The 248,295-nt window shown below is 39.6% G+C and overlaps 5 protein-coding genes and 2 pseudogenes across 20 annotated transcripts; 4 read left to right on the top strand and 3 right to left on the bottom strand.

Annotated features, from left to right (window-relative positions):
- The first annotated feature begins 6,918 nt into the window (after positions 1-6,918).
- Positions 6,919-10,479, top strand: Calhm4 (calcium homeostasis modulator family member 4). Its single transcript, XM_021662859.2, has 2 exons — positions 6,919-7,736; positions 9,514-10,479. Exons 1-2 carry the CDS (start codon positions 7,176-7,178, stop codon positions 9,898-9,900), a joined length of 948 nt encoding a protein of 315 aa, XP_021518534.1. The 5' UTR covers positions 6,919-7,175; the 3' UTR covers positions 9,901-10,479.
- Positions 10,480-35,961: 25,482 nt separating this feature from the next.
- On the top strand, positions 35,962-53,160 carry Rwdd1 (RWD domain containing 1). Its single transcript, XM_021662865.2, has 7 exons — positions 35,962-36,175; positions 42,887-42,952; positions 45,320-45,450; positions 47,982-48,125; positions 48,781-48,913; positions 49,353-49,415; positions 52,040-53,160. The coding sequence occupies exons 1-7, from the start codon at positions 36,103-36,105 to the stop codon at positions 52,156-52,158; spliced, it is 729 nt and encodes a 242-aa protein (XP_021518540.1). The 5' UTR covers positions 35,962-36,102; the 3' UTR covers positions 52,159-53,160.
- A 12,197-nt stretch (positions 53,161-65,357) lies between these two features.
- Positions 65,358-65,490, bottom strand: LOC132649655 (small nucleolar RNA SNORA48; annotated as a pseudogene).
- A 54,248-nt stretch (positions 65,491-119,738) lies between these two features.
- On the top strand, positions 119,739-155,174 carry LOC132649572 (amine sulfotransferase-like; annotated as a pseudogene).
- LOC132649543 (large ribosomal subunit protein P2-like) lies at positions 143,850-144,189 on the bottom strand. The gene has a single exon (XM_060373495.1). It carries the CDS (start codon positions 144,159-144,161, stop codon positions 143,850-143,852), a length of 312 nt encoding a protein of 103 aa, XP_060229478.1. The 5' UTR covers positions 144,162-144,189.
- A 2,167-nt stretch (positions 155,175-157,341) lies between the features above and the next one.
- Positions 157,342-245,471, top strand: LOC132649570 (amine sulfotransferase-like). 16 transcript variants are annotated; one of them, XM_060373639.1, is made up of 9 exons: positions 168,413-168,429; positions 192,457-192,653; positions 193,577-193,626; positions 210,388-210,539; positions 224,292-224,500; positions 225,863-225,989; positions 227,030-227,124; positions 238,231-238,417; positions 245,235-245,471. In XM_060373639.1, exons 4-9 carry the CDS (start codon positions 210,398-210,400, stop codon positions 245,351-245,353), a joined length of 879 nt encoding a protein of 292 aa, XP_060229622.1. In that variant the 5' UTR covers positions 168,413-168,429; positions 192,457-192,653; positions 193,577-193,626; positions 210,388-210,397; the 3' UTR covers positions 245,354-245,471. The 16 variants fall into 16 exon arrangements, 9 of the variants coding, with proteins under 9 accessions (XP_060229618.1, XP_060229615.1, XP_060229617.1 ...); XM_060373638.1 differs by lacking the exons at positions 168,413-168,429; positions 192,457-192,653; positions 193,577-193,626 and adding exons at positions 198,029-198,052; positions 199,061-199,153; XM_060373640.1 differs by lacking the exons at positions 192,457-192,653; positions 193,577-193,626 and having other exon boundaries at positions 168,227-168,429.
- On the bottom strand, positions 234,038-234,465 carry LOC110544697 (large ribosomal subunit protein P2-like). Its single transcript, XM_060373651.1, has one exon. It carries the CDS (start codon positions 234,463-234,465, stop codon positions 234,169-234,171), a length of 297 nt encoding a protein of 98 aa, XP_060229634.1. The 3' UTR covers positions 234,038-234,168.
- Positions 245,472-248,295: the final 2,824 nt, after the last annotated feature.

Raw genomic sequence — 248,295 nt, 5'->3', positions numbered from 1 at the left:
TCAAACCTGACCAACAAATGAGCTTCACATTGTCCCCAGAACAGTGCCTGCCCTCAACTTGTGTCTTTACAACATCCAAATATATCTAGTATCTTGTTTTCAAATGATAATTTTTCATAACAGCACTCAGCAATTTTAAGAAGTCAGAAAGAGGGTATTTTCTTACAGAGCTGTTGCTCAGAATGGGTGTGCTGCAGTTTAATAATGTATAATGATTCTGGCAGAGAGAGGAAGCCCTGAGAGTTCTTTTGATAGTTCATGAGCTATTGGAGGCTCTCTTTATTTATGCAAAAGTACAGATATTTAAAGTTCAAGTAAGAAATCTCATCGTGACAACTGCAGGGTGCGGGATTTCAAAGCTGTTCCAGAAATAGACACAGAAAATGGAGTTGAGAAGGCAGTAGTCAGCTGCTTACATCTTGAGAAAATTAGTCCTATTGGTTCTGGCACACTCTTCTCACAAAGTCGGAGCACTTTGAAGAAGAATGTGGTTCATTTGAAGGAGCATAGGATGGTTGACCAGGCTCCAATTCAGTTGCAGTTCTCCTGATTACTGGCTGTGTGGCCGTGGGCCAGCTACTTTATTGCTCTATGGCTCAGTTTCCACATCTGTGAAATAGTCATAGTAATACCTACCTCACAGAATAATTTGAGTATCAAAGAGATGATATGCACCATAAAACACATTATAATGCACTATATAAAAACTAATTACTATAGGTTGTTCTTACAGGTGGTTATGGGATGGAATTCGACACGAAGTGAAGTATTTCCATACTTGTTTATGTTCTGTGAATCCACGGTTTCAGGGAAATCAGTTCTGATGGGGTTGGAAATTTGACAGCTTTTTTAGGGGTAGACTATAACTTATATTTACAACTTCATAGCTTTCAGTATGGCTTTTGCTATCTGTATCATTTTAATTCAACTACAGTCATTGAAGTAGTCAGTATGATAATCATTAACATTTTATAGAATAGGAATATAGAAATAAAAAGACTAATAAGGCTTTTTAAAAATTTTATCTGGATAGTAGGGATCAGAACTAAGTTTGTAGATTCCAAGCAACCCCCCTTTTAAAAATCTATTGTATACATTCTAATTTAGTTGGTAAAAAAAAAAAAAATTAGAAGTTGGGGCTGGAGGGATGGCTCAGAGTTTAAGAGTACTGGTTGCTCTTCCAGAAGTCCTGAATTCAGTTCCCAGAAACCACACAGTGTCTCCCAACCATCTATAATGAGATCTGGTGCCCTTTTCAGGTATGCAGGTGTACATGCAGACAACACATTGTAAACATAACAAATAATAAAAAATCTTTAAAAATTACAAGTAGATTCTAAACAACTATGAATGTGCAGTTGACAGAATGTTGTCAACTTGGGGCCATGTGGCTTCAAGGTAAGAGATCCAGAGGAAAATGGAAAAGGTCTATGTGCTTGTGGAAAAGGGAAGGTGGTGCTGTGAGCAACAATACAAGAGCAAGGCTGTGTATGATGTACTTATCATGGCCAGTACAAAGCTTTAAGGTGTGATGGGTACCAGCAGAAGAAGACAGCTCTCTGTGAGTTAGAGGCCAGCCTGGTCTACAGAGTGAGTTCCAGGAGAGCCAAGGTTACACAAAGAAACCCTATCTCAACAAACAAACAAACAAACAAAGGAGAGAAAAAAGGGAAATATCTCAGACTGACAAGGCTGTTTGCTAATGTTAACAGCCCTCCGGAAGGGACCGAGAACCTGAGGAAGGTGCTGAGTGTGTGATGGACACACAGCACACATCATAGCCAAATATAGCTGTAGTCAATGTCTCTTGGACCCTAGTTTGCTATTTTTCAGACTGTGAAACTCAGCCTTCTTCAACACTTTTTAACATCTGCATGCACCTTGCATTTTCCAAGCCCCTTCTTTGTATGTAAAAACACCCCTTTCTCAAACAGAGAAAAACGTAGTTTGGTGCTTCAGAAGGTACTAGAACAGGGAGGAGAACTGTGTCAAAATAATGCTAAAGCATTTTGTTTCTACTTTAAGTAAAAATCTTTAAGGGGTATAGAAAAGAAATTGGAACTGGGATTGAGAGAAAGAAGTATCCTTTGATCTCAGATTTACCCAGCTGTCAGCCACCACAAGTAAATACTCTCTTTCAGGACTCCTCTGCCCAGGTCCTTTGGGAGGCAGCCCTGCAATTGAGTAAAGACCTGAGGAGATCCTAACAGAAGACGACAGCGATTCCAAGCTACCAGAGTACCTGTACAGCGGCTTGATTTTAGTCTTTACTGGGTTCTAGAGAGATGGCTCAGATCCTCCTAAAAAGGCAGGCGTAGCCAGCCACCTGTGCTGGTTATAACTGCAGCATTGGAGGCTGAGACAGGCAGATTCTGAGAGCTCACTGGTCAGCCTGCCTAACGGAACCAGTGAACTTCTGGTTCAGTGAAAGACCTTCTCATAAACTAAAGTGAGCCGTGAGAGGGGTGACACCAATGCCTTTCCCCAGCCTCCAAATGTAGATGCAGACAATCATGCACAGGTACATGTGTATGCACACTCACACACACAAAACAGACACTCCTATCCATTTTAAGCTGATCTCTGCGTTTATTTTAACCTGGTTTCCTTATATAAAATTAACTCATTCTTCCGCTTTCCACCCCCTGAGATAGCTATAATGCTCAGATCTGATTTTCAAAGTCATAGACATGGTTGTGTTCAATAAGAGAGAGAAAGATTGTGAAACCGGTCCCTCTGAGTAGTTAACGTCCACGTGAGGACTACATGATGGACAGACAACGGTAAACTAACTTGGGATTCATTTTTATCAAAGTAAACAATTAAAAACCCAGAAATTAAGAAACTTACAGGAGAATCTATGGGACTGGAATATATTACAATAAGTGAAGACACAGGTTCAGAAGGATAAGCATGTTTCTTCTATGTAGGTTTTAGCTTCGAATTTTAATTCATGTGTATTTATGAGAGAAGGGTATGTGTGTGGTCACCAGAAGCATCTAGGAGAGGCATATATAGGGTAATAGAATACATGTGACGTTAAAGTGAAAGGGATAACATGGGGAGGTGAGATTAAGTATGGGTCGGGGGAGGCGCAAAGGAAGAGTTAAGCCAAATCCAGCGCCCTTGGAAATGGCAAAAAGGAACCTGCAAAGCACATCCTTATGGATTTGCATCAGTGAAGCCCTTATTCCAGTGGAGTTCAACCAGTGCTCTACTGAGTTCTATGCCGCTCTCAGGAGGAATGCTCTGCAATTTTCCACCCCATTTCCTCATATACCAGATACTGTAATGAGAGATTTTAAGATACGAGATAGTAAACACAAAGAAGGATGTGGAATGCGCTACCAAGCTTTGCTATATATGCTTCAGGCTTTGTTTTAAGCGTTAAAACAGGTCTGAGCCAGCCAAAATATCCAGAACTCTCTTAAACCCTATCTTCCTGTTCTACCTAGTGGTTATCACACTCTCGGCCTTGGTATTTATCATTCCTATCATGTTTTAAGGCTTCACATATGTTCCTATCCATACAGAATATGTAATAGTACTTGTAACTTTGATTTATAGTGGTGTCATACAGAATGGACCTCATGGTCTCAAACTTTTCCCTCAAGGTTGTTTGTTGAGAGTTATCCGGAGATGCCTGTCTCTGAAGATAATTTATTTATACAGATCGACATCAGGTCCGCAAAACTTTCTGTAAAGAACCAGATAGTAAGTAAATTTAAGTTTTTGCAGCCATACAGATTCTGTTATAATAATTTCATCCTTCTGTCAGCATCAGACAAAACAAACAGTGGCCAGTTTGGCTCCCATACCATATGTTCCTAACTCGCCTCTGTAGTACACTCTATTCATGGTTTCTGAATCAGTTTCCTTGTGATTGGATATTGATACTGAGATTTCCTTGGTGAGCCTCTGCATCTTCAATACACTTCAGAGGGAAATTATTTGTGGGACTTACAAAATATATATCCTCTACTTTTAGACCACAGAATGCCATGCATCTTTAATAATCTGACTTAGGCAAAACTTGCTAAATTTATCTTTTATCTTTTTTTGTTCATTTGATCACAAGTTAGTGTTACATTAAAAATCTCCCTGTGAAAGAATTCTTCCTTGTTATTTGGCTAGATATTTCTTTTACATATTTTAAAGTTATGCAACCATGGACAGAGAAATTGGCACTACTATTATCTTCATAATGCATCGTTTTTATTACGATGGAATGTGCACCTAGCCCTTCAGATGAGCCTTGCCTTCTCCTAACATTATTCTTCACCATGATCCATGCTTCCACATCATTGTTTTCAAGCTTTGTGTGTGGTATAGTTTTGGGAGTGTTGCTTGTAAGCAGTATAGCTGTTTTTAGAACACTGCATGGGCAGGTTTAAACCAGATCTGGTATGATGGGTAAAGATGTGTGTCAGCTGGGGTATCAGTCTCTGCAGGGTCCCCAGGCCCAGGTTTTTTTGTTTTGTTGTTTTTGTTTGTTTGTTTGTTTGTTTGGCTCTGTTGGTCTCCTTTTGGAGTTCCTGTACCCTCCAGGTCTATTTCTCTCTTCTTTCATAAGATTCCATGCACCTGCCTAAAGTCATAGGAGGAGAAGAGGGAGGCAGGGAGGAATTGGGAGGAGACTAGGCAGAGGGCCACAGCGGGGTACAAAGTGAATACATTGTAATAAATAATAAATAACAAATTTTAAAAAGATGTGTGTCAGGCAACTGGGTCCTAATCTTGACTCCTCTATTTATCTCTGTGTGGTGCTAGGCAAGTTCCCTAAATTCACCATACCTCAACACTGGTTTATTCAGGAAATCCATTGTTCTTACATTGTTCCTAACAGACAGTAAGCACTCAGTCATCGTTAGTTCTTTAAAATATTTTATTGTTAATTATTGACACATTGGCTCTCGTTTATACTGTGGTTTTGTCTTTTCTCTTTATCATCCTCCTGCCTTTATTTACTCTCTCCTTTCCTACAAAGATTCTCTTTTTATTCCCTCTGTGTTTTAAATGACTTATACATGGCATATCTAGTCTTTCAGCGATCATACTTAAAATGTTTATGGTTTATCAAGATATATTAGATACATAGTTTGATAAGTATACAAATCAAAATTTTAATCAATGTAATTAACATTGTGATCACCCTGTTCTATGTTTATCCGTCTGGTATCCATTAATTACAGGACCAAATAATAAGCTACTTGTATTTCCCCTGTGATGCAGAGGTCAAATGCCAGAGCCATCACCTTATCTAATGCTTATATACTGAGTTAATATCTTCCTACCCTAAATCAACCATTGCTAGGCTATAAACATATAGGGATAATATGCCCCAAAGCCCACTAGATTTATTTAAAAGACAATGCTAAGTGTCTGCCTTGTCTTCTCCACAGATACTCCAGTAAAGGTTCTGGTCTAGGCTCTCTCTTCCTTCTCCCACCTTCTGACCCTGGTTGATGCTTCCTGGTGTGACCTTGGTTGGCATTACCTGACCTGGTGTCCTGAGGAAAGAGAAAAGAATAAATATTATTGATAGCGTTGTCATCTCTTCCACAACTCCAAACACTGTGAGCAGAAATATATACCTCCCAAAAGTTTTCTCATGTTTCTATAATCCCTCTATTCCTACTGCTCCTTTCCTGCTCTCTCAGCGAACACTGATCTATTTTCTGTTGGTATACATTTATATTTTCTAGAGTTTGTTGTTCTAGTTGTTTTGAGACAGGGTGTCTCTGTGTAGGCCTGGATGCCCTGGAACTCACCACATAGACCAGGCTGGCTTTGACTCACAGAAATCCACCTGCCTCTGCCTCCTAAGTACTGAGATTAAAGGCTTATGCCCCATGCATGGCTATATTTTCCAGAGTTTTATATAATGACCATCATACATATTTATTTCTCATTTTTTTCATCTAGAAAATTATTCTTAATTTAGTTTTTATTTTGAATCTGCTGAGAACAGTAATATTGGAGATATGCCAGCTTGTTAATTCAGTCATAAAGTGATGAACATTTGGATTATTTTTAGTTTACAGTTTTTCTGAAGAAAGTTTCTATGGATATCAAAGTATAAGTATTCATGTAAACATATGCTTTCCTTTATCTGTTATACATAACTAGGAAATTTGACCATTATATAGTGGAGATAGATAAACCTTTAAGAAAACCAGTTTTCCAAATGAAATGACTTTCCTGCCACCAATGTGTGAGAACTGCAGCTGTTGTACCTCCTCAGCAATGTCTGGTTGGTTAATACTTTCAGTACTTTGGTATATATAGGGGTAGTGTGTTATAATAATGTATTGATATATATTAATGTGATATTACATTTTATAATAATATACAGTTCTATTTTTGAAATTTAAGTAATAGCTTCAACCAGTAACAAAGAAATGGTAAGTATTTTGGGCTAATCATTACCTGCGCTCGAGTCTGTCCTCAGGGTTCATCTACCTCTTGCTGAAATACAGCCTTTTGTAATCCTCTTAATGAACACATTCTCTTCATCTTTATCTGTTTTTATTTTGCTCTGTCTTGAATGATGCCTGGCTGCTACCAAAGCCCCTGAAGACATATTGTGTTCTAATCTCTACTGTCACTGCTTTGAACCGTGCTCTCGGTCTGTCAACAAACATCTCTGTTTTGATGTGGCTCTGTTGTGCTTAGCTTCTCCCCTTCAAGAAAACCTTTTGGGAACGCTGCAAAAATTTAGGATTCCTCTAATATTTAATATTTTTCACGTCTCTGTGTTTTGTAATGCTTTTGGCCGTAGAATCTGTTTGTCGCCGAGATAAGAGTGTGTCAATTTTGCATCCTCAGCTGTGTTGGCTGACACTTAACATTCTGTGTTGTCCAAAGTGGTGCATAGAAAGATGGAGGGAGTCTGCCTGGAAAGTGTGCTGTGGTCCTCCCGGAATGAGACATTGAGAAGTTCTCTTTTCAGAGAAAACTGAGATCCCTTCCCTTTCTCGCAGCTGCCATCTGGTGTGAATGTATTAGCTCACGATTCATAAAGTACATGAGAAGAGACTAGAATCCTTTAAACACAAGGATGTTGGGTTGCTTGACACAACCAGTTAAACCAGTGCCGTCCTATAAAATGGTCACAGCTGGTGGAGTCTAGCGATCAGAAAGGGTCACCAGCTGGCTGTGTCGGAGCTTCCACGATGAACTCAGCTCTCAACTGTTTTGTGTCTTCTCTGCAGAGAAGTGAAACGTGCATCAGTTCTTTGATAGCGATTTTGACTGCCTGTGGGCAGCAACTGTTCTCCTCCTACACTTTCAGTTGTCCGTGTCAGGTCGGAAAGAATTTCTATTATGGCTCAGCTTTTCTCGTGGTTCCTGCCTTGATCCTTCTGATTGCCGGCTATGCTCTAAGAGGCCAAATGTGGACAGTTGCCAGCGAATACTGCTGCTGCAGCTGTACCCCTCCTTACCGGAGAAGCAGCCCCCTGGAGAGGAGACTGGCCTGCCTCATGTTCTTCAGCGTCACCGGGAGGGCGCTGGTTGCTCCACTGACGTGGCTGACGGTGACCCTGCTGACAGGTACCTACTATGAATGCGCAGCAAGTGAGTTTGCCTCTGTGGACCAGTACCCAATGTTTGCTAATGTCACTGCTAGCAAACGGGAAGAGATCCTAGCTGGATTTCCCTGCTACACATCAGCTCCCTCCGACGTGATTCCAGTAAGGGATGAAGTGGCTCTTTTACACAGATACCAGTCACAAGTAAGTTCATAACCATTTTTTTCTCCCCCAAACTTATTATGTTTTCTATGAACATATTGCTGTTTCTCATAGTATCTGAATTCAGAACACAAGTCAAATCCCATGTATCAAAATGCATGCTACTAGACAGCTTCATGGACATAGGTATGAAGCTGAGAAAACAGGTGGACCTGTTTCACTCTGGTTGCTTTACCACTTAGTAACCAGCACGTTTTTGTTTTTGTTTTGTTTTATTAAGTTGTACTTCTCCATGCTTCACTTTGCAGCTGTGAAAAGAAGATATAATAGCATCTGTCACCTAAATGGTTGTGGATGAGAAAATGAGCTAATACATTTAAAGAGCTCATGACTGTACCTAGAATCTGTTAATGAATTTTAGTAGCATTACAAAAATAGTTGAAGAGTGCTATGTTTACTAAATCTCATTTGTCTGTTTGTTTTCACGATTGCGTTTATCTATTCTTTTTTTTTTTCTTTCAGAAATTACAGAAAGCTCAAGTATGTTTTTAAAATTTCCAGTGGTAGTTCTACATAAAATGTGTATGGACAAATTAGTGTCAGAGAGTAGAACAGGATAGGAGGAAGACAAGAGCCTGCAATACTTTTAGGTTAAATTTCAGAAGTGCAATTTTACATTTTGGCAAGAAAAACTCATGAGTTTTCCCAAGGGATGAATTAAAACATATTTTCAAAGTACTGAATGGAAAGGCTTCCATAGATTTTGGCCTCTTATCATTCAGTTATTTAGAGACTGTTCATTTAGAAAAGTTAAAAGCAAGACACAGAATCCTGAAATACTGCAATAAAACCCGGTTGAAGAAAAGCCAGCAAATTTCCATTAAGATATGCTTCATCACGAGTGGTTTTTGTTTTTTTGGAAGGGGAGGGTTTTGTTTTGTTTTGTTTTGTTTTTGTATGTTTGTTTGTTTTTGACTAATCACAAAATCAGCTCATCGAGAGGAGCTTGTGAAAGCTTGTAGGAAAAAGGCTAGAGGCAGAGGACTTCTGCACTGCCCACCTGTGTACTGTTAGAATTTCTAAAGGTTAGACCTTGCCTTTGTCAATGACCTACCAGTTTTTAAATGCTTAAGAACAATACGGGGTGGGGATGGGGGGGGAGATCTAAGACAAAAACATCACTGTTTAAAAAGCAGGTATGAAGCAGTCACAAATAAAGGTAGTTTATCTAAAAAGGAAAACATTAAGGAACCATGAGGTATAGTTGTTTCCTGACTTCTTTTCTTGCTATAAGAAGAAAGAAGAATGCAGGAAAATATACCTGTGAGTACTTGGTAGCAGGTCACTGAAGACATCTTGGGAGGCTGCCATTAGTGTCCATCACACAGTCATTTTCACCACCATCATTATCAAGCATTAATTAAGCCCCCAACAAATGCATGGGTCCATACCTAATGATCAAGAAGGAAGACTGGGTTATAAGCAAAGGACAAGGTTTAAGCATTTTATATAAGGTTAATTGGTGGTTTATAGCATCTATCACTTCAAGGGCAGTCAGTACTTAGAGTCCATCCCACATTAACAGGTCAAATTCCTTTGTAATATGAAGGCTATGCTGAAATGGCTTGACCTGTCTTCCATCACAGCTATTTCCATAAAGTGATCATCACTATATATTATATGATAAAAACCAGAAGCAAAGATCTTTACCCATATTTAGTTCTGAGGTATGTCAGGCTCCCTCTTACTATGGCTGTTTCTTGAATATTTGTTGTATGGGTGCTTGAGCCCACTAACCATTCCTACCAATTATGCGTAGATGCTGGGCTGGATTTTGATCATTCTGGCAACCATTGCTCTCCTGGTCTCCAAATGTCTGGAAAGATGCTGCTCTCCCCTCACCTCTCTACAGCATCACTACTGGGCCAACCACCTCCAGAATGAGAGAGCGCTCTTTGAGCAAGCTGCAGAGGAGCACTCCCGACTTCTCATCAGGAATCGCATCAAGAAAGTGTTTGGCTTCGTTCCTGGGAGTGAAGATGTCAAGCATATTCGTATCCCTTCTTGTCAGGACTGGAGAGATATTTCTATACCCAATCTTCTATGTGTGGGTGACACCTCACAGGGTCCTTATAGCTTCCTTGGAGACCGGGTGGTTGAGGAAAATGAGGAAGTTAAACAAGAAGGTATTGAACTGAAACCTTAATAGCTGCACCTTTCAAAGCCCAGGATGCTTGATTTTCCAATGTGCGAGTTTCAGTACCAACTCTTTCTTTTCTTTCTCTCTGACACTTATGTATAGAAGTCCTTCCCAAATCCTATTTCCAAAGTCAATTTATAGAGCAACAACCTCCGTAACTTTATGAAGTTTCATCAGGTTCTTGGAATGATGATTGTGTCATGTTGATCCATTTTAAATGGTTATGGAATTTTAAGTCATGTCAAATTGGCATTTAGTTTTGTTGCTCAGTACCTGTTTGAAAATCAGTATTTCTGAGTGTTATTTTGTCATACACCCATAACAGCTACCTCAGAGAGCTGCTGAGAAGATTAAATGCGATGGCAAGATTTACCACTATGCTTTTCATAGCAATGAATTCAAAGCAGCATCATTTTCCATCATCCTCTCTGAATTCCATCTTCTATCACTGCATTTCTCCACTCTAATTTTTAGTTTTCTCCATGTTTTCATTTAAATTATAAATTCTATTATCTTCTCCTCTTTCCTTGGATCTGAATATGTAGCCTACTAGCAGGGAAAGTAGAATAAAATGGACTTTCTGAAGTGGTGTCAATGAGGAAAGTTTTGAGTGCTATACTGCGCTCAGGGAGGATGACGTATCCTTTATTTATCATTTATTCTCAGCATCCCCTTTTCTTACAAAGCTTCCCCTCGGTATGCCACACAGGGCTTTCAGCTGCACCCTTTCATTGTCAAACTGTTCCTTTATGTTCACAAACCTCTTTAAGAGACTGAGGCATGAAGTTGTACAACTTCTAGTTGTTTCTAGAACGCAAAGCGAGTGATGGCTCACTGGATAAGAGCAAATGCTGCTCTGCCGGAGAACCTGAGTTTGGTTCTCAGCACCCATGTCAGGAGGCCCACACCGCCTAAAATTCTAGACCCAGGGTACCTAACATAGGTACCTGCCTCCAAGAACCATAATCCCACAAAGATGCATACATACCCATAATTAAAAAAAATAAATAAATAGATAAATAGATAAATAAATAGAACCCAAGTAAGAGCTGGCTTTCCCCTGCCAGGCTTTGCCAAATTCAGCCTCTAATATCTGACATCTTCTAATATATCTTGATTAGATTTGCTTCAAACCTGATTTCGGTCTTGTTCCCTTAAGCACCTGGCTGATCAGTCCCAAGACGGATCTGAGAGGTTTTGTTTATTCGCTTCTTTATCCAAAAATGATTTTTGATTGCCAGAGAACCAACTGCTGATGGTCAGCTTGACTTTCAAGGAGATCAAATAACTGGATTATTTGAAATGCCACTGATTTCTTAGTAATCCATTTATATACCGTTATGAAGGATTCTATTTTGTGTCAAGCTCTGGGTACTTTGTCCTGACAGAAAAAAAGTAAGAATGAAATTTTTGAGGAAACAAAATTCTTCTCAGGATTTTTTCTGAGAGTAGATTGCTTAGTATGTTTTGATGGTTAGGAGATTGCCCTGAACTGACTGTCAACCCTTATAGATAGCCTGACCAGAGTCAGGCCATCTCTCCAGGCCTAACTCCTTGTTTTATAAAGCATGGATACTGATCTATTACCTTCTGGAAGGCAAGGAACTGAACCAGATGAACTATTGAAGTCCCTTCCTAAGCTGATAAAATGCTCATGTTTGCTGTCATTTAGGTGAATTAATATGTACAGAGCAGTGGTTCTCAACCTTCCTAATGCTGCTATCCTTTAATACCATTCTTCATGTTGCAGTGACCCCCAACTGAAAAACTGTTTTTGTTGCTGCTTCATAGGTGTAATTTTGCTTTTGTTAGGAGTCATAATTTGAATACCTATGTTTTCCAATGGTCTTGGGTGACCCCTGTAAAAGGGTCGTTCAACCCCAAAGGGGTTAAGACTCACAGGTTGAGAACCATTCATATAGATTTTTTCTGGAATATAGACCCATGTTGCTTCTTCATGGAGCTCTATCTTTAGCTTTCTTAAAAAAAAAAAAAAAACAAGAACAACAAATAAACAAACAAAAACCCATCAACTGGCATTCTGCTTTTGAAAGAGTTTAACAGTGGCCTGGGAAAGCTAACTCTTACCAGTTAACTGTGTACTCAGTGCTGATACAATGTTACAAAAGCAATTTGAAAACAAAGTAGATTTAAATTGTGGAAGGCCCCTCAGGTTCTAGTTCCCTCCATATGGAATGCCTCATTCATTTTATTCTCAAAATTCTTCTAAAGCTCTAGAATTCTCTGTCTTCTCTGTGCTGGGATTTACTAGTAAATGAATCATTTTCATCATATTCAGAATTGGTTTATTAGTTTTCACACAAAAAGAGACTCTTCAATAAGGTTTTCAATTAACAGCACAATCAAAGAATGTATGAAGTTATTATAGTGTTACATCACCAGGAAGATTAATAGTTGCTTATGACTTAACACTAGGAAAGGCCCAGGCTTGCTTCTGAAGCCCTTTCTACATCAAACTCAGAGCATGATACAGAAAGTTTACCTTCTGAGCCAGTTAATCATGATCATGGCGTTTTTGGTAAGGAAGATGGAAAATCTTCATCTACATAGTTTCAAAGAATTCTTAGTGTCTATATGAGTATTTGAAGAATCATATATATGCTTGGGATTTCATTGTATTGTATATCATCCAGTTCAAGTAAAATAAATTAAAACTCCTTCCCCCCAACTTTGCTGTATTATTTTGTTCCACAGCTAGCTAGGTAAAAATTTTTTTCATTAGGATCATGGCACTTTCTCCCCTTTATGCATAATGGATTTATGTAATTATAAAACATATAATTAAAATCAATTATATGCGTCAACACTACCTTATATTTTGCTGCCAAGTGCTTTTGGCTTGCGCATCAAATTTTGTGGCTTGGCAGAGAGAGACTTGCCAACTTCTCCTTTGTCAGATCCACTCCTCCACCAGGTTTTGGACCACTTCCTTCGCAGGAGAAAAATAAACCCATAGCTTAGCTATGGCTGATTCTGATTCTTTTATGTTATCAAAGCTGAATTGCACAGAACTTACTTACACTTTGTCATCCTCCTTGTTTCTGGGCTCTGTGTTCATTTCCAGCTGTGTTTTTGTTTAAGAATTCAAGTTAATGCTGGTAATTAGAAACAGCAGTGTGGAGGAAGCTCCTCACTTTAAGAGTACTTGCTGCTCATAAGCGCTCTTGCAGATCTGCACTCTGTAGCCAGCACTCACACTGGTAGTTTATAACCATGTGTAGCTCTAGTCCCAGGGGACCTGCCCCCCTCTTTTGCCCTCCTCTGGTGCCTATATATATATGTGTCCCATGCATGATCTCTCTCTCTCTCTCTCCCTCTCTCTCTCTGTCTGCCTCTCCCGCTCTCTCTCTCTCTCACACACACACAAATAAAAATTTAAAAAACACCAGTAAGCTTTTCGTCCCCTTGCATCTAAAAAGCAAGCACATATTAACCTTCACATTTTGAAACCACATGACTATAATTAAAGACCTTTTGAATACAGAGCACATATATAATTGCTATCTCAAAAACTACCGAGTGTAGAGACACAATTTTAGTTTAAAAGTGCAGGAACATTCCAAAATTTAGATGTGATCAAGAAAGAGCAGGGTGACAGTCTTGGGGGAACAGACAGGTTTGAAACTGGTTGTGTGAGCTGGAAGGTGACAAGTCCACACATGTGACTTCTGTACAGAATAATGCACGGTGTTTCTAGACAGGCAAACGGCATTGTTCGTGCTCTAAATCATTTGTCTGTGCTAAGCTCCAAGACGCTCCCAGACTGCTTAAAACTTCTCTAATCTCAGTATATAGGACTACAGCTTTTGTGTATGAGTGCCTCTGTTGCCACCTAGTGGTTGACATGGGCAGATGCACCTATCGGCAGTAGGTGATTGCAGTACAAACTGAGCATTAAAATAAATAGGAAATCTGAAGTACTCTAACATTAAAACAGCAATATGATGGATAAAGAATCCTCAGTCAGTAAATCTGAGCACAAACATTCTCAACCTGAAATGAAAACACTCTCAGAGTAACCACCAGTCTTTTCTGGAGTATCAGTTCTCACTTTCTTTCTCTCCCCCTTCCTTCCTCCCTCTCAGGACCAGTCAGGACAGCACTATAATGTAGTTTCTTTCAGGAGGCCATAGTTCTGAAGGGTTAAAGTGGAAGTCAGGGAAACACAGTCTCTCATTACTCATATGGCCTTATGAATGCATGTCAGTCTTTCTGGAGCTTTAATTTTCCTTCATATGAGATAGGTGATGATGATTAAGTTGTAGGAGTGGTCAAGTAAACTATTTTGAACACAGATGTATTTGAAGAGCAGTTCCTGGGAAACCTATATTGACCATAGAACGTTGCACATATATATACAGACACACTCACATGCCACAGAATGTTATCATAAGTCATTCCTCTACAGGAGGAATCAGTCTGAGAAAGTGTGGGATTATTGGGGGGAATCACAAACATTGCCTACTCACCACAGATAAGGAAGTAACAGTATACAGAGCAAAGAAACAACTCTACCAAGTTCAACTTGGCAAGACAAAATAATTACTGGACTCACTCATAGGAGTAGAGGTGAGGGGTTGCTTACAGGAGAAGGGGTGTCTCAGACAAGCATATCATCTAAAAAGCCCACACTATGTGGGTTGTCGACAGCTCATACAAGGTACACTCCCGGATCTCTCTGCACTGTCTTTACTGTTTATGTAACTTTCGAAGAGGAGAAGTCTTGTGGATCAGGTAATTTTCGAGGCTTCCTGGCACTCTTGAATTGTTTACTTCCTGAGTCTTGAGGAACCTCCACTCTGGAAGAAATATTTTAATTTGGAGTATATTGCCACACAGGAGAAGGGAGAGTCATCAACAAAGAGTGCCGTGAGCTAAAGGAGGAGGGCATCCTCTACAAAGAGGCAAAGATGTAGACATTTTCGAAGCGCCAGTAGAAGGAACACTGCCTTGCTGGCATCTTGACTTTGACCTAGAGAGAACTGTGTCAGACTACTAAAATTCTATATTGTTCTTAAAAACTGCAAGATGATAAATCTGCATTTCTTAAAACTGCATTTCTTAATTCCTTAAATCACCGAGTCTATAGAAATTAATTATAGTGGGAACAGTGTGGTACCGTGGTGGCACATACCAACACGTCTCGAGAGTTTAGGAATCTAAGACCTTTTCAAGGCTGTTTCTAACACAAGATTGTATCTGCCCTGGTACTCCACTTAGGCAAAACTGTTGCTCCTAGCCTCTATCATCTATCTACCTATCAATTATCTATGCATCATCTTTCTCTATAATTGTTTGTATAAAAATAAAGCAATGTAGTCCAACTTTAGGGTGTTGAAAACTGCAAAAAGGAAAGCTCGTATTAGCTTTATTGGATTCATAAATGCTTCCCCTCTCTCTGTCTCTTTTCAGCCTAGGACTAACTGTGTAGCTCAGGCTGGTAGTGAATTAATGATCCTCCTATCTCAGCTGACTGAATACTGGAATTACAGAAATATACCACTCCAGGCCTACAGGCTTCATTTTAAAGCCTGTAATTAAAATATATTCTTTTAGTTGGCAGTTAGCATTAACAGAACTGTATACTGTTAGTTAATTTCATCATATATTTCCGATTTTGAATGAGGAAAGCAAATGGCAAAGCAAAAAAAAAATATTAGTTTGTTCTTGTTTTATTTTGTTTTTCGAGACAGGGTTTTACCGTGTAACCTTTGGCTGTCATTTTTAAAGGAAACTAAATGTCCCTGGGACTTTATGGATTGTATACGTTTTACACATCAAGCTGGCTTGCTATTGGAAATACTATGCTGCTGTTCTTTCACTTTAAGAAAGTCACCTGCTAAATAACCGTCTTAAATAAACGTCTTTAGTAGAATAACTGAAATAACTTCGAGAAAAGTTCTCTTCCTTCCTCCCTTCCTCCCTCCCTTCTTCCTCTCTCTCTCTCTCTCTCTCTCTCTCTCTCTCTCTCTCTCTCTTTCTTTCGATAAAGCCAAAACATCATTTCTCTGTGCCCCAAACAAAATAACAGCTCATTACAGGTAGAACAAGAGGTAATGATTATTACAGAATTCTGTCGCCCTTGCCATCAGGGCCCCCAGCCTTCGAGCTTTTTTTTTTTTTTTTTTTTTCATTTTTTTTATTTAACTTTTATTAATTACACTTTATTCCTTTTGTATCCCCCCATAAGCCCCTCCCTCCTCCCCTCCCGGTCCCACCCTCCCCCCCTTTCTGCATGCGTGCCTCTCCCCAAGTCCACTGATAGGGGAGGTCCTCCTCCCCTTCTTTCTGATCTTTTCTTTTTCTTTCTTTTTTTTTTTTTTTTTTTTTGGTTCTTCTCAATGCAGTTTATTCAGGAACCTTGAACAATCTTCTGACCCTGGGGAAAGCCAGCCCACAGCTTAAATAGCCTCTGGGTAGCCAACCCCAGCGTGCCACGTGGGCAATGCAGATAGGTCCACATACATGGAAGCAAGCCAGATCCTCAGCCTTAGCCAAATATGGGGTTGTTTGTGACAGAGAGCACTCACCATCGGGAAGGTGGAAGGCGGAAACCAGCTCCATCTATAAGGCGCGGCATTACGCAGCTCTCTACAGTTCCCCCTTTTTGTTTTAGACGCATCAGGCAAGAGTAGAGGTCTGATCTCTGATATTAGAAATAAATTGGGACTTTGTACGGATGTTCATTTAGGTGTCATCCACCCAAAGAGCATCAGACCCGTCCGATACCTTTTTCTCAGAGGCGGGACCTGGGGCATCAACCCGCATGCAATCAGACATGCGGGTCTGGGTCGAAAGTGGCTGACCCTGAGTGCAGTGCTTAGCCTCTCTGAAGTATCCTGGGTACCAGTGTGGGACACGCCAGTGAAGCAGCTTTGCACAGCAGCTTTGCGCCCCCGTGTGGCCAGAGATTTCCGGGTGCTCGGCCCCCAGGTGACAACTCCTGCATGTATCTCCGCCCTGAGAGGGGTGCCTGCTCTGCCTTCCCATTGCACCCTGGCACCCCGGGTGCACCATCAGCCCGAGATTGAGCCCTTCGGGTTGGATCGCTGTCTTCTGGCTGCTGTTCAACTTTGGAAGCTCTAGGGTGGACCAAGGACTTCCTCAGACTGGACTAAAAAACTAAAGAAGAGTTGCTGGCAGGTCTGTCACAGGTCTTTCCTCCCACCTGGCCAGGTGTATTAGGCACCTGCAACCAGTATCAAAAGAGATCTTGCTCCAGGAAGGAAATGAGATTGGCTTGAGAAGTGTTTGGAAGATGCGCTACAAATCTGGACGATTTCGAAAATAGAGAGTCCATCACATTTTCCTGCGTACTTTGGATAAGATTTTTATTTTTATTTGCAGCCATCAACAAAACACATTTTAGCCGGGCGTGGTTGCACACGCCTTTAATCCTACCTCTTGGGAGGCAGAGGCAGGCAGACCTCTGAGTTTGAGGGCAGCCTGGTCTACGTAATGAGTTCCAGGAGAGCCAGGGCTACACAGAAAAACTTTCTGGGGAGGAGGGGGTTGGGAATAAAACAAAATACAACAACAATAAATAAATTTTTAAAACTTAACAAATCAAGAAAGAAAGGAGATAGAGATAGAGATAGATAGATAGAGAGATCTGGGGTGGCTTTTAAGTGTAGCACCTATTGATGATGTATGCTGCTGCTAGGTCCCTGAGGGCAGTCAGGAAGTATCCTGATTATTAACACTGTCGGTGCCACTTCTATCGAAAAGACTGTTTGGATTTGGTTAAAGTTTACAGCCTGAAAACAAACAAAATGCCCCAAAAGCTACTTCAGCCAGGTGTAGTAGTAAATGCCTTTAATCCCAACACTCTGGACACAGAGGCATGGGGGCCTCTGTGAGTTTGAGGCCAGTTTGGTTAGCATAAGCAAGTTCGGATCAACTAGGGCTATGTAGTAAGATTCTGTCTCAAACAAAACACACACAAAAAAAGATAGCATGCTGGTTGACAAAATTAAAAGTGAACATTTGACATTAAAGAACAGGAAGAGGGCTGGTCAGTCTAAACTATGAGAAACAGAACATAGACTGTGTGTGTGTGTGTGTGTGTGTGTGTGTGTGTGTGTGTGTGTATGGTATGCATGCATGCATGTGTTTCCGAATGCTCAAATGTGTGTGCACATATGGGTGTGGATGCATTTGTTTGCTTGCATAAGGAGGCCCATATTGACATCGGGTAAATTCCTTGGTCGTCCTACAATTTATTTATTGAGTCAGGGTTTCTCAATGAATCCAAAGCTTACAAATTCCAATTAGCCATCTTAACTGGTGGTTCCCTGTCTCTGCTTCCCAAGTGCTGAGGCTACAGGTAGTTGTCACACTCACCTGGTTTTTATGTGGGCTTTGGGAATCTAAACCATAGTCCCTATGCTTGCAATTGATGCATGTGTAACTCCTTGTTAATTCTAAATCTTCATGAATAAATCTACTATACCTTAGATGGTCCCATAAAGTTTTTTTTTTAAGATTTATTAGTGTGTGTGTGTGTGTGTGTGTGTGTGTTCTCTACATGAATAACAAGTGCCTGTGGGTGCCCATGGAGGCCATATGAGGCATCAGAGCCCATGGAGTGCAAATTATAAGAAGTTGTGCATAGGTAAATGAAGACGGTGAGAACTGAACTCAGGTCCTCTGAAAGAGCAGCAAGTACTATTAACTGAGCCAACTATCTCTCTAGCCTCAAGGGCTCATAAAATTTAAAAACACATTTTTAAAGCAATGAATTGCTTAAAAAGACACTGTTATTTCACGGTATGCTAATTGTGTGAAGGAGTTTCTTTTAAGAGGACAAGAATGGAGACAGAAGACTCAAATTTCAAGTCTTTCTCCCCAAGAACTGAATGTGAATACATTTAAAGGATAAAGTTGCATGCTTCAGGAAAAAGAGGCTATTTTGCACAAAAATCATCAGTTTCGTGGCTCTTGAAAAAGGCTTGTGCAGAAAATGATGGTGTTGGTAAGATTTGGTGGTAGAGTTGGCCTTGTGCCATAAAAAAACTCAACATTTGACCCTTGTTTATCTCCAACTGAAGAGTCAATACATTCAATCAAATGGTCTCAATGCTCTCAAAAAGTGACTCAGGCTACTGTTCCTACAAACCACACGTCAGAAAGCACCACCAACAGTTAATCTGGGGTTAGCTGTAACATATTCAGCTTTGAGGCCTTCCAAATGAATGTTTTTAAGGTCAACTTTGTCTTAAAGAAGAACATCTCAATTGTTCAATTTCACCAATGAAGACTAAGGAGCCAGATGGTAGTGTGAAAACCTGCTAGCTCAGAAACGCAGGGAAAGCACCCAGGTGACCTTCCTACTTAGTAGATGTCCCAAAAGGAAAAAGCAAAAGACAAAAAGCCAAAAGCCCCAAAAGCTAAAAGTCCCTTCTTCTCCAAACTGTCTAAAATACCCTTCTCTCAATGTCCCTCCTTTAATCCCTGTCATCTGGTTGCTTAGTCTGCTTCTTGACATAGGGTTAACTTTATTTAATCCTGTGAACAGAAAGCTCTTGGATTAAAGGTGTGTGCTAGGGCTGAGGTACTCTACAACCAGAAACAGGTTTCTAAAGTTCACAATCTCAGGGTTCACAATGGGATCAAACATCCTACAACACCAACTGAAACCAAAGTAACTACAAGCAAATGAAGCTGGAGGGTTTGTTTCTCTACCCCAATGATGCATCCAGTGCCTTAGCCACAAGCCTGACTAAATCCTTCACTTTCCTCACAGGAAGGGTGACTTAAGTTTTCATTTTAATTCTTGTTCACATTTGTTCTGTGTGTTTGAAGCTATTTGCATTTTTTCACTAACCAACCTTGTCCTCTTCTTTTTTTGTTTTTTTTTTTTTTGTTTGTTTGTTTGTTTTTAAGAAGAGAATGAATGTTAATGTCCCTGAACAAGAATGAGACCACTATGACAAATTTTGACCTAACTTGAAACAAGCTTTATTAAATACTGGCGACGATGATGTACACTAGCCATGTTCATACTGGGGATTCCCTGAGAATGATAACAAATTACATTTGTCGGAGGCTTATATAGGAAAAATCCAAATGGCTATGTACTTTCCACATTAGTATAATTGTGGGTAAGCATACATCATGATGTACTTCCTGAGTACATGATGTACATCATGATGTATCGTGCCTCATACCAACATGTGGTTAAGCACGCCTGTGCTGTTGAAGCAACCAACCTTGTTTAAAGAAGTGAAAACACATGGCTTGTGATCTTACATAAACAGCCCCCAACATCCCAGGAAATTATCTGTCCTTAGGCAATGGGGCTTACTGATTAGAGGCACTTTTGTTTTATAGATCTGCTAAGAACAGTAATTTAAATTTAAAGTACAACTCTAGCCATGGAGAGAGAGAGAGACAGACAGACACAGACATACAGAGAGACAGAGAGACAAAGAGAGAGGGAGAGAGAAAGAATTGGTTGGGGGGAGATGGTCAGAGAGGATATGAAAGTTGTGTCTTGTAGGCAGAAGAGAAGGAAAACATGCACATTTTATTCCTCATCTGTTTGCCTCACTTCCTGTTATTACACAGCCATGCCAGAAGTACAAGTTTTCTCAGAACTAGTGCTGCCTTTGCTTTGATGCTTGGAACTGAGAGATCTTCATCATCTATATGGTTTAAAAATAAAACAGTGAGGCCAAACTGCACAAGTGGCAGCTGGGGAGTCACAACCAACACAAGGCATGACTGCTTGCTGTCAGAGGACACCTAGAGGAGGCTGGGGTGGGCTGTAGACGCCCAGGGGCCCACTTGCCATATAGCCCACCCACAGTGGGAGCCACTACCATGTACAAGTTTGGGAGAGAAAGACAAGTGGAAAAGTTTGAGTATTGTGAAGAAAGGTGGAACTGAAGATGCAAGGGTGGAGATGAATAGTCTGATGTGAGTATCCTGTGCAGCCACCTGAGACCATGGTGAAGCCCCAGTCCATGCTGCCACTGAGGCCCATGCCTGGGTCCACAGCCATTTAGCCACATGTCTGTGTCAATGTCCCTGGTTGATATTACCTCTAAAGAACATGAGGATGTCCCTGGTCTGGGCTGCAGCCTGGGATGATGCGGATGTCCAAGGGTTGTGCAGAGTTGGGTCTGCCCCTCACGGAATGCAGCACTCCAGAGAGCTGATCCCACCTCTCCTGGCTGCAGCAATCGGGAGAGCAGGCCCTATACCTTCCCTGGGCAGTAGAGTAGAGCAGGATCTGGTGGCAGAGGCATAGGTGAGTTGACCTGAGGGTGTGAATGAGAGAGAGCGGGCCCTGCCGCTTGCCTGCCATGAGGTGGTGGGACATTGGGTGATGCTCCCCCTTTCTTTTTCCTCAACACCTGCGACAGTCAGGAGAGATGGCTGTGGGGTATGAGAGTGGGAGAGGTAGTCACACCCCTCACCAGCTACAGCTCTCAGAAGAGATGGTACTGCCCCTTGCCAATTGCAGCCCTGGGTGTGCTAGACGGGACAGTGCTGGAGAGCTCACCCTGGTAGTGTGAGTGAGGGAGAGCTGGTGGGCTGACACACTCAGCTACCACCCAGGCCCAGATTCAAGGCTTTGAGTTGGCCCACCCCAACATCTACCTCATCTATGAACTGCTGGAACATGTGAAGGGGCTGATCCTACAGATCCAAAGCTGTAGGATCTCCATGACACAGGGTAGCAATAGGATATCTGAGAGGAGTGTTGGTAGGGTCTAGTATTAATGGTGTAGCAGAAGCCAGAGGCTTCCAACCAAACCAGTGACTCATTGCTATGAACATTTGCAAGAAAAGATGTGTGAACAAAAGGGAATACTGTGGGACACACTGTTACACACTACAGCTTCCATAATGATATGTTTTATTTATTTGTTTTATTTTTTTTTCTATTTTCTGTTGCAGGTTGGGGGAGTTTGCAAAGACAGAACATGAATACAAAGGGATGGGGAGATGAGTGGGCTTGGGGTGCATGATGTAAAACTTACAAATAATCAATAGAATGTTAAAAATAAAATAAAGTAGCAATTTGACTTTGGCCCAGAAAGGAGGTAGGCTAACTGCAGATCTTCACCTCTCCCTCTTCTCCAATTCCAATCTCCCAGTCTTATCCCAAGCTCTTTAGCAGACTATCTACTTTGGCCTCTTCTCATCTCTGCCTACATTCTTAGGCAAGCTAAGTGATGTCGTAAACCAAATGAATTTAACACATTTACTGAACACTTTACTGAAACACAAACAATATACTTTCTTTTCAGCATTTCATGGAAGTTCATGAAAAATTGACCACTGTTGTGAAATGGTGCTATGCACTGTGTATAAGGATGCTGATTTCAGTGCCCTGAGGTTGCAGTCAGGATATGCACATTGTCATGATAATTGAAGAATCTCCTGTATCAATGTTGTGTAAAGGATGCTCCTCAATTATCTTTGATTGGTTAATAAAGAAGCTGAAGAGTGTATGACTGGGCAGAGAGGAAAGGAAGCAGAACTTTCACTCCCAGTCAGGGGGTATCTCAGGTAAGAGCCAGAGGAGGAAGAAGAGAAAGAAAGAGTTGTTGCCATGAGGAGTTCACCATGAGGACAAAGATGGAGCAGAAGCTGCCAGGATAAGGTAAGAGGGCATGTGGATGGAAAGTAGCCAGACTAGTGTAATTGGGTTATAGTAGACGAATATCTGCCTAGTTACAGTGCTTAAGGCTTGTTAAATAAATCTAATAAGTTTCTGTGTCATTATTTGGGAACTAGAATAAGAAATAAAAAAAACTTTAAATTAATACAACAGATAACATTCCTGTTCACAAAGCAAGTCTCAATAGATACAAGAAAATTGAAATAACACTGTGAATCCTATCCATGTGAATTGAAACACAGTTGAAAACGTGGATAGAAAGAATAATAAAAACCACAGAATACTTATAATATCAAAGTAGGGTCTAATAATGTTTATTATTATCTCTATAACTATTACAGTGGTATTGCCTAACTAGCTGTCACAATCAATAAAAAACACAGACACCTGATAGATTTTGGAATAGACTTATTTCGCCTGTGGCATGGCAGATATTACCTCCTAAGCTATCTTTACCTCCCAAGCCCCCATCCCATGCCATCTCCTCTAATAATTTCTATCTGGGTTACCTCCCACCCATAATTCCATAAATACTTGCTTATTATCTCATCTGGACCATTTTCCTCCATCTACACTGATCTGAACATGTGTTCCTCTCCACACTAACCATCTTGGCTCTTTCCTTTCTTCCTCCTCCAGTACCTATCTCTTTCTCCCCTGATCTGTCTGTCCCTGAAGAGTTTAAATTAGCCTGGGTATAACACCATTTTGAAATAAAGAGCCATCTTGATTGAGAGCTGAATTCAAGTACCAGGAAATATCACAAAATATGCACTTGGCAGAAAACAAAGTTAACTCTCCTAGCAACAGCCTCCAGGAAATATCATAGAATAAATACCTTATAGAAAATAGAGACAATCTCCCTGGCAATAATCAATGAGAATCAGCTGGGAATCAGCTGAGAAAATTCTCCCCAATGTTTCAGGTATAGTTCAGAAGAATAGCAACTGTGTCTTAGAGAAGGTCATCTCACCCCTCTAACTTTTACCTAATCCTTTAATGTTAAGGCATGTGCCACCCCTGGCTTGCTGTCATGGAAACCCTCTGATCACAGACTTTCCCTTTAAAAATCTGGCTCACTCAGGGCTCGGGGTTCCACTTCTCTACTGCTTCGTCAGTGAGAAACTTGGGTCCCGAGTTTGATTGCTCTCATAAGAAAACTCTCTTGCTATTGCATCGAGTTGTCTCCTGATGGTCTCTGAGGGTCCTGTGAACCTGGCATTACATCCCTAAAGCCCTGGAACCTTCATTATACCTACCTTCCTTTGGCTCTCCCAAGGTATAAGCTTTTTATTAGTCAAACAGGAATAATTTATTAGGCATGGTTTATACAACAGGTATGTGTGAGAATGTGTTCGTCTGGGCAGCAAATCTTGGGGCCCAGTAATTAGCATCAGAATACATAGCACCAGACCAATCCCCAACAGAAACTGAACTCACTCCTAAATGAAGTGTGTCAAGGCAGAGATTAAACACTTGCTAGAATTGAATGAAAATAAATACATGATACACACTGAAGAGTATAAGTTAGGCTAGATGACTCCATTTTGAAGTGAGGAGCCATCTTGACTATGAGCTGAACTCAGGTACCAGGAAATAACACAAAATATGCACTGGGCAGAAAACAAAGTTAACTCTCCTAGCAACAGCCTCCAGGAAATATCACAGAATAAATACTTGATAGAAAATAGACACAATCTCCCTGGCAATAATCAATGAGAATCGGTTGGGAAAATTCTTCCCAATGTTCCAGATGTAATTTAGAAGAATGGCAATTGTGGTTATGTAGAAGGTCACCTCGCCCCTATGGCTTTTACCCAATCCTGTAACGTCAAGGCATGAACTTCCCTGCTTGCTGTCATGGAAAGATCCTGCTTGCTTGCAGTTTTTCCCTTTAAAAGCCCTGCTCACTCAGGGCTCGGGGTCCTACTTCTTTACTGATGTGTCAGTGAGACTTGGGTCTTGAGTTCGATCACTCATAATAAAGCTCTCTTGCTCTTGCATTGCGTCATCTCCTGGTAGTCTGTAAGGGTCCTGTGATCCTGCGTTGGCACAACAACACAAACTTATGGGACACTATAAAAGCAGTTCTAAGACGCAAGTGCATAGTACTAAGTGCCTACATAAAAATACTGAAGAAATTGCATACTAGCAACTTAACAGTACATGATTTTAAAACATTCATCATATTTATTGCTGGAGCCTAGTGGCAGAATTGAACAGTTCCTGAGTGGGGAGTGAGGACTGAAATAATTAAAGTAAGTCACACTACATATGGGATCAGCTCAAGAGGGCTTCAGTAAGACTGCACTCACAAATTTATTCCACAGTTCCTTTTTATAGGACAAGCAAAAACAAGTCACATCAATACAAGAAGCTCATGGAACTGCCAAACTTGTTTTCTTAAACTACTTCCCTGTAGTGTAAGACCTGGGGTCTCACAGCTCAGGAGTTCAATCGCACCCTTCCCAGAAACTCCCCCAGACCAAGACTCGTTGCAAAAGCAAGAGGTTTATTAACCATTGTACAATGGGGTCACCCCTGCTGGTCAGCAAAGAGTGGCACCAGGAGACAAAGGCCTTTAGGTTTTTAAAAGAAAAATTGCGGGAGATTTGAAGTTCTAGTTTTGGCAATTTAGGATTGGATGAGGAAGCTATAAAGTAAGATAATTGGTTAGTCTTAGGTGCTCAAGCTTGGCCAGTCCTGCCAAGTGTGGATGCAGCTGCAATTTAAGGTGGGGGTGGTTAGCTCATCCTTGAAGATTAGGGGCTACAGACATTTGGCTGGAGGTCAAAAGCTACTCAGAAGAAGTCTAGGTTCGTTGCTAAGAAATGCTATCTCAAGGACAAGGGTCTGGTCGTTCTTTTGCTGAGTGAAGGTCATTGCTTGCTTGCCCTTTTTTTTTATATCTGTCCTCACAGATAGGGTCACATTCCTTCACTCTCAGGAAAGGTACTAAGAGGCTTTAGCTTAACCTGGACCTAAAACTCAAAACTATAGGCTTTAGAGGACATATAGGTTACAAAGTTAGCCTAACCCTTTCAGTAGCAGATATAGTCCAAGGTCACACAAACAAATTTTCAGGAACTTGGTGAAACTTCCTCTTTTCTCTGTCTCAAGGTGAAGGCCAGGGTGAAAACAAGTTTTTCGAGGAATACTCAATAACAAAATAGCTTGACAAACAAACAGCTCTCCACATTTTGTGTCCATTTCTATTTGATTTTTTTACCCTGCATACCATTTGCCTATACATTATGGCTTACACTTTAGTTTTTTGGGGTTTTATTTTGTTTTGTTTTTTAATGGGACTCCTGAGTATGCAAACAAGTGGTATTCTCTGCATCTGTATTTGTTTTTTGTATTTTTCCTTGGGTTCCTTTTTTTTTTTTTGTCCTATTTTGATATGTTAGTTTTTGGTTTATCTTTATATTATATTACATCACATTATATTATACTATATTCCCTTAGAAACCTGTTTGTTTTCTAATGGGAGACAGAAATATGGATTGGGGAAAGGATAAGCTAGGAGTAGGCAGAAGGACTGCAACCCAAATATATTGTGTGAGGGGAAAAAACCTGTTTTCAATTAAAGGAAAAAACATTTTTTAAATTACCCTTTGTCTTGAGAGGACTTAATTCCAAGGAGCCAGCCAGTCCCAAATGGAGTCATATAGATTCCATTGGCACCAGCCAATCCCCATTGGAGTCATGTAGACTCTATGGGCACCAGCTAATCTCAATAGAGGTCAGGTAACCACAGTAGGAATTTCCCTTTCTGGCTTTAAAAGGGGCTTTTGAGCTCCTCTTGGGGTCACCTCCATTTTGTGAAGGTTATGACTCCAGTATGCTGGAATTCTCTGAAGAATAAATGCTTTGTTTTTTCATACCATGTGAGTCTGGGGTCTTTCTCTGGCAATTTATAGATCCTAACAGTCTGTTACTGTGCTTTTAAATTTTTTTTAAAAAGATTAATTGTTCATACAGTATTCTGCCTGCATGTATGTGTACATACCAAGAGGGCACTAGATCTCATTGTGAGCCACAATGTGGTTGCTAGGAATTGAACTCAGGACCTTTAGAAGAGCAGACAGTGCTCTTTACCACTGAGCCATCTCTCCAGCCCCCTAACAGTCTGTTAGGTCTTTATCAAGGCCACCAAAAGAAACACTATACCATCGCCCATTATAACTCAAGTCAGAGAAGTTAAGTAACTTGGAAGTCTGATTGCACATCAACTCCAACATAAGCAAGGTCTTGATGAATCACAGGCATTTATATCTAGAAACTTGGAAATAACTCAAAGCCCACATGTTCTAGACAGGGAAGCTGAGAGCCAGAGAGGCTGTGTCTTACCCAAATTCATATGGTAAGTAACTGCACAGAAGACTAATAACTTAATTAAGTACCCACCCTGTCATGACCAATCCGTTCATTATATTCTTTCATTTAAGCTCATATAAAGTTATTATGTTTGTATGGGTGCACACACGTACTATTGTCCATATATGGTGGCCACAGGACAAATTATGGCAGTTGATTCTCTCCTACCACCAAATCCTGGGGATCAAACTCAGGTGGTCAGGCTTGGCGGAAAACAGCTTCATGTGCTGAGCCATATGGCATTTGTTTAGCACCTACTCTGTTCTATGTACTTCTGTATGCCCTGACACACAGAAGTAGGCAAAAGCCCCCACCTTGGATGTAAGGAAATGCTCAGTTCCGGGTTGGTGAGCAGTAAGGTTGGCTTGGAAACTCCCAGGCACAAAGGAAAAAGAAACACCAACTTGGTTGGATTATGAAACACCTGGAGCATTATTAGAAGGGGCGCTTTGGAATATGTTTGTGAGGGTATTGAGAGAGAAGACTGAGTGGGGAAAAACTACCTGATTATAAGCAGTACCATCCTGTGTGTTGGGGCTCCCAGGATGGATAAAAAGAGAAAGGAGCAAGCCAGAAAAGGACAATTTGCTTCTTGATCTGTGAAAACAGCTGTGACAAGCTTCTCCCCTCATTATGCACCCTGCAGCCCAGCCTTCCTTGCCACAGTGCCAGTATAGCTCTATGAAATGTGAGCCAAAGTAAGTCCTTCAGTGAGCTGTGTCTTGTTAGGTACTTGGTGGCAGCAAAGATAACAGTAGAACAGTAATTCAACTAAGAAAGAGCCACTGTAACTTTGTATTGCTCATAGAAGAAACTGAAGTACTAAAAGTAAGATGAATCTCTTTGTGTATTTATTCTTTAGTACTAAGGAGCAACTATGTGAGGATTTTGTATGGGAAGAACAAACTTGGACTTTCTTAGAGGCCCAGCTGAAAGGACAAATGGAACTTTAGTTCTGCATCCTTGATTGGGAAAGGACTTGGCAAGGTCCATTTAATTCTGGAGCTAGTGACTTGAAGGAGTCAAGGTTAGGGTTTCTGGAGATTTGACTTTTTTCCCTTGGGGTGTGGTTACCAGTGTTAGGAGTAAAAAAATGATGATGCACTCAGATTTTATATGAAGGAGGTTTATTAGATAGAGATGAAGAGAGAGAGAGAGAAGGAGAGAGCGAGATATGATAGGGAAAAGGGAGGAGGGTGCCCTGACAGAGAAAGGGGAGAGAGCAGGAGAATGAGAGAGTAAGAGGACAAGAGGGCCAGAGAGCAAAATAGTGGTGGGTTGATCCTTTTAAGGAGCAACTTAACCATGCCTGTCAGATGTGGCTTCCTGGCAGGCAACACATGATGACATCATATGTTGCTAGGCAACCCAGAAGCAGACTGCATAAATACTAACGTTCCCCCCCCACCCCTTTCTATAATTAAAAAATTAGTCAAATGAGATTTGGCTGCTTCTCATATAAGGCAAGTTAAAGTATATACATTTAGGTTCATTGGAAGCAGCTCTTGGTTATCATGCAAGGGGTTAACATAGAGAAAAAAATAATAGCAACAAAATGTCTAGATTACATGGTCAAGAGGAGGAGGGGAAGCCCTTGCCCTGGAAAGTTCAGGGTAGAGGGTTGCTGGTAGAGAGTTGCCAGCCACACAAGGCAGCAGATAGCGACTGAGGAATGCTGGGAGAACCTGGAGCTACTTGTCCTGGGCCTGAAGCACACCATTCCAGCCTTTTATTAGTAATAAGTGAATAATGGGCATCAATTCTCTTCTGGCTACTTCCTGCTGACACTGGGGTGCTGTAGGGAGGTCAAAAGACTGAAATGCTGGCCAAGTCCAGGAAGATCAGGCTGTTTTGATGCTGTCCAGGGTCTGTGAGAACATCCATGGCTGGCAGGGAACGTACAGGTCCAGACTGAGGGAAGTCTGTGAGGTCAGACTGGAACTCCTGTGGTAGCTGCTTTGGCACTGTCGTGGATGTAGGGAACACTTTGGCACTGTCGTGGATGTAGGCACGATACTGAAACATATATATATATATATATATATATATATATATATATATATATATATAGGCAGAAGACAAATTTAAGTAGGTTATGGAGAAATTTTCTTTAGGTATACATTTAAAACTTTTGGGAGAGTGAACAGAGGTAGAAGATTTGGATCAAAGAGCCTGAACATGGGAACCTCCATTTACCCAATCAGTGGCAGTAATCAAAACGGCTTTGCTTTGGATCTGTTATCTAAGAAACAAGTTTGGTTACAGAGGTGTGTAAGATTAGAGGCCCTTAAATCAGGCACTAGGTGTACAAATCTGAAATTCTCCAGAAGACATCCCAAAGGAGGATCTGGAGGAATGGACAATTGGACTATTCCCATTGGGCAGGTAGGAGTCAGTGACCTGTCAAGGTGTCCCAAGAGCAAGGCTTGACTCAGTAGATTGGTACAACCTGTTCCAACAGCTTGTCAGCATTGGCCAGAGACCAAGGGTACAGGTGCCCCTAGAAGCAGACACAGTTTATCTAGCACTAGGATTTTCATAGAAGAGCAAGAGGGGAAGGGAGAGAAACTGTGCCAGGAGAGGGAAAATCTTACCCAAGGGAGAAGAGGGTCGTAGATGAAGGGTTTGGATGTAGGTTGAAAAGATCGATAGGAAGTGTTTGTGCCAACCAGAAGTGAAGACTCACCAAATGGCTGGTGTTGGGTGTATGAATGTAGCAATTGGTAGCCAGGAATTGATACCAATCAGAATGGAAGACTCACTAATTAGCTGGCATTGGATGTAGGAATGTAGCAATCAAGTAGCCAGGAAAGGGAAATCCCAAAACTGGGGAAAGGGGAGGAATCCCGCCCTCTGAGATAGGCAATAGGTATAGTACTTAGCCAGAGCCCAAATGACCTGAGAGGTGGATTCAGGTAGATTTCCTGCAGCTTACAAGACTTACTTTTAAGTTTTACAAAGGAGATAAAACTTTAGACATGTTAGCATCACAATTGTAATCTGTACTGAAATATACTTTTTAGAAAGGCAGTAGACATACACATTTGTGTTAACAGCATAAACATTCTTTAAGGTGAGCTCTGAAAAGGCAGAAGCCCTTTGTGAAGTAGAAGGGACAAAAGCTCACTTGATCTTAACTGTTAGTATGATTATACATTATGGAGATTTAAAGGATATTTAAAAGCTTGAGCTTGGAACCATGATAGTGGGTGGTAGAGTGTAATGTTTTGGTATTAGGGTTATATTAATAATTCAGAGCTCTATTGATCAAAGTCAAATATCTGGACAGTCAATATAACAATAGCATAGCAACAGGAGGAAATATTAAGCATTTTTACGTATTTAGGATACCTTAACTCACCTTAGACCTTGCAACCTTTATAACTTGCATTTACCAACTTTAAAACACTTTCTTAGACCCTCAAACATCTATAACTTGTGTTTAGCAACCTTAAAACACTTTCTTAGATCCTCAAACAACATTTTCCTTAGACCTTAGTATGTAGGCATTTTCCATGAGACATAGGTGAGACTGTTATGAACATTTATTGTTCTTTACCTAAAGGGATGGTAAAACGTTAAATCTGAGACTTATTTCTTGAGTCTGGCAACAAGGTATATTGTGTTGAGCCCTGACAATAGCAACTCTAGGACTCAGGCTTGAGGCCTGGTCTCCTGCACATGACAAGAACTGAGACGGCATCTGATGTCTCCCAAGACAGAAGTTAGCAATATGTCTGTGGCCCGAGTGTGAGGCCAAAACAGACCTGCAATGTTATCCTGGGCTGGGTGAGGGTGTTGGAGGTTGCTGAATCTAGAAGCCATTTGTCCTCTGCCAGGCCAAGGATCTCGAAGGCTGGAAGTATCTGTGGCTCTTGTGTGGTTGACCCTCCATGGCTGGGCACAGAGGACAAGCCTGCATGGGAGCATTTTGACTTCCAAAAGCCAGTCTGCCAGCAGGCAGTGTGTGGCTTGTTGAGGCAGCAGTGGGACCAGGGTAACCTTTGGCTGCATTTGAAATAGCTACCTGGTGGAGCTGACCTTAGGGTATCCCACTGCAGGATGAGGCATTGTAGACCTCTTGTTTTCTGTGCGGAAATGCCAACAGCCTCAGAGCAGCAGCCAAGGTCAGGAGTGTAATTTTTGCTGTAGATGAGCCCACCAGAAAGATTCCTCTTATTATTTTTATCAACTCCTGTATGGTGATTCAGGGGCCATCCTCAGCTACTTAATTAAGTAAGCAGTGAGACCATGTCTGCATCTGTAGGACTATAAATATATTTTTGAACATGTTAAAGGACTTGATCATCTATGAGATGACTGACTATTAACTTGCATTTGTTAACCAATAAATATTAGGACTTTAGTCTTTGTTAAGTTGTAGCCTTAAAAGTCACAAATATAGTCCATTAAAGTGAGGGCATAACAGTTTTCTGTCTGATTTATTATGTAAAAACTTCATAGCTTTTAAAAGTCTTAAGGCTACACTATATATTAATAATATTACCATTTTTAGAAAACAAGACCAAGCATATTTTAACCTTTTGATAGTGAATATATAGCATAAATAAATCCCTCTAAATTAATAGAGCTTAAATTTGGAGTATTGGTAAAACTTGTATGTAGTAACCCCTGAGTTATGAGTTTTAAAACCAACAATATAGTAGAACAGAATAAAGCAATTTTAAAATTACACTTGAGTTTATTATAGCAAACCTATTAGCCAAAAAGCCTATTGATGAATCTGGATCATAGGCAGCTCATGGCAGGAGAAACAGCATTTATTAATTAAGAAATTGATAAAGACATAGGCAGTTAGATATACATTTTAAATTAGCTTAATTTGAATAGACTTTTATAACTTTGAAATTTTAGCATTATATAAAAGTTATTTTGAACCAGGGTTGACTCATATATATTGTAAAATGTAACTATGAATTTTTATAAAAATCCATGCCAATTTAAAATGAGACTTATTGCTGCCCTAATCTAAAAAGAAATAAACAGAATTAGTTATGAGTATAGAAAGAAACCAGAGAGTATATTTAGTGAGATGGCAGGAAGAGAGAAACAGACAAGAAAAGAAAAATAGGGAGTTCTTTACTTCATGGATCGCTCTTAGTGTTACTGGATATTACTGGATATTAAACATTTGAGTAGGGCAAATATAGGTGTAGAAGCCAGAGATCTCCCTTAAGAGGAGAGATTATGAGGAAGCCGTTACTGTGAAATGGAAATGGACCATGTGGCTAGTGGTTCATCAACCAAATAGCACAGAAAGTCATGTGCTTAGTCCGGCTAAACCCAAGAACCTCGGTGCCTGGTATCAGGGCTTTATCAGCAGTAAAGCCGAGTTCTAGTAGAGGGAATCTCATCCATGAGAAAGGATAGGGGTAGATAGAATGGAGGTAGGAAGGGGTGCAGTGGCCTTTAAGGGTCTATAAGAGACTGCAGTTTTGCAGCTCTGTGTTATACCCAGTTTGCGAGCCCCCAAAAGATCTCCAGGAATTGACTCCATTGCAAAACACATGAGGGTCTTTTTATTGAAAATTACAAGCTGCAGCTTGGGCCTACACAGCCCCACCGCCGAAGTGGTGGGAGCTGAGCGCGCTGCGCCCAGGTTAGTTGGGTGATATATAGATTCTGGTTCCTCCCAGCATGCCCAAGGCAGAGGCGATTCCTGCCTGGCAAGCATCTATTGGTCAAAATGCTACATTTTGAATTGATTGGCTATAGGAAGGTCCCCAGACCATAATGACCTGGTGTCCCTCCCTAGAGGAATGGGCCAGTTTCCTAGCAACTGTTATCTCTAGTAGGTGGGGAAAGAATGCAGTAAGGCGGTCCTTCCCCTCAGGGCATCAACAGACTTCTCCACCCACATAGTTTAGCCCTTAATAATAGCTGCTAATTTTTAATCTTTTTGGTCTCTCACTCTGAAAACAGTGGGACAGAAACAAAGTAGTAAAAGCAGCTGGCAGTAGCGGAAACCACAGCATTGTTTTTGTTTTTATAGCCAAGATGGCTGCCAATCATGTGACTGCCCTTGATTGCCCTAAGTTAAAATGGCAGTGAAAATACGTGTTTGCCCTTACTGGAGATGGCAGTGAAACCGTGGTTCCACCCTCCTTATCCCAAAACCAAAAATGGTGGCTAGCCATGTGTGGTGTATGGCCATAGTGGCATTGTGAGACCAGGTGCTTGCTGGTGGGATGGCTTTCTTGGCCCGGTTCGAAACTCTCTGTGTGCGAATGGCATGGGTGAACGGAAGTCTGTGCAACTGAAAACCATCCTCTGCAAGCCAGCCTCTCTAGGCAGGCATTCTATGGGAGATTTAAAACTTTGCCTATGGGGCCTGAGGCAGCAGTGCAATCTAAAGCCATCTCTGTGTGAGCAGGGTCCCCAGCAATAGTTTACCTAACAGCAATAGTTTAGAAGTAGGCTGTGTCTGTGTACAAAATGGCAGTTTCAGCATCTGGCGTGAGCGTTTGTTTCCCCAGGCTGATTCTGACACAGCATGAGTGTCTGCCTTGTCCTGGGTGCTCAGAACATATGGCAGGATGACAAGTCTGAGTGGCCTTCAGCAGAGGGACAGGTGTGCGCAGGGCAGTTGAGAGAAAGTGTAGGTTTTAAGCATATATGGTTGAGTGGTGGTTGGGGATAGGTAGAGCAGAAGAAAAATCCGTTTCAGGCATCGTGGTCCAATTAAGGATTTGTGGTGTGACCAGACCAGGTGCTACCAGGAGAGCCCTTACTGGCTCAATGCACCAGTGTTAGGAACAATGAAATAATGATGGGCACAACAGATTTTATATGAAAGAGGTTATTAGATGGAGATGAACAGAGAGAGAGAGAGAAGAAGAGACCAAGACATGACAGGGGGAAGGATGGGGGGACGCCCCAACAGAGAAAGGGGAGATGGAAGGAAAGAGAGAGAGAGAAAAAGGGCAAGAGGGCAAGAGAGTGACAAAGTGGCAGGTTGATCTTTTTAATGAGCAACTTAACCATGCCTGCCAGGTGTGGTATGTGGCAGGAGACACATGATTACATCATAGGAAATACTACCAGTCCATGGGCAGCTGTGTCTGGGGTGTCCCGTGTTCTCTTTGCCAACATTGTCTGACTTAGCTCTCTGTTGACCTTGGCCATTTCCTCTCTGTAAATAGTGTATTTGACACTTCTTAATAACCTTGATTGGTATAGGTCATGAGCTTACGCAGTACTTCCTGGTGCCAGCTTTTGCCTTTGTCTTATTTCCTGTGTTCTTTATTTCTCATCCCCAGCCCTCTCACTCAGCCCCTCACCATTCAAGGCCCTATTCTTTCTGTTTTTGATCAATATTGTATTTAAAAAAAATTAATAAATAAAACTGATATTGCATTTTTGAGTTTGTTGTATACTCTAGTACACACTACTTCATAGGCTTTTTGCAATCTTACAAGTTTATGTGGCTTGTAAACAACGAAGCACAGGTTTCTTAATTCTGGCTCCTGTATCATGATGACCATTCTCATTATACTGTTTGCTGTCTGGCAGAGCCTGAAAACAGGCCTGTTCCTAACACCATTCACTGAAGCTTAAAACAAAACACTAAAAGAATACTTTTCCCTTTGAGAATTTTTTGTATTTCCAAGTAAGGGCTTTCTGTCCTACAAGAGCCCTGTTATTATAGAATGAAATAAAGAGATTAACTGAAAATGGTAACGATCTCCTTTCATGTATGACAAAGCAAGAGGTGGGGACATGTTGTCTTCAGTACAGCAGCCCTGGAACTCTCTTAAGGCGATTCCCAGTATTAAAAATCAAACTCAAGGACGAGGATAGAATTCAGTGGTAGAGTACTTCCCTGGGTTTGTTCTCCAGCAACACACACCCTCAAACACTCACTAAGATTTAAGTTTGCTATAACATATAATAGGCATGAAAAAGATAGTTTACAAAAAATCCTTTTATTTTAATTTTTGGTAAATGTAGTTCTTAAAATTTTTTATTTAATTAAAATACAATTACATTTCCCCTCTTTTTAGCATCTCATGTGCCCCTTTTCAAATCAACGCCCTCTTATTCTACACACACACACACACACATGCAATTGCTGAGTGCACTTAGTGTTGATTGTATGTATATTTGTTAGGACTAACTATTGTTCAGATCTTGTTTAAACTGTCTTATTTTTGAGATTCCATCGTCATAGAAACTTGTCATATCTAGACGACAATCTTGCAGTTGACTTCCTGTTCCTCTTGCTCTTATAATCTTTTCCCCTGCCCTTCAGCTATGTTCCCTGAGCTCAGATGTATGGGTTGTGGGAGATCCCAAAGCCAATTGTTCTCTGCATTTTCTTTAATTGTGGTTTCTGTTTCTTAGTCTGCTCTGAAAAGCAACGTCTTTGACGAAAGGTGAGGACTAGACTTATCTGTGCCCCTGAGCTGGGTAGACAAACTAGGGATGTTCTAATACTTCACTTAATAACGGGGTGATCACTTTAAGGGGGATTCCATTTACTAATGAGAACATGCAAACAGTGGCTATTCTGTAACTTTTATGATGGTGGTGTGTACCTCACCTATTTAGGCAGATTGTTTTCTGTTATTCTGTCAGGAAACAAACTTTGTTTTCGCTTTGTCCTTTGACCCACGGGTCACTGAAACACAAATCAACATCTTTGTCCTTCGTATGCCGTCTTCCTCACCTGACAATTCTGATTATCAGAACTTGCTCAGATACTGACAACATTCAGATTCCAGCTTGAAGCTGTGGAAAAGCGGAAGCCGGCGGACCACCGGGTCCCGCCCTCGGCGACGTCACCACGCCCTACGCGGGATCAAGACTTTCAGCGCAGACACATCGAACGCAGATCGAGGATGCTGCTCGGCGAGGCCCGCAAAGCCCAGCCCAGACCCTAGCTGTTCTTCCGGAACTCCGGACAGGCTGCGGTCACCCTCCAGCCAATCCCGAGCGGCCGTGGATAGGCAGCGCTCCGAGGGGCAACCCTTCCAGGCACGACTAGTCGAACTTCGACGCAGGAATCAGGCTGTTTCTTAGCAGGCGGAGCCAAGTCCAGGCCGTCTCACCCAGACTGCGCGTGCGCCCGCCCGGCAGCCGGCGGCCGCGGTCTCCGCTGCAGCCTGCCGCCAGGGTGTCGCGCTGATGCACGGGCAGCAGCGCGGGCCACGATGACAGATTACGGCGAGGAGCAACGCAACGAGTTGGAGGCTCTGGAGTCCATCTACCCCGACTCCTTCACAGGTGATTTTGACGGCCGCCCTCCGCTGGGGCGGAGGCCGGGTCCGCGGGCCCCTCCATCGCGTTCTCCAGTCAGTTTCCAGCACCCTGCTGCTCCCTTTCCCACTGTCCTAAGAACTGAAGGGCCGGGTGGCCGGGCGCAGGCCCTGGGATCGATCCCGAGCACTTTGGTTTCGCGTAACCGCAGCCACCGGAGATTCACTGAAGCACGCGGAGAGAAACTGGCAGTGCGATGAGTTTCTCCAGAGCCTTGGAGTGCCTCCCCCAACCCCCATTTCAACCTCTTCTGAAGTACCAGCTGTTTTACACTGCGGTGATGGTTGGAATGCTGGGTTTGGAGAGCTGCACACTTGGGAGTGTCTTTATTTTCTTTAACTGTAAGAGTGATGGCGCGTTCGTGCAGAATGCACGATGAACGATGCGGCCGCTGAGGATCTTAGATGTCGTCTAGGTCGTCAAGGAAGGCCAGTGATCTATGTTCTGGGTCTTCAGGCCAGAGGTCCCCATTTCTTATCTGTTCCTTCGCCCTGCAGACTTGGGTTTGGGATTCATCCTCAGCAGAGAATGAAGGAAGAGCAGATTGGGGGTAAGGGAAAACATCCACGACAAATTTATTAGGAGAATTTTTCCGTGTGAGTCTGTTTTCGTGGATAATCTGTGGCTTTCCTCAGACTTGAGAAGCACTCAAGGTAAAGCCAGTATGAACGCGTAGGTTCCCAAATGGCTTTATATTCCACAGCCTCTACATGGAATCTGAATGTTGTCAGCATCTGATTGTCTGGATTAAGAGCCTAAGAGATACTGCTTTAACCTCTAAATTCCAAACCCTCCCTCTCATTTTTTAGCTTACGTTTTTTTTTTTTTCATCCCGTTGGCTTCACTTTTTGACCAACTGCTTGCAATGGTAGCAAATTTTGTTTTGCTTTGCCAACAGGCAGCTCTCTCTCATCTGCCCCTATGTAGCTCCAGCCCTGTTCATGTTCTGCCTCATCAGCCAGACAGCTGTGCTGATGATGTTAAGGGGATGAGGGAAGAGGGGTTTGAGAATGTCATTACCTGGCTCCCTTCTCTATTCTTGCTTATATGTCAATGTCAAACTAAAATAGATTACTGGTGTCAATTGTCTGATAGTCTTAACCATGATGTTAGACCATTCTAGTACTTTAGAAACATAATAGGTATGTACCCTTTGTAGGCAGAAGCAAAAATACATGAGACAATATTCTTAACGTGTCTTTGATGTTAGGTTATCCTTTGCTAAAACTGCGTGTGTGTCTAACAATGGTGATATATTTTAAGCCTTAAAGCAGAATTTTGTCAAATTTTACTAGGTCTCAGTAGCCGTAATGTATGAAATTCTTGTTAGATGCACAAGTGCTTGGGGAGCCTCAGTCAGGGTATCAAATGGTAATTTAGGACTATTTTGATGTATCCAACTATTCCAAGTTAACAGTTGAGCCTGCTTGCTATACCTGTGAGCATCCATCCACATTTTGCAATAAGTAAAGCATCCTGATTTATAAAGTTGTTAGGGATTTTGCATTTTGCTTTTGATTGTTTTCTTATGAAAGCTTTTAGGGAAAAGGTAGGACTCTGAAGTAAAATATTTCTGTTTGATCTCTGAAGTTGTAAGGCTTTCTAAGGTTTGCAGTTTTGTTGCCTGTTGTATTTATGTTTCCATGCTTACATTCAGGTTTAGGAAAGTTCCCTTGTGTTGGTTTACCAAGAGTTGGTTTGCCAATTACACTACTTTGCAGTTTTTTCACTTCATTTTGAATCCCATTTAATAATGGGTGTGGCAATCCATGTGATTGCTCCATCTGATGAAGGAATTGAATCTCCTACCCCACCCCACCCTACCATCTCTTTAATAGATACCTATGAACTAGGAAAGAAGCATTTATTAAGTGCACCTGATCCTGTATGAGATCGAAAAGGTGCACTTCTGGCCCACAGACCTAGCTGAACCTTAGAATTGCTGCTATTCTATTTGTGATGATGTTTTGGGCCATTGTTGCGTGTGTTGTGGTTTATCATCGTACTACAGTGTCTTCTTCTTGCCTATTCTGTAGTTTGGTTGCACTGTGACTCACCCTCCTAATAACTTGCCTTTCAGAGTACAAGTGGACTCACCTGATGCTGCTCTCCGTCAGTAATGCTTCACTTGACAAGGATCTGCTAAGGCAGTAGGGTTTAGTTATTTCCATTTCTGCGTTAGAGTATCCGACTGAGGGGAGGTTTTTTGGGAATCAGTGTTTGACCTTCAGTTAACAAAACCAAGTTTCCTTAATTCTGTCTGCTTTACCAAGAAGACATATCCTGTATTTGCTCTGTCAGTCCTCTAAGTAGCAGTCATTGGCACTCAGTAGTTATGATGATAGCATAGAGGAAGAGTAGAGATCATATTGTGAAAGCAGATTTTTTTTTTTGAGAACTACCTTCTGAAAGGTTAGATAATTCCTAACAAAGGACCTATTTAAACGAGCTACGTCTGTATAGTCTGTTGCCAAAGGACTTCACTGCTTTATCTGTTTTTAACAAAATTCTTAATGACACACACAGAGACAAAACTTTAAGGGTATTGTGAGCTAAATTTGGCACCTGTGGATTATCCTAGTCCACCACAATGCAATTGAACAAGCAGTGCATTAGAATGGTATTCCTCTGTTGTCAGAACTCAGTAATCCACCAAGTGTGGTGCTGCATGCCTATAATCCAAGCACTTGTAAGCTTGAGCCAGTAGGATTGAAAATTCCAGGTCCGTCTGGGTTATGTGGTGAAAGCCCATCTTGAAGAATACAAGGAAGTAATTTTCCCATCCTTACATTGGCATTGACATTATCCTCTCCTAAGTTTGTTTTTGTTTTATTTTTTTATTTTTTTATTTTTATTTTTTGAGACATGGTTTCTCTGTCTTGGAACTCACTCTGTAGATCAGGCTGGCCTCGACCTTTTAGAGATTTGAGTGCTCCTGCTTCAAAGTGCTGGGATTAATGGCGTACACCTCCACTGCCAGCTTAGATCACACCAGGTTTTAAAAGTAAAGTAAAAGTTTACCTTTATTGTGCATGAACATTTCATGGCAGCGCCCATTCAGGGAAGTTCCTTCAGGAAGGGGCTTCTGACATTAGTTCTTTGTCATCCTAAGGTGTGGTCTCACTCTCCTGGTTAAGTAGCAGTAGGATAGATAAAGGATTGAAGGTGGGGATGGGGTGCTAGTAGGTTTTTAAAGGAGATTTCTTGGTACCTGTCAGAAGGCATATCTGTCTTCATTTGTTCGTAAGAACTTGTCCCACCATATAGGGTTTTCTTGCATTTCTTTTTCTTAACTGTACCCATTCTCCTTTACCTCCCCCTCTTTACAGTGGCAGCATGGTGTGGTGTCCTCTCCAGCCTGAATTTCAAGTGTTTGATGGGAAGTAGTGTAAATGTACATACTCTGTAACATAAACATAAGATAACTCCGATTTAGAAATATGCCGCTTTAGTTGCTGATCCTTCTGTTAATGGGCTGTACTTGTTCTTTGTCTTCATCAACTACTAACTGATTGTTTCCTACATGTGGACATCAGCACACCTTGAGAATGCCAGGGAGATTACTGTTCCACCTTTGTGGTCCAATGGTCTTTTCCTACCCATGCCCTTATAGGCTTCTTGTGGTTTCTCATGGATTCGTATTTCTACTTCTCTTGCTCCACCTTTCCTCCCTGTTCTGACTTGTCATATTAGGCTGTAAGCATTGTTCTTGTTAACCACTCTGTGTCCTGGAGGCATCTTCATTTTCCAAGTATTTATTAGCTACATAGTAAAGAACTCAGTCTATTAGGGAAGTAGGCAATAGACATTCAAGGAGAGGGCATAGGCCAAGTTGTTCGGGAAAACTGAGAGATGATGAATTAAGGGGAACAGCCTTTCAGAGGGACATGGCACTGTGGAAGCAGGACTCTGCAAAGAGTACAGCATTGTACAACATAAAGTAAGATGTGGGGAGTCAAGGGAATGAGAGGCACTAACAAGTGGTCAGGAACCAGATGACCCGGGGGCTTCTAAGGGGTAGATATGAGCTAATGTGTCAGCAGGTCCTCCATGCACAAACTGTACAGGGCATATTACAGACACCGCTGTATCAAACCTAGTGCTTTCACTAGGTTTCCTAGTGTTTGGGCTGTATAGCCCCATCTCTTTCTGTATCTTAACTTATCTTATCAGTGATCTTAACTCACTGAAGACAAATAGAGAACTGCTTTTAGCTTTTGTTGTTTGTCCCCCCCACCCTCCTTGACAGGGCTTCACATAGCTCAGGCTAGCTTCCAGTACTTTATATAGCTGAGGATATCCTTGAATTCCTGACTGTCCTACCTCCACCTCCTAAATATAGGCATGTGCCAGCAGACCTGTCCTTAACTGCTTATAAAAGCAGGCAATGATGTGATAAAACCTCTGTACTGGAAAGTGGAGCAGAGATGATGCTGGGGCTAGAGTGGGATAGTGAATCTGTATCCTGAGATTCTTCCTTTGTATTTGTATGGATTTGTGTGATGCTTATATTTTGTTGCTATCTTCTGTGGCTGTTGCTTTCAATCTCTGGCATTTTTTCCCCCTCACTTTTTTTCTCCAAATTAAGGATTCCTTAAAAAGCTGCTGTTGTCATTTATCTGTCATCGTTTTTCCTAATGATATCATTAACTAATTCTCATAATCTCCTTCCTCTGATAGCTTCAGCCATTGCCAGAAGATCCAAACTGAATTTAGGCCTTGTTTGGTCTCCTCTGTGCTCATTTCTGATTGCCTCTTCCTCACCTCCATCAGTTTCCCTCTGTTTAAAATATATCATATTCTCATGGCTCCCATCCCAGTTGAGAACCTCATTATCCTTGCCTGATTGATTGTAGAGGTTGCCTAGTTTCTTCTGCCTCCCATTCTGTGCACTGTTGCTAGATTCCCGTGTGTAGAGATGCAGTTTCAGCTGCTGAAAATGGCATTGTCGAGGATTACTCTTTCAGTCATACTTCCATTAGTCCACTCAAATGTGCCCATCGAACAGAAAACTTAATTCTTCTCAGTGTTTCTCAGCTTCTCCACCATTGTGCTCTGCCACAGTACCCTCACATATGTCCGGTTTCTTCTCTCTACTTACTAATGTGCAATTCATGGCTTTCAGCCTCATTCAAATAACATCCCTGAAGTTTATCAGCAGGAAATACTTTTCTTTTTCTTTTAAAGTGAAGCCCTGGGTGGTTTGTACAGTGCTGCCACTTACAGTTGACCTCTATAGGAGAACTTATGTTATCATAGTTTAATTGGCATTTTTTTTTTAGTGGCATATAAGATAAATTAACATCTTAAATTTGGTGGACTGTAGATAAGACTATAAAACCATGGTCTTGGTATTGGATTTAAGGGATTTTTATTTAACTGTATAGCACAGCATAAGTACGATGTGGTGCTCAGTCAATAGGGCTGTGTTTGTTAGAGTAATAGCCTCCTGGCTTACTTGTTGCTTGGTAGTCTCTGGGTTAAAGCTTTTATTTCTGTGGTCATAGTATTTTCATTTCATGATATGAAAAAGAACTCCATCTAATGTATTGTAATAAACACTATCGGTAAGAACAACCTATCTGGGAGCTTATAACAAGCTTTCAGTGCCTTTTCAGCATGGGATGTGTTGTCTGAGACTGTGATGTACAATTTGAGTTCAGGGAGAGTGCTTCATCTCTTGGGCAAACTGCTTTTGAGTCATAATAGATGTCCATCCCTTTGTTTGAAACCTGAGTCAAAGGCCTCTGTCTTAAAAACATTACTGATACCATGTATCTGAGGTGGCTTCAGGAAGTGGCTGGGCACATTATAGCCATGCAGTTTCCTTGGTGGCTTGAGTGCTATGTGCTCTTCCAGAGCTGCTGCCAACCATGAGTGGCCAGTGCTTCCTAGGCCTGGAATAAAGCTTAGGCTCTGTTAGCCACTCCTTCAGCTACAAGCTTTCTGGTTTACTCCTCACTTGATTTTTAATATAACTTTCCTTTGTTATTTTTTCATTTTCATTAAGCCAGTATTTGCTGACTTTCCAGAACCAGCAGTGCCCTGTTTTGGGGTTTCTCGCAGGGCTTTCCAGTACTCTGGTGTGGGAGTAGATGATCAACAGATGTTATTAGACATGCTCTAAAATGGTCTCGGAAGCTTCTTTATTTATGTAAATGTTACAGGTGTGATTAGTGAGTAAGTTTATGTTCAGATTCAGAGCTGATTGCTTTATAATTGTGTGAAAGATGGCCCAGTCTTTTGGAAAGAGTGGATTCAACTCCATGTAAACATGTAGAAAACAACAAGGTAATATAACTTGCCATAACATGAATATCAGTGGGTAGTGGTAGGTGAAAAAATAACGTGTTTTTTTGTTTTTGTTTTGTTTTTTAATCATTCTATTTGGGAGATTTTTTTTTTTTTTGGAATACAGTTGTTCATATACTGACAGATTTTGGAATAAAGTATATATGGCTTAATATTTAATTGATTAGAGAGTTATTTACTAAAGGGACTTTGCAGATTAAGATTATTCTTGATTGAAATAGCGGGTTTATCGTTTCAGTGTTCTGTTTGTGTTGGTTGACATGGAAATAGAAATGAGATAAGAGTTTCTAGTGCTGAGCAGCAATACTCACTGGAATGGCTACCTTAGGAAGCATCTCAATAACTGCTGTATGTATTTTTTTGCAGTGTTATCAGAAAACCCACCCAGCTTTACTATTACTGTGACATCGGAGGCTGAAGAAAATGATGAAAGTAAGTAGTGATTTTTCTAGGCTCCTTAGGAATTTTGCTCCTTCTGCAATTTTTTTTTTTGGTAGGGTATTGCAGGTATGGAGTTGCTGTTACTATGCATGACTTGTGTTTGTAGCCCTTGTTTACTATGGGCATAATTCCTACGAACAAAGGCAGTCCAGGCTCTGTAGTCTGGCACAGTATTCATGGTGTTTAAAAGTGAAGCTATCACAAGATAGCAGATGAAGGGAAGGTAGAGACTTTATTTAGTTCAAAGAATTTGTCACGTGATTACTGTTTTTCGATTTCTGCTATCTTTCTGGAAGAATAACTTATTTATTGACAATTTGTTGTTACAAACAGGCTGAATGTACAGCTATCTGCTTATCATTGCCCCATCCCCCCCAAACAGAGCAGCTTTAAAACTAATAAATTAAATAAATTAAATTTAGCGGCAATATAAAGGTTATCTATTTTTGGTCTAAGTCAGTTAATATAGTAATTAAATATTATGGATAAGTAGATGGTCTCAAGCATGTTTTTTTCACAGGTGGCAATGTAAGTTCTTTGAGGAGGAATCAGTCAGTTTTAATGGTGTCACCTGAAAACTGCTAGTTTCTTAATGAAAACTGTTTCACACTGAGATATTTTGAAATCTCAATGAAAAGGATTTAAAATACAGTTACTGTTCCTGTACTTTTATATTAAGTAGCTACAAATTTTCCAATACCTTAAAGTTCCAAATAAATACTGCTCTAAGCCCCCTGACCTCTTCAGCATAGTTGGCTATGTGGAACCAGTATGTTTTCAGAATGGCATGGTGCTGCTCGTTGAGACAGAATTTAATTTTCTTATTAAACTTTCTGGAGATTGTTCCTATATTCTGAATAGTACCTTTATTGGGGATAATAGCACTCCTATAATAACAGCTGTGTGCAGTTCATTCTTTATTTGAGAAATAAACTGTGTTTGAAACAATGCCTAGATTGTGCTGGTTTTGTCCCCGTACTTCATTTTAACAAAGCGATTAGTAAAAAAGTAGACAAAGGGAATTGATATATAGTTTCTAGTTTATAAATGATTATTTGTCACCTAGTCTCACTAGTACTTAAAGCAAGTTAAAATGAAGATATCTCATCTCATCTCATCTCATCTCTTCTTATCTCACCCAGTTGTGAATTTAGATTAGTACTGGAGAGATGTTAGATCATGGAGCAGGAATGTAAGAAAATAATCTTCGTGTATTTCTACTTATAGGATATTATTATAAGGAAAGTATGTCAGCACAAGGAAATGGTACATGGGCTATTATAAGAATCATAGTTCTGTCTTAACCAGTAAGTGGTGACATACTTAGGGAAGTTTGCTTATTTTTGATATTGAAGGGATATTGTTTTTATTTTTTAAAGATTTTTATTTTATGTGCATGAGTGTTACTCTGCTTGTATGTAAGTGTACATGCCTGCTTCCTGCAGAGGTTAGAAGAAGGGGTCGGATCTTCCTTTGGAAGAGTAGCTGGAGGTCTTAACTGCTGAGCTACAGCTACAGGGTCTCTGCAGCCCTTGGTGTGTGTGCATGTGTGCATGTAATTGTATGGTTGCCATGTGTGGAGGTCAAAGTACAATCGTAGGCGTTGTGCTTTGCTTTTGCCTGGTTTGCGGTTTTGTCCTGTCTGCCTCCTGTCTTATCACTGGAATTCCATGTGTGCTGTATTTCACCCAGACTTTTTGTGGCAAGTGCTTAACTCATGGACTATTTCTAGCCTTTCAGTCGTATTTTGAATTGGTAAATAACTGTATACATAGTATAGTGTTCTGATTTTGTAAGTTTATGGATATAGTGAAATGATTCAGTTATATGCATAGCCTCATAGCTATCATTACTTTTCTATATTGAATACCTGGTATTGCTTATAGAAGAAGTAGTAAGTTTTTCTTTTCTAAAGCTTATGCTTTTTAGCAGGTGTGGTAATACATATTTATAATCCGAGCATTTAGCCCCTCAAAACTGCCCAGTGCAAAAACATGTCATCTAGCTACCCAGTTAGCAACATCCTGCTGCCATTGTGACTATTTGAGTATGAATTCCAGGATATAGCTAAGTCCTCTGCAGTCAGGAACTTCCTCCAATAAAGGCTCAATGTGAAACTATGGCAATAATTTTTCTAGTATTTTTAATTAGGTTTTTGTTTATTTAGCTAGTATTTTTTAAAAATGTTTTTGTCTGTCTTTCTGTATAGTAAAATGCTACTTCAAATCATCTCTTTGAGCTTGTTTTTTATATTATTAATTCTGTCATATTTTTCACTGATATTATAATTGATTTAATAAAAATGTTGATTTTTATACTTTTAATATGTTCATATTAAACTTTTATTTTGTGTCTTAGCTGTCCAGACTACCCTCAAGTTTACATATAGTGAAAAATACCCCGATGAGGCTCCCCTTTATGAAATATTCTCCCAGGAAAATCTGGAAGATAATGATGTCTCAGACATTTTAAAATTACTGGAATTGCAGGTAAGGAAATGCTTTTGCTTTATAGTAGCATATTTTGTTGGCCTTTATCAAATGTTGGCTAGAAAATGTTTTTAAATATATGTAAACAGTACATCAACCAATCAGAATTCATGATACATAACTATAAAGCATCATTTAAAAAAGGACAGGATTTTTATTCTTTGAGAATTTCATACATGAATATAATGTTCCTCTGAGACCGTCCTTCAACACAACTTTCCTCACCACCATATCCTATTCTTTCTTTTTTGTTGTCTTAAAGATTTTGTTTTATTTTTAATTGTGTGTGTGTGTCTAGGTGGGTATGTGCAAGTGAGTGCAGGTGCTCTCAGGGGTTTTGAGTCCTCCTGAAGTTAGAGTTATAGGCAGTTGTGACAGTCTGATGTAGGGTCTGGGAACAGTACTTTGGTCTTCTGAAAGAGCACTTTGTGCTTTCTTAACCCCACTGAGCTATGTCTCCAGCTCTTCCTTTAAATAGCTCACTAAGACAAATTAGTGCTACCAGTATGCAGTTGGGTAGGGACCATTCACAGGAGCATGGGCAACCCACCGTTGGCCCTACCCCAAAGAAAAATGACTTCTTCCCATAGAAACTATCAGCTCCTCCTAGGTCCTCAGCTAAGTGTGGAGCCATGTGCCCTCTCCCTTCAATGCTGGAATTTTGGCAGGTTTGAGCGCTAGTGCAGGTTTTGTGTAGTTCTCTACAACTATCATAAGATCATGAGTGCAATGGCTGTGTCACGTTCAGAAGGCAAAGAACACCTCTCTATCCTCTGGATCTTACAGTCTTTCCACACACTCTTCCACGATGTTCCCTGAACTTGGGGGATAGAATAGGCTGATATACATGTCTCATTTAGGGATGAGTAGTCAGCAGTCATTTATTTTCTACTCTTTGGGCAGTTATGATCTCTCCAAAGTTGAGAACAGCATTAATCTATTAATATAAACATAAATACTCAGAAGGCTATTTGACCACACAGCCTTTAGCAAAAGAGTAATAATAGGTTCCCTGTTAGGATCTATGACTTCCCCTAGTCACGGGTTTTTGACCATGTTTACAGCGCAACACTGTGAGTATGTATTTGTACTATGTGTATACCTGGGGCACATGAAAACCAGAAGAGGGCATTGGAACCCCTGGAGAAATAGCTACATTAAATGATATCACAGATCAAATGGACTTAAAGGATATCTACATAATACTCCATCCAAACACTGAAGAATGCACACTTTTTTCAGCAGCCTGTGGAGATTTCTCTAAAGCAGATTATCAGTACACAGACTTAAGTCTCAAAAAATACGGGGAAAATGAAATAATTCAGTATGAGAAACTCTAGAGCACACAAATGCATAGAGATTCAACAGTGCACTATTGAATAATTAATAGGTCCTTGAAGAAGTCAAGAGGGAAATAAAAACATTCCTAAAATAAAATCAAATTGAAAACGCATACCAGAACCTGTGGAATTTAAGGAAAACAGTCCTAAGAAGGAAGATTACAGTTTTATCTATGATAAGAAATAAGCTAAAAAACTGGGCGTGGTAGTACATGGCTGTAATCCCAGCACTCAGAGAGACAGAGGGAGGCAGATCTCTGAGCTTGAGGCCAGCCTGGTCTACAAAGTGAGTCTAGGACAGCCAAGGCTTCAAAGAGAAGTCCTGTCTTGAAAAACTGAAAAGACGAAAACAAAAACCAAACGAAACCAAAACCAAACCAAACCAAACCAAAACAACAACAACAACAAAAAAACCAAACCAAAACCAGAGAGAGAGAGAGAGCACAACTTAACTTAAAAGATAACTCAAAGCTATAGAAAATGAAGAACCCAAACCCCAAAGCAGTAGACTGAAAAATATCATTACATGTAGGGCTAAAATGAATGAAGTGGAAATAAAAAAATACAAAGAATCAAAAACCAATAGTTGGATCTTTGCAAAGATAAACAAGATAGACACTTAGTCAGACTTAGTAACAGAAAGAGGAAAGGGGCTGGCTGGAGGGATGGCTCAGCAGTTAAGAGCACTTGCTGCCCTTGCAGAGGACCTGGGTTTAGTTGCCAGCACCCAAATGGCAGTTACAACTCTCTTTGGGGTGTTGAAGTCATCCACTCTGCTATGGTGGAGATGTTACATCTATGTCCTCCTGATGTTCTTAAAATCATTAAGAAGTGACTCTTCTTTATTTTCCATACTAGTTTATGGTTTGAAGTCTATATTGCCAGATTTTAGAACAACTACCTGCTTGTTTCCTAGGTGTGTGTTCTAGTCATTAAAGACAAGGGCACATGTAGCTCAGGGTAGCCTCGAACTCCCTATGTTGCCAAGAATTTCTTATCCTTTGCCTCCATCTCACAAGGCTATTACTTCTGGCTCTATGCTCAAATTTTAAATGTCCACTTATCCAGCTATCTGAATGAGGAATTATGTTATAAACATGGGATTTAATTATTATAATAAGGTTGTGTCTTTGGTCAGTTTTTACTTTTCTGAGAAATTTGTTTGTCTCCGCCACTGTTTGCTTTACACAGGCTGAGGAGAATCTTGGCATGGTGATGATCTTCACCCTTGTGACAGCTGTTCAGGAAAAGTTAAATGAAATAGTAGATCAGATAAAAACCAGAAGAGAGGAAGAAAAGAAACAGAAAGAAAAGGAAGCAGAAGAAGCAGAAAAGGTGTACTTGAAAACCTTGTTTTTCATTTTCTTCACATCGCTTTATTGGCTTATTTGATGTTTAGCTTTGATTTTTTTTTTCTGATAATTTTAGTAACTTTTGAAAATCATAATAGTGAAACTGAAATGTAAATTTTACTACGAGTGAAATTTTGGTTGATGACATACTGTGAGTAACAGGTGACAGACTGATAAAACTCACTCATGTGAGACCAGGAAATGTAAATCATTTCAGCCAGAGTGCAGAATTAGAGCTGTCAACCCTTATCACAGTGGTCTAACAGTTTCTAAGTGTAAAGAGACCAACTCCAAACTCTGATGAGAAGTAAAAAAAGTGATGGCAGTGTTAGAAATTTATATGTATTCAAAACATTAAAACCAAGAACTTTCTTAATAATAAGTAGTTGTGGTGAATACAGTAAGTATATTGCGTGTTGTCTTTTTAAACTTTTTTTTTGAAGAAGGATATTTTAAAAATTTGACTTTTCCAGAGTAGGCTGCTGAAACTAAATAGAGAGCTAGCTCAAGCAGAAATCATTTATGTTTTTCCATGTTTCACATTTGTGGTTGTGTGTATCTAGAGGACAAAGTGATTTGGCTTTATTTGCTAAATTACTGCTTTATTGACACAGCACTTGTGTCTCTTATTTTTTAAGAAACTGTTCCATGGAACTCCTGTTACAATTGAAAATTTCTTGAGTTGGAAGGCCAAGTTTGATGCAGAACTCCTGGAAATTAAAAAGAAAAGGATGAAAGAAGAAGAACAAGCAGGGAAAAATAAGCTAAGTGGTATGGTGCCTCCCCGGCATAGTCATTCCTGCCACTCCACACCACGGGCCATTTCCTGACAGCAAAGATGATTGGGACGGATTTCCGTAACAAACGTGCCTCTTCACACGGTTGATAGTTACTGTTTGCAGTATAGCTTTGTTTGGTATTTAATCTGGATCCTGAGATACGAATCTTGAGGACCAAAAGCCCTCCGAGTGACACAATTGAACCCATAGTTTTCCAGGCCTGCAGAACCTAGGCTTTTGGTTGTTTTTTGTTTTAGTGTGAATGCCTGTCTTGCACTCTACGCTGCTGCACAGTTCATAAATGTATTAGAATTCCCAGAAACACAGATGTTGTTCAGATTTGTTTTCCTGAAGTCTTTATCCTTTTAAATGATTTTTAGGAGATGAAGGAATGCTATGCCATTTGAATTAAGCATATTTATTTCTTTTAGGGAAACAGTTATTTGAAACAGATCATAATCTTGACACATCTGATATCCAGTTCCTGGAGGACGGTAAGATACACTTCCTCATGGATGTAATGTGTCATCTTCTAGTCTCTGAAAAGCAGGGTAATATTTTTATTTAGTGTGAAAATTTCCTACCAAACTTGTTAAAAAACACATTTTGAAGATAAGGTTTAGTAGTGAATCAATTGATATGTTCAATCTATTAAATTGTATAGCAATGTGTGCTTTTTAAGTTTTCTGATGACTTAGGTATCTCAAGGGCTGCAGTTACAGTACATGAGCCTCTGTTAGCTAGAAAACTGGGACAGCATGGTTCAGGTGGCCATTTTCCTCAAAAGTCTGTATCTCAAATGTAGGAGAAGCAAATTCACCATCTGCTCTGGGTGTAGAGAAGCCCATATGGAGCTCCCAGCATCCCCTGCTGGGTAGCTGGCCATTCCTCCTGCTATATAGCTGTGGGGTATCTTGTCTGTGCGCTTTTCCCTTTTGCTCCTACACTTACCCCCTTGGTTCTTTATGCTTTTACCAGCTACCCATCCTCAGATGTGTATTGTTCTGTCCTTCTACACACTCTGCCCACAGCAAAGAGCAGTGTGGACCATTCCCTGCCTTATCAGCTAATGGCCTGCTTGTGTTTTCAGACTGGCTTCCATGCTCATCGCGTCTTGTCACAGTAGCATCTTTTTAGGGTTGTACACCTCATTAACCTCGTGTCCACCTTGTCCTTTGGAGTTCTCTAGGTTTGGCTCTCAAACATGCCCTGGATATCTGCTGGAGAGAGGTAGATGCTGTTGATATGGCTTATTGCTAAATCATTCTTCTTAACCTTGCAGGGATCCTTATTGGCATTCACCTCCTTCCTATTTTTGGTATTAAGAGTGGAACCCAGCCCTTGTGCATGCATGTAAATACTCTATCATCGAGCTATACAGTCCTCAATATTTTTTCCTCAAATTTATATTATTACCTTCTCTAGCAGATAAGTGAAGAATTTTATTTTTATGATCTAAAACACAAAACCCGAAGCTGGGCATGGTGGCTCTCTACCTGTGATCTGTGTACATGGAGACTAAACAAATTTGTCTCAGTGTGAGACTATTCTGTTCTACACTGTTATAGGCCAGTGTCGGCTACAGAGTGAGACTCTCACACAAACCAAAAAAGTCAGAAACTAGGATATTCTCTGTTTTGCTGGGGAATTCCAGCTCCCTAAAGCCTCACCTCATTCTCTTGTGCTTTAGAAACTTTATTAGCTTTTCTTTTCTGCTCTTTCCTTCCTTCCCTCCCTCCCCCCTCCCTCCCTCCCTCCCTCGTTCCTTTCCTCCCTCCCTCCCTTCTTCCCTTCCTTTGTTCCTTCCTTCCTTCCACAGTGTCTCACTGTATAGCAATAGCTGGCCTGGAACTTGCTGCATAGATCAAGCTGGCTTTGAACTCACAGACATTCCCCTGTTTCTGCCTCTGAGTGCCGAAATTAGAAGCATGCTCCAACATGCTTGGCTTCACTTATTTCTGACTCCTTCTTCTCATAGATCAGGTTATCTCTTCATATCTAGTAGATTTCCCCAAAGACCTGTTGAGTCTATCTTGGATGTGTCTCCCAGTAATTCCCTTTTCTCACTTGGAGATTTTATTATTTTTTGCCTGTACTTTTATTGTAGCCACCCAAATCATTTCTTTAATCTTTTTGTTCTTTTTAAAGGTTTATTTATTTTATGTGTGTGTTTGACTACATGTATATGTGTGCAGTGCATGTGTGCTTAGTGGGCATGGAGTCCAGAAGAGGGTAGTGCAACCCCTGAAGATGGTGTTACAGCTAACCATCTGTAACTCATGTGTGAGCCACCATGTGGGTGTTGGGAATTGAATTTGGGTCCTCTGGAAGAGCAGCCAGTGCTCTTATTGTCTCTTCAGCCCCTCAATCTCTTTTCTCCTTCTCAGAGCCTTTACTGTTTTGTAGTTACTGCTTCTGAGAAGGAGAGACTCATAAAACTTAATTGTAAAACTTTAGAATTTTCTGATGGGAACTACCCAGTGCCTCTCAGTGTGGCCTTACCTGTGTTACTTCCAGGTATTTTTCCTCAAGAGTCTTGTCTTCTAATTAGAAGTATCAAGAGATTATTTTTTTTTTCCTCTGTGTTTTATATACTTCTAGAATTATTTCTTTCTGACCTGTGTGTTCTGATGGGTTCAAATATTCCCTGAAGATATTCAAGAAATTTTTACTAGGCCCAAGTCAATTATTCTTCGGCCTGAATTTAGTACACTATACTTTTCTTTCTGATTTGAGCCTATCCTTTAACAGCTAAGCCATCTTCCAGCCCTGTAGTTTTATTTCTGAACTGCTCAATGTTCTTTTTTTTTTTTTTTTTTTTTTTTTTTATCTCGTTGGATTGAATTTCAGTAAGCTAGACTCTAAGAGAGAAGGAAGATAACATTTGTATACATCCAGGAGTGCTGTGGTATCCTGCTCTACTCCAGGTCATCTGCAGGGTGGTTTTGCTAAGGCATAGCCTGGCCGGTGAAGATTAGAGTTCTGTTGTTGGAATCTCTGATCGACTTAGGAAGGATTTGCACTGGTAGTCTGGAGTCCTCATGCAGCCCCTCCTCACACTCTCACATCAGTTGTGTTTTTTCTGGAGTGTAAGGCGACTCTGTGTTCCTCTTTACAGCTGGGAACAGTGTGGAGGTGGATGAGTCCTTGTTCCAGGACATGGAGGACTTGGAGCTGGAGGATGGTGAGGATGACCCCGACTACAATCCTGCTGCCCCAGGGAGCGACTCAGACTGATGCACTGTCCCTGTCTCCAGAGAGGCATGGCCGCCACAGCATCTGTGGCGATGCTTAGAGGGTTTACATCTTCCTTTTTTTTTTTTTTTTCTAAGAAAAGACATATTCAGGAGAATTTTCTTCTGATAGCTTTCATCATTGAACTTAATAAACTGCCCATAAAATTTCAAATATAAAATGTTTACTTCCTCTTACTGATGAAGTTTAGATATTTTAAATCATTTAGTGTTGAAGAGAGGTCCTCCCTGTATCACTTATGTAGGCTTCTGCTGTAAATTCGTGAGTTTACAAATGAGGAATTGGCATAATTCAGGATTTCCATGTGGGAGTTGGTGGTTATTTTGGATTCCAAGTGTCTTATAAGATGTTTCGAGTGAATAGAACAGTAACCTGGTCTCTAGGCGCATGGCACAATAATTGAGTCTTAACAAAGTTAGAAGCTCAAATATTATGTGTGGAGGAATAAAATGGACTTTATTACAGTGGTGGCAGCATTTGAGTCACACTTTGAAGGTTTTGAGGAATAAGCTCCTGAGCCCTTCCCTAGTTAGAGCCACAAACAACAGGTCCCAACCTGATTTAAAACAGTTCAGACTGATTACAGCAGGTCTGGAGGTTTTCTAACATACATTCCTGATTGAGCCTCTGACCTGTTGGTTTGTCTTACCTGGTTAGGGTTTCCTGCCAGTTAACTAGTCCCAAGGGTCTGTTGGGACTGTTCATTATTGGAAGAGAGATATGTCCTTATATATGCATATGGGATGCTGTCTTCATATTAAATTGAAATGGTTGGTTGGAGCATCAGGTAGGAGAGCCAAGCTTTCTGCAGACTGTCTACTCATGGTTTTAGACAGTTAAGACCTACTGAAAATCACTTGTGCTATTTCAAGTACCCATCTTCCATCAAAAATATGTCTTTGTTACATATCCACAAATGCAGTGTCAACCTCGCAGTTATTTTTGGAGTGAGACTTATGATTAAAATCAAAGTATTTAAAACTATCATGCTGAGTGGTGATGCTCTCCTTTAATCCCAGAACTTGGGAGTCAGAGGCAGGAGGATCTCTTATCTTAGAAACCAGCTTGGTCTATAGAGCGAGTGAGTTCCAGGATAGCCAGGGCTACACAGAGATACCCTGTCTCAAAAAACAAAAAACAAAACCACCAAAAAGAAATAAACAAACTGTCATTATGGAATTTAGTACTTTTTGAAGATAATTTTTTGCTTGGTTTTGATGCCAGGTGGCCCCACCAACTTCCATCATTTCTGTGTAGAGAGAGCCAAAAGTTTGTGTTATATTTTTTCTTTTTTTAAAAAGAGACTTAGAAGCTGATTAGTAGATATGTAAGAACCTGGAGAAGCTGTTCAATTTGGGTTAACAAAGCAGTGAGGAACAATGTGCAAAGGTCAGATGCCTGACCTAGACGTGCGAAGGAGTCTCTTCAGATGTTTTGAAGTGGTTTTCACCTTAGTCATACCAGACTGTAGGGAAAGCAAATGATAAGACAACGTGGCTCGTTCTAGTGACACTTCAAGGTTTCATAAGAATATAAATCACAGTTGGATTCATATTCTGGGAATGAACCCACAATTCCACTTGTGCAACAAACAGACTGACCAGTGGCGTTGGAAGTAATTTGTGATCATTTCATGTGGGAAAACTTCTGTTCCCCCCCCCCCCATCTACTTGTGCCAAGTGATATAAAAATATTAGTAGAATAAAAAAGCAAGTACATTCTGGGTTCTTGTGGCACAGAGGACCCCTGGGTAGGGAATGTGTGAATTACAGGAAGATTGAGAATTCTCATAAGAGGTCAAGTCAGTTTTCTCTTTATACCAAAATCATTGAATAAAATCCTCATCCTGAGTCCTCATTCCTTTGTGCTGTTTTGACATCAGGAATCCTTATTGACAAGCTGAGGAAGTGCTGATCGAAGGAAGCACATAAAGCACATTAATTGATTTTGTTAGTTGAGCTCAAAGTAAAAGGAAGGGTCCCTGTCATCTCATTGAAAAGAAGAGTTCATTATCCTTCACAAACGGTGTACAAATATATGTGTCAAGCAGCCAAAGATGAGCTCTTAGATTCTAGAAGAAAGATCACGAAGACTGTTAGTATGTGTTACCCGTTGCTGGTGCTATAAGCTGCAGGTGGAAGGGGGGTGAGCTACCTGACATCACATCACGTGTTTGTCGTTACATAGGTATTCTGTGTCAGGTAGGAAAGCAGGGCAGCAGTCCTGCCATGACGATCACACACTTACACTGAGTAACTGGGAAGGAGCTGTCGGCTGTAGGTGAAGCTTCTCCAGAGAGTGACACATGCAGTGTGTGTTCAGGTGGGTGGTACTAGCTTCTGCGGGGTGTGTACAGGAGGGTGGTATTAGTCACTGTCAGAGCAGCAGACACAGGTGCTGCCAAGAAGATAGTGAGTTGTCATGCTACTGTTTAGGTGAAAGTTCAAGTGACCTATTTGTCAACTTAGTTGTATCAAAAAAATGGCTAATGGCATTGTTTTGTTAAGACACATTCATCAAGGGACTTTTTTTTTTTATCATCAAAGAAAAATGGCCTATGCTGATTTTCCTTTTATATCTAGAACTTATTTTGCATTCTCCCATGAGAATGACTGATCTGTCACCCAATTCTCATCCTTGATCCAACCTGTGGTAATTGCATTGACACTATAGATGTGCACTTTAAAACACACTGATTTGCTTTCCAGTTGTTTACTGGGAACAATCACTTAAAAGTTCCATTCAGTACACTGATAACGCTGGGCAGCTGCTGTGTGCCATTTGTCTTTTGTGTTAATTTTTTTTTCCTGTTCTCCATGAAGAGACATAATGCAGCTCAGTCTGAAGTTTTACCTTGTGATTAGAACCTTATGCACTTTCAGCCAGCACAACAAATGTGTTTAATATTGTACGAAATTTTCAGTTGGTGCCCAGTACAGGCCAACATAGTGGCACAGTCCATAGTCCTGAATCATAATTTTATTTATTTATTTTTTTAATTTTATTTTTTTACTTTTTAAATACTAATTACAGTTTATTAACTTTGTATCCCAGCTGTAGCCTGCTCCCTCATTCCCTCCCAACCCCACCCTTCCTCCCTCATTTCCTCCCTGCCCCATTCCAAGTCCACAGATAGGGGAGGTCTCCTCCCCTTCCATCTGACCCCAGCTTATCAGGTCTGAATCATAATTTTAAATTGTGTCGTTTTTCCTTAAGTGTGTAATCTGGGTAAATATTTCAGGAAAACTGAACCAAAGGTGAAGAAAGAACACAGAAAAGGAGGTAGAGAGAATAAGAGAGGCAGACTGACAAATAGTGTTGGAAAAGCATGGCCTTGCGAAGATAGCAAGTTAGGAGAAGGAGGTAATGGTTTCTAGAGAAGGCAGACAGAACTGGGTAGGGGGTATTCCTGGACATTTCTTGTGTTACTGTTCTTGGTGTTGTCTCATTGCACAAAGATGGAGAGCATTTGCCTTGGAAAGGCTCTGTGTTGAGCATCAGGCTTTTGACTCTCAGACAACCAATAGCATACAGTGGGATCCACTGCAGTCAGAAATTTTTTGTTTTTTGTTTTTTGTTTTTTAATTTGAAAAAGGTGAAGGGTTAAGCCGGGCAGTGTTGGCACTCAGGAGGAAGAAGCAGGTGGATCTCTGTGAGTTCGAGGCCAGTGTGATCTACAGAGCAAGTTCCAGGACAGCCAGAGTTACATAGAGAAACCCTGTCCCGGGAGGAGGATTGGAGAAGGTTAAGGTTAAATACTGAACAAAAAGAAGAGCTTCAAAACTACTTCATGATATACCAGTACACTGAAACTCTAGACTTAAGGGCAACAGCAGAATCAGTGACTGGAAAATGGGAAGTAGCTGGATGGTTTTTGTATTTCAGTCAAAGTCACGTGTTATCAACTAATTTTATGGATTGCAAGGCTCCGAACATTTGTTTTTGGGAAGGTTGGGGCTTTAATCTTTCTGTCATTGGTTCTTGATTGATAATGAGCCTGCGCCTTGAACATAGTCTTGAAACTAAGCACAAAGGGAAAACAAGATAGTGAAGATTTGATTCTTAATGTCTTAACTCACCAGTGCTGTCTGACTCATTTCTTCACATACATGATTCAGTTGTGAAGACTGGGAGATTTTATAGTGAGTAAAGACTTTGCCTCACAAGTATGAAGACTGAGTTGGATCCCCAGAACCCTGGTAAAGCCAGACATGGTAGTACATGTATCCCCAGCGTTTCTGTAGAGAGATGGGAGGTAGAGAAAGGAGAATATGACGCCTGTAGGCCAGTTAGCCTGATGTGTGTAGTCTGAACAAGACTGTCATTGTAGAAGGTGATAGCTAACATCTGTCTGACTCCCTGACCTCTGACTCCCATACATGTGCTGTGGCATGCATTTGCCCTGTCAGCATACACATATGTATTCATACACACTATACACATGCAAAGGTTTTTTTTTGTTTGTTTGTTTGTTTGTTTTTTGTTTGGTTTGGTTTTTTGAAACAGGGTTCTGTGTGTAGTCCTGGCTGTCCTGGAATTTGCACTGTAGACCAGGCTGGCCTTGAACTCAGAGATCTGCCCACTTCTACCTCCTGACTGCTGGGATTAAAGTTGTGTCCACTACCACCTAGCTCTGCAAGTGTTTTTAAAAAGAAGATATATGGTTGTCTTAAATGATGAAAAGTGGTGAGAACTGGACTAACAACTGTGGAGCGTGATAAAGTCATTGAATGTGTGATCTTTAGCTTCCTCCTCTGTAAAGGAGAGATAATGAATAATTCATTTTTCAAAAAATAAAACTGAAGGCTGTAAAAGAAGTCTCTGTGGTCAAGACTCTTGTTTGTGCTTCTAGGGGGCCTGAGTTCAGTCTCCAGCCCCTGAATGTAGCAATTCACCTGTAACTCCAGCTCCCTCTTCTGACTACTGTAGGTCCTGCACTCACCCCATCACACCTATTAACAGAATTCAAAAGAAATAAAAACTGGCCATCTGCTCTGAGACGGGTGTTTAGCAGTGAAAGGTTTCACAGGTCTTTACCTATGAATCCTTCCCATTCCACCATGTTAAATTACCATGAGGAAGTAAGTATACTTCCTTTCTGCCATTACTACATAAAAAAAAAAGCAAAACCTAGGCAAACACTGAGAGATTGCTGATCAGAGCGGCTCCTCTCTTCCTTCAGCTACAGTGCACAGCTCTTGCCTTCTGCCTGTCTCTAGAACAGCAAAGCCTTTATTTTAAATACTTCTGAGGAGCAGAATAGAGATGTCTTGAGTGCTTTCTTGATCAGCTGTGGCCCGAGTCTCATTGGCTTTTCCTTTGCTCAGTGGTACTTCCTTTACTCTCACAGATGCTGCCTCCCTAAAATATTCCTGTCTGCTTCCTGGGGAATCCTAACCTAAAACACCTAACACAGCAGCTTAAAGATGGCTGCTTGAGTCGTGCACTCTCCAGCTAGGACTTCACTTCTTCCCAGACAAGGTATGTCAGGGTATCGGTGTGCTCCTTTCAGTGCTGTGCAGTCTCAGAGACCTGCACACTTACCTAGTAGTCCTCGTAGCCAAACTTTGGGCAGAGTGCAGGGAATCTTATGAAAGAAGGTGGAGATAGAACGACCTGGAGGGGACAGGAGCTCCACAAGGAGAGCAACAGAGCCAAAAAATCTGGGCACAGGGGTCTTTTCTGAGACTGATACTCCAACCAAGGACCATGCATAGACATAACTTAGAACCCCTGCACAGATGTAGCCCATGGCAACTCAGTGTCCAAGTGGGTTTCCTAGTAATGGGAACAGGGACTGTCTCTGACATGAACTCAGTGGCTGGCTCTTTGATCACTACCTACTGATGGGGGAGCAGCCTTGCCAGGCCACAGAGGAAAACAGTGCAGCTAGTCCTGATGAGACCTGATAGGCTAGGGTCAGAGGGAAGGGGAGGAGGACCTCTCCTATCAGTGGACTTGGGGAAGAGCATAGGAGGAGATGAGGGAGGGAGGGTGTGATTGGGAGGGCATGAGGGAAAGGGCTACAGTGGGGATACAAAGTGAATAAACTAATTTATAAAAAAATAAATTGAAAAAATGTGTACAAAAAAAGTTCTATCTTCATCTAAGATTGGTTCTAGCACATACTGTTTGTTGTTCTCGTCATGTTAGTTCAAGGACCCTGATATTTACTGCAATGGCAAATGTTTCTGCCTTAATGGCTGTCATGGAACTCAGCATCTACACCTGCCACTGCCATGCTTACCCCTAGTACCATTACCATGATTACTGGCAGCTTTAACTAGTGCTTATAACACTGGTTTAGTTACTGTTTCTTCTTTACTATTACCTAACTCTTAATTCAGTAGTAACCCCTGTGAGGATATGTAGTCCAGTATAGAGTCTGATGAACAGAGGGAACTCTAGCCACAAGATCTAGAGAAGTACTTTCTTCACCAGACCAATAAGCTCAATTCTTGGATTGGAAAAGGCAGGAATAAGAATTGGGAGTGTCACGTCACAGCAGCAAGAACTAAAGCATCTGTTGAACTTGTCAGAGTTGGAAGGAACAGAGCCAGCCTTAATCTACTATATAGAGAGGAGTGTAAGAGAATTTTCAAATAATCAGAAAATACAGATGCTGAGCTGAAACAGTTGTCTGACGATCTTGAGGATATGGTTCACCTGAATTCACTGGAAAGACGTGGCACAGCTGAACCCTCTCAACAGATCTGCAAAATTCTCAATCATAAGGAATCCGCTGTAGCTCAGTCAGAACACATGCATGATGCAGAAGACAGAAGAGGTAACAGGTTCCTGAGTTACCATCACAAGGTGCAAGAATTCAGTATGAACACTGCCTTTGAGTAATCAACTAAAGCTATTAACCAGGAACCCTGGTGGTATTACAGTAGTGTTTACAGTTACTTCTTCATCTTTGATTGCAATAAAATGTGTGCATGTTTGAGTCTGTAAGTGCTGTGAGGAGAAAGACAATACAGCTGAGTACAGTCTGCCATCATCTTTGTGTAGGCAGTTACCTACTAGGCATTGATTTTATGTGCATAATAAATGTATATCCCCTCCCCCTAGGTTTGTTCTGTATGCTCTTAGTGGTGCACACCTACTCATTGCGGCTGAACTGTGGGGCTCTGTCTCCTAGAAAAGTACACACCAACCAGTCCTTACTGCATGCTCGTTATAGTTTCTGCAAAGTGCTGCTAGATACTAGGAAGTCTCAAATGGAGTTCATCGTCTGTTTTCAGATATAATTCCTTGGCATATAATTCTTTTCTGTGGAAAACGAGTATGGGCAAATAGTATGTTAGGAGTTACAGAAAGTGGGTTGCAAGAATTTTGAGAACGTTTTTAGCAGATATGGAACTTGAGTTAGGGCATTGAAAAGAATGGTTGTACCAATCAAACCCTGAGCTAACTACATGTAGGGTCAGTGCTGCACTTTGGACTATCCACCCATCACAGAATTGAGCTATTTTTAAGGGCAAAGCTCAGGCAATTCTGTTCTGTTTTTTTTTTAATTGTGTACATTAGTATCTAGTTTGCCTTAGAACTTGCAATCCCTCAGCCTCAGTTCTCTGAGTGAAGAGAGTAGGTGTGTGCTGCTACATGTGGCTAGCCTGATTTTTGGATTATGATTTATAGCCATTGAATTTTACATAACTGTATTTTTCAAGAAAAACCCTGTTCTTTGGCACATTTTGATTTGTGTTCCATATAATGTGTGTTATTAAAATTTTAGATATGTAAAACTTAAAAAAAAACAAACAAAACACCATACTGACTCAATCTCAATAGCAAAAGACGGTAGGTAGAACTGACAGGGAAGTTTGTTGGGGATGGTTCTCAGCTTGCATGCTTGGTAACTTCTCAGAGACCATGCTGTGCTAGGCTGAGTGGATCTGGACAGCTCTGGTAATGTGTGGGCACACTTCTGGATGTCCTCTTGGTGTAACCATGCTGGCTAGTAGTCCCAAATCCTGTGCAGGCTTTTAATGTGCTGGGTATTCTTTGCTGGGAACAGGCCATATGTAGCTGAGTGGTAGACTATAGCACCCAAGCTTGTGTTGCGGTTTTGGTAATCACTGTTAGAATTACTGAACAAACTAAGGAAAGATTTTACTGACATACTAACACGTAGTGAAATGTGTTAGGATGTTTTCAGCATTTAATAGTTATCATCTTTTATAGCTTTTCTAGACAGAAGCTTCTTTATGAATTCAGAGTAATTGAACATATATTACCAAACAGTTACACTATCTAAAATTAAGAATCCTGACAGCCCTGGTGTTGGCAAGAGTGTGAAGCGGCTGGAACTTCCCCAGCAATGCTGGAGTGAAATACAGTATGATGGAAAATGAGGCACCATTCATCTGCTCCATGAGACAGAAGATTTAAGTGTTTTTGTGGGAGACTTAGAAATCTCAAATTAAATTCTATTCAAGACTATTTGTAGCAACTTTATTCAGAAAAGTCCAAACTGGAAACAACCTAAATGTTATTAGCAGGTGAGTAAATGAAGAAGTTGTGTTACTTATATGTGGTAGGATACTGCTCAGCAATGAAAAAGAACACCCTGGGTTAATTAGAAATAGATGAATCTTAACAATATTATGTGTAGCAAAATGGTGCCATTTTTATAAAGTTTCAGAATAGGAGGTCCTATGTTAAAATAAAAGATCATATTGCTTATGAGGTAGAAGAAATTGACTGAAACCTGGGTTGGTAGAAAAATCTATTTTACAAAATCTATCAGTGCGTTAATAAATTAGACCTCAACTTAAACAATATTGTGAAAGAGAAAAGTCCAAATGAAAGACTGAGTATACACCATGGCTGAGAACTGTCTTTTCATAGTACAGAGCTCTACTGTTTGTGTTAGATGATTAAAAGGGCCAAGGACGTCTACTGGAGAATATGGCAGAATCAAAAGTCCACTGAGTATGTTGAATGACAGTACCAGGCAAATTCCATTGCTACCGGATGTAGTTGTCAGTGTCATGTAAGAGACACCCATGTGACTGTCCAGGTAGAATGAGGCACATTTTAGTAAAGATCAAGAAGACAGGACACAGATCAGAATGGATGCTCCTGCCTCTGCTGACATGTGGATGCTAAGCTTTCTTTGAGGCCTATGATCTCATGGGATATAAGAATTTATTACGACGGGAGAAATAGTCCTAATGGGACTGAAATTGTGTTGATACTGATCTGAGATCACTGGGTAACAGTGGACAACCTCTGAGGTTAGCATACTGTTTTTGTGATGGGTTGAGAATCTCAGAAAGATGGTTGGACAGAAAGTAACTCCTTGCTCCATGGCAGGAATGTTGACTGCTTATGGGAAAATTAAATGCAATAAAATAATTGAAGCCTAAGATTTAAATTGGATTCAGCTCTAGCAGTGGCTTCTAGGGCACAAATTAGTGTGAGCTAAGGTTTCCAAAACCAAAACCATACCTATGTTAAAAGTACTACAAAACCAATTGACTGATGAGAACTTCATGATTATGGAGAGTTGGAAAGATGCAGATCTACAGCCAAACTTATCTTTGACTGATGTTAGTCATTTTAGTAGACATTTGTCAACTCTGTTTGGATCTGAGTTATCATCTTGTCAAACATCAGGTACAACTTTGGGAATGTACTATGTCAACAGATCATTAAACTTGCCATCCAATAAGATCTAAAACCTTCATGGATCTCCCTGCTTTGCTGCCGCATACTGCCTGTTTCCACTAATATGTTGGATACATACCTTAACCTGTGGCTTTCTGTTCTGTGACTATGGAAAGTTCATGGAACTGCTTCTGTGTTGGAATGTCATTTGGGGCAACCTGTATCTGTGTCTTTGAGTTACAACAACTCATATTTGGCTGAGAATAAACTATCTTGTGTTCCCTTAGAGGTGAACTTCGTGTTGTAGTCGACATTAGCTAGCAGGTAAACATCAAAGGTACGGAAGACAGCTCTGTTATGAAGATCCCCATGAACACGGAAGTCACACAGGTCCCCAAGCTTCAAGAATATTGTTATCTAGCAAAGAGACAGCAGTGTTCCTATAGGAGCTATGATGTGTGGGTTTCTTTTCCTTTTATTGGTATATGTTATTTATGATGAAAATAAAGGTCTGTTTATCTAACAGAAATGAGATATATCTGAATCTCACTTTGAGATAGGTATGGTTAAATACATTACTAAACAATTTTTTTTTTCTCACAATAAAGACCCTTTTCTAAATGTACGGTGCAATCTTTGTAATAATTGAAATGTTACTTTGTTTTGATTTTGCAGACACTATCGCCATCTATCAACCAAATGGAGTAATTGTCTTCAAAGGGCAGTGTTCTCAAGTGCCACCTAGTGGTTAAATGATTCATCCTCCGCTTTACCCTCAGCACTGCTGTGCAATTGGCTGCTCCAGTGCACCAAAAGGAACTAAAATTTAAATCAAAAGAGGGAATCTTGAAAGTAAGTTAGGTTAGAAGTGGGCCAGTGAGATGGCTCAGGGTATAGGCATCTTGCTGAGCCTGATAACCTGGGTTTGGTCACCTGGCCACATGGTGGAGAGACAGACTGATGCAAGTTTTCCTCTGAACTTGCGCACGCACGCACACACACACACACACACACACACACACAAATACATTAGAAATATGACTATTGTTTATAGTAATTGGTACAAGTTTTGTCTTAAGGATTTTTTTTCCTCCTTTTTTTGTTTTCATTGCAACTGGGGAGATACAATGGAGGCGGTTTTCTTGGACACATACTGAATAAGGGTGGTAGCCCCAGTGAACAGAAGCACGGGTGATCAGTCACTTAAACAATAAAACAAAATAGCGAATTTACCTATTGATTACTGCCCCTCTCAGACCTCCCCAGAGGAGTTTCTTTTCTCATCAGTTAATACGGAAACTCAAACTGGTGGATGTACACAGCCTTAACTGTCAGTAGAATGCTCAGCTACAAAGAGAATATCTATATTATAGCAATCAAGGCTCAAGGACCACTTCTTAAGAGGAGGCAGGGAGACTGTAAGAGCCCGAAGTTGGAGAGGCCCTGGGGAAGCGGTGGTTTTTGGATATGACAGGACCTCTACACCCATGAACTCATAGCAGTTGTGATTTCCTGCATGAGATAGAGCCAGTCAACATTCTGGCATGGAGGGGGAAGAAGTTGACAAGCCTCCACCACTGAGGAGCTATGGACAGTTGATAGCTTCTGATATTTGTCTTCATTGAGCAATATGTCAGTTTACTCTAAAGGTTGTGGCTCCTCATGATGAGGCATTCTCTGATGAATGGCTCATACCCAGGAGCAGATCTAATGAATAGGTTGGAACAAATAATGCTGGGTCTGAAGGTAGCCAAGAGAATCAAGAGGAACTAGGTGAGACCTACTCTAGCCACAGCTCCTCCCTTCTTTTATGGATCATTTTCTCCAGGGGGATTAACCCAAGTACAGCATGTAATATTATCAATGTAACAGATATCTAACCAAGTTATAATCCAAGGTATAGTATTTGCTACCCCATGATTGAGTTAAATTAAGAGAACATAATGTAGAAATATGTTTTGAACAGAAGCTGCATTGAAGATATTGCCAGTTACACAAGTATTCTGAAGAGTTTCTTAGATAAGATTATGTTGAATTACATGTGGTACTCGCTGACCATGAAATTCTAACTCAGTTATCCTCTGAGGCATGAACAAGGAAAAGACTAAGAGGGCAAGAGACTCTTATGATTTGGATTCTTATTCTAGCATCAATTCCCATCCTTGCTTGCTGCTTGAGTTAGAAAATTAAAACAAAACAAAAGTGCATGAAGTTGGGGTCAAAAACAGAAGTGGATCTGAGGAGAGTTGAAAGGAGTTGGGATGATTATGATCAAAGTATGTGTATGAAATTCAAAGAATAAAAGTTAATAAAAATTAATAAAATAGTAAAAATTACATAAAGGAACTATATATTACATATAGATATAGATTCCACCATGAAAAAAGAATATATAAGGGGAGGGGATAGAGAGAGAGAAAAAATGGGAACACACCACACTGGGATGCTGTTTATAAGACTGTTACAACAACAGCCTCCTACAAAGGTAATGTGCCCTAAAAGAAAACTCACTTCCATGGGACTATTTTCCAGGTGGTATATATATTTTTTCAATTTTGTATTCTTTGACAGTTTTGAAACATGAATATAATAATTTCAGTTCTTCCACTCTTATTATGCTGTCTCATCCCCTTCCCCACACTGAAAATTTTCTTCCCAGCAATTTCACTTCCCTCTTTTGTGTCTTTCCTGTGTTGTGACCTACTGAGTTTAAATTGGGTTACGTGCATAAACACGCATGGTTGGTTATTTACTGAAACATGGAATAACATACCAGTAGCTACTCTACTGAAGACAATGGCATCTTTTCCCCAGCCACCATTAACTGTCAATAGTTCCTGGAGAAGAGTCTACCTCTCTAAGCAGCCATTGATTGACTGTAGGTTTTTATCTAGGGCTGGAGTCTCGTCATATTATTGGGATTTTGGGGGGAGCAAATTCCCTATTAAGTATCTCACAGTAGATAGCCTGGATCTCTGAATCTTAGACTTTTTCTACCCCCTCTTGTATGATGTTCCCTGAGTTTTAGGTATGGAGTTTGCATTGTAGACATAGCAACTGCACAGCCACTGGGCATTCATGTGTTTCCCTGGGGCTTCTCCAACCAAGGACCTTCCCATATTCTCTAATGGTAGCATGAGCCATGAATGTCAACACCGGCCCCTGGCCTTGCGTAGACACAGACACAGGCATGACCTTCAGTGGCAGCTCAGGCTGAGACCTCACCATGCCCCCAGGTGGTGGTACTGGCCACTCATAACCTCCAAGTCTCCAGTTCCATCTCTCTTCATAATGCTCGAGCAGCTCCACTTTTTTCTCTTGCATCTGACCACCACATACTCACACATTGTGGTGGCTCCCAATACAGGCTGACCACATCACTGGTAGACTCCTGTCTGCCCTGCATAGTGTGGCTGCAACCCAGTGTCTTCCTGAGCCATCTGCATTGGAGGTCAGGTCTGTGGGCATCTTTCTCTACCTGCACTATGTGGCATGGAGGAATGCAGGTTTCTGTCTCTTTTTCTCCTTCTGTGCTGTGCTGCCTGGATTTGATTTGATTTGATTTTTGTGTCCTAGGGATAAAAAGCGAAGCCAGGCATCAAGCTAGGATGAACAAAGGACTGCTATCTGCTCTGCCCTTAACTGATATAAGACCACCACCACCACAAAGGTGATCCTTTGCCCATTGCAAGGGGTTTCTTAAGTATTTCTAATCTGACAAAACTGGGTGTGAAGGAGCAAGAGAGCACGGCAGGGGAGGACTCCTGAGATCTCCATGTTGTCCACATGGGGTGAGCACATATACCAGTGGCAGTGTGTGCCGGAGGTGGAAGTCATGAGGCTTCTAAGCTGTTCAGGTTGGTAGAAAGCAAAGCTGCAGAAGCATGCAACAAAAACAGGGCTCCTCAAAGTCCGCATGCTGTCTGGCCAATGTGAACACACAGGCGGTTGAAGGATGTACTGGAGGCAGAAGTTTTCTAGACCTATAACCTGCGTGGTTGAGTAGGGAACCATGGAGTCTATGGGAATGCATTATATGGACAGAAGACCCTAATACTCACTTGTCTGGCCAGGGATGGGGTACAGAGCAGGGTCCTACCTAGTTTTAATTTTCACTTTGATAGTCTAGAGTCACCTGAGAAGGCAGTATCAATTGAGAGAGAACTGAGAACAGGTTAGGCCATAGGCATGCCTGTGGGAGATTGCCAGGAATTTTTTTTATTGATGTAGGGGGGCCTAGCCAAATGTGAGTGCCACAATTTTCTGGGTAGGTGGCCCAGGGTTGTGTAAGGAAGCTAGTGAAGCATGACCTTGGAGATGAGCCAGCAGACAACATCTCTCCATAGTTTCTGCTTCATCTTTCTGCCTTGGATTTCCAAAATGGTGAACTATGATGTGGAAGAGTAAGCCAAATGAACCCTTTCCTCCACTCAGTGGTTTTTGTCAGAGTACTTTATCACAGCAAGAGAAATCAAACTACTACAGAGAGTGTGAAGTAAACATGAATCGTTGACAACTCTAACCTGTCCAGCCAGGCTGAGGGCAGGGCTGTGGGAGTGGGTGGCCAGGGCAGGGGTCTACAAGATCTCTAATCTGCCTTGCTGGTATGAGCATGCAAACCAGTAGAAATACCTATTTCTTTTCTTAAAGTTAGAGATTTCTTTCATGTTTCTTTCCTACAATAATAGGCTTTTGCTCCAGTTGTTTTCCACAGATCTTTCTTAGTCTATTCAGTCTTCTGTTTCCCACATGAACTGTTCTTAGGTCATGATGATTCTCAGGTTCTCACGGAACTCAGAATTTGACCCCAGGAGGGATGTTTAATCTGTACAGTGTACAAATCTTCCCTGGTAAAGGAACAGGACATAATCTTAGGGTAATTTAAGCTTCTAAACATTGAGCCTGTCCCAGTGTAAATGATCTTGTGTACAAAGGCAATGCTTGTAAAATAAACCACACTGTGAAAGCAATACAGTGCAAAAATGTAGAAATCAATGTAGTAATTATTAAAATGAATAGCTCAACTGAGAATTTCTGATTAGCTAACAGAAAATTTTACTAAATTGAATGATTTTAGGGTCCTTTGAGACACTTAGATATTATAAAGATAGCAGGAGGAAGAGAGGGAGGGAAAATGAGATAGCAAGAGAGTTAGAGAGGTCAATCATGTAACTGAAACAAAACATAATTTTTTTTTGGAATTATATAAAGATAAAACATCTCTTCAGCACCTGAACACCCATCCCTATAAGATAAATAAATAAAAATATAAAAGAAAATTATAGAACACCCATCCCTATAAGATAAATAAATAAAAATATAAAAGAAAATTATATTCCAGTCACTTGTAACTTATGTCAATATTGAAGATTGAGTTTCTTCCATTTTGTGTAAAGAAATTTTTTAAACTAGTCAGAAAAATATCAATAGAATAAAAGACAAATATGAATAAATAAAAGGCAAAAGAAATAGGAATTGTACTTCAAAATACATGTTAAACTCCAATTGGCCATGAAAACACAATATTTAAGTGTTCCACTGAAATTAGGTATCAGAGGCTAGATATAGCTCAGCAGATAAGAGCACGTACAGCTCTTCAAGAGAACTTGCCTGAGGACTGTCAGCACACATCTGGCAGCTCACAACTGTCTGAAGTTCTAGTTCTAGGGGCTCTGATGATGACCTCTTCTGGCCTGTGGTGCCCAGACTTACTTGCAGGCAAAATTCTCATATGCATAAAACATAAACAAACAATCAAACAAATCTCAAAAAATCAGATCATCATGTCTATCTATGTCTTAATCTGTGCTATACAATTTGATTGTCTTGTTTAGAAAAGTCTTATTAGTATATGATCACTTTTGAAACCCTTATGAGTAGTTTATTCAATTTTGGACCTTTCATTTATCAGGAATATTACTTTCATTAATGATAACCCACACTGACTATGCAACAACTTTAAAAATAACAATCCTGTGATTTGAAGTAATGTGTTTACCCATATGCAGTGATCCCCAGTTTACCATGGCTCAAAATGCAAATAAATCTTTTTTGTGTATATGACTGCAATACTGAACCAAACCTAGCCTCATGCATGTGAGGCTCTGCTCTACATATTTTTACTATGCTGTTCCCACAACATGGATTATTTTACAAACATTTACTTAGTTTTCATCATTATGTACACTGGGACAAGCTTGATCCTTAGAAACTTAAATTACCCTTAGATTATGTCCTATTCTCTTACCAGGAAAGACTAGCACATTAAACAGATTAAGAATCTCCCCTGGGATCAAGTTTTGTATTTTGTGGGAACTTGAGAATAATTACCTAACTGCGGTGCATGTGAGAAAGAAAAGATTGAAAAATGGGCTAAGTGATGAAAGAAGATGGTAGAACAGGCATTGAACAAAAGCCTATTATTAAAGAACCAGACGATCATGGTTGGAAGGGCATTGCTAAGGACACTCCAAAGGCATTGGAAAATAAATTTACATATGAAATTATTCTATAAACTGGAACCTTCGCTGTTGTAATCTTTTTTTCAATGGTAGAAACAGATTAGGTGCAATTGACAGTAGGATGGTGTCTTAGTTAAGGCTACTGTTGCTACTGATGAAAACCATGACAAAACAACTTGGGAAGGACAGAGTTTATTGGGTTTACACGTCCATTATCACTGTTCATCATGGAAGGAAGTCAGGACAGGAACTCAAACAGGGCAGGAATTTGTAGGCAGGAGCTGATGCAGAGGCCATGGAGGAGTGCTTGCTCCCAATGGCTTGCTCTGCCTGCTGTCTGAGAGAACCCAGAACCACAAGCCCAGGGGTGGTTCTACCCACCATGGGCTGGTCCATCTTCCATCATTCACTAATTAATAAAATGGCTTACAGCTGGATCTTATGGAGGCATATTCTCAATTGAGGTTCCCTCCTTTCAGATAACTTTGGCTTATGTCAAATTGACATAAAACTAGGCACAAAACTGACCCCTTGCAAACCTGACACACAAACACAACATTATTAGCCATAACCTTACCTTTCTTGTTCTTCCCCAGAATCATACATTAACATCAACAGTAAAATATAAACTTTCCAAATTTTAGAAGTATCACAGTCTTTAAAAATTTATTCTCCTTAATATCTTTTAAAATTCAAAGACTCTTAGCTGTGGGCTTTTGTACAATAAAAAAAAAAATAAGTTAAATATTTTCTGACCTCAAGAGGGAAGAACCAGGCACAGTTGCAAACTGAATAAAAAAAAATCAAACTCCAAAAGTGTAAATAAGTCAATGTCCAATAATTTGTGACTCACTTGTGATCTTCTGGGTTCCTCTAAGGGGCTTGAGTCATTCTCCAGCTCTGCTCTCTACAGCACATGTAGCTTGCTCTGCCTGGCTCTATTCTACGTTTGCTTCTTTCTTTCTTGATGGTCATCCCATGGTACTCACAAATCCAAAGCTATTGGGGCTCCTTGCTGTAACTGGACTGAAATTTTACAAAGGGCTCCAGGGATGCCAGCTCTGCCACACAGTACCAAGCCTCAGTTGCTTTCCTTTATGCCTTCAAAACCCATACCACCTGGGTGAGTCTTACATTACCAAGTTCAGATGCAAGTGGGAGGTACAACCTTGGTTGCTTCTGAAACATATCGTTTTTTTTATTGTTTTTTTTTTAATTAAATTAAATTTTTTTTATTAGTAGTTACATTTTATTAACTCTGTATCCCAGCTGTATCTGCTCCCTCAAGTCCCTTATCTCCTCCCTGCCCCTTTATAAGTACACTGATTGGGGAGGGCCTCCTCCCTTTTCATCTGATCCTGTTTTATCAGGTATCTTCAGAACTGGCTACAAAGTCCTTCTCTGTGGCCTAGAAGGACTGCTCCTCCCTTGCGGGTGGGGAGGTCAAAGAGCCAGCCATTGAGTTCCTGTCAGAAATAGTCCCTGTTCCCCTTCCTATGGGAAACCAGTTGGTTACTGAGCTACCACGGGCTTCATCTACACAGAGGTTCTAGGTTATATCCATACATGGTCCTTGGTGGAGTGTCAGTCTCAGAAAAGACCCCTGTGCCCAGATATATTTGGTCCTTGTGGAGCTCCTGTCCTTTCCACGTCATACAAACTCCCTCTTCTTTCATATGTTTCCCTGCCGAAGGTTTGGTTATGAGTCTTAGCATCTGCTTTGATACACTGCTAGGTAGAGTCTCTCAGGGGCCCTCTGCAGTAGGCTCCTGTCCTGTTGCTTGTTTTCTCCTATGTCCAATGCACCTCCCATTTGTCTTTCTAAGTGAGGATTGATCATCTTACCTCAGGTCCTCTTGTTTATCTCCTTTAGGTGTATAGATTATATTATGTTTATTATATCTTATAGGACTATATGAGTGAGTATATACCATGTGTGTCTTTCTCCTTCTGGGATAGCTCACTCAGAATGATCCTTTCTAGATCCTACCATTTGCATGCAAATGTAATGATTTCCTCATTTTTGATTGCTGAGTAGTATTCCATTGTGTAAAAATACCATAATTTCTGTATCCATTCCTCTGTTGAGGGACATCTGGGTTATTTCCAGGTTCTGGCTATTATAAATAAAGCTGCTACAAACATGGTTGAGCAAATGTCCTTGTTGTGTACTTGAGCAAATTTTGGGTATATGCCTAGGAGTGGTATAGCTGGGTCTTGAGGAAACACTGTTCCTAATTGTCTGAGAAAGCTCCAGACTGACTTCCAAAGTGGTTGTACCAGTTTACATTCCCACCAACAATGGAGGAGGGTTCCCCTTTCTCCACAACCTCTCCAGTATGTGTTGTCACTAGAGTTTTTGATCTTAGCCATTCTGATGGGTGTAAGGTGAAATCTCAGGGTTGTTTTGATTTGCATCTCCCTGATGGCTAAGGATGTTGAGCATTTCTTTAAGTTTTTCTCTGCCATTCTATATTCCTCTACAGATAATTCTCTGTTTAGCTCCGTATCCCATTTTTAATTGGATTACTTGATTTATTGCTTTTTAACTTCTTTAGTTCGTTGTATATGCTGGATATCAGCCCTCTGTCAGATATAGGGTTGGTGAAGATCCTTTCCCAGTCTGTAGGCTGTCGTTTTGTTCTGACTACAGTGTCTTTTGCTTGACAGAAGCTTTTCTGTTTCATCAGGTCCCATTTACTGATTGTTGCTCTTATCGCCTGTGCTGTTGGTGTTTTGTTCAGGAAATTGTCTCCTGTGCCAATGAGTTCTAGGCTGTTACCTCCTTTTTTTTCCTAACTGATTTAGAGTATCTGGTTTTATGTTGAGGTCTTTGATCCACTTGGACTTTAGTTTTGTGCAGGGTGATAGATATGGATCTATTTTCATTTTTCTGCATGTGGACATCCAGTTGGCCCAGCACGATTTCTTGAAGATGCTGTCTTTTTTACATTGAATGGTTTTGGATTCTTTGTCGAAAATCAAGTCTTCATAGGTGTGTGGGTTTATTTCTGGGTCTTCTATTCGGTTCCATTGATCCTCCTTTCTGTTTCTATGCCAATACCATGCACTTTTTACTACTATTGCTCTGTAGTACAGTTTGAGATTGGGGATGGAGATACCTCCAGATTACCTGTTGTTATACAGAATCATTTTGGAGATTCTGGGTTTTTTGTTCCTCCATATGAAGTGGAGAATCTTTCTTTCAAAGAACTGATTTGTAAAGAACTGAGTTGGTATTTTGATGGGAATTGTGTTGAATCTGTAGATTGCTTTTGGCAGGATGGCCATTTTCACAATGTTAATCCTACCAGTCCATGAGCAGGGAAGATCTTTCCATCTTCTGATATTTTCTTCAATTACTTTCTTCAGAGATTTAAAGTTTTTTTTTTTTTTTTTCAAACAGGTCTTTCACTTGCTTGGTTAGAGTCACCCCAAGGTTTTTTTTGTGTTATTAGTGGCTATTGTGAAGGGTGTTGTTTCCCTGATTTCTTTCTCGGCTCTTTTGTCTTTGGTATACAGGAGCGCTTCTGATTATTTTGAGTTGATTTTGTATCCAGCTACTTTGCTGAAGGTGTTTATCAGCTGAAGGAGTCCTCTGGTTGAATTTTTGGGGTCGATCATGTATACTATCATATCATCTGCAAATAGTGACACTTTGACCTCTTCCTTTCCAATTTGTATCCCCTTCCTTTAGTTGTCTTATTGCTTTGGCTAGGACTTCAAGTACTATGTTGAAGAGGTATGGAGAGAGTGGCAGCCTTGCCTTGTCCCTGATTTCAGTGGAATTGATTTAAGTTTCTTTCCATTGAGTTTGATGTTGGCTATAGGCTTGCTGTATATTGCCTTTACTATCTTTAGGTATGTGCCTTTTATTCCTGATCTCTCCAAGACTTTAAACATGAATGGGTGTTGAACTTTGTCAAATGCTTTTTCGGCATCTAAGGAGATGATCATGTGTTTTTTCTCCTTCAGTTTGTTTATGTGGTGGATTACATTGATGGATTTCCGTATGTTGAACCACCCTTGCATGCCTGGGATGAAGCCTACTTTGTCATGGTAGATGATATCTTTGATGTGTTTTTGGATTCGGTTTGAAAGGATTTTATTGAGTATTTTTGCATCAATGTTCATAAGAGAGATAGGTCTGAAGTTCTCTTTTTTGTTGGGTCTTTGTGTGGTTTAGGTATCAAGGTGACTGTGGCTTCATAGAACGAGTTTGGTAATATTTATTCTGTTTCTATTTTGTGGAATAGTTTGGAGAGAATTGGAGTTAGCACTTCTTTGAAGGTCTGGTAGAATTATGCACTGAATCCATCTGGCCCAGGGCTTTTTTTTGGAAGAGAGACTGTTGATGACTGCTTCTATTTCCTTGGGGGATATAGGACTATTCAGTCTTTCTACCTGATCTTGACTTAATTTTGGTAGATGGACTCTATCTAGAAAATTGTCCATTTCTTTTAGATTTTAAAATTTTGTGGCATATAGGCTTTTATAGCAAGACCTAATGATTGTTTAGACTTCCTCAGTGTCTGTAGTTATGTGGCCCTTTTCATTTCTGATTTTGCTGATTTGGATAGTTTCTCTCTGCCTTTTAGTTAGTTTGGCTAGAGGCTTGTCTATCTTGTTGATTTTCTCAAAGAACCAGCTCTTGGTTTCATTGATTCTTTGAATAGTTTTATTTGTTTCTAATTGACTGATCTCAGCCCTGAGTTTGATTATTTCCAGCCATCTGCTACTCTTAGGTGCATTTGCTTCTTTTTTTTTTTTTTCTAGGACTTTCAGTTGGGCCATTAAGTTGCCTGTATGAGATGTCACAAGTTTCTTCTTGAAAGCACTTAGTGCTATGAATTTTCCTTTGAGCACTGCTTTCATTGTATCCTATAAATTAGGGTATGTTGTACCTTCATTTTCATTGAATTCTAGGAAGTCTTTAATTTCTTTCTTTATTTCTTCCTTAACCCAGCTGTCATTGAGCAGCAAGTTGTTCAGTTTCCATGTGTTTGTAGGCTTTTTTCTAATTCCATTGTTGTTGAGGTGCAGCTTTAGTCCATGGTGGTCAGATAGGGGATTATTTCAATCCTCTTGTATCTGTTGAGGCTTGCTTTGTGACCAACTATATGGTCTATTTTGGAGAAGGTTCCATGAGGTGCTGAAAAGAAGGTATACTCTTTTGAGTTTGGATGGAAAGTTCTGTGGACATTTATTAGGTCCGTTTGATTTAGGACCCCTGTAAGTGCATTTATTTCTTTGTTAAGCTTCTGTCTAGATGATCTGTCCCTTGTTGAGAGTGGGGTGTTGAAGTCTCCCACTATTAAGTTGTTGGGATCGATGTGTGATCTGAGTTTTAGTAATGTTTCCTTTATGAAGGTAGGTGCTCTTGTATTTGGGGCATAGATGTTCAGAATTGTGATGTTCTCTTGGTGGACTTTTCCTTTGATGAGAATGTGGTGCCCCTCTGCATCTTTTTTGATTAATTTTGGTTGAAAGTCTATTTTATTAGATATTAGGATAGCTACCCCAGCTTGTTTTCTGGGTCCCTTTGCTGGAAATAACTTTCTCCATCCCTTTACTCTGAGGTAGTGTTTATCTTTGTTGTAGTGGTGTATTTCTTGGATGAAGCAGAATGTTGGATTCTGTTTCCGCACCCATTCTGTTAGTCTGTGTCTTTTTATTGGAGAGTGGAGTCCATTGATGTTGATAGATAATAGTGACCAATGAACGTTAGTTCCTTTTATATTGGAGTCGGTGGTCTTACTGTGTTCCATTGCTTGTTTTCTTTTTAATTTTTGTTGGGATATTATCTGTATGCTATTTTTTCTTGGGTGAAGTTGTTTTCATTGGATTGGAGTTTTTCTTCTAGTATCTTCTGTAGGGCTGGTTTGCTGTGTAGGTATTGCATAAATTTAGTTTTGTCATGGAATGTTTTGTTTTCTTCATCTATGTTGATTGAAAGCTTTGCAGGGTATAGTAGTCTGGGTTGGCATCTGTGGTCTTTTAGAGTCTGCATGACACCTGCCCAGGCCCTTCTGGCTTTCATAGTTTCTGATGAGAAGTCTGGTGTGATTCTGATAGGTCTACCTTCATATGTTACTTGACCTTTTTCCCTTGCTGCTTTTAATATCTTTTCTTTGTTCTGTAGATTTAATGTTTTGACTATAATGTGACGTGATGTGTTTCTTTTCTGGTCTAGCCTAGTTGGTGTTCTGTAGGCCTCTCCTATATTTATGGACATCTCTTTCTTTAAGTTGGGAATATTTTCTTCTATGATTTTCTTGAAAATATTTTCTGGACCTTGGAGCCTAGAGTCTTCTTTTTCATCAATTCCTATTCTCAGATTTTGTCTTTTCATGGCGTCCTTGATATCTTGGATATTTTGTGTTTGGGATTTTTCTGATTTTTTTTCTTTGAGAGAAGTATCAATTTCTGTGAGTGTATCTTCAGCTCCAGAGCTTCTCTCTTCCATCTCTTGTATTCTGTTGGTGATGCTTACCTTTGTGGTTCCTGATCTTTTCTCCAAGTTCTCCAGCTCTAGGGTTTTCTTCGTTTCTGTTTTCTTTATTGATTCTAATTCTGTTTTCATGCCTTGCACCATTTCCTTCATTTGTTTGAATGTGGATTCCTGTCTCTCTTCGATGATCTCTATTTCTTTGTTCATTTCCTCTATATATGCCGCTTATTGTCTCTCTACTTGTGCCTCTATTTGTTTGGCTATATTTGCCTGTGTTTCTTTAAGAATTTTGTCCACTTCCTCTTTGTTTGCCTCCAAATGACTGGCCAAATCTTTGATAGATTTGTTCATTTCATTTTTAACTGTCTGAATTTGCATGGCTATTGCTCTGAAAGCATTGTTTGTTGCCTCTTTATGAGCCTCTAATAATTGGGTACGCATAGCTTTAAAGTAATTTTCCTGTGCTTCTGATGAATTGGAGTATCCATCAATTTTGGGGGTTGCTTGTGAAATCATGATGTCCTGATTTATGTTGGATGTGTTCTTTTACCTACCCCTGGCCATTGGCTTATCTGAAAACTTCCCTGTTTGTTTGTGGATTCTACAGATCAGACTGGTACTGTCTCTTTCTGGTGTCTGGAGAGTTCTTCAGGAAGCTGAGGGAGGTCCTGTAGCCTCAGCGTGCGCGTTGGCGCACTATGTGTACCTGTGGGAGGAAAGTACACGGGCACAGAAGGGCAAATGTAGGTTTGCACACACTAGGAGATGCTGGTGATGGTCACTGTGCAATTTTTGGCATTAACTGCCTTAACTCCTCTGTTGGGCCCATAGGTTAGGGGCTTCAATGTCTCAAGAGGACCTCTGTTTCCCACAGTGGGTATGTGGGTGAGAGGTGTCCGATGCCTGGCTTCTATTTTAGAAGGACCCTGCATCTGAGGCTCTGCAGACACTCAAGGGTGTACTCACTCTTATGCAGGTCGCATCAGTAGGGATCAGGGCTCTTTGCTCTCTGGTGTGGCCCTGCTTGGTCCACAGGAGGACGGACAGGCTCTGCCAGCTCACTGCTGCTGCCAACGCCAGGTTTCCAAGTCTAGCTGCAGCTAGAGACTGGGATGCCAGTCCAGATGTCTTCTGGGAGATCCTGGGTGCCCTCCAGTGTGCTCTCCAGGCCTGGGAGGCCCAGCGCCTGGTGAGTCTAGCTTGTATGGTGGGTTTGCTGGGCTTTGGTGGGTATATAGCGAATTATCTGTCTCTGAGGGTTTGGGTGGGCCATTCAGTCAGTGGCTGGGTGACCCTGCAGAGCCAGTATGATGGCAAGCAGAACTGAGACCTCTCAAGCAGGTCACCTCCACAGGGATGGGGTATCCAGGCTCTCTGCTCTCTGGTTTGGCCCTGCTTGGTCCACAGGAGGACTGACAGGTTCTGCCAGCTTAGTGCTGCTGCTGCTGCTAGGTTAGAAAGTCTGGCTGCAGCTGGAGACTGGCATGCCAGTCCAGATGCTTTCTGGGCAGTCCTGGGGATCCTCTGCTGTGCTCTCTAAGCCTGGGAGGCCCAGCACCTGGTATGCCTGGCTTGTATGTCGGGTCTGCTGGGCTTTGGTGGGTATATAGCGTATTAGCTGCCACTGAGGATTTGGGCGGGTTGTTCAGTCAGTGACTGAGTGACCCTGTGGGGCCAGTATGGTGGCCAGCAGACCTGGGACCCTGGGAGGATAATTTTCGTGGGTCTGGAACTCCAAGACAAGTACAGCTGCCGCTAAGGGGCTAGGGGGCTCTGTCTTAGCTGCTGCAGACCCCAGGCCATGAGCACTGAGCTGAGAATCTCAGTGAGCTGGCTGTGCTGAGGAGGAGGGAGGTCCAAGAAAAGGTCCTGCTGGGGGATCAAAGGATCGTTTCTCTCATTCCCCACACAAGTCCCCGGTTGGCCAGAGACCAAAGTCCTCACCTCATGTGATGTTCATTGTCGTTTATAAAGCCTCTCCATCGTTTCCCTGGCTTCAGAAGTCCTTCTGAAAGGGTTAGGCTAACTTTGTAACCTATATGTCTTCTAAAGCCTATGGTTTTGAGTTTTAGGTCCAGGTTAAGCTAAAGCCTCTAAGCACCTTTCCAGAGAATGGAGGAATGTGACCCTATCTGTGAGGACAAATATAAAAAAAAGCAAGCAAGCAATGACCTTCACTCAGCAAAAAAATGAACAGACTGTCTTCAAGATAGTGTTTCTTAGCAACGAACCCAGATGGCCTCAATCCTTCTTCTGAGTAGCTCCTGGGCTCCAGCCCAATCTTCAGGGATGAGCTAACCACCCCACCTTCAATTGTTGCATCCATACTTGGCAGGACTGGCCAAGCTTGAGCACCTAAGACTAACCAATTATCTTACTTTATAGCTTCCTCATCCAATCCTAAATTGCCAAAACTGCAACTTCAAATTTCCTGCAATTTTTCTTTTAAAAACCTAAAGCCTTTGTCTTCGGGGGCCATTTTTTGCTGACCCGCAGGGTTGACCCCATTTCGCAATGGTTAATAAACCTCTTGCTTTTGCAATGAGTCTTGGTCTGGGGGAGTTTCTGGGAAGGGCGCGATCTTAAACTCCTGAGCTGTGAGACCCCAGGTCTTACACTTCCCCTCACCCACTCAGGTGTTCAGCTCTTCCACAGTTCAATAACTGTGCATGCTAGTTGCCATCTTGGCTCTGCCCAAAACATATCTTCTATATGCTCTGAGGAACTGCTTCCCAGAAGACTTTTTTTTAGTGATGCTGGTTTCTTTAAATCAGCTATTTCTTCAGTCCCAGCTGACCAGCATCTATTGTCACAGCAAAGAAAGGTTTTACTTTAGTGGTTCTGGTCTCTTTTTAAACACAGCTGATTCCTCAGCCTCAGCTAACCAGACACCACAGATTCTTTATACAAATGGCCCTGTAGAGTATTTTCTTACCTCTGAAACTTCACAATTTAGCCCTCCATCTTTTGCACTGCTCTTAATATCCTTATCTTCCAAACTCCTAAAGAAAAGCCCACTGAACTCTCAACACGTAATGGATTTTCTAACCCAAAGCTCCAAAGTCTATCTACCATTCTCCTCAAAACAACATGGTCGTATAAGTCACAGCAATACTCCCACTATCATGATACCGAACCATCTTAGTTAGGGCTACTATTGCTGTGATGGCACACCATGACCAAAGCAACTGGGAGATGGGCACAGTTTATTTTACTGACACATTCATATCACAGTTCCTCATCAAAGGAAGTCAGGAATAGAGCAGGATCTCAAACAGAGCAGGAACCTTGAGGCAGGAGCTAATGCAAAGGCCATGGAGAGGTGTTGTTTACTGGCTAGCTCCTCATGGCTTGCTTGCCTGCATTCTTATAGAACCCAGCACAGGCCAGGAATAGCACCACACACAATGGGCTAGGCCGTCTCCCATTGATCACTAATTAACAAAATGCTTTAAAGCCAGATTTTTTTTGGAGGCATTTTCTCAATTGAGGCTTCTTCCTTTCAGATAATTCTAGCTTGTGTCAAGTTGACACAAAACTAGCCAGGGCAGATGTTGACTTATTTCTATCTGTTGCTGTGAGAAAATCACGACCAAAAGCAACTTGGGCAGCAAACAGTTTATCTTATATGTTATAGCCAATCTTGAAAGGAAGTCAGAGTAACAAGTCAAGGCAGGAACCTGGGGGCAGGGACTGAGGCAGAGGCTATGGAAGAATCCTGCTCACTGGCTTGCTCTGTATGGCTTGCTTAGTGTGCCTTTTTGTATGACCCAGGACAATATGGCTCCACCCATAGAGGTTCCCTCCTTACAACTGTTATTAATTGAAAAAAATGGCTCACAGACTCCCCTACCGGGCAATCTGAGGAAGCCTCACTTGAGGTTCTCTCTTTCCAGATGTCCTAGCTTGTGTCAAGTTGACAGAACAACAACAACAATAACAAAGAAACAAATAAACAAACAAAAGTAAGCAAACAAACAGCCCTCCAATCTAACCAGCAAAAACAAAAATAAAAAAAGAATATCAGGGGCTGTCTCTGACATGAACTAAGTGGGCAGTTCTTTGATCACCTCTCCCTGTGTGTGTGGGGTACAGCCTTGCCAGGCCACAGAGGAAGATGTAGCCAGCCTTGATGAGATCTGATAAGCAAGGGTCAGATAGAAAGGGAGGAGGTCCTGGCCTATCAGAGGAATAGGGAAAGGTCAGAAGGAGAGCAGAGGGAGGGTGAGTGGGACTAGGAGGAGATGAGGGGGCTACAGCAGGGATACAAAGTGAATAAATTGCATTAAATAAATATATAAATAAGATTAAATGTAAAAACGTTTTAAGTTCCATAAACAAAAAAGAGTAATAAAAGCCTGAAAAATTGGAACTAGCCACTCAGATATTCTTTTTTAATATAATTTTTTATTTATTACAGCTTATTTACTTTGTATTTCAGCTGTAGCCCCCACCCTCATCCCCTCCCAATCCCATCTTCCCACCTTCCCTCATCTCCTCCCGTGCCCCTTCCCCAGTCCCTAATAGTGGAGGACCTCCTACCCTTCCATCCGACCCTGGCCTATAAAGTCTCATCAGGATTGTCTTTTGTAGTCTTCATCTGTGACCTGTTAAGGCTGCTCCCCCCTCAGGGGGAGGTGATCAAAGAGCTAGCCACTGAGTTTAAGTCAGAGACAGTCCCTGTTTTCCTTTCCTTACTAGGGAGCCCACTTGGAGACTGAGCTGCAACAGGTTACCTCTGTACAGTGGTTCTAGGTTTTCTCCATGAAAGGTCCTTGGTTAGAGTATCAGTCTCAGAAAAGACCCCTAGGTCCAGATTTTTTGGTTCTGTTGTTCTCCTTGTGGAGCTCCAGACTAAGAGCTTTTTATTCACTTCTGTTTCCTCTTTGGGAATTTTCCTTTTAAAAATGGGCTTATTTGATTTTTGATATCTAGGTTTTTTCTTTGTATATTTTAGATATTAGCTCTTTATCAGACACATAGTTGGTAAAAATCTTTTCCCAATCTGAAAGCTGCCACTTCGTTCAAATTACAGTATTTTTTTGTCTTACAGAGGCTTTTCAGTTTCATAAGGTCCCATTTATTAATTTTTTAAATATAATTTTATTTTTTATATCAATTACAAGTTATTTACTTTGTATCCCAGCTGTAGCCCCCTCTTTCATTCCCTCCCAATCCCACTCTCCCTCCCTCATCTCCTCCCTGCCCTCTCTAAGTCCACTGATAGAGGAGATCCTCCTCCCCTTCCATCTGATTGTAGTTTATCAGGTCTCATCAAGACTGGCTGCAATGTCCTTCTCTGTGGCCTAGCAAGGCTGCTCCTCCCTTGGGGGGAGGGGCTGTCAAAGAGCCAGCTATTGAGTTTATTCAGAGACAGTGCCTGTTCCCCTTACTAAGGAAACCCCTTGGATGCTGAGTTGCCATGGGCTACGACTGAGCAGGGGTTCTAGGTTATATCCATGCATGGTCTTTGCTTGGAGAATCAGTCTCAGAAAGGACCCCTGAGCCCAGATATATTTGGTCCTTGTGGCGCTCCTGTCCTCTCCAGATCTTACTAACTACCCCTTCTTTCATATGATTCTCTGCACTCTGTCCAAGATTTGGTTATGAGTCTGAGCATCTACTCTGATACACTGCTAAGTAGAGTCTTTCAGAGGCCCTCTGTGGTAGGCTCCTGCAGACTTCTCTGGGGATGGAGAGGGATCAGATATTCTTAAAAGTATTTGATGATTTCATGTCCTGGTAGTTATCCAAGCAAGTTGTAGCAACACATATCAAAGATAATTTGCTTAATGCCTAATAATTCTTATAGTTAAGTAAATATAAAATTTATCTTTCAGATTTGTATAATGTTTAACTTCTTTATGCTCTTAAAATATCTGATAAGATTTTTTTTATAGTGCCAACAAAATCTTAAACAATATATCCAAGGTGAATTCATTTTACTTTTCCTAGAACACTTGCCATTGGCCAAAATAAGCATAGCTGGGAGTATTTATACCTCAGCAATCCATAAATTCTGCTGCTCTTAACATTTCATCAGAGCTTGTATTGCTTCATCCGTTGATCTGCAAAACGTGAGTAGAAACGGCTAGATCCAGGCACTACTAATGCTCTCCCTCTCTTCTGCACACTATGTGTACAATTATCTCTTCAGAGTCTGTGCATTGTGGTGAATGACAGTAATCCCAGCACTCTGGAGCAGAAGAAGCTAGTTCTCTGTGAGTTCAAGATGAGCTTGGTCTATATAGTGAGTTTCAGGCCAGCGAGGGCTGCAGGAGAAGACCCTTTTTCAGGATTGTCTTTTGCTCACTAATGTTGTTTTCCTCCTTTTCTTGAGCTTTAGTGAAAAAAAAAAAGAAGTGGGTGTATATTTACTTCTTTTTATACCACCAGTTTTCTTTCCACCACTAAAAATCTCTGCTGTTCATTTGCAAAATGAACCTTCTTCATTCCCTCTTTACTCTCCTTGTTTTAGAAAATGAATTTCTCCCTGCTCTACTTCTCTCTTTAGTACTTTGTGTGCGAAACTGGCTCCTGTCCACTCAAGAGCAGCAAACCTACATATACATAGTTTATGATAGGATAAACTCTAAGTGAAGCTCTCATCTGTAGGGCAGAAGGCCACTGTCAGTGCATATTCAGCATACCCTGCTGGCAAGAAGGGGTGTTATGGGAATGCAATGTGCAGCATAGATCCAGGAGCAGACACTTGGTCAGTGCAGTCTAGTAGGTGGGAATGACAGAGTCTGAAATCTTTTCTTCTGAATGAAAATCCTTCATCATTTAGGATGAATTTTCTCCTGCATATCATTTACTTTAACAGTATTTCACAGGGACTCAGCTGTACTTACTAATGTTTAAAGAGTTGTGGAACAGTGATGTTCTGCTGGGGACAGGAAAAGTCCTACTATGATGGTAACTTCTGATTCACCAGGAGCAACACTTCAAGGTCCCGGTTTGTGATTTCATATGACTAAAGGGATCAATCTGTACTTTTAAAAATTTCACATACATGGCAAGGCAGTGGCCACTCATACCTTAAATATCAGAACTGTGAAAGCAAAGCAGGTAGATATCTATGAGTTTGAGGTCAGCCTGGTCTACAGAGTGAGATTCAGGACAGTCAAGGCTATGTAAAGAGACTGTTTCAAAAAGCCAAACACACACACACACACACACACACACACACACACACACACAAACATATACATATTTAAACATATGTGTGGCTGTTGTTGAACACTACAGACAGTGGGATTATATATTGTTTGGCCATAAAAGTCTTCTCAAGGCTGAAGTGATTGCTAAGTGAATAAAATGCTTGTCTTGGCCTTGCAGAGATCTCAGTTGGGAATACTTACAGACATGTAGACAAGATGTGGTAATATGTTTCTGTAATCTTGGCCTTTCTATGGTGTGGTGGTAGGCAGAGACAGGAGAATCCCCAGGAGTTCATGAGCCAGCTGGATTGCATACTCAGCAAACAAACACATCTCATCCAAGGTGAAGGCAAGTGTACTCTGACCACTACCTATGCACATGCCTGCACTCACACGTGAACATGTAGAAGTACAAATCTATCTCCTCCCCACATATACACATATGTACCACAAACAAACACACATATCCATGTGCAAGCATGCAACTATAAAATATATTTTCAAAAATAATTTCATTTTGCACTTCAAGTGCTCCCCTGCTGTCCACTTCTGGAATGTTTGCATATATCACAGAACTTAACTACAAGTCTCCATGAGGAAACAATCTGTCTTACTGTAGATCTGGATCTCAAACCTTAATTGTCAAAAATCTGAAAAAAATACTTTGTACACATTAAAAAGTTAAACTTCTGCAGTTTCATAAATTTTGGTTTATTATTAAAGAGACTTTGGTCATAAGTAGAGGTTTTTGTTTTTGTTTTTGTTTTTGTTTTGTTTTATACTATGAAGCAGCCAATAGCATAATCCTCTCATTAGTGTGGCTTTTCTTTAGAGGGTTATTTCCCCCCAATCTTCACCTATTCCAGTGCTCTGAAAATTCCTCTTAGGAATCTTTTGTGAGACAAAATAATTATTCTGAGTTTAATTTTAATTTTCCAGGGCAGAACCATTAAGGCCTTACTGAAACAGTTTAGGGAACTTTTCATTTTATGGACCTAGGATCAATTTTATTTTAGTTGTATATTTACACACTGTAACATGAGGTGTATTCTGGCTGTGGTTTGCACTGCCATCCTATCTTAAGTCACGACAATAAGAGAAAAGGGTAAACCAAGCATCTTCATTTTTTCACACCCTTGGTTTGGTGCCTTAAATAACCCCTTATCACTAGGGAATTGCCAAATGCTTCTGGAGGTTCTGGATGAAGGCTTGAATAATGATGAGGGATTGTGATGGGCCATGGACGATATTAGATACTTTAATTATTACATCTCTGGAGTCAGTGACATTTTTCTAAGAATGGTTATTTCAAAATTGCAGGAACCATTTCCTGAAATTCACCATAATATCTCCTTTAGAATATTAAGAGTGAGTGCTGAGGTAAAAGTTAGCATGGGCAAATAATTTTGAATCATCTTTAATAAATAAGGCCAGCAGCCTGGTGGCACATGCCTTTAATCCCAGCACGCAGGAGGCAGAAGTGGGCATATCTCTGTGAGTTTGGGGCCAATCTGATCTACAAAGTTAGTCCAGGACAGCCAGGAGCCAGGACTATTACCTAGAGATGCCTTGTCTGGAAAAACAAACAAAACAAAAAGGAAAGAAGGCCAAACATTACTACCATTATATTTCATCATACTAGAATGGTTTGAAGTGAAAATGGATTTGGGTATTTAGATGTATTTCCCAAATACTTTTGTTGTTGCTACATTATTTGAATGGTTACTAAGTAAAAAAAATCAGTTAGAAAATTGAAAACCTTGATCTCTCTCTCTTTGTTTTATTTTTTTTCTTACAATATATTTATAATCCACTCTTGGGAACATGGAAACCTTGGATTGGGCTTAAAAAGTAAGGAAATGAAATTGAATGGGCTTTAATTTTGTTGTTGTTTCTAAAAAAAATATTGATAGATAATAGTGACCAATGAATGTTAGTTCCTTTTGTAATGGAGTCCGTGATCTTACCCTGTTTCATTGCTTGTTTTCTTTTCATTTTTGTTGGGATATTATCTGTATGCCCTGTTTTCTTGGGTGAAGTTGTTTTCATTGGATTGGAGTTTTCCTTCTAGTATCTTCTGTAGGGCTGGTTTGCTGTGTAGATATTGTGTAAATTTAGTTTTGTCAAGGAATGTTTTGTTGAGTCCAACACAATTCCAATGAAATGCCTACAACATTCTTCCCAGAAATGTGAAAAAGGCCATCCTAAATTTAATATGTTACTGGGAAAATCTTGATAGTCTAAGCAATCATGACAAAAATAAAACCCAGTGGAGGGATTTCCATTCCAGATTTTAAAATGTATTATAGAAATGTAATAATAAAAACAGTGTGGCCAAGGCACAGAATAGACATATAGACCAATGGGACCAAAAAGAAGACTCAAATATGAACACGTATAACTAAGGCCATGTGATATATGTTATATTTATTGGTTAATATAGTTGGTTATTATGATGCTTGTCATAAGTAAAATATACTTCAAAAACTCTCATGTTAAACTATACTTCAAAAATTCTCATATTTGTGAAGGCTTTTGTCTTTTTTATAAGCATTGGTCATAATTGGTCAGTGGATATATGGGACAATGAAATGTTACTGTATTTTGTTATTGCAAACATTTCCTTCACTACTCATTCTTCTATAAACACCGCAGAAAATTCAGTTATTTTGCAGAGGTGGCAGAAGATTCTGAAGTTGATTAGAGTGACCTTTGCTTTGATAGTTCCATTTACTTACCTTTGTGCTGTCCCTGTGCTTATCCCAGTAGTTGGAGATTGGAAACATCATTTGACTGTGGAGCAGAATGAAAGATTTGACATGATATTCAAGAGGAACATTAAAAATATTTCCTTGAAATTTATCTGTGATATAAATGAAGAATAGAATTCTAATGTTCGTATCAAAAAACATAAAAATACATTAAGTATTATGTATTAATACATAAAAATACATAATAGCAATACCTAATATGTTTCCACCTTTTAAACATTAAATACTACACCTTATTGAGGAATAAAGTGAGTAAACTAATCTTTGGTTAATTATAAGGAGATTAATAAGTGATTTCAAATTTCAAAATTAAGTGAGTTTGAGTCTTAGCATGGACACCGTGGCTTAAAGCATAGTTCTTTGTGGCGTAGAAATATGTCTGTAAAGAGTACTCTGTAGTGCACAATTTTTCTTCATCATTTACAATTAAATTTTGTATTAAGAAATATTAACACTTTCCCATTCATACAGTAAAACTTGAACTTTTGCTGAGTAAAGAATGTGTAAGGAATATTAGACTTTTTAAATTTAATTTGGAAAACTACAGGCAAGCATTGAAGGGAAAAAGAACTGACAATTAAGTGGTACAAAAGAGGGAAGAAGATGCATTTTCTATTTAACAAGGTCTAAACGTTTTGTTGATGAATTATGTTGTTTGATAATTTTTTTATTTATAGACAATGGATTGTTATGACTACTTTCCCAAAATTTGTGGATATTTCAGTTAAGCTTTTCATTTGTACATGTAATGTTATTGATACTGTGAACTAAATTTTAACTTAGCAACTTGGAAATATCTAGAACTCATTTACATTTCTCCAAAGCCTCTCCTAGCGAATTAAATGTTTGTGTGTGTGTGTGTGTGTGTGTGTGTGTGTGTTTGAATTTATTAGGACAGTTTTAATATAGTAACATCTACAGAATCACACTGGTAGAACCTGAGAGCTCAGTGGTTACTAGGTTTTCTGAGATGGGTACCTGAGTAACCAGTGTAGTCATACCATGGCTGTCTCAGCAGGTGAGGAGGGTGTGGTAACAACCTTTTGTTGTCCAGTTCACAAGGCTGTGTAGCTCAGCATGATATGATGTGGTAGCGAAAGCCTGGAAATTCCCTGGACAGCTGTGGGTCTCTAGTCTGCAATGAAATCTTGGAAACCTTGGTTCTGATATTAGGGAAGGAATCAACAGCAGCAGCAATGGAACAAATTACCTGGGTGGCAAGAAGAAAGGTCAAATCAACAAGTGAAAGAACTATTTTCCTGCCATATAATTTTTTTTTTTCTAAATTGCCACAGGAAGTCAACACAATTGGGGAACAGTTTTCCATATCAACCAAAGCAGAATAGTTATTCTGGGGAGGCTCTTTACTCAGATATTTTTACATATAGCAAGTTGATGTTAAAATCAACTATAATAATACCTGTTTTTAATTTCAGGTAGGTTTTTTTTTTTAATTTGTTTGTTTCAGTTTGTTGACTAAAAGGATAGCTGTGTTCCAAACCTGTAAACAAGATCAGGGAGCCTGGAATTCAAGTGACTGAGATGCTGTAATAGTCTGGGAAGAAGAGAAAGAGGGATGAGAATGGTAGAGGTTTGAAGGGTGCACACGTAGTTGTTAAAGACTGTTTGGGAGAGTCACTGAGTGAAGGAGTTCTTTGACTCAGAACTAAAAATGAAGAATGAAAGTAAGAATAAAGAAAATGAGTTTAAGAAGCTGAAGGGAATGCCAGAATTTAGAAGCAAAAAAGAGTAGAAGTGGAAATAATAGACTTAATTCACAGGATAAAAGAAGATTAAGGGTGCAGGAAATCTTATGAAAGAAGGGGGAGATAGAGAGACCTGAAAGGGACAGGAGCTCCACAATGAGAGCAACAGGACCAAAAAAATCTGGGCAAAGGAGTCTTTTCTGAGACTGATATTCCAACCCAGGACCATGCATGGATGTAACCTAGAACCCTTGCACAGATGTAGACCATGGCAGCTTAGTGTCCATGTGGGTTCCCTAGTAATGGGAACAGGGACTTTCTCTGACATGAACTCAGTGGCTGGCTCTTTGATCACCCCCACTCCCTTGAGGGAGGAGCAGCCTTACCAGGTCACAGAGGAATACAATGCAGCCAATCCTGATGAGACCTGATAGGCAAGGGTCATAGGGAAGGGGAAGAAGACCTCCCCTATCAATGGACTTGGGGAGGGGCATGAGAAGAGATAAAGGAGGAAGTGGGATTGGGAGGGTTTGAGGGGGGGCTATAGCTGGGATACAAAGTGAATAAACTGTAATTAATGAAGAAATAAATAAATTAAAAAAAGATGTAGTCTTAAAATCCTTGATTAACTTATGTATGTAAATCAAAATGGCCACAATCTTAGGTGATTTTCTGTTGCCTTGGAAGTAAAGTTTTCATTCCTATACTAGATAATGTTAGTAGAAAGTTTTCCATCTTTTTCTTTTAAAATTTGTCAGTCTACCCACATAGAACTCTACTCTGTTATTTTCAGTTGCCAATCATGCATGCCAAACTGCTCACTGTAAATGAGCAAAACAAGAGTCAATGTCATTTACTAATGAGTTTTTCTCAAATAAGCTCTATGTTATCAAGAGCCTTCTTAATCATGGTTTCTCTGCCATTTTAAGAACCTATGAGCTGGGTGATGCATGCTTTTAATGGCAGAGGCAGAGGCAGAGGCAGAGGCAGAGGCAGAGGCAGAGGCAGAGGCAGAGGCAGAGGCAGAGGCAGAGGCAGAGGCAGAGGCAGAGGCAGAGGCAGAGGCAGAGGCAGAGGCAGAGGCAGAGGCAGAGGCAGAGGCAGAGGCAGAGGCAGAGGCAGAGGCAGAGGCAGAGGCAGAGGCAGAGGCAGAGGCAGAGGCAGAGGCAGAGGCAGAGGCAGAGGCAGAGGCAGAGGAGGCCAGCAAGCTATACCAAAAGATCCTGTCAAAAACTTTTTGAGGTAATCCCTGGGTGAAGTTTGCATAGTTTAGCATTGTCCTAGTTTTTTATTTATTATTATTTGTATGTGTGCTATGTGCTCACATGTTGGTTCTTGGAGCTAGAGGATGACAGCAGGAGTCTCTTCTATGAAACAACAATTCAGAATGCACTATGGTTATAATTTTATTTATCATTTTCAAAGCTGTAAATTTCCTTAATTCCTGATACAGTATTCTACAGCTTCTGCCAGTGTCTTGCAGGTTTACCCAGTCCCATCATTAACTCTACTCCTGGCTCTCATGGCTCATCTCACAATATGGGAGAGTTTGCCTAAAATGACCGAGAAATATTCAGGCCTCCCAGGTCACAGGAACATCCAAATTAGATACCCACCCACCCACCCATGCCAGGTCCACCTGGGACAGAGCCAGCAGTGGTGAGCTGCACTCCATTCCTCAAATCCCATCTCCCACTTTCCTAAGGATGCCTGCGGGTCCCCATGAACATCTAGCTTAGATGCCTTCCCACCAATTCACTGCCTTCTTGGTCTTCTTGGGGCATAGCCAGCAGAGGTGAGCTAAGCTGAGCTCACTTGTCAGGCTCAAGGCTATGACTCTTTTACCAAGAAGGCCTGTGGGATCCCAGGAACATTCAGGTCTGTCTGGGGTGCAAGTAGTAGAGATGAGCAGCAACCTGTTCCCTGAGCACCATAGTTGGGCCCAAGGCTCTGCCTACTCCCCGAGGAGTCCTGCAGAATCAGGAACATCCAGCTACTACCAGGGACAAGCAGATTGCTAAAGGCCAGTATAAGAAAATAATCAAAAGAGCAAGGACAAGATGGCACCATCAGAGCCCAGCTATCTTACGACAAGCTCTGGAATCTTAACATAGCCAAAGCACAAAAAGATGACCTTAAGTCCAACTTTATGAAGATGATAGAGGCCTGTAAAGAGGAAATGAATACATCCCTTAAAAATGGAGGAAAATACAAGCAAAGAGGTGAAGGGAATGAACAAAACTGTTCAAGATATGAAAACGGAAGTAGAAACAATAAAGAAAACACAAACTGAGGGAATTCTAGTGATAAAAACCTAAGGAAGAGAACGAGAACTATAGGTGCAGGCTCCAACAGAGTATAAGAGATGGAAGAAAAAAATCTCAGGCATAAAAGATAGCATTGGAGAAATTGACATATAGATTAAAGAAAAAAATCTTAAATCTAAAAGGTTCCTGACACAAAGCATCCATGAAACCTCAGACACATTGAAAAGACCAAACCTAAGAATAATAGGAATAGAAGAAGACTCTCAGTATCAGGGCCCAGAAAATATTTTCAACCAAATCATAGAAGAAAACTTACCCAAACCAAAGCAATATCTGTATATGCACATACAAGAAGGCTACAGAACATCAAATAGATTGGACCAGAAAAGAAAACTTTCCCACCACATAATAATCAAACCACTAAATATACAGAACAAGGAAAATATTAAAAGCATAAAGGCCGACCTATTGAAATTACACCTGACTTCTCAACAGAGACTCTAAAATCCAGAAGGGCCCATGAAGACATATTACATACTCTAACAGACCATACACATTAGCCTAGACTATTCTACCCAGCAAAACTTTTAATCACCATAGATGGAAAAGACAAGAAATTCAAAGAGAAAACCAAATTTAAACAATATCTAGCCACAAATCTAGATCTACAGTAGATACTAGAGAAAAACTCCAATCTAAAAAGATTAACTACATTCAAGAAAACACAAAAAATAAATAACTCCACACCAGTAAATCAAAAGAAGGAAACACACACACACACACACACACACACACACACACACACTATCCTACCACCATCATTAAAATAACAGCAATTAACAATCATTTGTCACTAATATCTCTCAATCTCAAATATCTAAAAAAATGGGCTTTCAATGAAAATGAATGAAAAGACTTGGAAGAGCACAGTTCATACTCATCAAAGGAAAAATTAAACAAGATTACATCTCAATTCTGACCATCTATGCCCCAAATGCAAGAGCACTCACCATCATAAAAGAAACATTACTAAACCTTAAGTCACACTAAACCTCACACATTAATAATGGGGACTTTAACACCCCCTTCTCACCAATGGACAGGTCATCAAGACAGAAACTAAACAAGAGAAATAACAAAATTAACTGACATAATGAATCAAAAGGACGGAACTGTTACCTACAGACCATTTCACCCAAACACTTAAGAATATACTTCCTCACAACTTCACAGAATCTCCTCCAAAAATGACCATGTAGTCACTTACAAAGCAAGTCTCAAGAGATACAACATAATTTAAATACCACTTTGTCTGTTATTATACCACTATGGATTAAAGCTGTGCTTATGGGACCCTTTGGCCGATACTTTGTTAGAAGTAACCCATTCCCAGTGCTGGAAGCTTCATTTGGTGACAAGATTTGTTCATTTTGGGCTTTGTATCTTTCTTAATTTGGTGATTTCAAATTACTGCACACCATCTATATCTATCTATCTATCTATCTATCTATCTATCTATCTATCTATCTCTATCTATCATCTATTTATCTTCTACTGTATTTGCTTCTCATATGACTACTTAAATGACCTTTAGTTGTAGATGTTCCTCCTCACATTCTCTCTCTCTTCCCTTTCTACTCCCCTTCTCTATTTGAAGACTTTAATCACTAACATCACATCATAGGTGAATATACATTGCATTCGTCTTCCTGGATCTTGGTTACCCTGACCAAGCTGATTTTTATTAACTCCCTACATTTATTGGTGAATGTCATGATTTTATTTTTAATGGCTGATTAGTGTTTTATGTGTATATATTTATGATTATATAATAAGTGAACCTATTAAACTTTACTCTCTGCTTTTATGGTTTACAAATTTTCTCAACCTGAGCATTATAAATTAAAATACCTGTTTCTAGTTACTTAAGTTGTTTATATTTAAAAATTTATGTAGTATATGTATAATGAGTGATATAATAACATGTGGATTTATTTTTCATCCCAATATTTAGTGATTGAAGCCATGCGTATTTCATTTATCTGACCTCTTTGTTTTGAGCTGAACTGTAAACTCTAATCTGTTACATTACTAAAATTAGGCACATGACTTCTTTATTTGAGCTTTTTCTGCCTTTTAATTTTTTAACTGGCAGAGAAAATAAGCTCAATCAAGACACCTAGTTTCCTGGACATAGGAGACAATTTCCTGAAAAGACTCCCCTGGCATAGAAAATGATGACAAATATTGACAATGAATTACATGAAACTAAAATATCCTTATAGCACAGGAATCAATCAGCAGAGTGAAGAGACAGTCCTAGAGGGTAGGAGAACATCATAAGAGTGGGGCTTAATATAGAGGGTACGGTGTTCTACAAGGAGAGCAACAGAACCAAAAATTCTGTGCAGCCACTCCTGCTGAGACCCACAGACTAGGATCAGAAGGAAGTAGTGGACTGGGGGAGGGGCATGGGTGGGTGGCAGAGGGTGGGTGGGCCTGGGAGAGGAGGAGGGAGGTGTTCACAGGGGTATACAAATTGAATAAAGTGTAATTAATAAAAATTAAAAAAAGATTCCTGAAAATGGAAAATAAAAAAAAAGTATTTACAATTAGAACACAGCTCAATTAAAACCTTTTTTTTTTTGCTTTGGAGTTTATTTATTTTTTTCCTTTGACTATGTTTTTTTCAATTTTTTATTTAACTTTTATTAATTACACTTTATTCCTTTTGTATCCGCCATAAGCCCCTCCCTCCTCCCATCCCGGTCCCACCCTTCCCCCCTTTCTGCATGCATGCCTCTCCCCAAGTCCACTGATAGGGGAGGTCCTCCTCTCCTTCTTTCTGATCTTTTTTTTTTTTTGGTTCTTCTCAATGCAGTTTATTCAGGAACCTTGAACACTCTTCTGACCCTGGGGAAAGCCAGCACACAGCTTAAAATAGCCTCTGGGTAGCCAACCCCAGCGTGCCACGTGGGCAATACAGATAGGTCCACATACATGGAAGCAAGCCAGATCCTCAGCCTTAGCCAAATGTGGAGTTGTTTGTGACAGAGAGCACTCACTCACCATCGGGAAGGTGGAAGGCGGAAACCAGCTCCATCTTTAAGGCACAGCATTCCGCAGCTCTCTACAGTTCCCCCTTTTTGTTTTAGACGCATCAGGCAAGAGTAGAGGTCTGATCTCTGATATTAGAAATAAATTGGGACTTTGTACCGATATTCATTTAGGTGTCATCCACAAAAGAGCATCAGACCCATCCGATACCTTTTTCTCAGAGGCGGGAACTGGGGCATCAACCTGCATGCAATCAGACTTGCTCTTCTCTGCGTCGAAAGTGGCTGACCCTGAGTGCAGTGCTTAGCCTCGCATCCTGAGCATAACATTTTAGCTTTTTATGGTAGCCAACCATGCTTGGGGAGACTGTCCTGCTTCAATGGCTGTAAAGGCCTGAATGATCATGGCTGCATTACACTGTTGTGAGACTCTAATCTTGCATATACACCACAGGCAAACCAAGGAGACCAACACCAGAAGGCCTGCTAATGCTCCCATGCCCGCCCATTTCTTCAGATGATTCATGGTTGCAGCAATCCATGATGATAATCCTGTGGCTAGTCCTGTGTCCACTCTGGTAGAATTTGCCGTAACAATGGCCACTCTCAGCTGCTCCATCATAGTATCGAATTCTTCAGTCCAATTACCTAAAATATAGCTAGACAATTGTTTATACAGATTTGCAGCACGGGAAAAATTCTCATATTGTATGCTAGTGACACAAAGTCCAGCAGACTTCCATTGACAGCCAAGTTGAGTGATTTGCCATAGGGTATCAATTTGCTCCTGCACGAGGTCACTCCTCTGATTGAACACCATCAAGTCTCCTTTTAGTTGAGCATTAATTCCTTTTTGTATATCTAAAGCATGAGCTACATTGACTAAAAGATTATTTAGGGTCTAAGGAGTCTGCATAGTATGACTCATGGCTAATGCCCCGGTGGTAGCTCCAACAGCTGCCAATGAGATGGCAGTAACAATGGCGGCTGTAATTCCAAGATCCTTTTTCTGTCTGAAGAGAGTCATAGCGTGAGGGGCATCAATGGGCACAGGCACCCAGCGAGGCATGCAAGTAACCAGGGCATACCTAAATTCACTAGCATTCCGGCATTGGGCAAAAAAGCAAGTATCATTACCACAATTACTTGGCTCTATCTGGCTAACAATGAATAAAAATGGGGATTATAAACAAACAGGTGTGGACTTATAGGAAGTATTATGAGAAGCCTTAACCCCCTCATTGGAACATCCTGCATCAGTTCTAGAACTAGCAGTGGTGGTGTCTAAGGTCTGAGTAGGTTCAGGAGACCATTGCCCCCAGGGGTGAGACGTGCTCCATGTAAATTGACTAACTCCATGTTTTCCTCCACTTTTGAAAGTCATTTAAGGTTCTTAAATTATCTTTTTTTTTAAATTTTTCATCAATTACACTTTATTCATTGTGCATCCCCCCCATAAGCCCCTCCCTCTTCCCCTTCCAGTCCCCCCTCCCTCCTCCCTCTGCTTGCATGCCACTCCCCAAGTCCACTGATAGGGGAGGTTCTCCTCTCCTTTCTGATCTTAGTCCATCAGTTCACATCAAAAGTGGCTGCATTGTCCTCTACTATGGCCTGGTAAGGCTGCTCCCCCCCAGGGGGAGGTGATCAAAGAGCAGGCCAGTCAGATTATGTCAGAGGCAGTCCCTCTTCACATTACTATGTAACCCACTTGGAGACTGAGCTGCCATGGGCTACATCTGGGCAGGGGTTCTGGGTTATCTTCATGAATTGTCCTTGGTTGGAGTATGAGTCTCTGGGGAAGTTCTCTGTGTTCAAATTTTCTTGTTCTGTTGCTCTCTTTGTGGAGACCCTGTCCTCTCCAGCTCTTACTATTTCCCAGTTCTTACATAAAATTCCATTCACTCTGCCCAACAGTTGGCCATCAGGCTCAGCATCTGCTTTGATAGTCTGTAGGGCAGAAGCTTTCAGAGGCCCTCTGTGGTAGGTTCCTAGGTTGTTTCCTGTTTTCTTCTTTTTCTGATGTCCATCCTCTTTGCCTTTCAGGATGGGGATTGACCATTTTAGGTAGGGTCCTCTCTCTTGCTTAGTTTCTTTAGATGCACAGGTTTTAGTGGGTTTGTCCTATGTTGTATGTCTATATGAGTGAGTATATACCGTGTGTGTCTTTTTGCTTCTGGAACAACTCACTCAGGATGATCATTTCCAGGTCCCACCATTTACCTGCAAATTTCATGATTTCCTTATTTTTCATTGCTGAGTAATATTCCATTGTATAGATGTACCACAATTTCTGCATCCATTCTTCAGTTGAGGGGCATCTGGGTTGTTTCCAGCTTCTGGCTATTACAAATAAAGCTGCTACAAACATGGTTGAGCAAATGTCCTTTTTGTGTACTTGAGCCTCTTTTGGATATATGCCTCGGAGTGGTATGGCTGGATCTTGAGGAAGTGCTATTCCTAGTTGTCTGAGAAAGCGCCAGATTGATTTCCAGAGTGGTTGTACAAGTTTACATTCCCACCAGCAGTGGAGAAGGGTTCCCCTTTCTTCACAACCTCTCCAGCATGTGTTGTCACTTGAGTTTTTGATCTTGGCCATTCTCATGGGTGTAAGGCGAAATCTCAGGGTTGTTTTGATTTGCATTTCTCTAATGGCTAATGAGGTTGAGCATTTCTTTAAGTGCTTCTCTGCCATTTGATATTCCTCTGTCGAGAATTCTCTGTTTAGCTCTGTTCCCCATTTTTTAAGTGGATTACTTGGTTTGCTGTTTTTCAGCTTGTTTAGTTCTTTATATATACTGGATATGAGTCCTCTGTCAGATAAAGGGTTGGTGAAGATTCTTTCCCATTCTGTAGGCAGTCGTTTTGTTTTGATGACAGTGTCCTTTGCTTTGCAGAAGCTTTTCAGTTTCATGAGGTCCCATTTATTGATTGTTGCTCTTAGAGCCTGTGCTGTTGGTGTTCTGTTCAGGAAGTTTTCTCCTGTACCAATGAGTTCTAGGGTATTCCCCACTTTTTTTTCAAGCCGATTTAATGTGTCTGGTTTTATGTTGAGGTCTTTGATCCACTTGGACTTTAGTTTCGTGCAGGGTGATAAGTATGGATCTATTTTCATTTTTCTACATGTAGACCTCCAGTTGGAACCGCACCATTTGTTGAAGATGCTATCTTTTTTCCATTGTATGGTTTTGGCGCCTTTGTCAAAGATCAGGTGTCCATAAGTGTGTGGGTTTATTTCTGGGTCCTTTGTTCGGTTCCATTGATCCACTATTCTGTTATTATGCCAGTACCATGCAGTTTTTAAAACTGTTGCTCTATAGTACAACTTAAGATCAGGGATGGAGATACCTCCAGAAGATCTTTTATTTTAGAGGATTGTTTTAGCAAGTCTGGGTTTTTTGTTATTCCATATGAAGTTGAGAATTTTTCTTTCCAGGTCTGTAAAGAATTGTGTTGGTAATTTGATGGGAATTGCATTGAATCTGTAGATTGCTTTTGGTAAGATGGCCATTTTTACTATGTTAATCCTGCCAAGACATGAGCATGGGAGATCTTTCCATCTTCTCATATCTTCTTCTAATTCTTTCTTCAGAGATTTGAAATTTTTTTCATACAAGTCTTTGACTTCCTTGGTTAGGGTTACTCCGAGGTACCTTATGTCATTTGTGGCTATTGTGAAGGGTGTTGTTTTCCTAATTTCTTTCTCAGCCCTTTTGTCTTTTGTATACAGGAGGGCTACTGATTTTTTTGAGTTAATTTTGTATCCTGCCACTTTGCTGAAGGTGTTTATCAGCTGTAGGAGTTCCCTGGTAGAGTTTTTGGGGTCACTCATGTATACTATCATATCATCTGCAAATAATGATAATTTGCCTTCTTCCTTTCCAATTTGTATGCCCTTGATCTCCTTCAACTGTCTTATTGCTCTAGCAAGGACTTCCAGAACTATGTTGAAGAAACATGGAGAGAGTGGGCAGCCTTGTCTTGTCCCTGATTTCAGTGGGATTTCTTTAAGTTTCTCTCTGTTCAGTTTGATGTTGGCTATAGGTTTGCTGTATATTGCCTTTACTATGTTTAGATATGTGCCTTGTATCCTTGATCTCTCCAATACTTTAAACATGAATGGATGTTGGATTTTGTCAAATGCTTTTTTAGCATCTAGGGAGATTATCATGTGGTTTTTTTTTCTTTCAGTTTGTTAATATGGTGGATCATATTGATGGATTTCCGTATATTGAACCACCCCTGCATACCTGGGATGAAGCCTACTTGGTCATGGTGGATGATATCTTTGATGTGTTCTTGTATTCGGTTTGCGAGTATTTTGTTGAGTATTTTTGCATCAATGTTCATAAGGGAGATTGGCCTGAAGTTCTCTTTTTTGGTTGCGTGTATGTGAGGTTTAGGTACCAAGGTGACTGTGGCTTCATAGAATGAGTTTGGTAATGATCCATCTGTTTCGATTTTGTGGAATAGTTTGAAGAGAACTGGAGTTAGCTCTTTTTTGAATGTCTGGTAGAATTCTGTGCTGAAACCATCAGGTCCTGGGCTTTTTTTGGATGGGAGACTTTTGATGACTGTTTCTATTTCCTTGGGGGATATAGGACTATTTAATTGATTTACCTGGTCCTGATTTAGCTTTGGTAAGTGGAATCGATCAAGAAAATTGTCCATTTCATTTAAATTTTCAAATTTTGTTGCGTATAGACTTTTGAAGTAAGTCCTAATGATTGCTTGGATTTCCTCAGTGTCTGTAGTTATGTCTCCCTTTTCATTTCTGATTTTGTTGATTTGGATGGTATCTCACTGCCTTTTAGTTAGCTTGGCTAAGGGTTTGTCTATCTTGTTGATTTTCTCAAAGAACCAGCTCTTGGTTTCTTTGATTCTTTGAATTGTTTTATTTGTTTCTAATTGATTGATTTCAGCCCTGAGTTTGATTATTTCCAGCCGTCTGCTCCTTCTTGGTGTGTCTGTTTCTTCTTTTTCTAGGGTGAGCCATTAAGTTGCTTGAATGCACTGTCTCAAATTTTTTCTTGAAGGCACTTAGTGCTATGAACTTTCCTCTTAGGACTGCCTTCATTGTGTCCCACAAGTTTGGTGTGTTGTGTCTTCATTTTCATTGAGTTCTAGGAAGATTTTAATTTCTTTCTTTATTTCTTCCCTGACCCAGCTGTCATTTAGTAGCAAGTTGTTCAGTTTCCACGTGCGTGTAGGCTTTTTGCTATTTCTGTTGTTACTGAGGTCCAGCTTTATTCCATGGTGATCGGACAAGATACAAGGGAATATTTCAATCTTCTTGTATCTGTTGAGGCTTGCTTTGTGTCCAACTATGTGGTCTATTTTGGAGAAGGTTCCATGAGGTGCTGAGAAGAAGGTAAATTCTTTTGTGTTTGGGTGTAAGGTTCTGTAAATGTCTGTTAGGTCCATTTGATTCATGACCTCTGTTAGAGATATTGTTTCTTTGTTTAATTTCTGTTTTGTTGATCTGTCCTTTGTTGAGAGTGGGGTGTTGAAGTCTCCCACTATTAGTGTGTGGGGATCTATGTGTGGTTTAAGTTTTTTTTTCTTTTTTCTTTTTTTTTTTATCAGTTACATTTTATTAACTCTGTATCCCAGCCGTGTCCCGATCCCTCATTCCCTCCTAGTCCCTCCCTCCCTCCCTCATCTCCACCGTGCCCCTTTCCAAGTCCACTGATAGGGGGGACCTCCTCCCCATTCATCTGATCCTGTTTTATCAGGTATCTTCAGGACTGGCTGCAAAGCCCTCCTCTGTGGCCTAACAGGACTGCTCCTCCCTTCGGGGGTGGGGAGACCAAAGAGCCAGTCATTGAGTTCCTGTTAGAAATAGTCCCTGTTCCCCTCACTTTGGGAAACCAATTGGTTACTGAGCTACCACAGGCTACATCTGAGTGGAGGTTCTAGGTTATATCCATACATGGTCCTTGGTTGAATGTCAGTCTCAGAAAAGACCCTGTGCCCAGATATATTTCATCCTTGTGGAGCTCCTATCCTTTCCCCATCTGACTAACTCCCCTTCTTTCTTATGATTCCCTGTACTCTGCCAAAGGTTTGGTCATGAGTCTTTGCTTTGAAAACACTGCTAGTTAGAGTCTTTCAGATGTGCTCAGTAGACTCCTGTCATACGTTCAATGCACATCCCATCTGTCTTTCTAAATGAGGATTGATCATCTTACCCCATGTCTGCTCAATTGATTATCTTTTTTAGGTGTATAGATTTCATTATGTTTATCATATCTTATAGGTCTATATAAGTGAGTATATCCCATGTTTGTCTTTCTCCTTCTGGGATATTTCACTCAGAATGATCTTTTCTAGATCCCACCATTTGCCTGCAAATTTCATGATTTCCTCCTTTTTGATTGTTGAGTAGTATTCCATTGTATAAAAATACCACAATTTCTGTACCCATTCCAGCGTTGATGGACATCTGGGTTGTTTCCAGGTTCTGGCTATTACAAATAGAGCTGCTATAAATATGGTTGAGCAAGTGTCCTTTTTGTGTACTTGAACAAACTTTGGGTATATACCTAGCAGTGGTATAGCTGTGTCTGGAGGAAGCACTATTCCTATTTGTCTTAGAAAGCACCAGATAGCTTTCCAGAGTGGTTGTACCAGTTCACATTCCCACCAGCAGTGGAGGAGGGTTCCCCTTTCTCCACAACCTCTCCAGCATGTGTTATCGCCTGAGTTTTTCATCTTGGCCATTCTGATGGGTGTAAGGTGATATCTCAGGGTCGTTTTGATTTGCATTTCCCTGATGGCTAATGAGGATGAGCATTTCTTTAAGTGTTTTTCTGCCATTCGATATTCCTCTGTCGAGAATTCTCTGTTTAGCTCTGTTCCCCATTTTTTAATTGGATTACTTGGATTGCTGCTTTTCAGCTTCTTTAGTTCTTTGTATATACTGGATATTAGTCCTCTGTCAGATAAAGGGTTAGTGAAGATTCTTTCCCAATCTGTAGGCAGTCGTTTTGTTTTGATGATGCTATCCTTTGCTTTACAGAAGCTTTTCAGTTTCATGAGGTCCCATTTATTGATTGTTGCTCTTAGAGCCTGTGCTGTTGGTGTTCTGTTCAGGAAGTTGTCTCCTGTGCCAATGAGTTCTAGGCTGTTCCCCACTTTTTTTCCAATTGATTTAGGGTATCTGGTTTTATGTTGAGGTCCTTGATCCACTTTGACTTTAGTTTTGTGCAGGGTGATAAATATGGATCTATTTTCATTTTTCTGCATGTAGACATCCAGTTGGTCCAGCACCATTTGTTGAAGATGCTGTCTTTTTTTCCATTGAATGGAATTGGCTTCTTTGTCGAATATCGAGTATTCATAGGTGTGTGGATTTATTTCTGGGTCTTCTATGCGGTTCCATTGATCCTCCTTTCTGTTTCTATGCCAATACCATGCAGTTTTTATTACTGTTGCCCTGTAGTACAGCTTGAGATCAGGAATGGAGATACCTCCAGATGATCTGTTGTCGTACAGGATCGTTTTGGAGATTCTGGTTTTTTTGTTTCTCCATATGAAGCTGAGAATCTCTTTTTCAAGGTCTGTAAAGAATTGAGTTGATATTTTGATGGGAATTGCATTGAATGTGTAGATTGCTTTTGGCAGTATGGCCATTTTCACAATGTTAATCCTACCAATCCATGAGCACGGGAGATCTTTCCATCTTCTGATATCTTCTTCGATTTCTTTCTTCAGAGACTGTTTTTCTCAAACACGTCTTTCACTTGCTTGGTTTGAGTCACACCAAGGTACTTTATGTTATTAGTGGCTATTGTGAAGGGTGTTGTTTCCCTACTTTCTTTCTCAGCCTTTTTGTCTTTGGTAAACAGGAGGGCTTCTGATTTTTTTGAGTTGATTTTGTATCCTGCCACTTTGCTGAAGGTGTTTATCAGCTGAAGGAGTTCTCTGGTTGAATTTTTGGGGTTGCTCATGTATACTATCATATCATCTGCAAATAGTGACACTTTGACCTCTTCCTTTCCAATTTGTATCCCCTTGATCTCCTTTAGTTGTCTTATTGCTCTGGCTAGGACTTCAAGTACTATGTTGAAGAGATATGGGGACAATGGGCAGCCTTGTCTTGTCCCTGATTTCAGTGGGATTGATTTAAGTTTCTGTCCATTGAGTTTGATGTTAGCTATAGGCTTGCTGTATATTGCCTTTACTATCTTTAGGTATGTGCCTTGTATCCCTGATCTCTCCAATACTTTAAACATGAATGGGTGTTGGACTTTGTCAAATGCTTTTTTGGCATCTAAGAAGATGATCATGTGTTTTTTCTCCTTCAGTTTGTTTATGTGGTGGATTACATTGATGGATTTCCGTATGTTGAACCACCCTTGCATGACTGGGATAAAGCCTACTTGGTCATGGTGGATGATATCTTTCATATGTTCTTGGATTCGGTTTGCGAGTATTTTATTGAGTATTTTTGCGTCAATGTTCATAAGAGAGATAGGCCTGAAGTTCTCTTATTTTGTTGGATCTTAGTGTGGTTTATGTATCAAGGTGACTGTGGCTTCATAGAATGAGTTTGGTAGTGTTCCTTCTGTTTCTATTTTGTGGAATAGCTTGAGGAGAATTGGAGTTAGCACTTCTTTGAAGGTCTTGTAGAATTCTGCGCTGAAGCCATCTGGTCCAGGGCATTTTTTGGAGGGGAGACTGTTAATGACTGCTTCGATTTCCTTGGCAGATACAGGGCTATTCAGTCTTTCTACCTGATCTTGATTTAGTTTTGGTAGATGGAATCTTTCAAGAAAATTATCCATTTCATTTAGATATTCAAATTTTGTGGCATATAAGCTTTTGTATTATGACCTAATAATTGTTTGGATTTCCTCAGTGTCTGTGGTTATGTCCCCATTTTCATTTCTGATTTTGCTCATTTGGATAGTTTCTCTCTGCTTTTTAGTTAGTTTGGCTAAGGGTTTGTCTATCTTGTTGATTTTCTCAAAGAACCAGCTTTTTGTTTCATTGATTCTTTGGATAGTTTTATTTGTTTCTAATTGATTGATTTCAGCCCTTAGTTTGATTATTTCCAGCTGTCTGCTCCTCTTGGGTGTATCTGCTTCTTTTTTTTTTTCTAGGTTTTTCAGTTGGGCCATTAAGTTGTTTGTATGTGATGTTACAAATTTCTTCTTGCAGGCACTTAGTGCTATAAATTTTCCTCTGAGCACTGCTTTCAATGTGTCCCATAAATTCGGGTATGTTGTGCCTTCCTTTTCATTGAATTCTAGGAAGTCTTTAATTTCTTTCTTTATTTCTTCCTTAACCCAGCTGTCATTGAGTAGTAAGTTGTTCAGTTTCCATGTGCGTGTCGGCTTTTTGTTGTTTCTGTTGTTGTTGAGGTCAAGCTTTAGTCCATGGTGGTCCGATAGTATACAAGGGATTATTTCAATCCTTTTGTATCTGTTGAGGCTTGCTTTGTGGCCCAATATATGGTCTATTTTGGAAAAGGTTCCATGCGGTGCTGAAAAGAAGGTGTACTCTTTTGAGTTTGGGTGAAATGATCTGTAGACGTCTATTAGGTCCATTTGATTCAGGGATTCTGTGAGTGCTTTTATTTCCCTATTTGGTGTCAGTCTAGTTGATCTGTCCTTTGGTGAGAGGGGAGTGTTGAAGTCTCCCACTATTAAGGTATTAGGATCAATGTATGATTTAAGCTTTAATAATGTTTCATTTACGAATGTCGGTGCTCTTGTATTTGGGGCATAGATATTCAAGATTGTGATGTGCTCTTGGTGGATTTTTCCTTCGATGAGAATATAGTGGCCTTCCTTATCTTTTTTGATTAACTTGGGTTGAAAGTCTATTTTATTAGATATTAGGGTGGCTACTCCAGCTTGTTTTCTGGAACCATTTGCTTGAAAAACAGTTTTCCAGCCCTTTACTCTGAGGTAGTGTTTGTCTTTGTTGCATAGGTGTGTTTCTTGGATGCAACAGAATGTTGGATCCTGTTTCCTTAACCAATCTGTTAGCCTGTGTCTTTTTATTGGTGAGTTGAGTCCGTTGATATTGATAGATAATAGTGACCAATGCATATTAGTTCCTTTTGTAATGGAGTCGATGATCTAACCCTGTTTCATTGCTTGTTTTCTTTTCATTTTTGTTGGGACATTATCTGTATGCCATGTTTTCTTGGGTGAATTTGTTTTCATTGGATTGGAGTTTTCCTTCTAGTATCTTCTGTAGGGATGGTTTGCTGTGTAGATATTGTGTAAATTTAGTTTTGTCATGGAATATTTTGTTTTCTCCATCTATGTTGATTGAAAGCTTTGCAGGGTATAGTAGTCTGGGTTGACATTTGTGATCTCTTAGAGTCTCCATGATACTTGCCCAGGCCCTTCTGGCTTTCATAGTTTCTGATGAGAAGTCCGGTGTGATTCTGATAGGTCTACCTTCATATGTTACTTGACCTTTTTCCCTTGCTGCTTTTAATATCTTTTCTTTGTTCTGTAGATTTAGTGTTTTGACTATGATGTGACGTGATGTGTTTCTTTTCTGGTCTAGTCTATTTGGAGTTCTGTAGGCCTCTTGTATATTTATGGACATCTCTTTCTTTAAGTTGGGAAAATTTTCTTCTATGATTTTCTTGAAAATATTTTCTGGACCTTGGAGTCTGGAGTCTTCTTTTTCGTGAATTCCTATTATTCTTAGATTTTGTCTTTTCATAGCATCCTTGATTTCTTGGATATTTTGTGATTGGAACTTTTCTGATTTTACTTTTTCTTTGAGAGAAGTATCCATTTCTGCAAGTGTGTCTTCAGCTCCAGAGATTTTCTCTTCCATCTCTTGTATTCTGTTGGTGATGCTTACTTTTGTGGTTCCTGATCTTTTCTCCAAGTTCTCCAGCTCAAGGGTTTTCTCATTTTGTGTTTTCTTTATTGATTCTAATTCTGTTTTCATGCCTTGCACCATTTCTTTCATGTGTTTGAATTTTGATTCTTGTCTCTCTACAATGGCCTCTATTTCTTTTTTCATTTCCTTCTTATATGCCACTAATTTTTCCTCTACTTGTGTATCTATTTGTTTGGCTATGTTTGCCTGTGTTTCTTTAAGGATATTGTCTATTTCTTCTTTCTTTGCCTCCAATTGACTGGCCATCTCTTTGAAAGACTTGTTCATTTCCTCCTTATGAGCCTCAAATAATTGGGCAAGCATGGCTTTAAAATCATTTTCCTGTGCTTCTGCTGAATTGGTGTATCCATCGATTTTGGGGTTTGCTGGTGAAGTCATGATGTCCTGATTTATGTTGGAAGTGTTCTTTCGCCTACCTCTGGCCATTGGCTTATCTGAAACATTCCCTGTTTGTTTTTGGATTCTGCAGATCAGACTGGTGTTGTCTCTCTCTGGTGTCTGGAGAGTTCTTCAGGAAGCTGAGCACTCTCAGCATGTGCTGAGGACTAGCTGTACCTGTGGGAGGAAAGTACACAGGCGCAAACGGGGCAAATGCAAGTGTGTGTGTGCGCGCGCGTGTGTGTGTCTGTGTGTGTAAGTGTGCGTGGATGAGTTTCTCGAGGGACAGAGTGATGGCTAATGTTGAACCCTTGAGTGTTTGGGAGGGGCTCTGCACTGTATATGTCGCAGGCGCTAATGATGATTGCAGCGCAATTTCTGGCATTAACTGTCTTAACTCCTCAATCAGGCCCACAGGGTAGGAACTTCAATGTCCCTAGTGCTCCTCTGTTTCCCAAAGTGGGTATGTGGGTGGGAGGGGGATTCGATGCCTGGCTTCTGATTTAGAAGGACCCAGGATCTGGGGAACTGCAGATTCTCAAGGGTGCACAAACTTACAGGCAGGTCTTTTGGCAGAGATCTTGGTATCTGGGGCTCTCTGCTCTCTGGTTTGGCCCTGCTTCTTTGATGTTTTCCGCCAGTTCTGTGCTGCTGTCACTGCCAGGTTCTGAGGTCTTGCCTCAGCTGGAGATTTCAGGGTGGTCACTTCAGCAGGGATGGGGTAACCAGGCTCTCTGTTCTCTGGTTTGGCCCTGGTTAGTCTTAAACTGGAGGGCTGTGGTGCCCTGCCAGTTCAGTGCTGCTCCGCTGCCACGTCCCGCTGTAACTGGAGACTGGGTTGCTAGTCCCAATGCTTTCTGGGAAGTCCTGGGATCTCTTTGTTGTGCTCTCCAAGCTTGGGAGGCCCAGCGCCTGGTGTGTCCAGGTTGTATAACGTTTCTGCCTGGTTTTGGTGAGTATATAGCGTATTCTCTGTCACTGTGGGATTGGGCGGGCCGTACCGTCAGTGATGGCGATCCTGTGAAGCTAGTATGGTGTCTAGCAGATTTGCGCCCTGGGAGGATGGTGCAGCTGCTGCGCGAATCTGGGACTCCGGTGCATGTACTGCTGGCTTTTGTCTGCCGCTAAAGTGCTTGGGGCTCCGTCTCAGCGGCTGTATACCCCAGGCAGTTAGGTCTGCGCTGAGAAAGATGAGTCCGCTGTGCCGCTGTGCCGAGGAGGAAGGAGGTCTGGGGGAAGGGAGTGCCGCAAGAACAAAGGATCGTTTCTCTCCTTCCCCAAGCAAGTCTCCGGGTGACCGGAGGCCAAAGTTTTCACCTCCTGCGATGTTCCCTGGTGTTCAGAAAGCCTTGCTGTGGTTTTCCTGGGTTGGGGGTCCTTCCATTCTCCAACTCAGAAGATCAGGTATCCCACCGCTCAGAAACTGTGTGTGCTAGTTGCCATCTTGGCTCCGCCCCCCCCCCCCCCCCCCCGTGGTTTAAGTTTTATCAATGTTTCTTTCACAAATGTGGGTGCCCTTGTTTTTGGGGCATAGATGTTCAGAATTGTGATGTCTTCTTGGTGGAATTTTCCCTTGATGAGTATGAAATGTCCTTCCCCATCTCTTTTGATTAATTTTGGTTGAAAGACTATTTTATCAGATATTAGAATGGCTACTCCTGCTTGCTTCTTGCATCCATTTGCTTGAAAAGCCGTCTTCCATCCCTTTACCCTCAGGTAATGTCTATCTTTGTGACTTAGGTGTGTTTCTTGTATACAACAGATTGCTGGGTTTTGTTTATGCATCCATTCTGTTAGTCTGTGTCTTTTTATTGGAGAATTAAGTCCATTGATATTGAGAGAGATTAATGACCAGTGGCTGTTAGAACCTTTGAATTTGATGTTGGCTGTGGTCATGCGGTTGTGTGCTTGTTTGCTTTTTGTTTTACTGTAGTGGGGTTATTTATTTCCTGTGTTTTCTTGAATGTAGCTAGTTTTCTTGGGTTGTATTTTCCCTTCCAGTGTCTTCTGTAATGCTCGATTTGTATGTAGGCATTGTTGAAATTTGTTTTTGTCGTTGAATATCTTGTTTTCTCCGTCTATGAGGACTGAGAGTTTTGCAGGGTATAGTAGCCTGGGCTGACATCTGTGTTCTCTTAGGGTCTGCATGATATCCTTCCAGGCCCTTCTGGCTTTCATAGTCTCTGTTGAAAAGTCAGGTGTAATTCTAATGGGTTTGCCATTATATGTTACTTGGCCTTTTTCTCTTGCAGCTTTTAGTATTTTTTCTTTGTTCTGTATACTTACGGTTTTGATTATTATGTGGTGGGAGGATTTTCTTTTCTGTTCTAATTTATTGGGTGTTCTATAGGCCTCTTGTATTCTTATTGTCCTCTCCTTTATGTGGGGGAAATTTTCTTCAATGATTTTGTTGAAAATATTTTCTGGGCCTTGGTGCAGGGAATCTTCTTTTTCCTCTATTCCTATTATTCTTAGGTTTTGTCTTTTTATGTTGTCTTGAATTTCTTGGACAGTCTGTGTTAGGAATTTTTTAGATTTAACATTTTCTTTGACAGATACATCTATTTCTTCCATTGTATCTTCCACACCTGAGATTCTTTCTTCCATTTCTTGTAGCCTATTGATTATGCTAACCTCTGTAGTTCCTGCTTTCTTCCCTAAGTTCTTTCTCTCCACAATTTCTTCCATTTGTGTTTTTGTTTAATTTTTCCAATTCTATCTTCAGGTCTTGAGCTATTTTGTTGGTTTCCTTCCCCTGTCTGACTGTATTTTCATGTTTTTCCATCAATTCCTTCAGCTGTTTGTTTGAACAATCCACTGTTTCTTTTATTTCATTCAGTGATTTAAGCATTTCCTCATTAAAGGCCACAAACTGTTTGGCTGCAGCTTCTTCTATTTCTTTTCGTATTTTATTTGTTTCCTCTGTTATCATCTTCATGACCATAGATGTCAGGTCATCTCCTTGAATTTCATTTATGCTGTGGTGTCTAGGGCTATTTGCCCCTGGATAACTGGGTTCTGGAGATGTCATAATGCTCTGGGTTTTGTTGGTTGAACTTTTACACTGTCCTCTTCCCATTGGGCTATTTTAGTTGTTTGAATTTAGTTTCTGGTTGTTCCTGGACCTTTGTAGTGGAGAGAATTCCATTGGCAGGAAGATGCTTTTTCCTGAAGGAAGCCTTCCCAGCTTTTTGGGTATAGTCCCTGGATGTCCGGTGTTTTTCAGGAGTTGCTACAGCTCACCTCAGGCATAGAGACCTGGGTGGTAACTGTGGTCCTGATTAGTCAAGAGGGCTCTCCTCTCACCAGGAGAAGTCCTGTAGACAGCTGCCCTCCTTCTGGGTTTCTTGCTGTAAATTTAGTGATCAGCTGCTGTAACCTGTGTGTCCCGTGGTTTGGTCGGTTTTGTTAGGGATATCTGGTTGCCCCTTGGAGCAGTATCTGGGGGTTGATCTCAGGGTTCCCGGTCTTTTGTAGGTCTGAGGTTGGGGCTCTATGCCCCAGAACCCAAGAGGTAATCTGTGGCGGGTGAGTACTGCTCTGGTGTCTTGGGGTACACAGTTCTGTCTGTAAGGAGTAGTTGGTACAAAGCAGGCCTCTGGGCTGGCGGAGCGTGCGCCCACCTGCTAGTCTGCGGGAGCTGAGTTTCCAATCACTATGTGCTCCCTGTTTGGGCCCAGATCTGTGATGGCTGAGTGTACTCGCCTGTTTGCAATCTGCAGTCTGCTAGACTTTCCCTAGGTGATCCCTGCAGCACGGTTTCTTCCTTCTCTATGGGGTCCTCTCTGGACAGGGGTTCCCAGTCCCTGTTTTACTGTGGCGCGCAGCTTGTCTGTACTGCTGAGCTGAGCACGCAGATCTCAGCGTGCGGCAGGAGCTCAGCTGTGATGGCGGTGGGCGACTGCCGTCCCAGAGACCTTCCAGGGAAAGACTGGGTGACCCGCGATCAGACCCACAACCTTGCTTCTCCGTGGGGTCCCCCCTCGACTGGGACTCCCAGCCTCAGGCACCCTTGTGCCCACGGATCAGCCTGGGAAAGTGATGGGGACACGCAGGCTTGCGGCTCCAGCCCGGAGACCCAAAGCCTGCACCACCCAGGATCTCTTCCGGGTTCTGGTTGGGCAGCCGAGAGTGGACCCGACCGATTCCCACGCCGTGGGAGCCTCCCCTCACCTGGGAAACACTACTGCTGTGATATCAGGGCCCAGAGTTCAGTCTCCTGGTCGCTGCACGGAGAGTGCTGTCCTGCTTCTCAGACGCGGTGCTCTCCCGGCGCAGCCATCTTGGCTCTCCTCCAATTAAAACCTTTTTGAGATTCATCTCACTGCAGGAAAAATGGCTATCATTAAGCAAACAGATAAGGCTGATGGACTTGAGGAACCGAGGGGTTATTTTCTTCCCCTTGTCCTTCTTCATGTTGTGGCCACATTGAATGAATCCCCCTTTTCGGCTTTCTATTATTAATATGACTGTTTTAATTGACATATTGAGAATGGGTAGCAGGATGTGACTTGGGGCACAGGATGTGATCCACTAGCCCAATTATAAAATGGTGACCACAAAAGGACAAATAGACATTTTGATTATGACCTCCCATCACAGTGAGCTGACCTCAGGCATCGATAAAAGATGAAAATTAATAGTACCTGTTGAATCATTTTCTGCCAGGACGTTTTGCTCTTTGCCCTTTGGTAGCACATGTTTTTGCCTGTACCTTGGTAAAACTGAAAAACAAATTTGAACATTGTTTCAGATCTGACCATTGGGAAGTCTCTTTCTGGCCAGTTCACAAAGGCTGTGCTGACCTGATTGACTTCAGACTCTTGAGCAATGAACTCTTTGGTGGCAACTGGCTTTATCATTCAGTGCTCCTCTTTTGAAGAGTTCTGAGTTATTAGTATTAAATGTAGAAACACAGAGAATGTGGCAGTGGAGCAGAGAGTTCTCAAGGCATTGTCAACCTTCCTGACCCTAATCAAAGTCACAGACTCCAGAAATAGGAAGATGCTGCTCTCTCATACCCATCTTCAGAGGACTCAGAAAGATATGAACAGGTCTCCTTCATATTGACCTATGTGTCCTGCACTGCCACCTGAGGCCATGGTGACATCTGAGCCCATGCTGCTGCCAGGGGCCTTTCTGGTTTTATTGTTATCTCATAGTCAGGGTCTTTGTTTATATCTGAAGCTTGTGTTACCACCAAAGGCCATGGGGATGTTTCTGGTCTGGGCTGCTGCCTGAGGCCATATTGATGGCTAAGTACTGTGCTGAGCTGTCCCTGCCAGTCTCTGGTTGCCACACGAAGGTCGCCACCTCATCTGGGCAGGAGAGGTGGCTCCGGCAGTATGGGTGTAGGAGAGATGGCTCTTGAAGACCAGCTCCAACAGTGTGTTCAGTCATTTAGTGAGTGGAGTTCGATAACAATGTAAAAAAAAATCACATACTCATACTCACTTGGTAGATGTAAAACTCCAGTGAGCAAGTTCCAACAACTTCACAAATACTCCTACATACATACATACATACATACATAGGCACATTTGGTAGATGTAGCAAAGCTCCAACCATTTTACATACATACATATACATTTACACTTTGGGTGGATGAAGCAAAGTTCCAACAACTTTACTTTTTTCCTTAGACTTTTTATACCACCTAGGACAAAAATTTTTATGTCAGAAATAGATTACCTCATAGCCACAAGTTTTATAGTCTCTAAAAAGCATCATCACGAAAGTCTCAAAAACAGAACAAAATCATTACACATAAGAAAGGTATAGTAAGATTATTGATTATATATTCTTCTTTTGAAACTTTTATCTAATTAAACTTTTTCCATCTATTTTTGCCTTCACAAGTTCATCATAACTTCAAGCAATAATTTTTTTGGTAATTGATTAATAATCTTTAAGCAAGCTAAGTCTATAGTAGCAAGTTTTTTTCCTATGCTTAGCTGACAGCAATTTCTATTTATGAAGAAACAGATCTAACATATTATTTTTGAAGTTTTGTTTACTAAACTAGCTAATCATCTATCTCTTTTCTTATATTCATATGAAATTATTTATTATTTTGAGGAGAACTAGCACGATGGAGGGCAGATAAAAGGGGATAGATTCATTGGTGTGATTGGGGTGCATGATGTGAAAATCACAAAAAAATCAATAAAAATTTTAATTAAAAAAGGGATAAACTGTAGATGGGAGATTCCATCTCCCTCTCTAGTGGAACCTCAAAGGAATTTGTGAGTGTCAGAAACAGTTTGTGCCCTAAAGTTAATGTTTCAGCTTCTTGTGCAAACATGGCAAATTCAGCTATGGCCAAAATTCGTGGTAACAGCTGGATTTAACCAGGTCACATGTATTGGTTAGTTAAGACATTAGTCATTTTCAGGTTCTCAGAGTTTGCATAAGGATCTCAGGGTAGTGCTTCTGGCTTATTAATGTCCAGGAGACCCCTTGCAAGGACAGACATTAGGCATTTACATGGTTTTGAAGGCCCACTCCACAGCCTTAGCCCATCCCAAAGGCTGTGTGTATATCCAGAGTGCTGGCATAGAGGGGTCTTGATTATTATGAGAAAATCTCATTATCCATGGCAACAATATCCAACTTCTTCCCGGTCATTGTGGGGATGGGTATTTGCAGGATGACTGAAATAAGGTTATAGGAAGCATTTCCTCTCCTTCTTTTATGTTGTAGGCTAGGATGTGACCTGAGAGACACATAGCTTGGATGGCTCTAAAGAAGGCCTTTAGTTAGTTGTCTACATTCTTTCTTTGGGTTAGGAGATATGAGTAGATGGTCTACATACTGGAGCAGGATGATCTGTGGACATTTAAAAATCCGACAGGTCTGCACTCAGGGCCACATCACTCAACCCTGGTGGCATTTTGATCCTATTTTCCTGGTTTATTTCCTTCATTGAGTCCTATAGCACTGTCAGAGCATAGTCCATAGGAATGGAACCTTGTGAGGAGAATTCTGAGCACTTGTGTGAATATTCCAAGAAAATAAGACAATAATTTTGACCTCAATTTCTTCAAAACTCAGACTTGGTTTTGGAATGTGTTTTGATGCTACTCCCAGGTCTGGCAGATAGGAGTGAGTTTACTTCAGAATAGTCACTATTGCTTGCTATTGGCAATCAATTAAATGTTTAAACTATCCTTTCTATGCCTCTATAGGAAATACATGTGTTTCTATATGTTACTTGTTTTTATGGTTTTATTCAGCTTGATTTCATGAAAGTTTTACATGTTGAAAATTTGAACCTCAGAGTACAAATTGATTGAGGTTCTGAATGGAGTTAGCTATTTTATTGGTTAGGTTTGGTGTAGTTTAGTTTGGTTTAGGGTAATTTAGTTTGGTTAGCCTGATTTGTTGTTTCCTTTAGAACATTGACACAGCCTGACTTGATAAACTGGATGGCTCTTCTTTGGTGAATGTTTTTGACATCTTAGTGTTGACATTCATTGAGCTATACAGCTTTGCCTTTGAGACATGGGGTTGGAAGACCTTAAGGAATGAGGCAAACAACAGTGTAATGTTGTAGATAACTTTTATTTTTTAAAGCAAGAACATATTAAATTTGGACAATGTGTCAAGACATGGTCAAATTTATGGTTTAAAGAGCAGGAATGAACTTATTTGACTTTGTAATAAGAAGATGGTTTCTAATCTTAAGATGGAGTCAGCCTGGTCCATGATTTGGCCATCATAAAGATTTCACAAATCACAGAGATCATTCTTGATAAGCACACTTGGTAGACGAGTGACCACACACTCCATGTTTCCATTCAAAATCTGTCTAATGCCCCTGTCTCTGTTTCTCTGATAGGAGTAGAGCTCTTAGATGAAACAACTTGAGCTGGTCCCACAGGAGTTTGCTCTAGTTCCTGCTCTTCCCTACTCTTTCAAGAAGCTGCATTACTCTATAGACTCTCCTTCAGCTCTAGTGCACAGGTGTCTGCCCCGAGTTCTTGTTCTGACTCCTCTTCATGATGGGCTATAAGCTATGGATAGTGCTGAGTTGTACCCTTACTTGGTGTGTTTTTTTTTTCTTTTATGCAACCCAGCATTGTCCACCCTGGAGTGGCTGCACCCACAAAAGGCTCAGTTCCTCACATTTATCATTAACTGAGAAACTGCCCCACAGACTCCATACAGGCCAGTCTGACAGTCTGACAATTCCTCAATTTCCTCTTCCCATATTGCTCAGCTCATGTCAAGAGGAGAAAAACTAACCAACCAACCAACTCCAAAATACCAACCAAACAATCCAATCAACCCAACAAGAAAAAACAAAAACAAAAATGTAAAAATTTAAGCAACAGGAACTTGGATGAAGAAATGTGTAATAAATTCCTGAAAAATTAGTACTAGTCACTCATATACTCCTAAAAACACTCCATGACTATCATATGATAAAAATTACTCAAGCAGGTTGGGGCTATATTTGTAAAAAACAAAACAAAAACCCTCTTGGTTCTTCCCTAATAATTCTCAAAATTAAATAAGAGTGAAATGTTTACCTGTAGTTTCTTAATATTTGACTTCATTTGTGTCAAAACATCTAAGGAAAACATCTAAGATTTTTCTAGTACCAGTAAAATCTTACCAAACCTATCCCATCAGAGTTCACTTTACTTTTCAAAACACTTGCCATTTGCCAAGAAATATCTGGCAGAAAATATTTATATCTCATCATCAATTCCTACTACTCTTACCATTTTATCCAAACTGATTTTCCTTCATCCGTTGATCTGCAAACTGTGAGTAGAAAAGGATAGATTAGCACTACCAATGCTCTTCCTCTCATCTGCACACTATGTGCACAATTATCTCCTCACAGTCTGTGCATGGTGGTGCATCACTCTAATCCCTGCACTCTGGAGGCAGAATAAGAGAGATCTCTGTGAGTTCAAGACGATCCTTGTCTACATAGTGAGTTCCAGGTCAACCAGGGCTACATAAGGAAATAGTCTTAGGATGTTTTTTCTCACTAATGTTGTATTCCTCCTTTTCTTGGGCTTCAGTGAGAAAATAAGGAGACATAGATTTTCTTTCTCTCTAAATAAGACGTTTTCTTTTATTACTAAAAATCTCTAATGTCTTGCATATATACCACAGGCAAACCAAGGAGACCAACACCAGAAGGCCTGCTAACGCTCCCATGCCTGCCCATTCCTTCAGATGATTCATGGCTGCAGCAATCCATGATGATAATCCTGTGGCTAGTCCTGTGTCCACTCTGGTAGAATTTACTGTGACAATGGCCACTCTCAGCTGCTCCATCGTAGTATCGAATTCTCCAGTCCAATTATCTAAAATATAGCTCTACAATTGTTTAGACAGATTTGCAGCACAGGAAAAATTCTCATGTTATATGCTAGTGACTCAAAGTCCAGCATATTTTCATTGACAGCCAAGTTGAGCGATTTGCCATAGGGTATCAATTTGCTCCTGCACGAGGTCAATCCTCTGATTGAACACCATCAAGCTTCCTTTTAGTTGAGCATTAATTCCTTTATGTACACCTAAGGCATGAGCTACATTGGCTAAATGATTATTCAGGGTCTGAGCAGTCTGCCCAGTATGACTCATGGCTAATGCCGTGATGCAGCCATGATCATTCAGGCCTTTATAGCCATTGAAGCGGGACATTCGCCCCAAGCATGGTTGGATACCATAAAAAGCTAAAATGTTACGCTCAGGATGCGAGGCTAAGCACTGCACTCAGGGTCAGCCGCTTTGGACCCAGAGAAGAGCATGTCTGATTGCATGCGGGTTGATACCCCAGGTCCTGCCTCTGAGAAAAAGGTATCGGACGGGTCTGATGCTCTTTGGGTGGATGACACCTAAATGAACATCGGTACAAAGTCCCAATTTATTTCTAATATCAGAGATCAGACCTCTACTCTTGCCTGATGCGTCTAAAACAAAAAGGGGGAACTGTAGAGACCTGCAGAATGCTGTGCCTTAAAGATGGAGCTGGTTTCCGCCTTCCACCTTCCCGATGGTGAGTGCTCTCTGTCACAAACAATTCCACATTTGGCTAAGGCTGAGGATCTGGCTTGCTTCCATGTATGTGGACCTATCTGCATTGCCCACGTGGCATGCCTGGGTTGGCTACCCAGAGGCTATTTAAGCTGTGGGCTGGCTTTCCCCAGGGTCAGATGATTGTTCAAGGTTCCTGAATAAACTGCATTGAAAAAAAAAATCTCTAATGTCCAGTTCTAAAATGAAACTTTTTCAAATTGTTTATTCTGTTTGTTTTAGAGAATGATTTTCTCTCTCTCCTTCAATGTTTTCTTCTTTCTCTCCCTTTCTCTCTATCATTCCCCTCTAAATCATTCTCCCTGTTCTGTACTATTTCTGTCTCCTCCCTTCCTTATCTTTCTTATAAAACACAGGCTAGCTGGATAAATGAACGTAATATATAACAAATGAAAATTTCCTTCCCTGTGCTTAAAGAGGTATTCTGACACTCCTAGTCAAGAAGCTAAGGGAATACATAACAGGTGTTTAGAGAGTGTGTAGAATATAGTATGGGTTAAAGGTGAGATTTGATAGTGATTCACTTCTATTTCCTCTTCACTTCAGCAATATTCTCTATGAATGAACACTCCCTTGATCACTGTTATGTCATCAGTAATATTTCTGTGCACTTCAAAGGATAAATTTGTTTTCTTTTTAATACCAATGCCATCTACCTCCACTGAAATCATTGTGTGTGTGCATGTGTGTGTTTGAGTATGTGTGTATGTGTGTATGTGTGTATGAGTGTTTGTACATGTTTGTGTGACTTAGTGTGTAAGTGTGGGTGTGTGAGATAGTACCTGTGTGTGTGTGTGCATGTGTGTGATTCTTCAGTCCAGCCTTTCTATTTCCAATACCCAATAGTTAGGGTCCTTGGAAATTACCTTTCAAAGAGGAGACCTGGGAGGTGGGAGCACCTCAATAGACATCTGTAGTTGTGGTCTACAGCCTACATAGGATCACCCAGGTGAATCTAATACAAGTGATTTTCTACCTGATAGATATCGCTAAAGAAATTCCTCAGTCACACTGCACATGAGTATAATCCCAGTACAAGAAAGAGCATCCGTGCATATTGAGTCTAGCCTAGTGAACATATTAAGTTCTGGGCCAGCTTAGACTACATGGAGAATGCTTGACTCACTAAAAACCTCCACATACCAAGTTAAATATTTATTGACTGTAATATTTTGAATGGGAGAATTTTGATGACAGCTTCTATTTCCTTAGGATATGTAGGACTATTTAATTTATTTACCTGGTCTTGATTCAGCTTTCATAAGTGGAATCAATCAAGCAAATTGTCCACTTCATCAGATTTTCAAATTTTGTGGCATATGGGCTTTTGAAGTAAGACTTAATGATATGTCTGTTGTTATGTCTCCCTTTTCATTTCTGATTTTGTTGATTTTGATAGTGTCTCTTTGCCTTTTTTTTTAGTTTGACTAAGGGCTTGTCGATCTTGTTGATTTTCTCAAAGAACCAGTTCTTGGTTTCATTGATTCTTTGAATTGGTCTCTTTGTTTGCAGTTTATTGATTTCAGCCCCGAGTTTGATGTTTCAAGCCATCTACTTCTCTTGGGTGTGTATGCTTCTTTTTTTCCTAGGGCTTTCAGGTGAGCAGTTAAGTTGCTTGTATGAGATGTTTTGAATTGGTTTATGAAGGCACTTAGTGCTATGAACTTTTCTCTTAGCTAACACTGCTTTTATTGTGTCCCATAATTTTGGGTATGTTGTGCCTTTATTTTCATTGAATTCTAGCAAGTCTTCTGTTTCTTTCCTTATTTCTTCTCTGACCACGCTGTCATTGAGTAGAGAGTTGCTTAGTTTCCATAGTGTGTAGCTTTTTGCTATTTCTGTTGTCGTTGAGGTCTAGCTTTAGTCTGTGGTGGTCTGATAGGATGTAAGAGATTATTTAAATATTCTTGTATCTGTTGAGGCTTGTGTTGTGAGCAATCATATGGTCTGTTTTGGAAAAGGTTCCATGAGGTGCTGAGAAGAAGGTAAATCTTTTGTTTTTGGGTGAAAAGTTTTGTAGATGTCTTTTAGGTCCATTTGATTCATGACCTCTGTTAGTTTTTTTTGTTTAATTTCTGTTTTGATGACCTGTCCTTTGTTGAGAGTGGGGTGTTGAAGTCTCCCACTATTAATGTGTGGGGATCTATGTGTGGTTTAGGTTTTATTAATATTTCTTTTACAAATGTGGGTACCCTTATATGTGGGACATAAATGTTCAGAGTTGTGATGTCTTCTTGGCGGAATTTTCATTTGATGTGTATGAAGTGTCCCACCTCTTTTGATTAATTTTGGTTGAAAGTCTATTTTATTAGGTATTAGAATGGCTACTCCTGCTTGCTTCTTGGGTCCATTTGCTTTCAAAACCATCTTCCAGCCCTTTACTCTCAGGTAATGTCTATCTTTCTGACTTAGGTGTGTTTCTTATATGCAACAGATTGTTGAGTCTTGTTTACACATCTATTCTGGTAGTCTGTGTATTTTATTTTAAAGTTTAGTTCATTGATGTTGAGAGAGGTTAATGACCAGTGACTGTTATTCATGTAATTTAGTCAATAATATATTTTTACATTTTTGCCTAATTGAATTTCTTGGGAACATAAATTTTTATCCTCTTTACATTCTTGTTGTAGCCCCATCCTTCCTATACTCCCAGCCTCACTTTCACTCCTTCTTCCCTCTCCCTCCCATTTTCCTGTGAAAAGGGGAATTCCCTTTCCCATCTACCCCAGCTCATTAAGTTGCACCAGAACTGAGCTTGTCCTCTTCCCCAGTGGTCTAGTAAGCCAGTCCTGCCAGGGGGAAGAGATAAAAAAGCTGGCAAATGAGTCTGATGCAGTCTTCCCTTTCCTTACTAGTGGACCCACATCAAGCCTATTGTCCCCATCTGCTACATCTTTATAGAGGGTCTAGGTACAGTTCATGCATGGTCCTTGATTGATGCTTGTGTCCCAACAAGCCCCTCTGAGCCCTGGAGTGTTGGCTCAGCTGTTCTTCTTGTGGAGCTCCTGTCACCTCCAGGTCCTTTTCTTTTTCCTCCCAATTTCTCAAGACTCTCTAGGCATCAACCAATGCTTGGCAGGGAGTCTTGGCATCTCTTTTGAGGTGCTGTTGGGTAGAACCTCTCAGAGGCAACTCTGACAGGCTTTTATCTGCAAGCTTGGCAGAGTGTTCTTTATAGGGTCAAGGATTGAGACTCTCCAATAGAGTGAGTCTTTCGTTGGGCCAGGCAATGGTTGGGCATTCCCTCAATCTCTGCTCTATCTTTATCCTTGCACATCTTATAGGCAGGGTAAATTTTGTGTGAATGTTTTTGTGGGAAGGTTGGTGTTCTTCTCTCTCTGCTAGGGAACTAGTCTAGTTAGAGGATGTCTTCTTCATTCTCTATGGCCTCTGCTACTAGGAGTCTCTGCTTGAGTCCCCCTCATATCCTCCCAGGAGGATACCCTGATTTAGGTCTCCAGATTGTAACAGAGATACCGCCACCCTCAGTTTCTATTTTCTCTCCAGGCCTTCTGTCCTCTCAACTTCATGCTCCCCAGCTCTGATCTCCTTCCTCTTAACTTTTAGTGACCCCTTTCCCACCTTGTTCCCTCTCTCCATCTACTACCTCTGTCTATTCTATCTCCCCTTCTGAGTGAGATTTCTGTGGCCTCCCTTGGATCCTTTATGTTATGTATCTTCTTTGGGTAGAATGCTTATCCTGTACTATATGGCTAAATTCCACTTATAAGTGACTAAATACTATGTATGTCTTTCTGGTCTGGCTTACCTCATGCCAGCCAGATGATCTTTTCTAGTTCCATACACTTGTCTGCACATTTCTTAACTTTTAAAATAGCTGAGTAGTATTCCATTGTGTAAACATGCCACAGCTTCTTTATCCATTCTTTCATTGAGGGACATCGTGGTTGTGTCCAGATTCTGGCTACTATGAATAAAGCTGCTATGAGCACAGTTGAGCAAGTGTTTTTGTTGTATGGTGGAGTGTCGTTTGGGTATATACACAGCAGAGATATAGCTGGGTCTTGAGGTAAAGCTATTCACAATTTCATAAGAAAGCACAAGATTGATTTCCCAAAGTAGTTGTACAAGTTCATACTCCCACCAGCATTGGAGGAATCTTCTTTCTATCAACCCTTGTGAGCATGTGTTTTCTCTTGAGATTTTGATCTTAGCCTTTCAAACAGATGTGAGTTGTAATCTAGGAGTCATTTTGATTTGCCTTTCCCTGATGACTAAGGATGTTGAGTAATTCTTTTCTTTTTTTTTTTTTGCCCTGAAAAATATTGTTTTTTTTTTGTTTCCACCTACATGTTTATAGCTTACCAGTCTGAGCTATAGCATGTATGAGGTGAAAATATTCACTGATCAAATAGACAAGAGTTTCTTGTTGAATTTACAATTAATTGCTCATCTTATCTTAAGTGAGTAGATTGATATTTCTATTACAGTTTGGCTTTCTGTGCTTGGTGAGTAGGAGAGATTTAATTGTTCTGCCCAGTACAGGTGTCTCTCTGCTTGAAGATATTTTTTAAATTTATTTTTATTTATTACAATTTATTCACTTTGTAGCCCAGCTATAGCCACCTCCTTTGCTCCTCAATCTTGTCCTCCCTTTCTCTTCTCCTCCCATGCCTCTCCTCTCCTCCAGTTCACTGTTAGGGGCGATCCTCTTCCGCTTCCCTCTGACCCTTGCCTATCAGGTCTCATCAGGACTGGCTACATTGTCTTCCTCTGTGGCCTGGTAAGCCTGCCCACCTTCTCAGGGAGAGGTGATTAAAGAGCCGGCCACTGAGTTCATGTCAGAGACAGTCCCTGTTCCCATTACTAGGGAACCCACTTGGAGACTGAGCTGCCATGGGCTACATCTGTGCAGGGGTTCTATGTTTTCTCTATGAATAGTCATTGTTTGAAGTATCAGTCTCACAAAAGTCCCCTGGGCCTAGATATTTTGGTTTTGTTGTTCTCCTTATAGAACTCCAGTTCCCTGAATTTCTTATTAGCTCTCCTTTCTTTCATAAGATTTCCTGCACTCTGCCCAAAGTTTGGTTATGAACCTCAGCATCTGCTTTGATACCCTGCTGGGTAGAGTTTTCAGAGGCCCTCTGTGGTAGGCTCCTGTTCTATTCCCTGTTTTCTCCCTCTTCTGATGTCAATCCCATTTGCCTTTCTGGATGAGGATTGATCATCTTACCCAGGGTCCTCCTTCTTGCATAGCTTCTTTAGGTATACAGATCAAATAGACAAGAGTTTCTTGTTGAATTTACAATTAATTGCTCATCTTATCTTAAGTGAGTAGATTGATATTTCTATTACAGTTTGGCTTTTTGTACTTGGTGAGTAGGAGAGATTTAATTGTTTTGCCCAGTACAGGTGTCTCTCTGCTTGAAGATACTTTTTAAATTTTTTTTTTTTTTTTTTTTTTACTTTGTAGTCCAGCTATAGCCACGTCCCTTGCTCCTCAATCTTGTTCTCCCTTTCTTTTCTCCTCCCATGCCTCTCCTCTCCTCCAGTTTACTGTTAGGGGAGATCCTCTTCCGCTTCCCCCTGACCCTTGCCTATCAGGTCTCATCAGGACTGGCTGCATTGTCTTCCTCTGTGGCCTGGTAAGCCTGCCCACCTTCTCAGGCTTGATAAAGCTTTGAGAAGATCAGACATATCCTGAGATTGTTTGCTTTATATTTTTAGTTCATTTATAACTTAGACTTAAATTACATTCTGATGTTAGGTTCTTTTGTTGGAAATTAAAATCATGACAAGTTTCAGACCAGACCTTTTAGGTATAAGTGTGTAATCTTTCAGAAGCACATATACTGGTGTTACTAATTTCAGGGAGCCACTCAGTAGTAACTCAGGGAACCCTCACTCATAGAGACCAGGTTATTCAAACTATACATCAAATACCAATAGCAAACCTAAAGAGTGTCTTATTTTTGCTAGAATAAAAACAAGGAGCTAATAAAAATACAAAATATTCTTGAATATATACATGGACACTTTCTCCAAATTGTTATGAAATCCCCTGAGGGTGGCTAGCTGAACAACCTTGGATAGTTTTGTTGACCTCTGTGTAGCTGCATTTTCTCATTTGTATGTTGAGACTTGTGATAACCCTTCCCAATGTAATTATAGGAATGTATACTTAACAATTTACTCTTTGTTTCCTCATATTTAACAAGATGATTTAAAAGTCACATCATTGAAGTATTATGTTATGTATATAACAAAATCTATGTCATTCACTATATATTTGTCAGAGTAAATATACACATAAGATAATTAAATGGGGATATAACCTAGAGCCGCTGCTCAGATGTAGCCCAGCTCAGTATCCAACTGGGTTCTCTAGTAAGGGGAAGAAGGACTGTCTCTGACATGAATTCAATGGCTGGCTCTTTGACCTCACCTCCCACTGCACCATGGAGGGAGGAGGACCTTTGATAGGCCACAGAGGAGGACATTTCAGCCAGTCCTGAAGATATCTGATAAGGTAGGGTCAGATGGAAGGGGAGGAGACCTCCACTATTAGTGGACTTGGAAAGGTGTAGGGAGGAGTTGAGGGAAGGTAGGATTGGGAGGGATTGAGGGTGGGGACTACTGCTGGGATACAAAGTAAATAACATCTGATAAATATAAAAAATAAAAATTATAAAAAAGATATTTAAATAGTTTTTCATACTTATTGACCTTTCAGTAATTATTATTCAGTATTGTATAATACCTCACAATGAAATTAGTTCCTTATTTTTTCTTCTAGGTGAATAATTATGGACAAGACAAATGAATATTTGTTAAACTTTAAAGGATTTAATTTTAACAAAAGATTGGTGAACACCAAGGAGTTAGAAAATATGGAAGATATTGAAATTCGAGATGATGATGTCTTCCTCATCACCTATCCAAAATCTGGTAAATGCCAGGAATAGGCCATGTGCTCATAATGTCTCCTTTATGTTATTCTTGTGTGTGCTAAATTGGTTCTTGTCCACTCACCAACAGCATTTACATAACACTTGCAGAAACATACATTTACATAACAATTTATGATCAGATAAAATATGAATGAAACCCAATCTATAGGACAGAAATCTACCATCAATGCATATACTGTACATTCTGATGCTGAGTAGGAATGTCAGAGAAATGAGATGTGCAGCATAGAGCCAAGAGCCAACACTTGGTCGGTTCTGATCTGTTCACTCTGGTGGACAGGAATGGCACATTCAGAAACCTTTTCTTCTGAATGCAAATGCTTCATTTTTTAAGATGAGTTTTCTACCACATATCATGAACTTTAAAAATATTTCAAAAAATTTCGGTGTACTTCACACAGTTTAAAAAGCACACACGCATGCAAACACACACACATACACAGAAATACACATGTATAAGTGCACATGAATTTTCTTTTTTTTTATTATTAGATACATTTTATTAACTCCGTATCCCAGCTATCTCCTGCTCCTGCATTCCCTCCCAATCCCTTCCTCCATCATCTCCTCCCTGCCACTGCTTTTCCAAGTCCACAGATTGGGGAGGACCTCCTCCCCTTTCATCTGACCATGGTTTATCAGGTATCTTCAGGACTGGCTGCAAAGTCCTCCTCTGTGGCCTTGCAGGACTGCTCCTCCCTTGGGGGGTGGGGAGGTCAAAGAGCCTGCCATTGAGTTCCTGTCAGAAATAGTCCCTGTTCCCCTTACGAGGGGAAACCAAGTGGTTACTGAGCTACCACGGGCTTCATCTAAGCAGAGGTTCTAGGTTATATCCATACTTGGTACAGTGTCAGTCTCAGTAAAGACCCCTGTGCCCAGATATATTTGGTCCTTGTGGAGTTCCTATTTTTTCCACATCATACCAACTCCCCCTTCTTTCATATGTTTCCCTGCACTCTGCCGAAGATTTGATTATGATTCTTAGTATCTGCTTTGATACCCTGCTAGGTAGAGTCTCCTATGTTCCCTCTGCGCTAGGCTCCTGTCCTGTTGCTTCTTTTCTCCTATGTCCAATGCACCTCCCATTTGTCTTTCTAAGTGAGGATTGATCATCTTACCCATGGTCCTTTTTCTTGTTTATCTTTTTTTAAGTGTAAAGATATGTTTATCATATCTTATAGGACTATATGAGTGAGTATATATCATGTGTATCTTTCTCCTTCTGGGATACCTCAGTCAGAATGATCTTTTCTAGATCCCACCATTTGCCTGAAAATATAATGATTTCCTTGTTTTTGATTGCTGAGTAGTATTCCATTGTGTAAAAATACCACAATTTCTGTATCCATTTCTCTGTTGAGGGACATCTGGGTTGTTTCTAAGTTCTGGCTATTTCAAATAAAGCTGCTACAAACATGGCTGAGCAAATGTCCTTGTTGTGTACTTGAGCAAATTTTGGGTATATACCTAGGAGTGATATAGCTGGATCTTGAGGAAGCACTATTCCTAATTGTCTGAGAAAGCTCCAGACTGACTTACAAAGTGGTTGTACAAGTTTACATTCCCACCAGTAATGGAGAAGTGTTCCCTTCTCTCCACAACCTCTCCAGCATGTGTTGTCACTTGAGTTATTCATCTCAGCCATTCTGACGGGTGTAAGATGAAATCTCAGGGTCATTTTGATTTGCATCTCCCTGATGGCTAAGGATGTTGCGAATCTCTTTAAGTTTTTCTCTGCCATTCTATATTCCTCTACATAGAATTCTCTGTTTAGTTCCGTACTCCATGTTTTAATTGGATTACTTGGTTTATTGCTTTTTAACTTCTTTAGTGCTTTATATATGCTGGATATCAGCCCTCTGTCAGATATAGGGTTGGTAAAGATCCTTTCCCAGTCTGTAAGCTGTCGTTTTGTTCTGACGACAGTGTATTTTGCTTTACATAAGCTTTTCAGTTTCATGAGGTCCCATTTATTGATTGTTGCTCTTAGAGCCTGTGCTGTTGGTATTTTGTTAAGGAAGTTATCTTCTGTGCCAATGAGTTCTAGGCTCTTCCTCATTTTTTCTTCTAAGAGATTTAGAGTATCTGGTTTTATGTTGAGGTCTTTGATCCACGTGGACTTTAATTTTGTTCAGGGTGATAAATATGGATCTATTTTCATTTTACTGCCTGTAGACATCCAGTTGGCCCAGCACCATTTCTTGAAGATGCTGTCTTTTTTCCATTGAATGATTTTGGCTTCTTTGTAAAAAATCAAGTATTCATAGATGTGTGGGTTTATTTCTGGGTTTTCTATTCTGTTCCATTGATCCTCCTTTCTGTTTCTATGCCAATACTATGCAATTTGTATTACTATTGCTCTGTAGTGCAGCTTGAGAACTGGGATGGAGATACCTCCAGATAATCTGTTCTTATACAGGATAGTTTTGGAGATTCTTAGTTTTTTTTTTGTTTCTCCATATGAAGCTGAGAATCTTTCTTTCAAGGTCTGTAAAGAACTGAGTTGGATATATGCGTAGGAGTAGTATGGCTGGATCTTGAAACAATAAGGACCTTTGCTCAACCATGTTTGTAGCAGCTTTATTTGTAATAGCCAGAAGCTGGAAACAGCCCAGATGCCCCTCAACGAAAGCATAGATGCAGAAATTGTGGTACATCTACACAATGGAGTATTACTCAGCAATGAAAAATAAGGAAATCATGAAATTTGCAGGTAAATGGTGGGACATGGAAAGGATCATCCTGAGTAAGGTATTCCAGAAGCAGAAAGATACACATTATATATACTCACTCATATAGACATATAACATAGGATAAACCTACTAAAATCTGTACATCTAAAAAACTAATCAAGTGAGAGAACCCTGACTAAAAAGCTCAATCCCCATCTTGAAAGGCAAAGAGAATGGACATCAGAAGATGAAAACAGGAAACAACCTAGAATCCTGCCACAGATGGCCTCTGAAAGGCTCTGCCCTGCAGCCTATCAAAGCAGATGCTGAGGCTTATAGTCAAATGTTGGGCAGAGTGCATGGAATCTTATTTAAGAAGTGGGAAATAGTAAGATCTGGAGAGGACAGGAACCCCACCAGGAGAGCAACAGAACCAGAAAATTTGAACACAGGGGTCTTCCCAGAGTCTCATACTCCAACCAAGTACCATTCATGGAGATAACCTAGTACCTCTGCACAGATGTAGCCCATAGGGGTTTAGTGTCCAAGTGGGTTACATAGTAATGGGAAGAGAGACTGCCTTTGAGATAATCTGATTGGCCTGCTCTTTGATCACCTCCCCCTGAGAGGAGAGCGGCCTTACCAGGCCACAGAGGAAGACAATGCAGCCACTCCTGATGTGATCTGATAGACTAAGATCAGAAGGAAGGAGAGGAGGACCTCCCTTATCAGTAGACCTGGGGAGGGATATTCGTGAAGAGAGGGAAGGGAGGGTGGGACCAGGAGGGAGGAGGGAGGGGCTTATGGGGGTATACAAAATGAATAAAGTGTAATTAATAAAATTAAATCAAATAAAAAAAAAGAACTGAATTGGTATTTTGATGGGAATTGCGTTGAATCTGTAGATTGCTTTTGGCAGGATGGCCATTTTCACAATGTTAATCCTACTAATCCACGAGCAAGGAAGATCTTTCCATCTTCTGATATCTTCTTCAATTTCTTTCTTCAGAGACTTAAAAGTTTTTTTCAAACAGGTCTTTCACCTGCTTAGTTAAAGTCACCCCAAGGTATTTTATGTTATTAGTGGCTATTGTGAAGGGTATTGTTTCCCTGATTTTTTCCTTGGCCCTTTTGTCTTTGGTATACAGAAGGGCTTCTGATTTTTTTGAGTTGATTTTGTATCCAGCTACTTTGCTGAAGGTGTTTATCAGCTGAAGGAGTTCTCCGGTTGAATTTTTGGGTTCCCTCATGTATACTATCATATCATCTGCGAATAGTGACACTTTGACCTCTTCCTTTCTGATTTGTATCCCCTTGATCTCCTTCAACTGTCTTATTGTTTTAGCTAGGACTTCTAGTACTATGTTGAGGAATTATGGAGAGAGTGGGCAGCCTTATCTTGTCTCTGATTTCAGTGAGATTGATTTAAGTTTCTCTCCATTGAGTTTGATGTTGGCTATAGGCTTGCTGTATATTGCCTTTACCATGATTAGGTATGTGCCTTGTATCCCTGATCTCTCCAAGACTTTAAACATGAATGGGTGTTGGACTTTGTCAAATGCTTTTTCAGCATCTAAGGAGATGATCACGTGGTAATTTTGGTAGATGGACTCTATCTAGAAAATTGTCCATTTCTTTTAGATTTTAAAATTTGTGGTATATAGGCTTTTTGTAGTAACACCTAATGATTGTTTGGATTTCCTCAGTGTCTGTAGTTATGTGCCCCTTTTCATTTCTGATTTTGCTGATTTGGATATTTTCTCTCTGCCTTTTATTTCGTTTGGCTAAAGGTTTGTCTATCTTGTTGATTTTCTCTAAGAACCAGCTCTTGGTTTCATTGATTCTTTGAATAGTTCTGTTTGTTTCTACTTGATTGATCTCAGCCCTGAGTTTGATTATTTCCAGCCATCTGCTACTCTTAGGTGCATTGTTTTTTTTTTTTTCCCTACGACTTTCAGTTGGGCCATCAAGTTGCCTGCATGAGATGTCACAAATTTCTTCTTGAAGGCACTTAGTGCTATGAATTTTCCTCTGAGCACTGCTTTCATTGTGTCCCATAAATTAGGGTGTGTTGTACCTTCATTTTCATTGAATTCTAGGAAGTCTTTAATTTCTTTCTTTATTTCTTCCTTAACCCAGCTGTCATCGAGCAGCAAGTTGTTCAGTTTCCACGTGCTTGTAGGCTTTTGTCTAATTCCATTGTTGTTGAGGTGTAGCTATAGACCATGTTGCTCAGCTAGAATACAGGGGATTATTTCAATCGTATCTGTTGAGGCTTGCTTTGTGACCAACTATATGGTCTATTTTGGAGAAGGTTCCATGAGGTGCTGAAAAGAAGGTATACTCTTTTGAGTATGGGTTGAAAGTTCTGTAGACATCTATTAGGTCCACTTGATTTAGGACCTCTTTAAGTGCCTTTATTTCTTCATTAGGCTTCTGTCTATATGATCTGTCCCTTGGTGAAAGTGGAGTGTTGAAGTCTCCCACTATTAAGTTGTTGGAATCGATGTGTGTATTGAGTTTTAATAATGTTTCCTTTATGAATGTAGGTGCTCTTGTATTTGGGGCATAGATGTTCAGAATTGTGATGTTCTCTCAGTTGATTTTTCCTTTGATGAGAATGTGGTGCCCCTCTGCATATTTTTTGATTAGTTTTAGTTGAAAGTCTATTTTATTAGACATTAGGATTGCTACCCCAGCTTGTTTTTTGGGTCTGTTTGCTTGAAAGACATTTTTCCAGCCCTTTACTCTGAAGTAGTGTTTGTCTTTGTGCAGAGGTGCATTTCTTTGATGCAGCAGAATGTTGGATCCTGTTTCCGCACCCATTCTGTTAGTCTGTGTCTTTTTATTGGAATGTTGAGGCCATTGATGTTGATAAATAATAGTGACCAATGAACGTTAGTTCCTTTCATATTGGAGTTGGTGGTCTTACTGTGTTCCATTGCTTGTTTTCTTTTTCATTTTTGTTTGGATATTATATATATGCTATTTTTTCTTGGGTGAAGTTGTTTTCATTGGATTGGAGTTTTCCTTCTAGTATCTTCTGTAGGGCTGGTTTGCTGTGTAGATATTGCATAAATTTAGTTTTGTCATGGAATGTTTTGTTTTCTCCATCTATATTGATTGAAAGCTTTGCAGGGCATAGTAGTCTGGGTTGGCATCTGTGGTCTCTTAGAGTCTGCATGACACCTCCCCAGGTCCTGCTGGGTTGCATAGTTTCTGATGAGAAGTCTGGTGTGATTCTGATAGGTCTACCTTCATATGTTACTTGGCCTTTTTCCCTTGCTGCTTTTTTCTTTGTTCTGTAGATGTAGTGTTTTGACTATGATGTGACATGATGTTTTTCTTTTCTGGTCTAGCCTATTTGGTGTTCTGTAGGCCTCTTGCATATTTATGGGCATCTTTTTCTTCAAGTTGGGAAAATTTTTTTCTATGATTTTCTTGAAAATATTTTCTGGACCTTGGAGCCTGGAGTCTTCTTTTTCATTCATTCCCATTATTCTTAAATTTTGTCTTTTCATGGCGTCCTTGATTTCTTTGATATTTTGTCTTTGGGATTTTTTTTCCTGATTTTTACTTTTTATTTGAGAGAAGTTTCTATTTCTCCAAGTGTGTCTTCAGCTCCATAAATTCTCTCTTCCATCTCTTGTATTCTGTTCGTGATGCTTACTTTTGTGGTTCCTGATCTTTTCTTCAAGTTTTCCAGCTCCAGGCTTTTCTCCATTTCTGTTTTCTCTATTGATTCTAATTCTGTTCTCATGCCTTGCACCATTTCCTTCATATGTTTAAATGCGGATTCCTGTCTCTCTACCATGGGCTCTATTTTTTTTCTTGTTCATTTACTCTCTATATGCCACTAATTGTATCTCTACTTGTGCCTCTACTTGTTTAGCCATATTTGCCTGTGTTTCTTTAAGAATTTTGTCCATTTTCTCTTTCTTTGCCTCCAGTTGACTAGTGAAATCTTTGATAGATTTGTTCATTTCATCTTTAACTGTCTGAATTTGCATGGCCATTGCCCTGAGAGAATTGTTTGTTTCCTCTTTATGAGCCTCACATAATTGGGTAAGCATAGCTTTAAAGTAATTTTCCTGTGCTTCTGATGAATTGGAGTATCCATCCATTTTGGGGGTTGCTGGGGATGTCATGATGTCCTGCTGGCTGCAGAACCCAGGCAGTTAGCTTTGAGCTGAGGATCTCAGTGAGTCAGCTGTTTTGAGGAGAACAGCCAAAAATATGTAGAAAAATTAAAAAATATAATTATGTATTATAATAAACAAATATGTGACATTTCAGACAATGGTATTGTGTATGTTTTGACTATAAATTTCTTATCAAGGCTGAAGTGATGCTCAATGAGCAAAATGATTGTCTTTGCCTTATAAATATGAAGAAGTGAGTTGAGAATACTTAAAGATATGTAGGCCAGATGTGTTAATCTGCGTCTATAATCTTGGCTCTTCTATGGTATGGTGGTATGTAGAGATAGGAGAATCCCCAGAAGTTCATGAGGCACCTGGATTGCATACTCAGAAAACAAACACTTCTCAACCATGGTGAAGGCAAGAGTACTCTGTCCACTACATACACACAGGCCTGCAATCACATATGAACATGTACATGTAGAAATCTATATACACTACACAATTTCACACACAAACACACCTGCTACACATATATATGCACAGCAGATAGACAATACAAAACAGACACATCCACATGCAAGCCTGCTACAGTAAAATATCTTTCTATAAAAATAAATGTATTTTTCACTACAAGTCCTGCCTTGCTGTCCACTTCTGGTATGCTTTCATGTATCACAGAACTATAAGACTCCATGAGGAAGCATTCTGTCATACTATAGAACTAGTTCTTAAGGCCTTAGTTGTCAAAAGTTGAAAAATAGTTTGTGTTTGTATTTACTGACAAGTTAAACTTTGGCAGGTTCATAAATATTGGTTTATTGTAAAAAAAAAAAAGACCTTGGTCACAAACAGAGGCTTTTGTTTTTGTTTAGTTTTGTTTTACACTTACGGAACAGCAATATCATAACCTTCTCATTTGTGTGGATTTTCTTTTAGAGAGTTACTTTTCACCAATCATCACCTATTGCAGTGCTCTGACAGTTCCTATTAGAAAAATTTGATGAAATTAATTTTGTTTCCAGTGTGTAACCACATCAAAGCCTTATAGAAATATTTTAGGAAAATTTTCACTTTATGGACCTGGGATCAATTTTATTTTAGATGTTGTACATTCACACACTGTAACATGAGGTATGTTCTGGCTGTGGTCTGCACTGTCAACGTATCTTAAGTCATGGCAATAAGAGAAAAGGGTAAACCAAGCTCTTTATTCTTTCATTCCCTTGGTTTGGTGCCTTAAATAACCCCTTATCTTCTTTGATCCCGTGTTGGGAAGAGTTTTTTCTGGTTCCTCTATAGTAGGCTCCCATCCTGTTCTCTCTCTTCCACCAGTTCAGGTGTCTATCTTGTTTGCCATTCTGAATGAGATTTAAACATCCTCCCAAGGGCCCTCCTTGTTTAGCTTCTTTATATCTATAGCTTTTAGTATGGCTATCCAGGGACTGGAAGCAGATGCTAAGACTCACAGCCAAACTTTGGACAGAGTGCAGGGAATCTTATGGAAGAAGGAGCCCCACAAGGAGACCAATAAAGCTAAAAACCTGAACCAGCGGGTCCTGCAGAGACTGATGCCCCAACCAAGGACGATACATGGAGAAGACCCAGACCCCTGTTCAGATGTAGCCAACAGTCAGTTCAGTCTCCATGTGGGCATCCGAGTAAGGGTAGCATGGTCTGCTTCTGTCGTGAACTCAATTGCTTACTGTTTGATCACTTGATCCTGGTGAGGCAGCCTTTCCAGGCTAGGATCCAGGCAGTCCTGGTGAGACTTGATAAGCTATGGAAAGGTGGCAGATGAGGAGAAGTCCCCCTTTTCAGTAGGCAAAAGAAAGGAGAAAGAGGTAGGAAAGTTGAGACTGGGATGAGTTGAGGAATGGGGCCTCAATCAAGATGTATAATGAATAAATTGCAAAAAAAGACTTCTCAGAGTAATCCCAAATCATACACACACAAAGTTATCACTGGAGAATTGCTCACTGGTACTGGATGTTCTGGATGAGGGCTAGAATAATGATGAGGGTGTATGATGGGCCATAGGATATGTTATATTCCTTGCTACATCTCTGGAGTCTGTGACATCTTCCCAAGAATGGTTATTTCAAAATTTCAGAGGCCCTTTCATTAAATTCACTATTATCACTTTCTCAGAATAATGAGAGTGAATGCTTAAGGAAAAATATGCACAGACTTATCATTTTGAATCATCATTAAGAAATAGGCCAAACATTAGTACCATGACATTTGATCACACCTAGACTGGTTTGAAGTGAAAACGTGTTTGAGTATTCATATGTATTTCCCAAATATTTTCATTGTGTTCATCAACACCAAAACTGAAAACTTTGACATCTTTTTTCCCTACAATGTATTTATAATCCATTCTTGGGGACATGGAAACGTTGGGTTGGAATTAAGAAAGAAGGAAGGAAAGAAAACTGAATGTTTTTCAATTCCGTTATAGCAAATTTCTAAGAAAGTCTTAGTGATAAATAGTACTGCCTGCAATGCACAGTAAAAGGGCACTGAATAACTTAAATAAATATGTTTATGAAGACCAAGAAGAAATGACCCATAAGGCTCTAGGCATCATCACCATCACTAAAAATATAATACTATATTTTTGTTACTCATTCTGATGAGATTTTAGCACAGTGTGTATATGTGGGGTATAATGATATCATATCTATTAATATCCACAAATAGTATCTGTCCATGAGAAGTTTAAAGGACTCCAAAAAGACTTTCCTTGGAACAGAAAATCTAGAGGAATAATTTTTGTACTCACTATCAAGAAATTAGAACAGCAGCAACAACAAAAAACCCTATATAATTAAAAATCTAACTCAGGACCTTTGATTATGTTTGTTCTAATCATTCCTAAACACAGATAAAAATAAAGCAAAACTACATTTGTTTGTTAATTAAATGAAGTATTAAAAAAAGCATCAGACATTATGATGGATGGTATTACTGTACATACTTATTACTTAAACCTACATTAGGATTCAAAAGAGGATTGTTATCTATTTTTACAGGTACCTTCTGGACTCAGCATCTCCTTCTCTTGATTTATTTTGAGGGTCAACGGAATCGCACTGAAAATATCCAAACATCTGATAAAGCAATTTTCTTGGAGTACAATATTGTGGATCTAGACTATGTCAATATGCCATCACCTCGCATCTTTACTTCCCACCTTCCATAATACTTAGTACCAAAAGGTCTCAAGAGCAAAAAGGCTAAAGTATGTCATAGAACTTTTTCTTTTTACATAGATAAAGTATCTTAATTATTGAATAGCATAACTACTTCAGTCTTTGTGCTGTGATGGTGCAGTGATCTGAATGTTGTTGAGTTTGTCTCCTGGGCATTCTTCCAGCAGCTTCCCTAGAATCCACATCTGGAAGTATAGAGTCACAAGTACGAGAGTTACTCAACTTACAGAGGTGGGGCTGTATTTCTGAAGAAAGTGGATAATCATTATTGCTGAAACCAGCAAAGGATGAATCCTTACTTTTCCTCTAGTAAATTGACGCATCATATTTAAATATTTGTCAACATGACAGTTATTTGACGGTATTTCACATTGTTCTTAAATTGCATATATGTGCTCAATAATGAGACAAGACATATTTGATATTTATTGAGCATGATCATTTATAATTCTGTGAAAGGGCTCTACCATTGGTCTTGCTTTTCATTATTGTAACTTTAGTATAATTTTCCTACTGATTTGAATTCTTTCATTAGTGGATTCTGATGTACCTTTAGTAGTGGCTTTTCTTATGATTTAGAATTTTGTGTAATGTTGTGGTTTAATTCAATTTGTAACACTCTTAACTTTAGTATCATCAAATACTGACTTTTTAAAATATAAATTCATTATTTACCTCATTTCTTTTTATTATATTTTTATTATTTAAAACACATTTTAAAATAAATGTATTTTTACCATATTCCATTCTTTTCCAAATACTGCCAGATTCTTTTCTATACCTACCCTCCCAAAATTAAGTCCTTTTTTAAAAAAGCCCATATATATACATACATATTTAACAAAGCAATAATAACAATACCTTATTTAAGAACTATTTCCTTGGTTTAAGACTAAAAATATATTTATTTTTATTTTGGTCTAATATTCTTTTTTTTTTTTTTTCAATGCAGTTTATTCAGGAACCTTGAACAATCCTCGGACCCTGGGGAAAGCCAGCCCACAGCTTAAATAGCCTCTGGGTAGCCAACCCAGGCGTGCCACGTGGGCAATGCAGATAGGTCCACATACATGGAAGCAAGCCAGATCCTCAGCCTTAGCCAAATGTGGAATTGTTCGTGACAGAGAGCACTCACCATCGGGAAGGTGGAAGGCGGAAACCAGCTCCATCTTTAAGGCATAGCATTCCGCAGCTCTCTACAGTTCCCCCTTTTTGTTTTAGACACATCAGGCAAGAGTAGAGGTCTGATCTCTGATATTAGAAATAAATTGGGACTTTGTACCAATGTTCATTTAGGTGTCATCCACCCAAAGAGCATCAGACCCGTCTGATACCTTTTTCTCAGAGGCGGGACCTGGGGCATCAACCCGCATGCAATCAGACATGCTCTTCTCTGGGTCCAAAGCGGCTGACCCTGAGTGCAGTGCTTAGCCTCGCATCCTGAGCGTATCATTTTAGCTTTTTATGGTATCCAACCATGCTTGGGGAGAATGTCCTGCTTCAATGGCTGTAAAGGCCTGAATGATCATGGCTGCATCACACTGTTGTGAGACTCTAATCTTGCATATATACCACAGGCAAACCAAGGAGACCAACACCAGAAGGCCTGCTAACGCTCCCATGCCCGCCCATTCCTTCAGATGATTCATGGCTGCAGCAATCCATGTTGATAATCCTGTGGCTAGTCCTGCGTCCACTCTGGTAGAATTTACTGGAACAATGGCCACTCTCAGCTGCTCCATCGTAGTATCGAATTCTCCAGTCCAATTACCTAAAATATAGCTTGACAATTGTTTAGACAGATTTGCAGCACAGGAAAAATTCTCATGTTGTATGCAGAGCAACAGAACAAGAAAATTTGAACACAGGGAACTTCCCAGAGACTCATAGTCCAACCAAGGACTATTCATGGAGATAACCCAGAACCCCTGCACAGATGTAGCCCAGGGCAGATCAGAGTCCAATTGGGTTACATAGTAATGTGAAGAGGGACTGCCTCTGACATAATCTGATTGGCCTGCTCTTTGATCACCTCCCTCTGGGGGGGGAGCAGCCTTACCAGGCCATAGTAGAGGACAATACAGCCATTTTTGATGTGAACTGACAGACTAAGATCAGAAAGGAGAGGAGAACCTCACCTATTAGTGGACTTGGGGAGTGGCATGCAAGCAGAGGGAGGAGGGAGGGTGGGATTGGGAGGGGAGGAGGGAGGGGCTCATGGGGGATGCAGAATGAATAAAGTGTAATTGATGAAAAATTTAAAAAAAAAAGGGAAAAAATAATTTAAGAACCTTAAATGACTTTCAAAAGTGGAGGAAAACATGGAGTTAGTCAATTGGCATGGAGCACGTCTCACCCCTGGGGGCAATGGTCTCCTGAACCTACTCAGACCTCGGACACCACCACTGCTAGTTCTAGAACTGACGCAGGATGTTCCAACGAGGGGTTAAGGCTTCTCATAATATTTTCTATAAGCCCACACTTGTTTGTCTATATCCCCCATTTTTATTCATTATTAGCCAGATAGAGCCAAGTAGTTGTGGTAATGATACTTGCTTTTTTGCCCAATGCTGGAATGCTAGTAAATTTAGGTATGCCCTGGTTACTCGCATGCCTCACTGGGTGCCTGTGCCCATTGATGCCCCTCACGCTAGGACTCTCTTCAGACAGAAAAGGGATCTTGGAACTACAGCCACCATTGTTACTACCACCTCATTGGCGGCTGTTGGAGCTACCACCAGGGCATTAGCCATGAGTCATACTGGGCAGACTGCTCAGACCCTGAATAATCATTTAGCCAATGTAGCTCATGCCTTGGTTGTACATAAAGGAATTAATGCTCAACTAAAAGGAAGCTTGATGGTGTTCAATCAGTGGATTGACCTCTTGCAGGAGCAAATTGATACCCTATAGCAAATCGCTCAACCTGGCTGTCAATGAAAGTATGCTGGACTTTGTGTCACTAGCATAGAACATGAGAATTTTTCAGGTCTAATATTCTTCATACATGTGTTAGTTACTATTCATAATAGTATGAGAGAATTTTCCTTTTAAATGTGAATATTATTTTTGTTTGTACCAAGATAGTGGTTCATTTTTCTTTGTTTTCCATTATTTTCAGCACTACCTTGGCTGCATATCAAATGGCTTATAAAACTCAATGAATGTCATTTGCTGTATCCTTTAGGAAAATGTGTTTACTATATTTATCAACATTACAAATAATATAATTTCTAGGGAAGCTGACCTGCCTTCTTGTGCATGTACGGAATACTATGTAAATGAAAATAGTCCTTTACTTTTTATAGCATGAAACAAGTTGATAACCAACTACACTTTCATAAATATTACCTGACTGAAAACACTGATTTCTTTGGAAAATAAATTATCATATAATTAATCAAAACTTAAAAGGGGAACCTAGAATTACTAACGTAGCTTTGTGTTTTTTTTTCTGCAGATTCTTTATGTTTACAGAAATCCCAAAGATGTTTTGATCTCATATTTCTATTTTTCAAATTGGGTGTTAACCTTTGAACCTACCGATACCATAGAACATTTTCTGGAAAAATTTCTAGATGGTAAAGGTAAAAACATTTATCCCTCTTACTTGTCTAAAAAGTAGAGATGGCATTTATACCATCTCAATGTACAGAACCTATATCCAAGAGGTGGAGGGGACAATTAAAGAGCAATAAGTAATTTGAATGAACTAAATGTGATGCCAGTGGTTTTTCTGCCATGTTTGGATGATTTGAGGGTTGTCAGTTTTGCAACACTGAATTATTTAGACAATATTTAAGCAAGACCATATTTACAAATACTTTAACCACTTTTTTTTCTAGCTAATGGAGTAGGAAGAATCATAGCAATAAAGTTCAGGATGCAGGTGTGCTCTCCATGACAAGAACTTGAAGGGAAGCTGAGGAATATTTCATATAGTTCTTGAGAATGGAATTATAATGGATTAATGAAAGAGGCATATGGAATGTGGAATATGTGGAATCAGGATCCCAAACATTTTTGTTATCATATTCAGGGTCTGTTTCATTGTAGAAAGGAAACACTGCTGTTCAGAAATCTTGTAGGATGGGAGAAACAGAGACATGCTTTCAGATAGAGGAGAAAGAGTAATTTCCCTAAAAAATCTCTTTAAGTTCAGACCCTTGAACTTCTTTATTAAAAAGATTTTAGGTTGATTTACTTTATGAGTGTGTTGCCTGCATAGATGTATGTGAACCATGTGTACATTGAATGTAGAGGTCACAGGAGGGCACCAGATTCCCTGGAACTAGATTTATAACTGTTTTATGAGCCACCATGTTAGTGCAGAGAACCACACTCAGGTCTTCTGCAGGAGCAGCCAACACTTTTACAACGAAGCAGTGTCTTTAGCAACTAACTCTTGAATATCTGTATGTCTGTCTAGTTGGGGCCTGAAATATTTAAGTTGGTATAAGTCTTGTGTAAATTGTTATACCCAAATGAAGTTTAAAATAGTCATATAGGCATTCAATTGTAAGGGTGTTGGTTTTATTTCTAATAGTCTAAGTCATAAAAAATAATAGAGTTTGCTGTTCAGTAAGTGTAGTGTCTTTACTTGTTAGTCAGTAACTTTTCCTTCAGTTGCAGGAAGCTGTTGGTTTGATCACATTAGAGGCTGGTATGAACACAGACATGACTTCAATATAATGTTCCTGAGCTATGAAGACATGAAGAAGGTGAGACAAAAAAGTTGTGTTGAAAGTTATTTCTCATCTCTGAGTTTAAACCACCCAATCTCCAATATCCTTTTACCTCACTACTACTTGGGCTTCCTGTGGCAGGAGGTTCCTGACATCCAGACCCTCCTTTGTTGACTATTCTTCCCAGGGGCTTTTTCTTCTTGTAGTTGTCTCTTGTGATTTCTTCTTAGGTAACGTCCCATGTCAATGAAGACAATCTTATGTATCTAGAGTAGACTTGTCTTTTCAAGAAATTATCAACTTTCAATTATTTGTATGAGTAGATTCAGTGTGATAAGGCCATGTATGAACCAGCACTCATTGCTCTTATCCAGTCACTTTTGTTTACCTCTCACCCTTGCTCAGGACTCTTCCTAGTTGCTAGTAATCATCCTTCAACTTTCAGAATGATAGGTGTTTTTTAATTTTTTATTTTTCCCCAACATGTGAAAGAGAGATATGATAACTATTTCTCTGTATTGGCTGATTTCCCTTAATCTGTTTTAAGGTTCCTCCATTTTCAATGAATCTTTACTTTTTTGTGTGTCTAAATAATACTCTAATATATATATATATATATATATATATATATATATATATAATCACTTTCATTTTTCTACATTAATGAGAATCTATAACTATTGCATATCTTGACTGTAGAGAAGAGTTCAACCACAATGGATGCCAGTAAGGGTTTGGAATGGTAACTTTATTTTTATATAACTAGGAATAATACTGCTGGATCATATGGTGTGCCTATTTTTAATTGTGTAAGATCCACACTCTTTTCCATGGGGAATGCACATAAAGCACTCAATGTCTTATCCTGTATGCCCTCTTGGCCATTTAGTTTTTGGTTGTATTTTTATTTGATATATTTTTTTTGTTTTTATTGCATTGATACAAACCAGGGTCTTATACATGCTATACAAATAAATATTCTACTGATCTACATTTTCAGCCAAATTTAGATTTTTGGATAATTTTTAATTTTGTCTTTTATCTCCTTGAATGTAATAAACATTGTTATATTAAAAATTTTGAAGTAATTTCAGTTTTTTTAACATTAGTTATTATATTTCTATCATTCTTTTTTCATTTTTTTTCTTGGTCACATTGTCTCACTTTTCATGTCCTTTCATCTCATTGCACAGCAAAGTTATTCGTAGAAATAAGGTCATTTTTATGATGTAGTTATTGTCCAGGCCTCATACATTTCCTTTACATGATCACTTTTAAAGTGTTATGGCAGTGGCAAGCTCACAAAGCCCTTCCTTTGTTCGTAATAATGCTCAGGTTTGTGTTATTGTGAGTGTATTTTGGAACAAGTTTTCTAAAGCTTACTAATTCTTCTGGTTTTTAAAGTTCCTCTGAATTGGTACTTAATTGGATACTCTAGAAAGTAAATCCATGCATTTCGAAATATCTCTTCTCCTCATGAAAAATGTAACCCATCTGAGAATAAATTAATATCCCTTCCTATGAGTTAATACTGCATATCTCATTCATGGTCAAGTTATTTTCTCCATTACATCCATATGATGAATGATCCATAATATATGTCATTCTAAGTGCTCATATCTGGGTACCTTGTCTTGCAACTACACCACAATCCATATCCCAACTGCCTTCTTCTTGCCCTTTGTATAGTGCACTGCAACTCATTTCCCCATCTCAGTGCCTGCAAACAGCAGTTTCCCTCTATTTTAATCATGCTTCCCCTCACATGAAATAAGTTTTACCGTTTTTTTTGCTTTCCATTTCTTAAATTCATTTTCTATTAATTTCTTAGTTTGGTATATTAAGCACTTTTATTTATACTATCATATTTTCTCATTATCCTGTTTTTTCCCTCCAATTTTTATGTGTTCATTGTCTTATAGCTGGCTCCATTTTTTTTAACTTATAAAAAAATTTTTTATTAATTACACTTTATTCACTTTGTATCCCCCATAAGCCCCACCCTCCTCCCCTCCCAATGCCACCCTCCCTCCCCTTTCTGCATGTATGTCCCTCCCCCAGTCCACTGATAGGGGAGGTTCTCCTCTCATTTCTGATCTTAGTCTATCAGTTCTCATCAAAAGTAGCTGCTCCTCTTCTGTGTCCTCTTCTGTGGCCTGGTAAGGCTGCTCCCCCCTCAGGGGGAGGTGATCAAAGAGCAGGCCAATCAGATTATGTCAGAGGCAATCCCTCTTCCCATTACTAGGTAACCCACTTGGACACTGAACTGCCATGGGCTACATCTCTGAAGGGGTCCTAGGTTATCTCTATGAATAGTCCTTGGTTGGAGTATGAGTCTCTGGGAAGTTCCCTGTGTTCAAATTTTCTTGTTCTGTTGCTCTCCTTGTGGAGTTCCTGTCCTCTCCAGCTCTTACTATTTCCCACTTCTTACATAAAATTCCATTCACTCTGCCCAACAGTTGGCCATCAGGCTCAGCATCTGCTTTGTTAGTCTGCAGGGAAGAGGCTTTCAGAGGCCCTCTGGGGTAGGTTCCTAGTTTGTTTCCTGTTTTCTTCTTCTGGCTTTCAGAGGCCCTCTGTAGCAGGTTCCTATGTTGTTTCCTGTTTTCTTCTTATGTCCATCCTCTTTGCCTTTCAGGATGGGGATTGAACATTTTAGTTAGGGTCCTCTCTCTTGCTTAGTTTCTTTAGATGCACAGGTTTTAGTGGGTTTGTCCTATGATGTATGTCTATATGAGTGAGTATATACAGTGTGTGTCTTTTTGCTTCTGGGACAACTCACTCAGGATGATCCTTTCCATGTCCCACCATTTACCTGCAAATTTCATGATTTTCTTAATTTTCATTGCTGAGTAGTATTCCATTGTATAGATGTACCATAATTTCTTTATCCATTCTTCAGTTGAAGGGCATCTGTGTTGTTTCCATCTTCTGGCTATTACAAATAAAGCTGCTACAAACATGGTTGAGCAAATGTCCTTTTTGTGTACTTGAGCCTCTTTTGGATATATGCCTCGGAGTGGTATGGCTGGATCTTGAGGAAGCGCTATTCCTAGTTGTCTGAGAAAGGGCCAGATTGATTTCCAGAGTGGTTGTACAAGTTTACATTCCCACCAGCAGTGGAGAAGGGTTCCCCTTTCTCCACAACCTCTCCAGCATGTGTTGTCACTTGAGTTTTTGATCTTGGCCATTCTCATGGGTGTAAGGTGAAATCTCAGGGTTGTTTTGATTTGCATTTCCCTAATGGCTAGTGAGGTTGAGCATTTCTTTAAGTGCTTCTCTGCCATTTGATATTCCTCTACAGAGAATTCTGTTTAGCTCTGTTCCCCATTTTTTAAGTGGATTACTTGGTTTGCTGCTTTTCAGCTTCTTTAGTTCTTTATATATACTGGATATGAGTCTTCTGTCAGATAAAGGGTTGGTGAAGATTCTTTTCCAATCTATAGGCAGTTCCTTTGTTTTGATGATGGTGTCCTTTGCTTTACAGAAGCTTTTCAGTTTCATGAGGTCCCATTTATTGATTGTTGCTCTTAGAGCCTGTGCTGTTGGTGTTCTGTTCAGGAAGTTTTCTCCTGTACCAATGAGTTCTAGGCTGTTCCCCACTTTTTTTTCTAGCTGATTTAATGTGTCTGGTTTTATGTTGAGGTCTTTGATCCACTTGGACTTCAGTTTTGTGCAAGGTGATAAGTATGGATCTATTTTCATTTTTCTACATGTACACATCCAGTTAGACCAGCACCATTTGTTGAAGATGGTATCTTTTTTCTATTGTATGGTTTTGGCATCTTTGTCAGAGATCAGGTGTCTATAAGTGTGTGGGTTTATTTCTGGGTCCTCTGTTCGGTTCCATTGATCCACCATTCTGTTTCTTTGCCAGTACCATGCAGTTTTTAAACCTGTTGCTCTATAGTACAGCTTGAGATCAGGGATGGAGATACCTCTAGAAGATCTTTTATTGTAGAGAATTGTTTTAGCAATTCTGGGTTTCTTGTGATTCCATATGAAGTTGAGAATTTTTCTTTCCAGGTCTGTAAAGAATTGTGTTGGTAATTTGATGGGAATTTCATTGAATCTGTAGATTGCTTTTGATAAGATGTCTATTTTTACTATGTTAATCCTGCCAAGCCATGAACATGAGATCTTTCCATCTTCTGATATCTTCTTTTAATTCTCTCTTCAGAGACTTGAAATTTTTTTTCACACAAGTCTTTGACTTCCTTGGTTAGGGTTACTCCGAGGTACCTTATGTCATTTGTGGCTATTGTGAAGGGTGTTGTTTCCTTAATTTCTTTCCCAGCCCTTTTGTCTTTTGTATACAGGAGGGCTACTGATTTTTTTGAGTTAATTTTGCATCCGGCCACTTTGCTGAAGGTGTTTATCAGCTGTAGGAGTTCCCTGGTAGAGTTTTTGGGGTCACTCATGTATACTATCATATCATCTGCAAATAGTGATAATTTGACTTCTTCCTTTCCAATTTGTATCCCCTTGATCTCCTTCAACTGTCTTATTGCTCTAGCAAGGACTTCCAGAACTATGTTGAAGAGATATGGAGAGAGTGGGCAGCCTTGTCTTGTCCCTGATTTCTGTGGGATTGCTTTAAGGTTCCATTTCTTTATCTAGTCACTCCTAAACTCCTTCTTGCATTTTTTTCTAACTACCTGCCTTCAATTACCATATTTATCCCTCATTTTTTATGGTCTCCTGTCCACTTTTGTGAACAAACTCACATATAGAATTTCTCATGTACATAAGCAGGCATTGTTTTAAAACAATAATCCTAGTTGTGTGATTTGGCAAGGAAGACCCAGGCGACAGATTTTGGGGTGAAAACCTGCTAGCTCAGAGTGGGAGAGAAACCACCCAGATTACCTTTTTTTTTTTTTCAGACAATCTCCCAGAAAAAAAGAAATAAAAACAAAACTTCCCAACTCAGCTCATATCTCAGAAGGGAGCAGCCCCTTCTTCTCCACACTCTCTTAACTACCCTAAATGTCCCTCCTTTCTGTTTGCTTATATTCATTCTGTTTTGATTGATTGGTTGCTCCATCTCTTGACCTATGGTTGACTTTATTTAGCTATTGGATAAAAAAAATGTGTGCTTAGGCAGAGATATGCCACCACAAGAAACAAGTTTTTTTTTCCCTTGTATTATTACAGTTCACAATATTAGTGTTCACAGTGTGATCAAAAATCATTGAACATATCCCCCTTTTGTCTAAATAAAAAAATTACCATCAATAAACTATATACTATATAGTAAGAATTCCATCCATGATGTCTAGCCCATACATATTTAACAACCTTAGGAAACATATTCTACTATCTATCCTATCTTGGTAAGTCCAAAATTCTGTACCCAAATCACTTGCATTCATTAACCTAAAACCATCCTTTTCTTAAATCCTAAAGTATGCTTAACTGTGAGAGTATAACTCTACTCTTCGATCCCCTAAGCGCCCTTAGAATAAATACGATCTGAATTAGCAGGATGTGCAGAGCAAGCAGCTTCCAAAACTATACAAATTACAGAGTCTTTTGACCACCTGGACAGTCATCCATGATTCTGCTGCAGTGTTGGTGAATCCATCACTTTGTCCTACTGGCCCAGGTATCTGACAGATTTTTCTATGAAGCAGGAAGTATGAAAGAGTTCTCTACCTTGTCCTGGCAGAGTTCTGCATTTGGCTTTCTTTGTGTCTTCCCTGATCATAGCTTGAACAGCACATTTCCAGCAGTTGAAGCAGGGCAAGTTCTTGCCTAATGGCAGCTTGTCACATTTGAACCAAAGTCCATAAGGAGGTTCTTTGATAGTCTTCATCTTCTTTGACTTAGTATAGTCGTCCTGCCAGAAGCTGACATGTCTCATTATCAAAAAAGTCTTAAATTAATAAACCATGTTTAAGTGCCATATTCTACAGATCTCTGAGGTTTTGAAGATCATGTATGTATCTCAGTATATTTGAATAGGCAAATGTTACTTGTCTCTAGTTATTAACTATCTAATTAACTTAGGAAACACCTGTGATTATCTAAACCAGTACCTAACAAAACCACAAGTTTGATTGACTATGAATTTGCATTTCTTAATTATCCTAAACAGTTTTTGATAGTAGCTTTCAAAAAGACTAGAACTCTGCATTGCCTCTTGTAAAGTAAATTTTTATTTTTTACATTAATTACATTTTATTGGCTTTGCATCCCAGCTGTAGTCCCCTCACTCATTCCCTCCCAATTCCACCCTCCCTCTCTCATCTCCTCCCATACCCCTCTCCAAGTCCACTGATAGGGGTGGTCCTCCTCCCCTTTCCATCTGACCCTAGCTTATCAGGTCTCATCAAGACTGGCTGCAATGTCCTCCTCTGTGGCCTTGCAAGGCTGCTTCTCCCTCGGAAAGAGTGTTAAAGAGCCAGCCACTGAGTTCATGTCAGAGATAGTCATTGTTCATCTTACTAGGGTACCCACTTGGATACTGAGCTACCATGGGCTACACCCGAGCAAGGGTTCTAGGTTATAGTCATGAATCGTCCTTGGTTGGAGAATCAGTCTCAGAAAAGACCCCTGTGCCCAGATATATTTGGTCCTTGTGGGACTCTTGCCCTCTTCAGGTCTTACTAACTCCTCCTCCTTTCATATGACTTTCCATTCTGCCCAAAGCTTGGTTATATGTCTTCTTAGCATCTGCTTTGATACACTGCTTGGAAGAGTCTTTCAGAGGCCATCTGTGGTAGGGTCCTGTCCTGTTACTTGTTTTCTCCTACTTCCAATGTCCATCTTGTTTGTCTTTTTAAGTGAGGATCAATCATCTTATCCCGGGTCCTCCTTTTTGTTTAGCTTCTTTAGGTGTTCAGATTTTAGTATGTTTTATCCTATCTTATAGGTCGTGTCCACTTATAAGTGAGTATATACCATGTGTGTGTTTCTGCTTCTGGGATTTTTTAATTAAATCTTTATTTTTATATTAATTACAGTTCATTCATTTTGTATCCCAGCTGCAGCTTCTTTCTCATTCCCTCTCAATCTCACCCTCCCTCCCTCATAGGGTGTGCATACAATAAAATATCCATATCTGACTGAGAGTAGATTCTGAGTGGCTTTTGCGGCTATTTGTGTGCTACAAACTATTCCAACTAGGATGAATGCCTACTATAAGAAAACACCATTTCCCTAAATCTCCTGAAATAGAATATGTCTGTAGGATTCCATTTAATTTACTTATAACTTTAGGGGTGTCTATGTTCTTCTGGTGTGTCTTGCATGGTAATTGGATAAACTAAGATTAGGTTTCTAATAATTTTGTGCTGCCCCTTTCAGTTTCCTCATGTAGTGGGATAGTAGGCTCTTGTCTAAATTCTCTAACTATGTCTGCATATATTTATTAGTTCTTTCAATGGCTTGTCTAAATTCCTCTGTCTGTGTCTGGCTATTTTTCTAGGTCATTGTAAGGCTTGTCTAAATTCATCTTTCTGTATCTGAGTATTTTTCTTAATCTCAGTTATAAGTGTCTCTATGTTATTTTTCTAACTTATGAATTCACTTTTTGTTTGAGTGAGTACAGAAAGCCATTATGGCTGTTAAGAAAAAAGTACAAAATATCAAAATGATAATAATCATAAGCAGTATTGGGCAAATTTCAGTTAATTTATTTACCTTTTCATTTTGTGCTATTTTCAAGCCATCTAGAGTAGCATTAGGGTCTGAAAGCCTTCTATTATTGTATTTGCCATCCATAACTTTCTCCTTGAAGAATTCCCGTTTGACTCACCAAATATGATGGCTTCTCACTTTGTCTAATGCCAGAGTGATATCTTTGTCCATGTGGTTATGCCACAAGTTGAAGTGCCAAAATACTGTTTTTAAAAATAAAATCACTCAATTTTATGAATGAAGACTCAGTAGACAGATGGTGTGTGTGTGTGTGAAAATCTATTAGCTCAGAGAAGCAGACAAAGGACCCAGTGGACCTTTCTACTCAGCCAACATCTCAGAAGGAAAAAAAAGCACCCCCCCTTTTTGCAGTTGTCATGTTTGTTTATTTTTATTGTTTTAAAATTAGAATTTATTTTTCATTAAATACACACTGTATTATGCTTTCTTATGATATTTCAAACAAATTTGTTGATTCTACATACACATACACACACACACACATACACACACACACAGTACCCTTCCACCCCTATCTCCCAACACTCTCACTCTCACCTATCTTCCCTTGTACCCTTCTTTTGTATAGCATGGAAAAAGCCCTTATAAGTGACCTTACATCCCAGGGAAAACCACCTTTTCTCCTTCACCACCCTGTCTTAAATAATCTCAACTCAGTGTCCCTCCTTTGTGTTTACTTATGTTCAATCCCTTTCAACTGTCTGCTTGAACTATTGTTGATTTTATTTAGCTCTGGGATTAGAGGTGTTTGCTAAGTCTGAGCTACACCTGAAGTATTTCCTTAGAGTAAACAGAAAGATCTTGGGTTAAAGGTTTGTGGTAGGGCTGAGCCACACCATAAGAAGAACTAGGTTTGTGTCTGTATGTATGTGTGTATGTATGCACACATTTTCTGGTTCACAGTCTCCAGCTGCACAATGTGATCAAATATTCTCCAACAAACATGTATAAACTTTTATATATGGTTTCCATATGTTAAAGAAAACATGCAGTATGTGTCTTTTTGAATCTGGCTTATTTCATATTGGCATCCAGTTTTATCCATTTTCATGAGTGTCCTGTTCTGATATTTTTTTATGACTGTACATAATTCCATTGTTTACTACATTTTTTCTTCATGCAGTTGTATATTGATAGACTTTTTGGCTGGTTTTATTTCAGGCTATCATGAAAAGCAAGGCTATAAAAACAAGTACATAGGTTGAATGAGATTGCTCAGATGGTAAAGGCTACTTCCTGACTAAATGAATTTGATCCTTGGGACCCACATAGTAGAAGGGGAGAACAAGTTACTGTATATGTCCCTCTGACCTTTAGGTATGCATGTGTGTGTCCATACACAGCTGTAAACATGCATATATATATATATATATATATATATATATACTTGCAATAAAATAATTAAAGACAAAGATGTATGTGCAAGTATCTATACCTTATACTGACTTAGAATCTTTCAGGTTTGTGCACAAAACTATCATAAGTCCCTACAGTATTTTTTTTCAAGATATGTAGATATGTAGAAAAAGGTTTTATTTGCAGGGGAGCAGGAATTTAATCAAACAAGCCAAATCCCATGTTTTTCTTCTCCCCTGCTACTGCGGGGGCAAAACTAGCAGCAGGAGCTGCAGAGCCAGGGGCAGCAGAAACAGCCACAGCCCCACAAGCAGGCACACTGCCAAGCTTGCCAACACCCTGAGCAATGACATCGTCAATGTCTTTTCCATTCAGCTCACTGATGACCTTGTTGAGCTGGTCATCGTCTGTCTCCATGTCCACACTGTCTACTACCGTCTTGATGTCTTTGGTGCTAGGAGAGGAGTTGCCCCGAAGGGCGGCCAGCAAGTCCGAGGCGATGTAACACATGTCGGCAGTGGCAGACAGGCCTCACGTGTGCGACCTCCATACAGTATTTTTATTTTAGTTTTTTAAAAGAAAACTTCATGTTGATTTCTATAGTGTCTGCATGAAGTTATAATCTTACTAGTAATGTGTATTATTTTTTCTGCACACATTTGAGAACATTTATTTTCATCATGATGGTCACTGTGACTGGGGTGACAAGGTGAGTCAAAGAAGGTTCAATTAGCATGTCCCTGAATATATGATGTAAAATGCCTTTTTTTTTCCCCAAATGCTCATTTCCACTTGTATTCCTTCTTTTGAGAATCGTCTATGCATCTTCTTAGCCCATGTACAGATTGGGTGATTTGAACATTGAGTGTTTAGTTTGTACATCTTTATATTTTAGATATTTAATTCCTTATCTTATGTGTAGTGAACAAAGCATTTTTCTCTATTTTGAAGATTGTCTCTTAACTCAGCAGATTCTTTCCTTTCCTGCATAAAACTCTTAATTTCATGTGATCATATTTGCCATTTTTTCCCCTTTACTTCCTAAGCTATTGGTGTCCTTTTCAGAAAATGCTTATGTATTGCTATACATTTTTCTCATTTTATTAGTTCTATTAAAATTCCCTGCAATATTCTTGGTCATTTTGACCTCTTTATCCACTCCTACCAGACCCTTATCCTTTATTTACCTACTCAACTTTGTAACCTCTTCTTTTTTTCCCTGTGAAAACAGTTTGAAGTACTGTCTCCATGCATTTATAAAATGATTTCCCAGCCATTTGTATATTGTCTTTTAAGAACTCTCTATTTAGTTACATGCCCCAATTTTCAACTGGGTTGTCTCTCTTGCTTATGTTTGGTTTAGTTTTTTTTTTTTTTAGTTTATTTTTAAGTTATTTTTGGTTTGATTTTTATTTTTAATTCGTTGTATATTCTGGATACTAACTCCTTGTCAGGTGTAGAGCTGGTGAGGGTTTTCCTATTTTTAGCCAACATCTGCAATCAGATGATAGTGTCTTTTGCAGCTCAGAAACTTTATCATAAGTTCTCATTTGTTGATTGTTGGCCTTAATTTCTTGTGCTACCAGGATCATGTTTAGAAGATCTTTGTTTCCTTTTCCTATAAGGTTAGTCATGCTTCTATCTTTATCTGCTATCAGATTCAAGGTATCAGATTTTATGTTGATTCCATCAGTCCACTCTGAGTTGAATTTTGTGCATTAATTAAGCTAAGAATCTACTTTCGTTTGTTTACATGTTCCTATCTAGTTTACTAGCACCGTGTGTTGAACATTCTATCTCTTCTCTTATATTGGTTGTGAGTCTGGCACTAAAAAACCTCAGCCATCTCTCCAGCCCCTGTTTTTTCTCAAATGTAAGTTGTCCTCTTTTTCAAAAATCAGATGGCTATAGGAATGTATGTTTATATGTAGTTCTTCAGTTCTATTCCACTGATCATTGTGTCTTTTTTTATATCAATACCATGTTATTTTTATTACCATAGCTATGTAGGATAAGTTCAAGTCTTTTGGGTGGATTTGAAGTTTTTTTTTTTTTTTTTTTTTTTTTCATGAACTTAATACCAACTAGAGTTATCATGGAAGAGGAACGTCAGCTGAGGAAATTCCTTTATCAAATTAGCTGTAGACAGGTCTGTGAGGCATTTTATTTTTTTTTCCAAGTAAATTTTTATTCACTTTGTATCCCAGCTGTAGCCCCCTCCCTCACTACCTCCCAATCTCACTTTTCCCTCCCTCATCTCCTCACATGCTCCTCTCCAAGATAACTGATAGGGGAGGTCCTCCTTCCCTTCATCTGACCCTCGCTTATCAGGTCTCTTCAGGACTGGCTACATTGTCCTCCTCTGTGGCCAGGCAAGACTACTCCCCCTTAGTGGGAGGTGATCAAAGAGCCAGCCACTGAGTTCATGTTAGACATAGTACCTATTCCCCTAATTAGGGTACCAACTTGGATACTGAGCTGCCATGGGCTACATCTGAGCAGGGGTTCTATGTTATATCCATGAATGGTCCTTGGTTGGAGTATCAGTCTCACAAAAGACCTCTGGTCCCAGGTATTTTGGTTCTGTTGCTCTCCTTGTGGAGCTCCTATCCTCTCCAGGTCTTATTATCTCCCCCTTCTTTCTTAAGATTCCCTGCACTCTGCCGAAAGTTTGGTTCTGAGTCTCAGCATCTGCTTTGATATATTGCTGGGTAGAGTCTTTCAGAGGCCCTCTGTTTTAGGCACTGTCCTGTTTCCTCTTTTCTTCTTTCAATATCCATCTTGTTTGTCTTTCTGTGTGAGGATTGATCATCTCACCCAGGGTCCTCCTTCTTGCTTAGCTTCTTTAGGTGTACAGATTTTAGTATGTTTATCCTATATTATATGTCTAGTATCCTCTTATAATTGAGTATATACCATGTGTGTCTTTCTGCTTCAATGATTGATTTGATAGGGCCCAGCTCACTGTGGGTTGTGTCACCCCTGGGCAGGCTGTCCTTTGCATATTATAAAACAGGGTGAGCAAGCCCTGAGGAGGAAGTCAGCAAACAGAGGTTCTCCATAGTTCTGCTTCAGTTCTATTCTTCACGTCCTGACTTTCTCTAATGATGGATAGTAACTGGAATGGAGAAACAATCCTTTTCTTGGCTGATTGTTTTTGGTCAGTGTTTTATTACAATACAACTAGAATATTGTGTGAATAGCTATCATACATTTTTGATCTGTGATGTAATTTAGCTTTGAATTTTCTATGTTGACTTTAAATTTGGATGGTCTATCTAGAATCAAAAGTGAGGCATTGAAATTGGCCACTAATATTTTTTCAGAATCTATCTGAATTTTTATGTCCATTGATATTTGTTTTATATAAGTAGAAGTCATAATTTCATGTTTAAGTTCTTACTATTAGTCTTTAATCAAAAAACTTTGTTACAGTATACTGAAATTTAATCCTGAGCCATTTATACAAATTATAACAGTATGTTAAAATGAAAAATGAAGTTCCAGAAAATGAATTTGGTTCACATGCTCTATTTATATCATTGCTATATCATATTGAGTACAATATTTTTTACTAACTTTTGAAATATTGAGGTATGAAAACCACAAATTTACCTTCTCTTTTTAGGTTATTTATGTATTCAGTTCTTCTCATATGAATTTTCCAACATGCTTTTTTTTAATGAGATTCAGAGTAGAATTGTACTGAGTGTAGGTTGTTTATCTATTAATTTTCTTCACTTTCTTCATATTCCCTTGGTATTTTTATGGTTCTGATTTTGTACTCTACACCATTGTAAAAAGTTATTAATTCTGCTTGAGTTTTTTTCCTTTGAAAACCACCTGGCCTGCTTAGAATTCTTCAGTTTACATTCGGCTTTTCCTGTTATTGACCAAATTTTCTCTTCTTTATTTACTTTCATGGTTGTAGCAATAGAGGTAGGAAAGTTTTAGCTATTTCCAACATGAACTGAAAATCTTTATGTGTTTCTCTATTGAGTATGATTTAATGTGTAGATATTTTACATGTAGCCTTTTGTTTTTGAAGTATGTTCTTTCTACTACTGTTTGTTACTCTTACTTGATTTTCTTCTGTATTAGTGGAAATAACCAAATTCAATTTTTCCTGACCCTGATAGGACTCCCATTCACTATTTGCTTCTGTTGAGCCATCTTTGCATTCCAGGAAGGAATCCAGCAATTACATAATCATTTCTCATGTTTGGCTGTAACTCATACTTTCATAATAAGATCAGTAATTTCTCAACCCATGACTGTTTCAGGATCTCAGAGGCTCAGTGCTTAAAATCTGCAGTTTTCTGGAGAAAGAACTGAGTGAAGAAGACGTGAATTCTGTTGTGAGACAAGCTACATTTCAGAATATGAAATCTAACCCACGAGAAGATCGTGATCAGGTTATAAATACTCTAATTGGGACCAGACACAATGAGGGCTCCTTCCTGAGCAAAGGTTAGACTCAACGGTCTGTCCTAATCAGAATATTGTGAATCTCTTTAGCCTGATCCTTTGGAGCAATAGCACTGGAATTCCATTTTTTTTTTCTCAAGGTGATAAAGACTGCAACACAGAGAACATAAAAATATCTTAATGGAAATAGAACTAGGAGTTTCACCAAAAATTTAATAGTATTTTAGTATAAAGCGCCATAGTTTAGGTATTTAATAAATGTGTCTTTTCTTCCTTATACCTCACATGACTCATGTCTTCAAGGTGTATCAGTAGTACTGACCTTTGGGATGGATATTTTAGAAACTCTAAATTGTGATATTTTATTATATTTTGAAAGAACATAATACTGTGTGGTCCAGGCTGGCATTACAGACAACATGTAGCTCAGGCTGGCCTAGAACTTGATTTCCTCCAGCCATTTGCTTGCAAATGCTGGGATATAGACTTGAGACAACTTTCTTGACTTAGTCCAGAATAATTTTACTTTTTAGTTCTCTTTTATTCCAGATTTTATAAAATAATAACAAACTGCATATTTTAAGTGCAGGAGGTTAAATTGCTCTTTTTGTGTATGCCACTTTTTTTTCACAATTAAACAACAATTCACATGACTACACAATAAATACAGAGGTATCTTTTTCATCTTTTTAAAATTGAGTTATGTATCAACAGTTGAGATTTTATTTTCCTTTTTGAGACATTCCCTCATTCATGGGACTAAGGATGGTTTTGAACTTGCTCTGTGTAACTGAGCATTCTCTTCAACTCTTTTTTTCTGCCTCCACCTCCCAGGTTGTGGGAATATAGTTATGAACAACCATATCCTGGCCTTGTGACCTTATTATGTCAGAAGCTGTGAAGGAAGAACAGCTTCCCCTAACCTGATGCTCTTTACTCTCCAAACTAAAATGTTTTCTTCAGTAAAATCATTTAATGCAACATTTTACAGCATAACGTGTCATGTATTTCGGTTCCTTTAAGTTATTCATCACTTACCATTTTGATGATAGATAATGGCTTGTACATAATTATTAAATGTCTTATTGAAATTTCTGTAAATTAAGATAATTTTACAATAATGTTCCTTTTCTGTCTTTTTTGGTTTAATATAATTTTACTTCTTATCTTCAAACTAGACCAATGCTCATCAATTATTGTGTGAATATTTGTTTTCTGTCTATTCCAATTGCAAGAATCATTGCTAGTATAATTACATGTGATAGCAGAAAACATCATACTACTGTTTCCATTTTAAAAGGCTATTAATGGTGGTTGCAGATGTTTATCCAGCTCTGGTGCTCTATGTGACCTTGATATCTTTAATTGATGTCATTTGGGTCTCATTTTTTTTCACTGAATATGGAGAAATTAACAATGTTGAATTATAGATTGCATATATATATCATACATTTATTTGGGAGGTAGATAACAATTTAATTTTTAAAATCCCCCCAATTATAGCATTCTGAAATTATAATTTTTTTTGGTTCATACATTTCTCTTTAAATTTTTATTGCAAATTTTAATCAAAATATTACATCACTTTGCTCCTTTCTTGTACTACTTCTGACTTTTGCCATGCCCCTTTCTTCTATATTTCCCTATGAGCCTTCCCACTTCTTGTGAAACTAATGTCCTTTTTTGTTTTTTGCTGTTACATACATAAATTTACAAGTATTTAAACAAAAACTGATTCCTTCTATATGGGTTTTCTGTATTTAGTTTCAGGGCTAACTACTTTGTATTTGTAAAACAGTCAGGAGTCTTATTTTTCCATCTCTCAGTAGTCATTAATTTTTAGTATAGTTCTTTTTTTTTTGCAATTTTTACTGATGTCTATTGATAGAATTACTGTTCATATCTAGCTTAAGAAGCCATGTTGTTGACATATCATGAGTATCTTTTATCTGCACAGCTTCTCTGTCATTTCTAGGAGGCACAATATCTCATGAGAGAGAACCAATCTTTGGCACTATTAATGTTACTCTGCTAGACTTATAGACAGGAGCCTAGCATAACTCCCCTGAGAATCGCCCCCCAGCTGCTGATGGAAACAGATGCAGAGACCCGTAAACATTAGACATAGCTTGAGGAGTCTATGGCAGAGCTTGGAGGATACTCTGAGGGAGCCAGAGGGGTCAAGACCTCCACAAGACCTACAGAGTCAACTATCTTGGACCCAAAGGGATTCACAGAGACTGAATTACCAACCAAAGAGAATGCAAGGACTGGCCCTAGGCCCCCTGCACATATATAGCAGCTCTGTAGCTTGACTTCATGTGGGTACCCCAACAACTGGAGCATGGCCCTTTCTGACTCTTATATTGACTGTGGATCCCATTTCCAAAATCAGGCTGCCTCATCTGGCCACAGTGGGACAGGATATGCTTAGTGCTGCAGTGACTTAATGTGCCAAGGTGGCTTGGTACCAAAGGGCGACATCCCCCTTCTCTGAGGAGGAGGGGAGTGGAGAATGGATTGGAGGGGCCTGTGAGGGGGGAACAAGAAAGAGAGTAGGGAAGGCTTCGAATCAGGGCATAAAGTGAATAAATAAATAAATAAATGGGGAAAAAAGAAATGAGTTCCACAGGTGTCATTGATCTCCGCATTATAGCTTATATTAGACTTTTCTTTAAGAATCTCCATTTGTTATGAAAAGAAAATTTTTTGATGACTGGTAACAGCTACAATTATATGTGGCATAAGAATATCTTTAATTGCAGGTAGGAATTATTCTCTTGTATTACACTGGTGGTACTAGGTTTTTTTCTCCCCAATTAAAATAAAAACAAATATAAAGACCTTGCTGGGCATGATGTCACATGAGTTTAATGTACAATTCCAGAGGCAGAGACAATCCAATCTCTGGACTGAAGGTCAGTCTGCACTTGGGGGTTGATCAGATGCTAATATTTTGATGTTTATTACTGACCCTCAAGATCTGGTTACTGTCTTATCTAGTTGTGCAAACCTGCCTTAGACATTATTTCTGACAGGCTGATTAAAAGGCTTGAAACCTGGACAGGGCAGGATGGGGTAAATGTGGCTGGCTAAGCTTCCCAGGCTTTAGGTTCAGGAGAATCACAGGAAACAGGCAGTAATACTGGAAGAGAGAAGGTCACACTGGATTAGCCTGGAGAAGGGACTACATGGGCCAAGAGGAAGGATGAGGATTGCATGGATGAAGAAAACACCAACATGAAAAAATATAAGCAAGTGTTTACAAGATTATGGATAAAAGGTAGCTGAGGTAGGAATAGTTAAGGTGGATGGCATTGGATGTGGATTGGGAGGTTGATGGGAATGTTATTGAGATAGCACAGGTGAAATATCTGACCAGCACAAGGTAAATAAGGAAATTATAAAATCTAACATTGTCTATGCCTTATTGATTGTGATATTAGGTTAAATAATGCAGCCATGATAATCAAAGTGCAAACAATTAACATTAATTAGCCTGACACCAATTTTTTTCAACAACAGTGTACCATAGAAATCAAGTTCCAAGAAAGCCATAAACAATGTCTCCAAAAATCAAAACCTGAAAAATAAAGTAAAATCCATGACCTTACAAGCCCCAAGTAGTTAGCTTCTTCCCAGAAATGCAGAGTTGATTCAAAATATGTTAGCTCATACATGTATTAAGGCATATAAAAATGGACTTAGAGACAAAACTCACATGATCATCTGAATAGATGTAGACAAAATCAAATATACATTCATGATGAAAGTGCTGGAGAGTGTAGAACTGGAGAGAACATATCTCAACATAATAAAGGCTACATGTGGCAAACCCACAACCAGTATCCAAAATTGAGAAAAATGAGATAGAGCTGCCTACTATATCTAATTTGAAATATAATTTTTATTTATTATAATTTATTCATTTTGTATCCCAGGTGTAGCCCCACACCTGTTCCCTCCCATTCTTGCACTCCCTCCTTCCATCATCTCCTCCCATGTCCTTTCCCCATCCACTGATAATGGAGGACCTCCTCCCCTTTCATAGGACCCTTGCTTATCAGGTCTCAGGATTGTCTTTCATAGTCTTCCTCTGTGGCCTGGTCAGGTGGCTCCCCTCTCAGGGCAATGTGATCAAAGTGCCCGCCACTGAGTTCAGGTCAGAGACAGTCCCTGCTCCCCTTATTAGGGAGTCCATTTGGAGACTGAGCTTCCACAGGCTACTTCTATGCAGAGGATCCAGGATATCTCTGTGAATGGTCCCTGGTTGGAGTATCAATCTCAGAAAAGACCCCCTAGGTCCAGATTTGTTGGTTCTGTGTTTCTCCTTATGGAGCTCCAGACCCTTCCAAGTCTGTCTCCCCTTTCTTCCATAAGATTCCCTGCACTCTGTCCAAAGTTTGGGTATGAGTCTCAGCATCTGCCTTAATACCCTGCTGGGTAGAGACTTTCAGAGGCTCAATGTGGTAGGCTCTTGTCTTGTTCCTTATTTTCAGCTTCTTCTGATGTCTATCTCATTTGCCTTGCTGAATGAAGATTACGCATCTTATGAAGGGTCCTCCTTCTTGCTTAACTTCTTTAGGTTTACAGATTTTAGTATGATTATTCTACATTATATGTCTAATATCTGCTTATACCATGTCTGTCTTTCTGTTTCTGGGATACTTCACTCAGGATGATCTTTTTTAGTTGCCACCATTTGCCTGCAAATTTTATGATTTCCTTGTTTTTACTTGCTGTGTAGTATACCACTGTGTATATGTACCTCAATTTTTGTATCTACTCATCTATTGAGGGACATCTGGGTTGTTTCCAGCTTCTGGATATTACAAATTAAGCTGCTAAAAACATGGTTGAACAAACGTCCTTGTTGTCTCAAGCTGTACTATAAAGCAACAGTAATAAAAACTGCATGGTACTGGCATAAAAACAGAATGGTGCATCAATGGAATCTGATAGAAGACCCAGAAATAAACCCATTCATCTATGGATACTTGATTTTTGACAAAGAAGCCAAAACCGTACAGTGGAAACAAGATAGCATCTTCAACAAATGATGCTCCTCTCACTGGATGTCTATATGTAGAAAAATACAAATAGATCCGTAGTCATCACTCTGCATAAAACTAAAGTCCTAGTGAGTCAAAAACATCAACAAATACAGACACTAAACCTGTTAGAAGAAAAAGTGGGGAAGAATCCACACAGAAGACAACTTCCTAAACAGAATGCCAACAACACAGACTCTAAGATCAAAAATCAATTAATGGGACCTCATGAAACTGAAGTTTCTGTAAAGCAAAGGTCACTCTCATTGGAACAAAACAACAGCGTATGGGTTGGGAAAGGTTCTTCACCAACCCTGTATCTGACAGAGGCTAATATTCAGAATATATGAAAAACTCAAAAAGTTAAACAGCAACAAATCAAGTAATCCAATTAAAAAATTGTACAGAGCTAAACAGAGAATTCTCAATAGAGGAATATCGAATGGCAGAGAAACACTTAAAGAAATGCTCAATGTCATTACTCATCAGGGAAATGCAAATCAAAACAACCCTGAGACTTCACTTTACACCCATCAGGATGGCTAAGATCAGTTCAAGTGACAGCACATGCTAGAGAGGATGTGGATAAAGGCAACACTTCTCCATTGCTTTGGGCATGTAAACTTGTATATCCACTTTGGAAATCAATTTGGCACTTCCTCAGACAATTAGGAACAGGACTACTTCATGATCCAGGTGTACCACTCCTAGGCATTTAGCCAAAGGATCTCAAGTCTATCCAGTTTCTAAACACAGTACCTGAAGCAGTGAAGTATTAAAACCAAAAAAAGGAAATTAAGGATATATAGTCAGGGGGAAAAGGAGCCATAGTATCCTTTTTGATACCATAATATACATAAGAGAATTTAAAATTTCTACCAGAATGCCTATAGAAACAACAATTTCAGCAAAGTTTCAGGATACAAAACCAACTTTCAAAAATCAGTCACTTCTCTATACATCAACAGAAAACATCCTGGAAAATAGATTATGGATATAATCTCATTTATAGAAGCTTCAAAGGCAATAAGGTATCTTGGAATAAACCTAACAAAGAAGCTGAACCTAACCAAGTCGGTGAAAGAACTCTTCAATGAGAAGTTTAAATCTGAGTTTAAACTCCTGTGAATTTTTCAAGTTCAAATACGTTAAAAAATACTCTTCTGATGTTTATGGATTAGAAGATTTAATATAGAGAAAATGATGACTTTACCAAAAGCAATTTATAGATCCAATTCCAATCAAAATGCCCACAACATTCTTCTCTGAGATATATAAATAAAGGCCATCTTAAAGTTACTGGAATATCAGAACATTCAAAGCAATCATGACAAACAAATGCTGGAGGATTTCCATTTCATATTTCCAAATCTGTAATCGAGGTAGAATGATACACCAGTGTAGCACTGGAACAAGATAGGCAGATCAAGAGGATAAAATAGACGCCTCAAACCATTGTAGGTATAACCACAGGCACATGATATATGTTACATATAATGAAACACACTTTAAAGTTCTCATGTATTTATATTTATTAATGTTTGGTTTCATTGTAAAGCTTGTTTAATGATTGGTTGGCTGATACATGGGCCATGGAAGTGTTAGTGAATTTACTGTGTTATTGAATACATTTCTTTCACTGATAATTCTTCTACAAAGAAGAGTTAACAACCTCTGCCAAAAAAAAATCACAGTTATTTTGCATGGGTTGGAGAAGATACTGAAGTTGATTAGACTGAGTTTTGCTTTGACAGTTGCATTTACTTACCTTTGTGCTGTTCCTGTGCTTATCCTATTAGGTGCCACTGGAGACTGGAAAAACCATCTGACTGTGGATCAGAATGAAAGATTTGACATGATATTTAAGAGGAACATGAAAAATTTTCCCTTGAAGTTTATCTGGGATATAAATGAATAAAATTCTATCCAGTGTTTGTATAAACTTAAAAATCTATTAAGTAGAAGGCATGTTGTAAAATCAATATGGATGTTTCTGTGTTTTCATCAATAAAATAAATTAATAAATTAAGGAAAAATGAGTAAACTATGCCTTGATTAATAACAATGAGATTAATGAATGATTTCAGTTTTCAAAATTAAATTGTTTGAATCCTACTTAGCATTAGTAATATACACTAACGATATAAATTATGGTTCTTTGTGGTATAGAAAAATGTCTGCAAAGAGTAATGTATAGTGCACATTTTTCTTCATAGTCTACAATTAAATTTCGGGTCCAGAAACATTTAGAATCTTCATGTTTCTTATTCGTACAATAAAAGGTTAACTTATTCTGAGTCAAGCATTTTTGAGGAATATTAGAATCTTTAGCTTGAAAAACTCTAGACAAGCATTGAAGGGAATCAGAATTGACAATTAAGTTAAGAGGTAGAAAAGAGGGAAGAAAATATTCTTATCTACTTAATAAGGTCTGAATTTTGTTGCGTTTTATTGTTTGATAATATTATATTAGTATATAATGGATTTTTCGTACTATTCTTACTAAAATTGTTGAATAATGCACTTAAGATTTTTTTTGCTTGCACATATAATGCAATATCAATCAATATATACTGTTAACTAAATTTTAAGCTAGTGACTGGGAAAATATCTAGAACTCATTTAAATGTCTCAAAGCCTCTCCCAGTAAATTAAATGAGTGTGTGAATTTATTAACTCAGGATTACTACAGTAACAACAAAATCACACCTGAGAGAATCCAAGAACCCAGTGGTTGCAAGGTGCTTGTGATGGGTACCTGTGCAGCCAATGTAGTCCAACTATGGCTGTGTCATCAGGCACAGGTGTGTGGTGACAACAGTTAGGTGTCCGGTCCACAAGGCTGGGTGGCTGAGCATTCCCAATCAGGTAGCAGAAGCCTGGAGTGTCCCTGGAGATTTGTTGGTGCCTAGTCTACAATGACATCTTGGAAAGCTTGGTTCTGCTATCAGGGAAGGAATCAACAGCAGCAGCAATTGGGGCAAATTACCTGAGTGGGAAAGAAGAAGGTCAAATGTACAAACAGAAGAACTCTCTTCTGTCACACCACTTTTTGTTTGAATTATAACAGGAAGTTGAAACAATTCATGATTGATTAAATCCACATTTAATCAATGAGGCAGGATACTTATTCAGGAAAGGCTCTCTACTAAGGTATTTTGATTCATGGAAAGTTGATGTTATAACCAACCATAATAATAGCTATTATTGACTCCAGGTTTTTTTTTTAAATATCTTTGGTTTGTTGAGTATAGAGGTAACTGTGTTCCATGCATAACATGGATGAAGGGCCGTGAACCCAAAATTCACTAGACTGGAATGCTAGAGAATCGAAGGGTTGCAAGAGAGATGAGTATGGTAGAGATTTGAGGGGGACATATGTAGCTGTTAAAGACTCAAGTGAAGCAGTCCTTTGACACAGTTATAAAAGGGATCTTGGAATTACAGCCGCCATTGTTACTGCCATCTCATTGGCGGCTGTTGGAACTACCACCGCGGCATTAGCCATGAGTCATACTGTGCAGACTGCTCAGACCCCGAATAATCTTTTAGCCAATGTAGCTCATGCCTTAGATGTACAAAAAGAAAGTAATGCTCAACTAAAAGGAGGCTTGATGGGGTTCAATCAGAGGATTGACCTCGTGCAGGAGCAAATTGATACCCTATGGCAAATCGCTCAACTTGGCTGTCAATGAAAGTATGCTGGACTTTGAGTCACTAGCATACAACCTGAGAATTTTTCCTGTGCTGCAAATCTGTCTAAACGATTGTCTAGCTATATTTTAGGTAATTGGACTGGAGAATTCGATACTACGATGGATCAGCTGAGAGTGGCCATTGTCACGGTAAATTCTACCAGAGTGGACGCAGGAGTAGCCACAGGATTATCATCATGGATTGCTGCAGCCATGAATCATCTGAAGGAATGGGTGGGCATGGGAGCATTAGCAGGCCTTCTGGTGTTGGTCTCCTTGGTTTGCCTGTGGTGTATATGCAAGATTAGAGTCTCACAACAGTGTAATGCAGCCATGACCATTCAGGCCTTTACAGCCATTGAAGCAGGACAGTCTCCCCAAGCATGGTTGGCTACCCTAAAAAGCTAAAATGTTAAGCTCAGGATACGAGGCTAAGCACTGCAGTCAGGGTCAGCCGCTTTGGACCCAGAAGAGTATGTCTGATTGCATGCAGGTTGATGCCCCAGATCCCGCCTCTGAGAAAAAGGTATCAGACGGGTCTAATGCTCTTTGGGTGGATGACACCTAAATGAACATTGGTACAAAGTCCCAATTTATTTCTAATATCAGAGATCAGACCTCTACTCTTGCCTGATGCGTGTAAAACAAAAAGGGGGAACGGCAGAGAGCTGTGTAATGCCGCGCTTAAAGATAGAGCTGTTTAGCTCTGCTCCCCATTTTTTAAGTGGGTTACTTGGTTTGCTGCTTTTCAGCTTCTTTAGTTGTTTATATATACTTGATATGAGTCATCTGTCAGATAAAGGGTTGGTGAAGATTCTTTCCCAATCTGTAGGCGGTAGCTTTGTTTTGATGACGGTGTCCTTTGCTTTGCAGAAGCTTTTCAGTTTCATGAAGTCCCATTTATTGATTGTTGCTCTTAGAGCCTGTGCTGTTGGTGTTCTGTTCAGGAAGTTTTCCCCTGTACCAATGAGTTCTAGGGTATTCCCCACTTTTTTTTCAAGCCGATTTAATGTGTCTGGTTCTATGTTGAGGTCTTTGATCCACTTGGACTTTAGTTTTGTGCAGGATGAGAAGTATGGATCTATTTTCATTTTTCTACATGTAGACATCCAGAAGCACTTAAAGAAATGCTCAACCTCACTAGCCATTAGGGAAATGCAAATCAAAACAACCCTGAGATTTCACCTTACACCCATGAGAATGGCCAAGATCAAAAACTCAAGCGACAACACATGCTGGAGAGGTTGTGGAGAAAGAGGAACCCTTCTCCACTTCTGGTGGGAATGTAAACAAGTACAACCACTCTGGAAATCAATCTGGCGTTTTCTCAGACAACTAGGAATAGTGCTTCCCCAAGATCCAGCCATACCACTGCTAGGCATATATCCAAAAGCGGCTCAAGCACACAAAAAGGAAATTTGCTCAACCATGTTTGTAGCAGCTTTATTTGTAATAGCCAGAAGCTGGAAACAAACCAGATGCCCCTCAACTGAAGAATGTATGCAGAAAATGTGGTACATCTACACAATGGAATATTACTCAGCAATGAAAAATAAGGAAATCATGAAATTTGCAGGTAAATGGTGGGATCTTGAAAGGATCATCCTGAGTGAGTTGTCCCAGAAGCAAAAAGACACACACTGTATATACTCACTCATATAGACATACAACATAGAACAAACCCACTAAAACCTGTGCATCTAAAGAAACTAAGCAAAAGAGAGGACCCTAACTAAAATGTCCCATCCCCATCAGTAAAGGCAAAGAGGATGGACATCAGAAGAAGAAGAAAACAGGAAACAACCTAGGAACCTACCACAGAGGGCCTCTGAAAGCGTCTGCCCTACAGACTATCTAAGCAGATGCTGAGCCTGATGGGCAAGTGTTGGGCAGAGTGAATGGAATTTTATGTAAGAACTGGGAAATAGTAAGAGCTGGAGAGGACAGGGTCTCCACAAGGAGAGCAACAGAACAAGAAAATTTGAACACAGGGAACTTCCCAGAGACTCATCCTCCAACCAAGGACTATTCATAGAGATAACCCAGAACCCCTGCACAGATGTAGCCCAGGGCAGTCCAGAGTCCAATTGGGTTACATAGTAATGTGAAGAGGGACTGCCTCTGACATGAACTGACTGGCCTGCTCTTTAGTCACCTCCTCCTGAGGGGGAGCAGCCTTACCAGGCCATAGTAGAGGACAATGCAGCCACTTTTGATGTGAACTGATGGACTAAGATCAGAAAGGAGAGGAGAACTTCCCCTATCAGTGGAATTTGGGAGTGGCATGCATGCAGAGGGAGGAGGGATGGGGGACTTGGAGGGGAGGAGGGAGGGGCTTATGGGGGGATGCAGAATGAATAAAGTGCAATTGATGAAAAATTAATAAAAAAGGGGGAATAAAAAAAGATAGAGCTGGTTTCCGCCTTCCACCTTCCCGATGGGTGAGTGCTCTCTGTCACGAACAACTCCACATTTGGCTAAGGCCAAGGATCTGGCTTGCTTCCATGTATGTGGACCTATCTTCATTGCCCACATGGCACACTGGGGTTGGCTACTCAGAGGCTATTTAAGCTGTGGGTTGGCTTTCCCCAGGGTCAGATGATTGTTCAAGGTTCCTGAATAAACTGCATTGAGAAAAAAAAAAGAATTAGGCAAATTAAAAAAAAAAATTAAAAAAAGAACGAAGGAAAAAGAAAGAGAGGGAAAAAAGAAGGAAGGATGAATGAAAGAAATTAAGATGGAGTAAAGAAAAAGGAGCCTATGATGTAGAAGAAATATCGTATATAGTGTATGCATGTAGCACCTATCAGTTATAAATCTGATGACCTATAGCTTAGACAGGAAACAGGAGATGAGACATGCAGTAGGCAAAGAAGATTCTAGAATGGAGACAGAAGCAGAAGGTTCATTCAGCAATATGTGAGGACAGACAGTGTTACCTGAGCTCAGGTAACAGCCACATGGTGCAATGTAGATTAGAATAAATATATTATTTTAAGTATTGAGCTTGTCAGAGAAGAATCCAGCTATGTGGCCTAAGTAGTTTTAAATAAAATTTTGAGCCTCATGAGTCATCATTTACAGAGAGTTGGGGATTAGAGGGGGAGGAGACACAGAAACAGTACCACAATACTAAGAAGGTAAAGAAAAAAAAAACCAGATATTACAGTAAGAAATAATAACATTGGGAATAGTAGATTTACTTCACATTAAAGAAGACACAAGCCCAGGGCAAATTAAAGAAATTATGTGTATGAGGTTTTTTTATCTTTTTTTTTAATTTTAATTTTCTTATTAGTTACATTTTGTTAACTCTGTGTCCCAGCTGTATCCGGCTCCTTCATTCCCTCCCCAACACCACACTCCCTCCCTGGTCTCCTCCCTGCCCCTTTCCAAGTCCACAGATAGGGGAGGACCTCCTCCCCTTTCATTTGACCCTGTTTTATCAGGTATCTTCAGGGCTGGCTGCAAAGTCCTCCTCTGTGGCCTAACAGGACTGATCCTCCCGGGGGGGGGGCACAGGTCAAAGAGCCTGCCCTTGAGATCCCGTTAGAAATAGTCCTTGTTCCCCTTACTTTGGAAAACTACTTGGTTACTAAGCTACCATGGGCCACATCTGAGCAGAAGTTCTAGGTTATATCCATAGATGGTCCTTGGTTTCAGTGTCAGTCTCAGAAAAGACCCTGTGCCCGGCTATATTTGGTCCTTGTAGAGCTCCTATCCTTTCCATATCATACTAACTCCCCTTCTTTCATATGATTCCCTGCACTCTGCCGAGGGTTTGGTTATGAGTCTTAGTGTCTGCTTTGAAACACTGCTAGTTAGAGTCTTTCAGATGCCTTTTGCAGTAGACTCCTGTCATACATTCAATGTACATCCCATTTTGCTTTCTAAATGAAGATTGATCATCTTCGCCTGTGTCTGCTTTCTTGATTATCTTCTTTCTGTGTGTAGATTTCATTATGTTTATCATATCTTGTAGGTCTATATAAGCGAGTATAGACCATGTTTGTCTTTCTCCTTCTAGGATACTTCACTCAGAATGATCTTTTCTAGATCCCACCATTTGCCTGAAAATTTCATGATTCCCTCCTTTTGGATTGCTGAGTAGTATTCCATTGTGTAAAAATACCACAATTTCTGTATCCATTCCTCCGTTGATGGACATCTGGGTTGTTTCCAGGTTCTGGCTATTACAAAGAAAGCTGCTACAAACATGGTTGAACAAATGTCCTTGTTGTGTACTTGAGAAAATTTTGGGTATATAACCTAGGAGTGGTATAGCTGGGTCTTGACATAACACTACTAATTGTCTGAGAAAGCGCCAGATTGACTTCCAAAGTGGTTGTACCAGTTTACATTCCCACCAGCAACTGGGGAGGGTTCACCTTTTTCCACAACCTCTCCAGCATGTGTTGTCACTTGAGTTATTCATCTTAGCCATTCTCATGGGTGTAAGGTGAAATCTCAGGGTCATTTTGATTTGCATTTCCCTAATGGCTAATGATGTTGAGCATCTCTTTAAGTGTTTCTCTGCCATTTGATGTTCCTCTATGGAGAATTTCTTTGTTTAGCTCTGTTCCCCATTTTTTAATTGGATTACTTGGTTTGTTGATTTTCTGCTTCTTTAGTTCTTTATACATACTGGATATTAGCCCTCTGTCAGCTAAAGGGTTGGTGAAGATTCTTTCCCAATCTGTAGGCAGTCGTTTTGTTTTGATGACGGTGTCTTTTGCTTTACAGAAGCTTTTCAGTTTCATGAGGTCCCTTTTATTGATTGTTGCTGTTAGAGCCTGTGCTGTTGGTGTTCTCTTCAGGAAGCTGTCTCCTGTGCCAATGAGTTCTAGGCTGTTCTCCACTTTTTTTTCCAACTGATTTAGAGTATCTGGTTTTATGTTGAGGTCCTTGATACTCTAAATCAGTTGTATATGAGTTTTAATGTTTATAATTGTATGTGATTATTTTGTTGCTTTGGATGTGAATGTTCTCATTGATATACTAGATCAGGCTAATAGGAAAATTTTCATGATGCTTCTCAACCTACTCAGCATAGAACCTTATTCTGTTGTTTTCAGTTGCTAATAATGCCATACCAAACTGTACATGTCAATGAAAACAACAATAGGTAATAGCATTTACAAATAAGTTTTTTACTCAAATAATCTATGTTTTTAAGAACCTTCCCAGTATTATGTACTTTCCTTTTAGCCACGCTTTCATTGTGGCCCATAAGTCTGGGTATATTGTGACTTTGTTTTCATTGAATTCTAAGAAGCCTTTAAGTTCTTTCTGTATTTCTTCCCTGACCTAGGTGTCATTGAGTAGAGAGTTGTTCAGTTTCCATGTGTCTGTAGACTTTTTACTATTTCTGTTGTTGTTGAGATTGATAATTAATCTGGAGCTTTCTCAAAATAATTGGGACTAAAACTACCTCAAGATCCAGTTATTCCAGTCCTGGAGATATACCCAAAAGATGTGTCACCATTCAACAAGGATATTTGTACAACTATGTTCCTAGTAGTTTTATTTGTAATAGCCAAAATGTGGAAACAACCTAGATATCCCTCAACTGAAGAATGGACACAGAAATGGTGATACAATTACACAATAGAACACTATTCAGCTATTAAAAACAAGAAAATCATGAAATTTGCAGGCAAATGGATGAAACTAGAAAAGCTCATTCTGAGTGAGACAACCCAGTACTGAAAGACACGCATGGTATGCACTCACTTATAAACAGATATTAGCCATATATTATAGGATAGCCATAATAAAATCTACAGACCTAAAGAAGCTAAACAACAAGGAGAACCCTAGGGAAGATGCTTAAATTTTATTAAGAATGCCAAACAGGATGATCCTTTCCAGTTCTCACCATTTACCTGTAAATTTCATGATTTCCTTGTTTTTCATTCCTGAGTAATATTCCATTGTGTAGATATAACACAATTTCTGTATCCATTCTTCAGTTGAGGGACATCTGGATTGTTTCCAGCTTTTGGCTGTTACAAATAAGGATTCTACAAACATGGTTGAGCAAATGTTCTTATTGTGTACTTGAGCCTCTTTTGTATATATGGAAAGGATCATCCTGAGTGAGCTGTCCCAGAAGCAGAAAGACACTCATGGTATATACTCACTCATATAGACATATAATATAGGATAAACCTACTAAAATCTGTACATTTAAAGAAACTAATCAAGAGAGAGGACTCTGACTAAAATGTTCAATCTCCATTCAGAAAGACAAAGAGGATGGACATCAGAAGAAGAAGAAAACAGGAAACAAGTTAGGAACCTGCCACAGAGCGCCTCTGAAAGGCTTTGCCCTGCAGACTATCAGAGCAGACACTGAGACTTATGACCAACTGTTGGGCAGAGTGCATGGAATCTTATGAAAGAAGTGGGAAATAGTAAGATCTGGAGAGGACAGGAACTTCACAATGAGAACAACAGAACCAGAAAATTTGAACACAGGGGTCTTTCCAGAGACTCATACTCCAATCAAGTACCATGCATGGAGATAGCCTAGAACCCCTGCACAGATGTATCCCATGGCAGTTCAGTGTCCAAGTGTGTTCAATAGTAATGGGAAGAGGGACTGTGTCTGACATGAACTGATTGGCCTACTCTTTGATCACCTCCCCCTATGGGGGGATTAGCCTTACCAGGCCACAGAAGATGACAATGCAGCACTCCTGATGAGATAGGATAGACTAAGATCAGAAGGAAGGAGAGGGGGACCTCCCCTATCAGTGGACTTTCGTGAAGAAGGGGGAGTGAACGTGGGATTAGGAGGGGAGGAGGGAGGGATTTATTGGGGGAATACAAAGTGAATAAAGTGTAACTAAAGAAGTTGAAAAAAAAAGAATGTCAAACAGGATAGACACCAGAACTGGTGGAAGAGAGGAAAAAGGATGCCAGGGTACTATAGAGGGATCCATGAAACTCTCCATACAACAGAGGATAGAAGCAGATGCTGGTACTAACAACCATACTTTGGGCAGAGCACAGCAATTACTGTGAAGGACATGAAGTGGACAGGAGCCCCACAAGGAGACCAACAAAGCTAAAAAATCTGAGCCACAGGGTCCTGAAGAGACTGATGCACCAACGGAGGATCATGTATGGAGATGACCTATTACCCCTCATTAGATGTGGTCGATTAACACCTCAGTCTACATGTGAATCACAGAGTAATGGGAGCAAGGGCTACCTATGTCATAAACCCAGTTGCCTGCTCTTTGATCACATGCCCATGATGATGCTGTCTTGCCAGACCACAGAGGAAGAAGATCCAGTCCTGATAATTAAAGCTATAGGCAGATGACAGAGGAGAAAAATTCTCCCAATCAGTGGACTAGGGGAAGGCGATAGGGGGGAAGAGGTAGGAAGGGTGGGACTGGGAGGAGTTGATGGAGGGGGCTTCAGTCAGTAAACACAATGAATAAATTGTAAAAAAAAAAAAAAAACAAATTTAAATTAAAAAACCCTCCTATTACTGTTTCTCTGCCATTTTGAGAACTTATGAGCTGGGTATGATGGTGCAGGCCTTTAATCCGCAGAGGCAGGGAAAATGGCAGAGGCAGGGGCAGGGGCAGGGGCAGGGGCAAGGGCAGGGGCAGGGGCAGGGCAGAGGTCTCAGTTACAAGAGGTCCAATTTATTAAGTGTTGATTTTTGAGCCTGAGTTATTGGTGTTTGGTTGAGTAATTTTCTCTTGTGTCAATGAGTTTGAGGCCCTTTCCCACTTTCTCTTCTAATAGACATAGTGGATTTGGTGTTATATTGAGGTCTTTGATCCACTGGTATTTGAGTTTTGTGCATTGAGATAAACATGGATCTATTTGCATTTTTCTTGTATTTTCGGTTGTGAGCTTAGCCTTTAATGGCTGAGCCATCTTTGCAGCCCTATTTGCATTTTTCTAAATGTAGACATCAAGTTAGATCAGCACAATTTGCTGAAGATGGTGCTTTTTTCCATTGTATGGTTTTGGCTCCTTTGTCAAAAAATCAAGTGTCTGTATGTGTGTGGTTCTATTTCTGGGTCTTTTCTTCTATTCAAGTGATCAACCAGCCTATTTCTATGACAGTTTTTTTTTTTTTTTTACTATTGCTCTATAGTATAGCTTGAAGTAAGGTATGGAGATGCCTTCAGAAGTTTTTTTTTTTATTGTATAGGATTGTCTTAATTATTCTCAGTCTTTTCTTTGTGTGAAGTTTAGAATTATTCTTTCAAAGTCTGTAAAAACCTGTGCTGGTATTTTGATAAGATTGCATTGAATCTGTATATTGCTTTTAGTAAGAAGGCAATTTATACTATGTTAAACCTACTGATCCACCAGTATGGGACATCTTTCCATCTTACGATATCTTACTCAATTTCTTTCTTTAGATTTGAAGTTCTTGTCATACCGGTCTTTTACTTGCTTGGTTAGAGTTATACCAAAATACTTTACCTTATTTGTGGCTACTGTGAAGGGTGTAGTTTCCCTAATTTCCTTTTCATCCCTTTTGTCATTTGTATACAGGAGGGTTACTGATTATTTTTTTAAGTAATCTTTTATGCAGCCAGTTTGCTAAAGGTACAGATGTAGCCCAGGGCAGTTCAGAGTCCAATTGGGTTACATAGTAATGTGAAGAGGGACTGCCTCTGACATAATCTGATTGGCCTGCTCTTTGATCACCTCCCCCTGGGGGGGAGCAGCCTTACCAGGCCATAGTAGAGGACAAGTCAGCCACTTTTGATGTGAACTGATAGACTAAGATCAGAAAGGAGAGGAGAACCTCCCCTATCAGTGGACTTGGGGAGTGGCATGCAAGCAGAGGGAGGAGGGAGGGTGTGATTGGGAGGGGAGGAGGGAGGGGCTTATGGGGGGATGCAGAATGAATAAAGTGTAATTGATGAAAAATTTAAAAAAAAGATAATTTAAGAACCTTAAATGACTTTCAAAAGTGGAGGAAAACATGGAGTTAGTCAATTTACATGGAGCACGTCTCACCCCTCGGGGCAATGGTCTCCTGAACCTACTCAGACCTCGGACACCACCACTGTTAGTTCTAGAACTGATGCAGGATGTTCCAATGAGGTGGTTAAGGCTTCTCATAATATTTCCTATAAGGCCACACCTGTTTGTTTATATCCCCCATTTTTATTCATTATTAGCCAGATAGAGCCAAGTAATTGTGGTAATGATACTTGCTTTTTTGCCCAATGCTGGAATGCTAGTAAATTTAGGTATGCCCTGGTTACTCGCATGCCTCGCTGGGTGCCTGTGCCCGTTGATGCCCCTCACGCTATGACTCTCTTCAGACAGAAAAGGGATCTTGGAACTACAGCCACCACTGTTACTGCCATCTCATTGGCGGTTGTTGGAGCTACCACTGGGGCATTAGCCATGAGTCATACTGGGCAGACTGCTCAGACCCTGAATAATCATTTAGCCAATGTAGCTCATGCCTTAGTTGTACATAAAGGAATTAATGCTCAACTAAAAGGAAGCTTGATGGTGTTCAATCAGAGGATTGACCTCGTGCAGGAGCAAATTGATACCCTATGGCAAATTGCTCAACTTGGCTGTCAATGAAAGTTTGCTGGACTTTGAGTCACTAGCATACAACCTGAGAATTTTTCCTGTGCTGCAAATCTGTCTAAACAATTGTCTAGCTATATTTTAGGTAATTGGACTGGAGAATTCAATACTACGATGGATCAGCTGAGAGTGGCCATTGTCACAGTAAATTCTACCAGAGTGGACGCAGGACTAGCCACAGGATTATCATCATGGATTGCTGCAGCCATGAATCATCTGAAGGAATGGGCGGGCATGGGAGCTTTAGCAGGCCTTCTGGTGTTGGTCTCCTTGGTTTGCCTGTGGTATATATGCAAGATTAGAGTCTCACAACAGTGTGATGCAGCCATGATCATTCAGGCCTTTACAGCCATTGAAGCAGGACATTCTCCCCAAGCATGGTTGGCTACCATAAAAAGCTAAAATGTTATGCTCAGGATGCGAGGCTAAGCACTGCTCTCAGGGTGAGCCGCTTTGGACCCATAGAAGAGCATGTCTGATTGCATGCGGGTTGATGCCCCAGGTCCCGCCTCTGAGAAAAAGGTCTGATGCTCTTTGGGTGGATGACACCTAAATGAACATCGGTACAAAGTCCCAATTTATTTCTAATATCAGAGATCAGACCTCTACTCTTGCCTGATGCGTCTAAAACAAAAAGGGGGAACTGTAGAGAGCTCTGGAATGCTATGCCTTAAAGATGGAGCTGGTTTCCGCCTTCCACCTTCCCGATGGTGAGTGCTCTCTGTCACAAACAATTCCACATTTGGCTAAGGCTGAGGATCTAGCTTGCTTCCATGTATGTGGACCTATCTGCATTGCCCACGTAGCACGCTGGGGTTGGCTACCCAGAGGCTATTAAGCTGTGGGCTGGCTTTCCCCAGGGTCAGATGATTGTTCAAGGTTCCTGAATAAACTGCATTGAAGAAAAAAATAGCACTGGTATCCCCAGTTATACTCCATTATAAAAATCTAATTTTTCATTTGTAAGTGGTTGTCAATTAGAGATGGCTTCTAAATTACAGTTTTGGGCTTCAGTGCAAACTCTTGCAGACCCTGTACATGCTGCAGTCTCTGTGTGTTCATATATGTGTCAGTCCTTTCATTCATAGAGGCCCTGTTTTCTTGGTGTCCTCAATCTGCTCTAACCCTTAGATGGTTGCTCTTCCTCTTTCTCAGGATTTCTTGATCCCTGAAAGGAGGGATTTGATAGAGAAATCCCCTTTAACACTGAAAGTTCCAAGTCTCTCAGTCTGCACATTGTTTGGGTGTGGATCACTGTATTTGTTCCTTCCTGCTTGCAGTAGATGGATGATGGTCCAGCACAACGCTGATCTTTGAATATAACAAAATGACATTGCAGTCATTTTATTGATCTGTTTAGTAACAGTGATTCTCAACCTTCTTAATGCTGTGACCCTCTAATATAGTTCCTCATGTTGTGGTATGATTTATTTTGTTGCTACTTCATAACTATAATGTAGCTACTATTATGAATTGTAATAAAAATATCAGTAAGCAGAATAACTGATAAGTCACTATCAAAGAGGTCTTGGTTCACAATTGAGAACTAGTGCTCTAGAAGTATAGTAGTATTTACTTTACCCTTAGTCCCTGGGCTGTTTCTTTCCAGGTTCTTGGCCGCCCAGCAGCGTCCAGGATAGATTCCATCTTATGTGCTTTAAATACTATCAGATGTTGTTTGGTCACTTATACAAACTTTGTACCAGAGTTGTACTTACAAAACTTTCAGGCCAGTTATCATTGTAGATCAGAACATACATAGATCAGTTGATGATTACCTTTCTACTGTGATGGTGTACAGTGCCACAAGAACTCGTCAGTGGGGTCAGATAGGCACCAGCTTGACCTATCCATGTTTATTGAGTGATGTGGCTGTTGTCCTCAGCATTTGGCCCTGCCAGCATATTAGGAGAGCAATCAATAGCCTTGGCAATAGCCTGGATGGATTCAGGTCCCAATGGGGACCTTTGGCCACTTTGAACTCATTCGCAATGCTGGAAGCTTCATTTGGTGAGAAGACATGTTTTTGTATCTCCCCTTAATTGATAATTTCATTTAAACTGTCATATATATATATAATATATGTAACATATCTCTATGTAAATATATGTATCTAAATGTGTATTGCTCTAACTCTATCATCTAATTGTCATCTGTCTCTCTATCGACCTATAATCTATTTAGCTATCTTTTATTGTATTACCTTCCCCTATGATCTCTCAAATGAACCTTAGTTTTTACCTGTTCCTCCTCACATTCCCGCTCTTGTTTCTCTCTATTCTCTCCTTTTCTATATGAAGAATTTATTTTATTTTTTTATTTCTTAATTTTTATTTTATTAATTACACTTTATTCACTTTGTATCCCCCATAAGCCCCTTTCTCCTTCCCTCCGGATCCCACCCTGCCTCTCCCTTCTGCACACATGTCCCTCCCCAAGTCTACTGATAGAGGAGGTCCTCTTCTCCTTCCTTCTTAAATTAGTCTATCAGATCGCATCAGGACTGGCTGCATTGTCATCTTCTGTGACTTGGTAAGGCTGCTGCCCCTCAGGGGGAGGTGATCAAAGAGCAGGCTAATTAGATTATGTCAGAGGCAGTCTCTCTTCCCATTACTATGTAACCCACTTGGACACTGAACTGTCATGTGCTATGTCTGTTCAGGGTTTCTAAGTTGTCTTCATGAATAGACCTTAGTTGGAGTATGAGTCTCTGGGAACACTCCTGTGTTCAAATTTTCTGGTTCTGTTGCTCTCCTTGTGTGGTTCGCATCCTCTCCAGCTCTTACTATTTCCCACTTTTTACATAAGATTCCATTCACTCTGCCCCACAGTTGGCCATAAGTCTCAGCATCTGCTTTGATAGTCTGCAGGCCAGAGGCTTTCAGAAGCTCTCTGTGGCAGGTTCCTAGGTTGTTTCCTGTTTTCTTCTTTTTCTGATGTGCAACCTCTTTGCCTTTCAGGATGGGGATTGAGTGTTTTAGTCAGGGTCTTCTGTCTTGATTAGTTTCTTTAGATGTACAGATTTTAGTAGATTTATCCTATATTATATGTCTATATGAGTGAGTATATACCGTGTGTGTCTTTCTGCTTCTGGGATAGCTCACTTAGGATGATCCTTTCCAGTTCCCACCATTTACCTGCAAATTTCATGATTTCCTTATTTTTTATTGCTGTGTAATACTCCATTGTGTAGATGTACCACAATTTATGCATCCATTCTTCAGTTAATGGGCATCTGGGCTGTTTCCATCTTCTGCCTATTACAAATAAAGCTGCTACAAACATGGTTGAGCAAATGTTCTTATTGTGTACTTGAGCCTCTTCTGGATATATGCCTAGGAGTGGTATGGCTGGATCTTGAGGAAGCACTATTGTTAGTTGTCTGAGAAACTACCAGATTGATTTCCAGAGTGGTTGTACAAGTTTACATTCCCACCAGCAGTGGAGGAGGGTACCTCTTTCTCCACAACCTCTCCAGCATGTTTTGTCACTTGAGTTTTTGATCTTAGCCATTCTGATGGGTGTAAGGTGAAATCTCAGGTTCGTTTTGATTTTCATTTCCATAATGGCTAATGGCGTTGAGCATTTCTTTAAGTGTTTCTCTGCCATTCGATATTCTTCTACAGTGAATTCTCTGTTTAGCTCTGTACCCCATTTTTTAATTGGATTACTGGTTTGCTGTTTTTCAGCTTCTTTAGTTCTTTATATGTACTGGATATTAGTCCTCTGTCAAATAAAGGGTTGGTGAAGATCCTTTCCCAATCTTTAGGCAGCCCTTTTGTTTTGATGATGGTGTCCTTTGATTTACAGAAGCTTTTCATCCCAGGTATGCAGGGGTGGTTCAATATATGGAAATCCATTAATGTGTTCCACCATATTAACAAACTGAAAGAAAAAAACCACATGATAATCTCCCTAAATGCTGAAAAAGCATTTGATAAAATCCAACATTCATTCATGTTTAAAATATTGGAGAGATCAGGGATACAAGACACATACCTAAACATAGTAAAGGCGATATACAGCAAGCCTATAGCCAACATCAAACTGAACGGAGAGAAACTTAAAGCAATCCCACTGAAATCAGGGACAAGATAAGGCTGCCCAGTGTCTCCATATCTCTTCAACATAGTTCTGGAAGTCCTTGCTAGAGCAATAAGACAGTTGAAGAAGATCAAGGGGATACAAATTGGAAAGGAAGAAGGCAAATTATCACTATTTGCAGATGATATGATAGTATACGTAAGTGACCCCAAAAACTCTACCAGGGAACTCCTAATGCTGATAAACACCTTCAGCAAAGTGGCCGGAAACAAAATTAACTCAAAAAAATCAGTAGCCCTCCTGTATACAAAAGACAAAAGGGCTGAGAGAAATTAGGGAAACAACACCCTTCAAAGTAGCCACAAATGACATAAAGTACCTTGGAGTAACTCTAACCAAGCAAGTCAAAGTCTTTCATGAAAAAAATTTTAAGTCTCTGAAGAAAGAATTAGAAGATGATATCAGAAGATGGAAAGATCTCCCATGCTCATGGCTTGGCAGGGTTAACATAGTAAAAATGGCCATCTTACCAAAAGCAATCTACAGATTCAATGCAATGCCCATCAAATTACCAACACAATTCTTTACAGTCCTGGAAAGAAAAATTTTCAACTTCATGTGGAATAGCAAGAAACTCAGAATTGCTAAAACAATCCTCTACAAAAAAAGATCTTCTGGAGGTATCTCCATCCTTGATCTTAAGCTGTACTATAGAGCAACAGTTATAATAACTGCATGGTACTGGCATAGAAACAGAATGGTGGATCAATAGAACCGAACAGAGGATTCAGAAATAAACCCACACACTTATGGACACCTGATCTTTGATAAAGATGCCAAAACCATACAATGGAAAAAAGATAGCATCTTCAACAAATGGTGCTGGTCTAACTGGATGTCTACATGTAAAAAAATGAAAATAGATCCATACTTATCACCCTGCATGAAACTAAAGTCCAAGTGGATCAAAGACCTCAACATAAAACCAGACACATTAAATCAGTTAGAAAAAAAGTGGGTAATACCCTTGAACTCATTGGCACACGAGACAGCTTCTTGAACAGAACACCAACAGCATAGGCTCTAAGAGCAACAATCAATAAATGTTTTTAAACTTTTATAAATTATACTTTATTCACCTTGTATCCCCACATAGAAACTCTTAGTAGCATACAGTCTTAATATATGACATGCCATTGGCTCCTGGCATCTGTCTATCTGTTTCATTATTTGTCTGTCCAATTGTAGCTCTATCTTGTCAATCAATGAACAGTCCACTGTTTGGTGAAGTAAGGTAGGTGATATGATAATATGGTGACTTTATTCTTATTATTAAGGATTCTAAAGATGATCCAAGAATGTAATATTAACATAAATGCATTACAATAAAATAAGGGACTGTGGTGGTATGAATCAGAAATGGGTCTTGAAGGATGAGGAACTGAGGTGATGGAGCATCAAGAAATCTAACTTCAAGTCATACTACTGCCTCTCAGACCTACATATGAAAATATCGGTAAGCCTTAAAAGATCTGTATAAGGAGTCTGCCAAAACTACACAATGAATGAGTTTGATAAACACTAGGTCCAGTCACATAAGAATCAGCAAACTCTCTAGTGTTATGTGGCTGCAAGGCAGTAAGAGAAAATTTAAAAAATACTAAATTTCATAATTGATCATTGTAGATCAACTCCAGCTTTCATACAGGAATCTATTGTTTTTTGACTAGATGTATTTCACACGACTCTTTCTTTTTAATTTTTATTAGTTATACTTTATTCACTTTGTATCCCCCCATAAGCCCCTCCCTCCTCCCTTCCTGGTCTCAGCCTCCCTCCCCCTTCTTCACGCATGCCCCTCCCCAAGTCCACTGATAGGGGAGGTCCTTCTCTCCTTCCTTCTGATCTTAGTCTATCAAATATCATCAGGAGTGGCTGCATTGTCATCCTCTGTGGCCTGATAAGGCTGATCCCCACTCAGGGGGAGGTGGTCAAAGAGCAGGCTAATCAGTTTATGTCAGAGGCAGTCCCTCTTCCAATTGCTATGTGACCTACTTGGACACTAAAGTGCTATGGGCTGCATCTGTGCAGGGGTTCTAGGTTATCTCCATGCATGGTACTTGGTTGGAGTATGAGTCTCTGGGAAGACCCCTGTGTTCAAATTTTCTGTTTCTGTTGCCCTCCTTGTGGAGTTCCTGCCCTCTCCAGATCTTACTATTTCCCAATTCTTACATAAGATTCCATGCACTCTGTCCAACAGTTTTCCTTAACTCTCAGCAACTGCTTTGATAGGATGCAGGGCAGAACCTTTCAGAGGCCCTCTGTGGCAAGTTCCTAGCTTGTTTACTGTTTTCTTCTTCTTCTGATGTCCATCCTCTTCGTATTTCGGGATGGGGACTGAGCGTTTTAGTCAGGGTCCTCTGTCTTGATTATTCTCTTTAGATGTACAGATTTTAGTAGGTTTATCCTATATTATATGTTTATACGAGTGAGTATATACCGTGTGTGTATTTCTGCTTCAGGGACAGCTCATCTGGCACTTTCTCAGACAACTAGGAATAGCGCTTCCTTAAGATCCAGCCATACCACTCCTAGGCATATATCCAAAAGAGTCTGAAGTACACAATAAGGACATTTGCTGAACCATGTTTGTAGCAGCCTTATTTGTAATAGAAAGAAGCTGGAAACAGCCCAGATGTCCCTCAACTGAAGAATGGATGCATAAATTGTGGTACATCTACACAAAGGAGTATTACTCAGCAATGAAAAATAAGGAAATCATGAAATTTGCAGGTAAATGGTGGGACCTGGAAAGGATCAAACTGAGTTACTCAAGGAATTTTATAAAATACATTGTTTAAAGTATTTGATAAAGTACTTTTATTTTATCAGAATCTATTCTCAAGGTACAATAATATTGGATTTCCAATTTGTTTCTCCAGGGGATAAAGACACTGGGAACCAAAGATTGTAAAAAAATCTTAGTGGGGAGAGAACTAAGAGGTTCTCAGAAAATTTAATAGTATTTTAATAAAAAAGAATATAGTTTTATGATCTCTCTGTTTATTGTGGCTTTCCTTCTGTATAGCTCACATCACCCAACTTTTTTTTTTTCAATGCAGTTTATTCAGGAACCTTGAACAATCCTCGGACCCTGGGGAAAGGCAGCCCACAGCTTAATAGCCTCTGGGTAGCCAACCCAGGCGTGCCACGTGGGCAATGCAGATAGGTCCACATACATGGAAGCAAGCCAGATCCTCAGCCTTAGCCAAATGTGGAATAGTTCGTGACAGAGAGCACTCACCATCGGGAAGGTGGAAGGCAGAAACCAGCTCCATCTTTAAGGCATAGCATTCCGCAGCTCTCTACAGTTCCCCCTTTTTGTTTTAGACACATCAGGCAAGAGTAGAGGTCTGATCTCTGATATTAGAAATAAATTGGGACTTTGTACCAATGTTCATTTAGGTGTCATCCACCCAAAGAGCATCAGACCCGTCTGATACCTTTTTCTCAGAGGGGGGACCTGGGGCATCAACCCGCATGCAACCAGACATGCTCTTCTCTGGGTCAAAAGCGGCTGACCCTGAGTGCAGTGCTTAGCCTCGCATCCTGAGCGTATCATTTTAGCTTTTTATGGTATCCAACCATGCTTGGGGAGAATGTCCTGCTTCAATGGCTGTAAAGGCCTGAATGATCATGGCTGCATCACACTGTTGTGAGAATCTAATCTTGCATATATACCACAGGCAAACCAAGGAGACCAACACCAGAAGGCCTGCTAATGCTCCCATGCCCGCCCATTCCTTCAGATGATTCATGGCTGCAGCAATCCATGTTGATAATCCTGTGGCTAGTCCTGTGTCCACTCTGATAGAATTTACTGTGACAATGGCCACTCTCAGCTGCTCCATCGTAGTATGGAATTCTCCAGTCCAATTACCTAAAATATAGCTTGACAATTGTTTAGACAGATTTGCAGCACAGGAAAAATTCTCATGTTGTATGCTAGTGACACAAAGTCCAGCATACTTTCATTGACAGCCAGGTTGAGCGATTTGCCATAGGGTATCAATTTGCTCCTGCAAGAGGTCAATCCTCTGATTGACCACCATAAAGCTTAGTTTTAGTTGAGCATTACTTCCTTTATGTACAACTAAGGCATGAGCTACATTGGCTAAATGATTATTCAGGGTCTGAGTAGTCTGCCTAGTATTACTCATGGCTAATGCCCCGTTGGTAGCTTCAACAGCCGCCAATGAGATGGTAGTAACAATGGTGGCTGTAGTTCCAAGATCCCTTTTCTGTCTGAAGAGAGTCATAGCTTGAGGGGCATCAATGGGCACAGGCACAAAGTGAGGCATGCGAGTAACCAGGGCATACCTAAATTTACTAGCATTCCAGCATTGGGCAAAAAAGCAAGTATCATTACCACAATTACTTGGCTCTATCTGGCTAATAATGAATAAAAATGGGGGATATAGACAAACAGGTGTGGGCTTATAGGAAATATGAGAAGCCTTAACCCCCTCGTTGGAACATCCTGCATCAGTTCTAGAACTAGCAGTGTTGGTGTCCGAGGTCTGAGTAGGTTCAGGAGATCATTGCCCCCAGGGGCGAGACGTGCTCCATGCCAATTGACTAACTCCATGTTTTCCTCCAATTTTGAAAGTCATTTAAGGTTCTTAAATTATTATTTCCCTTTTTTTTTAAAATTTTTCATCAATTACACTTTATTCATTCTGCATCCCCCCATAAGCCCCTCCCTCCTCCCCTCCCCATCCCACCCTCCCTCCTCCCTCTGCTTGCATGCCACTCCCCAAGTCCACTAATAGGGGAGGTTCTCCTCTCCTTTCTGATCTTAGTCTGTCAGTTCACATCAAAAGTGGCTGTATTGTCCTCTACTATGGCCTGGTAAGGCTGCTCCCCCACAGAGGGAGGTTATCAAAGAGCAGGCCAATCAGATTATGTCAGAGGCAGTCCCTCTTCACATTACTATGTAACCCAATTGGACTCTGAACTGCCCTGGGCTACATCTGTGCAGGGATTCTGGGTTATCTCCATGAATAGTCCTTGGTTGGAGTATGAGTCTCTTGGAGGTTCCCTGTGTTCAAATTTTCTTGTTTTGTTGCTCTCCTTGTGGAGACCCTGTCCTCTCCAGCTCTTACTATTTCCCAGTTCTTACCTAAAATTCCGTTCACCTGCCCAACAGTTGCCCATCCGGCTCATCATCTGCTTTGATAGTCTGAAGGGCAGAGGCTTTCAGAGGCCCTCTGTGGTAGGTTCCTAGGTTGTTTCTTGTTTTCTTCTTCTTCTGATGTCCATCCTCTTTTCCTTTCCGGATGGGGATTGGACATTTTAGTTAGGGTCCTCTCTTTTGCTTAGTTTCTTTATATGCACAGGTTTTAGTGGGTTTGTCCTATGTTGTATGTCTATATGAGTGAGTATATACCGTGTATGTCTTCCTGCTTCTGGGATAGCTCACTTAGGATGATCCTTTCCAGTTCCCACCATTTACCTACAAATTTCATGATTTCCTTATTTTTCATTGCTGAGTAATACTCCATTGTGTAGATGTACCACAATTTATGCTTCCATTCTTCAGTTAAGGGGCATCTGGGTTGTTTCCAGCTTCTGGCTATTACAAATAAAGCTGCTACAAACATGGTTGAGCAAATGTCCTTTTTGTGTACTTGAGCCTCTTTTGGATATATGCCCAGTAGTGGTATGGCTGGATCTTGAGGAAGCGCTATTCCTAGTTGTCTGAGAAAGCGCCAGATTGATTTCCAGAGTGGTTGTACAAGTTTACATTCCCACCAGCAGTGGAGAAGGGTTCCCCTTTCTCCACAACCTCTCCAGCATGTGTTGTCACTTGAGTTTTTGATCTTGGCCATTCTCATGGGTGTAAGGTGAAATCTCAGGGTTGTTTTGATTTGCATTTCCCTAATGGCTAGTGAGGTTGAGCATTCCTTTAAGTGCTTCTCTGCCATTCGGTATTCCTCTACAGAGAATTCTCTGTTTAGCTCTGTTCCCCATTTTTTAAGTGGATTACTTGGTTTGCTGCTTTTCAGCTTGTTTAGTTCTTTATATATACTGGATATGAGTCCTCTGTCAGATAAAGGGTTGGTGAAGATTCTTTCCCAATCTGTAGGTGGTCGCTTTGTTTTGATGATGGTATCCTTTGCTTTACAGAAGCTTTTCATTTTCATGAGGTCCCATTTATTGGTTGTTGCTCTTAGAGCCTGTGCTGTCGGTGTTCTGTTCAGGAAGTTTTCCCCTGTACCAATGAGTTCTAGGGTATTTCCCACTTTTTTTTCAAGCCGATTTAATGTGTCTGGTTTTATGTTGAGGTCTTCGATCCACTTGGACTTCAGTTTTGTGCAGGGTGACAAGTATGGATCTATTTTCATTTTTCTACATGTAGACATCCAGTTAGACCAGCACCATTTGTTGAAGATGCTATCTTTTTTCCATTGTATGGTTTTGGCGTCTTTGTCAAAGATCAGGTGTCCATAAGTGTGTGGGTTTATTTCTGGGTCCTCTGTTCGGTTCCATTGATCCACCATTCTGTTTCTATGCCAGTACCATGCAGTTTTTAAAACTGTTTCTCTATAGTACAACTTAAGATCAGGGATGGAGATACCTCCGGAAGATCTTTAATTGTAGAGGATTGTTTTAGCAATTCTGGGTTTCTTGTTATTCCATATGAAGTTGAGAATTTTTCTTTCCAGGTCTGTAAAGAATTGTGTTGGTAATTTGATGGGCATTGCATTGAATCTGTTGATTGCTTTTGGTAAGATGGCCATTTTTACTATGTTAATCCTACCAAGCCATGAGCATGGGAGATCTTTCCATCTTCTCATATCTTCTTCTAATTCTTTCTTCAGAGATTTGAAATTTTTTTCATACAAGTCTTTGACTTCCTTGGTTAGGGTTACTCCGAGGTACCTTATGTCATTTGTGGCTATTGTGAAGGGTGTTGTTTCCTTAATTTCTTTCTCAGCCCTTTTGTCTTTTGTATACAGGAGGGCTACTGATTTTTTTGAGTTAATTTTGTATCCTGCCACTTTGCTGAAGGTGTTTATCAGCTGTACGAGTTCCCTGGTAGAGTTTTTGGGGTCACTCACGTATACTATCATATCATCTGCAAATAGTGATAATTTGCCTTCTTCCTTTCCAATTTGTATCCCCTTGATCTCCTTCAACTGTCTTATTGCTCTAGCAAGGACTTCCAGAACTATGTTGAAGAGACATGGAGAGAGTGGGCAGCCTTGTCTTGTCCCTGATTTCAGTGGGATTGCTTTAAGTTTCTCTCCGTTCAGTTTGATGTTGGCTATAGGCTTGCTGTATATTGCCTTTACTATGTTTAGATATGTGCCTTGTATCCCTGATCTCTCCAATACTTTGAACATGAATGGATGTTGGATTTTGTCGAAGGCTTTTTCAGCATCTAGGGAGATTATCATGTGGTTTTTTTCTTTCAGTTTGTTAATATGGTAGATCACATTGATGGATTTCCGTATATTGAACCACCCCTGCATACCTGGGATGAAGCCTACTTGGTCATAGTGGATAATATCTTTGATGTGTTCTTGGATTCGGTTTGCAAGTATTTTATTAAGTATTTTTGCATCAATGTTCATAAGGGAGATTGGCCGGAAATTTTCTTTCTTTGTTGAGTCTTTGTGAGGTTTAAGTACCAAGGTGACTATGGCTTCATAGAATGAATTTAGTAATATTCCTTCTGTTTCTATTTTGTGGAATAGTTTGAAGAGAATTGGTGTTAGCTCTTCTTTGAATGTCTGGTAGAATTCTGCGCTGAAGCCATCTGGTCCTGGGCTTTTTTTGGATGGGAGACTTTTGATGACCGCTTCTATTTCTTTGGGGGATATAGGTCTATTTAGTTGATTTACCTGGTCCTGGTTCAGCTTTGGTAAGTCAAATCGATCAAGAAAATTGTCCATTTCATTTAGATTTTCAAATTTTGTGGCATATAGACTTTTGAAGTAAGTCCTAATGATTGTTTGGATTTCCCCAGTGTCTGTAGTTATATCCCCCTTTTCATTTCTGATTTTGTTGATTTGGGTGGTGTCTCTCTGCCTTTTAGTTAGCCTGGCTAAGGGTTTGTCGATCTTGTTGATTTTCTCAAAGAACCAGCTCTTGGTTTCATTGATTCTTTGAATTGTTTTATTTGTTTCCAGTTGATTGATTTCAGCCCTGAGTTTGATTATTTCCAGCCGTCTACTCCTTCTTGGTGTGTCTGCTTCTTCTTTTTCTAGGGTTTTTAAGTGAGCCATTAGGGTGCTTGAATGAGCTGTCTCGAATTTCTTCTTGAAGGCACTTAGTGCTATTTCCTCTTAGCACTGCTTTCATTGTGTCCCACAAGTTCGGGTATGTTGTGTCTTCATTTTCCTTGATTTCTAGAAAGACTTTAATTTCTTTCTTTATTTCTCTCCTGACCCAGCTGTCATTTAGTAACAAGTTGTTCACTTTCCATGTGTGTAGGCTTTTTGTTATTTCTGTTATTGTTGAGGTCCAGCTTTATTCCATGGTGATCAGACAAGATACATGGGATTATTTCAATCTTCTTGTACCTGTTGAGGCTTGCTTTGTGACCCACTATGTGGTCTATTTTGGAGAAGGTTCCATGAGGTGCTGAGAAGGTAAATTCTTTTGTGTTTGGGTGTAAAGTTCTGTAAATGTCTGTTAGGTCCATTTGATTCATGACCTCTATCAGAGACATTGTTTCTTTGTTTAATTTCTGTTTTGTTGACCTGTCCTTTGTTGAGAGTGGGGTGTTGAAGTCTCCCACTATTAATGTGTGTGGATCTATATGTGCTTTAAATTTTATCAATGTTTCTTTCACAAATGTGGGTGCCCTTGTATTTGGGGCATAGAGGTTCAGGATTATGATGTCTTCCTGGTGGAATTTTCCCTTGATGAGTATGAAGTGTCCTTCCCCATCTCTTTTGATTAATTTTGGTTGAAAGTCTATTTTATCAGATATTAGAATGGCTACTCCTGCTTGCTTCTTGGGTCCGTTTGCTTGGAAAGTCGTCTTCCAACCCTTTACCCTCAGGTAATGTCTATCTTTGTGTCTTAGGTGTGTCTCTTGTATGCAACAGATTGCTGGGTTTTGTTTGCGTATCCATTCTGTTAATCTGTGTCTTTTTATTGGAGAGTTGAGTCCATTGATGTTGAGAGAGATTAATGACCAGTGGCTGTTAGATCTCTTGATTTTGATGTTGGCTGTGGTCATCAGGTTGTGTGCTTGGTTGCTTTTTGTTTTACTGAAGTGAGGTTATTTATTTCCTGTGTTTTCTTGAATGTAGCTAGCTTTCTTGGGTTGTATTTTCCCTTCCAGTGTCTTCTGTAATGCTGGATTTGTTTGTAGGTATTGTTGAAATTTGTTTTTGTCATTGAATATCTTGTTTTCTCCATCTATGAGGACTGAGAGTTTTGCTGGGTATAGTAGCCTGGGCTGACATCTGTGTTCTCTTAGGGTCTGCATGATATCCTTCCAGGCCCTTCTGGCTTTCATAGTCTCTGTTGAAAAGTCAGGTGTGATTCTAATGGGTTTGCCACTATATGTTACTTGGCCTTTTTCCCTTGCAGCTTTTAGTATTTTTTCTTTGTTCTGTATACTTACTGTTTTGATTATTATGTGGCGGGAGGATTTTCTTTTCTGGTCAAATTTGTTGGGTGTTCTGTAGGCCTCATGTATTCTAATTGGCCTCTCCTTTAGCTTGGGGAAATTTTCTTCAATGATTTTGTTGAAAATATTTTCTGGGCCTTGGCGAAGGGAGTCTTCTTTTTCCTCTATACCTATTCTTCTTAGGTTTTGTCTTTTCATATTGTCTTGCATTTCTTGGACGGTCTGTGTCAGGAATTTTTCGGATTTAACATTTTCTTTGAAAGATACATCGATTTCTTCCGTTGTATCTTCTACACCTGAGATTCTTTCTTCCATCTCTTGTAGTCTGTTGGTTATGCTTACCTCTGTAGTTCCTGTTTTCTTCCCTAGATTCTTCCTTTCCATTATTTCTTCCATTTGTGTTTTGTTTAATTTTTCCAATTCTATCTTCAGGTCTTGAGTTGTTTTGTTTACTTCCTTCACCTGTCTGATTGTACTTTCCTGTTTTTCTTTTAGTTCCTTCAACTCTGTTTCTATCATTTCATTCAGTGTTTTAAGCATTTCCTTTCTAAAGGCCATAAACTGTTTGGCTGCAGCTTCCTCTATTTCTTTACGGATGGCAATATTCTGTTTGAGTTTATCTTCCTCTATGTCTTTACGAATCTTATTTGTTTCCACTGTTATCATCTTCATGAGCATACTTGTTAGGTCATCTTCTTGGATTTCAGTTATGGTGGGGTGTCCAGGGCTACTTGCCCCTGGGTAACTGGATTCTGGAGATGCCATATTGCTCTGTCTTTTCTTGCTTGAGCTTTTACGCTGGCCTCTACCCATTGTGTTATCTTAGGTGTTTGGGGTTATTTTCTGGTGGTTCCTGGGGATCCTGTGGTGGAGAGAATCCCCTTTGCAGAAAGCTGGTTTTTCCTGAAGGATGTCTTCTCAGCTTTTTGGGTATAGTCCCTGGATGGCTGGTGTTTTTTCAGGAGTTGCTCACCTCAGGGATATAGACCTGAGTGGTAACTGTGGTCTTGGTTAGTCGAGAGGGTTCTCCTCTCACCCAGGGAAGTCCTGAGGGCAGCTGCCCTGTTTCTGGGTTTCTTGTTACAAATTTAATGATCAGCTGCTGTGACCCAGTTGGACATCAGGCGCACCTCAACTGTTTGTGCTTGTGTCTGGAGCACAGCTGAGTGCTGGCGCCTCGGCCCCACTAGACTGCTAGACTTTTTCTAGGGAAGGATTGGGTGATTTAGATCAGTACAGTTTCCTTCCTTCCCCATGGATTCTCTGGAGACAGGGACTCCTAGTGTCTTTTTTTGCCCTGGTGCACACTGCTCAGTGTCTGCCAGCTGGCTGGCCACAGAAATTGCCTGTTCCTGGAGCACAGCTGTGTGATGGCGGCTCAGTCTCTGCCAGCTGTCTGGTGCGCAGAAACTGCCCGTGTCTGCCTTTGCGGCTTTTGGGAGCCTGAGTGGCTCCCTAAGCTGGGTAATTTTCCGGGGACCTTTTCAGGTTGGGGGTGAACTGAGTGCTCTGAGATCAGACCCGCCATTTCTATCTCCGGCGGCGAATCAGGCGCGCAGGCAGGCAGGGCTCTGTGCTGGAACCTGGGTCCCCGGCTCTGGCTCCGGGCTGGCTCCTGGGTGCCCGTGGAACCCGCCCGAGTCATTTCCAGGGGATGTCTGGGTGACCTAAGGCTGGTCCCAATCGTTTACTGTACCCTGGCGTTATCTCTCGACTGAAAATTCCAGTCTCTGATAGTGTGGTGCCCACGGTTCAGTCTGGGACCGTGACCAGAGACACTGGCTTGTGGCTCTGGGCTGGGGCTGGGGCTGGCGGCCGGCAGCCAAGCTTCTGGTGGAACCGGGATCTCTTCCGCGGTTTAGCCGGGTGAGTTAAAAGCTGATTGAATCCCCCACCGTGGGGTATCCTCTCACCTGGGAAACACAATGACTGTGTTTTATGGCCGAGAGTTCTGATTGCTGGTCACTGTGCTGATCCTGCTATGCTGCTGCTCAGAATGAGAGTCCTCCCGGCTCTGCCATCTTGCCCCTCCTCCCACCCAACTCTTTTAAGGCATGTCAGTTGTGTTTACCTAGGCAATGAACATTTTAGAAGAGGCAGTTGTACTGCATGTTATTTTAATTTATTTTGAAAGAAAGTCATTCTATTTGGTCCAGGGTGCAATCACAGACACTAAGAAGCTCAGGCTGACCTAGAAGTTGATTTTCTCCTGCCCCTTGCATGCAAATGCTGGGATTAGACTTGACCCAACTCTCATGGTTTACATTACTGTCAGGATAGTATTTTATAAAATAACATACTGTATATACTGTACATTTGATGTTTAGGAGGTCACTCTTTCTTTTTGGCATTTTTCTTCATGATTTCATAACAATTACCATAACATCACACACTGAAATGTGAGGTGTCTTATTTGCCCTATCTGCTGTAATCACATTATATATCAACAATTTACATCTAATTTCAATTTTTAAGACATAGTATCATTCATGGGACTCAGGCTGATTTTAAATTTGTTATGTGTAAGTAAGGATTCCCTATGATTCTTAGCCCTGCATCTTCCTCCATCATAATGGGAATGCAGTTATCAACAAACATATCCAGGCACTGTGACCTTAATATGTGTCAGAAGTTAAGAAAGAATGATTTCTCCTGCACTGATATTCTTTATTCTCCAAACTCAGAAATTTGATTCAGTAGATCATTTAATACAACTTTGTAAAGCAAATCTTGACATTGGTTTTGATTACTTTAAGTTATTCATCACTTCCCTCTATGATGATCACATTGACTTTGAACATAATTTTAAAACATTTTTGAAATTTCTCTAGATTTTGATAATTTACAAGAATTTTCCTTTTTTCCTCTTCTCCCATTTAACATCCTTTTATTTTTAATTCTCAAACTATTGACACCAATGCTTGTCAATTCTCATGCCAGTATTAGTTTCTGCTATTTCAAATGCAAGAAATATTGTTACCGCAATCACATGTGATAGCAGAAAATAACATGCTATTGCTTCCAATTTAAAAAGGTACTGATGGTGCGTGAAAGTGTTTTTCCTCTAGAGTTGTGGTTGTGGCAGCTCTGATGTGCTTGTGCTTTGTGGTCTTGACATCATAAACTGAATGTCTTTGGTTCTCATTTTTCACTGAAAATACAGAAATTCACAATGTTTAACTATATGTTATATATTATCATACATTTTCAAGCGTGTAAAAAAGTCCCCCAATGATGGCACTCAGCAATGACAATTTTTCTGGCCCTTACACTGTTCTTTAATTTTTATTACCAATTTTAATTAAAATATTATATCACTTACCTCCTTCCTTGCAGTATTGTAACCCTTTGCAGTGCCCTTTCCCTCCAGCTTCTCCCATGTGACACCCTCACTCCCTCTCAAATTGATGGCCATAGTTTGCTCCTTTTTGTGACATATATAAATGCATAAAAATATACATACTACATGCTGAGTTCTTTTAGTATGAGTTGTATTTTTTATTTTCAGGGCTAACTACTTTGCATTCATTGACTAATTCGGAGGCTTATTCCTTGACAAGGTTAACTGTCATTAGTTGTTTATAGTTCTTTATTATTTTCAACGTTTTTTTTATTCTTTGTGGATTTCACATCACACAGCACAATCCCATTCATAACCCCATACTTTAATATCTGACATCTGCTTTTTCTGCCTTTTTTGAGGGATGAGAGGTGGTGAGCACAAGAAGACATAAAATAAAATGAAAATAAAGGAAATAAAAATTGATTAATTAATTATTAAAAAAACTCTCTGGGAGAGCTCTCGTTGGTCACAGTGTATCATACAGTATATGCTTTTGTCCAAACAGCTTTACTCATTAATGTGGATTGCAGTGATTCATTGGTATACTTCAAGGCTTCTAGTTTCTGCTACACTATCAATACTGGATCCTTAAGAGACTCCTGCACTTAGCCTGGAAAACATAGTGGAGCTGTCCCTGGTTGTAGAAAGTGGGCTCCAAGGTTCTGAGAGCAGGAGAGGTGTCCCCATTCCTCATCTGCAATGTGATGGCCTGGGATTAATAGAAATAACCTTCTCACACATGTGACCTACAGCAGGCAGATGAGCTGCTCCCAAGGGCTTGAGAGAGGGATAGCTGGCCCTATCCCTCACTCTGCAGCACTCAGGAGAATGGGACCTAAACCTCATCTGGGCAAGTTAGTAGAGCTGGCCCTGATTCATGGTTACAGGAGAGCTGGCCCTTGTCTGGCAAGACAGGAAAGTTTGTCCTGGTAGTGCTGTTATGGGGAGTGTTGGTGGGTGACCAACTCAGCTTCCACCATACACCCAACTCAGGGCTCTGAATTGACTCTCCTCAATGTCCACCCATCTATTAAATGCTCAAGCACATGAAAGGGTCAAAGCTGTAAATCCAGAGCTGTTGAATCTCCATGGCACAGGTCAACAGCAGAATATCCAAGAGTATTATCCAGTGTTGATATCGTAACAGAAGTCAGAGCTCTCAAAGCAGACTAATGACTCATCGCAATGTACATTTGTTAATAAAGCTGTATGGGCAAAAGGGTCACCATGTGACACACCAGGACACACGGAAGCTTCCATGCTGAGATTTATTTTATTGCATTTTGCTTTCCTGGGAAAGGGGAGCTTGTAGGTTTGGAGTATAGATATGAGAGGATGGCAAGAGGGCTGGCATTGCATACATGATGTTAAATCCACAAAGAATCAATAAAAATATTTAATTTAAGAAAAGAAAATGGGGGAGTAGAAATAGGAGAATTCATCTGCATATAAGTTCTTCTCTAGGAAGTCTTCAAGAGAGTATGTGGGTGTCAGGAACAGTTTGTGTCCTAAAGCTAATGTGTTACCTTCTTTTATCAGCAAAACAGTGGTAGCTATGGTCTGTGTTTATGGTGACCATCTAGCTGCGACAGGTCAACTGTATTGGACAGATATGACATGAGTCTTTTGCAGGATCCAAGAGTTTGCATAAGGACCACAGAGCAATGATTCTGGCTTCATCCAGGTACAGGTGAGATGACTTTATAATGTCTTAGAGGGCCATGGCAGGCATCACAGCAATTTTCAAGGCTTTGAAGACTTTCTGCTCAGTCTCAGCCCATCTCAAAGGCAGTGAAGCCTGGATGCTGGCATAGAGGAGCTTCACTATATGAGTGAATCTTATTATCCATGGCCAGCAGTATCCAACTTCTTCCAACTCAATGAGGGAGTGTGGATTTGCAGGATAGCAGAAATAAGGTCATAGGAAGCATTCACTCTCCTTCCTCTAGGTTGCAGCCTAGGAATGTGACCCGAGGCACACATAGCTGTACCTTCTTGGCTGTACCCTAGAGCTTGCAGGGAATCTAAAAAGGCCTTTTATTAGCCGTTTACATTCCTTCTCAATGTCTGGAACTATGAGGAAACCATATACAATCTAGAGCAGGGTGCTTTGTGAGTATTTCTGTTTTAATGCCCATCTAACAATACTGGTGGTTCCTAGACCTCTTCTCCTGGTTGACCTCCTCCATTTCATCTTTTGTCTCTTTCTTCAAGAAAAGTAATCACAGCACCGGGGAGTTTCTATTCCTGTCTGTCTTCATCTGAATCTTGGCTGCTGTATTCCAGTACAACGTTCCAACTTGAAATCTATTTATCCCTTCAAAACCCTGTAATTTCTGGAAATTTCTCCTTATGTCTAGAGTTGACTGCATGACAAATGCAACATTAGTGGCTTCTTTGGGGGGTGGGAGTAGGGTAAATACCTAATATGTCTCATAGATCCTTTCCAAAAACCCATCATCAGGTCCTTGAGCAACATGGCCTCTGGCAAGTTACCTAGTGGGTTTCCTGACTGCTGCCTTTAATCCTACCAGTAATGTTTGTTGAAAAGAGAAGCTTCCTATGGCCTCTTACTTTCAATAGTTTCCACCAGGCTGATAAGGGCCTGCGTCTTCTTGTAAAGGGAATGATTCGGGTCTTCCCTACATAGAGAAAGGAAAATAAACCATGAACAGAGAAGGAGTAGAACTTCTACTCCTTGGTGTTACTGGGGAATTACATCCTCCCTCCCCATACAACCAACTGTTTAGAGCAGATGGTGAAGTATGTTCCTCTAGGAATTCCCTGCAGCAGGGCTGAGGGAACAGATGTGTGGCAGCCAAAATGGAGTTGGTAGCCAAATATGAGTGTGTATTGCTGTCTGGTGCTGAGTCTGAGCGGTGGAATTTTGCCTCCTGGTCCTGGTAAACATGGGTCTAATCTAAAGCTCAATGTCTCAGAGACTGACCTTGGCAATCTTAGCAGCAGAAGCTCTGACCCTGAGAAATAGATAATAAACTCCATGCAACCATGGGGACCAGATAGCAAATTCTGTGTAACCTTGAGTGAATCCTCAGACACTTTACAAAGTGAAGCTGCTACCATGAGAAACTGCTTGTAATTTTCTGCTATTTAAGTGCTGTGTTCATGATCAGTAAACAACACCTTGATCAGAGTCTTGATTTGCTGTCCTCCTTTGCGTTGTCCTGCTCTTTTTCTACCCAGCCTTCACTCAGGTGGTATTCAAGTGTCGCTGCAGGCAGTGACACAGGTGAAGGGTGTTTTGCAATTTCTGTGGTTAACCTAGTTGGGTAAAAAGTATTTCAGTTCCCTAAAAGAGGGCACATGTCTTAAACCAAGGGAAGTATCCTCATACCAGAGAAAAACATTGGTTCCTACATGAAAACTATGGCTGAACCATACTAGGGAGCTGCCAGTGTCACCATAGCAACAGCAGAACCAGATTTCAGTCACTGGCTGAAAAGAAGTGCCAAAGCACTGGTGGGCAGTATGGGCTTTGTATGAACCACAAGACTTCAGTAAATCCTCTACCACCTCAGGGGCAGCTGTGGCTGTGGTCTCAGGACAAACGCACTTTAGATCTGTTTTTCAAACAAACAGAACTGACAGAAAAAGACACAGAGATTCACACTGGGAGGCTCTGTCATACATAGAGAGAGTAAAGATATATATGGGTGGCCACCACACATTCATATATCTGAACAGACTAGGGGAGTCTGGTGATGTGTCATAAGGATCCCAGACCCAGGATCTGTTGTTGCTTATGACCTCCCCTTTTGTGTCCAAACCTCATGGCAGCTTTTCCTGATCAAAGTTATTTCCAGAGGTGTTCAGACCAAATGTGTTGCGACCCGCGTAATCGTCTCGCCAGCAAGAACGCACGCGGACAACAGGATCCTTCTGCAGCAAGCTTTATTACAATGAAAAGAGGAAGACCCCGAGCCCCGAAGTGGTGCTGTTTATATAAGTCCTGCTCACACCAGAGTGGTGTGAGATGACGTATCATCCCCTGATTGGCTGCTCACCCATCACCCCATATGACGCCCCGGGCTGGGCTCGTGACTTGGCGCGCCATTTCTGAATGGTCATGCGCTCTAGGATTTGTTTACCAGTTTTGAGGGCGGAAGCCAGCGCCATGGCGACCAAACCCCGACTGTCCACACAGATGACTTTTGATTTACTTACTTTTCTTTTGGGTGACAGCATCACAGTGTGTCTACAATGCCTGGCAGTGGTTGGGTACAGAGGACTTTCTTGGATCTCTTGAAGATTTCAGAAATAATTCCTGAGAGGAACACCTCATGTTTTCATTCTACCTCCCTGATGATCCTGCCTTTGTTTCTCTGGTGGGCTCATAGCTCTTAGACAAAACAACTGGCCAAAGTTTCACAGGAGTTTACTCTAGTTCTTGCTCTTCAAAACTCTTTCAGACTTTTTCCTCCCTCTCTTATTCCCTTTCCCTTATTACAACCCTTATTCAACTGTTCTCTTTCTCAGTTTACTTACATTCATTGTTTCAGTGACAATATCCAAATTACCACCAATGATATATTCAGGTCAAAGCATTTTTCTGAGCTTTAAATTCATAGTCTTCATTTATTGCTCAATCTGTTCATATGAATAATTCCAAGTCACCTTTAGTTCTATCCATCAAACACAACCCATAATTGATAGTTTTGTAACTTGACTCTGTTTCCGGACTTCCAAACACTTATGAATGAATAATCTACAGAGATTCTTGAGCTACAGCATTGGCAACACCCTTAACACCTCTCTATTTTTCATTTTTAATCTCCTAAACACTGACATACATCTATATATTATTAAATCCTTCTTTAGTCCATTAATATCCATTAATATGTCTTTAAACACCATGTCTTATTTTTCTATGATAAAACACAACAACCAAACACAACTTGCTGAGGAAAAGATTATTTGGCTTAAGCCTCCACATAATTTCTCATCATCCAAAAAAGTAAGAACAGGAGCCCAAGAAAGGCAGGATCCTAAAGGCATGAGTAGGTCATGCTGAGGTCATGAAGGGTGTTGCTTACAGACTTGCTCTTTATGGCTTGCTCATCTGGTTTCTTTAGAACCCAGGTGTGGCACCCAACCAAATTGAGTAAGTCTTTCCCCATCAATTAGGAATTAAGAAAATGTCCTACAGGCTTATCTTACAACCTTCTTGGTCTTCTCTGGGCATAGCCAGCAGAGGTGAGCTCAGCTATGTTTCTTGAGCTCACTTTTCAGGAGAAAGGGCATGCCTTTCTTATTAAAGAGGCCTGTGGGATCCCAGGAACATTCAGGTCTGCCTGGGGTGCAAGCAGCAGAGGTGAGAAGCAAGCTATTTCCTGAACACCATAGTTAGTCCCAAGATTCTGCCTGTCTCCCCTAGGAGTCCTGCAGCATTAGGAACATCCAGCTACTACCAGGGACAAGCAGATGGTTAAAGGCCAGCCTAAGACCACAATCAACAAGAGCCAGTGCAATATGGCAACAGCAGATCCGAGCTATTTTATTACAACAAGCCCTGGATATCTTAACACAGCCAAAGGACAAAAAGATGATCTTAACTCTTACCTTATGAAGATGATAGAGGTCATTAAAGAGGAAATGATTATGTTCCTTAAAAAATGCAGGGAAATAGAATCAAACAGGTGAAGGGAATGAACAAAACTTTTCAAGATATGAAAATGGAAGTGAAATCTTAAAGAAAACACAGAGGGAATCCTAGAGAAGAAAGCCTAGGAAATATATCAGGAACTATAGGTGCAGACACCAACAGAATATACGAAATGGAAGAGGGAATCTCAGGCATAGAAGATAAGAAATTGATACATAAGTCAAAGAGAATCTTAAATCTAAAAGGTTCATGACACAAAGCATCCATGAAACTTTGGACACACCGAAAAGACCAAACCTAAGAATAATAGCAATAGTTGGAGAAGACCCTCAGCATCAAGACCCAGAAAATATTTTTAACAAATTCATAGAAGAAACCTTTCCCAACCTAAAGCAATATCTGTCTACATGCATACAAGAAGGCGACAGAACATCAAATAGATTGGACCAGAAAATAAAACCTTCCCACCAAATAATAATCAAACCACCAAATATACCGAACAAGGAAATACAATCAAAAACATAAAGGCAGACCTATTAGAATTACCTGACTTCTTAACAGAGACTCTAAAATCCAGAAGGGCCTAGGCAGACATATTATAGACTCTAAGAGACCACAGATATCAGCCTAGATTACTATACCCAGCAAAACTTTTAATCAACATAGATGGAGAAGACAAGATATTCAAAGGGAAAATAAAATTTAAACAGTATCTGTCCACAAATCTAGATCTACAGTAGATACTAGAGAAAAACAAAAAAGATTAACTACATTCAATAAAACACAGAAAATAAATAACTCCACATCTGCAAATCAAAAGAAGGAAAACACATGCGTGCACACACACACACACACACACACACACACACACACACTGTATCCTACCACTATATAAAGAACAACAACAACAGGAATTAACAATCATTGGTCATTAACCCCTCTCAACACCAAATATCTAAAAAATGGGTTTTCAATGTAAATTAATGAAAATACTTCGAAAAGGACAGTTCATACTCAACAAAGAAAAAACTAAACAAGATGACATCTCAATTTTGACCATCTATGTCCCAAATTCAAGAGCACCCACCATTATAAAAGAAACATTACTAAAGGTTAACTCACACATCAAACCTTACACATTAATAGTGGGGAACTTCAACACCCCCTTCTATGGGCAGGTCATCAAGATAGAAATTATACAGAGAAATAACAAAACTAATTGACATAATGAATCAAATGGATATAACAGTTATCTACACAACATTTCACCCAAACACAAAAGAATATATCTTTTTAGAACCTCATAGATTCTTCTCCAAAACTGACCATATAGTCACTCACAAAGTAAGCCTCAAGAGATACAAAATAACTTAAATATCTATTTGTAAGTTGTCAGACCACTACTGATTAAAGCTTGACTACAACAAAAAGAGAAACAACAGAATGACTACAAGCTGAAGGAACGACTCTCTACTCAGTGACCACTGAATTCAATGAAAATGAAGGCATAGCATTCCCAAAATTATGTGACTCAGTGAGAGCAGTGGTAAAAGGAAAGTTCATAGCATCAAGTGCCTTCATAAAGAAACTGGAGAGATCTAATGATAGCAATTTAAAAGTACATCTGAAAGTTCTAGAAGAAAAAGAAGCAAAGACACCAAATAGAAGTAAATTGCAGAAAATAATCAAACTCAGGTCTGACATCAATAAATTAGAAACAAAGATAATAAAAGAATGAATCAACATTACCAAGGGCTGATTATTTGTGGAAATCAACAGGAAACAGTTGCATGCATTCTGGGAGTACATTGAACATCTTGTGAATGGTAAAAGGCACTGGAATTTGGGACAAAAATCTTTAGTGCATTCAGAGACATCTACTGCAGGCACCCTGCAAATCTGTTTCCATTACTAGATTAAGTTTCAATATTTGAAAACATTGCCTTTAGATAAATAAGAAGACCCTCCCAAAAGATGGAATTTTCTTCTCTAATGGAAGAAATATTGCAGAATATTATTCTCCAGGACACTTTCACTGGCTTATCTTTGGGAGAAATGACTGGCAAAACTTTTCTGGTCTTTGGATATTTTAATGTAATTGTTAGAGAATGGAATGTGTGCCAAGGACTGAACAAAGCCTCTGTGTGTCTTCTCATGCAATCTTCTAAACCTCTATAAAGTAAAGTTTGATTATGTCTCATTTCCATACAGGGAAATAACAGTGCTTGAAGTATACATAGATAGTTCAATGGTGACGGTTTAAAACATTACAGCTCCATTGACATCCATGTAATTTCCTCTGATCTTCAAAAACTGGAGGTGGGAAAACTTTTCTTTCCTAGAAATATTGTCATGAATAATCAAAGCCTATGGAAGCCATTTAACCAATGACTTCATTTTAAAAGTGACAAAGACAACTACTTCAAAGTGTCTCTTTTATTTCATGAGGCATAACATAAACTCCAATAATATAACTGGTTGGACAATTTATAGGTTTTTTTCTCAGTGAATATTATGTATTTTTTTCTTTTAAAATAACTCAAATAATAAAGCTTACAATATCTTTCTGTGAAAAAAAGAAAAGAAAATCAACAAGCTAGACAAACCATTAGCCCAACTAACTAAAAGGCAGAAAGACAGAAACCAAATTATCAAGATCAGAAATGAGGAGGGGGACATAATAAGAGATACTGAGCTGATCCATAGAATCATTAGGACTTATTCCAAAAGCTTATACTCCATAAAATTGGAAATTTTAAATGAAAGGGACAATTTTCTTGATATATACCACTTACCAAAGTTAAGGTCTGATAAACAACTTAAATAGACCTATAACACTTAAGAAACAGAGCTAGTTGTTAAAAGTCTCCAAATTAAAAAAAAGCTTAAGCCAAATGATTTTAGCACATAATTTTACCAGACTTTCTAATAGCTAATACCAATACACCTGAAACTATTCCACAATGTAGAAACAGACGAAACATTGCCAAACTCATTGTATTTGGACACAGTTACTGTGGAGAGCAATGGATATTGTTGACTCCATGTTGATTTCAGCTTACAGCTTTAACCTTAAGACCTTTTTCCTGTTAAAGCTGCAGAGAACTTGTTCTTAAAGAAGTTACTGCTAAATGTTTTGATAAGCACCAAGTTCATGCTGTCCTGTTCTTGCCACACAGATTTATGATTAGGGGAGTTAGATTACGGTCTGCTCTTGGTTGAACCTCTATTCTGGAAATAAGGAAGCTGACTGTGCTGTAAGACTTAAGCTGTAAGCATTTCTTAGTATGTAAGTGAGCATGTAAAAAAATAAACTTGCTCCACTCTTTCCTGAAGTCCAGTTAATGTTGTCTCACCTTGTCTTTTTCTCTTCAGTCCTCACCCATTTCTTGCAGCACATGTGCCTGACTTAGTGGGATCTGTCAAGATACCCTGATGTGTAAACTATGGAAAGATTCAACAAAGAAAAGGAATTTCAGACCATTTTCCCTTGTGAATATTGACTCAAAAGTTCTCAAGAAAATACAAATTGGATACAAGAACATAGGAGAGGAAGAGGGAAGGTGCTACAGGTGGGATACATAGTGAGTAAATTGTAATGAAAAATTAATTAATTAGTTAAATAAAGAGTGGTGTTTAATGTCAAGGACACATAGAGATTTGCCAAATGTAAATAGTCAAAGTCCAATCCAATTAACAAACATGCCAGTGAAATAAATAGATGGTTCTCAAGATAGACAACAAATATTTTAAACAGTATTGAACAATTAACACAATTAAATTTAATTAAAACCTCTTTGTGATTTCATCTCACTTCAGGAAAAATGGCTATCATCAAGAATGCAGATTAGGCTGAGGACTTAAGGAGCTGAGGGGTTCTTTTTTTCCCTCTTGTCCTACTTAATGTTGTGGTTGCATGGAATGATCTCCTTTTTCTAAATTCTATTATTAATTTAGCTCTTTTAGTTGATTTGTTGAGAAGGGGTAGCAGGGTCTGACTTGGGGCACAGGTTGTGAATCACTAGCCCAATTATAAAATGATGACCACTAAGGGAAAAATAAACATTTTGAGGATGACTTCCCGTCACAGTGAGCTGACCTCAGGCATAGATGAAAGGTTAAACATTAAGCACCTGTTGAAATCCTGCATTGCCTGGATATTTTCCTCTCTGCCCTTTGTCAGCAGGAGATGTTTTTTGCCTCTGCTTTGGTGAAGACAAAAAATCAAATTAGAACTTTTTTTCATATCTGACCTTTGGGATTTCTTTTTCTGGCCAGTTCACAAAGAACTTTGGTCTCTTGAGCAGTGAACTCTTTGGTGGTGACTGGCTTTGTGTTTCAGTGTTGCTATTTCTTTTTATCTGTAGAAATAGGAGGCATTTAAATTATAATTCAAAACCAAAATAAACCATCCAACAGTTTGGCACAGAGTATGGAAATTTGATGAAAACTCGGAAGCATTACCAATAATTAAAACTATATTTTATTATTACAGGGAGATATTTACAGGACTGCCACATGGAGATGGAAATATCCACACATAAGGTAAAATAGGTTCAGTGTCTTTAGAAATGTTTAAGCAGAATTGGTGAAAACAGCAGAACATAAGGCAGAGGGATAACTATAATACATTTGGAAAAAAAATGGCGCAGGTAATGAGTTACAAATCACAGGAGATCTAAGTGTGCTGTCTCTATCCAGCAGTACGGAGAATGCACACACTAAAATCAAACTCTCAGTTTTCACTACCTCTTTTTCTTGGTACCTTGAAATCTGGAAGCTGCAGTAAGGTTCTAAAGCTCTTGATGGTCTTCTACAACATTTACTTACTGCAGTTTTTGTAGACATATTCAGTAGCATTTTGCTCTCCTTACCACAATGCTATTCTATCTCTCTGAGACCTCACAGAAAGAAAAACATGACAAATTTTGTAGGTTCCCACTGGTAGGATTTGCTGAAGGAGGCAGAGGCAGGAGGATCAGTGTTCTTCTTTTGAAGAGTACTGAGGTATTACTATTAAATGAAAACACACAGAGACTCTAGCAGTGGATAAGAGAGTTCTCAAGGAATTGTCAATCTTCCTGACTCTAATCAAAGTCACAGGCTTTAGAAACATTGGAAGATGCTGCTCTGTCATGTTCATGTTCAGAGGACGCAGGAAAACGTGAGGAAATCTCCTTCATATTGACCAGGGTATCCTGCACTGCCAAATCTGAGGCCAAGGTGACATCTGACCATGCTGCTGCCAGGGGCCTTTCTGGTTATGTGGTCTTCTCACCACCAGGGTCTTTATGTCTGAGGCTTATGTTATCACCATTGGGGGTTTCTAGTCTGGGCTATTGCATGAGGACATGCTGATGGCCTAGTATCCTGCTAAGCTATCCCTGTCTGTCTCTGGCCGAACATTAAGGAAAGTTGGTTCTGGCCCTCACCTGGGCAGGAGAGGTGGCTCTGGCAGCATGGTTGTGGGAGAGCTGGCTTTTGAAGACAAGCTCCAACAGTGTGTTCAGTCATTTAGTGAGTGGATTTTGGTGTCAATGTAAAGAAATCACATACTCACACACTTGGTAGATGAAAAACTCCAATGATCAAGTTCCAACAACTTCACAAATACACATACATACATACATACGTATATACATATATAATATACATACACACATTTGGTTGATGTAGCAAAGCTCCAACCATTTTACATACATACATATACATTTACACTTTGGGTGGATGAAGCAAAATTCCAACAACTTAATTTTTTTCCTTAGACTTTTATACCACCTAAGACAAAAATTTTTTATGTTAGAAATAAATAGCCACAAGTTAGACAGTCTTTTAAAACCATCACCACAAAACAGTCTTCACAAACAGAATAAAAATATTACAGGTAAGAAAATTACAGTAAGTTATTGATTATATATTCCTCTTTTGAAACTCATACCTAATTAAACCTTTTCAAACTATCTTTGCCTTCACAAGTTCATTGTAACCCCAAAGCAATAATTTTTGGTAGTTGATTAACAACCTTTAATCAAGCTAATTCTACAACAACGAGGTTTTTCTTAGGCTTAGCTGACAACAATTTGTATTTTATGAAGAAACATATCACCAGGCTTACATATTATTTTTGAAGTTTTGTTTTTTAAACTAGCTAATCATCTAATCTCTTTTGTTATATTCATATAAAATTATTATTGTGTTTTTTGAGGAGACCTTGCACAAATGGAAGGCAAATAGAAAGATATAAAGTCATTGGTGTGATTGGGGTGCATGACGTGAAAATCACAGAGAATCCATAAAAAATTTAATAAAAAGGGGTACACTGTAGATGGGAGATTCCATCTCTAGGGGAACCTCAAGGGAAGTTGAGTATCAGGAACAGTTGGTGTCCTAAACTGAATGTTTCAGTTTCTTTTGCCAAGAGGGCAGAGGCAGCTATGGCCAAAATTCATGGTGACCACCTGGCTTTGACCATGTCACATATATTGGACAGATAAGACATGAGTCTTTTTCAGGGTCCCAGAGTTTGCATAAGGACCTCAGGATAATGCTTCTAGATTCATCCAGAAAAACGTTAGATGGCATATTAACGTCTGGGATGGTCTTTGCAAGGACAGACATAAGGAAATTTTCATGGTTTTGAAGGCCTGCTCCACAGTCTCAGTCCATCCCAATGGCTGTGTGTATATTCAGGATGCTGGAATAGAGGGTCTTGACAACATGAGAAAATCTCATTATCCATGGCCAGCAATATTCAACTTCTTCCTGATCATTGTGGGGATGGGTATTTGCAGGACAACTGAAATAAGGTTATAGGAAGTATTTGTCCTTCTTCTTCTAGGTTGTAGCTTAGGAATGTGACCTGACAGAAACATAGCTTGGTTGGCCATACAGAAGGACTTTTATTAGCTGTCTACGTTCTTTTTCTGGGTTTGGAGATATGAGTAGATGGTCTACTGACTGGAGCAGGATGCTCTGTGGATATTTCATTTAAAAATCCATCCAGTCTGACCTCAGGGCCATGTCAAGCAACTCTGGTGGCGTTTGGATTCTATTCTCCTGTTGTATTTCCTCCATTGAGTTCTATAGAACTGTCAGAGCATAGTCTATAGGAATGGACCCTTGTGAGGAGAATTCTGAGCACTTGTGTGAATATTCCAAGAAAATAAGACAATAGTGTGATCTCAATTTCTTCAAAACTCAGAATTGTTTATGGAATGTGTTTTCATGCTCCTTCCAGGTGTGGAAGATAGGAGTGAGTTTACTTCAGAATAGTCACTATTACTTGCTATTGGCATTCAATTAAATGTTTAAAGTACCCTTTCTGTGCCTCTATGGGAAATACATGTGTTTCTATATGTTACTTGTTTTTATGGTTTTATTCAGCTTGATTTCATGAAAGATTTACATGTTGAAAATTTAAAACTCTGAGTATAAATTGATTGAGTTTCTGAATAGATTTAACTATTCTTTTTAGTAATGTTTGGTGTAGTTCAGTTTGATTTAGTGTAGTTTAGTTCAGTTAGCCTGATTTGTTATCTCCTGTAGAAAAATTACACAACCTGATTTGATAAACTGGATGGCTCTTCTCGGATGAACGTTTTTGACATCTTAGTGTTGACATTCATTGAGCTATCCAGCTCTGTCTTTGAGACATGGGATTGGAAGACCTTAAAGAATGAGGTAAACTACAGTGTAATGCTGTAGAGAACTTTTATTTTTTAAATCAAGAACATATTCAATTTGGACAATGTGTCAAGACATGGTCAAATTTAGTGTGAAAAGAACTGGAATGAACTTATTTTAACCTTGTAATAAGAAGATGGTTTCTAATCTTAAGATGGAGTCAGCCTGGTCCATGATTTGGCCATCATAAAGATTTCACAAATCACAGAGATCATTCTTGGTAAGCACACTTGGTAGACAAGTGACCACACATTCCATGTTTCCGTTCAAAATCTGTCTAATGCCCCTGTCTCTGTTTCTCTGATAGGATTAGAGCTTTTAGACAAAACAACTTGAGCTGGTCCCACAGGAGTTTGCTCTAGTTCCTGCTGTTCCGTACTCTTTCAAGAAGCTGCATTACTCTATAGACTCTGCTTCAGCTCTAGTGCACAGGTGTCTGCCCCGAGTTCTTGTTCTGACTCCTCTTCATGATGGGCTATAAGCTGGAAGAAAGCTGTGGATAATGCTGGGTTCTACCCTTACTTGGTGGTTTTTTTTTTTTTTTTTTTTTTGCAACCCAGCACTGTCCACCCTGGAGTGGCAGCACCCACAGTAGGCTCAGTTCCTCATATTTATCATTAATTGAGAAAATGTCCCACAGACTCCATACCCACCAATCTGACAATGGCTCAATTCCTCAATTTCCTCTTCCCATATTGCTCAGCTTCTGTCAAGAGGAGAAAAACCAACTAACCAACTTCAAAATACCAACCAACCAATAATCCAATCAATCCAACAAGAAAAAACAAAAACAAAAATAAAAAAAATTAAACAGCAGAAACTTGGATGAAGAAATGTATAATAAATTCCTGAAAAATTAGACCTAGTCACTCATATACACCTAAAAACACTTCGGTGACCATCATTTGATAAAAATTACTCAAGCAGGTTGGGGCCATATGTGTAAAAACCAAACCAAAACAAAACAAAAAAAACCCCTCTTGGTTCTTGCCTAATAATTCCCATAATTAAGTAAGAGTGAAATTTGCCCTTCAGTTGCTGTAATGTTTACCTGTAATTTCTTAATGTTTGACTTCATTTATGCACCTAAGGAAAACATCTGATAAGATTTTTCTAGTACGATCAAAATCTTTCCAAACCTAACAAATCGGAGTTCACTTTACTTTCCAAAACACTTGCCATTTGCTAAGAAATATCTGGCAGAAAGTATTTATATCTCATCATCAATTCCTACTACTCTTACCATTTCATCCAAACTGATTTTCCTTCATCCGTTGATCTGCAAACTGTGAGTAGAAAAGGATAGATTAGCACTACCAATGCTCTTCCTCTCATCTGCACACTATGTGAACAATTATCTCCTCACAGTCTGTGCATGGTGGTGCATCACTCTAATCCCTGCACTATGGAGGCAGAACAAGAGAGATCTCTGTGAGTTCAAGACGATCCTTGTCTACATAGTGAGTTCCAGGTCAACCAGGGCTACATAAGGAAATAGTCTTAGGATGTTTTTTCTCACTAATGTTGTATTCCCCCTTTTCTTGGGCTTCAGTGAGAAAATAAGGAGACATAGATTTTCTCTCTCTAAATAAGATGTTTTCTTTTATTACTAAAAATCTCTCATGTCCAGTTCTAAAATGAAACTTTTTCAAATTGTTTATTCTGTTTGTTTTAGAGAATGAATTTTTCTCTCTCCTTCAATGTTTTCTTCTTTCTCTCTCTTCCTCTCTATCATTCCCCTCTAAATCATTCTCCCTGTTCTGAACTATTTCTGTCTCCTCCCTTCCTTATCTTTCTTATAAAACACAGGCTAGCTGGATAAATGAACGTAAAATATAACAAATGAAAATTTCCTTCCCTGTGCTTAAAGAGGTATTCTGACACTCCTAGTCAAGAAGCTAAGGGAATACATAATAGGTGTTTAGAGAGTGTGTAGAATATAGTATGGGTTAAAGGTGAGATTTGATAGTGATTCACTTCTATTTCCTCTTCACTTCAGCAATATTCTCTATGAATGAAAACTCCCTTGATCACTGTTATGTCATCAGTAATATTTCTATGCACTTCAAAGGATAAATTTGTTTTCTTTTTAATACCAATCCCATCTACCTCCACTGAAATCATTGTGTGTGTGTGTTTCAATATACGTGAATGTGTGTGTGTATGTTTGTGTGAGTTGGTGTGTATGTTATGTGTGTGAGAGATAGGGCCATGTTGTGTGCGCATGTGTGTGTGTGTGAGAGAGTGAATGTGTGTGATTCTTCAGTCCAGCCTTTCTATTTCCAACACCCAATAGTTAGGGTCCTTGGACAAAGAGGAAACCTGGGAGGTGGGAGCACCTCAATAGACATCTTTACTTGTGGTCTACAGCCTACATAGGATCACCCAGGTAAATCTAATACAAGTGATTTTCTACCTGATAGATATCGCTAAAGAAATTCCTCAGTCACACTGCACATGAGTATAATCCCAGTACAAGAAAGAGCATCCGTGCATATTGAGTCTAGCCTAGTGAACATATTAAGTTCTGGGCCAGCCTAGACTACATGGAGAATGCTTGACTCACTAAAAACCTCCACATACCAAGTTAAATATTTATTGACTGTAATATTTTGAATGGGAGAATTTTGATGACAGCTTCTATTTCCTTAGGAGATATAGGACTATTTTATTTATTCACCTGGTCTTGATTTAGCTTTGGTAAGTGGAATCGATCAAACAAATTGCCCCTTCATTTAGGTTTGGTTAGTGGAATTGATCAAACAAATTGTCCACTTCATTCATATTTTCAAATTTTGTGGCATATGGGCTTTTGAAGTAAGACCTAATGATTGTTTGGATTTCCTCAGTGTCTGTTGTTATGTCTCCCTATTCATTTCTGATTTTGTTGATTTGGGTAGTCTCTCTTTGCTTTTGCTTAGTTTGACTAAGGGCTTGTCTATCTTGTTGATTTTCTCAAAGAACCAGCTCTTGGTTTCATTGATTCTTTGAATTGGTCTCTTTGCAGTTTATTGATTTCAGCCCTGAGCTTGATGTTTCAAGCCATCTACTTCTCTTGGGTGTGTATGCTTCTTTTTTTTCCTAGGGCTTTCATGTGAGCAGTTAAGTTGCTTACATGAGATGTTTTGAATTGGTTTGTGAAGGCAGTTAGTGCTATGAACTTTTCTTTTAGCTAACACTGCTTTCATTGTGTCCCATAATTTTGGGTATGTTGTGCCTTTATTTTCATTGAATTCTAGGAAGTCTTCTGTTTTTTTCCTTATTTCTTCTCTGACCAAGCTGTCATTGAGTAGAGAGTTGCTTAGTTTCCATAGTGTGTAGGCTTCTGGCTATTTTTGTTGTTGTTGAAGTCCAGCTTTAGTCTGTGGTGGTCTGATAGGAAATAAGGGATTATTTAAATCTTCTTGTATCTGTTGAGGCTTGCTTTGTGAGCAACCATATGGTCTGTTTTGGAGAAGGTTCCATGAGGTGCTGAGAAGAAGGAAATCTTTTGTTTTTGGGTGAAAAGTTCTATAGATGTCTGTTAGGTCCATTTGATTCATGATCTCTGTTAGAGTCATTGTTTCTTTGTTTAATTTCTGTTTTGATGAGCTGTCCTTTGTTGAGAGTGGGGTGTTGAAGTCTCCCACTATTAATGTGTGGGGATCTATGTGTGGTTTAAGTCTTATTAAGGTTTCTTTTACAAAATTGGGTGCCCTTGTATGTGGGGCATAGATGTTCAGAGTTGTGATGTCTTCTTAGCAGAATTTTCCTTTAATGTGTATGAAGTGAACTTCCCACTTCTTTTGATTAATTTTGGTTGAAAGTCTATTTTATTGGATATTAGAATGGCTACTCCTGCTTGCTTCTTGGGTCCATTTGCTTTGAAAACAATCCTCCAGCCCTTTATTCTCAGGTAATGTCTATCTTTGTGACTTAGGTGTGTTTCTTTTTATTTTTCTTTATTAATTACACTTTATTCACTTTGTCTCCCCCTATGTTTCCCTCCCTCCTCCAGTCCCAATCCCTCCCTTCCTTCACCCTCTGCATGCCCCTCCCAAAGTCCACTGATAGGGGAGGTCTTCTTTTCCTTCCTTCTGATCCTAGTCAATTGTGTCTAATCAGGAGTGGCTGCATTGTCTTCTGTGGCCTGGTAATGCTGCTTCCCACTCAGGAGGAGGTAATTAAAGAGCAGGCCAATCAGTTCATGTCGGAGATAGTACCTTTTCCTATTACAATGAAACCCACTTGGATACTCAACTGCCATGGGCTACATCTGTGCAGTGGTCTTAGGTTATCTCCATGCATAGACCTTTTTTGGAATATCAGTCTCTTGAAAGACCCCTGTACTCAGAATTTTTGGTTCTGTTGCTCTCCTTGTGGAGTTTCTGTCCTGTCCAGATCTCACTTTTTACCACTTCTTTCATAAGATTCCCTGCACTTTCCCGAAAGTTTGCCCATTAGTCTCAGCACCTGCATTGATAGTCTGCAGGGCAGAGCCTTTTAGAGGTCCTCTGTGTCAGGCTCCTGACTTGTTCCCTCTTTTCTCCTTCTTCTGATGTCCAGCCTTTTTGCCTTTCTGGATAGTAACTGAGAATTTTAGCAAGAACCCTCACTCTATTTTTTCTTTCTTTCCTTCCCACTCCCAGAACATGAGTTTCTTTATTTCAACAAACCGGCCTTTTTGATCCAACCAGACGTATTTCTGTTCAATCTCCAGGAACTTCATAAAATTGGAGATTCTTTTTTCTTTTTCTTTTTTTATTAATTACACTTTATTCACGTTTTATCCCCCCCTACGCCCCTCCCTCCTCCCCTCTCGATCCCACACTCTCTGCATCTTTTTCATGAATGCCCCTCCCCAAGTCCACTGATAGGGGAGGTCCTCTTCTCCTTCTTTCTGAACCTGCCACCAAGGGCCTCTGAAAGCCTCAAAGCAAACGCTCAGACTTATGGCCAACTGTTGGGCACAGTGCATGGAATCTTATGTAAGAAGTGGGAAATAGTAAGTAAGAGCTGAAGAGGATAGGACCCACACAAGGCAAGCAACAGAACCAGAAAATTTGAACACAGGGAACTTCCCAGGGACTCATACTCCAACCAAGGACTATTCATGGAGACAACCTAGAACCCTGCACAGATGTAGCACATGACAGTTCCCTGTCCGAGTGGGTTACATAGTAATGGGAAGAGGGACTGCCTCTGACATAATCTGATTGGCCTGCTCTTTGATCACCTACCCCGGAGTGGGGAGCAGCCTTATACCAGGCCACAGAAGATGGCAATACAGCCACTCCTGATGTGATCTGAGTCCTTCCTCTTGATTAGTTTCTTTAGGTGTACATATTTTGGTAGGTTTATCTTGTATTATATGTCTATATGAGTGAGTATATACCGTGTATGTCTTTCTGCTTCTGCAATTGCTCACTCAGGATGAACTTTTCCACATCCCACCATTTACCTGCAAATTTCATGATTTCCTTGTTTTTTATTGCGGAGTAATATTCCATTGTGTAAATATACCACAATTTGTGCATCCATTCCTCCACTGAGGGGCATCTGGGCTGTTTCCAGCTTCTGCCTATTACAAATAAGGCTGCTACAACATGGTTTTGCAAATATCCTTATTGTGTACTTGAGACTCTTTTGGGTATATACCTAGGAGTGGTAGAGCTGGATCTCAAGAAAGCGCTATACCTAGTTATCTGAGAAAGCGCCAGATTGTTTTCCAGAGTGTTTGTACAAGTTTACCTTGCCACCATCAGTGGAGGAGGGTTCCCCTTTCTCCACAACCTCTCCAGCATGTGTTGTCTCTTGAGGTTTTGATCTTAGCCATTCTGATGGATGTAAGGTAAAATCTTAGTGTCGTTTTGATTTGCATTTCCCTTATGGCTAATGAGTTTGACTATTTCTTTAACTTTTTCTCTGCCATTCGATATTCCTCTGCAGAGAATTCACTGTTTAGCTCTGTGCCCCATTTTTTACTGGATTACTTAATTTTTAGCTGTTTAACTTCTTTAATTCTTATATATACTGGATATTAGTCTTCTGTCAGATATAGGGTTGGTGAAGATCCTTTCCCAGTCTGTAAGCTATCATTTTGTTCTGAGGACAGTGTCTTTTACTTGACAGAAACTTTTCAGCTTCATGAGGTCCTATTTATTGATTGTTGCTCTTAGAGCCTGTGCTGTTGGTGTTCTGTTCAGGAAGTTGTCTCCTGTGCCAATGAGTTCAAAGCTCTTCCCCACTTTTTCTTCTAAGCGTTTTAGTGAGTCTGGTTTTATGTTGAGGTCTTTGATCCATTTGCACTTTAGTTTTTTCAGGGTGATAAGTATGCATCTATTTGCATTTTTCTACATGTAGACATCCAGTTAGACCAGCACCATTTTTTGAAGATGCTCTCTTTTTTCTATCGAATGGTTTTGGCATCTTTGTAAAAAATCAGGTGTCCATTAGTGTGTAGATTTATGTCAGGATCTTCTATTTGATTTCCTTGATCCACCAGTCTGTTTCTATGTCAGTACCATGCAGTTTTTACTATTGGTGCTTTATAGTTCAGCTTGAGATCTGGAATGGAATTACCTCCTGAATATCTTTTTCTGTAGAGAATTGTTTTAGCAATTCTGGGTTTCTTGTTGTTCCATATGAAGGTGAGAATTTTTTTTTCCAGGTCTGTAATGAATTGTGTTGGCAATTTGATGGGAATTGCATTGAATCTGTAGATTGCTTTTGGTAAGATGGCCATTTTTGCTATGTTAATCCTGCCAAGCCATGAGCATGGGAGATCTTTCCATCTTCTGATATCTTCTTCTAATGTTTTCTTCAGAGAGTGGAAATTTTTTTCATACAAGTCTTTGACTTGCTTGCTTAGGTTCACAACAAGGTACTTGATGTGGTTAGTGGCTATTGTGAAGGGTGTTCTTTCCCTAATTTCTTTCTCAGCTCTTTTGTCTTTTGTATACAGGAGGGCTTCTGATTTTTTTGAGTTGATTTTTTATCCATCCAATTTGCTGAAGGTGTTTATCAGCTGTAGGAGTTCTCTGGTAGAATTTTTGGTGTCACTCAGATATACTATCATATTATCTGCAAACAGTGATACTTTGACTTCTTCCTTTCCAATCTGTATCCCCTTGATCTCCTTCAATTGTCTTATTGCTCTAGCTAGGACTTCAAGAACAATGTTGAAGAGATATGGAGAGAATGGACAGCCTTGCCTTGTCCCTGATTTCAGTGGGAATGTTTTAATTTTCTCTCCATTGAGTTTGATGTTGGCTGTAGGCTTGCTTCAATTTGTTTATGTGGTGGGTTACAGTGATGGATTTCTGTATATTGAACCACCACTGCATGCCTGGGATGAAGCCTACTTGGTCATAGTGGATGATATTTTTGATGTGTTCTTGGATTCGGTTTGCAAGTAGTTTGCTGAGTATTTTTGCATCAATGTTCATAAGGGAGATTGGCCTGAAATTCTGTTACTTTGTTCGGTCTTTGTTAGCTTTAGGTGACTATGGCTTCATAGAATGAGTTTGGTAGTGTTCCTTCTGTTTCTATTTTGTGGAATAGTTCGAAGAGTATTGGTGTTAGCTCTTCTTTGAAGGTCTGGTTGAATTCTGCTTTGAAACCATCTGGCCCTGGGCTTTTTTTTTTTTTTTTTTTTTTTTTTGCATGGTAGACTTTTGATGACAGCTTCTATTACCTTAGGGGATATAAGAATTTATATTTAATTGGTTTACCTGGTCTTGATTCAGCTTTGGCATGTAGACTCAGTCTAGAAAATTGTCCATTTCATTTAGATTTTCAAATTTTGTGGCACATAGACTTTGGAAGTAAGACCTAATTATTGTTCGGATTTCTTCAGTGTCTGTGGTTATGACCCCCTACTTGCCATCACAGACAGAAAGGCTGTCTCCAAAGCAAAGACTGGGTGTGTTTCTTTCATGCAACAGATTGTTGAGTCGTGTTTATACATCCATTTTGTTAGTCTGAATCTTTTATTGTAATGTTTATTTCATTGATGTTGAGAGAGATCAATGACCAATGGCTATTAAAAATGTAATTTAGTCAATACCATATTTTTAGACTTTTGCCTAATTGAATTTCTTGGGAACATAAATTTTTATTCACTTTATGTCTTTCTTGTAGCCCCATCCTTCCTATACTCCCAGCCTCACTTTCACTCCTTCTTCCCTCTCCCTCCCATTTTCCTGTGAAAAGGGGAGTTCCCTTTCCCATCTACCCCAGCTCATTAAGTTGCATCAGAACTGAGCTTGTCCTCTTCCCCAGTGGTCTAGTAAGCCAGTCCTGCCAGGGGGAAGTGACCAAAATGCTGGGAAATGAGTCTGATGCAGTCTTCCCTTTCCTTACTAGTGGACCCACATGAAGCCTATTCTCCACATCTGCTAAATCTTTGTAGGATGTCTAGGTACAGTTTATGCATGGTCCTTGGATGATGCTTGTGTCCCAACAAGCCCCTCTAGGCCCTGGAGTGTTGACTCATCTGTTCTTCTTGTGGAGCTCCTGTCACCTGGAGGTCCTTTCCTTTTTCCTCCCAATTTCTCAAGACTCTCTAGGCATCAACGGATGCTTGGCAGGGAGTCTTGGCATCTCTTTTGAGAAGCTATTGGGCAGAACCTCTCAGAGGCAACACTGACAGGATTTTATATGCAAGCTTGGCAGAGTGTTCCATATAGGGTCAAGGATTGAGACTCTCCAATAGAGTGAGTCTTTGGTTAGGCCAAGCATTGGTTGGGCATTCCCTCAATCTCTCTTCTATCCGCTATCTTTATCCTTGCACATCTTATAGGTAGGGTAAATTTTGTGTGGATGTTTTTGTGGGAAGTTTGTTGTTCTTATCTCTGGGCTTTGGAACTACTCTGCTTAGAGGATGTCCTCTTCATTCTCTATGGCCTCTGCTACTAGGAGTCTCTGCTTGAGTCCCCCTTATATCCTCCCAGGAAGATACCCTGATTTAGGTTTCCAGATTGTAAAAGAGATACCCCCACCCTCAGTTTCTATTTTCTCTCCAGGTCTTCTGTCCCTCGACCTCACTCTCCCCAGCTCTGATCTCCTTCCTCTTAACTTTTAGTGACCCCTTTCCCACCTTACTCCCTCTCTCCATCTACTATCTCTGTCTATTCTATCTCCCCTTCTGAGTGAGATTTCTGTGGCCTCCCTTGGATCCTTTATGTAATGTATCTTCTTTGGGTAGAATGCTTATACTGTACTATATGGCTAAATTCCACTTATAAGTGAGTAAATACCATGTATGTCTTTCTGGTCTGGCTTACCGCATGCCAGCCAGATGATCTTTTCTAGTTCCATACACTTGTCTGCAAATTTCTTAACTTTTAAAATAGCTGAGTAGTATTCCATTGTGTAAACATGCCACAGTTTCTTTATCCATTCTTTCATTGAGGGACATCATGATTGTGTCCAGATTCTGGCTACTATGAATAAAGCTGCTATGAACACAGTTGAGCAAGTGTTTTTGTTGTATGGTGGAGTGTCATTTGGGTATTTATGCAGCAGAGATATAGCTGGGTGTTGAGGTAAAGCTATTCCCAATTTTATAAGAAAGCACAAGATTGATTTCCAAAGTAGTTGTACAAGTTCCTACTCCCATCAGCATTGGAGGAATCTCCTTTTGCCCAACCCTTGTGAGCATGTGTTTTCTCTTGAGATTTTGATCTTAGCCTTTCAAACAGATGTGAGTTGGAATGTTGGGTAATTTTGATTTGCCTTTCCCTGATGACTAAGGATGTTGAGTAATTCTTTTTTTTGTTTTTTGTTTTTTTGGTTTTTTTTTTGCCCCCAAAAATATTGTTTTTTTGTTTTTTTTTTTGTTTCTTTGTTTTTGTTGTTGTTGTTGTTTCCATCTACATGTTTATAGCTTACCAGTCTGAGCTATAGCATGTATGAGGTGAAAATATTCACTGATCAAATAGACAAGATTTTCTGGTATCAATTAATTTACAATTAATTGCTCATCTTATCTTAAGTGAGTAGATTGATAGTTCTATTATAGTTCTGCTTTCTGTGCTTGGTGAGTAGGAGAGATTTAATTGTTCTGCCCAGTACAGGTGTCTCTCTGCTTGAAGATCTTTTTTAAATTTATTTTTATTTATTACAATTTATTCACTTTGTAGCCCAGCTGTAGCCACCTCCCTTGCTCCTCAATCTTGTCTTCCCTTTCTCTTCTTCTCCCATGCCTCTGCAACAGTTCACTGTTAGAAGAGATCTTCTTCTACTTCCCTCTGACCCTTGCCTATCAGGTCTCATCAGGACTGGCTGCATTGTTTTCCTCTGTTGTCTGGTAAGTCTGCCCACCCTCTCATGGAGAGGTGATCAAAGAGGGAGCCACTGAGTTCATGTCAGAGACAGTCCCTGTTCCCATTACTAGGGAAGCCACTTGGAGACTGAGCTGCTATGGTAGTCCATCTGTGCAGGGGTTCTATGTTTTCTCCATGAATAGACATTGTTTGATGTATTAGTCTCACAAAAGTCCCCTGGGCCCAGATATGTTGGTTTTGTTGTTCTCCTTGTAGAGCTCCAGTTCTCTGCAGTTTTTATTAGCTCCCCCTTCTTTCATAAGTTTCCCTGCACTCTCTCCAAAGTTTGGTTATGAGCCTCAGCATCTGCTTTGATCCTGCTGGGTAGATTCTTTCAGAGGTCCTCTGTGGTAGGTTCTTGTTCTGTTCCCTGTTTTTTCTATCTTCTACTGTCTATCTTGTTTGCCTTTCTGAATGAAGATTTAGGATCTTTTTTTTTTATTGAATCCTCTATTTATTTTTATTTTTTTTCAATGCAGTTTATTCAGGAACCTTGAACAATCCTCGGACCCTGGGGAAAGCCAGCCCACAGCTTAAATAGCCTCTGGGTAGCCAACCCAGGCTCTTATCCAGGATTCTCCTTCTTGCTTAGGTTCTTTAGGTGTAGAGATTTTAGTATGTTTATCCTATATTATATGTCTAATATCCACTTATAAATGATTATATTCCATGTGTGTCTTTCAGCTTCTGGGATACCTCACTCAGGATGGTCTTTTCTAGTTCCCACCATGCATGCAAATTTCTTGACTTCATTGTTTTTTATTGCTGAGTAGTATTCCATTGTTTAAATGTTCCACAATGTCTGTTTCCATTCTTTTATTGAGGGATATCTGGGTTGTTTCCAGATTCTGGCTATTATTAATAAAGGTGTTATGAACATGGTTGAGGAAATGTCTATACGTGGGATCTATGCCTAGGAGGGGCATAGCTGGATCTTGAGGTAGCACTATTCCTAATTTTCTGAAAAAGTGCTAGATTGATTTCCAAAGTTGTTGTACAAGTTTACATTCTCACCAGCAATGGAGGAGGGTTCCCCTTTCTCTACATCCTCTCCACCATGTGTTGTCACTTGAGTTTTTGATCTTAGCCATTCTGATGGGTATAAGTTGAAATCTCAGAGTCCTTTTGATTTTCATTTTCCTGATGATTATGGACCTTGAGCATTTCTTTAAGTGTTTCTCTGCCATTCGATATTCCTCTACTGAGAATTCTCTATTTATCACTGTACCCCATTTTTTAATTGGATTACTTGATTTGTTGCTTTTTAACTTCTTGAATTCTTTATATATATTCGCAATAGTAGCCCTCTGTCAGATACAGGGTTGGTGAAGATCCTTTCCCAGTCTGTGGGCTGTCATTTTATTCTGATGACAGTGTTCTTTGTTTTACAGAAGTTTTCGTTTTCATGAGGTCCCATGTTTTGATTGTTGATCTTAGAGCTTGTGCTCTTGGTGTTCTGTTCAGCACACAGTCTCTCGTGTTAGTGACTTCAAGGATCTTCCCCACTTTTTCTTCTAACAGGTTTAGTTTGTCTGGTTTTATGTTGAGGTCTTAATCCACTTGGACTTTAATTTTGTACAGGATGATAAGTATGGCTCTATTTGCATTTTTCTACATTTAGATATCCAGTCAGAAGAGCACCATTTCTTGAATATGCTATCTTTTCTCCATTGTATGGTTTTGGCAACTTTGTCAAAAATCAGGTGTCCATAGCTGTGTGTGTGTTTTTATTGTTGTTGTTGTTGCTTTGTTTTGTTTTGTTTTGTCAAAGACTTTTTATGCATCCAGTGAAATATATTATATGATTTTTTGAGTTTGTTTAAGTAATGGATTATCATGATGGATTTTCATATGTGGAACCATCCTTGGCCTACTTGATCATGGTGAATGATGAATTTGTTGTGTTCTTGGATTTGGTTTCAGTTATTTTATTTAATATTTTTGTAATGATGCTCATGAGTGAAAATGATTTGAAGTTCTTTCCTTGTTGAGTCTTTGTGTGGTTTAGGTACACACAATTAAACCTAGTTCACGGTGACTGTGGTTTATAGAATGAGTTTGGCAATGGGGAACTTAATTTTTTAAAATAATCAAATGTATGGAAGCATACCAATAGTAAAGTAATATCAGAAGTGTTTGCATTCTCTCACCACTACTTTTAAGGAGAGCATTCTCTTACAGATCTGGTAGAGATATTTGGCTTGATAAAGCTTTGAGAAGATCAGACATATCCTGAGATTGTGTGCTTTATATTTTGAGTTCATTTATAAGTTAGACTTAAATTACATTCTGATGTTAGGTTCTTTGGTTGGAAATGAAAATCATGACAAGTTTCAGACCAGACCTTTTAGGTATAAGTGTGTAATCTTTCAGAAGCACATACACTGTTGTTACTAATTTCAGAGAGCCACTCAGTAGTAACTCAGGGAACCCTCACTCATAGAGACCAGGTTATTCAAACTGTACATCAAATACCAATAGCAAACCTAAAGAGTTTCTTATTTTTGCTAGAATAAAAAAAAGAAGCTAATAAAAATACAATATATTATTGAATATATACGTGGACACTTTCTCCAAATTGTTATGAAATCCCCTGAGGATGGCTAGCTGAGCAAACTTGGATAGTTTTGTTGACCTCTGTGTAGCTGCATTTTCTCATTTGTATGTTGAGACTTGTGATAACCCTTCCCAATGTAATTACAGGAATGTATACTTAACAATTTACTCTTTGTTTCCTCATATTTAACAAGATGATTTAAAAGTCACCTCATTGAAGTATTATGATATTTATATAACAAAATCTATGTCATTCACTATATATTTGTCAGAGTAAATATACACATAAGATATTTAAATGGGGATATAACCTAGAGCCCCTGCTTGGATGTAGCCCATGGTAGCTCAGTATTCAACTGGGTTCCCTAGTAAGGGGAAGAGGGACTGTCTCTGACATGAACTCAATGGCTGGCTCTTTGACCTCATACCCCACTGCGCCATGGAGGGAAGGCAGAGGAGGACATTGTAGTCAGTCCTGAAGATACCTCATAAGGTAGGGTCAGATGGAAGGGGAGGAGGACTTCCACTATTAGTGGAGTTGGAAAGGGGTAGGGAGGAGATGAGGGAAGGTAAGATTGGGAGGAATTGAGGGTGGGGACTACTGCTGGGATACAAAGTAAATAACATCTGATAAATATAAAAATTAAAAATTATAAAAAGATATTTAAATAGTTTTTCATGCATATTGACCTCTCAGTAATTATTATTCAGTATTGTATAATACTTCACAATGAAATTAATTCATATTTTTTTCTTCTAGGTGAATAATTATGGACAATACAAATGAATATTTGTTAAACTTTAAAGGATTTAATTTTAACAAAAGATTGGTGAACACTGAGGAGTTAGAAAAGATGGAAGATATTGAAATTCGCGATGATGATGTCTTCCTCATCACCTATCCAAAATCTGGTAATGCCAGGAATAGGCCAAATGCTAATAATATCTCCTTTATGTTATTCTTGTGTGTGAGAAATTGGTTCTTGTCCACTCAACAAGAGCATTTACATAATATTTGCAGAAACCTACATTTACATAACAATTTATGGTCAGATAAAATATAAATGAAACTCAATGTATAGGACAGAAATCTACCATGAATGCATATACTATACATTCTGATGCTGAGTAGGAATGTCAAAGAAATGAGATGTGCAGCATACAGCCAAGAGCCAACATTTGGTCGGCTCTGACCTGTTCACTCTGGTGGACAGGAATGGCACATTCAGAAACCTTTTCTTTTTATTGCAAATGCTTCTTTTTTTTTTTTTTTCAATACAGTTTATTCAGGAACCTTGAACAATCCTCGGACCCTGGGGAAAGCCAGCCCACAGCTTAAATAGCCTCTGGGTAGCTAACCCAGGCGTGCCACGTGGGCAATGCAGATAGGTCCACATACATGGAAGCAAGCCAGATCCTCAGCCTTAGCCAAATGTGGAGTTGTTTGTGACAGAGAGCACTCACCATCGAGAAGGTGGAAGGCGGAAACCAGCTCCATCTTTAAGGCGCGACATTACACAGCTCTCTACAGTTCCCCCTTTTTGTTTTAGACGCATCAGGCAAGAGTAGAGGTCTGATCTCTGATATTAGAAATAAATTTTTTAAGATGAGTTTTCTACCACATAGTGTGAACTTCAAAAATATTTCAAAGAATTTCGGTGTACTTCACACAGTTTAAGAAGCACACACACATGCAAACACAAACACATACACAGAAATACACATGCATAAGTACACATGAATTTTCTTTTTTTATTATTAGTTATATTTTATTAACTCTGTATCCCAACTATATCCCACTCCTTCATTCCTTCCAACCCACCCTCCCTTATCTCCCTACCCATCCCTTTCCAAGTCTATTGATCGGGAAGGAATTCCTCCCCTTTCACCTGACCCTGTTTTATCAGGTATCTTCAGGACTGGCTACACAGTCCTTCTCTGTGGCCTAGCAGACTGATCCTCCCTTGGGGAGTGGGGAGGTCAAAGACCATGCCATTGAGTTCCTGTCAGAAATAGTCCCTGTTCCCCTTAAGAGGGGAAACCAATTGGTTCCTGAGCTATCACGGGCTTCATCCAAGCAGAGGTTCTAGGTTATACCAATACATACTCCTTGTTGGAGTGTCAGTCTCAGAAAAGATGCCTGTGCCCAGATATATTTGGTCCTTGTGGAGCTCCTATCCTTTCCAAGTCATACTAACTGCCCCTTCTTTCATATGATTCCCTGCACTCTGCCAAAGGTTTGGTTATGAGTCTTAGTATCTGCTTTGATACACTGCTAGGTAGAGTATTTCAGGGGCCCTATGCCATAGGCTCCTGTCCTGTTGCTTGTTTTCTCCTATGTCTAATGCATCTCCTATTTGTCTTTCTTTTTTTTTTAATTTTATTTTTCTTTTTAGTTACATTTTGTTAACTCTGTGTCCCCGCTGTATCCCGCCCCCTCAGTTCCTCCTCAACCCCACACACCCTCCCTGGTCTCCTCCCTTCCCCTTTCCAAGTCCACTTATAGGGGAGGACCTCCTCCCCTTTCATTTGACCCTGTTTTATCAGGTATCTTCAGGGTTGGCTGTAGAGTCCTCCTCTGTGACCTAACAGGACTGCTCATCCCCTGGGGGTGGGGGGAGTCAAGGAGCCTGACCTTGAGATCCTGTTAGAAATAGTCCTTGTTCCCCTTACTTTAGAAAACTATTTGGTTACTGAGCAACCATGGGCCACATCCGAGCAGAAGTTCTAGGTTATATCCATAGATGGTCCTTGGTTGAGTGTCAGTCTCAGAAAAGATCCTGTGCCCGGATATATTTGGTCCTTGTAGAGCTCCTATCCTTTCCATATCATACTAACTCCCCTTTTATTCATATGATTCCCTGCACTCTGCCGAGGGTTTGGTTTTGAGTCTTAATGTCTGCTTTGAAACACTGCTAGGTAGAGTCTTTCAAATGCCTTTTGCAGTAGATTCCTGTCATACCTTAAATGCACATCCCATTTGTCTTTCTAAATGAGGATTGATCATCTTCGCCTGTGTCCACTTTCTTGATTATCTTCTTTAGGTGTGTAGATTTCATTATGTTTATCATATTTTATAGGACTTTATGAGTGAGTATATACCATGTGTATCTTTCTCCTTCTGGGATACCTCACTCAGAATGATCTTTTCTAAATCCCACCATCTGTCTGCAAATGTAATGATTTCTTTGTTTTTAATTGTAGAGTAGTATTCTATTGTGTAAAAATACCACAATTTTTGTATCTATTCCTCCGTTGAGGGACATCTGGGTTGTTTCCAAGTTCTGGCTATTACAAAGAAAGCTGCTACATTCATGGCTGAGCAAATGTCCTTGTTGTGTACTTGAGCAAATTTTGGGTATATACCTAGGAGTGGTATAGCTGGGTCTTGAGGAAGCACTATTCCTAATTGTCTGAGAAAGCACCATATTGACTCCCAAAGTGGTTGTACAAGTTTATATTACCACCAGCAATGGAGGAGGGTTCCCCTTTCTCCACAAACTCTTCAGCATGTGTTGTCACTTGAGTTATTCATCTTAGCCATTCTGATGTAAGGTGAAATCTCAGGGTTGTTTTGATTTGCATTTCCCTGATGGCTAATGAGTTTGAGCATTTTCTTTAAGTGTTTCTCTGCCATTCTATATTCCTCTACAGAGAATTCTGTTTAGTTCCATACCCCATTTTTTAATTGGATTACTTGGTTTGTTGCATTATAACTTTGTTAGTTCCTTATGTATGCTGGATATCAGCCCTCTGTCAGATAAAGGTTGGTGAAGATACTTTCCCCGTCTGTACACTCTCATTTTGTTCTGACGACAATGTCTTTTGCTTGACAGAAGCTTTTCAGTTTCATGAGGTCCTATGTATTGATTGTTGCTCTTAGAGCCTGTGCTGTTGGTGTTCTGTTCAGGAAGTTATCTTCTGTGTCAATGAGTTCTAGGCTCTTCCCCATTTTTTCTTCTACACAATTTAGAATATCTGGTTTTATGTTGAGGTCTTTAATCCATTTGGACTTTAGTTTTGTGCAGGGTGATAAATATGGATCTATTTTCATTTTACCGCATGTAGACATCCAGTTGGACCAGCACCATTTGTTGAAGATGCTGTCTTTTTTCCATTGAATGATTTTGGATTCTTTGTCAAAAATCAAGTATTCATAGATGTGTGGGTTTATTTCTGTGTCTTCTATTCGGTTCCATTGATCCTCTTTTCTGTTTCTATGCCAATACTATGCAGTTTTTTTTACTATTGCTCTATAGTGCAGCTTGAGAATGGGGATGGAGATATCCCCAGATAATCTGTTCTTGTACAGGATCGTTTTGGAGATTTTTTTTCTCCATATGAAACTGAGAATCTTTCTTTCAAGGTCTGTAAGGAACTGAGTTGGATTATATACCTAGGAGTGGTATGGCTGGATCTTCAAACAATAAGGACAGTTGCTCAACCATGTTTGTAGCAGCTTTATTTGTAATCACCAGAAGCTGGAAACAACCCAGATGCCCCTCAACTGAAGAATGGATGCATAAATTGTGGTACATCTACACAATGGAATATTACTCTGCAATGAAAAATAAGGAAATCATGAAATTTGCAGGTAAATGGTGGGACCTGGAAAGGATCATCCTGAGTGAGGTGTGCCAGAAGCAGAAGACACACATGTTATATACTCACTCATATAGTCATATAACATAGGATAAACCTACTAAAATCTGTACATCTAAAGAAACTAATCAAGAGAGAGGACCCTGACTAAAATGTTCAATCCCCACCCCAAAAGGCAAAGAGGATGGACATCAGATGAAAACAGGAAACAACATAGAAACCTGCCACAGATGGCCTCTGAAAGGCTCTGCCCTACAGACTATCAAAGCAGGTGCTGAGACTTAGGGCCAACTGTTGGGCACAGTGCATGGAATCTTATGTAAGAAGTGGGAAATAGTAAGATCTGGAGAGGACAGGATCCCCACCAGGAGAGCAACAGAACCAGAAAATTTGAACACATTGGTTATCCCAGAGACTCATACTCCAACCAAGTACCAGACATGGAGATAACCTAGAACCCCTGCACACATGTAGCCCATGGCATTTTAGTGTCCAAGTGGGTTATATAGAAATGGGAAGAGGGACTGCCTCTGACATAATTTGATTGGCCTGCTCTTTGATCACCTCCCCCTTAGGGGGGAGCACCCTTACAAGGCCACAGAAGATGGCAATGCAGCCACTCCTGATGAGAGGAGGACCTCCCTTATCAGTGGACTTTCAGGGAAGTGCATGCGTGAAAAAAGGGAGGGAGGGTAGGAAGAGGAGGGGAGAAGGTAGGAGCTTATGGGTAGATACAAAGTGAATAAAGTATAATTAATAAAATGAAATGAAATTAAATTAAAAAAGAACTGATTTGGGATTTTGATGGGATTGCATTGAATGGGAAGATTGCTTTTGGCAGGATGGCCATTTTCACAATGTTAATCCTACCAATCCATGAGCACGGGAGTTCTTTCCATCTTCTGATATCTTCTTCAAATTTTTTCTTTAGAGACTTGAAGTTTTTTTTCAAACAGGTCTTTCACCTACTTGGTTAAAGTCACCCCAAGGTACTTTATGTTAATAGTGGCTATTGTGAAGGGTGTTGTTTCCCTGAGATCTTCCTCTGCCCTTTTGTTTTTTGGTATACAGTAGGACTTCTGATTTTTTTGAGTTGATTTTGTATCCTGCCACTTTGGTGAAAGTGTTTATCAGCTGAAGGACTTCTCTGGTTGAATTTTTGGGGTCCCTCATGTATGCTATCATATCATCTGCAAATAGTGACACTTTGACATCTTCCTTTTCAATTTATATCCCCTTCAACTGTCTTATTGCTTTAGCTATGACTTCTAGTACTATGTTGAAGAGATATGGAGAGAGTGGGCAGCCTTGTCTTGTCCCTGATTTCAGTGGGATTGATTTAAGTTTCTCTCCATAGAGTTTTATATTGGCTCTAGGCTTGCTGTATATTGCCTTTACTATGTTTAGGTATGGCCTTGTATCCCTGATCTCTCCAAGACTTTAAACATAAATGGGTGTTGGACTTTGTCAAATACTTTTTCAGTATCTATGGAGATGTTCCTCTGGTTTTTTTCCTTCAGTTTGTTTATGTGGTGAATTACATTGATGGAAATCTGTATGTTGAACCACCCTTGCATGCCTGGGATGAAGCCTACTTGGTCATGGTAGATGATATCTGTCATGTGATCTTGGATTCGGTTTGCAATTATTTTTTTGAGTAGTTCTGCATCAATGTTGTTAAGAGAGATAGGTCTGAAGTTCTCTTTTTTTGTTGGGTCTTTGTATGGTTTAGATATCAAGGTGACTGTGGCTTCATAGAATGAGTTTGGTAATGTTCCTTCTTTTTTTTTTCGTGGAATAGTTTGGAGAGAATTGGAGTTAGCACTTCTTTGAAGGTCTGGTAGAATTCTGCACTGAATCCATCTGGCCCAGGGCTTTTTTGGAACTGAGACTCTTGATGACAGCATTTATTTCCTTGGGGGATATAGGACTATTCAATCTTTCTACCTGATCTTGATTTAATTTTGGTAGATGGACTCTATTTAGAAAATTGTCAATTTCTTTTAGTTTTCCAAATTTTGTGGCATATAGGCTTTAGTAATATGACCTAATGATTGTTTGGGTTTCCTCACTGTCTGTAGTTATGTCCCCCTTTTCATTTATGATTTTGCTGATTTGGATAGTTTCTCTCTGTTTTTTAGTTTGGCTAAAGGTTTGTCTACCATGTTGATTTTCTCAAAGAACTAGATCTTGGTTTCATTGATTCTTTGAATACTTTTATTTGTTTCTACTTGATTGGTTTCAGCCTTGAGTTTGATTATTTTCAGCCATCTGCTCCTATTGGGTGCATTTGTTTCTTTTTTTTCTAGGGATATCAGTTGGGCCATTAAGTTGCTTGTATGCGATGTCAGAAATTTCTTCTTGAAGACACTTAGTGCTATGAATTTTCCTCTGAGCACTGCTTTTATTGTGTCCCATAAATTAGGGGATGTTGTACCTTCATTTTCATTGAATTCTAGGAAGTCTTTAATTTCTTTCTTTATTTCTTCCTTAACCAAGCTGTCATTGAGTAGCAAGTTGTTCAGTTTCCACGTGCTTGTAGACTTTTTTCTAATTCCATTGTTGTTGAATTCCAGCTGTAGTCCATGGTGGTCAGATATAATACAGGGGATTATTTCAATCCTCTTGTATACGTTGACGCTTGCTTTGTGACCAACTATATGGTCTGTGTTGGAGAAGGTTCCATGAGGTGCTAAAAAGAAGGTATACTCTTTTCATTATGGGTAGAGAGTTCTATAGATATCTATTAGGTCCATTTGATTTAGGACCTCTGTAAATGCCTTTATTTCTTCATTGGGCTTCTGTCCAGAAGATCTGTCCCTTGGTGAAAGTGGGGTGTTGAAGTCTCCCACTATTAAGGTGTTGGGATTGATGTGTGAATTGAGGTTTTTAAATAGCATTTTTTAAATTTTATTTTATTAATAACACTTTATTCACTTTGCCGCTTTTAGTATTTTTTCTTTGTTCTGTATACTTACTGTTTTGATTATTAAGTGGCAGAGGATTTTCTTTTCTGGTCTAATTTATTGCATGTTCTGTAGGTTCTGTATTCTTATTGGCCTCTCCTTTAAGTTGGGGAAATTTTCTTCAATGATTTTTTGAAAATATTTTCTGGACTTTGGAGAAAGGATTCTTCTTTTTCCTCTATTCCTATTATTCTTAGGTTTTGTCTTTTTATGTTGTCTTGAATTTCTTGGACATTCTGTGTCAGGAATTTTTTAGATTTAACATTTTCTTTGACAGATACATCTATTTCTTCCATTGTATCTTCCACACCTGAGATTCTTTCTTCCATCTTTTAGTCTATTGGTTATGCTAACATCTATAGTTCCTGTTTTCTTCCCTAAGTTCTTTCTCTCCACAATTTCCTCCATTTGTGTTTTCTTTCATTTTTTAAATTCTATCTTCAAATCTTGAGCCGTTTTGTTGATTTCCTTCACCTGTCTGACTGAATTTTACTGTTTTTCCTTCAATTCCTTCTGTTTGTTTGAACAATCCTCTGTTTCTTTTATTTCTTTCAGATTTAAGCATTTCCTCTCTAAAGGCCACAAATTGTTTGGCTCCAACTTCCTCTGTATCTGTCTGAATTTATCTTCCTCTAGGTCTTTACATATTTTATTTGTTTCCTCTGTTAACCTTTTCATGAGCATAAATGTTAAGTCATCTTCTTGGATTTCAAATATGCTGGGGTGTCCAGAGCTACTTGCCCCTGGATAACTGGGTCTGGAGATGTCATATGGCTCTGTCTCTTGTTGGTTGAGCTTTTATGCTGGCCTCTACCCATTGGGTTATCTTAGGAGTTTGGAGTTAGTTTCTGGTGGTTCCTGGAATCCTGTGGTAGAGAGAATCCCCTTGGCAGGAAGATGCTTCTTCCTGAAGGAAGCCTTCTTAGCTTATTGTGTATAGTATCTGGATGGCCTGTGTTTTTCAGGAGTTGCCGCTGCTCACCTCAGGCATAGAGACCTGAGTGGTAACTGTGGTCCTTGTTGGTTGAGAGGGTTCTCCTCTCACCCGGAGAAGTCCTGAAGACAGCTGCCCTCCTTCTGGGTTTCCTGCTGTAAATTTAGTGATGTGCTGCTGTAATCTCTGTGTCTCATAGTTTGGTCAATTTTGTTAGGGATAACTGGTTGCCCCTTGGGGCAGTATCTGGGGGTTGATTTTGGGTATTCCGAGCTTTTATAGGTCTGAGGTTGGGGCTCTGTGCCCCAGTACCCATCCAGTAATCTGTGGCAGTTGGGTACCACTCTCCTGGTAACAGCAGGCTATCAGGTGCACAGCAAGTCCCTGGGTTAGACCAGTCTGCTGGACCTATTCCAGGAATATACTGGGTGGCCTAATTCTGTCCCCTTTGCTTCTTTTCCTGTGAGGAATTCTCCTGACAGTCTCTAGTGCCCTGGGGCATACAGCTCTGTCTGTGCCAGAGAGCTGAGCGCACAGCAACTGTCTGTGCCCACAGCTGGAGTCCATTTCAATGATGGTGGCTTGTACCCACTGTTCTGTGAGACTTTTTCCAGGGAAAAACTGGGTGACTCAAGTCAGTGCCATTTCCTTCCTTTCATGTGGGGTTTTCTCTGACAGGGACTCTGGGTGTCAGTTGCACTGGGGTGCACATCTCTCTCTGTGTCGGAGAGCTGGGCACACAGCAACTGTCTGTGCCCGTTCCTGGAGTCCAGTTCAATGATGGAGGCTTGTACCTGCTGTTCTGTGAGACTTTTTCCAGGGAAGAATGGGTGACCCAAGTCAGTACCATTTCCTTCCTTCCCTGTAGGGTTTTCTTGCGACTGGGACTCCCAGTCTCTGGTGTTATTTTTGTGCTCACCAAACAGCTTGGGAAGGTGATCAGGACATGCAGGTGTGTGGCTCGGGTCTGGCGACCTAGTGCCTGCGGGACCCAGCATCTCTTCTGGGTTCTGGCTGGGTGACCTGAACATGGACCCGACTGATTCCCACACCGTGGGGGGTTCCTCTCACCTGGGAAACACAATCGCTATTGTTTTAGGGCCCAGAGTTTAGTCTATTGGTCGCTGAACGGAAAATGTTGTCCTGCTCCTCAGGTGCAGTGTTCTCCTGGCGCAGCCATCTTGTACTGTCCATGAATTGAGTTTTAATAATGTTTCCTTTATGAATGTAGGCACTCTTGCATTTGGGGCATAGATGTTCATAACTGTGATGTCCTCTTGGTGGATTTTTCCTTTGATGATAATGTGGTGCCCCTCCACATCATTTTTTGATTAATTTTGGTTGAAAATCTATTTTATTAGGTATTAGGATAGCTACCCCAGCTTGTTTTCTGGGTCCGTTTGCTTGAAAGACATTTTTCCAGCCCTTTACTCTGAGGAAGTATTTGTCTTTGTTACAGAGGTACCTTTCTTGGATGCAGCAGAATGTTGGATCCTGCTTCTGCACCCGTTCTGTTAGTCTCTGTCTTTTTACTGGAGAGTTGAGGCCATTGATGTTGATAGATAATAGTGACCAATGAATGTTAGTTCCTTTTATATTGGAGTCAGTGGTCTTACCATGTTCTATTGCTTTTTTTCTTTTAATTTTTGTTGGGATATTATCTGTTTGCTATGTTTTCTTGGGTGAAGTTGTTTTCATTGGATTGGAGTTTTCCTTCTAGTATCTTCTGTAGGGCTGGTTTGCTGTGTAGATATTGCATAAATTTAGTTTTGTCATGGAATGTTTTGTTTTCTCCATTTATGTTGATTGAAAGCTTTGCAGGGTATAGTAGTCTGGGTTGGCATCTGTGGTCTCTTAGATTCTGCATGACACCTGCCCAGGCCCTTCTGGCTTTCATGGTTTCTGATGAGAAGTCCGGTGTGATTCTGATAGATCTACCTTCATATGTTACTTGGCCTTTTCCCTTGCTGCTTTTATCTTTGTTCTGTAGATTAATGTTTTGACTATGATATGACGTGATGTGTTTCCTTTCTGTTCTAATCTATTTGGTGTTCTGTAGGCCTTTTGTATATTTATAGACATCTATTTCTTTAAATGGAAAAATTTTCTTCTATGTATTTCTTGAAAATATTTTCTGGACCTTGGAGTCTGGAGTCTTTTCTTTCATCAATGGCTATTATTCTTAGATTTTGTCTTTTCATGGTGTCCTTGATTTCTTGGATATTTTGTGTTTGGAACTTTCTGATTTTAATTTTTCTTTGAGAGAAGTATCAATTTCTGCAAGTTTATCTTCAGCTCCAGAGATTCTCTCTTCCATCTCTTGAATTCTGTTGGTGATGCTTACATTTGTGGTTTCTGATCTTTTCTCCAAGTTCTCCAACTCCAGGATTTTCTCCATTTCTTTTTTCTTTATTGATTCTAATTCTGTTCTCATGCCTTGCACCATTTCCTTCTTCTGTTTGAATGTGGATTCCTGTCTCTCTACCATGGTCTCTATTTTTTTTTTTTTTTTGTTCTTTTCCTCTCCATATGCCACTAATTGTATCTCTACTTGAGCCTCTATTTGTTTGGCCATATTTGCCTGTGTTTTTTAAGAATTTTGTCCATTTTCTCTTTCTTTGCCTCCAATTGGCTGGCCAAATCTTTGATAGATTTGTTCATTTCATCTTTAACTGTCTAACTTTGCATGGCTATTGCTCTGAGAGAATTATTTGTTTCCTCTTTATGAGCCTCAAATACTTGGGTAAGCATAGCTTTAAAGTAATTTCCCTGTGCTTCTGATGAATTGGAGTATCCATCAATTTTGGGGGTTGTTGGTGAAGTCATGATGTCCTGATTTATATTGGATGTGTTCTCTCGCCTTCCCCTGACCATTGGCCTATCTGAAACCTTCCCTGTTTGTTTCTGGATTCTGCACTTCAGACTGGTAGTGTATATCTCTGGCATCTGCAGAGTTCTTCAGGAAGCTGAGAGTGGTTCAGCATGTGCATTGGTGCACTATCTGTACCTGTGGGAGGAAAGTACACAGTCGCAGAAGGCCAAATGCAGGCTTGCCTGCACGTGTTTGTGTTTGTATACACTGACAAGTTAAACTTTGGCAGGTTCATAAATATTGGTTTATTGTTAAAAAAAAAACCTTGTTCACGAATAGAAGCTTTTCTTTTTGTTTAGTTTTGTTTTACACTTACAGAACAGCAGTAGCATAACCCTCTCATTTGGGTGGCTTTTTTTAGAGGGTTATTTTCAACCAATCATCACCTATCCCAGTGTTCTGACAGTTCTTATTAGAAAAATTTGGCGAGACAAAATAATTATTCTGAGATTAACTTTAAGTTTCCATTGTATAACCACATCAAAGCCTTATAGAACAAATTTCAATGTATGGACCTGGGATCAATTGATTTTAGATGTTGTACATTCACACACATGAATACACATGAGGTGTATTCTGGCTGTGGTCTGCACTGCCAATCTATCTTATCATGGCAATAAGAGAAAAGGGTAAACAAAGCTCTTCATTCTTTCACTCCCTTGGTTCGGTGCCTTAAATAACCTATTATCTTCTTTGATCCCCTGTTGGGAGGAGTTTTTCTTAGTTCCTCTATGAAGTAACAGGATGGGAAACAGGCCCCCATCCTGTTCTCTCTCTTCCACCAGTTCAGGTGTCTATCTTGTTTGCAATTCTGAATGAGATTTAAACATCCTCACAAGGGCCCTCCTTGTTTAGCTTCTTTAGGTCTGTATCTTTTAGTATGGCTATCCAGGGAATTGAGGCAGATGCTAAGACTCACAGCCAAACTTTGGACAGAGTGCAGGGAATCTTATGGAAGAAGGAGCCCCACTAGGAGACCAATAAAACTAAAAACCTGAGCCCCAGGGGTCCTGGAGAGACTGATGCCCCAACCAAGGACTATATATGGAGAAGACCTAGACCCCTATTCAGATGTAGCCTACAGGCAGTTCAGTCTTCATGTGGGCATCCGAGTAAGGGGAGCATGCTCTGCTTCCATCATGAACCCAATTGCTTGCTCTTTGATCACTTGCTCCTGGTGAGGCACCCTTTCCAGGCTACAATTCTGGCAGTCCTGGTGAGACTCAATAAGCTTTGGGAAGGCTGCAGATGAGGAGAACTCCCCTTTCAGTAGTCTAGGAAAATGGGAAAGAGGTAGGAAAGTTGAGACTGGGAGGAGTTGAGGAATGGGGCCTCAATCAAGATGTATAATAAATAAATTGCAAAAAAAGACTTCTCAGAGTAATCACAATTAAATACTTGGGATCATACACACACAAAATTATCAATGGAGAATTGCTCACTGGTACTGGATGTTCTGGATGAAGGCTAGAATAATGATGAGGGAGTATGATGGGCCATAGGACATGTTATCCTCCTTGCTACATCTCTGGAGTCTGTGACATCTTCCCAAGAATGGTTATTTCAAAATTGCAGGGGCCCTTTCATTAAATTCACTAGTGTCACTTTCTCAGAATAATGAGAGTGAATGCTTAAGTAAAAATATGCATAATGCAGCCATGATCATTCAGGCCTTTACAGCATTGAAGCAGGACAGTCTCCCCAAGCATGGTTGGCTACCCTAAAAAGCTAAAATTTTTCGCTCATGATGCGAGGCTAAGCACTGCACTCAGGGTCAGCCACTTTCAACCCAGAGAAGAGCATGTCTGATTGCATGTGGGTTGATGCCCCAGGTCCCGCCTCTGAGAAAAAGGTATCAGACGGGTCTGATGTTCTTTGGGTGGATGACACCTAAATGAACATCAGTACAAAGTCACAATTTATTTCTTTTTTATTATTATTATTTTATCAGTTACATTTTATTAACTCTGTATCCCAGCCGTGTCCCGATCCCTCATTCCCTCCCAGTCCCTCCCTCCCAATCTATTTCTATATTTCTAATATAGAAATAATCTATTTCTATATATTTCTAATATCAGAGATCAGACCTCTACTCTTGCCTCATGCGTCTAAAACAAAAAGGGGGAACTGTAGAGAGCTGTGTAATGCCGTGCCTTAAAGAAGGAGCTGGTTTCTGCCTTCCACCTTCCTGATGGTGAGTGCTCTCTGTCAAGAACAACTCCACATTGGGCTAAAGGCCGAGGATCTGGCTTGCTTCCATGTATGTGGACCTATCTGCATTGCCCACGTGGCACGCTGAGGTTGGCTACCCAGAGGCTATTTAAGCTGTGGGCTGGCTTTCCCCAGGGTCAGATGATTGTTCAAGGTTCCTGAATAAACTGCATTGAAAAAAAAATATGCACTGGCTTATCATTTTGAATCATCATTAAGTAATAGGCCAGACATTAGTACCATGACATTTGATCACGCCTAGACTGGTTTGAAGTGAAAATGGGTTTGGGTGTTCATATGTATTTCCCAAATATTTTCATTGTGTTCTTCAACACCATTATGATAGTTACTAATACAAAAGTCAGTAAGAAAACTAAAATCCTTGACCTCTTTTTTCCCTACAATGTATTTATAATCCATTGTTGGGGACATGGAAAACTTGGGTTGGAATTAAGAAAGAAGGAAGGAAAGAAAACTGAATTCTTTTCAATTCTGTTATAGCAAATTTCTAAGAAAGTCTTAGAGAGAAATAGAACTGCTTGCAATGCACAGTAAAAAGGCAATGTATAACTTAAATAAATACGTTTATGAAGACCAAGAAGAAATGACCCATAAGGCTCCAGGCATCATCACCACCACTAAAAATATAGTACTATACTATTGCTACTCATTCTGATGCAATTTTAGCACAGTGTGTATATGTGGGGCATAATGATATCATATCTATTAATATCCACAAATAGTATTTGTCCATGAGAAGTAAAGGACTCCAAAAAGACTTTCTTTGGAACAGAAAATCTAGAGGAATAATTTGAGTACTCACTATCAAGAAATTAGAACAGCAGCAACAACAACAAAAAACCCTATACAAATAAAAAGGGAACTCAGGACCTTTGATTATGCTTGTTCTAATCTTATTCCTAAACACAGATAAAAATAAAGCAAAACTATATTTGTTTGTAAATATAAATGAAGTATTAAAAAAAGCATCAGACATTATGATGGATGGTATTACTGTACATATTTATTACTTAAACCTACACCAAGTTTCAAAACAGGATTGTTATTTATTTTAACAGGGACTGTCTGGATTCGGTATATTCTTTTCTTGATTTATTTTGAGGGTGAACGGAACAGCAATGAAAATCTCCAACCATATGATACAATGCCTTTCTTGGAGTACAATATTTTGGATCTAGACTATGTCAAAATGCCATCACCTCGCATCTTTTCTTCCCACCTTCCATATTACTTAGTACCAAAAGGTCTCAAGAGCAAAAAGGCTAAAGTATGTCATAGAGCTTTTTCTTTTTACATAGATACAGTATCTTAATTATTGAATAACATGAGTACTTCAGTATTTGTGCTGTGATGGTGCAGTGATCTGAACGTTGTTGAGTTTGTCTCCTGGGCATTCTTCCAGCAGCTTCCCTAGAATTCACATCTGTGAATGGGAAGTAGAGAGTCACAAGTATGAGAGTTACTCAACTTACAGAGGAGGGGCTGTATTTCTGAAGAAAGTGGATAATCATTATTGCTGAAACCAGCAAAGGATGAATCCTTACTTTTCCTCTAGGAAATTGACACATCAGACTTAAATATTTGTCAACATGACAGTTATTTGACGGTATTTCACATTGTTCTTATATTGCATATATGTGCTCAATATTGAGACAAGACATATTTGATATTTATTGAGCATGATCATTTATAATTCTGTGAAAGGGCTCTACCATTGGTCTTGCTTTTCATTATTGTAACTTTAGTACAATTTTCCTACTGATTTGAATTCTTTCATTAGTGGATTCTGATGTATCTTTACTAGTGGCTTTTCTTATGATTTAGAATTTTGTGTAATGTTGTGGTTTAATTCGATTTGTAACACTCTTAACTTTAATATCATCAAATACTCACTTTTTAAAATATAAATTCATTATTTACCTCATTTCTTTTTATTATATTTTTATTATTTAAAACACATTTTAAACTGAATGTATGTTTACCATATTCTACCCCTTTCCAAGTACTTCCAGAATCTCTTCCATACCTAGCCTCCTAAATAATTTAGGTCCTTTCTAAAAAAATCCCATATATATATATATGTACTTATATACATGCATACCTAACAAAGCAATAATAACAATACCTTATTTAAGAACTATTTCCTTGGTTTAAGACTAAACATATATTTGTTTTGGTCTAACATTCTTAATATATGTGTTAGTTACTATGCATAATAGTATGAGAGAATTTTCTTTTTAAATGTGGATATTATTTTTGTTTTACCAAGATAGTAGTTAATTTTTTTTATTTTCATTACCTTGGCTGCATATCAAATGGCTTAGAAAACTCAATGAATGTCATTTGCTGTATCCCTTAGGAAAATGTATTTACTATATTTATCAACATTACAAATAATAAAATTTCTAGGGAAGCTGATCTACCTTCTGGTGCATGTATGGAATAATATGTAAATGAAAATAGTCCTTTACTTTTTATACCATGAAACAAATTGATAACCAACTGCACTTTCATAAATATTACCTGACTGAAAACGATTATGTTGGAAAATAAATTATCATATAATTAATCATAACTTAAAAGGGGAACCTAGAATTACTAAAGTAGCTTTGTGGTTTTTTTTCTGCAGATTCTTTATATTTACAGAAATCCCAAAGATGTTTTGATTTCATATTTCTATTTTTCAAATTGGATATTAACCTTGAAATCTCCAGACACCATAGAACATTTTCTGGAAAAATTTCTAGATGGTAAAGGTAAAAACATTTACCCCTCTTACTTGTCTAAAAAGTAGAGATGATATTTATACCATCTCAATGTACAGAACATATATCTAAGAGGTTGAGGGGACAGTTAAAGAGCAATAAGACATTTGAATGAACTTAGTGTGATGCACAGTGGTTTTTCTGCCATGTTTGGATGATTTGAGGGGTGTCAGTATTGCAACACTGAATTATTTAGGAAATATTTAAGCAAGATCATATTTACAAATACTTTAACCACTTTTTCTTCTCGCTAATGGAGTAGGAAGAATCATAGCAATAAAGTTCAGGATGCAGGTGTGCTCTCCATGACAAGAACTTGAAGGGAAGCTGAGGAATATTTCATATAGTTCTTGAGAATGGAATTATAATGGATTAATGAAAGAGGCATATGGAATGTGGAATATGTGGAATCAGGATCCCAAACATTTTTGTTATCATATTCAGGGTCCGTTTCATTGTAGAAAGGAAACACTGCTGTTCAGAAATCTTGTAGGATGGGAGAAACAGAGACATGCTTTCAGATAGAGGAGAAAGAGTAATTTCCCTAAAAAATCTCTTTAAGTTCAGACCCTTGAACTTCTTTATTAAAAAGATTTTAGGTTGATTTACTTTATGAGTGTGTTGCCTGCATAGATGTATGTGAACCATGTGTACATTGAATGTAGAGGTCACAGGAGGGCACCAGATTCCCTGGAACTAGATTTATAACTGTTTTATGAGCCACCATGTTAGTGCAGAGAACCACACTCAGGTCTTCTGCAGGAGCAGCCAACACTTTTACAATGAAGCAGTGTCTTTAGCAACTAACTCTTGAATATCTGTATGTCTGTCTAGTTGGGGCCTGAAATATTTAAGTTGGTATAAGTCTTGTGTAAATTGTTATACCCAAATGAAGTTTAAAATAGTCATATAGGCATTCAATTGTAAGGGTGTTGGTTTTATTTCTAATAGTCTAAGTCATAAAAAATAATAGAGTTTGCTGTTCAGTAAGTGTAGTGTCTTTACTTGTTAGTCAGTAACTTTTCCTTCAGTTGCAGGAAGCTGTTGGTTTGATCACATTAGAGGCTGGTATGAACACAGACATGACTTCAATATAATGTTCCTGAGCTATGAAGACATGAAGAAGGTGAGACAAAAAAGTTGTGTTGAAAGTTATTTCTCATCTCTGAGTTTAAACCACCCAATCTCCAATATCCTTTTACCTCACTACTACTTGGGCTTCCTGTGGCAGGAGGTTCCTGACATCCAGACCCTCCTTTGTTGACTATTCTTCCCAGGGGCTTTTTCTTCTTGTAGTTGGCTCTTGTGATTTCTTCCTGTGTCAATGAAGACAATCTTATGTATCTAGAGTAGACTTCTCTTTTCAAGAAATTATCAACCTTCAATTATTTGTATCAGTAGATTCAGTGTGATAAGACCATCTATGAACCAGCATTCATTGCTCTTATCACTTTTGTTTACTTCTCACCCTTGCTCAGGACTCTTCCCAGTTGCTAGTAATCATCCTTCAACTTTCAGAATGATAGGTGTTTTTTAATTTTTTTATTTTTCCCCAACATGTGAAAGAGACATATGATAACTATTTCTCTGTATTGGTTGATTTCCCTTAATCTGTTTTAAGGTTCCTCCATTTTCAATGAATCTTTACTTTTTTGTGTGTCTAAATAATACTCTATTATGTATATATATATATATATATATATAATCACTTTCATTTTTCTACATTAATGAGCATCTAGAACTATTGCATATCTTGACTGTAGAGAAGAGTTCAACCACAATGGATGCCAGTAAGGGTTTGGAATGGTAACTTTATTTTTATATAACTAGGAATAATACTGCTGGATCATATGGTGTGCCTATTTTTAATTGTGTAAATTCCACACTCTTTTCCATGGGGAATGCACATAAAGCACTCAATGTCTTATCCTGTATGCCCTCTTGGCCATTTAGTTTTTGGTTGTATTTTTTATTTGATATAATTTTTTTTTGGTTTTATTGCATTGATACAAACCAGGGTCTTATACATGCTATACAAATATTCTACTAATCTACATATTCAGCCAAATCTAGGTTTTTTGATAATTTTTAATTTTGTCTTTTATCGCCTTGAATGTAATAAACATTGTTATATTAAAAATTTTGAAGTAATTTCAGTTTTTTAACATTAGTTATTCTATTTCTATCATTCTGTTTTCATTTTTTTCTTGGCCACATTGTCTTACTTTTTATGTCCTTTCATTCTCATTGCACAGCAAAGTTATTCGTAGAAATAAGGTCATCACTATGATGTGGTTATTGTCCAGGCCTCATATGTTTCCTTTACGTGATCACTTATAAAGAGTTATGGCAGTAGCAATCTTAAAAAGCCCTTCCTTAGTTCATAATAATGCTCAGCTCTGTGTTATTATGAGTGTATTGTGGACTGAGTTTGCTAAAGCTTACTAATTCTTCTGGTTTTTAAAGTTCCTCTGAGCTGGTACTTAATTGCATACTGAAGAAAGTAAATCCATGCATTTCCAAACATTTCTTCTCCTTGTGAAAAATGTAACCTATCTGAGAACAAATTACTATCCCTTCCTATGAGTTAATACTGCATATCTCATTCATGGTCAAGTTATTTTCTCCATTGCATCCATATGATGAATGATCCATAATATATGTCATTCTAAGTGCTCATGTCTGGGTACCTTGTCTTGCAACTACACCACAATCCATATCCCAACTGCCTTCTTCTTGCCCTTTGTATAGTGCACTGCAACTCATTTCCCCATCTCAGTGCCTGCAAACAGCAGTTTCCCTCTATTTTCAATCATGCTTCCCTTCACACGAAATATCTTTTATCTTTTTTTCTTTCCTTTTCTTAAATTTATTTTCTATTAATTTCTTAGTTTGGTATATCAAGGACTTTTATTTATACTATCATATTTTCTCATTATCCTACTTTTCCCCTCCAGTTTTTATGTCTTCATTGTCTTCTAGATGGTTCCATTTCTTTATCTAGTCACTCCTAAACTCCTTCTTGCATTTTTTTCTAACTACCTGCTTTCAATTACCATATTTATCTCATTTTTCATGGTCTCCTGTCCACTTTTGCGATCAAACTCACATATAGAATTTCTTATATACATAAACAGGCATTGTTTTAAAACAATAATCCCAATTGTATGATTTTACCAATGAAGGCCCAGGAGACAGATTTTGGGGTGAAAACCTGCTAGCTCAGAGAGGCAGAGAAAGCACCCAGATGACCTTCTTTCTCAGACAATCTCACAGAAAAAAAAAAAAGAAATAAAAACAAAACTTCCCCACTCAGCTCATATCTCAGAAGGGAGAAGCCCCTTTTTCTCCACACTCTCTTAACTACCCTAAATATCCCTCCTTTCTGTTTACTTATATTCACTCTGTTCTGATTGGTCGGTTGCTCCATCTGTTGACCTATGGTTGACTTTATTTAGCTCTTGAATAAAAGGTGTGTGCTCAGGTTGAGCTATGCCACAAGAAACAAGTTTATTTTTCCTTGTATTATTTCAGTTCACAATATTGGTGTTCACAATGTGATCAAATATCATTGAACATATCCCCTTTTGTCTAAATAAATGAACTTAACATTAATAAACTATATACTATATAGTAAGAATTACATTCACAATGTCTAGCCCATACATATTTAACAACCTTAGGAAATATATTCTACTATCTGTCCTATCTTGGTGAGTCCAAAATTCTGTACCCTAATCACTTGCATTCAAAAACTTAAAACCATCCCTTTATACCTTAAAACACTTTTCTTAAATCCTAAACAAGTTAAGCTTAACTGTGAGAGTATAACTCTCTACTCTTCGATGCCCTCGGAACCCTGAGAATGAATAAGATCTGAATTAGCAGGAAGGGCAGAGCAAGCAGCTTCCAAAACTATACAAATTGCAGAGTCTGTTGACCACCTGGACAGTCATCCATGATTCTGCTGCAGTGTTGGTGACTCCATCGTTTGTCCTACTGGCTCAGGTATCTGACAGATTTTTCTGTGAAGCAGGAAGTATGAAAGAGTTCTCTATCTTGTCCTGGCAGAGTTCTGCATTTGGCTTTCTTTGTGTCTTGCCTGATCATAGCTTGAACAGCACATTTCCAGCAGTTGAAGCAGGGCAATTTCTTGCCTAATGGCAGCTTGTCACATTTGAACCAAAGTCCATAAAGAGGATCTTTGATACCCTTCATCTTCTTTGACTTAGTATAGTCGTGCTGCCAGGAGCTGACATGTCTCATTGTCAAAAAAGTCTTACATTAATAAACCATGTTTAAGTGCCATATTCTACAGATCTCTGAGGTTTTGAAGATCATGTATGTATCCCAGTATATTTGAATAGGCAAATGTTACTTGTCTCTAGCTATTAACTATCTAATTAACTTAGGAAACACCTGTGATCATCTAAACCAGTACCTAACAAAACCACAAGTTTGATTGACTATGAATTTGCATTTCCTAATTTTCTTAAACAATTTTTGATAGTAGCTTTCAAAACGACTAGAACTTTGCATTGCATCTTTTAAATTAAGTTTTTATTTTTTACATTAATTACATTTTATTGGCTTTGCATCCCAGCTGTAGCCACCTCACTCATTCCCTCCCAATTCCACCCTCCCTCCCTTCTCTCCTCCCATACCCCTCTCCAAGTCCACTGATAGGTGAGATCCTCCTCCCCATTCCATCTGATCCTAGCTTATCAGGTCTTATCAGGACTGGCTGCAATGTCCTCCTCTGTGGCCTCCCAAGGCTGCTTCTCCCTCGGGAGGAGTGTTAAAGAGCCAGCCACTGAGTTCATGTCAGAGATATTCATTTTTCATCTTACTAGGGCACCCACTTGGGTACTGAAAGACCATGGGCTACATCTGAGCAAGGGTTCTTGGTTGTACCTATGAATGTTCCATGGTTGGGGAATCAGTCTCAGAAAAGATCCCTGTGCCCAGATATAGTTGGTCCTTGTGGAGCTCCAGCACTCTTCAGGTCTTACTAACTCCTCCTCCTTTCACATGACTCCCTCCATTCTGCCCAAAGCTTAGTTAAGAGTCTCAGCATCTGCTTTATACATGGCTAGGAAGAGTCTTTCAGAAGCCATTTGTGGTAGGTTCCTGTCCTGTTAGTTGTTTTCTGCTGCTTCCAATGTCCATCGCATTTGTCTTTCTAAGTGAGGACTGAACATCTTACCCCAGGTCCTCCTTCTTCTTTAGCTGTTCAGATTTTAGTATGCTTTATCCTATTTTATAGGTCTAGTGTCCACTTATAAGTAAGTATATACCATGTGTGTCTTTCTGCTTCTGGGATTTTTTAATTAAATCTTTATTTTTATATTAATTACACCTTGTTCATTTTGTATCCCAGCTGCAGCTCCTCCCTCATTCCCTCCCAATCTCACCCTCACTTCCTCATAGGGTGTGCATTCAATAAAACATCCATATCTGACTGAGACTGGAGTCTGAGTAGCTTTTGCAGCTATTCGTGTGCTACAAACTATTTCACATAGGATGAATGCCTTCTATAAGAAAACACCATTTCCCTAAATCTCCTCAAATAGAATATGACTGTAGCATTCCATTTAATTTCCTTATAATTTTAGGGGTGTCTATGTTCTTCTGGTGTGTCTTGTATGGTAATTGGATAAACTAAGATTAGTTTTCTAACAATTTTGTGCTGCCCCTTTCAGTTTTTTCATGTAGTGGGATAGTAGGCTCTTGTCTAAATTCTCTAACTGTGTCTGTGTATATTTATTAGTTCTTTCAATGGCTTGTCTAAATTCCTCTGTCTGTATCTGACTATTTTTTCTAGGTCATTGTAAGGCTTGTCTAAATTCGTCTTTCGGTATCTGAGTATTTTTCTCTTTTTCTTTTTTTTTATTTTTTTTATCAGTTACATTTTATTAACTGTATCCCAGCCGTGTCCCGATCCCTCATTCCCTCCCAGTCCCTCCCTCCCTCCCTCATCTCCACCGTGCCCCTTTCCAAGTCCACTGATGGGGGGACCTCCTCCCCATTCATCTGATCCTGTTTTATCAGGTATCTTCAGGACTGGCTGCAAAGCCCTCCTCTGTGGCCTAACAGGACTGCTCCTCCCTTCGGGGGTGGGGAGACCAAAGAGCCAGTCATTGAGTTCCTGTTAGAAATAGTCCTTGTTCCCCTCACTTTGGGAAACCAATTGGTTACTGAGCTACCACACGCTACATCTGAGTGGAGGTTCTAGGTTATATCCATACATGGTCCTTGGTTGAATGTCAGTCTCAGAAAAGACCCTGTGCCCAGATATATTTGGGAATCATAAGAAAGAAGGGGAGTTAGTCTGATGGGGAAAGGATAGGAGCTCCACTGAGTATTTTTCTTAATCTCAGTTATAAGTGTCTCTATGTTTTTTCTAACTTATGAATTCACTTTTTGTTTGAGTGAGTACAGAAAGCCATTATGGCTGTTAAGAAAAATGTACAAAATATCAAAGTGATAATAATCATAAGCAGTATTGAGCAGTTAATTTATTTACCTTTTCATTTTGTGCTATTTTCAAGCCATCTAGAGTAGCATTAGGGTCTGAAAGCCTTCTATTATTTTACTTGCCATCCATAACTTTCTCCTTGAAGAGTTTCCGTTTGACACACCAAATCTGATGTCTTCTCACTTTGTCTAATAGCAGAGTGATATCTTTGTCCATGCGGTTATGCCACAAGTTGAAGTACCAAAATACTGTTTTTAAAAATAAAATCACTCAATTTCATGAATGAAGACTCAGTAGACAGATGGTGTGTGTGTGTGTGAACATCTATTAACTCAGAGAAGCAGACAAAGAACCCAGTGGACCTTTCTACTCAGCCAACATCTCAGAAGGAAAAAAAAGCACCCCCCCTTTTTGCAGTTGTCATGTTTGTTTATTTTTATTGTTTTAAAATAATAATTTATTTTTTATTAACTACACACCATATTATGCTTTGCTATGATATTTCAAACAAATTTGTTGATTGTAGACACACACACACACACACACACACACACGTATCTCGTACCCTCCAACCCCTATTTCCCAACACTCTCACACTCACCTATCTTCTCTTGCACGCTTCTTTTGTATAGCACAGAAAAAGCCCTTATAAGTGACCTTACTTCCCAGGAAAAACAGTCCTTTCTCCTTCACCACCCTGTCTTAAATAATCTCAACTCAGTGTCCCTCTTTTCTGTTTACTTATGTTCAATCCCTTTCAACTGGCTGCTTGAACTATTGTTGACTTTATTTAGCTCTTGGATTAGAGGTGTTTGCTAAATCTGAGCCACACCTTAAGTATTTCCTTACAGTAAAGAGAAAGATCTTGGGTTAAAGGTGTGTGGTAGGGCTGAGCCACACAATAAGAAGAACCAGGTTTGTGTCTGTTTGTATGTGTGTGTGTGTGTGTGTGTGTGTGTGTGTGTGTGTGTGTGCAAGCATTTTCTGGTTCACAGTCTCCAACTTCACAATGTGTTCAACTATTCTCCAACAAACGTGTATAAACTTTTATATATGGTTTCCATAAGTTAAAGAAAACATGCAATATGTGTCTTTTTGAATCTGGCTTATTTCATATTGGCATCCAGTTTTATCCATTTTCATGAGTGTCCTGATTTGATATTTTTTATGGCTGTACATAATTCCATTGTTGACTACATTTTTTCTTCATGCAGTTGTATATTGATAGACTTTTTGGCTGGTTTTATTTAAGGCTATCACAAAAAGCAAGGCTATAAAAACAAGTACATAGGTTGAATGAGATTGCTCAGATGGTAAAGGCTACTTCCTGACTAAATGAATTTGATCCTTGGGACCCACATAGTAGAAGGGGAGAACAAGTTACTGTATATGTCCCTCTGACCTTTAGGCATGCATGTGTGTGTCCATACACAGCTGTAAACATGCATATATATATATATATATATATATATATATATTTGCAATAAAATAATTAAAGATAAAGATGTTTGTGCAGGTATCTATACCTTATACTAACATAGAATCCTTCAGGTTTGTGCACAAACTCTCATAAGTTCATACAGTATTTTTTTCAAGATATGTAGATATGTAGAAAAGGTTTTATTTGCAGGGGAGCAGGAATTTAATCAAACAAGTCAAATCCCATGTCATCATCTAAATCCTCAGACTTGTCTATCTTTTGTTTTTCTTCTCCCATGCTACTGCGGGGGCAAAACTAGCAGCAGGAGCTGCAGAGCCAGGGGCAGCAGGAACAGCCACAGCCTCACAAGCAGGCACACTGGCAAGCTTTCCAACACCCTGAGCAACGACATCATCAATGTCTTTTCCATTCAGCTCACTGATGACCTTGTTGAGCTGGTCATCGTCTGCCTCAATGCCCACGCTGTCTACCATCCTCTTGATGTTTTTGGCGCTGGGAGAGGAGTTGCCCACAAGGGCGGCCAGCAAGTCCGAGGCGATGTAACACATGTCGCCAGTGGCAGACAGGCCTCACGTGTGCGACCTCCATACAGTATTTTTATTTTAGTTTTTTAAAAGAAAACTTCATGTTGATTTCTATAGTGTCTGCATGAAGTTATAATCTTACTAGTAATGTATATTATTTTTTCTGCACACATTTGAGAACATTTATTTTCATCATGATGGTCATTGTGACTGGGGTGACAAGGTGAGTCAAAGAAGGTTCAATCAGCATGTCCCTGAATATATGATGTAAAATGCCTTTTTTTCCCCCAAATGCTCATTTCCACTTGTATTCCTTCTTTTGAGAATTGTCTATGCATCTTCTTAGCCCATGTACAGATTGGGTTATTTGAACATTGAGTGTTTAGTTTGTACATCTTTATATTTTAGATATTTAATTCCTTATCTTATGTGTAGTGAACAAAGCATTTTTCTCTAGTTTGAAGATTGTCTCTTAACTCAGGAGATTCTTTCCTTTCCTGCATAAAACTCTTAATTTCATGTGATCATATTTGCCATTTTTCCCCTTTACTTCCTAAGCTATTGGTGTCCTTTTCAGAAAATGCTTATCTATTGCTATACATTTTTCTCATTTTATTAGTTCTATTAAAATTCCCTGCAATATTCTTGGTCATTTTGACCTCTTTATCCACTCCTACCAGACCATTATCCTTTATTTACCTACTCAACTTTGTAACCTCTTCTTTTTTTCCCTGTGAAAACAGTTTGAAGTACTGTCTCCATGCATTTACAAAATGATTTCCCAGCCATTTGTATATTGTCTTTTAAGAACTCTCTATTTAGTTACATGCCCCAATTTTCAACTGGGTTGTCTCTCTTGATTATGTTTGGTTTAGTTTTTTTTTTTTTAGTTTATTTTTAAGTTATTTTTGGTTTGATTTTTATTTTTAATTCGTTGTATATTCTGGATACTAACTCCTTGTCAGGTGTAGAGCTGGTGAGGGTTTTCCTATTTTTAGCCTACATCTGCAATCAGATGATAGTGTCTTTTGCAGCTCAGAAACTTTATCATAAGTTCTAATTTGTTGATTGTTGGCCTTAATTACTTGTGCTACCAGGATCATGTTTAGAAGATCTTTGTTTCCTTTTCCTATAAGGTTAGTCATGCTTCTATCTTTATCTGCTATCAGATTCAAGGTATCAGATTTTATGTTGATTCCATCAGTGCACTCTGAGTTGAATTTTGTGCATTAATTAAGATAAGAATCTACTTCGTTTGTTTACATGTTCCTATCTAGTTTACTAGCACCGTGTGTTGAACATTCTATCTCTTCTCTTATATTGGTTGTGAGTCTGGCACTAAAAAAACCTCAGCCATCTCTCCAGCCCCTGTTTTTTCTCAAATGTAAGTTGTCCTCTTTTTCAAAAATCAGATGGCTATAGGAATGTATGTTTATATGTAGTTCTTCAGTTCTATTCCACTGATCATTGTGTCTTTTTTTTATATCAATACCATGTTATTTTTATTACCATAGCTATGTAGGATAAGTTCAAGTCTTTTGGGTGGATTTGAAGTTTTTTTTTTTTTTTTTTCATGAACTTAATACCAACTAGAGTTATCATGGAAGAGGAATGTCAGCTGAGGAAATTCCTTTATCAAATTAGCTGTAGACAGGTCTGTGAGGCATTTTATTTTTTTTTCCAATTAAATTTTTATTCACTTTGTATCCCAGCTGTAGCCCCCTCCCTCACTACCTCCCAATCTCACTTTTCCCTCCCTCATCTCCTCACATGCTCCTCTCCAAGTTAACTGATAGGGGAGGTCCTCCTTCCCTTCATCTGACCCTCGCTTATCAGGTCTCTTCAGGACTGGCTACATTGTCCTCCTCTGTGGCCAGGCAAGGCTACTCCCCCTTAGTGGGAGGTGATCAAAGAGCCAGCCACTGAGTTCATGTTAGACATAGTACCTATTCCCCTAATTAGGGTACCAACTTGGATACTGAGCTGCCATGGGCTACATCTGAGCAGGGGTTCTATGTTATATCCATGAATGGTCCTTGGTTGGAGTATCAGTCTCACAAAAGACCTCTGGTCCCAGGTATTTTGGTTCTGTTGCTCTCCTTGTGGAGCTCCTATCCTCTCCAGGTCTTATTATCTCCCCCTTCTTTCTTAAGATTCCCTGCACTCTGCCGAAAGTTTGGTTCTGAGTCTCAGCATCTGCTTTGATATATTGCTGGGTAGAGTCTTTCAGAGGCCCTCTGTTTTAGGCACTGTCCTGTTTCCTCTTTTCTTCTTTCAATGTCCATCTTGTTTGTCTTTCTGTGTGAGGATTGATCATCTCACCCAGGGTCCTCCTTCTTGCTTAGCTTCTTTAGGTGTACAGATTTTAGTATGTTTATCCTATATTATATGTCTAGTATCCTCTTATAATTGAGTATATACCATGTGTGTCTTTCTGCTTCAATGATTGATTTGATAGGGCCCAGCTCACTGTGGGTTGTGTCACCCCTGGGCAGGCTGTCCTTTGCATATTATAAAACAGGGTGAGCAAGCCCTGAGGAGGAAGTCAGCAAACAGAGGTTCTCCATTTTTCTGCTTCAGTTCTATTCTTCACGTCCTGACTTTCTCTAATGATGGATAGTAACTGGAATGGAGAAACAATCCTTTTCTTGGCTGATTGTTTTTGGTCAGTGTTTTATTACAATACAACTAGAATATTGTGTGAATAGCTATCATACATTTTTGATCTGTGATGTAATTTAGCTTTGAATTTTCTATGTTGACTTTAAATTTGGATGGTCTATCTAGAATCAAAAGTGAGGCATTGAAATTGGCCACTAATATTTTTTTCAGAATCTATCTGAATTTTTATGTCCATTGATATTTGTTTTATATAAGTAGAAGTCATAATTTCATGTTTAAGTTCTTACTATTAGTCTTTAATCAAAAAACTTTGTTACAGTATACTGAAATTTAATCCTGAGCCATTTATACAAATTATAACAGTATGTTAAAATGAAAAATGAAGTTCCAGAAAATGAATTTGGTTCACATGCTCTATTTATATCATTGCTATATCATATTGAGTACAATATTTTTTCCTAACTTTTGAAATATTGAGGTATGAAAACCACAAATTTACCTTCTCTTTTTAGGTTATTTATGTATTCAGTTCTTCTCATATGAATTTTCCAACATGCTTTTTTTTTAATGAGATTCAGAGTAGAATTGTACTGAGTGTAGGTTGTTTATCTATTAATTTTCTTCACTTTCTTCATATTCCCTTGGTATTTTTATGGTTCTGATTTTGTACTCTACACCATCGTAAAAAGTTATTAATTCTGCTTGAGTTTTTTCCTTTGAAAACCACCTGGCCTGCTTAGAATTCTTCAGTTTACATTCGGCTTTTCCTGTTATTGACCAAATTTTCTCTTCTTTATTTACTTTCATGGTTGTAGCAATAGAGGTAGGAAAGTTTTAGCTATTTCCAACATGAACTGAAAATCTTTATGTGTTTCTCTATTGAGTATGATTTAATGTGTAGATATTTTACATGTAGCCTTTTGTTTTTGAAGTATGTTCTTTCTACTACTGTTTGTTACTCTTACTTGATTTTCTTCTGTATTAGTGGAAATAACCATATTCAATTTTTCCTGAGCCTGATAGGACTCCCATTCACTATTTGCTTCTGTTGAGCCATCTTTGCATTCCAGGAAGGAATCCAGCAATTACATAATCATTTCTCATGTTCGGCTGTAACTCATACTTTCATAATAAGATCAGTAATTTCTCAACCCATGACTGTTTCAGGATCTCAGAGGCTCAGTGCTTAAAATCTGCAGTTTTCTGGAGAAAGAACTGAGTGAAGAAGACGTGAATTCTGTTGTGAGACAAGCTACATTTCAGAATATGAAATCTAACCCACGAGAAGATCGTGATCAGGTTATAAATACTCTAATTGGGACCAGACACAATGAGGGCTCCTTCCTGCGCAAAGGTTAGACTCAACGGTCTGTCCTAATCAGAATATTGTGAATCTCTTTAGCCTGATCCTTTGGAGCAATAGCACTGGAATTCCATTTTTTTCTCAAGGTGATAAAGACTGAAACACAGAGAACATAAAAATATCTTAATGGAAATAGAACTAGGAGTTTCACCAAAAATTGAATAGTATTTTAGAATAAAGCGCCATAGTTTAGGTATTTAATAAATGTGTCTTTTCTTCCTTATACCTCACATGACTCATGTCTTCAAGGTGTATCAGTAGTACTGACCATTGGGATGGATATTTTAGAAACTCTAAATTGTGATATTTTATTATATTTTGAAAGAACATAATACTGTGTGGTCCAGGCTGGCATTACAGACATCATGTAGCTCAGGCTGGCCTAGAACTTGATTTCCTCCAGCCATTTGCTTGCAAATGCTGGGATATAAACTTGAGACAACTTTCTTGACTTAGTCCAGAATAATTTTACTTTTAGTTCTCTTTTATTCCAGATTTTATAAAATAATAACAAACTGCATATTTTAAGTGCAGGAGGTTTAATTGCTCTTTTTGTTTATGCTACTTTTTTTTTTCACAATTAAACAACAATTCACATGACTACACAATAAATACAGAGGTATCTTTTTCATCTTTTTAAAATTGAGTTATGTATCAACAGTTGAGATTTTATTTTCCTTTTTGAGACATTCCCTCATTCATGGGACTAAGGATGGTTTTGAACTTGCTCTGTGTAACTGAGCATTCTCTTCAACTCTTTTTTTTTCTGCCTCCACCTCCCAGGTTGCGGGAATATAGTTATGAACAACCATATCCTGGCCTTGTGACCTTATTATGTCAGAAGCTGTTAAGGAAGAACAGCTTCCCCTAACTTGATGCTCTTTACTCTCCAAACTAAAATGTTTTCTTCAGTAAAATCATTTAATGCAACATTTTACAGCATAACGTGTCATGTATTTCGGTTCCTTTAAGTTATTCATCACTTACCATTTTGATGATAGATAATGGCTTGTACATAATTATTAAATGTCTTATTGAAATTTCTGTAAATTAAGATAATTTTACAATAATGTTCCTTTTCTGTCTTTTTTGGTTTAATATAATTTTACTTCTTATCTTCAAACTAGACCAATGCTCATCAATTATTGTGTGAATATTTGTTTTCTGTCTATTCCAATTGCAAGAATCATTGCTAGTATAATTACGTGTGATAGCAGAAAACATCATACTACTGTTTCCATTTTAAAAGGCTATTAATGGTGGTTGCAAATGTTTATCCAGCTCTGGTGCTCTATGTGACCTTGATATCTTTAATTGATGTTATTTGGGTCTCATTTTTTTTCACTGAATATGGAGAAATTAACAATGTTGAATTTTAGATTGCATATATATATCATACATTTATATGGGAGGTAGATAACAATTTAATTTTTAAAATCCCCCCAATTATAGCATTCTGAAATTATAATTTTTTTTGGTTCATACATTTCTCTTTAAATTTTTATTGCAAATTTTAATCAAAATATTACATCACTTTGCTCCTTTCTTGTACTACTTCTGACTTTTGCCATGCCCCTTTCTTCTATATTTCCCTATGAGCCTTCCCACTTCTTGTGAAACTAATGTCCTTTTTTGTTTTTTGCTGTTACATACATAAATTTACAAGTATTTAAACAAAAACTGATTCCTTCTATATGGGTTTTCTGTATTTAGTTTCAGGGCTAACTACTTTGTATTTGTAAAACAATCAGGAGTCTTATTTTTCCATCTCTCAGTAGTCATTAATTTTTAGTATAGTTCTTTTTTTTGCAATTTTTACTGATGTCTATTGATAGAATTACTGTTCATATCTAGCTTAAGAAGCCATGTTGTTGACATATCATGAGTATCTTTTATCTGCACAGCTTCTCTGTCATTTCTAGGAGGCACAATATCTCATGAGAGAGAACCAATCTTTGGCACTATTAATGTTACTCTGCTAGACTTATAGACAGGAGCCTAGCATAACTCCCCTGAGAATCGCCCCCCAGCTGCTGATGGAAACAGATGCAGAGACCCGTAAACATTAGACATAGCTTGAGGAGTCTATGGCAGAGCTTGGAGGATACTCTGAGGGAGCCAGAGGGGTCAAGACCTCCACAAGACCTACAGAGTCAACTATCTTGGACCCAAAGGGATTCACAGAGACTGAATTACCAACCAAAGAGAATGCAAGGACTGGCCCTAGGCCCCCTGCACATATATAGCAGCTCTGTAGCTTGACTTCATGTGGGTACCCCAACAACTGGAGCATGGCCCTTTCTGACTCTTATATTGACTGTGGATCCCATTTCCAAAATCAGGCTGCCTCATCTGGCCACAGTGGGACAGGATATGCTTAGTGCTGCAGTGACTTAATGTGCCAAGGTGGCTTGGTACCAAAGGGCGACATCCCCCTTCTCTAAGGAGGAGGGGAGTGGAGAATGGATTGGAGGGGCCTGTGAGGGGGGAACAAGAAAGAGAGTAGGGAAGGCTTCGAATCAGGGCATAAAGTGAATAAATAAATAAATAAATGGGGGAAAAAAGAAATGAGTTCCACAGGTGTCATTGATCTCCGCATTATAGCTTATATTAGACTTTTCTTTAAGAATCTCCATTTGTTATGAAAAGAAATTTTTTTGATGACTGGTAACAGCTACAATTATATGTGGCATAAGAATATCTCTAATTGCAGGTAGGAATTATCCTCTTGTATTACACTGGTGGTACTAGGTTTTTTTCCCCCCAATTAAAATAAAAACAAATATAAAGACCTTGCTGGGCATGATGTCACATGAGTTTAATGTACAATTCCAGAGGCAGAGACAATCCAATCTCTGGACTGAAGGTCAGTCTGCACTTGGGGGTTGATCAGATGCTAATATTTTGATGTTTATTACTGACCCTCAAGATCTGGTTACTGTCTTATCTAGTTGTGCAAACCTGCCTTAGACATTATTTCTGACAGGCTGATTAAAAGGCTTGAAACCTGGACAGGGCAGGATGGGGTAAATGTGGCTGGCTAAGGTTCCCAGGCTTTAGGTTCAGGAGAATCACAGGAAACAGGCAGTAATACTGGAAGAGAGAAGGCCGCACTGGATTAGCCTGGAGAAGGGACTACATGGGCCAAGAGGAAGGATGAGGATTGCATGGATGAAGAAAACACCAACATGAAAAAATATAAGCAAGTGTTTACAAGATTATGGATAAAAGGTAGCTGAGGTAGGAATAGTTAAGGTGGATGGCATTGGATGTGGATTGGGAGGTTGATGGGAATGTTATTGAGATAGCACAGGTGAAATATCTGACCAGCACAAGGTAAATAAGGAAATTATAAAATCTAACATTGTCTATGCCTTATTGATTGTGATATTAGGTTAAATAATGCAGCCATGATAATCAAAGTGCAAACAATTAACATTAATTAGCCTGACACCAATTTTTTTCAACAACAGTGTACCATAGAAATCAAGTTCCAAGAAAGCCATAAACAATGTCTCCAGAAATCAAAACCTGAAAAATAAAGTAAAATCCATGACCTTACAAGCCCCAAGTAGTTAGCTTCTTCCCAGAAATGCAGAGTTGATTCAAAATATGTTAGCTCATACATGTATTAAGGCATATAAAAATGGACTTAGAGACAAAACTCACATGATCATCTGAATAGATGTAGACAAAATCAAATATACATTCATGATGAAAGTGCTGGAGAGTGTAGAACTGGAGAGAACATATCTCAACATAATAAAGGCTACATGTGGCAAACCCACAACCAGTATCCAAAATTGAGAAAAATGAGATAGAGCTGCCTACTATATCTAATTTGAAATATAATTTTTATTTATTATAATTTATTCATTTTGTATCCCAGGTGTAGCCCCACACCTGTTCCCTCCCATTCCTGCACTCCCTCCTTCCATCATCTCCTCCCATGTCCTTTCCCCATCCACTGATAATGGAGGACCTCCTCCCCTTTCATAGGACCCTTGCTTATCAGGTCTCAGGATTGACTTTCATAGTCTTCCTCTATGGCCTGGTCAGGTGGCTCCCGGCTCCCCTCTCAGGGCAATGTGATCAAAGTGCCAGGCACTGAGTTCAGGTCAGAGACAGTCCCTGCTCCCCTTATTAGGGAGTCCATTTGGAGACTGAGCTTCCACAGGCTACTTCTATGCAAAGGGTCCAGGATATCTCTGTGAATGGTCCCTGGTTGGAGTATCAATCTCAGAAAAGACCCCCTAGGTCCAGATTTGTTGGTTCTGTGTTTCTCCTTATGGAGCTCCAGACCCTTCCAAGTCTGTCTCCCCTTTCTTCCATAAGATTCCCTGCACTCTGTCCAAAGTTTGGGTATGAGTCTCAGCATCTGCCTTAATACCCTCCTGGGTAGAGACTTTCAGAGGCTCAATGTGGTAGGCTCTTGTCTTGTTCCTTATTTTCAGCTTCTTCTGATGTCTATCTCATTTGCCTTGCTGAATGAAGATTACGCATCTTATGAAGGGTCCTCCTTCTTGCTTAACTTCTTTAGGTTTACAGATTTTAGTATGATTATTCTACATTATATGTCTAATATCTGCTTATACCATGTCTGTCTTTCTGTTTCTGGGATAGTTCACTCAGGATGATCTTTTTTAGTTGCCGCCATTTGCCTGCAAATTTTATGATTTCCTTGTTTTTACTTGCTGTGTAGTATACCACTGTGTATATGTACCACAATTTTTGTATCTACTCATCTATTGAGGGACATCTGGGTTGTTTCCAGCTTCTGGATATTACAAATTAAGCTGCTAAAAACATGGTTGAACAAACGTCCTTGTTGTCTCAAGCTGTACTATAAAGCAACAGTAATAAAAACTGCATGGTACTGGCATAAAAACAGAATGGTGCATCAATGGAATCTGATAGAAGACCCAGAAATAAACCCATTCATCTATGGATACTTGATTTTTGACAAAGAAGCCAAAACCGTACAGTGGAAACAAGATAGCATCTTCAACAAATGATGCTCCTCTCACTGGATGTCTATATGTAGAAAAATACAAATAGATCCATAGTCATCACTCTGCATAAAACTAAAGTCCTAGTGAGTCAAAAACCTCAACAAATACAAACACTAAACCTGTTAGAAGAAAAAGTGGGGAAGAGTCCACACAGAAGACAACTTCCTAAGCAGAATGCCAACAACACAGACTCTAAGATCAAAAATCAATTAATGGGACCTCATGAAACTGAAGTTTCTGTAAAGCAAAGGTCACTCTCATTGGAACAAAACAACAACGTATGGGTTGGGAAAGGTTCTTCACCAACCCTGTATCTGACAGAGGCTAATATTCAGAATATATGAAGAACTCAAAAAGTTAAACAGCAACAAATCAAATAATCCAATTAAAAAATTGTACAGAGGTAAACAGAGAATTCTCAATAGAGGAATATCGAATGGCAGAGAAACACTTAAAGAAATGCTCAATGTCATTACTCATCAGGGAAATGCAAATCAAAACAACCCTGAGACTTCACTTTACACCCATCAGAATGGCTAAGATCAGTTCAAGTGACAGCACATGCTAAAGAGGATGTGGATAAAGGCAACACTTCTCCATTGCTTTGGGCATGTAAACTTGTATATCCACTTTGGAAATCAATTTGGCACTTCCTCAGACAATTAGGAACAGGACTACTTCATGATCCAGGTGTACCACTCCTAGGCATTTAGCCAAAAGATCTCAAGTCTATCCAGTTTCTAAACACAGTACCTGAAGCAGTGAAGTATTAAAACCAAAAAAGGAAATTAAGGATTTATAGTCAGGGGGAAAAGGAGCCATAGTATCCTTTTTGATACCATAATATACATAAAAGAATTTAAAATTTCTACCAGAATGCCTATAGAAACAACAATTTCAGCAAAGTTTCAGGATACAAAACCAACTTTCAAAAATCAGTCACTTTTCTATACATCAACAGAAAACATCCTGGAAAATAGATTATGGATATAATCTCATTTATAGAAGCTTCAAAGGCAATAAGGTATCTTGGAATAAACCTAACAAAGAAGCTGAACCTAACCAAGTCGGTGAAAGAACTCTTCAATGAGAAGTTTAAATCTGAGTTTAAACTCCTGTGAATTTTTCAAGTTCAAATACGTTAAAAAATACTCTTCTGATGTTTATGGATTAGAAGATTTAATATAGAGAAAATGATGACTTTACCAAAAGCAATTTATAGATCCAATTCCAATCAAAATGCCCACAACATTCTTCTCAGAGATATATAAATAAAGGCCATCTTAAAGTTACTGGAATATCAGAACATTCAAAGCAATCATGACAAACAAATGCTGGAGGATTTCCATTTCATATTTCCAAATCTGTAATCGAGGTAGAATGATACACCAGTGTAGCACTGGAACAAGATAGGCATGCAGATCAAGAGGATAAAATAGATGCCTCAAACCATTGTAGGTATAACCACAGGCACATGATATATGTTACATATAATGAAATACACTTTAAAGTTCTCATGTATTTATATTTATTAATGTTTGGTTTCATTGTAAAGCTTGTTTAATGATTGGTTGGCTGATACATGGGCCATGGAAGTGTTAGTGAATTTACTGTGTTATTGAATACATTTCTTTCACTGATAATTCTTCTACAAAGAAGAGTTAACAACCTCTGCCAAAAAAAAATCACAGTTATTTTGCATGGGTTGGAGAAGATACTGAAGTTGATTAGACTGAGTTTTGCTTTGACAGTTGCATTTACTTACCTTTGTGCTGTTCCTGTGCTTATCCTATTAGGTGCCACTGGAGACTGGAAAAACCATCTGACTGTGGATCAGAATGAAAGATTTGACATGATATTTAAGAGGAACATGAAAAATTTTCCCTTGAAGTTTATCTGGGATATAAATGAATAAAATTCTATCCAGTGTTTGTATAAACTTAAAAATCTATTAAGTAGAAGGCATGTTGTAAAATCAATATGGATGTTTCTGTGTTTTCATCAATAAAATAAATTAGTAAATTAAGGAAAAATGAGTAAACTATGCCTTGATTAATAACAATGAGATTAATGAATGATTTCAGTTTTCAAAATTAAATTGTTTGAATCCTACTTAGCATTAGTAATATACACTAACGATATAAATTATGGTTCTTTGTGGTATAGAAAAATGTCTGCAAAGAGTAATGTATAGTGCACATTTTTCTTCATAGTCTACAATTAAATTTCGGGTCCAGAAACATTTAGAATCTTCATGTTTCTTATTCGTACAATAAAAAGTTAACTTATTCTGAGTCAAGCATTTTTGAGGAATATTAGAATCTTTAGCTTGAAAAACTCTAGACAAGCATTGAAGGGAATCAGAATTGACAATTAAGGTAAGAGGTAGAAAAGAGGGAAGAAAATATTCTCATCTACTTAATAAGGTCTGAATTTTGTTGCGTTTTATTGTTTGATAATATTATATTACTATATAATGGATTTTTCGTACTATTCTTACTAAAATTGTTGAATAATGCACTTAAGATTTTTTTTGCTTGCACATATAATGCAATATCAATCAATATATACTGTTAACTAAATTTTAAGCTAGTGACTGGGAAAATATCTAGAACTCATTTAAATGTCTCAAAGCCTCTCCCAGTAAATTAAATGAGTGTGTGAATTTATTAACTCAGGATTACAATACACCTGAGAGAATCCAAGAACCCAGTGGTTGCAAGGTGCTTGTGATGGGTACCTGTGCAGCCAATGTAGTCCAACTATGGCTGTGTCATCAGGCACAGGTGTGTGGTGACAACAGTTAGGTGTCCAGTCCACAAGGCTGGGTGGCTGAGCATTCCCAATCAGGTAGCAGAAGCCTGGAGTGTCCCTGGAGATTTGTTGGTGCCTAGTCTACAATGACATCTTGGAAAGCTTGGTTCTGCTATCAGGGAAGGAATCAACAGCAGCAGCAATTGGGGCAAATTACCTGAGTGGGAAAGAAGAAGGTCAAATGTACAAACAGAAGAACTCTCTTCTGTCACACCACTTTTTGTTTGAATTATAACAGGAAGTTGAAACAATTCATGATTGATTAAATCCACATTTAATCAATGAGGCAGGATACTTATTCAGGAAAGGCTCTCTACTAAGGTATTTTGATTCATGGAAAGTTGATGTTATAACCAACCATAATAATAGTTATTATTGACTCCAGGTTTTTTTTTTTAAATATCTTTGGTTTGTTGAGTATAGAGGTAACTGTGTTCCATGCATAACATGGATGAAGGGCCGTGAACCCAAAATTCACTAGACTGGAATGCTAGAGAATCGAAGGGTTGCAAGAGAGATGAGTATGGTAGAGATTTGAGGGGGGACATATGTAGCTGTTAAAGACTCAAGTGAAGCAGTCCTTTGACACAGTTATAAAAGGGATCTTGGAATTACAGCCGCCATTGTTACTGCCATCTCATTGGTGGCTGTTGGAACTACCACCACGGCATTAGCCATGAGTCATACTGTGCAGACTGCTCAGACCCCGAATAATCTTTTAGCCAATGTAGCTCATGCCTTAGATGTACAAAAAGAAAGTAATGCTCAACTAAAAGGAGGCTTGATGGGGTTCAATCAGAGGATTGACCTCGTGCAGGAGCAAATTGATACCCTATGGCAAATCGCTCAACTTGGCTGTCAATGAAAGTATGCTGGACTTTGAGTCACTAGCATACAACATGAGAATTTTTCCAGTGCTGCAAATCTGTCTAAACAATTGTCTAGCTATATTTTAGGTAATTGGACTGGAGAATTCGATACTACGATGGATCAGCTGAGAGTGGCCATTGTCATGGTAAATTCTACCAGAGTGGACGCAGGAGTAGCCACAGGATTATCATCATGTATTGCTTCAGCCATCTGAAGGAATGGGTGGGCATGGGAGCATTAGAAGGCCTTCTGGTGTTGGTCTCCTTGGTTTGCCTGTGGTGTATATGCAAGATTAGAGTCTCACAACAGTGTAATGCAGCCATGACCATTCAGGCCTTTACAGCCATTGAAGCAGGACAGTCTCCCCAAGCATGGTTGGCTACCCTAAAAAGCTAAAATGTTAAGCTCAGGATGCGAGGCTAAGCACTGCAGTCAGGGTCAGCCGCTTTGGACCCAGAAGAGTATGTCTGATTGCATGCAGGTTGATGCCCCAGGTCCCGCCTCTGAGAAAAAGGTATCAGACGGGTCTAATGCTCTTTGGGTGGATGACACCTAAATGAACATTGGTACAAAGTCTCAATTTATTTCTAATATCAGAGATCAGACCTCTACTCTTGCCTGATGTGTGTAAAACAAAAAGGGGGAACGGCAGAGGGCTGTGTAATGCCGCGCTTAAAGATAGAGCTGTTTAGCTCTGCTCCCCGTTTTTTAAGTGGGTTACTTGGTTTGCTGCTTTTCAGCTTCTTTAGTTCTTTATATATACTTGATATGAGTCCTCTGTCAGATAAAGGGTTGGTGAAGATTCTTTCCCAATCTGTAGGCGGTAGCTTTGTTTTGATGACGGTGTCCTTTGCTTTGCAGAAGCTTTTCAGTTTCATGAGGTCCCATTTATTGATTGTTGCTCTTAGAGCCTGTGCTGTTGGTGTTCTGTTCAGGAAGTTTTCCCCTGTACCAATGAGTTCTAGGGTATTCCCACTTTTTTTTCAAGCCGATTTAATGTGTCTGGTTCTATGTTGAGGTCTTTGATCCACTTGGACTTCAGTTTTGTGCAGGATGAGAAGTATGGATCTATTTTCATTTTTCTACATGTAGACATCCAGAAGCACTTAAAGAAATGCTCAACCTCACTAGCCATTAGGGAAATGCAAATCAAAACAACCCTGAGATTTCACC

The sequence above is a fragment of the Meriones unguiculatus genome, chromosome 20, assembly GCF_030254825.1.
Source record: "Meriones unguiculatus strain TT.TT164.6M chromosome 20, Bangor_MerUng_6.1, whole genome shotgun sequence".
In the NCBI taxonomy this organism is placed as follows: Eukaryota; Metazoa; Chordata; class Mammalia; order Rodentia; family Muridae; genus Meriones; species Meriones unguiculatus.
This window is presented reverse-complemented; position numbering and strand designations above follow the sequence as displayed.

Coding starts and splice junctions, on each gene's coding strand:
- Calhm4 (XM_021662859.2), top strand. CDS start 7,176: ATGAACTCAGCTCTCAACTGTTTTGTGTCTTCTCTGCAGAGAAGTGAA. Junction 7,737..9,513: donor TACACAGATACCAGTCACAA/GTAAGTTCATAA, acceptor AATTATGCGTAG/ATGCTGGGCTGGATTTTGAT.
- LOC132649570 (XM_060373632.1), top strand. CDS start 157,459: ATGCGTGTAAAACAAAAAGGGGGAACGGCAGAGAGCTGTGTAATGCCG. Junction 158,402..185,090: donor GGAAATCATGAAATTTGCAG/GTAAATGGTGGG, acceptor AGTCTTTTGCAG/GATCCAAGAGTTTGCATAAG. Junction 185,149..185,672: donor CTGGCTTCATCCAGGTACAG/GTGAGATGACTT, acceptor TCTTTCTTCAAG/AAAAGTAATCACAGCACCGG.
- Rwdd1 (XM_021662865.2), top strand. CDS start 36,103: ATGACAGATTACGGCGAGGAGCAACGCAACGAGTTGGAGGCTCTGGAG. Junction 45,451..47,981: donor TAAAATTACTGGAATTGCAG/GTAAGGAAATGC, acceptor TGCTTTACACAG/GCTGAGGAGAATCTTGGCAT. Junction 48,914..49,352: donor AGGGAAAAATAAGCTAAGTG/GTATGGTGCCTC, acceptor TATTTCTTTTAG/GGAAACAGTTATTTGAAACA.
- LOC110544697 (XM_060373651.1), bottom strand. CDS start 234,465: ATGTGTTACATCGCCTCGGACTTGCTGGCCGCCCTTGTGGGCAACTCC.
- LOC132649543 (XM_060373495.1), bottom strand. CDS start 144,161: ATGTGTTACATCGCCTCGGACTTGCTGGCCGCCCTTCGGGGCAACTCC.